At 37.8% G+C, this 288,358-nt stretch overlaps 1 protein-coding gene across 1 annotated transcript; it reads left to right on the top strand.

The window, feature by feature from the left end:
* The first annotated feature begins 115,329 nt into the window (after positions 1-115,329).
* ANGPT1 (angiopoietin 1) lies at positions 115,330-280,434 on the top strand. The gene is made up of 9 exons (XM_065628102.1): positions 115,330-115,877; positions 190,928-191,083; positions 196,328-196,449; positions 205,499-205,731; positions 222,445-222,572; positions 228,023-228,124; positions 243,547-243,713; positions 267,995-268,125; positions 278,652-280,434. The coding sequence occupies exons 1-9, from the start codon at positions 115,581-115,583 to the stop codon at positions 278,810-278,812; spliced, it is 1,497 nt and encodes a 498-aa protein (XP_065484174.1). The 5' UTR covers positions 115,330-115,580; the 3' UTR covers positions 278,813-280,434.
* Positions 280,435-288,358: the final 7,924 nt, after the last annotated feature.

The raw sequence follows: 288,358 nt of genomic DNA, 5'->3' as shown, positions 1-288,358 counted from the left end.
CTATCAACATTCTGTGAAAATATTGGCAAGGCTTCCATTGGCACAAGTGTTAAAACAATATTACTTAGACAGAAAGCAAAACTGAGTAGGGATTAACATGAGAGATTAAAATAACTTTTTGCTTTCATTTGTTGAAGGTGCAGTCATTACGACCACCAAGAATTTTTCCACCCGCTTTAAAATTGTGTTAAATTGAGCTATTCCAGGGCTTTTTGGCATAAATCTGCAAAGCATCGTGGATTTTTGAGCTGGTGTAAACTGGCAAAACTGGTCTGACCACAGCTAATCTGCTGTCGTGCCAGTGTGTTTATTTTAGCTGGGTTCTGGCACTCTCGTCTGTATTGTGTATTACTGTCACCAAACAATTTTTTGACGGGAAATTACTAGCTGGTACATCCAGTTGACTTTGGTACAATTTATCTAACTTTAGTCTGCCTTATCTGCAGTCAACTGCAGATTCAAGACGGTTTTACACATGTAAACCTTTTTGTCCCTGTTTCTGAGCCATATATCGTGGTGGTGACTGCCTTCAACTGCCTCCCACTGTGGTGGGAAGAAACACCACGCTATGTTATAACTGTTTGCGAGTTCAGTTTCTGCTCATTACCACTACCACAAAAACCAGTGTCAACAGGGATCTGACAGGCTGCCTCTTTCCCCAGGAAACCAAATTGCTCTGTTTATTTTGCCTTGAATATCCAGGGGGACTACACTGGCTGTAGTCCTGAGGACCATGACGGATGGTGGCAGTGTCTGGCTGGTCTGTTGTCCAACCTGAAGCCTGGGGCTGCTCAAACCCACACAGCTCTGCTCACACTGAAGTTATGTCCGTACCTTCTAAAACTCCTCTCTTCAGGATTAATATTTGTACCCCTGTGGTTATTAAACACTTATTTTGAAATTAAGACTCATTATTCTTTAAGGTATGTTTTGGAAGAAACAGTATTTTCAGTACGGTTTTAGTTTTACAGGCATTTAAGAGCAGAAATTTTCAAAAAGCAATGAATTTAGCATTATGTCAGATAGATCAAGGATATTGTTGAAGAGTGACGTGGATGGATGATGAATTGTACTCTTGTTCAGAATGACCATGTTTTGACCAGTTGAAGAAAAAGTTATTTATTTTTATAGGACAGGAAAAACACAAATATTTTTTAATGAAATTCTGTGTGGAGTCTTTCACTGGCACCTTCTTATAAATATTTAGTTTTCTAAGACTATTACAGTATAAAAATTTAATAAAATATAATAATAGAAACAGACTAATGCCAAAACTGAGGTTGAATAGTTTCTTTCTGAAATTCTAGTAGTTTAGAATATATTAAAGATACTGCTTCCATCTATATTGATAAGTTTGTATAGTAAAATACTCAAATCATTTTTTCTTAATATATAAATACGTTCAGGGACCAGACACAATGTGAGTGGGATAATGTGATCACTGACATTGCTTGCTATTTGCAAATGTGCCTTGCTCACAGCTTGGGAGGCTCAACTCCTGTGGGCTCAAAGGGCAATTCAGTTTTTACACTTATTTAGTCCTACGTCTTTTATTAGCTACAACAGTTTATCACAGTGTATCGTACCTCAGCTTCTGTTGAAAAAGTGGATGTAACTGCATTGATTTATGGCCTTGGCTCAAACTTGGCTGCAGAGAGAGTGGTCAGTGTAGGGCAATCAATACCAACCAGCCAGTTGAACACAAGGCAACAAGAGTGGAAATGGACCATAAAGTAACATCTTGTAGCATCAGCTTACAACGTCAGCAAAGAATTTGGCCTGTTGTAGTACTGATTTATGATGATCAAAAGAAAGAGTATAAATGTATTTCATTGTGCTTACTATGTCTTCTGTTTTGTAGTTTTTCTGGAATTAAAGATTTCAGTTTGTCTGTGGGCTCTGGACTATGGGTTGTTAAAGCGCTACAGATATGCTAGTTTTATTTTGTCTAATGTTTCACAAAAAATTCTTCTACAGTTAACAAGTGAAAAGCCATTGAAAATGAGAGATACAATTATATATCACTAGACCTAAGCCTCAGAGTCTTGGAGCACTTCCATATACCATACTCTTGTTGAAACCCAAATGTACATCTTGTCTGTCCCATACACTCTTGTTTCCACAGCAGGAAGCTCAGGTTGTATTGGAAAGAAGACCATATCCTTAGTATGGATGTTTAAGGGCCCACAACCCTTGTGTGCCTGCTGCCTAGTCTAGGCATACCTTTCATAACTTCAACTAGTCACAGTCCACGTATAAGTAACAGCCTACCTTAACCACCTCCTGGAAGATCTGTGGTAAGGTGGGCTATGGTATGCACAAAAAATTTCAGACAGGCCTTCACCAAGAACTCATATTTATGGTATAGCAGCACATCAACAGAAAATAGTCCAACGTGGCATATCTATTCCGCATGCATGAAAGATTATGTTATCTACTATGCAGACCTGGGATCTTTGGTTATATTTCATGGAATGTGTTTGGAACTGAAAAATATATCAGATCAGTGCACTGCTTAAGCTTTCTTTTTTTAGGTCCTTGGGGTTCTACAGGCTTCATTATTTCTGGGATGTTTGCTGTAAATGACTAGGAATAACTAGTCTATTGTCAGTAGGATGATTCTCTAGTTATGTCTACACACCTCTACTGAAAGTTTTTTATGTAGTGTCCCAAATAAAATGAAAAAAAAAGGCTAAATGTCATCAGACTAGCTAAAACTCTATGTTCTGCACTGTTTTCTCTTACTGCCACATGGCAGAGTGGCATCAACACTGCTGTTTATTGTCAAAATCATGTACAATGTTGGGCAAGTGCTCGATTGGTGCATGTGCTTCATGTGCTTCCGCGTCTTTTGTAGTCATTCTTTCAGCTTAAGAAACAAGCTGTCTAAATCACCTCTTTTTCATTACTGGGGAACAAAACATTGCAGATCTAACACTGGCTTGCCTTGGTGGCACTAGAGAAGTCTTCACCCTGATTGGTATCAACGTACGCACTTGCAAGAAAATGTGAATGTCGAAGAAGAGTTAACCTTAGCCACATTGATGGAACTATATTTCATTTCCCCACTTCCCTGAAGCAGGAGGTGGCCTTTCTGATGACTTCAAAGGGTATGGAAATAGAACTCAGTGGCTTATAATCTTCAATTTAGTAAGACAGGCTTAACGACAAGCCAGCTCTGAGGTCTCTGTATATGAAACACAGTAAAAGCACAAGATATTTAAGTCAGAGTGTCATCAAATTCTATTAAAAAAATTGTATTGATTTCATTGTTTATGGATAAGGTCTTTCTCCTCAACCATTTTCATAGTCTACTTACTATGAAATCTTGGCAGAATAGAAACAATTCTTTTAATTAGCAGTGTTCTTACTGTTCAAGTCCAGATGATGGTAATGATGATGATGAATACTACTACTACTAGTATTATTTACATAATTTTGTTATTTTTAGCTACTGAATTTCTAGCATTGTATTTTGAAGATAAAAGCTGAAAACTTCCCACTGTACATAATAAGGACATAATTTCAGGTCGAAGTGGCACAGTGGGCTTCTGTGCTGGTCTTTGATGTCTTGAGAGTTGAGCTCACATTCTGGCTTTGATCTCAAGTGAAAGTAAGTTTGGTGGGTCTTGTTTTAGCCTCTGTTTTCCACAGTATAAGTGCTCCCACAGTTCAGTACAATTGGTGTTCTCTGTGTAAGAGAGGCCCTAGGCATGGGGTGTTGTGGGGTCAGTGATGACATTTGCTGGCAAAGCTGAATAGGGATACTTGCATAACAGCTTGTGTGATGCCTGGTTTATATTTAGCACTGCAGTACAAAATACACTTACATTATTAATATAAAACAATATAATTCCAAAGCAGCTGACAGATAGACATGTCTTGGTTCATCAATATAAAATATTTTTTTATATTATCTAATTTTAAAGAATTTTTTCTCTTCACTTGACAAACAGGTTTTCAAATGGCATTTCAAATCTCTCCATCATATGCTCCACCCACAAACCCATCAAAGCCTGCCAAGACCACACACCCTGCATAATTCTACCTAAAGACAAATGCAGTAAATCAAGTTTAATTCTGAATGTTCAGTCATTTTTTAGCTTTACATTTACCTCATTTCTTTCAATCAATTCTTCACAAGTCCTGGTCTGTCATAGTGGAGTTTCTGAAACTAGTTATTCTTCATTTGGCCGCTGAAGATGTGGTACATAGCAAAGCATCAGCTCCCCAGGCTTAGGAATGGAGAATCTTATTTTATTGTGCATCTGTATGAGAGCACCTAGTATAATTTGGCACTCTTGTTAGGTGCCATTGCAGTACATAACATTAAAAAACCATGTAAGTGCAATACATTACAGTTAAAAAGTAGAGATACCTTGAATCTCTTGAATCTCTCATTGTAGAGTTTATTTGGCAATATAGAGACTTAAAGACAGGAAGGAGTTTTGTGTGTGCATATTTTACAGTTCATTTTAATATTTACTGTGATCGAAAGGAATTTAACAAAATGAAAGCAAAGTAGTAATGATGAAGACCTAAATCCCCTTATTTGTTTAATAGGCCAAAATCAATCTTGACTCCAAACTGTGGTTGGTCTGTATGACTTCCCCCTCATAAAAGAAAGTCTGTATGTCACTATTACTCTTGTAATCATTCTTATTGTTCAAAAAATGTGGAATACTTCATCACGTGATACAACACTAAGGGATTGAACCCAACTCCAAACTGCACCTCTTCTAATATACTACAGAGATTCTTGTGATGTGATTTCCTTTTTTTTTTTTTTTTTTGAACTAAGTAGATAAAACTGAGGAACTTCCAGTATAAATCTAAAGTCTGTCTTCCACAGTTTCCTATTTTTAATAGCTACCTGATATTGGATGCTTACACAGGATAAGAAATAGAGGGTGAACATGTTCAGGCAATCAGTAGCTAGAGACTTCTTGAGCTAGGGGTCACATAGGAATGGTCATTACTTAAAGATCTATGTTGAGTTCTGCCTGAACTCACACTCCACAGCATCATGCTATTGACTGAGCCACTTTGGAGGAGAAAACATTGAGGGCTTTTTGTAACTTAGATGACATTGTTTTCATCACAAACACAGCAGGATTCAAAGAACAGGGAGTAGGTGTTTTGCTAAACTTGCAAGGTCAGCCAGCAGCTCCCAGCTAGCTTTTCTCAAGACCGTGGTAGCAGTACATTGGTGTCTGATACCCTTTTCTCCAACCCTCACTGGGTATTTCACTTACTTTTATAGGCACATAAATCTTCATGAAAGAACATCCAATGATACTTCCAGACTCACTCATCCCCCATGGTACTTGTGCTTTGTGCTATGAGCTATTCTTTTGGTGGGATGTCACCTATTTTTTTTACTTCTCTAGTTCCAGGTGGCCTCACAGCTGCGTCTCTCATGGACAGATGAAATGCAGATGAAAATCAGTCATTTTGTTAATGATATTCAATGAATTTTAACTCAAACCTATAGTATTGTAAACAGCCTATTTGCCACTTTTGTTGTTCAAAAATTATTTCCTTGCATGTAGTAAAACAGCCACCTGTCAGAAAGCAATAAAATAATAGCCATGCCTCATCATTTCATCTTTAACACACAAGCAGCAGGTTAAGCAAAGATGGAAATTTGAGGGCTTAATACTGTCAGTCTCTGTAAAACTTTTACCAGGCAGGAACTTTTCCATTCATTGTAAACATCTGCTAAGGAAACCACACTCATTTCCTAAGGAATAAGATGTGCAAGCATTCACTTTTTACACTTACTAATGAATACATAACTTTCAACCAAAAGACTGTTTATATTCATAAAAGTTTTTTTTTAAATTAATCATAAAACCAGATATCATGCTAATTTCCTAACACTTGATTATAGCAATGAAAATGTTTAGGTAGTTTAATTAATTCTGTTAAAACTTTTCAAATCATGTAGCTACATATTAGCAGTTAATTATAAAACACTCTTTGCTTTTATAACGTCATTATAAGTAATTTCAAAGAATTATTCTTGTAGAACAGGGAAAGCATCCATCTGGATTTAAAGGCTAATCAGCTGATTGGTGTGTTTTGTGACAGAAAAGATAATCCTTCTAGAAAAACAGGAAATGTCTATCTTTGAACATCTAGGACCAGGAAATGTGTCAAGAAATAGTTACTAAACCAACACTTGGACTCCAAATAACATTTTAAGCTTCAAAATGTTTTAAGCTCAAACGTTTCTCACTTTTGCTGTGCAGACATGCCTCAAGTCTCTGTACACAGTATTGTTCACACAGAGTCCCTGCATCTTGGTATTTATATATTTCTGAGCAACTAAATCTTCACTTGGCCAGATAAAAGAGTGAGAGACAGTCTGATAGATCCTTTCTCTCTCTCACGGGCTACTGGCTTCATGAATCCCAGTGTGAGCAGAAGGAAGCATGGCTGAGCCTTCTCTTACTGTCTATTTTTGGGAAGTGCAACGGGTCTGTTGGACCTGAACCTTCACATCCCTGCAGTTCTGCAGGGCACCAGCTGGTTGGACTGACACAAAGGGATGACCAGCCTATGGAAAGGTGTTTACTGGTGCGTGTGGGCAAGTGCAGGAAAGTTTTACCTACATGCCAAGTCAGACACAAGCCACCCGAATCATGAGGGATGTAGCTGTGTTAGTATCACACCACATTTTGGAGCTAACAAGCTCCAGTCAGAAGACGGACATATTTGTTTATTGTGCTGTCACATCTATTCAGCTGCTAAACCAGAGCTGTCTCATCTGATGGACTATTTATACCAGTCTTGAAACACAGAGAATTGAGGACTATGGTATGAGTTCTTCCTCAATTCCCTGCTCTTTCTTCAGAGAACAGACTGATAATATGTGGGTGTGAGGTTTGGGAATGGTCAGTTCATTTATCAGTTACACCCCTTTAAAAATTGATCAAGCCTTTTTTAAAAAAAAAAAGAGGTGAGTTTGTCTCACTTCGAAATTTACCTGAATGCCTCCTGTCTCAGGGTTTTTAGCTGCAGAGTTGACGTCCCATTGTGTTGATAAGAGTTGATATTTCTAGAGTATCTGAATTCAGCAAGGATTATGATGGAATAGAAGCAGTTGTGTAAGTACCTTTGTGAACATTGCCTCCAGCATCTCTGTCCCTACTGCCGAATGCATTTCTATACCTCTCAGAGGTACTGTAGGAAGGAAGACCTCACACAGTAGGCTGATGGGGAAACATGTTTTGTGGGCACATCTATCAAGATGAAATGATGTGCTAGAAGTGCTTGTATTTCTCCACAGGCTATAATGGGAGACTGTAGACATCACACTTTGATGTCTATAGTACACATGCCCAAGTTAGGGCACATAAATGCAGTTTTATGTGGTTAAATAATTCACAGAGGTTCATATGAATTCTCCCTGACATTACTATCAGAAAATGAGTAGTGAATAAAACCTAGTGGTATACAGCCACTCCACTCAATGGAGTTCATGGACATAGCTTGCAGAAACCACACAGAAGCCTGTAGGACATCCAAATTTTATTAGGTTTTCATCCCCTTTTTTGTTGCTTGAACATTAACCCCGAGGAAATGCAATTGTTTGAGCAGAATCCCACCTGACTCTTTCTGTTATCATAAGTTGGACTCTTTTTATTGTCTGTCCTTGCAAGCAGTGGGTGGGGAAGTGTGCAGGCTGTAGTCTCAATCCAAGTGATGATGTGACTGAGCTGTTGTTTTACCCCATTCTTTTGTTAGCTTCTCACATGGAATTGCTCTTGTTTTCGATATGCTATACACTGAATTAAAATAAAATGCATGCAGTTCACTTCATGATGAGCCTGACAAGTTAAATTAAGATGGGAGCGTGTGGCTGTGCCAAGACTCTTATTAGAACATTTGCATTGCCAGAGTATAATCTTGTTCAAATTTAGTACACAGCAGAACTGTCTCTGATAGACACAATCTTCCTAGTGTTTTAGGTTGGTTTGGACAGTTGTCCTCGTCACCAGGCAAAGTCATAGTTCATTGAGACAAATATACACAAAGTTTTTAGGAAAAAATAACTCATTATCTCTGAAAGGGATGTGAAGAGCCCAGCAATGGAACAAACTTTATTTTAAATACAACAATATTTCAAGATCTTTATCGTGGATCTACATGTTTTTAAGTTACTATGAAAAATGGTACTTTAAACCTGCATACTTACCATTTCCCACTTTTATGGCTGCTCACAACATTCTTAGAAGAACAGTGAACTCCTAGTTAGCTGACTGCCAGGCTTGTAAATTCAGCTCAGGCTTTGGTAATGAAAGTAAGATCCGCCTCGTCCACATTAACAGGTTCTACATTGCAGATTGCAAATACTTCCTTGGAGACTGATCAAATACAGAAGATCTGCTAATGACTCTGGCACTACAATTACCTACACCTCCAGGGTTTATAGACTCACAAGAATATAATTCAGAAAAGGAAAAGATTTGCTAAACAATGAGATGGTGTTTTACCTTTAAGTCCAAACCACAATAGCACATCTAAATGAGCTGTTTGTTCTGAAATTTGGACTCAAACTACTAGAGCCTTAAGGTGTTTTGACTATCTCAAGAATGGTTTATCTTTCTGTGTTCTGTTCTGAGCATTACAGTATAATAAATATTTAGATTTGGATACCAAAGCCATCCCTAAGGGATATTTGTGGTAATGTTTGGGGTGTATCAGATTTGTCTCCTTCAAATAATTGAAATGTAGTTTGGGACAGACCATTCTCTGCTTGTTATAAGAAATTAACAGCTACTGTAACACCTTGAACTTTCTGTATTCTCATATGTAGAACTGAACGTAGAGTCACTCACCTGCTAAAAGGTTTTGGAGAGAGGTAAAACTGAAGAAGGAAAGGTATAGAAAGGCAGGGACAAAGGCTGAACTTGCTTAAGTAGATGGTACAAAGAAATTTACATTAGAAAAGCAATATCAGTACTCTAAAATCTTCACCCAAAAGATGTAAAATAGTCATCATCCAGTTTTTCAACAATTTTATAACTACAGACCAGAATAAACTTCAGATAAACGCAATAACATTCAGGTACTCTACAAATAAACTTAGGCACTGCATCTGTGGCGGAGGGGGGAATTAAAACGTCTAACTATTTCTACTTATTTTTAGTTAAATTTGTATTTTACTTTGTAAGAAGTTCTTCTGCTGAAAAAGTGTACCTTATACTGAGAATCAGGACATATTTACAAAAAAATCCAGTCTATGAGGCTTAAGCAGTTATGAGAAAATTCATGATACTTTCTTTTCCCTTGAAAACCTTAGTAGTCAGAGAGGATCTCTGTAAGGACCAGAGGAATTTTACAAAAAACCAGACACTTCTGTTTCCTTGATGTCTCACTCCTCATCAAGCCAAGAGGTTTTAAAAATGTGTATATACTCTTTGCTTATAATAACACTCTCTTTATTTCACCTTGACAAAAATGTGCCAACTGTTTTTTTCCCTAAGAAGGTTAGTAAAATCCGTAAGTTGGAATCAGTAGAGGGATCTGTAGCAATTTGGTTAGATGAAATACTGTGCAGTTTTGCCTTTGTTTTCTTCTCTTCCTCTTCCCCCCATCACTCTCCCCTTTCTCTCTCTCTCTCTCAGAAAAGTAGTCCTGCACATAAGCTTTACTAAGAAATATTTACATATTAGCAGAGGTAAGAGGCAGTTACTGTAAAGTGTGTTTCTACCAATTATGCTATTGATATATACGCTATCAGTGTGTTTAGGCTAAACTGTACTACAGCTGGAAACTTTCAGATCCTGGACACTTGCCACATTGTAGTAACATCATATACACACATGTACAAAATACATGTACACGCACATATGCACATACATGCATGTATGCTCATATATATGTACAGTGAAAAGAGGTCTGGGGCTCATACATTCTATAAGGTCTTTTTACAGATCATAAATCAATTTATTGTGAGCCTTTCTGCTTCCAGGTTGTGAAATGGAGCCAAAAGTTTTTTAACATAATATGATGTGACTTAAGCCAAACATGAAAAAGCATAAAAAGAATGTTCAGCTGGGGGAGAATTCATGAGGACCAAACAAGAAATGCTTTGAAGGCAACAAATAAAAGGTCTGTTCATGTGTAACAAGACCAAGTTTTGCACATGTAAACATGGCATAGCTTCATTGTCAAATGACGATATTAAGGGGAAGAGATAAACAGTACCAAAAATAAACATATTCCAGAGATGATGAACGTAACTACAGTGAGCTAGAAACAATCATGAGATGATGCTGGTGTGCTGGCCTCTATCGTGAAATGCTCAGAGCTCACTTCATTCTGCTGAGGAGGCTGGACAGGGAAGGGTGAGTGAAGGCTCTGCAGGAAGCAGAGAGAGAGGAAGAGCAGTAGCAGCGAGGTGCCAAGTGTGAGCATAACAAGCCACCCTTTCCTCCAACACTGAAACCATTCACCTCAAAACAGGAACAGTGATAGATAAGCACTTTAAATGCTCCATGAAAAAAAATGAAGTTTAGAGAACTGACTTCCTCAAGTCTGCCAATAGATCTGGTGGTAGAATCTGGAGCTCCTTAATGTTAGATTTACATTTAAACTCCTCAAAAATAATATGGAAAACACCTGGAAATCTCGAGCTTATGCTCCAAGTGACCCAAAAATCAGGTTATTAAATGTCAAATCCAAAAGATTTGATTTTTCAGATGAACAGATCACTGCTCATTTTATTTACGTAGTATGTCTGAAGTTGGACATGCAAAAATAGTAAACATTATTACGGAAGATCATTATGTTTAAGGAAGAATGACTGCCTTTAGATAACTGTACTTTTGAATATCAACATCCACTCTGTAACTCTCAGACACAGAAATGTCTTTCTGCATCCTTATTACCTCTTGCAATAAATACAGCCTGGTTGTGTGTCCGCTGTCACCATGCGGATGGACAGGAAAAGTAGTGGGAATGGGGAGTATATCTGCGTGCCAACATATGTTAGAGTCACCATTGCTTCAGACCTTCCTAGCTACAAGACTGATGTTTGAAGACATAATGAAGAATTTTGGAAATGCTTGTTAGGGAAGACATCTTACTGACAAAGCAAAGATAGTGAAGAAAAGCGGCAGCAACTTCTGTGAAAGCTTTTAAAAATACATTGCAAGATTATGTCCAGAACGTGGGTTGTTGTAACAACTAGAGGTTTGAGAGTGTTTGATTGACTTGGATTGTGTAGATCATGTTTTGCCTGTATGACTTTTAATGTTTACTTTAAATTAAAAAAGAGTGAAATTGTCATTGTTTAGTGATTGAGAGTTTACTGATTGCAATAAATTAAAAACACTGGTTTCAGGATAAACATGTATAACATGCCTTATTTATGGGCAGAAAACTAACACTCAACATTTTAAATGGCTTAACTCACACTTAAGGGGTAGTTGCAGAGTTATTTCTAAGCAGCACTTTCAGGTTTAGAAGTTTCTTTTTGTATATGTGCTTACGTCAAAGTCCTCTCAGCTTACTTCCTCAGTTCTCAAGGTAGATTTGGCTGCAGAGAAAATGAAAGGATAGTTCTGTAAAAAGGCAGAAGAGCACTGATGAGTTAGTGTGTTTCAAAGTAATATTGTTAATGGCTGTTAACGGTTTTTTGTGGTTGTGGGTAAACAGGAACATGATTCATTTATCAAATAAGAAGACCTTGTGATGAATTTGGTCAACATTTTTTTCAAGTCATAGTCTTTCCAATGTTCTAGGTTTAGTTTTGGATCCATGGATATTTTAAAAATCATATTTATCACAGCAAACTGGAGGAGAGTACAAATAATCTGCACTTTATCCCTTCTGGCTGTAGAAAAGAAGGTTTAGGAACGAGTAAAAATACACTCCCTGTCTCCTTTGCTTCCGTGTTCAAGACTCCTATCTACATTCTCACACATGTTATCAATCACTCCACATCCATCTTAATAGAGTCAAACTTCACTCTCTTGCCTTTCAGCACCATGCATACCCTACATATTCCTGTAGGTCATCAACTTTCCCAGCTATCTTGAAGCTTAAAACCTTCAGCTGAAATACACTTAATCAAACAATGGCCCTAACAACCAAAGCCAGGCACAATCCATTAATATATTTACCTTTTTATTAGAAAACAAGAAATAGTGTCAGGGTTGCACATGTTTTTAGAAACATTCAGCGGAGATTACACCTTCCTAGGTCCAGAGGATCTTTCTAACAGTAGTTTTCTTGCCCTCTTCTTCAATATGTCTGAAATGACTTAAATATAATACTGTGCCTGAAGCATTTCAGAAACCTAAGGCCTCTTGTGTAAACTGGTATTCTTTTAACTTCATTTTTCACATCATGCCATTGCAAGGAACAGTGGCCAATGCCATGCTTGAAAGGCAAACCTCTTTAAAAAGAGGTTTGAGAGAGGGCACACACCCGAAAATGTAATTTTTTAAAAAAATGTGAGGTGTCATCAGAACATGATCCTGTGCATGTTCCACTGTTTATGCTACAAGAGGAAGTGCATCTTCTAGTGAATTCTTTTTTTGTATTATTCCTTGGAGGAACTAGTTCCAGACAGACTTGGACGAATGAATCCCACTTTAAACAAATAATATCAGATCTGTAGGCACCAGCTTGATCCCAAGATCTTACTTGCTGTAATCCCAAGATTCTACTTGCCTCAAAAATAAAAACTAAGATCCAGAACAAACTCTTTTCTTTATAAAAGCAGCAATTGTCTGTTTTTTCACACCTTCCATGGATTGTTTGGGCCACCCAGATGAAACGGTCACAAATCTAAATGGAACTCCCATCATGCTGTTAAACACTCCCAAAAGATAAGAGCAACAGGCCTGTAACATCGATTATCTCACCAGTAAAAGACAGCAGTGGGGTTTCACAGTATCTTGTTCTGACAGTTTGTGTTAAAATAAAACAGGTTACAGGACAAAGAAATTCAAATGTTAAAAAATAGTCAAATCTATGTGGCTGTTGTACATAAAAACACTGTAGATGTGACTATAGGAAGCTCAAACTGAATTGATTCTAAGACTAGTTAAAAACTTTGCAAATGTATTTAGCTTTGGCGATGGTCTGCTTCCATAGTAGGGAAAATCACTGAAACGTTGTTGGGTAGATTTAGGGTACACATGATTTTGTTTTGTGTTCCCAGGACTGCTTCTGGAAAAAGGAAAATAACTCTACTCTTTCCCCATGAATTAGAGGTACCTCCTCCAGTACTTTTCTTTGCCATGTGTGAAGTTAAATCAATCAATTTCATTTAATTGAGAGCCAAGCAGGAATGTCAAGAAAACAGCTTAAATGGGTTGGCTAATTAGCACAACTTTCCCATCCTTTAATTAGGTGAAGGATGCAATTCATGAGTCTCTAATACACCTGGCAAATCTTTCCTGCATCACCTCCAAAAATGGATCCATTTAACCCTTCTTCCTGTCATCTACCTGCTTCTGTTGCTCAGTATGAGTCTCAGCTGGGGGCCTAAATTGCAGTTGTCTTGTGTTTCTCAGAAGTATGGGCTGGATATAGGTAAAGGTTTCATGCGGCTGCTATGAATGACATACGCTACCCTTCTGCTTTATTTAAAAGCATTTAGAGGCAGAAAGTACACAAAAGTGAAGGAATACTCTATGGGTCTGTCTTTTCTTGCTTTTTTTCCCATCATGTATACTACGTTGTCATATGTGCTGAGAACTGACATATTGACTATGTTGATAGTAATAGTCCAAATTATTGTTGTAGGACACGATAAGCAAATTTCAGATTATTTGGGCAGTAATATACCTAGACTCATTGATTTGTGTATGGATTTATACATATAGTGGTGTTAATGGTATTTCTTATTTCCTGTGAGAATCGGCTAAGAAAATAGTTGGCATTGCTACTTTTTTACAATGTTTTATAGTCTTTCTTTCAGTAGCATAATTGCAATCCAGTAGTGATAGAAATATCGAACAGTATCTTGCAGTGTACAGGAGGAGTAGCAACAGCTAATATTGGGTGTGCAAGAAGTAATATATTCACCAGTATTGCAAGAAAAATAGTTAGGAGATTAATACTTTCCTCTCTGCTTTTTCCAGATGAGCATAACCTCATGATGAAAAGTATTAGAAAATTAGTACTGTATGTTCTCCTTTGGCTTTTTTTTTTTTTTTTGACAAAAACCCCCCGTCCAAACAAATGAAGCAAAAGTAATTTCTAGCTTTTCTTATCATGTAGAAAAACTAGAAAATAGTATTTATGATGTGCTTAAGGTTCATAAATGAATTTATTGTACACAATCTGATGCCTAAATTGCAAGGTTCTGTCATACCTGGAATAGTTTGCTTCTATCTGTCTTCAGTTTAGCAGGATAAAATGTCCTTTGCTTGATAATTTTGTATTCAGAGTTAACTTAATCTATTAAAAGAGTATAATAATGAAGCCAAATGGAATGTGACATTTCTTAGAAACACTGCTAATTCTTCACATTTTCTTCTTTAACATCTGAAAGGCTTTAATCACAAATAATTATATGTCGCCAGTTGTGACTGTGGCTGTAAGTGACAACTCTGGCTGGTCTCTGGCTTCATTCACAGACTATTCTAACTGGTAAGCTTTCCCTTTCCTCTCTTGTGTGGCACTGGTAACATTTCTTTTAGAAGCAGACAACTTGACACTGCAGATCTGGCTGGAGTCCTGCTGCACAGACTTTCTACACATTTGTTCTCACTTGTCAGAGTGATTCTTACCATCTGCATTCAAAGTCTCAGCGTCCACATGGTCTCCTATGTTACAGGTCTGTGTTCCCAGGCATGGTTATAAGAATCATACATGAAGAATAACCTTTCCTAGTTTTTATTTAATAATATGATAGCAGCACAGTATTTTTTTTTTCCCTAGGGGAAGCTTTCTTAAACTTTCTATCAGTGTTTCTAAGTCTGCATAACACTAGACAGCCGTGTGGCTCTCCACTTTCAATGTGATTTTGAAGGCAGGCTCTGGAAAGTTGATAACATATTTCACGACCTTCGTGTCTGGAATAAGTTTCCCCTGATTGAAGTCATATAAGTTCAGCTAAGTTGGAGTGTGTTGTAAATATTTATCTGGCAGTCTGACATATAAAGTTGTTCTGAAATTACAAAGTACATTCCTGTCTTTCATGTATTATTACCACTTTTTTCAATACACTTGTGAGCGATATTATTTAGAGAACCTTCTGTAAGTGACTTATCATTGCTTGTTAAAGTTCTCACACTCTGTACGGTCATTTTTTTAGGATGGTAGCTCTTGAGTTGTATCACTTCCCTATCTTTTAAAACATAAATGTGAGATTATTTCAGAAGTGCAACAAGAATTTATGCAATGAGGTAAGCATTGTTGGCACATTTAATTTTAAAATCTGGTTTTGTGGCACTTATTTCCCCGTAGGGCTCCAGATGCTTTCTATTGCTGGCAAATCAATGGTGTTGACAACTTTTCTAATCATTGGGTCGTTTGTCATTACCTATCAGATAATTATATATAAAGTAATGCTTCTGGATAGAAATTCTTTCCCAGAGACAGAATTAATTCAGTTCAAACTTCTCCTGTATTACCTTGTTTTTTCACCTATCATCTTCCCAGATTAATTTTATGCTATACAAGGTACTCCATCTGAAATGCGCATTTTTTTTCTTTACAGAGATATAAGACAAGTTTGATAAAGACAGTTTTAGGATGAATTGTGCCCTGCTGCTGAGCTCTCAGCTGGAGTCCTTTCAAGTCCAAACATACCTTTGTTTCTAGGTGTACTTTGCAAGGCTTCTTAGTGTGCTTAAATGTGAACTGTTTCTCTGAGTTTGTGGATAGCTTTCATGGGAGGAGAGAGGAAAGGAATTAAGTTGAATAATCAGTTAATTTCTGCAAACATTTCTAATTTGTATCTGTTTTGGTTGAAATAGCTGTGGAACAGCTTGCCTGACACCCTGATTTCCAAGGCCAGAACCCGTTATCGTCCCTCAAACTCAACATTATAAATGCCTTGTCACTGAGAGCGATGAGGATGCAGTTACTGACTGTGGCGTGCAGTTCCTCCAAATGTTGCAACTGGGAATAGTTTACCTTTGTAATAATTAATGCCAGGACAAAACCCCAGGGTTACATATATGTGAAAAATGTCAACTCATAACAACGAGTTAAGCATTTTTTCTAGTTTTGTGCTTTTAATTTTATTTATTTATTTATTTATTTTTAGTGGCATAAAAGTCAGTAATTATTCTTAGAAGTCTACCTCCAGCTGAATTGAAAACCTTGTTTCTCCTTCAAACCTGACTGGTAGCAAAGTTTAAACTACTCTGGAAACGTTAGGAGAGAGTACTAACATGTAAAATACGCATCACTAATTCAGAGCATTAAATTCAGTCATTAATACATATGCAACTTAACTTAATGCACAAGGAAAAAGTGCATGAGTAATTTACAAAAAAACCCAGGCCAACAATAATTCTGTGTAACTAGAACATAAATTCTCACGTTCCAAGTTTAAAACTGATGTGGTCAAACATCTCTATGACAATTTAAGGCTTGTATTTGTGAAGAAAACAAACTAATTGATTGTTTTATGATAACTCTGTGTGCAGAAAAATCAGGACATCCCTTTAGTCCTTTGCATTTTGGCTGAGAGGGAACTGAATAGCTGCAGAAATAGAGTAATTTGCTAGCAACTATTTGGACCAACCAAATAGAAAATTGCTTCCTGCAGCTCAGAATGTTTGGGCAGACTGAAAACTGATCCCAAAACCTACAGAGACTCTGAGAAAACTATGCGGGGGGGTGGAGGGGGGGCGGGGCGAGGCGGGGAGTGTGGGGAAGAGTCTGAAATTCTTTCCCTGTTCTGTTTAACAGAAGCAAAATAGACACTTCTAAGACAGTGTAATGATATTCAATACTCTAGACTGATGTATAGTAGTTTAGTTTGATGTTTTACACTTTGTATTGCAGGGCTTTGCTATTCTGGAGTCTTAGGCATGCAAAAACACCCTTAAGAAAACCACCTGCTGAAACATATATAAGTAGATCATTTTTGACCATGTAAGAGAGATTGCCTTAGAGAGGATGCAAGATTCATTAAAGAATCTGGCTGTCTCCCTAGTGGACTGCAATCTTTCAGGAAATTTACAAGAAAATGAAGTTTTGGTTAGAAAGATATATTGTTTTAACTATTTATTAATGTAATTTCTAAAACTTAAGTGAAAAGTGCTGGTTTTCCAAAATTGGTACAAATTATGTGGGTTTTTTTGTGTTTTGGATCCATGTTCAGTAAATTACGTGAGTCTTTACAGAAACACATCTTCAGGAATATCACTGCTAAAAACCTTAAACTCTTAAACAGAAAATACTAGATGTAATGACCTGTTGCGGTTGCTTTACAAAAAGTTGTGCATTGTCAGTCTGGTAACTCACCCATGTCTGATTCTGCAAAGAACCTCCCAGTAGTGACATGGTTCTCCATCCAGGCTTTTTGAGCTTCTGTGGGGTAAAGTGTACTTGATCAACTTACTTGCATTTGAAGAAAGTGTGTGTGTGTGCATGGGGAACAGATTTTGGAACAGACCTAACCAAGGACAAACCACCAGTAAAATCCAGCTAAACATGGATCTCTTTAGCTTGGAGAAGAGGAGACTGAGGGGTAGACCTCGTTAATGTTTATAAATTTGCAAAGGGTGAGTGTCACGAGGATAGAGCCAGGCTCTTCTTGGTGACAACCAATAGTAGGACAAGGGAGATACAAACTGGAACACTGGAGGTTCCACTTAAATATGAGAAGAAACTTCTTCTCAGTGAGGGTGACGGAACACTGGAACAGGCTGCCCAGGGAGGTTGTGGAGTCTCCTTCTCTGGAGACATTCAAAACCCGCCTGGACGCCTTCCTGTGTAACCTCATCTGGGTGTTCCTGCTCTGGTGGGGGGATTGGACTGGATGATCTTTCGAGGTCCCTTCCAACCTCTAACATTCTGTGATTCTGTGATGTGGTCTCATACGAATAAGAGTTGAAAATTTACCCTGTAACATATATCTTAAAGGAATTAAACATGATATTGATTCAGTATGTTGTAGTAGTTGACTTTTCATGAAGGTGTCATTCATTGACATGAATATAATCACATTAGCAAGACCACAAACCACTTAAATTGGAGTGATTTGTACTGACTTTATACCCAATAGAGATGTGATATAACTCAGAGTATGTGTAAGGAAGGCTTCTTAGGAAGTAGTTAAATGTTAAAACTGAAGATTTAAATTAGCAGCTTGGTGTTCTGTTCTTGGCACTGTCACGGTGTTGATATGGGATGTTTGGCCAGTCAATAAACCTCTTTATGCTTTTCCTGCTCCTTTCATTACCAAGTTAGACTGGGGTTCTATTTTCTATCTTCCAGAAGAGGGAAAATAAGCAATACGAGTTATAAGGTTATTACTGTATTTATATAATTCTACCCATATATTTCAAAAAAACCTTATGGCAAAGCACTATATATTTTTAGCTGAGCTAGTAGATACCAAAGGACATGCAGAGTATGCTTGTTGCTGTAGTTCATCTCTATTTCACTGAAAATATCTGATGCTGTTTTTTGTCCAAAGCAGATTAGGGACAAGATAGAGACAGTTTGATCCCAATGGTGGATTTCTGCGTTCCAAAACCTAAAGTTTAACACAGTGGTGGGGAAGACCAATGTAATGGATGTCTTTCTTGACTGCTGTTATACCACCACTACAGTATGAATGGTATTTTAGTTGAATCGCTTTGCAGAAGTGTAACATATAAGGTACATCCAATAAATATACACTTCATTTTCTTTTGGATGTATTGGCACTATGAAATTATTTTATTTACTTCAAGTAGTCTTTGAAGTACAAATATTTTTCTTAGGCAGGATAAGATTTGTGTCTGATTCATTACAGGCAGAGTGTTTGACAATAAAACATCCTTGCTTCCGTCACTTAGGTCCCTGCACTTCGTCTGGTGTTGATTTCAAGCCTTTGGGATCCTCTTTCATGTAAGTGTAATCCTGTCTGGGTCACCCTACTTTAAAATTAGGTAATTCACTGGTTTATACAGGTATTGTACTGTTTAAAGCTTTTTTTTTTTTTTCATTTTCACTCTTACTAGTCTTTTAGTTAAATAATTGTACTGTTAATGCTGAAGTACAGATAATACTTAAACAAAGGTATCAGGTTGTGTGCTCAAGAAAGCAAACAAGTTAATGTTTTATCTGCATTTCTTGTGATAAATACTTGAATATCCACGTCTCTATTCCAAGAGAGCTAGAGATCTTGTAATATTACAGAAACACAGAATTACATCTTTTCTTACTGTGTGTTTCTCCTATATTTCCATTTGCTATGGCTGCTTTTACTCTTCTTGTTACTGCATTAGCATGTCCCAGTTAATTGCTCTTGTCATACACCAGTGATACCTCCTGATACGAAATGTTCTTCACAGAGATTTAGTAAAACTAAATAATACCTTCAGGATTTCATGTAAATTCAGTAATATTTTATTCATACCTCTGGTCCTTCAGCACTGGAGGCAAAGTTAAGAAGGGGGACTGTATGGAACTCTTTAGTTCTTTTAACCCTTTCAAAACATTCCCGCTTAAAATCAACAGTCTTGTTACATTTTGAAATGTCAGAGATTTGAGATTTGTAGCAATGTAGAAGGGGACTCAGTTTCATTTGAATAAAACAATCTGTCTTCTCTCTGTACTTTCTGAGAACCTGTCTCAGCTGCATCTTGGCATCATTAAAGACATCCATCACTACTAACTATGCTTGTCTTGAAACAACACACTGACCAGCCTATTTTAGGAGCCTTGATTTAAACACTTCCATTCCATCACCACACATGAGTCTCCATATGTGGAGTCACACAGGTAGTCCCAGAGATGCACTTTGTAATCTGATTAGTGCTCCAAGCTGAGGGAGGGGTGCGCCTCTCTGTGAGCATCTCCGGAGGGCTGTCCTGAACAGGTTTCACCAGAGTGCTGCCATGAACCTCACTATTATTACTCTAGAAAATTACAGGCTCTGGCTGTCACCCAAAATATAGCAATTTACTTCTGGGGACTGATGTTCTGATAGCAAACTGCGCATGCTGTATTTTGCTTTACTGTGATTATAGTATGTCCCCTCTAATGGCTTCTTCCTTGTTTTCAAGGAGGTTACACAGGTATGTTTCTCCCTAGATCTCAGAAGTGCAGCTGTGAGCTGGAGAGACACATGCATGTCATTAATCAGTGGATGATGAGAAATCAGTGTGCCATTTTCATTATTTTATGGTGATTAAATTTTCCTAGTTATTCCTGCAAAGAGTGACTTTAAGGTGTGTAGAGAATTCAACATCTGGATAGCAATGGGGATAGCTGAGTGAGGACCAAGTTGTTTTAGGGGAACTTTTTTTAAAGTCTTTTAACAGAAAATGAAAACTGGGGTTATCCTTTACAATAATAGAAGGCTGTGGGATCAGACTTTGTCACTATGGCTAGTTTTATCAGTTCTGCCAAAAGTAACTTCAAGGGCTAAAAGAATTAAAATGTTAACTTACCCAGAGAAAGAAAAATGATCTGCTGTTTCTACAAACAGCCTTTCACTGTCTCTCTGCAGCTGCCTCAGCAATACACAGTAGGGCAAGAAATAGGTTTTAGTTGCTATTAAAGACCACATGAAAATGTATGTGGGAGTCTCATCTGAAATAGGAGGCTAATTCATTTTATTTAGTTTTACAAACAGAGATGAATTATGCATTACTGCACAGATTCTGAAGGATTTAATGATAGTCCTTATAGATATTTAGATTTATCTGACAAATATAAGAGGTTCATAAATTATTTTTTTAACATTTAAAGCTGGAGATGAAGATTTAAGATCTAAATGCTGAGGTGCTTCTTATCTGTTAGAACGTAATTATCTATGTATTTTAGTGCTACTGAGTTAGTGATATTTGAACAAGAATAAAAATATGGGTTTCTTCTTTGTGTAAGAATCATGTTATTTATTTTCAACTTGTGTTTGTACCTATACCCTTAGAGGAATGAATAAATGGGACTTTTGGAACCTGGCATGAAGTGAGGAAGAGATACAGCAAAACTAATCCTGCAATTAGCAGTGTTTATTGTTTCTGTCTATTGCTTCTCTCCTATAACAGAGACAGGTAATGGTTGGATGAAATGCATGGACATGATTAACCTGTTTTCAGATAGAGAGCAATGAGATTGCTGGATTCTAGCAAATGTTACTTGAAATGATTGTAGTGTTTTATTTCTTAAAGTTTAACTGTCTTACTGAAATAAATATATGATACACTGTGACACTCCATCTGTGAATCTGTCTGTGTCTGGAGTCTTTCCCAGGACCTCCTTGAAAGAAGATTTTTTTATATCAAAGGATTCTTTCTTGTTACATAGCTCTAAATATTGGAAATATATTCACCAAATGGCCATATGTCATGATATCTCTTCATTACTACCTAACAGATGGTTTAGTGAAAATCTGGCTCATTGTTTTCTATCAAATCAAGTTATAAGCAGCAGCTAATGCAAATTATGCCTTGAGAGGTCTTAGGAGTGTATGCTTTTCTAATTAGACTGATGTTTAGATAAATTTAATGCTGGGGTGGCTGAGCATTTTGACAGGGAGGCCTACACTACTGCTGCACCAAAGTTAGGAGCTTAGTTCACCCTCTTGCTCTCTGACTGGAAGAGTGGAACCTCTTCAGCCCACACTGCAGACAGAGAGATTTGTATGACCATATTTTTGTGGTTTGGAAGCATGGGAGACTAGAAGCCCCCCAAGAATGCTGCAATATAGAAAATGTTGAACCCTGCTACTGGAGAGGAACTGAAAGGAGTGGGTAAGACCTGTGGGTCAGTGAGTTCGGGAGGAAAAATGGGAGCACTAATAGCAACAGTCAGTAGCAAGCGATGCTTTTTGCATAGTACTGAGTAGAAGAAAAATAAGGTGTAGGCATAGAAGATGACATGGTACAGGATGACATTGCCACAAGGCCTGTTCCTGCCACAGCAGTGAAGTCTCTGTTGCTGTAAATAATAACCTAGAGCTGGTACGAAAAGCTTCTAGAAACATGCAAAAAGAAGCAGAAAGAATATTTTCGTAACTCTGCACTCCCTGATTTGTGAGCAGGTCTGCCCTGTTCCTTCTCCCTGCAAGTCAGGATTTGCTGTAGTCTGATAGCTATACTTTTACTGGCTTGTTTAAAGTACTCCACAGTCTGTATTTTCTTCCCACGAAGATCTGTTGTAATATCTATTCAATTGTTGCATGAACACAAATCACTAGTGTCTGGTATCTACACAGGCAGCTTCTATCCCATGGTGAATCTGGAGATTAAGGAGGCACAGGAACATTTCTTCACTGCTGTTAAGCACTATTTTTAGATATCTCTAGTGTTTTAAACTCTGCATTTAGACCCACATCATACTCAAGCTATTCCTGCTCTTTAAAAAAAATCCTGCAGACTGGACAATCTTTAAAGGTTTTAACCTGTTAGATGTGGCTGGCTTCCAGGAAATTATGGCAAGGCATACTTTAGAGCATGAAAAATGTCTTCTGAGGTGGAAACAAGTACTCCAGGGGAAAAAGAGTGTCACTACCCTGTAAAGGAGTCATCACTCTTTCCCAGACTTTCTAAGGGACTCTGGAAAACATGATATTGTTTCTAGACTGCTGCACTGAGGATCAGCACAATTTGCAGCAGGGTTTATGGCTCCAGAGGGGCAGATGTGGCATGGAAGGCTTCATTCAAATAGTAGCTCAGGACACTAGGTTTGAATGATTCTCTCGGGACTGAGATTGGGTAAATAAATGTAACTTAAAGGACTAACTTAAAGCACTCCAGTTTCTTTGGTAGAAAGGGACAAAGAGCACTGGAAGATGGTGTAACTCACCAGTCTTATACCTTTAAAGCCATGATCCTCACTATAGTGGCAATAGTCTTAGAACCAGCAGAGTTCAGTGTTTCTGCTACAGCTGAGTATGCAGTCTTCCCACTTGCAGGTCTGGAATATGTTTCCCAAAAATTCTTGTATCATAAGGCAGATTACAGAGTCCAGCATTTTGGTCACAGTTAAAAAAATAAAAAATAAGAGAAAAGAATAGAACAGGCTACTTTAAGTCAAAAATATTTTTCAGCTGCCACTCCCGTACTTGTATTTTAGTGTTAGTTCACAGTGTTTGAAGGTGGACACTAGATACAGTATTTCCCCAAATATGTGCAGAAAACAAAACCTGGTTAAATGTTCTAACTGAAAGACTATTTAGATCACTTTCATGCTTGTTTCCATTGAAGTTTCTGCACTGTTATTACATCTTTTATTAAAATATTGGAATAATTATATAAATGTTACCAAATTCAAACTTTCTACAAATTCAATTTCACCAAAATACAAGGCTTTACTTTTAAAAAATTACTGTTTAAAATGGGATATAAATATTTTTATTCTTAAAATAAAACCCACTAATCTGATTTTCCCCTCATTTCATTTTCCCTATTAAACAAGCAAGTTCAGTAATCCAAGACAATCGTCAGATAATAAAACTATTGGATTAAAACACCCATTATACACTTTAAACCCATAACTGCGTCTCCAGCTATCTAAATTTTGAAGAGACAAAAGCTTAAATTTCCATTTATGCTGAAGAACGGGGCTTATATTTTTCTAATCAGGAGAGGAAATGCTCCTGGGGACAGGTAGAATGTCAGACCTTGGCAGTTTGCACTTTCTGGGTACAGCTGCACCAGTACAGCTGTACATGAATTTCATGACAGATGCTTAATGCTCATATAGAAAAAAAAAAATTCCCAATTAACTACATAAGAAGTTTCCAAAAGATTTAATTAACGTGCACAATGATCCTGCAAAGTCCTTTAGGTTGTAAAACATTCTCGTATTTTACAGTTAGTTCTCTATGTCTCAGTCAATATATTCTGTTTTCCAGAGTTGGTTATTTTCACTCTCATTCAATCTGCTTCTCATCTGCTTCTTCTAAAGGTACTTTGCAAGTAATAGCAATAAATCCCAAAGGAATTATATATATTGAACTGGCAACTCTGTAGCAGACATATGTTTGAAATACACTGTTGACTGAAATAGTAGGCATCTAAATTGATATCTACAAAGACAATATCTCCTTGGTTATGGTTCGCAGACTGCCAAAGAAAATACTACATTCTCACAGCGCAGCCTAAAAAATCTCTTGGTGCTTGCAAACAGAATTGGACAAAAACAGGAAAATCCATTGCTAGAGGGTTTGACATTTGCTTCTCTTTGAATTTGAAATGAAAACTAAAAATTACAGAGGTCTCCATGGAAAAAAGAATCCGTTATTAATTCAATTCCAGTCTAACTATGATATTTAGTTTAAAAAATTGTAAATCTAATTTAGAATCACCGTATGAAAATTCTAATAGCTTTGAAATATTTTAATATGTTAAGATTATTTTATTCTGATTTTTATTATTATGTGTGCATATTGTGACTTTGTATTACTTTTTATTTTAAATTTATTTACTTATTTACATTAATTTTTAAAACTTTTTTGAATCCTACTGTGAAGAACAGCTGCTTCTGACAGAGCTTATTTTATTTTTCTCTTCAGAGTGCCTTTTGTTTAGAGTTTTCATAGAAGACTCTGAAACTTTGAACTAGAAAATAAGATGAATGCTCAGCACAATTTAGATAGAGTCCTGTTTTTAATATCTGGATCTTGGTTGTATTTTGCTGCAGTAATAAAACAGCTGCTACTCTAACTTGTCTTGAGTGAGGCACCTTACTTTCTTGTTCCAAGTATTTCTTCCTTTATTTGATGTTATAATGGTGCAGTTTTATATATTGATTCAAGGTGTCAAATTGCTTTATTACAACAGATGAGAAACTTTGAAGACAATACTCAAATGGAACATTTAAAAATTTTTCAAAGCATTTACATTTAAAAATGTAAAAAATAAATTGCGTGGGTGCTGTAATTTATAAAGTGCTGAAACCCAGAGGAACTCATTCCTTGAGCAGTGTGAAGCACGTTAAGGGCTATGAACTGTGAAGGTCCAGCTATGTTGGGGAGCTGGGATTTCTGTGGCACCCAGTTTCCCAGGAGGTGGCTCATGATTCTTGAGAGGCTGGCAGCCCAGCTGGTTTCTCTCATTTCCAAAGGGAAGATATTGAAATAGATGCATTCCTACTGGATATGCCATTCTTATAACAGTTCAGTATTTTTTACATAGTCACAGAATCACAGAATGGTTGCGGTTGGAAGGGACCTCTGGAGATCATCTAGTCCAACCCATTTGCTAAAGCAGGTTCACGTAGAGTAGATTGCACAGGAATGTGTCCAGGCAGGTTTTGAATGTCTCCAGGGAAGGAGACTCCACAACCTCTCTGGGCAGCTTGTTCCAGTGCTCTGGCACCCTCAAAGTAAAGCAGTTTCTCCTCATATTCAGAAGGAACCTCCTATGCTTCAGTCTGTGTCCACTGCCCCTCATTCTATTGTTGGGCACCACTGAAAAGAGTCTAGTCCCATCCTCTTGACACCCAGCCTTGAGATATTTATAAGCATTGATAAGATCCCCTCTCAGCCTTCTCTTCTCCAGGAAAATGTTTTCATGGGAAAACATTGCATTCCCTAACCAGCTCTCCTAGAGAGGCAGCTGCCTAACCTCTATATAATGCACGACAAACTTGCTTCTCCACTCACCTCAGTGTAAACATCACTCATAACTTCTGTATGCTCATGCTATGTTTTTATGTGTTTCTCTGTTTACACTTCATTACTGTGGATCATCTCTAAGACTGAAGCTGACACCATTGGCTAGCCCACATCACAGTAATACTGATTTTACAAAAAATAATTTCACTTTAAAACTGGTTACCAATTTATCTTCTCCAGAGTGAAGCTATACTGTCATTCCTCTGTAAAAAATTAGATTATTCACAAGGTGGAATTTAAAATTTTAGCTTGCAGAAATCATAATAGCTCCATCATGCTCACTGAACAAAGATTTCTGATATGCAATGTAAAATATCTACTCTTCAACTGAAATTTGGTGACAAACTTCAATACATTGTTCTCCATCTCCAGTGAGTTCAACTGTTTCCTGTCAGATGCAGATCAGTTACATCTCTGACTTCCAGCGTTCAGCTCTTAGGGTCAGGAGCACAGTATTATAAATCTGGAGATCACTTTGGGCTCTTGGTGTCAACTGACGTTGCAATTGTCACATAAATATTAACAAAAACTTCAGTTTCAGTTCACTTACTATTAGGACTTAGCATATATAATGCCTAAATATATCTATTGTGGTTTCCAGCTCTCAGAAAACTTGGTGGTTTAATAGAAGACAGTATTAATACATAGCCAAAGGGTTAGTCATTGCAGGCAAAGTGCACTTCTGTGTTTTTTAACTACATCAGCAAGTAATGGATTGCCAATTAACAATGTGGCAACAAAAATAATAATTTGATTAAAAACCTCACATTCCTGATTTCTTGGTGCACTAATTCTTTAAAGCAAGACAATTTTCTAAGATGTGACTATGATGACAGTCTCCCAAAACAAGGCATTTTTAGGAGAAAATAAATGGCGGTGTCTAAAAATTTGAAGTAGGGAGATAGAGTAACTTAATTGGAGAGAATGATTACATATAAAAAGAAGTTTGACTCCTAAGTTGCTTTTAATGAGAGGCTGAGAGAACAATGCAACCACAAAAGAATATCTGCATTAAAATCTTAAGTGTTGTGACACTTCAGAGAAATGTATAACATACTTCCTTCCCAACAGTGAGCCAATTCTCCAGGCAGTCATATATAATGCAGCAGAACTCAGCTATTACAAGAGCAAAGTAGTATGATTTCAGTAAAATTAGTGAAGGAGACAGGTTAGGTCCCTATAAATACAGATGCTCTTTAAAATGTCATGTAGATGTATAGGACTGGAAAAAAACACTGTGCTTACTATTTATAATGTGTTACACTATCACTGTGAAGATGACTTCACGTAGGCTGGGAATTCTCTTGTAGTAGAAACTGGCAAAAATGTTGAGACATCCTGTGAAATATCTCAACAATGTTTTAAACCTTCTGTGTTTGAAGATCTACCTTTTTTCAGCTAGAGATGGATAGCAGACTCTGCTTGTTTACTTCAGGTGCAAACCTTATAGCTGTCATCTACACCTTTTCATGTCTATGTTAAACTACTACCCTATGCTCTATGTCCTCTTTGCACCCTCCCTTCAGATACATTGATGAGATCCTCCTTGGGCCTTGTCCAGGCTGAACAGTCCTGGCTCTTTATGCCTTTCCACACAGAACAGGTGCTCCAGTCCCTTAATCATCTTTCTGGCCCTTGTTGAAGTTTATGAGATTCTTCTTAGCCCATGTCTCAAGCCTGCTGAGGTCACTCTGGGTGTCAGCAGGACCCTCTGACCTAACAGCCACTCTTCCCAGTTTTGTGTCATCAGCAAACTTGGTGAGGGTATACTCTGCCCCATCATCCTGATCATTAATGAAGGTGTTAAACAGGACTGGATGTGGTATTGACCAGTGGGGTACACCACTAGGTACTGGCCTCCAATTAGTCTTTGTGTCACTGATCATAATTTTCTGTGCCTGGCCATTCATCCGGTTTTCAGTCCACCTCACTCTCTGCCCTTCCAACCCATTTTCTATGGGCTTGTAAACTCCTGGATCCTCCTTCTTACCCTTCTTGATGATAGGAGTGATGCTTGCTTTCCTCCAGTCCTCAGGCACTTCTAATCATGATGGTTTGAAGATTATTGAGAGTGACCTTGCAATGATGTATGCCAGCTCCCTCATTACTTGTGGGTGCACCTCATCAGAGCCCATAGCCTTTGTATGTTCAATTTGCTTAGGTATTCCTTGTCCTGATCTTCTTCCCCCACGGGTACATCTTGCTTGCTCCAGGCTTTCCTCCATGTGTTTTGGACCTGGGATTCCAAAAGACTAGTCTTACTGGTAAAGACTAAGGTGATGGTGGCATTCTGTACCTTAGCCTTTACATGTCCTGTGTCAACAGGTTCCCTGTCTTCTTCAGCAGTAGATCCGAATTTGCCCTAGTCCTCCTTTTGTCGCCTACATACTTAGAGAAGCCCTTTTGGCTGCCTTTGACATGTCTTGCGAGATTCAATTCCACTTGGTCTTTAGCTTTTCTAATGTCATTCCTATATGCACAGACAGTGCCTATGTATTCTTCAGAAGGCCTATATTCTTCACAAAACCTGTATTTATGTTGCTGAATGTGTAATAGTGGGACATATAGATGAACTGCCAGCCATCTATATTCCTTAACTGTCACCATGCTTCTAGATACTGTGTAGTCACTAATGGGGCCAATTTTTCTCTGAGACAAAGCCTAGGCATGGTTTTGTGGACAGCATGCACATAGGAGCATGCCCTATAGGCAACATGGTCAACACTGCAGCACATGCTGAACTTTTACCTATATTTTCTTGTTTATTCCAGCAAGCTTTGCTATCTCAAATGCACTCATATACCTTTCCAGCATACTCCTTGGTGTGTAACATACAATATCCTGCTACGAAAAAAAAGGAAGCTTCAACATTGTTTGCAGACACTTGGAATAAAAAACAACATGTAAAACAAAATATCACATGCTATTCGGAAATAGCACAGGATTAAGAGAAGACATAGGGTCAAGTGCTAGGTGATGTGGGTGGTCTGTGCTATGTGGCCTCAAATCTGGAAAGAAAATTCATAGATTGAAGGTATTTAACTGTGTAAATGTAGCCTAAGAAACCTCAAGTCATATTTTGGTCAGCAGAGATGACTGAGTTGAAATTCTTTCTGTAACAAGACATCAATAGCCTGACAGGTCATTCTCAGTTTGCTTTTCACACCTTTTTGCCTCAATGGGTCTGTAAGCTCCTCAGTTTTTCTACTGTCAGAACATTTTACAAGATCACCTTGTCGATTTAGTTTGTCAGAAAACATTTGTATGTTCATATTGGACAGTGTACAGTATTACTCTGATGAAGACCATATGGACAGGTACGTTATTTTTCATTAGATTTATTCTGACTTAATCTGGAATTGTGGTAGACCTGTTTACCATTAACGTTACATAAAAATATCTCTTTCTGTTTTATTCAAGCACTCAAGAGATGCCTAACACAGGTGACCTCTTCCAAAGACTGGAATGGAATTATTTGATATATTTAGAGATATTTTGGCATATTTTCCTAAAAGAGAGAGGCTGACAATAAAAATGTTGTATCAGGTGGAGGTTTCATTATACTGATTTAAGTTCTTATAATAAATGTCTTCTTTGAAGATTTGGTTGTAAAAATTATGTCATGAATTTCTCCTTTTTTAATTTTTCTGTTTCACATCAAATATGTTTCCTTTTCTGCAAAGAAAAGTTACCATCTCTGCTCATGCAGTACTAGAGCAGAGAGTAGGTCTCAATTCTGCCCATCTCATCTTTCAGTTTTAACAGCTAGTGTCCATGTCCCTCATTTGCTATATATAAGCCTTTGCTTTTAACAGTGGCATGTGTCAAAAGCTCTGTGAAGAAGACTGGGCATAAGTTGATCATTTTATATAATTGCTCGTAACTGAGAGGCACATTGTGATTGATATTGCTGGTTGTCTTTACCAGCAACCAGTAGAGGGAAGGAAATTACCAGGTAATGTCAGCTGAGGGACTTTGGGACTTCCCCACTTTTAGAGATGCCAAAAGGAATTTCACATTGGTCAAACTGAACCCAGGGAAGAGTGAGGTAATACTAAGCAGAAAAGGAGATCCTTTGAATATCCCATTAAAAAAATTGCTTCCACCTTCCATTGAAGAAATACAGCTGTCATTCATCAAAACAGTGCAAAGCCTTGGGGCTCTGTTTGACTCCTTGCCGACACTGGATGAGCAGGTAGCATCAGTTTCCAGAAATGCCTTTTTCCCTCTCCAGCTGGCTGGGAAAATTAATTCCCTTCCCTCTGATGAGTATTTTACTGCAGTAGTCTATAGTTTTTCCTGACTCCCATAAAGACTACTTTAAATGTGTGTTTAGAAACTGAATGTGACTGCCATGAGCAGGTTCCAGCTGCTACAAAATGTACCTTTCTACCATCCTTCTGATTCTGGCCACTAAAAAAAAAAAAAAAAAAAAATTTTAAAGTTTGTGCAGAAGTCGATCATGGCAAGAGACTTTCTCTTCCAGTTTAAGCACTTCTTTCTGATCTTGAAGATCACAGAATCATAGAATCATAGAATGGTTTGGGTTGGAAGGGACCTTCAAAGCTCATCTAGTCCAACGCCCCTGCAATGAGCAGGGACATCTGCAACTAGATGAGGTTGGTCAGAGCCCCGTCCAGCCTGGTCTTGAATGTCTCCAGGGATGGGGCATCTACCAGTTCTCTGGGCAACCTGTTCTAGTATTTTGATGCCCTCACTGTAACAAATTCCTTCCTCACGTCTAGCCTGAATCTCCCCTCTTTTTGTTTAAAACCGTTACTCCTTTTCCTGTCATAACAGACCCTGCTAAAAAGATCTTGAAAACAATTACCAGACAGAACAAGATTTGGCTTTAAAAATTCTACAACCACACAGAAAATACCAAGTTAATGTTAAAGTTGGGGAGAAGAGTTATTTTTCAAAGAAGCCAATGTTAAATGAGGCTCTGAAGACATGAAGTGGGTGTCAAGTCTATCTGTCCTTAGGAAATGGTTAACAGCTTTCCTTTCCTAGACACCTTCTCCAATAAATATAACCTCATAAAATAATTTTCTTTCCAGGCTTCTTACTATCATTTTCTTTTTTCTCCTATTGTCCAATACAAATCTTATTTCAAGAATAATTTTCTTCCCAAAGGAGGAAGTATTAAAGTCTTTTAGAAGTTCATTAATTTCTGCATTACTATAACTGATTTTATGGCCAAGGTGAGCAGATGCTGGGATAAAGGAAAGTAGAAAATATTTGGTACCTAGAAATACAACTGTAGATGGGAAAGTGTTTGGTAAGTTACCCAGAGGACTGTGAAAAATTTCAGAGATACATAATGAGGTGGAGTAAATGAAGTCAGTGCTATTGCAGTTGGATTTCAATGCTGATAAATATAAAACAATACTATAGGGTAAAATTGAAGTACTTTAGAAGAGTATAAAATTAACAGCCCAGCTCAGTTTAGAGATCTGGCTATTAGAGAGGACCCATTTTCAAGAGAGTTAGATAGGAAGCAGATGAAGGATAACTTAAGTCACTAGGGTTTGCAAGAACGGGGAAATTTTGTTTGAAAATATTTTTGCCATTACAGAATTCATTGATATGTTTGTCTGGAATACTTTATGTGAAATCACCCACCCTGTCTAAAAAGCAAAAAACAATAATGTAGAATACAGAGTGAATCAGAATCACATGATGAAATTACCAAACTATGGCTGTAAAAAATGTTCGTATAATGAGAAATTCCATGGCTATTTTGCTTATCATAGAAGACAACCTGTCATGGTACTAGATAAAAGAATCTAAATTATTAAACAGTAACTACATGTTTGTAGCTTTTATTCTCCTAGCTCTTAAAAATGTGAGACATTTAAAAAACTTGAATGCATGAGATCTAAAACGCATGAAAGGTAATACTTTTCTACATAGCATATTGCAAAGCTTTTTGACCTAGGATGCTCCCAGGAAAGAGAAACACCAGAGAAAGGAAATAGGACATTTGTATTAGAAGGATTTAATGGATTTGAAACAGTTTCAGAATAAGTAATAAACACCACAGCTCAGTGATTACAGCTGTTTCTACTACTAGACTCGCTTCTGTTTACTATTTTTTTTTAATATTAATGTGAAGTGTCTGACAGTGTCACTGTTGGAAATACATCTGATATAAAGCTGAAATGTCTACGTTGTATATCACTGATAAGAATCAATAAATAATTATTTCTACAGATGGCAAGCAGGAATAAAAACAAGAGTTTGCTTCGACACTGATGCTGGGTCAAATGTTTCTGAATATAAATCCATCTGTTAGATGCATCTTAATGATGGACATGCAGTTGATAGGCAAAATAAAGTGGAAAAAATTGACACAATAGTTTAATTTGATTATTTGGTACTATATTTGTAATTTTACCATGTCTTTTGTATTTTTATGTATCAGTTTTATCTTGCCCTAAATGAGACTGCAGACACACTGGGACGTCCTCATACATCACCTAGCACAATAACCAATTCTGATTGCCAAAATATAAACAAGCATAGTGAATTACTGTAGTTCTATTTGGAGAAGTGAAGCATATCTGAATAACAATATTGACTTTGTCTCATATTATTGTGTGTGAAAAGTAAACCTGAACTTTATCTATTACTAATACCATGATCAGATAAGGAATTTCCCCAGGTCCCTTAGCCATATCTGCAGATCCCATTGAGAGGGCAAGAAGAAAAATACCTCTACACTATTTCTCACTGTTTAATAAAACTGTAAGCCAAATCTACTTATGTAAGTTTCCAGGGGATACAAGGCTGCCAAATCTTTTTACTTAAGTAAATTGTTCTGAAATGGTGGGTCTGTAAATAATCAAAGTGATGCTAAACTCCTGTCAGTCACTCTGAGTGAAACAAGTGGGGTATTTTAATTATTAATACTACACATAACATTTTTGTGACAACAAATCCCCTCATCCCTGCCTACTCTGAATTCTTTTCAGACCAGTTCAAACAAGAAATGAAATTTCCTATAGTACCTTTTTTTAAAGAAATAAGGGATATAAATCCAATAAACCCTTTATGCTGCATTCCAGATGTGTAGCATTTAAGGCACAATGGGATTGTGTAATACAATTAAGGGAATTTGATCAAGAGACCGGACAAACAAAATATTCAGCCATAGTGACAATGTTCTGCTTCCTCCAAGTCATGTGAAATTCCCTCCCTTTAAAGGAGCCAGCTAAGTAAGTGGGTACCCTAGGACAGCTGTCCCTGGGATGCAGTGTTGAGAAGTTCAAAACTCCTCTTGATCAATAAAAGAAAACTCTCTTAGGGTTTTGGGTGTTTTTTTTTGAGGGGGGAAGTTTGCTCCAGAAAAAACCAACCAACCAAACAAAACCAAACAAATAAACCACCCATAGTCATGAAAGTCTTTTGAAGAAACCTAAGAAGCATGATTTAGAGTTTATATGGAAGTTGTTTCAATGTTCATCCTGTTATGACAAGAAAAAAGCTTGAATCCAATCTATGAAAATACCTTATCTTGTTTGTCAGTTCAGTATTTAAGTTTTTTATTTCACAGTCTGTTGAACTTTTCCTAGAACAGGATAGATGATGGTAGCATACAGTTTCCTAGAGGTTTTTCTATATTTTGGTTGTAAGTGAACTGATAAATAAAGTTCAATCTTCACACAAAAACATATTTCTACCTAATGATTATAAAAATTACCAGTATGTCATTGGGGCCAAATTCCATTCAAATTGCTCAGACCATTAATTTTTTTGAAGTTGAGCTAACAGTATAGGTAAGGTGGCTGGGATTTTATGACTTTATTACCTCAACGATGTCATCCATTATTACTTTGAAGAAGAGAGAGAACACAGCTTTTTTAAACTCTCCTGGGTAGAAATAAAAGGCGTTATTTATTGTAGGAGACACTAATGGCTTTTCATGATCCAATTAATCTTTTTTTATGAAAGGATAACACTAAAGTCAAGCTAATGGCAAGATCTGAGCATAACGTAATTCCTTATGGCCATTTCCATTTAAAATTGGTATTAAGAGTTGAAGAGATAGTCTGAAATCAACAAAGTAAAACACAGTAAAAAAAGTGTGAGTCATTTGTGAGGAAAAAGCATGACAGATAACAAGTTATTTCTTATGACAGAAATTGGCCTATGAAAATGGATGACAAACTAAACATAAGTTTATGAGGCTGTAAAAAGAACTGAATGAGTCTCATTCCAGGATAAGGCTGTGTCTTTCATCCAGGAAGGAACTGGTAAATTATTTCAGGAAACATAAGATTTACCTGGATGGCTGTGCCCAAGTGCAGGCTGCACTTCTAGGAAGATACAGATCAACAGGAATGAATTGAGAGGAAAGAAACAAGCATGAAAAGAGGTTTTGAAATCATGAACTTCTAGAGAAGGTTGAAAGAGTTGAGTTTGTTTAATGTAGGAAACAAAAGATTGAGGGAGGAGGACATAAGAGTCTTCCAGTAAAGAAAAGTTTGTAAAAAGAACAGTGATGGATTTGTTCTCCTTGGCCACAAGAACCGGACAAGTAGAAACAGATACTCAGTTATAGCAAAGAACATTTAGGATGAAACACTGTGGAATCTTTAACTGAATGTTTGCAAGATCAGCTCATGCAAGCACCTGATGAGAATGGTGTAGGTGTCTGTAGGTTTGTCCAAGTCATGGGTTGGAAACAGATCATTTTCAATGTCTCCTCTTTTTAACAGTAATTTACAGTATGTCTGTGTAATAAAAAAGACTATTGATAGTGTCTCATACGCAAAAAACATGGTGAAAAAGATAAAATTGAAATTTTAAAAACTGAGACTAGTCCACATTTCTGTGTATACCACTCTCTGAAAGGCAAGGAAATGTTTCGGGTTTTTTTCATTTCATTCTTACTTAAAAGTTTAAGTGCAAAAATTTAACCACTTGCCTATTTCTTGGCATTGCGTTTCTGAAAATGAATTTTACTTTCAGCTGGTATGCTCTTTCTAGGTTCATCTTTTCATTATTTCTTCATTTGTATTTTTGAATATGACAATGGTTTTCAACTTTACTTAGAAGAATGAAATTCACATGACATGGTAAATTTATCTGAATCTCTTTAAAAGCTTAATTTTCAAAGCTGTACAACAAAGGCAAGCCCATAAATCTTTCCTTTTTATTAAGATACATAACTTTCACCAACAGAGAAGACATCCAGAAGTTGTAAACAAAACTGATTGAGTATATAATCTTCCAAACAAAGCTGTCGACTCCATATAAAGTGGAGTTATTAGTCATTTCACTTCAAATGTTTCTACCTCACGCTTATTGATTTCACTTACTGTTAATATTTTCTAAAGATTCATCATCATCCATAATTCTTATATGCTGCTATGTCCCAAACATCCTAAATGTCTCTCTAGTAGTGTGAAGCTCGTAACATATTCTATGTTAATTTTGTTGTCTTTTTAGAATCTTCTGCTTGATTCTGCTTTGAATATTTTTATTGTTTATTTTTTTCTGAATGAAGATTCAAAGGATATTTACCTTTGTGCTGGAAATTGATGTTTACTGTCCACATAGGAAGACTTAGAATACTAAGAAATGCAAGTTGGTCTATTATCTTTCAAAAAAACTCAGTCTTTGTGTATGAAATTTCTTAGTGTCAGTGTTACAATATTATCTTTTAAGAAATATTTTTAAAGAGAGATTAAATTTTAAGTGTTTTTCAGTTCACAGTAAGGATTTCGTTGTATTTTTTACAATTTCTGTTTCTTGAGAATAATTATGCACATGCAATTTAGTGGGATTATGATTTATTACGATAAAATTCTGGACATATAGGGATTTGTATTTGGGAATGTTTGAAAACTACTAAAGAAAGATGATTTTGATTTTGGCTCACAGGTAAGTTTGTTATATTGTGATAAAACTTTTTCTTCATACTTTGAATTATTCAGTATGTTTATTCTTTTGTTGCTGATAGCTGGCCTTAGTATATTTTTGCATTTGAGAAAGGCTAATGCACCTCTGCTGCAGAAAAGATGAATTACTATCAGAGGAATAATATTGCATTGCCAGAGGAAACTGAGCTTTGCAGCTGAAAGTTCCTCCTGTGACTGGAGTAGGAATGTGGAAAAAAACAAGGTCTCATAAATCACTGCACTCAGGTGGGGAATGTGGAAGCAATGCGGAGACTTGTCCATGCAAAGCTGAATGGTCTCACCTCTCAGCAGAGTCTCTCCACTGACTCCACATCCAGCACTGCAGTGAGCTTTGGTAGCTTAAATTTTTCACAACTAGCAGCAGACTAAGACCCTGTTAAAGCAGAGACTGAAAATTCATATGCAATTCAATAATACATTTGTACTCTGCTTATGTAATTCAACTGCAAAATGCAAGGGACTGTACGTGAACGCTGCAGAATATTTGGACAAAGGAGCAAGGCTGTGTAATGGCCTCCCATAGGGAAACCAGACTGATTCATTCAGTAAGGCATTTCAGTGATCAGAAAGAAGGGAAAAAATGCTAAAAAGATGAGGCTAAATCTCAGCTCCTAGTACCAATGCTGTTCCACAATGTATGTCATGTACTTGTTCCAGGTACATCACATTTTATACCAGTGAAGGTCTGTCTCTACATATCTGTGTAGTTCTGCACCATGGAAGGCAGAGTAACAATGTTCTGGGTAAAGCACCAAAACCCAAGATCTATTTTCTTTTGCGACAATGAAAGCTAGCTATTTTTAATTATTTTGTCTTTATTTGCTAATTCGTTTTCACTTTGTCTTCACCTGGAAATTTTCAAGTTATTATAACACAGCTTCTCAGACAATTTCACTATTAAATCAGGGTTTTTACAGGGAAGTTGTCTGCTGAACTATGAAGATTTGAGTAGAAATAAAAAAATATTACTATTAGCACTGATGAATTGCAATTAGGTAGCAGTGATCTCTAGATAGATCAGCACTGGGAAAAGAAATAATATGTTCTTTAGTTAATTCTTCTGCTCCATTTTTGGTATGACTTTAAAATTCCGTCAGTGATTTGAGATAGGGAGGACTGTAAACTGTTATGGAAAATGATTTAGATAAACTTCCAAATTTGCGAATGTTTGTTGGAAGCTTGTTTGGCCTCCTCCATTTTGAGAAATCACACTGGTAATCTTGCAACTACAGTTAATCTCCTGGGACTTTTGATTAAGCCAGAAACAGTCTGTCTTTGTTTCTCTGGCTCTTCAGCTTCTAATCCCAATCAGAATCAGAGAGAGAAGATAGTCTGAAAAGCAACATAAGTCTTTTTTCAGTTCATCTGGATGAGGACACTAGAGTCAGATCTGTTCTTACTTTATCTTCAGTCATCTGCTCATCTGTTTTGACCTTGCTCAGAAACAAAAAGGAATTTCTTTTGTGGTAAGCTTATGGCCACTGAAGTGAGTAAAATAAAACTCCTTAGAAAGCAATGGACTGTTGCTTTCAGACAGGTCCCTATAAGGATCCCTTTCTCTCTGACTTTCGACAGTGCTCGCATTGTCTGTCGTATCAATATAGGCAGTTTGAATCAATCTGAACTGTTGCCAAGGAAAGCTGTTGCAAAATAATGTGAAGTCTCCATGTGGACAAGCCTAAACAAGCTCCTTCCCAAAATGGACTAAGCTGAACTGCACAAAGGAGCTCTTGTGAGGAATAAGATTTTCTGTATTCTTTAATTCCCAGCTATTTCTCTGCGGTCTGCCTGGATGGCTTGCCCTTGCTGCTTTCACTTCCACAGGGCTGAATCATCCCTGGATAAATCTGACTGCCCCTCATAGGTGCCCTGTACAATCTTTGTACATTTATGAAAAGATACGGGTTTCTTCTATCCAAATATACACACATTAGTGACTTCTGCCCACCATTATTAGGCTACCCTGAGGATTTTAAGGTGGATTGCTAAGATACCTTCTTGAGATATCCTTCAAATGTACATGTGCATTGAGAAAGAAATTCATTAGGCATCTTCTTCCAATGGCTGTCATTTGCCCATAGAGCTCCAAACTATCTTGATGTAAACCTGGAATCTCACACACTTGCTCCTTTCAGTTTTTCCAATAATTCACCAAAAGTCTAAGTTTTTATGTGACAACTGACAAACTTGTTTGCATTTCTGGATTCTTCAAGTCAGAAGGAAAAATAATTTTACCAGCTATATCTTTGGAACACCAACAGGCTGAAAAGCAGTTTGGCAGAAAAAGACCTGAGAGGCCTGGTGGACACCAAGTTAAACAAGAGCCAGCAATGTGCCATTACAGCAAAGAAGGCTAAAGGTATCCTGGACTGCATGAGAAGAAGTTTTGCCACAAGGCTGAAAAAGGTGATTCTTTCCTTCAGCTCTGCTGAGGCCACATCTGGAACAGTGTGTTCAGTTCTGGGCTCCCCAGTACAAGAGGGACATGGAGCCACTGGAAGGAGCCCAGTGAAGGGCTCCAAGGGTGATTAAGGGACTGCAACATCTCTCCTGTGAGGAAAGGCTGAGAGAGCTGGGACTGTTCAGCCTGGAGGAGGCTCTAGGGGGATCTGATCAATGCAGCTGAAGAGAGGGTGTGAAGGGGCCAAGGCCAAGCTCTTCTCAGTGGTGTCCACTGCCAAGACAAGTGGTAATGAGGACAAACTGAAACACAGGAGATTCCTTCTGAATAGCAGGTAACACTCTTTTACCGTGAGCGTGACTGAGCACAGGTTACCCAGAGAGCTTATGGAGTCTCCCTGCTTGGAGATGTTCAAAAACCATCTGGACAGCTGCATCTAGGTGCCTCTGCTTGAGCACTCTGCTCATGTCCTCCAGAGGTTCCTTCCAACCTCACCAATTCTGTGATTCTGGTATACATATGAGAAGTGTCACTTTGAAGGGAGTTGTGTAGGATTATATAGGCTGTGATGTAAAGCTTAAACTTGATAAACTAAGTTAGTGTTTTGAGCATCTTGAGTATTGCCACTGCAGGGTTGTTTTTTTTTTTTCATGTATAGAACTAGATACCTTGTAAAATTTTATTTGAACCAATAATGTGGCAAGAACCTTCTCCTCACATTTGTTACAATTCCTCTCTGAAAACTATAAGCTAGATACCTGAAAAGAGAATAAAATGAAATTTATAATAGCTGGCTCAGCTTTTAATGATTGACATGATTTGGGCTCAGGTTAGTTTCTGAAGGTTCAGGTTTGCTCTGGAACTCACTCTGTTGCCTGTCCATACTTCACAGCATATGAAAACGATAACATACCATATGGTAGAACTTTATTTTTTAACACTTATTGACCTTTCTTTCAACTCCCAGTGTTTGCTGCAGGACAATCCCACCACTCTTCACCAAGATAACAAGAACTGCAAGTTGGACCTGCATACTGCACTATGGTCGTTTCACCTTAGCATGCATAAGCTATTTACAGTGTGTTTATATAGAGATTATGGAAGCTCTGTGATATAGACCATTCACACATTATGAGCAGATTCCAATGCTTTTCAACTCCAGCAGTTCCTCAGTAAAAACAATCCCACTGAAATCAGTGGGGTTCCTCTTGGAGTGCCTAAGTATGATTTAACATGAGGAAAGGCATTGGGAGCTGGGTCTGTGTTTTCAACATTGCAGCTAAACATTATCTTTACAGATTCTTTTGTTCATTTTTTGGAATTGATAGTGATCTCAGTACAACCACAACTGCATTATATTACACAAGTACGACAAGTACAGCAATGGTCATTTTCTTCCTGACACTGCCCTTCTACCACCACCAGCACAGAGTGAGTAGCTCTTATTTATTTCAGCAGAAAAATTTCAATCACTTTAAAAGAAACAGATAATGCATTGGGGGATCAAAATCTTAATTACATTTGAAATCACATATGTTGTACTTTGGTGAAAGTTTTAACAATAAAAAAAAAGTTTAATCAATCACATAATTTCAATTTTCCTCTATAAAGTGTCTTAGAAAATTATTTTCCTTCCTTTCAAATTCAATTCTGAACACACTGGTTAATACTTTAATTATGTCAGGACTATTTGGTGTTCTGTCTTTCCATCTGAATGTTTCTTTCCTTAACCTTTTTGTCAAAAATTGATGACTATTCATACCTACAAATACAGTAAAGTTTTTGATGTGTTCTTAGTCTTCAGGGATGTTTGAGGAGATGATATATAACCTGGAGGATTTCCCACTCTAAAACGTGCTCATTTATCATTCTGCTGTCTCACACAGACAGAGATTTTGCACATTATCCAATTTAAACATCCATGTAGAACCCAAGAATCTATTTTTTATGCCTTGCTAACCTCTGTACAGAGATTGTGGTTAACTCCGGCAAGATGGCTGAAACCTAGAACGGCTATTCAACAGGAGAGAGCCAAAAACTTAACTAGATACCATTGCAGAAATGACCATAGCAAATTTCAAACACAAAACAAATGTACTGCTTTTTGTTGCCATGATACAAAGTTTTGTTGTAATATGTTAAGGATGTCAATATTGCCTTTAAATGGGGCTTGGGGAATTCAAACAAAATGAAAGGCTAAGGGCTATTTCATGGTTTTAATTTGCCAATAGGAATAATGGTTTGGCAAACAAATGTACTATAAAACAAAAATTAGTCATATTAGGACAAATAACACATTGCAATATCAGACCAATGTCGTTTTGCCATCAAATTAAGATAAATGCTGTACTTCAATGTCAAATTAACATTTTGTCATTTGCTGTAAGTTGAAAAGGCAACTAAATTTGATGTGAAAGTAACACATTGTTCTCATTGAGGACAAGTACAATATTGTCACTGTCATGCTGAAATTGTTGTGGGAATGGAGCTAGAATGACTATTAATTCTGTTGCATTTTTTAAACATATAATGCTATCGTGGAAGGATGTGCTTTATTCTTAAATAGCTTTATGGTATAAAAGCACCTTTTGTATCAGTTTGGGACTTTTCGTTTCTCTGGGGTTTTTTGTTTGTTTTGGTTTGGATTTTTTTGTTTGGTTTTTTATTGTTGGTTGGTTTTGGTTTTTTTGTGGGTTTTTTTGTTGTTGTTGTTGGGATTTTTTTTGGTGTGGGGGGGGACACTTTAGTGGTTAATTTCTTCCCATTTTATATGTTGAATCACATCAGCAAGAAAGTCATTTGCAAAAAGACCAAAGGCACTTTTAGGAGTCATTTAGGAATCTTAGCATCCTGATGTCAGCAAGTCTAGACAAAACAAAAGTTTCATTCAATATCTGAAATTCTCCATGAATCCAAAAGCCAGACTTCATAGAACTTTCTGTAATTATTTTTTTAATGAAAAAGCATTTTTGAGATTTTTTTTTTTAACTAATCCTTTTTTTGCCATTGACTTCTGCATTTAAAAACAGAACCCCCCAAATTACGGGAAAAGTGCTTCAGACTTATTTTATTTACTCAATGTTTAGTATGTTTTCAGTTTCTGAAGTTATCTCTATAGAAACCTGGAACTTTCAAAAGTTTCCCTTTCATTGAGACAAGGCTGTAATAACTTACATCCGTGCTCAAACACACGCACTGTGAGGCACTGCATTTATTATTCACACTGATTACGAGGGCACTAATCCTAGCACACAAAGCTCAGAACAAGTGCAAGCCTCTGCAGGATTGTAACCACAGCGGTCTTCCATACTGATTTCCTATTCATTGTGTGTCAGTACTATTATACCTTCCTTTTGACAGATGCACCACTCTTGATAACTCTCCTAGGGCTGAATTAATTGAGCCTGTTAACAGAGATATCTAAAAGAAGCTTATATTATTTATGAGAAATTTGTACTGGTGTCTATTATTGAAACAATGTAGACTTTTATATGGTTGCAAAGTATTTCTAGTTTAAGGCAAAGGAATAGAAAATAGAAATAGATGTGTACATACAATTAATGATAGTGCCATAAACATGAATCCAAAATATTAGCAGAGAAGCTCTGAATTCCTCTTGCTCATTTCTGAAAAGTCCATGGAAGAGGCCAGTAGAGTGATCATTTCATCTCTCAGTTTGAAAGACACGTCTAAATATCAAACAATAGGCTATGTTGTGAAGATTTTTTACTTGTTCTTTGGTGTTAAGCAAGATGATAGAAACTGACTACTGAAAATGAAGCAAGTTAGACCCTTTATTAGGATTTTGTTTTCCTAATTTCAGGCAGTCAGATGCAAAAATTATTTTGGTGGATGTATCATTTACCTGTTCTATGAGTATGTATAGATATAGATGGTTTTAAATTTGAAAAGTGAACAAAATTTTGTTTGAAACATGAAAAACACCCATAAGTATGATGTAACTAATAGAATCATGGTTACTAGTCTCTAAGGATGGTAAAACAATACAACACATAAAAATACACATAATTATACACAATTTAAATTTTTGTCTTAACAACGAGCACATTCTGTTAAGGAAAATAAAATAATATGGCAAATTTTGATATTTGACAGAACTTGTACTTTCTAATGAGTTTTAACACACTGATTGTTTTGTTTTATTTTTTTAATGAGACCCCATAAACAAGGAAAAAAAAATGACACATACATACACATAGCAAGAGTAGAGCAGCTTCACCTTAAGGGGATACTAGAATTTCCACAATTGTATGAGTTCTTATGCTAATGACATTTTTTAGACAAGGTTATATATTAAGTAATAGTGAACTCTAACTTTTCAGAGTTAAGTGGAATTTAATCACCCAACCTCTGGATTTTTGGAGAGTTCAACAATTAAATTCTATGAACCTCTGAAAATTTGGGGTTAAAAGGGTCTGGCAAACATAAAAATAAGGAAATTCATAATGATGGGTGACCCCAAAAGACTTGGGTAAGCTATGGGCAAGTGTCTAAGAGTTCAGATGTTTATCTGATCCTCTGGAGCCTACACAGTTGGGCTAGAAGTCTTGTAGGAGGACGGTTGCTTTTAAGATTTCCAGCACTTCTGCTTCTGGTCATAGCTGAATACAACCCCTAAATAGTCTTTGTTTCCTGGTATATTGGTTCTATTTGTTTCTAGAAAGTGATTTGAATAGAATCTGTATTACAGTAATAGTTATATTTTCAGATTTAATCAGTAATTTCTCATGTAAAACTACAGTAAATGGACTTTAAAAAGTATATTAAAATAATTAATTAAGCCACGGGAAATATAAATAGTATAAAAATAGTACATTGTCTCCTAACTTGCCAAAGAGTAGACTTCAAAGTATTATGCTAGAAGGGGATTTTGGTTGAGCTCTTGAAGGACTAGCTTGGGATTAATCATGTTAAATATTTCAGTTATTAACCTGAACAGCGTGGGTACAAGTTTCCTAGTGAAATTTGCTCATGTCACAAAACTAGCATTACTGCTGTGGTAAAGAATGAAGTATTGTTCAGGGAGAAAACGTCTCTGTGATCTGAAGTGATAGGTTGAGAGGGAATATAATTTTATATCCAGAAATCCAATGTACTAAATTAGTGTATGGAAAAAATCGGGATGGAAATCAGAAAAATGTTCCTAAACATCAAGGCAATGAGGTCTTGTAGCAACTCTCCCACAGGAACAGTGGAGACAAGAAATACAACTGCTTTCAAGAGAGAGCTGAGCTGGGGGACTACAAATTGTGGTTGCCTGTGATTACAGATAACAGGAGTCAACGAACAAGAAAATGGAGTTCCTTCCAACTTTAAAAAAATATTCCTGTGAATTCATGAAATATAAGTATATGTTTTAAAATTTGAGAACTGTTGCTAGAGTCCAGACTTAGTGGACAGATGGAAGTGGACAATCAAACAAATAAACACACTGACTTTTTCTTCCTGATGTTTAGCATATAAGTAACATAAGTAATATGTCATTGTATTGAAAATTCATTAGAAATAGTACAAAATACAAATATAATCTGCCTCAGCTTAAATGTCCTCTGCTTTTCTTATTTGATGATTTTAAAAATCTTTCAAATGTCTTGTGGGACTTGATTCCCTCCTCAGAGCTCCAGCCCTCAGAAATGCAGAACACAACTGCCATGATCAGGGACACAATTTAAATTCAATTTTCAAAACATGAATTAATTTCCAGAAGTCACACTGAACCTCACATGAAGCCTGTATGTTAGGCCTACAGGCCTACATGTTAATCAGGTTGGTATGTTTCTGTGGCATAAGGCAAGAGAACATTGTGATTTTTTTTCTCTTTCTGTTTCTGTTCTATATTTCAGGTAATGTAACTATCCTTCTGTAAATATTTGCATCTGTTACTTAAAGGTAGATTTTATCTCTTTGTTATCTGAACGAGCTATAAGTAAACACGTAATAATCAAACATGATTTTATATGTAGTATTGTTGCCTGGTAAGGAGGCAAATGTTTCAAAAAGTACTGAAGTTCTCTCCTTTGTTAGTCATAGAATGGCTTGGGATAAAAGGGACATAAAGATCATCTAGTTCCAGCTCCCCTGCCATGGGCAGGGACACCTTCCACTAGACCAGGTTGCTCAAAGCCCCATCCAGCCTGACCTTGGACACTTCCAGGGATGGGGCATTCACAGCTGCTCTGGGCAGCCTGTTCCAGTGCCTCACCACTCTCATGGTGAGGAATTTCTTCCTTGTATCTAATCTAAATCTATTTTCTTTTGGTTTAAAGCCATTACCCATTGTCCTGTCACTACATGTTCTTGTAAAAAGTCCATCTCCAGCTTTCTTGTAAGTCCCCTTTAGGTACTGGAAGGCTGTTATAAGGTCTCCTCAGAGCCTCCTCTTCTCCAAGCTGAACAACCTCAACTCTCTCACCCTGTCTTCATAGGAGAGGTGTTCCAGCCCTCTGATCATCATCGTGACCCTCCTGTGGACCCATTCCAACAGGTTCATGCCCTTTTTATGTGGGGACCCCATTGCTGAATGCAGTACTGCAGGTAAGGTCTCACCAGAGCAAAGTAGAGGAGGAGAATCACCTCCCTCAACCTGCTGCTCATACTTCTTTTGGTGCAGCCCAGGATACAGTTGGCTTTCTGGGCTACAAGCACACTTTGCCAGGTTATGTTGAGCTTCTCATCAATCAACACTTCCAAGTCCTCCTCTGGGCTGCTTCCTATCCATTTTCCACCCAGCCTGTATTTGTGCTTGGCATTGCAAACTTGCTGAGAGTGCACTCAGTCCCACTGTCCACGTCACTGATAACAGACGTTAGACAGAGTTGGTCATAATACCGACCCCTGAGGAACACCATTTGTCACTGATGTCCACTTGGACATTGAATCACTGACCGCAACTCTTTGAGTGCGACCATCCAGCCCATTCCTTATTGACAGAGGTCCGTCCATGAAATCCATGTCTCTCCAATTTAGAGAGAGGGTGCCGTGTGGGACAGTGTTGAATGCTTTGCATAAGTCCAGGTAGATGACATCAGTTGCCTTTCCTTTATCCACCAGAGCTGTAACGCCATTGTAGAAGGCCACCAAATTTGTCAGGCACAATTTGCACTTAATAATTATGGCTATCCTCAAAGACAAGATACACTAGAGAAAACAGATTTAAATTTTTCAGTTTTCGGTGCTTTGAATTAGCCTCATCCACACAGAAAACACTGAATTGGGACATGTGGAAGATCCTGTGTTTTTCCTGCATGTCTTGCTTGTTCTTATCCTTTGGGATAAAAATGCACTATCCACTTTGCAGTACTCTGATGTACCAGGGCTACTTAAAAGGCAACAATCATACCTACTGTCGCAACTTTGTGATATAAAATAGAACTTTAATTCTAACGGCAGATCCAGCCAACTCTACCAATCTTTCTTTGTTTAGAATGTGCTTGTTAGGAATTCATTGGTCTTTAGGGGCTCTGAGTTCCTATAGTAGAAACAGACGTCTTTCTGTTGGGACTATAGCATATCTGTACAGACGTCAGGCTCTTGAAAATGCCACTTCTTTAAAAATTACATGGTAAGAGCTTGATCTCTTTCTCCCATTTCTTTTGAACTTTATGCATTACTTCTACAAAGTATTAAGTGGTCTCAAGTCTCAAGGTCTCCTTAGGTTTTGACTTTAAGTGCCTGTATCGCTGTAGAGACACTTTTGGCTGTGAGAACGTTAGTGTCTTTTAGAGCTCGTGAACTAAGTCCTGAGAGAAGGCAAATTAATTTAGTTAAACACTGTTGGCTTATATCTGCCCCATTGTGTTTCATGCAATTATTTTCCAGTGAACTGGACTAGTATGTGGAAAGGAAAATAAGATGGAAAGAGAAGTGTTATTGAAGTAAAAATTTGACATTACAAAAGAGAAACTGGAATATTTTTTCTGATTATTTGCAGAGTATATTTTTTGACACAGTTCAAGCATTTGATTTAACAGGTTTTATGTGAAACTATAAATGAGCATTATACAACAGTTGCATTGACATGCATAACATTATTGATTTTTTGACTGCATCTCTCCCCACAACAAGAAGCACCTGTAGACAAAGCTGTCTTTGAAATAATGTTCAAATCCTTGAAATATTTTATTTTGATGAGCATTTTAGGGTGACAGTTGTTGAACATTTTTAATTGATTCATAAACATAGCCCTTCAAGAACCGACAAATATTTGAAAATGGTAGTAACTTTTCTTAGAGATAAAATAATGTATGACATCTAATGCATAATTTTTGATAGAAAGCAAATGCCATTTTATCCCAAATCAATGATAAACATAAAACTTACAAAATTAATGTAGATGTATAATTTGTAGCCACTAAGAAGAGGAATGGGTGATCTGAAAAAAGAATGTCCATTATAAGCCAGGTATATCAAGACAAAATAACTGTTCAGATAAATGTTTTGGTTCCAGAAATTGTGTTGTGTGATGATCTTTTAGTATTGCTGTTATTGAAATTGCTGTTATTCATTCTGTCAGTTTTTAACATCTGTGGAAGAAATAGTATTATTTTTCAGCTGAGTTAGGAATGCGAGAACGGACTTGTAGATTTGAATATTTACTTAAAATTAGAATTGCCTTCATTTTCCAGCAACACTAGCACAATCTTCAAAAAAATGTATATGGTTCTCCTTTCTCTCCCTGTATATATCCTTATCTGTTTGGCTTATTGTGAGTAGGAAGATTGAATATTGTGAGGTCATCTGAAAACTGAGTAAGCATTAGAAAACTCAAACAAAAGAAAAATCTTTCTCTCCTCAGTTTTAAACACATTTCTGGGTCACCAGCGTCCAGATGAGCATTACAAACACAAACTCTCTGCCTGCGTGAACGTCTTTTTGCATTTCAGTTATGAGTAATCTGTACAAGAGACCATGGAATATAGTTTTTAGTAGTTGACAGAACCCAAGGAAATACAGCCCATTTTTGAGGCTGTCAGAAATCTGCCTTATTCTTATGGGCTTTACATTCAGGTAGAGGAGAAAACAGAATCTCTTGGCAATGTTTCACGATTCATTCTTCTGTGTTAAAGCACCCTCAGAAACCAACCTGGAAAGGTTTAAACACATGGCTAAGTTTATGCATTTTTGCATAGTCACATTGAATCAATGGGACAACTTGCTGGGTGCCACTACATTTTGACCTAAGCCTTTACAACTTTGTGGTGTTAAGTATTTTATACAGCTTCAGTGGCTCTGTGTATCAAAATATTTTATTTTGACAAGAAAAAGCAAGTAACAAAAGCAAAATCCCACTCAGAAACACCACAAAATAAGTATTTCTTTTGTGTGATAAGGAATTTCTTGTGTATCAGCTTCTTGCATAAAATTAGTCTCGAGATGATCAAATACAATGTCTTATCCAGGCTTTTCCCTTATGAACTGTAATTTTGTTCTAAGACACAAGAATTTAATTTACTTTTACACCAGGAAAAATTACAGTTTTATGGCGGTCGTAGGCCCCAAACACTCAGTTGCCTGATGCTACTGAAAATTTGCTCACAATTTTCTTAGATCTGCCACTTGAACAAATAAGAATTCATTTAAAGAAATATTGAAGTACCTCTTTTTTTCTGATGAATTTAATATTTTGGCACATTAAAACCAGAACTGAATGAGATAAAATTTGCATAACATATGCCCAGTCTGTGGAATCAAACTTTATCTCTGTTCACCTCTCTAGTGTTTATTGTGGAGACATTTTCCTCAGCCAGATGTAGACATTACAGAACTATTCTAATCTCAGAATAAGGGTAGTACAGTGAAATTTATCTTCTTGAGTATACTGGAGGGAACAAGAGAGATATATTTTTGTTTGATTAATCTCAAGTGAACAAAGCATGATTATATTTACAGGTGTAAAAAATCAATGAGCTAAAACTCCGCCAACTCTATCATTTCACCTTTTACATGACTCTCTATTATGCTATTAGGAATCCTTACAATGAGGCATGTTAGGTGGAGATTCACTTAGTTATTTCACCTCTTTTCACAGTGGAAAGCCAGTGCTTTAACTGGCTTGCACAGTGACTTATTTAGTTCAGATCCGCTCCATTACCAGACTCCTGATATTTTTTCAGTTCCTTCTTGGCAAAATAAATGCAAAATATGAAATAAGATTCATGAACTGAATGGATTAGAAGACAAGAATTCTTTGTCCCCCCAGATGTTTATATTCTTAATTTTGTCTATATTCAACATCTGAATTTAAACAAAAATCTTGCAATGGTTTGTTAAAAAAAGTCAATTTAGTCGGAATATGCACTTTTCAACGAAATGTACAATTTTTGTTTCTCAAATGCTGGTTGGAAAAAACCAGTGTACTCAGGACTTCAGAAACCTTTCTATCAAATGTTTTCAAAAATTATTTAATTTCACAAAATAATTCAGTTTTGAGAAAAAAAAAATAAGGAAAGCATGTTGTCATGTTCTTCTACCAGATTTGCTAGTCAAAAACACCAGCTTAGAAAATAATTTATTGAAATATCGTATCTTCCCAAACTTTTTTTTTCTATTCAGTTTTATGTGTATTGCCCTTCCATTTGCAGCTAGAATCAGATGTAGAAATAAATAGCGTGTGCTACAAAGAAGGCCCTTGTTGCTGTATATCAGTCTTGGAGCAGGAAGTACTAGAAATATTGTGAGACAGATGATTCTCAGGATTGCCAGCTCAATTTTGCAGGCCCAAGGGGGATCTCATTGTTTAGATAAGCCATTTAAGGTTTGTCCAGAACCAGTCTTGGGTCACTTAAGAGTTCAGGAAAAAAACTTCTGTTACATAAGCAATTATTGTTGTACTTCTGCAATCTTATCTTCCACACAGAGATTTAGCTAAAATGCTCAAAGGTGTTTTTTTTTTTTTTTTTAAATCTAATGATAAAATTTGTACCATAGCTCTACAAAGTCTCTACTGTTAAAGTGCCCATTTTAGAAAACTCTGTGAGCCTAAAGGGCACGAAGGGGCTAAGATTTGCTGCTATATGACACATAAACAAAATCACTCATTAAAAAAGCCTGGCTTTTAATTTGCCTCATGTATCTCTGCAATGACTCTTATCCTCTTATTTAAGCAGATATCGATTTTCTATGTTGTATGCTTTAGGGCAATGTGGCTGACACTTCAAGACAGAAAGTTGGCATTAGTGAAATACTCTTTCTTTATCTTTTTTGAAACGTGGTGGGGAGATTAGGAAATACCTCTGGAATGGCTTATGTTTTGATCAGGTGCATTTGCAGACACATCTCTTATCCCTCCCCAAAATTACAGAAGGATTTACAAGTCTTACTGTGAAAGTGGTGTCAAAGACATCTCTAAGTCAAGAAAGACATTCTTCAGAGCTTCAATCCATCTGTTGAGAGCTTTCTTGGCAGGCGGCTCTCATCACAACAAGGTGTTCAAAGAGAGGGATTTGCTCTGGACTAGCAAGTTCTAGTGATGCTTCACAGGCATCATATGAACTGTATTAAAGTGTCTCGGGCTTTAAATGAAACTGCATTGCTCTTCTTTGTAAATGGCAAATTTAGGGAATATGCTGTTGTTGAAATACATCAATATAAATGTCCGGAGGAGAGACTTTTGTGTACTGTAGTGAATATAACAGGTTTTTGAATGAACTCAAGTTTACTGAAGAACAGCTTATTTTAACCTAGCTGTTTGCCTTGTCATTTTATCATGATGATCTGGTTTCATTACATCAAGAGATTCATAGTTAGAACATATATATACACATACGTAACAGCTATATAGAACATATGTATATAACAGCTTTTTTGCTGGTCTTACTGCTACTGCTATGCAATGGAGAAGTGTGAGAAATAGAATTGGATTAGTCAGAGCATATGCTAATCTCTGTGCTTTCTTGCAGTGTTGGATATCGGAGGGGAATTGTCACAGTTCTCCAGTGGATTTCTCCAAGATGCAGGAATCATGCTGTCACAGTACCTGATGCTTTTTACAGAGGTGGAAAAAAGCCAGTTGTATCTGGGTAAAACTGCCTTCTTTGTAGTTTCAGCAGTCGATTTAGTCCTAAACCCTCATAGGCCTCCATCCTGCAAGAATGCTTGAGATGGAAAAAGTAAAGAATCCTCAAAAGTCATGCTGGCAGGGGCCGGGGTGAATAATGCATCAATGAGTCATAATTGTCCAGGCCTCATCAAACTTCCACCACAGGTTTGGTTTTACTCCCTTGGGTGACACAACCTGTTTTTGCAACTAGTTCCCCATACAAAAGAGAGGACACACTTGCCACAAAGGGAACTGCCATTCCCAGCACAGTGGTGAGGATATCTGCACTGATGGCAAAGAAAAGGTGTTGTCCTACCAGCAGAAAATAGATCCAAATTTTGATAAGGGCTACAAAAAAGTGGCATTAATTGGAGGCGAACAGGAGTAACAGATGCCTTGAATTATTGCCACTACTCCCCAGGCTTTTCAAGACATGCTAACAGAACTCAGGAGCACTCTATTTCACCACCTACAGACATTGCGTATGTTCAGAAATTTTTGCTTCAACTTTTTACATTACTCCCTGGGACACTGATTTTTTATGAACTGTGTATGTGATGAATTTTACTGACATATCTAGTCCCACTGACTTCAAGGCTGTTTTTCACCTGCCTAATAAACAGCAACATCCATTTTGTTCAAATCACGGTGGTCTACAGGTAAAAGAAAATAAAAAATGGTAGAAGAAGGGCACTAGCTGGCAAAAACAATGGATTTTCAGACCCACTTTGTTCCTTGATGTCTGAAGTTAGACATGTACACTGAAGTTCTGCATTGCTGTTGTACAACTCATAGAAATTTTGAAAATATTAAAGATGATGTCATCTGGATGATTTTCAGAATTCTCTCAAGCATGCAACATTTAAAAAAAAAATTTAGAAATGCTTTTGAGATTTTAACACCTAAAGAAAACTAAAAGTTTATTGACTAACTAAGAACTAAGAAAGTAGATTTTTTTTGAACAGAAATATTCAAAAAGTTAAATGTAAATATTTTTAATTTTTAGTACGAAACACTTTTGTGTTTCCTTTGAATTTATTTAGGCTATATTTAGACTAACTTTATATCGATGGAACAGGCCAGATATTGTTCCTTGCAGATGAAAATCTTGGAGGTAGTCAAGTTACGCAAAGGTACATTTTTATATGATTTACATAACAAGATTTCTTATCTTACCCCTCTCAAAATAGCCCTTGTCCCTCTGTTGGCATGTCATGACAAAGAGAGTTCAGCTAAGCAGAATTTTTTTACAGTAAAGTACCATGTCTGTTTCCAGTGAACAAAAAACCAAACCAGTAGACAGAGACTGTGCCTCTTTATTTTAGCTTAATTGTTGATGGAAAGGTCTTGGGAAGGACGAGTTGGTCAGAAAATCTTTAGGAAAAGTTTTTTCTCATTAAAAAAAGCTGTGCACTAGAATCCAAAACACATTGAAGAATGAATCAATTTTAAAAACTTTCAACAGGGGTAATTCTGTAGGTCAAATATTTTTCTGGAAAGATAAAGTTTTAAAATGTTTTTATACATACTAAGTCATTGTTTAAAAGTGTCTGAAAGGTTTTCTTTTCATACAAGTGCAGAGCAAAAACATTTCACAGCCTTCAAGTTTATCATGAAAGGTTAATTTTTTTGTCCATCTATAAAGGAAAGCTTATCTTACAGGATCTACAAAGATGATTGTCTCCCAATTCCTTATCTCCTTCTTGAAAATACTGGAATTCTTTACCTTTCTAGTAAATATTTTATTAGTAGTGTAGAAACAAATTGAAGACTTGCACCTACTTCTGGAGAATAATTGATTAGATGAGTGACAAGTGGCATGAAGAGCAAGAGTCCAGTTCAAAACCCACAGCCACTCTGTTGCTGAAGAGCACTGATAGTTTTTTCTCTGCTGATCCCCTAAAAAGTGCAGAGCCAATATAAGTTGGTTTTTTTTTTTTATAGTTACAGTTCTACAATATGCACTGTAATTAAACAGTGCTATGACATGCACTGTAATTATTGTGCTATGGTAATTCCCTCTCTTCTGCAATAACTTGAATGGGGGAGTTCTTATAGCTTTTTGAATTTCTGTGCTGGTGAACCAACTAGGTCTCATTTTTTCTTTGTAAACTGCAGTAGCACAATTTTTAATACTCCATGTATTCTTCTGCACTGACAGGTACATTCCAGTTAACAGCTTTTCACATTCTTGAGAAAATGCTCAAACTTCTGGTACTTTGCTATTCCGGCTACTTTTTCAGTAAAATTCCTTGATTTGTTCCATTGTAGATCATAGCTCTGTGTTTCATCCATACTCTTTTCCATAGCTCTCTGTCTTTAATCAGCATTATTTTGTAAGAGTGTTAATCTTAGTTTAGGGAGTTTACTTCCCTGCCCCCAAGTAGTGTGTTTACTTATGTAAGTGGAGAAACAGAATCCTGTTTTCAGCTTTCAAAATGGAAGGAAACTCACAAGTCCAGTGGAGGTCTAAAGTCACATAAACTAGGTTATAAAGAACTTACTTTCTCCCAGTTGGGGAATCTGTTTTCTCTGTTCTTAGTTTTCACTACACCTGTAAGCTGACAGCTTGTGACTATTACCAGACACAGTATCAATCTATCAATCACTGTTTGCTTTTGTTAATTAAGCGCAGCTGGCAAGTGCTAAGAAAAAAGTATGTGTCTGTTGATGAAGGGGAAAGAAAAAAAATCCCATCTTGAATAAGTTACATACTTCATCTACACACAAATGTATGGACTGGAACTTATCAGAAAATACCCAGTTTCATTCATTAAAAATTAATTAAATTGTTATCTGTCCACACAATCTCTGGCTTTGCATAAAAAAGGCAAAAACTATATTATTTTTGGTTGAAACTTAAAAGACCGAAAAAAAAAAAAAAGCTTTAGGTTAAGCCTGAATTGGGCTCTTTAAGGTGAATCAGCCCAGGTTAACACTGAACAGAGTCCACCTGTACCAGGTCAGGCTTCCTGGTCAAATAAGACCTTTCACATTCTCCATTTGCTCTCCTGACTGTAGTATGCAAGTCAGGGAGTTGTGGTGTGTTTGGCTGATAATGTCTGATCTTTCAGATATTAGGGAATTTTCTGCAACAATTTTCAGATTACCTTGGACATGATCAATACAAAATATTCAAATTGCAGCTTTCTTCCCTGTGGCCAAAACCCTGGATTGGGAGAGACAGTTCCCTCAACTGCAGTGGCATTACTTCTACAAGCAAGGATATTTGTCCCTGATTGCATTGGGAAACAACAGTATTTTCATATATGAAGAACAGAATACACAGCTCTGCAGAATTAAAAAAAAAAATCTCATCAGATAGAGCAGTGGATATGCAGCAATACAAATTCCTTCTCTGAATTCATAAAACATACTGGGAGCCCCAGATCTAGCACCCTTCCAACAGCCAGACTGGGAGTCCTATTGGAGTCAGCCCTGCTCAAAGCAGTAGTCAACATCCACGTCCAAAGCTAGGCAAAGCAGCTTTGCTCAAACTAGACTTTAGCCACATAGGTCAAACATTATCTTAACTTTCAGATCACATCTGTCTTTTCTGCCCTGTTTTGAGCTTGAAATGCCTTTGGAAGGCTCGCTTGTAAAAGCCACTGGAAATTCTGGTTTTCAGCTAGAATCGGAATCATCTTCATTTCAAAACGCCTACTCTCAAGACAGTTCTCCAACTTTTGAAGTTAAAAGTAATTCACATTGTTTGTATGAAAGATTAGTAATCAGATAAAAACTTTAGCTGCTTCTTTTACTTGAATCCAAGCTCTAAAACCACGGTAATTGCTTTTGTGCAAATGTAATCGCATGAGCAACGCTAGCTGAGTTTTTAATAGCTTTGTTTTGAGAGGATATTTTCAGATTTTGTGTACTGTACTCTTCTGTTATCCTGGTTTAAAAATAAAAGTTTATAACAATAATCTATACTATAGGGAACTGGAAGTTCATAAAGCATGAAAACATTTCTAGGAATGTCATCAACACTTCAAATTATTTTAAAGTGTATGTTAATAGTAAATCGAAAATAAAAGATTAAGGAACACAGGACAGAATTTCAGCAACAAGAGGGAATGTAGCCTAGTCTTATTTAGTTTATATTATTCCTAAGGGAAATTTGAAAATCTATGCTGATACCATTAAACCGCCTTGAAGGGATGAGAAAATATCTTAAGTAGGTGAAAATTTTGAGCATAAGATGAGCTTAACATTATAGACACATTTTATATATGACTGGTGACCCTGCAACACTGTAATAACTTCCTTTATCTTCTGCCTAATGCAGAAAGTATACATGAAGATGCGTTGAAAAAAATACAGAGCTCGAACTCGTCTTTGAGAGTAGGATCTCCTACTCAAAACTTCGTCCACCTAAAAAGATTCAGATCTTTTGTTTACATGAGTTGTTGTCCCTACAGTAGTTCTTACAAGGCAAAAAGTAAAACAACCCCCCAAAAAGTAATGTTTTTCTTTCTCTATGCAGTTACTTTCATCACAGATGAAATGCAGATGACTCTACTTGTTGCCCAGCTGTGAGGAACTGGCTGCTCTACATCCTAATTCAAACTCAAAGAGGCCAAGTATCCATTTTGTTTCTCTTGTGCACATACACAAGCTTAGCACATACACACAAACATGCACTTTATTTGTCTGTTTGCTAGTTGTCCTTTTTAATGAAATAAGTCGTCCAGTTGAAAAGCTTTTCTTCTCTCAGTGTGGGAAAAGTGAAAAAACCCTTGCGAAACATTTTTGAAATGCTGGCAGCCATGGATATAAGCCAGAATAGGCAGCTGGGCTTTATTTCTGCTTGTGAGGGCCCAAAGATGTGTACAAACTCATGCACTCCCTCTTTGTGCATGCACTGAGTCCCATGGAGGTCTGGGCTGTATCTGAAGTGTCTTGCAGACCCTTCCCCTCCATCCCTAGACCAGTGCTCTGAGCAGCACTGTGATTGCAGCCTTGATATTGATTACTTTCCAAAGAGAGAGCGGGAGTACAGCTGAATTTTGAATGAAGCCCTTTTTCATCCAAGATGCTGATGTGCAGATACAAGTGAACTTTCTGGGAAGAAGTACATCAGCTCTGACAGGGAGCACTGAAGATGAGGTTGGAGTTTTCCCCTGTGGGAAAGCCTGTGAGGTTGTCCCTTCACCAAGGTGTCACAGTACAGAACCTATGTTTGAAGCCACCACACATGCACAGGCAAATGCCAAGAACACTGAGATCAGCAGCTTTTTGTTTTTCTCCTCAATGTTGTTGCAAGTTTCTTGTGTTCTTCCCAATGGAGAGAAAAAAGCATTTATGAAACCTCAGACTTTTGCGGGATGAGAAAAGTGCTTCCTCCCTTATTTCAAGCTGAAGGTCTTCATGTGACTTCCAAAAACATGTCTTAAGGAACTGTGTACCTTGAGGGCTGGGTTTGAAGTAATGCATTTATTGCTGCAGAAGATTGGTACCTGAACTCTCTCTCCAGTTATTTGATCATTGTGGAGTGTATGCCAATGGATCATAGTAATAAAATGTTAAATAGTAATTTTAAAAATATTTGGTATAAACAATAAGTAGAAGATACTTTAAGATAAAGTTGTTTCAATTTATTTCCCATGTGATGTGAGATGAATGCTCTGCTATATGGACAAATCTTGAAGCTTGCCTCTGAGTCAAAAAAGTGCATTAGGCTGTCCTCCATCTACAAGGGGAAAAAAATCTAGCTCTCCTTCAATATGAAACTCATGCTTCAGTTCTTGCCCTATGGGAATACACACTCAGCATTTCAGACCTGAGTCCTCCATGTCCACGGCTCCTGCAGGAATTGAAAAGTTATCTATAACTCAAATGCTGATTTGATTTTGCTCATGTAAAAGGCAATTAGTCAGAAAGTTACTGATTTCCAGTTTCTCAAATTAACACCTGTTTGATAAGGTGCTTGCAAATAACACTTTTTCTCCTTATAAAAATTCTCTAAACTGAAATCACTCAGGGCCAGCAGGGAGAAAAAGTTTCTGCACATAGTGTGATTTCACAGCACATTAATCCATATAGAACACGTTTTTCCTTAGGAATTGCTCTTTTTTTATCTGCTTGTTCACTCTACTTTCAAAGACAACCAGAAAGACTTGTCTCCAATCTCCTATAGAGGCACAAAGGGTAAGGACACAGTTTATTAATGTTAGGCTGTCCTATGGCAACCTAGCTGGCTTACTGTGCAATAAAATGCTAAGTATGGTGTCTTATCTCCAAGTTGAACCTCAATCTTTTTAAGGCAGGACCACACAGGCATAACCTGAGATTGACAACTTCAAGACTTACTTCCTGTAAGGGAGAAAAAGAGAATGTATTGTTATCACTTTTGTGGAAAAATGAAGTGGAGATACCTGAAAGCTACAGATGCTGAGAAAGAATATATGACACTCACTTGCTTTTTCTTCTGCTTGAAGGAATAATTGATGTGGAATTTGTTGCTGACTTAGCTAAAATTTTACTGTTCCAATATATTGTTTTCAGCAAACCAAGTATATAAAAAAGAACATTTATTTCTGGAAGGTTAAGGTGTTGTTTTCTACTAGTGGTTCTTTTGGCACTTTTACATGATCGCATTTTTACTCTTTTTATTACTGTACTTGACCCAAGTGTCATTTTTCTATGGAAAACACTGCTTATTCAGACATTTAGTCAAAAGACGCATCTGTGAAAGACTGCTTCATTGAGGCCCGTGACTCAGAGGAGAGCATAACTCTGTAAAATGGCTTGAAAAGGACGAGCTGAGGTGCCAACTCTTAATTTCTGTATAAGGTCAAAAGTGGATGTTTCTAGGAATAAATTCTTCATATCGGAGTTCTTCAAGAGTAGCTAAAATTACACTGAATTACTGAGAGGCAGCTCAGAGACCACAGGTCTATCAGATACTTGGGTTCTTGAAATGTTAAACAAACCCCTGAGTCACCCGGGGTTCAGTGCTAGGTGGGCTCAGCTCAGCTCCTTTTCCTGATTTCACTGCTCGGTGGGAACTGCTGCGGGAGACATTGGCTGCGATCCTTGTCAGCAGCACGGAGGTACCTGCCAAGCTCACAACATTGCTCACTTCACTAGCTTGTAGGCAAACGTATGCTTTTTATCGGGCTAACATGTACACCCTGCTGGTGGTGACAATGTCTTCAGCACTTTAAAGGTTTTAAAGCAATGCACATGGCTTGCTATGAGAAGAAATCTTCAGTCATTTTCCATTGCCCACAAAGTGAGGCATACCCACATTTCTGTTTTTAATTAGGCCACTAGTAGATCTGTTCACTCTTGGTAAGAATTACTAATGTAAGAGTACATTTTGCTGACAGTAGACTGTGCAGTATTTACTAGCAAAGGTGAATCCTCTCTCTCAAGATATTCCTTGGCTCATGTTGTATTAGCACTTGTCAAATACTTCTTGATTTATTCATCTGTGAAATACACACTATTTGCATTGTAAGGTATTTGACACTTGTAAGGCATTTTAGAGTGATTTACTTGTACAGGAGAGAAATGAAACCTTGGAATTGGAGAGATTTTCAATATGTAGCATCTTTATTAGCATTAGGTATGAAAAACAAGCTTCTGGCTGTAGCTGCATACATTTTATCAGAATTTTGAGAAACCATCTGCATGGTGACTGTACAATACTGCTGCACAGGAGGCTGAATGTAGTGGCAAAATAACTGCTTTTCATTTAATGTGAACATCAAGAAGCAACTGACCTCTTGTTTCAGGAAAAAGATGGCTGAAATAACAGAGGCCACTTGGAGGCTACAAGCCACATTAAAGGTGGATTTGAGTTTTTTTCATGAGTAGTTCAAAGGATCTCCAGAAGGTGCATAAGAAAAGCAGAGGCTGCTCATCTGGGACTGACAATCCCTCCAGCTGTTAGGCTGTGCCTGTTCAGGTTCAGCAGGAAGGAGAATAAAATAAGTGGCAGATGAAGCATGGCTGGAGCATTCTTCCTTCCTCCCCAAAATGAGATAGTTGCCTAAAGATAAGAGAGTGCAACATTACTTTTTTGTAGGCTGAAAATTGCTGTTTATTAATTTTTCCTTTTTAGGTCTTTGGTCTTTTGGTTTGGTTTGGTTTGTTTTTTTTCCATTAGTGAGACGAACGAAGCTAAATTTGTTTTAATTCTTTCTCCACTGGTCCATCAGTCATTTTAATTGCTTTTTCATCTCATCTTAAGCCTGTGTCTCCGTTTTGTGTGTGTGTGTGTGTGCACTGGTGGCAACCAGTATGCCAAGACCAGGCCTGGCATCACCTTTTCCTGGGGTCAGGACAAGGTTCGGAGAGATTGGGCCTGAAAAGAAGGCTGTCCAGCCAAGACCAGGCGCTTGGTAGACTTCACAAGGTATGTCTACGGAAGGAAAAGTCTGAAGCATCACATTACTGCAGCTCTCAGCACTTAATTCCACTATACTATTTTCATTCATCTGTTCCAACCAGCTTTGCCTGAAATTCAACTCTTTCTACTATATATAGTCCAGGCACTTTATTACTGCCACTTGAAATAAATGTTGTTCAGGATATTAAAAATAAACATTATTTTAAAAAATGTAAAGATTTCCAAGATCTCATTGCAAACCACAGTCATTTGTGAATATGCATGGTTTGGGTGGTTATACTTGCCCATAATAGTTCAGAAATTGACAAATTTTAAGTAAGAAATACTTGAGATGTATTAATTTAAGAGTAAATATAAGTTTTAGCAAATTTAATAATTTGAATATTTTAAAAATAAGTATTTAATAGTTTTGTACAAGCTGCTAAAATGTCATATTGTGAGTTTTTGTAGGCATTAACTTTTTATGACAAGATACTGGCTGTTCTTTGTTGTTTAAGATGGAGCAAAATCAGCAATGTTACTAAGTGATATGAAATAATAAGATAAATGTGGTACTAAAACCCATCAATGGAGAGAAAAAACACAACTATTTGCTCAGCTTTTAAACCATTCTTCTAACATCAGTCCCATAAGGCATTTAGGACATTCCTTGGTGAAATTGTGAACTTGCTTAAAATTCACAAAACCATTCAGTTGACCTTATTACATGAAAAACATGCAGATGAATAAAACAATCAACAGAAACTGCCGTAAAAAAAAATTCTGCAGTGAAAATGGTGAAAAAGCCAGCATTAAAAACAATTTAGGGAATAGGAGAATCCTGAAGGCTGCAGTTGTGTCTGACTCAAGGTGGCCTTGACTGTATGGAGCACTGTGTAGGAAGGACTTTGTCCAGACACACAGTCTGCTGTGAAAGTTGCAGCTTTTCAGGAGTTTAGACCAGAGGACAATACATTACTTTCTGGCCTGGAAATGCTAGTGTCCTTTTCTTATAGACAGATATTTGGAGAGAACGGAGGGAAGATGCAGCTATAAGTGAGAAAACCCAGTGAAGTTCTCAGGCTTGGACTGAAGTCAAAGCAGCCTTTGACAGACATAAAAAAGGTGCAAATATGGTTTATCAGCTAATTATGCATGCAGAGACCTGCCTTAGAGCATTCATATTCCAAAGTCTTGGTCTTGGTGTTCTATTCAATCATTTTAAAGCCTTCAATTTAATTTATCCTTGACTACTTTGCAGACTAACATGCCTCCCTTGGAGTAGGCTTTGAGATACTCAGCCTAAATCCTTCATTCTTAGTTTCCCTGTCAGACTCCATAAACATTCCTTTTTCACTGTTCATGCCCTTACCTGCCAAGTACATGTGGACCATTACCATGTCTCATCGTCACTTGCTGCTTCTCCAAGATAAATACCTTTAGGTCTATTGTTTTAACTTATATGTTGGTCAAGTTTATTTTTCTTCTTTCAGCAACCTCTAGTTGCCATAAAGTTCCAGAATCATAGAAACATAGAGTGTCCTGAGTTGGAAGGGACCCATCAAGTCCAACTCCTGTCTCTGCATATGATAATTCTGCAGTTCACACCATGTGTCTGAGGGTGTTTTCTGGTTTCTTCTTGAACACTGTCAGGCTTGGGGCCGTGACACCTCCCTGGGGAGCCTGTTCCAGTGCTCTACCACCCTCTGGGGGAAGAACCTTTTCCTAATGTCCAACCTAAACCTCCCCTGGCACATCTTCCTGCCATTCCCTTGGGTTCTACCTTTGGTTGCCAGAGAGAAGAGATCAGGACCTGCTCCTCCTCCTCCCCTTGTGAGGAAACTGTAGCCACCATGAGGTCTCCCCTCAGTCTCCTCTTCCCCAGGCTGAACAAAACAAGTGACTTTAGCCGCTCCTCATATGGCTTCCTCTCTAAACCCTTCACCAACTTTGTGGCCCTCTTCTGGACACTCTTGTGGCAGTTGCACATCTCCCTGAGATTTGGAGCTTTCAATAGGGCAGCTGATGGCTCTTTAGCACCTCTTGTGCCCCACTGTGCCTGTACCCACACCTAGGGTGGTGCTGACAGTCACTCGGGTCAGGGTGAATTCACCTCCGCCTGGCTGGGGAGCAGGAGGTGTGGGACCCTCAGTCAGTTAAGAGAGTCCTCAACAAAGGAGGTGCCCAGAGAAGCAGAGAAGCTTCTGGACCATATTGTAACAACCGCTGCCAGGTCTGACCAGGCTATAAAGGGAGTCCCTGCCGAAGACCCCCTTTGAGTGGCCTTCTTGGAGCAGCAGGTCTGTGAACTGGAGCCCTCCCCTTCGACTGGGATGCCATCTAAGGAAACTTCCTAGGACTGAGTGTGCCTCACCTCTTCCTATGGTGAGTGGTTATTTCCCTCTGCTGGATATATCCTTGAGGGAGTCCTTGCCTAACCCAGGCAAATGATTATTTCTTTCGGGTACCCTGGAGTGAGAGGCCTCTGGTTTTCTTTCTTGTGAGTGTATGTCTGCACGTTGTGGATCCTCATTATTCTTATGTTGTCGTACCCAAATAATCTCCTCAAGTGATATTTGAACCTGTATTTTATGTTGTTGGAATGCTAAATAATTGTACAAACCCTGTTTCTAGTCAGTTCATTTGCTATACTTTTCCAGCTAGAATAAAGTCTGTTTTGGACCTTGTTGTGGAGCTAAAACTGACTTTGGGGTGCCTCCATGACAACTCTGTATAGCTTTATATTCTTTTTATCCTGTGTCACCCAGAACTGCACACAGAGCTCCAGGTGAGGCTGCACCAGCGCAGAGCAGAGCGGGACAATCCCCTCCCTGCCCGGCTGGCCGTGCTGTGCTGGATGCACCCAGGACACGGTTGGGCCCTCTTGGCTGCCAGGACACACTGTTGGCTCATGTTCAACTTGCCACCGACCAGAACCCCCAAGATCACTCTCTGTGGAGCTGCTTTCCAGCATCTCATCCCCCAGTCTGTATGTACAGCCAGGGTTGCCATGTCCCAGGTGTAAAATCCGCCACTTGCCCTTGTTGAACTTCATGCAGTTGGTGGTGGCCCAGTTCTCCAATTTGTCCAGGTCCCTCTGCAGGGCCTCGCTGCCCTTGAGAGTGTCAACTGCTCCTCCCAATTTTGTGTCATCATTGAATCTAGTATTCCCTCAAGTCCTGTGTCCAAGTCATTTATGGAGACATTGAAGAGTGCTGGCCCTAAGATGGATCCCTGTGGAATCCTGCTAGTGACTGGTCACCAGCCCGACATAACCCCATTTACTAGAACCCTTGGAACCTGGCCCATCAGCCAATTGCTCACACACTGCGTTGTGTGTTTATCCAGCTGTATGCTGGACATCTTGTCCAGGAGGACACTGTGAGAGACAGTATCAAAGACTTAACTGAAATCCAAAAAGATCACATTCCCTTGGTCAACTAGGTGGATAACCTTGTCATAGAAAGAAAGTGTTTGTTAAACAGGACTTTCCCCTCATGAACCCCTGCTGGCTGGGACCAATGACTTCATTGTCATTCAGGCATTTTTCAGTAGCTCCCAGAATAATCTCCATAATTTTACCAGGCACAGAATTGAGTCTGACAGGCCTGTAATTGCTGTCATCATCCCTATTGTCCTTCTTGTAGACTGGGATAACGTTTGCCAGCTTCTAGTCATCTGGTACCTCTTCAGCTTTGCAGGAGCATTAAAAAATCACGTAGAGAGGTCTCACTGCAGCATCAGCCAGCTCTTAAAGTATCCTTGGATGAATCCCATCAGGTCCCATCGACTTGTGAGGATCTAGCTGGAGTAGCAAATTCCATACAAGTTCTGAATTGATCGTTCTCGCAGCCATGGTTCTCTAACCCAGGGTTATGGGAGCCCCCAAGTCTATCTTTGGTGTTGAAGACTTACTGCAGCCCAGCTGCCTACAGAAGGCCCATCTCAACTTTGGTACCTCTTCACAGGTACAAGACAAACAATTCTTGTTCATTCATTCATTCAGTTTCAGAAGTACTACATAGTACTTTGTAAGATTATGTGTATTCTACTTGCAAAAATGCTTATATGCTGCAATAATTTTGCTAGACTTCTTCCTTCCTCTGTGATGCATTATTTTTTTCCCCCTGAGATTTACAGTTATTCAAACAAAAAACTTGCTTCCCCTGGCCCTTCACTTTCCAGCTAGTACTAACACCTCTTCCAGTTCAGTGCTGTCTCAGACTCTCATCCATGCTCTCTATACTACAGCTTCCAGATGGAGACAGTCAGTAAGGCCAGTTACCAATCTCACTAGCTGTGGCTTCCAATGTGATATTTCTCTATTTCAATCCTTTGTCTGCTCCTTTAGCCAGTTCTAAATCTACATTTATGTCTTCAATAATTCAGATTGGCTTGGGTAAATATTTCAAGCTCGTTTCTGTGACATAGACTATCAAATGCTTTATTAAAATTTAACTCTAACACACAACATTCATATCATTCTGTGGTATTTTAATATCTGGAAATCAGTTCATCAGGCAAAGAGATTTTTTCCTTCACAGATGATTATTTGTCACCCATTCTCTTTCATATTTTTCTCGTCTCAGAAACTGTTGCTTTATTCTGTTTCAATTTATTAGTGATAAGAATTGTTGTTCTTTCCTGTTGGAAATCAGTATACTTACTTTTCTCAATATTTTTGAACCTACTTAGTTTGCATTATCACTTGAAAATGGAGTTATTGCTGGTTCAACTTTATTGTTTCTTTGTTTTTGTTTTTCTTCCCCCCCTTTTTATATTTTAATATCTTAATTTTTAATATTTTAATATTTTAATATTTTAATATTATTACTTGCCTTTCAAGACAACATAGAAAATAAATCAAAGTTATATGAGAGTTATATATATATTTATATTCAGTAATGGTTTATTAAAAGGAGATACACTGGAGGTGTGAGGGAGAAGGGAAGGAGATAGTTGCCATGCCTGTTGGTGCACTGGAGACAAGATCCGTGAGCTAGCAGTTTTCCCATTTGCTACATCCAGCCCATGCAGAGATGCTACATTTATATTTAGAGCACTACAGCCAAAGTTAGTGATCTCTGCGTTACGATGCAGTGACAGGCTGAGGCATCTATACTGCTTCTGTTTTCAGAACAGACATTATCTGTGTGTTTCAGGGTCTTTGTAACATAATTGATTACATGGTGTCATTGTGCCCAAAATATGATATTTTTCGTTACAGTTGTTTCCAAAGGTTTAGAAAAACATGAAGACAAGAAAATGAAGAATGAGAAAAGAGCACTTGAGAAGTATTGTATGTCTTGGGAGCGTATTAGTTCAGACATATTTATTTTTGCAGTATCTGAATCAACTTCTGGTTCTACCAGAAACATAGAAACTTTAATTAGTCATTCAAGCTTTTAACAGATTGAGATGTACTTGGCAAGCTACCCATTTTGAAAACAGAAGACCTCATTATCTTCACTCACGAAAGTGTTTAATACTTTGATACAAAAAACTGAGGGATAGGAGGGAAAAGAGAATGGAACGTATTGGAAAAACTTCTGCTTTAACACATTGGTCTAAATCAGGTCTGGGGTAGAAATTGGCTGAGGTGATTACCCAGTTACTGTCACTTATAGCTGCTACAGCAAAGTGTATTACGCTGACTGCCAGGACAATGAATGAATCTCTGCAAGCAAGTGTTGCCAACACAGCCAGCTAAAATCAGTTCAGCACTTCAGAGACAGCCTGTGTGAAGAACATATGCTTTCATGAGAGAAGATAATTGTAGGAAACAATGCCCATTTAAGGGCTTGCAGATCTCTCTTTGTACCTTTAAATATGTGGAGTCCTACCTACAATATCCCTGTCGGAATTAGTTAAAAGTTGCAGTGATGACCATTTCACAGTTTCATTCTTCTTCTGGACTGGAAGCATGCTCTTCTGGTAAAATCAAAACATTAGAATTTCAGATGTGATAAAGAAAGCATGACATGAATAACATCATAGTCATAAAAATAGTAGACACTGCATACAAAACTGGAAGAAAAGCACTGCTTCGCAGCAAGTTTTGAGGTTCAAAATTTTGATTCTGATTTGGAACAAATCCCAAGCCTATTGAAAATTTTACAAAATAAAATGATGAATAAATATGATGTTTTGAGTCACAGTCAGAAATAGTTTTATAGGAGACGTTTCTTTTGACTTCACTCTGTGTGTTTGTATTTGTTTCTCTGTCTTGTGATTTGGGATAGATGTTTTACTGTCTGAGTTGGACTAAGAATTTTAACCTATGTCTTTGACATTCTGACATCTGAACCAATGAAATGTGAGGATTAACCTTGACCTTTCTCCTGTTTGCTGGTTGGAATACTCAGAAAGGCTTGGATCTGCAAAAATGTTGTTGAAACAGATACATTTCTGGAAGACATCTGCTTCAACAAAATTTCACTTCTTCCAAAACATTTGTTCAGCTTTAATTCTTGTCTCTTCCTACCCTTCTATTACTATGGCTATCTGCCATTTTCTAAGAGATCTAAAAGAATTAGTTATCCAAATGCCTTTACAATGCATTGGAAGCTAATCATCTAACTCCTGCAGAGTTTTAAAAATGTCAGACTTTCTTTCTTTATAAACAGAGTTTTAGAGAAGTCTCCAACTGATTATTTCCTGCTACTTGCTTACGTGTTTATCTTGTTCATATAACATGTACTAATTGTAAGTTTATTGTATTAATACGTACATAAGGGATTAATTGATAGAGCCTGATTCCTGCAGACAAGATATGCTCGTATGAATAAAGGCTTGTTTTCAAACTGTGCCTTATGTTTTCACCTGCTACTGATGATTATGCTTTGTTCTTTATCTATGATAGTTATTTTTATAATCATTATCCAGAGAGGAGAGGAGAAGAGAAGAAGAAGAGAAGAAGAAGAGTGGAGGGGAGAGGAGAAGAGAGGAGAGGAGAGGAGAGGAGGAGAGGAGAAGAGAGGAGAAGAAGAGAAGATCAGCTAGTCCAACCGCCTGACCAATTCAGGGCTGACCAAAAGTTCAAGCATGTTACTAAGGGCATTGTCCAAATGCCTCTTAAACACTGACAGGCTTGGGGCACCGACCACCTCTCTAGGAAGCCTGTTCCAGTGTTTGACCAGCCTCTCAGTAGAGAAATGCTTCCTCACGTCCAGTATGAACCTCCTCCAGTGCAGCTTTGAACCATTCCCACATGTCCTGTGGGATCCCAGGGAGAAGAGCTCGGAACTTCCCTCTCCTCTTCCCCAAGTGGGGTATGTCACAAAGGAGGATTCTCTTTTCCATGAAGATTAGAGAAAGCTGGATTTTCTGAGACAAGAGGGCTATTGACATCACAGGAAGAAAAGGAGAGTGAAATATAATATGATAATCAAATAAACATACTTGTCTCAAGATCAACGCTTGTCTTTGCTGTTCTTTCTGTTAACCCGATAACCTTCTGTATCAAGGAAAGACATGAGGAAAGAAAAGCCACTTTTGAGAAGTGGGAACAGAAACTCAAGGGGCCCCTCCTCACCTCCTCGTGAGCCTAGAGGCTCTGGAGGGACTGGGCTGAGGCTTTATTAGGACTGGCTTGGTGTCTTCTCAGCAGCCTCTTCCAGTAGGTTTCATGCAGAGCCTTGAACTGAAAAAAGCCCACACAGATAACATGAAGATGACTGTTTGTCAGGGTAAGTCCCTCTTTTTTGCTTGGACAAAAGTGCAGAGGGACACGTCACTCCTGAATTTGGTTGGTATTTTACTATGAACAGAAGGCAAATGTGTAAAACAATTAGATGTTAAAAATGGAAAATGTGAATAGCCAAAGAATATCATATAAAAACCAATGATAAAGACTTTAACTTGGCCCATTAAATAGGAGTGCATGATGAGACTCTCATCCCAAAACTGACCTTGACCTTTTGTTAGTTCAGTGGTTTTCTTCAGTCCAAGAGCTATATCCAGCTTTTCTTGTCCAGAGAGAAGTTTATTCTGGCCCAGGAGTTTCATGAAATGAAATATGAAAGAAAAACTGAGCTCTGTGTGAGAGTTTCTTGAAAACACAAAGGGCTCAGGCCTTTGTAAGCCTGCTTTATAGAGAGGTTTGCATGGCCTTCCTTGCATAGTTATAGAGTCTTCAACTCTTCAACTGTACCTATGCTTTTGAAAACTCCCCAATATGTTGTGTGTGATGTACAGTGAGACCTCTGAACTGACAGCTTTGCATAAAAATAGCTTAGAGAGAACTACTGAGAAGCACTAATGAATCCTCATGTATGCAAGGTTGTGACCAGTATCTTTTGAAGTCCTAGTGGGAGTTATTTTTCAGATGGGAGTAGCTGAGTGGTTTTGTCTCCACAGAGCTGCAAAAAATAACTTTTCTTGCCTTTATTGATATTAGTGGCATCACAAGAGTTGTCAACATTAAGGTTAAAATTTTGTTTCCTTTATAAATCTCGTTCATAGAGGTTTTCACATCTGGGTTATTTCAAATTACATCAAGCTTCGAGAAATTTGGTGTCTAAACTGTCAGCATGAGTGTGATTTTTTTTAAGCAAAAATGTTTAAATCCATTAAAATATTACAGCTATGGAGTGGGAAAGTATAGCATGTGTTCCCATGGGATCAATGGGAGTTTTGCCTTTGACTTCAATGGAAACAGGAAGCGGGCCATAACTCGTAATCAGTCTCAGAATTCCCCAGCCCCATCCCGTGCTCCAGACTTTAGCTAATCTTTAAAAGCTGATCCTGGTGTGTGTATGTGTGTGTGCCTTTCCCTCTGCCCACCCTTTAACAGGATTTTTGTAGTGTGTTAAGCTGAACCTCTGGTTGCAGTGTCAGTACTCCTATTGAAATAACACCTCAGTGTCAGAGCAATGGCAAACAAGCCACACAAACCTCCGGTGCCCCCCCACCCCCGAGTTTGAGAGACTGGTATCTTGTTTCGAGTCTCCTGAAATGTGCAGTCACAGAGTCAGAATAACTAGAGATGAAGAGACAAGTATTAGGTCGCATGTTACTCTCCCCTGCCCGTCTAAACTTATTCCCCACAGTTTACAATCTAGCTTTAAATGACCTGAGTACTAAGGGGCATCCCTCTCTTTCCTCAGGAGTATATAGCAACCGAACAGACCTTGCTTTAGGAAACACGTCCAGATAGCCGCTAGATACTCCCTGAATTCAGTCTGAGGGTAACCTCCTTGACCACATAAAATAGTCATGTCATCTTTGACTCCCATCCTCTTTCAGTTCTTGTAGATAATTGTGGCTGTTTCTTCCCACCTCCTTCTGCCATTACCATTACCATTACCTATATATACAGGGATCTTTTAATATTACATTATGCTGATGTCTTCATTTTGTTTTGAGCATTAAGATGTTTTATTTGATTTCACTGTATTTTTGGCAACTGTAGATTACACAGGTATTTTAAAAATGTGTGTGTTGCAGGTCACAGTACGGTAGAAATATCCACAGCTGCTCTTTCTGAAATTGATAACATTTCACAGTCTACAAGTAGTTGTCTTCTGTTCTCTATTTGTTCTTGCACAACCACTTACTATAAAATTTACTATCCAAAAATATGCCTGACAGCTGAAATAACATTCAGTTTTCCCCGTATTCAGGAATGCTGCATTATATCATGTCAGGTTACACCATGCAGAACCTGATACAAGTTACCTGAAATAATGCAGCTTAAAAAAAAAAAAAAAAAAAAAAAATTAGGAATTTGAGCACTTTCATCTTCGGTGTAAGACAGCTCAACTGATTATAGGATAAAATGACTTACTAGAAACATGTGGTTTTGTGTACACTTTTTGCTCATGACAGCACATTGTTACTTTTAAAAATAAATCATATACCCCTGATGTACATCCCTGTTCATCTGCTCCCAGATTGTGCCGCATTCTACAGAGTAAGTGAAGATTGGTAACAAAACATAATGTGGTGCAGTGAACTATCCAGATTGAGGTAATCCAGAGGAACTTTTTGGCTGTTTCCTTTATGTGAGGTGCTGGAACAAGACCTCTGGTAGAATTAAAGTATTCTTACATGAAATTTCTTTTGATTTTTTGAGGGTTTAATCAGCAACTGATGAAGCTCAAAAACTCACAGGAACTACGTTTCTTCCACAAACCCAGTGCAACCATCAGTAAATGATTTCATTATATAGCACTATATACGGAATATTTCGGTGATCCCAAAGACAGATCTAGTTCCACTGAGTGAAATTTCAGTAGAAAATTAAACCTATAAACCCCCTCAGTCTAACTTCTTACTAGCAAATACTGCTGAAGAAGGTAGTGAAGCAGATATAGTCAAAAAGACTGAGCTACATGAAACCATGGCTCCACCATGAATAGTGAAATTTCTCCCCAATGTCGATGAAGTCAAGAGTTCAAAATTTCAGTATAAAGCCTGTATTTAGCCATTGTTGTGAAGGATCAAAATATAGCTGCAGGGCCTAAATTTATTTGCGTTAAAGAAAATGGCAAAACTCGAACTGGTTTTAAAGAAATACCTTCCAACTATTCTCCTCAGGGAGCAGTATGGAAAACCAAACAATTTCTTGGTCCATGCGATATGAAATAATGCAGACATTTTACAGTACTTCCCACTCATATTGGATTGGCAGGCCAGAGATTACTCTGTGAACATCTTTATTTCCACAGCTCTGGTCCAAACTTATTTGTTCTTCCAGCCCTCAGCATTCCAGACCTGTCACCAGCAAAGAGAGTAAAGGAATATTAAATTAAAATGGGAGCTATGCATTTATCAGCTTTGCCTCTGTCATGAAGAGGTTTGATCTGGCACCCCTGGAAGCCTCCTCTTTTTATGTTATGAAAGCTGAAGTGTCCACGTAACAAGCCGCCAAATTCTCAGTCTTTTATTTACTTTTAAATTAAGTTTTAACAGGACTGTCAGGCACTGCATGCAGTATGTCAGTTAACACTGTGGAGTAAAATTGACAAAGAGCACTTTATGTACCTTCAGAGCAAGTATATCTTTACCAACACTTTTGAGCTATTTTAGGTTTGTAAGCTGCAAGTATCTCCTGCTCTCACGTTTGATAACAGTAGAACCAAGACTAGAGATGAGTAGCACCTGGCAATTAATAATCTGGCCAGTCTGCAGCCTTTAATAAGCAGAATGATAAAAGCTGAAAATGTCCCAACTCTAGCAATCCCTTCTCAAATACTGAGAAGTATTTGTTTCACAATTGGAGGCAGGCGTGCTCTCCTCGCCTTTTATGCTATGTAAAGATCTCTCAGAAGGATGTGAAAAATCAGAGAAGGGTTAATCCTGAGAAGAAATACATAAAAAATAGCAGAACTCTTTGTGTCAGTTGCCAAAAATGAAAATCCTCCCGTAATTTTGTGAAAGCTAATGACTTTCAGAATGTTTTAATTGTTCCTTTCAACATCACTTTTTTCTCATCATGTCCCAGAACAGCAAAGCCTCTGCATATGCTGTGGTTAGCTTTTAAGAACTGGTCATTGAAATGAAAGTGAAATGAGAAAAGAGGCATTTTAAGAATTCTCTAGATATTCTTGTAGTGTTTCCACTTAATAACATCTGCTACTCATAAATCTTGAAAGAAACCTCCAATAGCCTGAAATACCAATACATGGTAGAAAGCAAGAGTCTTTCACCTCTTGCAGGTAGGCAAATACTTTCATGTTAAAGTGATAAAAGCAGCATATTAATCTCTTCCTGTGCATTTACAAACACAGCCTGACCTCGGCGTTCCCGGCACCGGGGGCTGTCAGGTGGCCCACCCTGGCTGCTGTGACACTGACCTGCAGTCAGCACCACGTCCACGCTCAGTCTGCTGCACTTCATGTACCAAACCTAATCTGTGCTTGCATTGCTCTAACGGCAGCGTGCAGACAAGCAGCTTGTGCCAGGACTGTTCCTGCTGCCTCGGGTGCTGGGCTGTGATTTATCCTCCAAAATTGCTCTCCATTGTGGATCAAAAAATTGGCTCTTTTTTGACAGCATCACATGGGCAGTTCTGCCCATTATCTTTTGTCTGAGTGTCTTGCCTATGGCACACAGGCGTGTTGAGTAGAAGGTGGTTTCATTTCCCTGACCATCATGGTGATTCCAGCCATTCCATATATATACATATCTATATATAAAATACAAACATAGCTGAACAATAAGAAAGTTGTGAATTTCAGCCCCTGTGTACCAGGGGTGTACTTAGAGAAACACCAATAATCTAAGTACTAAGTAATAAACGCAGATGTAGACAGCCATGCCTGTGTCTCTTGCCTTAAAAACACTATTAGGCTTTGGGACGTCTTCAGAAACATTTAAGGGGTTATAAAACACCAAAGGGAAATCTCATCCATGAGATGTGACTGATAAAAGAGTAAATTTGTGTTGCTATGGGTAAACACAAACAGACAAAGTAATAACAATGACTTGACTATCCATAGTAGCTTCCTGGATAAATTTCCTCTAGTCTTCTTTAGCAGATACCCTGAATTTCACACCCATTTCACTCAGTTTTTATATATAATGTCAGGAGGAACATTATTAAGAGCTCTGTGACAAATATAGCAACAGCAGAGAAACCAGCTCTGGAATCATATGTAGGCAGGATGCACAGCGGCAGCTCAGGCACTGCTGGTTTCCAGGCGCCGCCCCACGGCTCGCACCCCTGGACTGATGCATGCGCTCACCCCACCCCGTCTTGGGTGTAAAACTGTCAGGGCACAGTGTGGGCCAGGGCGTCCCCAGAGGCTGGGGGCTGGGGGTCCCCCTGGGGGTGGCAGGGCAGAGTCCGGCAGCCTGGGACTGTCCCAGCCCCAGCCAGGAGCAGGACAGCCAGGGCTCATGGGGATAGCCCAGGCCAAGGCTGGGACAGAACATGAGTCCACAGATCAGATCAGGATCAAAATCTTATATCTGCCTGTCTTGAACTCCATGAAGTTTCTGTTGGTCTAGTCCTGAAGTTCTCAATACGCTCTGGACCGAAGCTCTACTCTCTGGTGTGCCGTTCTGCCCCTTTAATTTAATAGAGACTGCAGCATTGTTGAGGGTGCACTTTGACTCCTCATTCCAACGATGAATATACTCAACAATATCAGCCCGGGAATCAGCTTGTGGAACACAGCACTTCTGACCAGCCACAAACACAGATATACAAGTTCAGTTTTCAGAAGGCATGAAATTTCCATTCTAGGATCCAAAAATGCTAATGAGAATTTTAAGACTATAATATTCTGAAGTATGATGGTCATCTTTATATTCTTATTAGAAAGCTGATTGGTCAAAGTACATTCTAAAAACTCAGACTTCACATTAGAAGATTACTTCTTTTATCACTTACACTATGAAAGGTTTAATTAAAGAGAAAAAGGTTTAATTAAAGAGAAGCTCATTAATTTTATTGCAATTTTCTTTTTGGTAAAGTTCTACTCTTTCTAAAGTGTTCCTGAATATTGTTCTTCTGGTTTAGCAAAGTGATAACTGCTGCTTCTTTGCTCTAATAGTTGCACGAGGCAGAAAAGAATGTTTAAAAAGGGGTTTGTTCAGCAAGAAAACTCAGAAAGGTCAAAGGTTATCTTCCTTTCTCATGCCATGAATAAATCTGAATCAGCCCTTGCAGAACCCTTTAGCCAAAATGCTTGTATTGTGAAATGTTATGTTGATGGAGAAATAATTGACTTTTATACGTCTGTTTTTTCTTTCAGATTCTGGAATCTATGTCCTTTTCTACCTACATTCATTAATCTGCATTCGTTAGCAAATCATGTGCTGAGGTTTTCAAGTCAGCAGGAATTCATATAATGTGATGTGTTGCCAAGGGACATTGCAATACTGAAGAAATTGGATGCAGAGGCTGGCCCTGCAAAAGTTTTGGAGACAGAGTGGATAGAGTTGGTTTCAATGGCTGTGGGGCCACCTGGCACTGAGTGTTAATCAATATGAGCTATAACCTTACAACTCTTCGAACAGCTGAGCTTGCAAGGACACAGTGCAGCATCCCCTCTTTGATGGCAGCAATCCCTATCCTAGCAGCCAAGACTGTGATAACATAGAAGCACTATAACAGCTTTAAATTTCCTTTTCAAAGAGAAATTATTTCTATGCTGCCTGCAGAAGAATTCTCTCTATTAGTAAAAAGCCAGACGGTTAATGTATGGACCTAAGCACAGGCATGTGACTGTCTATATTGTTTAGTCATTGATAGTTAGCAACTGTCACACTTATGGCTGGGCCCTGGGCCTGGCAACACCTTCTCAAAAAAACCTTGACTTTAACCCCTAACACAGGTCAGGAACCATTCCAGAGGGAAATTATGTTGCAACCGCTCTGTTTTGTGGGGTAAAAGTGCTTAGCTTAAGTATACAAACTATGCCATGTGAGATGGCCTCAGGGTCTTAGTTCATTGTCTTTACTAGCATATGATCATTCATAATAATTTTATTCAAAGTAGGTTTATTAGAAAAGTCTCCAGCATGAAGATTTTCTTAGCTAGAGTTCCCATCAATGCCCACATTACTGGTACAATACAGCACCAGCCAAGCATACCAGTGACTGCCACTGAAAATACACTTGGATACTTCACTTAGTTCACAGGCCATAGCAATATCACCAAAAAGGTCTTTTTTTGCATTCCTCCCAGGTGCATCTTGTCTGCACCCTAACCCAACTAGGCATTCCATACTGGTGGTGTTCATCAGTGTGCTACAATGATTCAATATTTGCAATATTCAAGAATAATGGATCGACTGGACTTTCTAGGTTGAACCGCTTTTCATTATTGCCATATCTTGTCACGTATCACAATTGTTGGGATCAAATTGTCCTCCAGATGTGGGCTGTTAACTTCCTGATGCTAAAAGAACAATTTAAACCTTGAGGATTATATTGGGTTTTTTTGACAAATTAAAAGTTACTTATTTTTATGTGCAGATAGGAGCAAATTATCAGTTGGACTGAATGTACTTAGCTCCCTTTAATTCAGGGAGCTTGTGCCAAATTATACTACCAAAGATTATGGCTGCAGGATAGGCAGAATAATTTTAAAACAATCTCCACGGTTATAATTTGTTTGTTTTAAAGACGCAAACATTACTTCGTATTTGGTAGGGATCATTTATAGTTTAGGACATTATTAAATTTTAACAGTAATGTTTTTCGCTGTGACAAGCAGAGATAATTAGCACTATCTTAGATATCCAGCTTGAAATGTCTTCTTGATTTCCTTCTATGGGAAAAAGAGTCCTTTTAAAAGAGAAATAGATAAACAGCTCTATTACTTTATAGGGACATAGAATGAAATAACCCTGTAAATAAATTAGTTAGATAATCCTTTAGAGCTTATTGGGAATATGGAAGAAGCAGTTATTCTTACAAGCCAAGTAATGCAAAACATATGACTTGTCTAATTAAAAACATAGAGCGGTAGAGCTATGACTAAAAAATTCAAGATCGTTTTTGTGGAACTGTTCATGACAACGTTGTGGTAAGTCACATAAAAATAATGCTATAAATTATAAAATATGTCTTATGTAATGTAAATCATGTTATAAGACTATTAAAACGCTTTGTCTTATTATTGATAAATGCCATATTTTAAAATAAAGAAGTGTGACTTTTACTTGGTTTTATAAATACTTTAAAGTTTCTTTGCAATGTTTTTGGCATTACTTTTTTACCCCATTTGCACTTTCTTTTATTTTTTTTTAAGTCAAAATATTTCTTGTGCTTTGAAGACCAAGCATGCCATCACTGTGGTCTGTAAGCCTGTAAAGAATCTCTTTATTTGAAAAACAGCGCAGTATATAATCTATTATCTGCTTGGGGCATAATTGCATTTTAATTTCCTTAGGCCTTAAAACTGCTGAAGAACACAAGAACGGCCATACTAGTTCTCATGAAAGCTCCATCTAGCCCAGTATTCTGCCTCCAGCAACACCCGTAAGTTGACACCAGGGAACAAGAAGACACATAGAAGCATAAATACTTCCCTCTAAAATTCTTCCAGCTTCTTCCTAGTTTCAGTTCAGGGGATTTCTTGATTTGTCTATTTAGTTTATCTCTACATGGACAGTTTTACTTCACTGGGGAGCAGTGAGAGCAATTCTTCCGGCAAACCTTTTTCCTTTTTTTTTTTTTTCCTGTTGTTTTCTAGCATTCTGTTATGAGAATGATAACATTTAAAATCTACTAGTTATGAATATATTGTGTGGAACTTTCTTCAAAATATTCTGTGGAATATCTGTCCTCCTATGTATTACATATAGATTTGAAGACTTCACTAATTCCTTATGGTTTCATAGAAACAAGAGAGATGAAAAATAGGATCTTTCCTATTTTGGGGAACAAATAGAATCAACCAAGCCAACACAAACTTGATTTACATATTTGATATACATGTTTCCTTTCATCAGCAGGAAATGTTCAGAAAAAAACAGACACAGGTTTCAAAATAGCTGAGATTCAGAGTTACTGACAAGTGAGCAATAAAGTGTGTTATCCCAATGATTTATCAGGTGAGCATATTTTCAAAAGCATATGTCCTTTTGATACTTCTGATTATGAAACTTTTGCATGAGTTTGTCAAGACAGTATTTGCCTGTCGTGCCTGTTAAAGTCATGCCATGTAGCATCAGATATAGCAGACTTGTCAGTATCCCTGAGTGGTGTGGTCTGGAAACAAGTCAAACTTGAAACTCAGATAATTCTTTGAGAAAGGAAGTGGATGAGATAATGTACAACACAGATATATGTGATATTATTTCCAAATTTTATTTTAATATATTCTATTTCACATCTCAGTACACAGTAATATAATCACAGTCTCAATTGTATCATATCTTCCCTCACTATTTGTGCATTAGAAATGTGGTGAAGAAGGTGGGCCTTTCACAATCAGGACAAGAAATGTCATCCCTGAGGGATTCCATTACTGTGTTTTGTGAGATTGTGCTTTTTGGGGTATTTTACAGAAGAAAAATGAATAAAAACATTTATAATCTCACAGAGGGGGCGAAAAATACCAACATAGTGGGCCATATATTAAGATGCTGATATTCTTCCTTTAGAACAGAGTAGGTAAATAGAGTAATTAATATACTTCAGAGCTAGAAGGTTGGACTTGATGGTCTTAAAGGTCTTTTCCAACCCAAGTTATTCTACGATTCTAGAAGAAGGCTAGATGACTCAGTTTGTACCATCTTGAACTCTTATGTTAGGATGTTTTCTTGACATTTGATTTCCATGAGCTGAAGTATTGCTACATTCAGAGGTGGTGTGTAAGGGTAAAAGCGAATTACGGATCATGGGAGTCTACAGAAGTAACAACATGTCTTGGGGGAATTTAAGCACAAGATTCGTAACATCTGTTTAGGGCACTCAGCCTGCAAAGAACAGCCAATCTCAAGGTTAAGCAACAGGAAACACTAGACAGCTCCTAAACTCTGTCAAAGTCTAGAGTCTCCATCCACTTGGGATCCAGAATCTTCTCCCAAGCACAAGCCCGTGAGGCAGCAAGATGAGAGGAGCTTTTGGGGAGAACCTGGAGGGCAAGGTGACCTGAAGCCAGTGTGAAGCCTTGCCCTCACTTCTCTGACTCCCTTTGACCTGCCTGGGTTGTGCAGGTCTGAGTTGGCTTCTCAGGCTCCATACTCATGCAGTCACTGATATTGCCTGTACAGAAGAGTGACCACTTGTTTAGCCCCTGCAGGCTGAATTTGTCCTGTGGGCTGTAACTGATACCCTATATGTATCAACAAAGGGAATTAAGAGAGAGGAAGAGTAACAAAACAATTCAATTTGTAGAAAGAAATGGCCTGTTATTTCAAATTGATTGGACAGCAATTATAAATATGAGTGCTTTTTAATTCATATTGCTAAAGCTGGCTTAAATATTTATAAGATCTTTTGCTCAGACACTGAGCCATCATTTTCACAAGAGCTTCATGAGATGATAAATAAAAATTGGGTTCTTCAATAAGGTCATTTTCTAAGTCCTTGAATATATCAGGTTAAAAAGCAAATTTTAAAAGGGTTTCTCATCAGATTGCATCTGAAGAAGTGTCATTAAGCAGACTTCATCTGGGTGTGGACTACAGAGAGACATGAGAATGAAAAAGATTTTAGATTTGTTGATTTTCATCTGGACTAGCTCATTGACTACAAGTGGAGCTCGATATAATTAGATATGACTAAGAGAAAAGTCAGTCAAAAAAAAAAATGAGAGATCTTTGAAGAGAAAATGCTGACAGCAGAGTTTTTCCTTGAACAGTGGCAAAACTGTAATTTGCATGAGTCTCTAACTTTTTTTAATAAATATTCTGGCCCAGTCCCTCTGAATATACCTAAATTCATGAGTGCTGCTACCTATATGTCATTTTTTTTCTGTCAAAACTCTTCAGGATGATAAAAGAAAGAGGAGGCAGGTACATACTTACTTTCATTCCAGTTCAGCCAGGTGTATTATTAAGACAGTAAAACTGTAACAACACTGAGCTGCCAAAATTGCACACTTTGTTGAAGGTTGCAATAATGAAGAATAAGAGAGGAATTCTTAAAACTCACCAGATCTTCACTCCTTTTTCTTCTTCCTTTGGTCCCACCTTCCATCCACAGGAGTACCCTGTTCTCCACTGAAATGTTGCCCCATCAGATAATGAAAATCCTCTAAAAAGTGGAGTAAGTCTGATGTAGTTTGGTTTTCCCAGTCATACGCAGTCAGGAAATTTAAACAAATATGTTAAATCTTAGTGGATATTAAAAATTTCAACTGGACTCTTGACATATTACTGTACAAAAATTACACTCGGTTCCTTCTTACGTAGAAATACTCCAGTTTTACAGTCAGCAGATGCGAGATGAGAATTCGGCCTAGTATGTCAACACATCAGGGAAAAGAAACATCTGGAGTCAAAGCTGTTCTATAAGATCTTTTTCACAATGCTCAACAGAGGGAGGAAACACTGGTAGCAGACGACCCCCTCCCTGCCAAGTTTCTGCAAAAAATGATGGAGTATATGTTTCTCAGCGAAAAAGATTATGCAGTGGCTATAGTGCAAAGTACGTGTTTTGCTATCTAAATATGTGTTTTTACATTTGGAAAAAAAAAAAGCAGTATGTGAGAACTGTCGTGCTTTATCTTGCAGAGGAACAGATTTCTGTTTTGGCTGACTGAAAACTTAGTGTTGCAAATTACATTAAAAGCAAATTCATTATAATTTAATTTATGTAGATAAATACAAGAGAACCTATACTTTGCTGTAGGAATTTTTTACATCTTCTGAACAAAAACCAATCAGGGATATGGCTGTATACCTACATTTTCTATGCTGAAATTTAGCAATTGCAAACTTTTTAGATTCTTTAAGACGAAACAGGAGATCTCTTGGTTTTGACAAAGGCCAGAACAAACAGAAATATGTCTGGATAAAGTGCTTAGTCATTTGTAAAATTAGAGTTGATTGAAAATTTTCACTCAATAATTGTTAGAAGAACATCGAGTTCTTGAAGACATGATTTTACAGTGTTCCTTGCAAGTCAACAGAACCGAGTTAGTTACAATTCAGAGAAAATTCCATCTAAAAAAGGAAGCATCTTTGCAGAGAAAATGCTGGCAGCAGAATTTCCTGAGTGAAATACTTCTTAACTTAGATGACATTGCTAACCTTGATCACCAGACATGTCAAATACCTGCATCACATCCTCTTAGGACTTTGTGTAACCAAATTAGGGATGATCAAAAGTTTTCTGTCAGATTTGTTTTTAGCAGATTTGTTTTTAGCAGAAAATTGAATTTTCTAAGAAACATTTTTGTATTGCAAATGCCTGTTTTCCACGGAAAACCTGATCTTTTGCCAAAACCCCCATACTGAAACCTTTGCTGCCAACCCCCAATACTTCTTTTTTTTCAGCCAATAGCTTTCTGAGCTTTAAGTTTTGTCAAAAAAGCTGACATTTTCCAGAGATGCATTTGGTTTTAGTACTATGAGACTGAGACTATATTATATAAATTCCATTTCATGTTTCTATCATGTCTCATCTTATCTGTCTCTTCTCTAAAATAAACAACTCCAAACTCTTCAGTCTCCCTTCACACAAGTATTTTATGGCCACAGTCTTTCTCAGAACTGTGCACTTCTGCAATATCTTCTTGGTGATGGTGTGACCTGTGCAGCACACCTCATCGTCAAGGTAAACCAGTCACCTTCTGAAAGTTAGAGTAACTTTTTTTAGCACTCTCCAGTGTTGTCTTTTTAACATTTCATCATCTCAGCTGTATGTTTAACTCCTCCACATTGACAGAGGTACCTCCTGAATACCCATGTTCATCTCCTGAGTTGACATATTTAATTCAGTAACCTGTACTTAGCTGGAGTATTTTTCCTTCAGTATGCATTATGTTGCACCTGTCAGCACCAAATTGTCATACCTGTCAACATGTGCTCATTTACAAAGCACGATTAAGACGCAAGGAGAGTCAAGATTTGTTCTTCATCTCATTTTAATTAACCCCCCGGCCCAACTTTTTCACATGTGGCTATATGCATTCATTGTAAAAGTACTGTAGTTTAGATGTCTTCTCTAAGCTTGTATTTCTTACCTGTCTTTTTAGATTGCAGGCTCTTTATCTGATGACTCTGCAGGAATAACACTTTCAATAGAAAAGAAGCAGTCATAATGAAAGCCTCTATTCAGATATATGGAAAGAAATACAAGAAGCAGCAGCAAGAATGGTGCAGAGAAAGATTTATATTTTCAAGAACAGGCAACCATTTTTGACAAGACTAAACAGGGAAAATTTTTCAGGAGCCCTGAATAATGAATAGCCATTACTGACTATGTAGTACTTAATCCCTGGAGCATTCAATTGCTATTTATTAATTACTTGTACTTCATGACTGAAACTTTCTTAAAGACTAGAAACTGTATAGAAACAACCAACAAAAACTGTTTCTGGATTAAAAAAAATATAAAAAGAAGTGATTCTTTAGGCCAGAAGAGAGAATAAAGCTCTTAGTAATTCTTTTGTTGAACCCAAGATTTCCTGAAATAGTGTTCAGCTTTAATAAAATACTTAAAATTAAGGAGAATACTTTTTAGAATTTTAATTAATACAATGATTAAAAGAAATCTTGACTTAATTCCAGATATCTCACTATCAAAAGATAATACATCTTGTGATATCTTTGTGTTTTATATATCTTGCTACATCTAAACAGTCATATGTTTACTGAAATTTGAATTGACACCTATAAGAAAGATATTTAAAATTTCTCCATATGTGTACTAATAGACCCACCAAACAACTGATCTTCTCTGTGTCACATCATATAGCATTCAGTTCTATTGTCAGCACCCATTATTATTATTATTTTTTTTTAAATATTGGGATGCAAAGCTTCACCTTTCTGTTGCAGATTTCTTTATGAGTAAATTACTATGAATTGTTGTTGAAATACAAATTTGAAACATAAATCTTTGTTTCAGTTCTTCCTTTCTTTTCCACAGCTAATATTTTATCCAACACTACTCTGATGCTCATGGCACAAAAATTATGCCAAAGTCTGATTTTTCCTTTTCTGCTTCTGAAAGATAACACTCTTTTGTCCAATTGCTATTAGATAGGTGTGTGCTGACAGCTGGTATCAGTCAAAAAAAAAGTGATAAAGCAAAGTAAGATATGAAAAATCTTGGTTTCCTGAATGACCTGGATTATTACATTTTGAGTTAGTAACATTAAGTTTACCAGAATAATACTAAAATTATACGTGTCGACATTCATTTTTAAACATTTTAAATGTGACGTGACTATAGGAGATATTGCCAAAGTATATTTCAGTTCAGTGGAAATTACAGGCTTTTGGGCTAAATTTGCAGAATAGTGCAACCTTGTGATCAGGATACATCTGTATTGCACATTGCAGCTTGGCTACCACAAGCAGTTCAACTGCTGAGGAGCTGGGCAAATCAGCCTTAGTGGAACACCCCACTAACAGAGCTATCATGTTTCTGATAATCCGTAACATACTGCGGCGTGTCATGCAATGTTTGTGTTCCCTGGCACTGAAGTGTACAGCTTTTAGGCTCCTGCCATCTCTTGGGAGCTCACAACATATGAATTAGATATAGACTATCCATACATTGTATGGAAAGGGACAAGTGCCAGCACTCTGACCAGATAGTAACCCAGACAAGCCAACAGGAAACGTCGCACATAATCCCTGACCAAGATTTAGGCATTTTACCTTTGCCACAGGGAGAAATTTCAATTTACGTAGGATTTACAGCTATTCCTGATATTGAGACACTTTGTTAAGGAGTGACTGGGGGATCAAAGTCAGAGGAGGAGTCAGGTTGTAGCTAACTGTTTCCATGTAGCCCAGTGTTACAACATTCGCTTGCCATCAGGAGACTTGGCTACAGGTTCATGTACTCCCTAAACTGAAGTCACATCTCCTGCTTCATGGGAGACAGTCTTTATCCCATAGCTAGAAGGTACCGGGGCTGGGAAGGGACTGTTCATGCCTTGCTGGGACTTATTAACACCACAAGTCACAGTGGGCCTGTCTGGTTTACTAGGTGATAGAAGACGAAAGCAGATATCCAGATAGGAATTCTAAAAAAAATTCACCAAATGCCCTCCGAACTTTCGACTTTTTATTGCTCAGGTAATTTGTGAGCAGAGAAGGTATCTACTGAAGCTATTTCTCTTTCAAGGATTAATTAAGCCCTCATCAGGATAGGGGCAGAAAAAAATGCACATATCTTTAGAGATATCTTAGTTCACATTTCCTCTTTTTCAGCAAATTCAGAACACAGAGTGTATGAAAGACCAAGCTTCTTGTGTTACTGCTAGTGTAGAAGGAATAAGTGCTTGTTCACTGGGAGTAAATTAATTTGTTTGCTTATCTGTTGAGTAATGGTTTGTTTGATTGTAGTTTGTCAGAGATCTGTGGTTTGGCTGCTATTTCAAGTTTGCAGAGTCTGTTTGGTGTTGTCCGTTGTGAGTAGGAAAAACGCCTTGCAGCTGAGGGGTGAAAAAGCCTTTCTGCTTTTAATCACTGACAACAGAGTTAACAGTCTGTTAGCTGCCAAACCTCTGTGGCAGGGTAGGCTTGACCTAGGTAGATGTTTCAGAAGCCCAAGTAGTGAAGAAGTAGCAGCAGATGAAGGGTAACTTTCAGTGGAAGAGCATTTGCCCTACCTGTCTTCAAGATGAGGCGGAAAGCAAAAGACACAAGACTGAAAAGTCAGCACAGAAACCAAGAATTTGAATTGAGTTTAAAATCTTACAGATATATTTTAAAAGTTAAAAGTCAGTGACTTCTTTATTTCCTTGTTTAAAAAATTGTCATGATATGTGTGGGGTCACAAGAGAATTTCACTCAAAGTGACTATTTTGTGTTTTCTGAAAGCATGTGGTTTGCATGTAAAACAGTGTATTTTGGAACACAGATATGAGCCAGCTGAGGGCTAGCAATACACATTTCTTTTAGGAAGACCACACAACAGTGATTCTGTACCACTAAGAGATCAGGGTTATTTGCCTGAGGATCACAGCACGTTGTGCATCCAACTTGCCCATTTTATGGGTTGTGAGATGTCAACCTCAGAACAATGTAAGTTCTTGGGCAGTTCTTTGGGGCAACTCAGCTTCTGTTTGCGAAATCAGTCACCATTTTGGGGAATGATCTCACTAGAGGGTCTTGCTGAATCAGGCTGCATTTATACCTCTCCCTGTAAGACTAATGTAACATTTTAGACATCTGCCTGGGCAACTAATAAAACAGAAACAGTAGAAAGGCTTCTTGCCTCGTCATAATAATACACACAGACATATATATGTTTATTAAACGAGCTGTACTGGCAGCTAGGATCACAATAATACCTAACTGTTTGTTATACATTTCTGTTATCATCCTTTAGAAAGAGAGTGGTTGGGCAGCAGAAAGAAAGGCTATCTGCTTGCCTCAACAATGCACTCCTGGTTAGGTAGAAGCCATTAGAAAGAGGGATAGATCACCTCTTCATCAAGTTTTACCCTTTATTACTGGCAGTCAAGGTGGGAAAAGTGGAATGGTCAGTAAGAACTGACCAGAGAGGTAAAAAGACTTCTGAGAAGAGCAAGGAAGAAATTTAAGTGATGGAGAGGGAGTTTCAGAAGGAGAAGAGGTGGTCTATGTAAAGGGGAAGTCATGCTTGAACATGATAAACTTCAAGAGGCCTTACGGAGGGATTCAGATCGATTGAAGCATTGGGCAATCATTAATGGCATGAAATTTAACAAGAACAAAAACTGGGGTCGAGTAATAATGGGCATATTATTACTGGGTTTGATGAACCCCAGGATGCGGTTTACCCTTTTGGCTGCCAGGGCACACACTGCTGCCTTAGGTTGAGCTTAATGTCAACCAGCACCCCAAGATCCATTTCTGCAGGGCTGGTCTTCAGCTACGTCCCTCCTGATTTATACTTGCATCCGCGAAGATCAGTGGTGTCACTGTATCAGCCCTATTACTTGTTAACCACGGCTGTACCTACTGCTTTTGTTCAGGAAAGTGTTAACAAGCCACTTCCCTGTTGTCACTCTCAGTAACTCTTCAGTAATTCTACAGTTATTGCTCAGCATAGTACTAAATGTGTTGGCCATCTGAAGGGTGAAGACAAAAGACCCTGGCGTCAGATTGTCCTGTAGCGTGTTTGGTGACAAAAAGTGGGAGAAGAATGGGGACTGAGAGGAGAATTTCTAAGCCATCAATCTTAGATATTTACCAATTGTTAAAAATTTTAGCTGCTGAACACATTTCTCAGTCCTGGTCTTGCAAACTTAGATCCTCTCAGTGCGCATCCCATTGGATCTGTGGTGATCATCCCTTGTGTGTACACACCAGCTCACTCCTGAGTGGACTTCTAGGATGAATTAACTGGGTCCTCTGTTGTTTGGCTCTGAGGAAAAATCACTTCAGAAAATGATCCCAACAGGCAGTAGGAAAGATAAATCATCAGGTATGTTTCCTTACACACTCCTTCAGCCTTATCATTCCAAAATTTGTTTTTCACATATCTACACGCTCTCATGTAGCAGCTCAGTTTCATGACACAGGAAGGCCACCACAACTGTTAGTTACAGTAATGAAACACAATGATACAACTTCATTTTTCCCATATCTTTTTTGTCTCTTGCTTTTCCCTACAGTCTCTTTTATCCTGCAGGTTCTACCAATATTGTTGTTACCATCTTCTAAATCCCAGATGACTGGGCTTTTCCATCCCACGCCTGAAGTCTTTGGGATTCTAACCACAGAAATAACAATACAGCTTAGAGCTTGTCAAGGAAAAAAGAGCACAAAGACTTCAAAATAAAGGATTTTGGAAAACAGATGCTGGAAAGAGCACATAACAGAAACTGTGCAAAATTTAGTGTATGTTTAGCTCCCAGGATCACAGAACCAGACTTGATCCCAGTAGGCACTGTTATGCAGCCTGGTTTTGTTCTACTGGGTTTTGATCTTTGCAAGCTAATGGAAATTAAGTGGGCTGTTTGCTTAGGAAAGTAAATGAGACATGGACTGAGGAAACCATGCTCATGAAGTTGGTGACTTAAATATTGAGAATATATAAAGTGTTTGAGAAAGAACCTGGTGCCAGTAAAGATCTTCCCACACATTCTGCTAGATCTCCCATAACCTACCTCTAGGTCTCTCATAACCTACTTCTGGTATCTTCTGGCTTTTGTCCTGTTCAGAGCTAGTATGAAAGTAATCGACTGCAGCTGTAGCTGTCATTTGGCTCTGGCCCAGGACAATAACAGAACAGTACACCTCCTCCGGGCCAGACCATGTTTGCTTGAGTCCTTTCTTCCCTACTCCCATACTTATAGTTTCATAGATTACCCATCCACTTGGCCAAAGATCAGGCTCATGTGTCCAAGCAGCTGACTTTGACTACTTTGACTACTGCTTAAACAGAAAATAGAAATAGTCATTGTGCATACCCCAGCTAAATAAGTAACCTTTGCTCTAGGCTGTCATGGATCCCAGCTGACATATCCTCTGTCTGTGTGAGCTCTGGTGATGGTAGGTTGTGTCAGAGTGATCCTGTGGCTGGTCGGTGTCCCAGTGAGAACGAAGGAGGGAAAAGCTTGTAACTGCTGGATCTAGCGTTCTCTTTCCAAACTCCTCCATGACTGGGTCCAGTGCCTGAAGGATAAAGACTTCAACAGATCCATGATGAATCATGAGGACCATCAGATGCAGACATTCCCTCTGTTACCTCTGGCAAGTACTTCTTTATGCTTCATTATGGCAGTCACTCAAGTGATTACAGGGGTACACAAATATTTTTTCAACAGCACGCGTCCTTTCTATATAGCACAAAATGCTCCAAAATACTGAAGGTATTAAGCACAAAAAAATGGCCTCCATGGAGAAGTTTATTATAAAATCATAGAGTAGTGTGGGTTGGAAGGGACCTTTAAAGGTCACCTAGTCCAACACCCTGCAACGAGCAGGGACATCTGCAACCAGACCAGGTTGCTCAGACCCCCATCCAGCCTGGCCTTGAATGTCTCCAGGGATGGGGCATCTACCACCTCTCTGGGCAACGTCTTCCAGTGTTCTACCACCCTCACTGTAAAAAATTTCTTCCTCATGTCTAGCCTAAATCTCCCCTCTTTTTGTTTAAAACCATTACCCCTTGTCCTTTTGCAACAGGCCCTACTAAAAACTCTGTCCCCCAGGAAACATCTGGGTATACTTTCTGCCTATCTCAAGCTGAAGTGTAGCTGTATAATCACTGACACATTAGCTGAAATGAGAATACTAAGTGATGATACCTGGACAAGAGGCACGTCAGTCCAATCTTTTTTCCCTTCTCCAAGTACTCTTTCTGAGCACAAACATTCATCATTCTTGCTGTTTATGTATGTGTGTATCTACATTTTAAATTTAATGTGGTCTACTATACAAGCCTATAAAGTAAGCCAGTGAGGGTTTTTGTGGAAAGAAACAGGTACGGGGCTGTGATTCACAACTTCCCAGAGTGAAATAAGTGTAGCAAGAAGTCAGAGCCTTCAGATGTGACAGACACTGGGTCCTGAACTGGGAAAGCTTATTTTGAGAGGGGGAGGGTTTAGGTGGCATAAGGACAGTTCCCAGTTACTGACAGAAGAGCAGGGACAGAATTACCAGCAACACTAGACTGTTTAATTGGCAAAATGCCTAGGAGCTGGCTATATGCTTAGAAAATGATAAGAAAATAGATATAGGTCTCAAAGGCCTTCGAAAATGATCCAGAGTTTGTCCTCAGATGCTCCCTCTTTTCCTCAAGGAGGGCAGCAAACAGAAGGCCCCAAATCTCAAACATCTGCATCTGCCTACACTGCAGTCAGGCAGTTGCCAGTCGCTTCACAGTACTCACAGAATGTCTTCCCAGCATCTATGCAGCCATTATTACCCTCAGTCCGTATTCACCCTTCTTCAGAGCCTTCACCTTAGTCAAGCACAGTTGGTCCTTTTAGTCCTATACCAATAAATAAAACAGAGTCAGGGCCTCTCCCATGGCCCTGAGCACAGAAAGGTTGAATGGTTAAAGTTTTGCCTCCTCCACAGGAAAAAAAAGAAAAGGATGGCCTCCTTTGCAATTCCTATGGGCCTGTGCCTGGCCAATGGTATTTTCCAAACCTGTGGGAAAAGTTTATCTGGCCTAGGCCAAAACTGCACAAAGGAGAGTGCTAACAGTTAAACAGCAGGGCAGGATTCAGTGACATGCTATAGAACTGAAAAGGCAAAAGGAACTTAATGCACAGCCATAATGCAGCATACAGAACCTTTGCACATGCTGGCAACAGGAGACCTGTAGAAGAGTCTCCCCCTAGACCCCTAGCAGCTGTTTTAGATCTACTCATCTTCATTCTGGCTTGAGATAAACACGATGGGCTAATGCAAATGAGGCACATACAGCCTTGATCTGGCTCAAATCCTGTCCCTGTCTCTGTGAAGATAGCCACAGTGTTTTAGCTAACATTCAATTATGTGGCAGTGGCAGTCTGAGGCAGTGGGCCAACACAGAGACACAATGCATGGCAGGTCCACAGCTAGGTCCGTGGCTACAGATGGAAGCCAAAGACAAAGGGAAATATAGGGTCCTGTGCTCGCATATAAAAGATGCAAGGCTGCTTCCAAGGAAAGTGGCTCTCTGGGCAAGTAGACAGACACAGAGAAAGAAGGGGCTGTGAGAAGGCTTACAGCCTATCTGTAGGAGGCTCGCTAGCTGTGGGAGATCTGGCATGGTCAGACAGTACTGAATTAGCATAAAGTTAGCTGGCACAAAGTTAGCTCATCAACATTTTTTGAGTACTATAAACGTAGTTCACTGGCTTAACTGTAAGTTTATCATCATTCTGCATCAAGTAGTGGGAGTGTTTTTATTCCAGCAGAGTCTGGATTTAATCTATAGCCAAACCGTAGACATAGCCAGTGAGAGCTGTAACCAAACAAGAAAATGGATAAGTGCACTAATGGTAAAAAGTCAGGGAAAAAGAAGTCATTACAGCATGGGAGAGCAAACTGGCGAATATAAGTGCTGAGCAGAGAAATGAAAAGTATCCAACATACCAAGTGATTATAGAGGCATGATGTTATACACAGCATATACAGTTCCTATGAATATCAAGTGCAGAGCATGCTGTGACAAATGTTTTGCAAATGACCCTGTGGAAGTTGAAATATATAGCCTTCACAGTAGGAAAGACAAGTAAAAAACACAGTGAATGAGCTTGTGACATGCTCCCTCTGATTCTTAATGTTCATGTATCACACCAATAATTTCCTGCAGGCCAGAGAAACTTCAGTGTTGCTGATTTTACTGGAAGTATCTACCGCCTTCCTTCAGTGTCACTTTATTTCTGGGCTATGCAACTAAGCAGAGGACCCACTCCAATGCCATCTGAATCCTCTCAGGGATATTCTGGAGACTGAAGTGCATGAAAAATCCCACCACTCCTCAGTTCATAAATCTATTTTTCTTTTAGGTAAGGAACTTCTTATTGTTATTAGGTTGTCTTAGACCACACTTAAATCAAACCAGGTAAAGACAAGTAGAAATTACCAGTATTCATAACATCCCAGACAGACAATGCAGTCACTAGTGTTCATAACGATGTATCCAAAGAAATGAAAGAAAAACCAATTTCACCTACTCGTAGTATGTTTATGTCAGAAAGGTCTCTGCCTTATTCAGGTAACTCCTGGTTCTGAGAAGGTGGCAGTTCCAGCCCTTGATACCTGTTGCGCATCACTTGGAGAGGCACTTTCAAGGTGTTTCCTACAGAAACTTCCATCAGATCTCAAATTCAGGTCCACCCTGCAGGATTTGCCTTTGGATAAGCTCAGATTGCACCAGCATTTTTGCTGTGTGGAGAATATTAACACTTAGAGAAAAACTCCCTTTAAGTTCCTAGAGGGACTAAGACAAATCTTTCTCCCTAATATCCATTCTGTTCCTTTCTTAATTATGAGATAGTGCAATTGTGCATGTCTGTTAAATAGGGATTATATGTTTCTTATGGCCAAAGGATTATATGTGTGTAGCTGTTTCTTTATATCTCTTGTCTAGGATCTCAAAGTTTCATCACGCTACATCTCAACGTGCTCACCTTCCCTCTAGGGGTCTGGTGCCAGGTCTCTCGGAGCAAACTTTCAGGCATCAGAGTTCATAGAAATAAATAATTCAATGGAATAGTACAGCAGCAGGGTCAGCTCAAGCTGAGTGCATTCAGAGAGGTGCTGAACAGATCATAGAAGTCCCTGAGTAATTATACCCTTATAGACTATTTACCTGCCCCTCTTGTGAGGATTCAGTCCAATAGCGATACCTGACTCTGAGGTCTTCTTGCTTTTCATTTGATTCTTTCTTGGTCTTCAGACAGGCCCTTTTCTTGTTTAGCTGCAGAGGTTTATGGTTCATAGTTGCTTCACGCCGGCCTTGAAGTCATTATTTTGCTCAAGTGGATCCTGTTTTGCTCAATAAGGTACAAAACAGGCCTTTTTTTGGAAGAGTTGTTGACAGTGTGTAGCTGCTTTGTTTTGCTTAAGTAGGCACAAGTTGGGTATAGATGAGTGGAACTTTACAACATATAGTTTAAGATTTCAGCAAATTTATCTACTAAGTAAAGTGAAACAGACAGTACACTAAAAATCCCATGACCTTATAATTCGAAGTGATTCATTCTATTTAAAACATACTTATTTAAGCTAAATGATTAATATGAAACTTAAATTGGGCACACTTGTCTAGCAGGGAGAGCTCAATGTAAACTCACCCAGGCTGTCATATTTATGGAATAAAGTGGTTGGCTCGTAGTCAACTTGCCTACAGTGGGAAAGGTCTGCACAAGACTCCTTGTACCCACAACTTATTGGTGTTCACAATGTCGTTGTGTTCCTTCATGGGTTTCCTAACAGGAGTTCTTGGCCTGGCTACAGCTCAGGCCTTTCCCTGCTTTGGAGCCTGTACCAAACCGCTGCTGCTTTGGTTAACGGGGACTGAGTGCATCCATCACACTGAGAAAAGTGAACTTAGCAAATTTCTTTGGAAAAAGTTATTGATTTCAAAAGCTTTATAATCTATAGTCTCAAACTTGGTCATATTGCAGGTAACGCAATTGTATGGTGAAGGTTACCACCTTCCAAGGATTGAAACAATTTTGGTTTTATTTAGCACCTATTTCAGGCAACCATAGGGAGTCTGGAATTTACTTGCCTTTTGATAGACCTTAACTGTTTAGCACTTGCTAGAAGAGTGGTTCATGCAGTGGAAAAGTAGTTAAGAATACATATGTGTATGACATAATCTGACATATTACAATTACAATACAGAAAACAACATGAAATTTGCCGATGACACAAAGTCAATTATCACAGAGCAGCATATTGTACAGGAAGAATAACAAACTCAAAGACTAAAGTAATGGAAATTGGGTAAAGATCCATCACACAATGTATAAAGATCAACAGCAATTTAACAAAGGTTGAAGACTGAAAGTTTCATTGAGGTGACTTTCTGATTTAGCCTGAAAAAATCAGTTAAGACTTTTCTTAAAAAAAAAGTTGAGATATGGTCATTGAGAAGACTATGCACTACTGATGTCACTGATTCATCTATCTAATTGCTAGATGATAACTAATTTAAGTTTTTAGATTGTTTAAAGCAGTAGTTTTTGATGTGTGTTTCATGGTGGGTTGGTTTGTTTGATTTCTAGGATATAATGTTATCTTAAATAACACTATTTTGGATACTCTAATCGAGACGTATTAGACATTAGTGCTATAGTTGTCATGATTTAAAGAGATAAGTAATGCAAAGTTTGGAGAGAGACATAATGTCTACTGCCAGACCAACTGGCAGAGCTGGAAAAAGCAAGTAAATCTTTGGATAGACTGCTTTTCCTCAGACATAAGAAATGCTTGTATGCCTGAATACCTGCGTATTTTCTGTGCTATATAAGTTTGTTTAAAAGCAGATAGTTGAATGACTGAAAACCAAGCCAAAATAAAAGATTAAGCATAAGATACCAGATAGATTGCTGAGTGTATGGAAAGAAAGAAGAAACAATCAAGATAATCATAAAAAAGGCTTTTTCATGGTTTAGTTTCATGTTGTTACATGTGAAAACATCCATGCTAAGCAGCATTGTCGTATAATGTGAGTTATGCAAAATGTTTTTAATAATTATTTAAAGATGAAAGTGTTTCAGATTAGGAAAGGGGATCAAGAGTTATTAAGTTCATTAGAGAAATTTGATTCAGATTTCATTACATGAAAATAAAACAGTAAAAAGGGGAAACTAGGCACTGGAAAAATAATATTTACTCTTTCCTGTCACAGAAACAGCTATGAAAATCACCTGCCATTGCAGGCCTCCATGAGCTAATAGATGAAACTTTTCACTGTTATTTTCAGTTGTGATGTCAATCCTCAAGAGTACACTGATATTTTCCTGATAAAATTGCCTCACAAATAGTACCAAATTTAATTGAGTTATTGGCATGTTTATTGACACAAGCATCAAATGACATTGTCTACATGAGTTGGTGAGTCCAAACATTCCCAACCTGTCTGTTTCCCTAAGTGTAAATCAGACACAATTTATCTTGTGTTTAAGCTTTACGGTGTCAGACAAAAGAGACAGGAGCCATGACACTTACTATAATATGCAGGTGGCAACTGTACAGTTGCAGCGTTTTAGTCCGTTTTGAATTCCTAGCTACAAAGTCCATTGAGATGGAAGCCAGCAACATGCCCGAGTCCTTCAGCAGGACCATGCCAAGCAGGGTGTGCTTGTCATGTTGTGGTGACTTGTAGATGACCAGTATTAATACCTGGGAGAATGACAGTGCCTGCTTGTTGCTACCAAACCATTTACAATCTCAAGCGGATTTACTGGGAGGATGGGAGGGATAAACTGAACACCACTCAAGACTGACAGAGAGCATAAGGTGCTCTCTGTATGCCTGCTCCAGTCAACATCACAACTGCTTCCAGACCAATAAACACATATAAAAATACCTTATGGTAATATGATAACTATTTAATGTTTGTGGCTTAAAACATGCGTAGATGTGCAGTGAAGTTAAAACTGGGTAGAACAGCCTTGGGCTCTGCAATGCCTCCAGATAAAGCCAGTGGTTTCTTAATCAACATTGAGATGTGAGAAAAGTGGAAAACGAAACTCCAGCAATGTTCAGGGCTGAATAAATGCCACCACCCTTTCCTCTAAATTACTAAGTGCCTTCATCTTTGACCTCTTTTTTCCTTGATGCCCATGGGGAAGATCTTGAGAAATGTTCCTTGGAAAGAAACTCACGGATAGGCTTTGTAGTGTGTCTGTATTGAGCTCTTACTGAGCTAGGTAGATGAGCTGCAAATCCATCTATAATACTGTTTAAAACCAGTAATCTTTACCAACTAATAAGCACCGATCTTGTAATGACCCATTGATTCTTATTTGATCCTTAGCTTGCTTGGTGTTTATTAAAGCAAAAAACCCACCTATGATTGCACTCTTGAGATAAAAAGAAAAGTTATTAACTAAAGAGTGTACTACCGCAGAATAATTCAGACTTTATTAGAATTTTGCATTCTGATGTGCCCATATTTAAATTTTAGGCATACATTGTCCTCACTTGAGTCATATCACCGTAAACTGAGGTCATACAGGGGAAGGATGGGCTCTTTGTTTGCAGAATTCAGATGGTATTTCACTGCTAATATCATAATGGGTATATGCACACATGTATGAACACTTACACGTTCATAATTACAGTGTGTACACAAAATAATGATTCATTGTATTTAATTTCCCTCTGTATTTGAACTTGCCTGAAATCATAAATATGTCCTCAAGCACAGTAAAAGTATCTATGTATCTCTTCAACAGGGAGCATTATATCTAAGTATTTAAAACATTTTTTTTCCTGGGAATATTGTTACCTAGTGTGTTTTCCTAATGTTTTGCAAAATAATGGAAAATTAGTTCATTCTAAAGACTTCATTTTAGCTACTTTTCCACCAGGAAATTTCTTCTTTGTTCCTTTGACTTTCCTAAAAGAAATGAAGGCACAAAGCCATGCATTATACCCAGATTTCTAAACAGTTTCAACTTCTAAGCTTCAAATTACTGTAGAGCTATTTGATCCATCTATATTTCAAACACTTATAATTAGAGAGATTTATATTTACATCTGGCACTATGACAGAGCTGTAACTAACCTCTTTTGGATCCCATTGCCTAGACCCGATCACATCTGACACTGCAGTGGTAATGTAGAGGACTGGAGAATGCTATTAGTGAACCGTACTCCAGAGACAGACAGTTATAAATGGTACTTAGTATCAGAGTTAAGAAAATACTTGTGTTATGTACTTAACAGATTTCCTGGGATTGTGTAGAAAGGAAAGCTATACATCTGTTGCAGAAAGGAGGCATTAAATAATGTTTTCCATTAGGAGAGGTCTATTTTATGTATATAGTTCCCACATCGCGTGTCAGAACACAGTTCAAAACAGAGTTGAGGTCTTTTTGCATTCTAACAATGCAAAATATATAAGGTAATAATTTTAGTTTCCAATATGCCTGCATGGTTACCTGTGTTTACTGGATATCTACACTCATAAAATTATACTTTTATTATTATAGCTGCAGTTGGGAATATCAGGAATCAGACCTCCCCAAATCTGGTGGTGCAGCTGTGTTTCCTGAACTGCGTTTGAGCAGAGGAGAAGAGGCTGTGGTCTCAGTATACCTGCTTCACAGGCTCTGAGACTTCCCTTGCAGAAATAACAAGTGACTCCTCATTCATCCCTCTCTAATGTGGGAAGATAGAACAGGAAAAATTGTTACGGTGAGTTTGAGTTCTTATCTAGCATTCCCTCTAGGAACAGCTATGCAGTGCTCACAAGAGTCCAATCTCCTTCACATAGCTTGCAGAAGACAAAGAGTTATCCCTGTTCACCTGAAGCACATGGAGCAGTTGGTTCACTCTGAAATCCAGGTGGAAGCAGCTGAGTACTGTTTTGTTCGTTCTTCAAAGCATATTGTTTTGTTCTTTCTTCTGAAGAAGACAGTCAGCTAAAACTGAAAGGTAATTCTGAGTAAAAGACCAAAGAACAGTTACGTGTTGTGGGGATTGTTTGTTTTTTTTTTTTTAATAGTTGGCATTGGCCCAAATCTCTAGAAAAGCAATCCTGGAAGGTTGGCACTTTTTGTGATAGATGACAGGGACCACGGAAAAAAAGTTAGATATTTGAAATAATCTGAAGTCAGGCTAGAGTGATCTTTCTGTTTTCTTAAGGCAGTCAAAAGACTACAGGAAGACGCGTGGAAATGACTCTACCAGTAAAAAACTGAATTGAAGTCTAGGAGAGCTGAAGAAAGAAACCTCAAAGACTGTCTGATATGAGACAGTTGGAACAAGGTGCTATATTTTATACTCGAAATTACTGTGTGATAATGATCAGTTAAAATTGTGATACTGATTGTACTGAATATTTATTAGCTTCCTTGCTTTTGAGTATTTACTGAACAATAACCGACACTGCAATAAGTGAGTTCTTCATCTTATACTAGAGATCCATCCAAATGAAGTGTCCAAACACTGTATAAATGCAGATGGTGAGTGGAGAAAACACTGCTTTGTTCTGGGGACAAAAGCAATATTGCAGGAAAAAAGGGTTTACTCCATTTCTAACAAATGCTTCATTCTGACACACTTGATCTTGATGGTTTTCAGCTGCTGTAGGCAGAGGAAGCTAGCTGTAAAATTTCATTACAAAAATTCTGAAGATGTTGCAGTCCACATAAGTTTTAATATGAAAAAAAAGGAAATTTTAAAGGGTAAGATGAATGGGCTGTCAGTCCAAAAGCACAGGGAAAGCTAAATTTAAAAGTTGGACATAGTTGTACAAGACAGTGTTATGCCAAAAACTGTAATATTAGCACTGAAAGGAGAGCCACAGGCAGCAGAGGGTAAGGTGGTAAACTTCAGCCTTGTGATAGTGAACTTATCCCCGCTAAGGGAGTTTGTGAACTAAATTCATAGGGAAACAACCTACTGGAAAGGATTCAATTTGTAATTGGACCAGGGGAAAAAAGTATCCATTATAAGATCGAAAAGAGGTCATGCAATGGTGTTGCTGAGTTGGTTCTCTCACTATGCCGTTCTGGGTCCATCTTAGGGCATCCTCAGAGTTTGGGGAAAGTTGCTGGACAGGAGCAGACAACTGTGCTTTTCACTCGTATGGGCGAGTTGTTCTTTACTTGTGGTGGAGGCTAAATGAAGAGGTAGATAGGATTTGTGCATGTGGATTTGTGTAGCACAGGGGAATAGCAACTTCCCAAATGTCTACTGCTCTGCACATGTAAGAACTGATTAAAGATGGTTCATCTCTTGATGCAAGCCACCTCCTTAGAGTGGGTAGGGAATGAGAACCTAAACCCATGTATATGAAGAGAGCTAATGTGCACTTTGATAATTACCACACTGTAGTTTTTCTGTGTGTTTGTTGTCATATAATCTAACACAAGGAAATATGAGAAGAACAGATACTGTTGATTATTACCTTTCCTAGTTTACCAGCATTTGAATAGTGAAAGCCTTCTCATACCAGTAAATCCACGCTGGATTTGAAATTGCTTATGGCACCACAAATGTGATGTCTTTTCTTTATTCATACTGTTACAGTACTTCTGGTTCCTAAAACCTCATTCCTGCCTCGAACTGCTGCATAGACAAATTGCTCTGTTCTGTGCTACAAACCTCCTGGGTCCTCCTACCTGGAATCCTAGAGCAGCACCTGACTAGAGAAGGACAAAAAATGAAACTGTGCTTTTCTATGCACAAATAAAATAAACTTATGTTTCTTTTATTTCAAACTTGTCATGACCTGTCTTTGTTTCAAGACCAAAAACGTTTAAGCAAAGCAGAGCCACTTATTGGTGTGGAGAGAGAAACTGTGCATAGCTATTATCTCCTGCTGAAGTTGCTGCTATGGTTTATGTCTGCTATTAGCTGCACAGTAATAACTAAGTTTGTTTCTGCAAATACGTATGTTATCTATTCTAAATATTGCTACTTGGTTTATTAGAGAGTTTATTGTTTACTTCTAATGAGGAGTGTCTATAAGTGAGGAAAACGTCTCCTGACTATTTACTTTCTTGAGACTCTGGCAGAAAAAGGTGTAGGTTTGTCATTGTTGTTACAGTTATAGAATGGCCAGAAGATCATAATAGTGTGTCATAAGAAAATGTTTCTAGTGAGATATTAGGCGGAGGTCTGGTGTATTTCTAAACTATATGTCAGGCCTTGAAAGTTTTCGACTGATTTGTCTCCAGGTTTAATAAAGTGAAAATCTCTGGTAAAGGGTTATCACACATACAACAGGACTCTGTAACTCAGAGGATAAATACTCATACTGAGCACTTATATTTAGACCCCAAAGAGCTTTTAAACACTGGATACTTAACTAATTTGCAGCAGATATCTTAGCTAACAATTATAGCCTGCCTTTAATTCCCAGAGTATTTGTGGGCAGACTGTGACTCTCTCAAACTGTTCAGTCACTCAAAGCTCTTACAGAAGTGTCTCCTTAAGGAATACTTTCCAACTGTTACATTTCACACCTTAAAAATAATTCACACATCAACTTCTGCATTTATTTTCATGAAAAATAATCTAGAAAGCATTTAACACTTTTTGTGTTATTTAAAAATACAATGCATGTGCATAATAAGATAATCTCATTGGAAAATCTATTTATTATACACTGTCCTGTTCAGTAAAAGAATACATTGTTAATTGAAAGGTACAATTTCAATTTTTAATGTAATTATTTAAACTCATGCTATAGGTATTTAAATTATATACTAAGATGTCATTACTACTGGCCCTGTCAGTAATAAAAAGTCAGAAATATCTTCTTTGACTATATATATACCACATCTTTAACAACTTAAACACATTAAAAGAATAAAACAAAGAAAATGCTTCTGCCCTGAAGGTATTAAATATTAGTTCTGGAATTATACCATCAGGAATATCCTGCTTGTACGAAAAGCTTCAATAAAGAAAGAAAGCAAGAAAAAGCTGGACTGATAGCTTCTAATGGAACCGCAAGAAGGGAAAACTATTTGCTGGTGGTTCTGAAATGAAGGAATTGCACACTCAAAACTAGTTCATTTAGGAGGTACCATATGTTTGTTAGCAGATAACTTGTGGGTGGGGGTCACAAGGGGTCTGTAGTATCGTTCAAGATTTCATCTTCAGTGAAGGCTACTATTTAAATGCACATGGAAACCTCCTCCTGCCTCCCGAGTGAAGTGTTCAACAAGGAGCTGCACATCGCAGGAATCACGAGCAGTGACCTATGCCTTCTTGGATATGCAAAGCCAAAGCATTTATATCTATACCTACATTATATACCGAGGATATATATCTATATATGTAAAATATTATTATTTATCTTCTCCTATTTTATTTATATCTGTTTGTGTATGGAGCCCTCAATACAGGAGAGGCATGGACCTGTTGGAGAGGATCCAGAGGAGGCCACAAAAATCATCAAAGGGCTGGAACACCTCTGCTATGAGGACAGGCTGAGAGAGTTGGGGTTGTTCAGCCCAGAGAAGAGAAGGTTCTGGAGACGACATATTGTAGCCTTTCAATACTTAAAAGGAGCCTAGAAGAAAGATGGGGATAGACATTTTGGCAGGGCCTGTTATGACAGGGCAAGAGGTAATGGTTTTAAACTAAAGGAGGGGAGATTCAGGCTAGACATGAGGAAGAAATTTTTTACAATGAGGGCGGTAAAACAGTGGAACAGGTTGCTCAGAGAGGTGTTAGATGCCCCATCCCTGGAGACATTCAAGGCCAGACTGGACGGGGCTCTGAGCAACCTGATCTAGTTGCAGATGTCCCTGCTCATTGCAGGGGGTTGGACTAGATGACCTTTGAAGGTCCCTTCCAACCCAGACTATTCTATGATTCTATATGTAGGTATTTATATATATAGTCAAAAACCACACACAAACATACATATATGGATGTATGTATAAACAGACCATGTAGTAGTAACTTCCCAGACCAAATTTTTTGAAAGCCTGTAATTAGAGAAGACAGTTTTGATGTTGGTCTTTGGATGCTTTAAAAAATACAAATGGTCCTTACTTCTATTCCTTTCAAATAAAGAAATTTCTATGTTGGTCCAGATGTTCACTTCTACCTTCCTAACAGAGAAGCCAAAAAACAAAGCAACTACAGCTGCATACAAATTATCGAAGCTCTTTCCCAAGTAATTAAATCATTCATTATACAAAATGCTCTTGGTTGAAACACAAGGGTGGCATTTAAAGTGAAATTATCACTGAGCTTTCTTTTGATGAAGTAGTTTCTCAGGGCTACTCTACAAATTGAGTTATTTCGAAAAACTCTTTTCGTCTGTGGTCTTCTGCCAGAATGCTGCATGTAAACGTTCTAACTGTTAGAAAAGCACACAAAACCTGGAAATTTACAATTTAAATCTTCAAACACTTAACTTCTTTCCTTTTGTTAGAACTAATTTAATAGAGAGGTTAAATACTCATAATTTTGTTTAAATGCAAGTAGTAAATTTATATATTAGTGCTTTGCAAGGCTTACAGTTAATGAGGAGGAGATACAATTTTAAAACCTCTCCATAATTTCTTTTGTTGAGACAACTATGCCCTGCACACACTGCAAGCTGGGTATATCCATTCTTGCATTGTCATGTATAACAGAGCTATTCGACACAACATAAACATGCTAATGTTGAGGATTCAAGAAACCATAGAAAAAATTATGTGTAATTGAAAAAAATGTCTTATAAATAATTCTTTGTCTGGTTTTCACTTTTTTTTGGTATTTCAGATTTATGATTCTTAATATCTTTATTTCTTGAACTTTTAAAACAGATTTGCCTGTGTTTCTCAGCATGATGGGCTGTGCTGTTTCAGCCCACTAGAAGTAAACACACTGGGGAAATTTACATTATAATTATCTCCTTTTTCTGCTTTTCAGACTGTATAGAAAGACTTAATCACCAAGGTAGAGTAAATGCACAGAACTGAATGTCAGAAGGGCTGCAGCCTAGAGTGTATCCTCTCTGTAGTCCTTCACACTCCTTCCATGTTTGTTCCAATTGTTGTACAATCTTTAAAGTTTCCCACCTCATTAAAATGTCTGTTCCCATTATGGTACAGTGGTGTTTTCTTGGTATATCTGGAGATATTTCAAAACACTGTCTTTCTCATGTGTGTGCCCTCTAAATGTTAATAAAATTCTGATCCCAAACCTCATACACTAAGCTATTAATAAGTGGTATTAAAGAGACAAGAATGGATTTAACCCCCCTTAGTGCTGCCTCTCCTTTCCACTAGCAAATTGTTGTCTGCTTGCTCTTCTAAATTACTAGCAGAACTTTGAAATTGTTTATATCTGACTTTGTAGCTAATATTGCAGTCCTTTTGGTCCTCTTTCTTACTGGGGAAGTACTGAGAGGGTAAATGAGTGGGGAGAAAGTGATTAGATAACTTCTAAAATGTTTTCAGAAGTAAAATGGATGAGAAATCATTTACAATTGCTCTTTGGCAATATTGCATGTAATTGAAATTGAGAATGTGTAGAACATAGTGATAAATGACAGAAAATATACAAAAACAGAAAACCTTTTTTTTACAGAAACTAATACTATCTGGTATTGAGGGACAGGCTGGATTACTTAATCTTTGATTGAAAAAATATGGTTAAAAGTCTTTTAAGTAATGACATTTCTTCAGCAGAAGAAATGATAAGTGGATGTTGCATGGGTCGTAAGTCCTGGTCTGCTACACTAAAAAGAAACAGATATTCTGGTACTTGGAGTGTTTTGCATAATGGATGTATTGGCAAAGATTGATTCACATTCATACTCTTCAGTCAAGCACTTGCTTAGTAATTCTACTTGTGTTTGTAAAGTTTTTGGTGGTGCAAATTCACACTGGCACTAGCATCATTGCTTACGTAGGCATTTCAGTTAGTTTCAAAGTTACCAGGTCAGAAATATCTGAATGTAGTTCACCTCATTTCTTTTATTTTGCTCTCAGTGACTATTTTTGTTGCATTTTTCACCAGATATGAAATATAAACAACTTAAAGGATTTTGCGTATTTATGTCAACTGCAAGGATAAAGAAGATACAGGATACAGCAGAATCCTGTACAAATATACATGAATATTGTCTTTCTAAAATCATCACAATGTCAAGAATTGTCACCAACATTTCTGTCGTCATTCAACCACCTTAAACCATTCAGAAAGAACGGGATCATTTAGACCATTAGTTCTTGTTTTCAAACACCCTGTACCTCTCTCCTTATGATCTGTGTAGGCGTGTGGCAAAGCAGAGCTAGAGCATATGTGTGTTTGTTTGTCACACACCACAGTTATATGGGCTCTGAGTTCTGAGCTCATTGAAATGTTAATACCACTACATATAGTTTAATCTTACATATAGGTTCAGCGTTATGTGTAAAAGGAAGAATGACATTTCTCCAAGGACAGATATTATTTATAACAGAGTTCTTGCACTTTTCGGTGATAGTATCAATTGTTTACAGCTGACTGAAACAAGAAGTTGAGTTGGTCTGATAAGGGACTAAGGCTTGGGCCCAAGCCCAGATCCTTTTACCAAGGCTGCAGCAGAGTGTGTTCTAACACTATCGCCAGGGAGTTGCTGAAAAAGTAGCATAAGTATTTCTAGGTAAAAACTCTGTTCTGTGGCAAAATGTTTGGTAACGTTAATGATTTCAATATTTCCCTCCTACTATGAGGTTGATATATAATTTGTTCAGGATATTTTAAAAATAAAAGCCCCTGCTAACGCCAGAAATATGACATTGCCTGGACTGAGTTAAAGGCTTGATTTTTTTTTACATTTATGAAGATCGCGTCTGTTAAGACAGCCTCTAATGACAAAATTGCGTTCTGATAAAATGATTGTGTTGATCTTTTAGACAATTTTCTGCTTTGAACATTGTGGAGAGAACAGTAGCTGAGATACTATTAATAATGAAGCATGCAGTAGCATGAACATAATTAATCTCAAAGTTAGAAGCTTTCCTGTTATAGAATTTCATAATTAAAAGCTCTGTCAATGGTATTTCTTAGCTGGCAATTACATATAGATTGGCAAAAATGTCAGTGAGCTGGAAGCCAACATGTAGGTTCCAGGGGTAACCTGAATATAAATCTCTGTTTCTTTTTAAACGTTACTTAGACAATGACAGAAAATGAGAAAGAAGATGCAGAAAAAGAAGAGGACTCATTTCTTATGTCCTCTGCAGGACATAAAAAGGGCATAATTTTACTAGCGATCTACCAGTGATACTTGCTGATATTCAGAAATTGGCCTCACGGAACCCAAAATATACTTACTGCATTTATTTAAGCGAGGAGTAACCACAGAGTAGCATCTCTGGGGTAACCACAGAGTAGCATCTCTGCCTCTTTGCCGGGTGCCCATGCTGCTCTGGGCTCATGTTCTCTCTTTCTTTGCCGTAGCCGAACACCAAAAGCAGCAGAAAAAAGTGATTACTCTGGCTACAAGAACTGTGGATTATGTGTAACATCTCAAACCACTATCACTAAAACTTTAATTTTAGTCGATTACTGTACGGGGTGCGCGTGTGTGGGGGGGTGTTTGTTAGTTGTGTATGATCACACTTTGCAAAGACAGGAACACATTTCCTTTTTTTTTTTTTTTTTTCTCTCTCCGTTTCCCCGCGATTCTCGCCCCGCGGCGGCGGCGGGCGCGGTGCGGTGCTGCGGGCGGACCAGCAGGGGGCGGTGAGGCCCCGCACGCCTGCACGCGGCGCGGCTCCTGCCCGCGCGCAGCGGGGCTCGGGGGGGACCGGCGCGGGGGAGAAGAGTTTAACAGCAAAACCGCCCCCAGAGCTGCCTCAGCAGCGAAGCGGCAGCAGAAACTGCCCGTCCGCTGGGAAAGAACTGTTTCGGCCCTGTCCTTCTCCTATCTCTAAAGTAAACAAACAAAAATCAACAACATTTTTGGATGAAAAAGCAACGAGAAAAAAAAAAAATCTTTTCCTGCATTTAAAACATACCGATTTCAAATATGCAGCAAAATAGAATGGTAATCCTAATGACAGCATTTTTAAGACCAAGCTTACTTCTGGCATTCTGATCTTTGCTGTACTGCAGTGATTGGGACTTCCCTTGTTTCGAAACATATTCAGAAGGCCAGTATTGATAAATGCATGAGAACTGAAACTCAACTAATATGTGGTGGGGTTTTTTTTTAAGTATTCCCTCCTACAAGTGTGAATATTCTAGAGAGGATTTAATTTTGAGTTAGTTCTTCAAGAGGCAGGTATCAATGTGCCTCCATTTGCATCTGCTAAATCTTACATGAAAGATATTGTATGAATAACTTGTTTGATTTTGCGTCTGCTTAAATGCAGATTACCTACCTTTATCTTTTTTTGCAAAATAACGGATGATTTTTTTAACTAGTAGCAAGATCTGTATAGTAGGCAAAAACATAGCTATAGGTGAATTGTGTCCTTTTGATACTACCACAGTAAAATATCTTTTATTAAATCAGGCCAGTGCCTAAATGTAGAGAAATAGGATGGAGCTGAAGTAGTAAACAATTGACTGTAGTAATCTGTTATTGGTTTTCTCTTTTTGTATAGACTGAGACAGTGATTTTCCCATCATAATCAATTTATCTCAAATCTTCTGCATTTATTGCTTAGATAAGCATTAAGGTAGACCCATATACTACAGAGAGTGCATATACTTTGTTTCTTGGCCCAGCTACCCATGAGCCTCATGTTCTCACTGTAGTTCCCTTCTTCCCATTTTGAAAAAGAAGGGTGGGAGTGATTTAACATTAATTAGACTTGCTTTACTCTGAGCTTCACCTGCACACAGGTGTGCTGACAGCACGCAGGCAGTGTACTTCCAATTACCCTCTTCTCCCCTTACAAATCCCTCACCAGTGGGAGATCTTGACATGGATCACACTCCAACTTCCCAGTTTCACCCCTTTAACACTGTTTCCTTTTCAGCTCATCTGAGGGAGTAATTTTAAAGTGATAGAACTCATTTGAGCTGCAGATTATGTATGTGCATTCCTGTGCAATCTACTCTAGGTGAATCTGCTTTAGCAGGTGGGTTGTACTAGGTAATCTCCAGAAGCCCCTTCCAACCCCAACCATTCTTAGATTCTGTAATTAGTTGATTACAATGCTAACTTACGAAACTTTTGCAAAACTATAGTCTGGTTATACTTCATCTCTCTTATTTGTTTATTTCTGCTTTCTTGTGGGGTGCTCATCATGATGCCATCAGAGTGTTGTCTAGCCTGGGGAATCATAAAACTCTTATCTCCTGTCTTGGGCAAGTACAAGCAGCATTTATACAGAGCATTGGACAAACAGCAAGATTTAAAAACATAACAAAAATACCCCATGCACGCATTTACCTTGCTTAAATACTTGGCAAAGAAATGTGCCTTCCATCTGGAATTATAGGCTTGTGAAGGTACTTTACATCCAAAGTCCTTGACTGAACTGAAAACCAAGCAAACAACCCACACCTTTCACTGAAAAGATGGCCTTTATTCTTTTGAGCTCCCTTGCACTGGAAGACACTTATCAGCCATGAGACTTAGAAGATCAGTTAAATTTCCTGGGTAAAGTTCATGCAACAAACTAGTCAATTGGACCAAGGCCTTGAACTTGCCATGAAATTTTGTCAGTGTGCAGAGGAAGATCAGCTTGCTTGCAGCAGCCTGTGTTTCTGAGGCATTCTACAGCATTTCATACAGACTGAGCTTCAAACTTTCTGCCCAAGCAACAAACTGGTTTGGATTAAAAGTGACTAAGAGCAAATCACTAGCTGTCTGGATGCCATATGGTTGTCTTTCTGTAAATTATGTGGATTACAGTCTGAATGGAGTCTTTTACGTGTCAACAAAGGAGGAGGCACTGTGCAGCTGAACTCTTCCCATCAGTACTGATCTGTTTTCCTACTGGGTTCAACTATTCATTGTTTTGTCTAATCTCTTATGCAATAACGATGCTGCTTGATGTCTTTTCATATTGCCAGCTGAATGGATCAATCAGGTAGTAATAGAAAACAGATTATAAAAAGCCTTAGAGGAAGAACTGATTCTTTTTTAACAGTCTGTGAGTGAAGAGATCTAGCAGTGAAAATGTGTCCTACCTTTTCTGATGGGATGAATTGTCCTCAAAGACAACTCTCATTAGATTAGCTGCTTGTTCAGCAGCTAGGAACTTCTACTTCTTCTCAAGTGAGACATCAGTAATGAATGACCACCAGTGTCTAGTGCTAAAGAGAAGTCCAGAAGGCTAAGAAGGGATGATTACATCATTTCCAATGACTGATGATACTAATGGCAACTCTGCTTGCTGGTATAGTCTTACCAAGCAACCTCAAGTCTTACCAGCCAGCCTCTGCCTTGATACTGACAGGTCTCCTCTCCTTGTTCACTTAGTGGCTTAGTTTCCCCTTATCTAGATTCTCTAATGGTCTATTTGGGATAAGAGGTGTGATGCCAGGTATTGAGGAATAATGTAGCCAGGGTTGATCTTGATGATGTCAGTCAAACAATAGTGTACTTGGAGGAGGGAAGAGAGAGGAAATGCCCTATCCGAATGGTTTAATTCCTATTTTGGTAGTACCATGGTAGCTACCGTTTGTCACTCTTCATGGACCAGCAAGAACTTGGGTAATTGAACAGGTCAAGGCATTGTTAGGCTGTAGAGAACTTGAGTGAGTGTGCTGATATCAGGGAGTACTGATGGACAGATGGCAATATTCAGTCCATGGTTTCCATTAAGGCTCTGTGTAAGCAGTATGGATTGCCTAGTTTTCTGCAAGAGTGTGCCACCCTTCAAAAAGAGGAATGACACCATCTTTCCCTACTCTTCTGATGCTACTATATTTTTTTTCCTATTCCACTGTCTTCCAATGCAAAACAATTTCAAATTCCCCAAACAAATTCTCTGGTAGATTGAGCATACAAAAAGTCTGGAGAATAGAGACTTCTAAAATTAAAGATTTGGTTTCCATCAGTGCCTCTCTAACTCAGTACCCTGTCACCATGACACAATCCGAGTGAGAACATATTACTGTGCTTCTTCAGGTTTTAGATTCCACCTGTCTTCTGAGGTTGTGCACTTTTGAATAGTGACATACTTCAGAGGACCGAATTCTGTTGGAGTCAAGGGCAAGTGATATACTAAAAAGATACATTGGGAAAGGCTGAGGAAAAGAAGTTTAAACACAGAATATGTAGTGGAAGCAGAGAGAATAGGATAACAATTTAATGGAAAATAGTAACTATGCTGATGTTCTGTTTCCTTCACATTTTACTAATATAGTGATTGTCTTGGTTTAGAGCATTTAATATCACTTCTACTCTGTGTTACACTTGCTCACGTTCCTGTTCAAGTCTTCAGGAGTTTTCCTTTGCTTTTGAATAAAAAATCTCACCTGTCACAGGTAGTGTGCAAACAGCATGACACAAAGCAGTTTTCAAAACATAAATTGTTGATTGTGTCTGCTACAGAAATTTTGGTTCACCCTCTTGTTTTGATCTAGTACTGGTGAAACTGTGGAACGGTGATATGATGTTTCTCTCATGTACAGCACAGAGCAGAACAAGTGGTGCCTGTTACCTCCCAATGGTCATAGCTCACACATTGACGGGCTCTGATAAAGCAAAAATAGTGTGTGCAATTTATTTCAAAAAGCCAGAACAACAATATGGTGGCAACGTACTCATGATGTTACAACTTCCCCAGAATTTCTCAGTCCCAGTTGACCTTTCTGCCTCATTCTACTGTGCCGGACAAAGCCTACCACCCTCCCTGCTTCCTACGCCAGAGAGTGCCTTCAGGTGCACAGCCTTGCTTTGCGTTCCAAACTACCTTAATGTGTATTTTAGGAACTGTGAGTTTATACTTGCTTGTTGCCTATGGCAGTATTTAGAGTGATGATTCTATATTTATCAAAGCATTCACTTAAAAATAATGAATTAGCAATAGAGAACTTGCAGAAGCAGACTGACTAAGGGTGGAGAAGGCAGAGCCACATCAGATGTCACTGCACTCTGCAGTTCATCCTTTAAAGGTCATCTACAAAAGCATAACCACCGTGTTTGGACTAGATGATCTCCAGAGGTCCCTTCCAGCCCTAACCATTCTGTATTTGGTCTTGTCATGTTACTGCTGGGTTTTCATAGTTCCCAATCCTGACATGAATATAAAGTTGAGAGGAATTTTGTCACTGTACAACCCCACAATATTTCCAGCCACATAGTGTGACCCACCAACTTATATATTGTCACATGGAGTGAGTAATGAAAGGAACCTGAGTTCCTGGCACTTTGAACATGGATGTGTGTGCAGCCAGGGGACATGAAAGAGCTGAGTACAAAGTGTTTCTTTTATACACATCATAATCTAAGGAAAGATTATATAATGCAACAAAACTCCCCAGAGCTTGGCTTGCTTGGATCTGGATTACATCTTCAAAGCTGTACTTAGGATTTTGATAGTTAAAGTTGTGCTCATTTTGCCACTTGTTTTAAAATAATGCTTTTCTATATAAAAAATATTATTAGCCAGATGGTACTTTTTATGAATTATAATAACAGTGTTTTATAAATGAATAAAAATCACTGACTGAATGAATGACATTATAAAAACGAGTGAATTTTATACTTCCTATATAAGAGATATAAAGTACTTTACTAACAGTAATACTCTGACACAGACCTACCTAGTCTTCTGCTGTCTCTGTTTTTTCTCTGTCTCCTGTTCTTCTGTTCCAGCACTTATAGCTCAAGGGAACTCAGTGCCACAAGCTCAGCTCTTGCTCTGGGACCTACCTGGGCAGGCATGGCTGACAACTGTTCAGTGGACATCTGCTGAGCACAGTCCCCAAGCAGGAGAGGGACTCTGGTCCTTTTAGAAGGAAGAATGTGCATTTTCACAAGTCATATTCCTTCTAATCTTCATCATTTTACCAAGATTCTCCTCGCCTGATCAAAAGGATAGGGTTTAATTATTGCATAGGAAATGTGTGGAGAGAGTTGCAGTTATAAAATACTTTATCTGCACATTCTGAATTAGAACATTATATCAAGGATACTAAAAACAGGGTAGTGGTTTTGACTTTTTTTTTTTTTTCCTAAGGATTGTACAAAATCTCAATGGCAGAGCTTAGGATAAAACCCTAAGCCACCAAGAGTCATCCCTTCCCACGTCATGAGCCCAACACTTCCCCTAAGAGCCAAGGTTAATATTTACCTCTGCCCCATGGCAGTAATTTTGAAGGTGTTGATCTTGGGGATTGATTGCTGCTTTAAACAGGCAGTTAACAGTTTAAACAACATTTTTATTGGCATGCAGTAGTTAAATGCCTACTAGTGTGCTGATGAGTTTATGATGAGCAAAGTGAATTAAGAGCCCATCTGAGTTACACACTATTAGAGGCACTGGGTCATTTGAGTATCCTGGGTTAAAATACATGAGATGTACAGTAACTGGTCTACACAGAGAAGAAAATGTGCATTTTTAAATGATGTACTTCAGACCATTTTCTGTTCTATTTACGTTTGGAAATGAAGCTCTCAGGCTACTGGTGCTCCAGTGACCTGGTGGCTGAGCACACATGTTCCGAAGGACACAGTCTAGACTCTGCTGCTCGTATTTCAGCACTGGTGTTCCATGGGGTATGGCACTATGCTTGGAAGAAGTGTTGCCAGGGTGTCACAGGTCCTACACTGCACTGTGTTCACAAAAGTGGCTGAAGAATCATCTGCAAAAGTCATTACACTTATAAACCTCTTGTTTGGATTCAATGGAGTTGATACAGTATTTATATGATCACTGACATTAGAGGAAACCAAAGATTTGTAATCCATTTTTAAGGTTTGGCGATCAGGCATTTTGAGATCTTTAGTGTGATTAGAAGACTGAGACCTATGTTCTGGCTGCCTGCTATAGGTGCTGATCGCACACCGTGTGGCTATGCCTGCTCTCCGCAGTGAACCACAACCCAGCAGAGTCCACAACTCCTGTGGAGTGAGTCTTACACGCCTCTTTGGGCATCTGTGCCAGAGCAGGTTGTACATGTGTGATGGAGGGAATTTCTGAAGGAAGGTGATGTGCCTTCACTGCAATCGCAGTGTGACCGGGAGATGTCTGAGCTACAGGGCTAATTGTTGCTATGTACCACACCACCTGAGCCTCAGTACTAGGCATACCCTCATCCCCAGGACATGGATTCCAATCTCTATTTTCCAACTCTGTTGGAAAATACAGTCTCTGACTACTATTAATAACTTGGTCCAAGCATGCCAATTGACCAGGGCCAACTTGCGATAAATGTTTCTCCCGTATAAAATTCTGACAGCTTGCTAAGTATAGGATGAGTGCATCCAATACTTCATCCCAGAAGTGTGAGACATGGATGTAATGAGGCTATTCAGCGTGGCACAGCTGGCGTGTCTTGCTGCTGCGATGCCACAGGACGCTGCTCACAAACCATAGCTAGCCTCTTGCCTCACTGCTGTTTATTTGTGTTGTCTGAGTTTTTCTTTCCTAATTAAAAGTGACACGTACATTTGGGAAGATGTATGTTTGGGATGTTTGGCCTCCTAAAAGAATGTTGACCAGTTGATGGAGGTTTCTAGTTAGTTAAATGCAAATTGTGGTATTATGGGGACGCTCCTAGAATGGAGTACAGAACGCCAAGCCTCTGCCTTATACTCATATATGGAATGTGAAACCAGAAGCTGTTTGCAAAAATAAATAATAGGTGTGGGGAGAAAAGTACACTATGAAAACATAAGAGATATTTTATTTATAAACAACTTTCTTAAATAAGAAATAGTTGCAATTCTTAATTCCAGACTGTCTCTCTGTGCCTCTCCCTTTCAATTGCTACATTGCTGTTTATTTACCTCTCATCCATCAAATCCCTGGCTGCTGATTACTGCCTTTTTGTCTGCTATATCTGTCACCCAGAACCTAACTCTTTACTGCCAGGAATGAATTAATAAATAGACTGAGTGCAGAGAAGATATCATAGTCCTAGAGGCTGGAAGGTTTTAGGTAGACTGAAGTCCAATATGCTAGTCTTGCTATTGAAGTATTCGATTAGTATTTGACTTCCTGAAAATACATGTAGTTATACAGATACATAATATATATAGTACTGCTGGAGAAAGTGCTTGAAATTCTGATGCAGCATATTTAAAATTCAAAAAACGCCCTTTCAGAGAAAACAAGCTTTTAAGGATTTTTTTGGAAAAAACTGGGCTTCGTCAAACCATATGTTCACATAGCCATGGTGAGCTTGCGTTTCCTGCAGTGAACCGAAATGTCATTTTATGTAGTTTTACCCTGGGTTCTAGAAGAATGTGCCAATTTGGGGTTTTTTGTTGTTCGTTTGTTTGTTTTTCTCATTTGTTTGTTTTATTTTGTTTTGCTTTGTTCCATTTATTGCATTTGATTGAATTATTTCCATTCAGCCAGGGATTCTCTAGCTTCCAAGCTAGGTTGCCTATACTGTAACTTTTGGTATTGGTCAATGTCAAAAGTAGCTATATCGTTCATGTTCTCCTCTCTGCTTGCTTTCTCGTTGTTTACTGTCTCCAGAACAAGTACCAGGAAAGTGATCCTGCATGCTGAAAGACTGGGCTGCTTCTGCTGCAGAATATCAGTACTGTTGGCTGCTCCTACTCCTGCTAGACTCGATCTATGGCCAAAAAGTTAAGCTAAATTGGATGAACGCTGAGAGTACTCATGGAGTTGAGTGGACGGACTCATTTATGAAAAATGTAGGAAGCATAAGAATTCAAAATGCTGCAATACTGAGATTGCTCAGTCCTGAGACTCTAGTTCATTCTCATTTGGAATGAAATACATTTCAGAAACATCATTTCCTTTACTACGTGCTCCTTTTAACCAGATACCTAAAACAATTAAACTGTGACTTTGGAGGTGAACTCAAAGAAGAACAGCAATTCAAGCCCGTAATCCCATGTTTTCCCAGTTTAAAGCTACATCAAAAGCCAGGTATTCCACCCACATAATTAACTACTAGCTTGCACAATTGAAGGACGGGTTTCATCATATTTTGACTGAAAGCAGAAAATGTGTTATGATTGTTCTGGAAAAGAAATAATGCCAGATTTTTTATAGAAACTTGTAAAAAGGAGATTCAGTGCATTCTCTGTAGCTTTTTCCTTTTTGTCCATTGGTGTATAGATTACACCTCTCCCAGGCCATTTTTTCCAGTCCCTTTGATTTGCAGGTATTTTTCAAAAGGTATATAGAAGTTGATTAGAGCACCATAGAAACTCAAGAGGAAAAGTTGATGTTCTTAGCTTCTATCACAGCATTATATTCAATAAAGTTTATTTCCTATGGATTATTTTAGCTAAGCCTATACTATGAAAAAAATAGGTTTGTTAGGAAAATCAGTCATAATTACAATGAAGTCTTTACCTTTAAGAAAGTAGGATAGTGCTACCTTGTAAATGCTATATTCTTGCTACGTATACTTTAGCCAGATACTTGAGTTCTTGAAGGACATAAATACTGAGAATTGATCTAGATAGATGTCCTTTTCTACGTGGAGAAAATGAAGAATGTTTTACATTCTAATTTTTAATTGGATCAGAGAGCAGCCAAGATTTGCTTTCACGGTTGTTTAGGGTGTCATTCAGATTGATGTGGAATCTGGCTGATGTGTCTGAACATCATACTATTCATACTAATCATCATACATCATACTAATCATACTATTAATATCATGGTGCCCACTTTTGTGACTTCAAGAATAGATGCATATATTGCACAGTACTTGGGGTTACATGTTAAATTAATTTAGAAACTGAAGGTAATGCACCAATGGGTTGTTGTTTCTCTCCTGTAATTTTCCCTGGTGAGGAATAAGACCTGGGGATAGTCCATAGAGTAAGTAAACCATTCAAGCAAACAATATTGCTGATAAACCATTTCCACAAAATTGCACTTCCAATATAATTTGCAACAGAAGGCACATTCACGTGATAGGGCAAGAAGTCTTGTAGCCTTATGAAATATCTTTCTTTTAATAGCAGGCAATTGTTTGGTTTTGTCTAGCATTTACAGTGGAAGATCACTGTTGTTGGTCCTCTCATCAGCCACTTTAGAATAGGGCATCTATTTTTATTATATTTGGACAGAAATGTCGTGCCCGTTGTATTCAGCTACTGTGCATCACTCCTGTTTGATAAGGTTGGAAGTTGGTCTTTGAAAATGCCTCAAGTATCCTGAAAGTGGGAAAGATAAGGACAAAACTTACCCTAGACAGATAGCAAGAGGATGTTGGGGGCACTTCCCCCGTCCCCAGGAAAGAGAGCAAATTAAACTGAATTACTTTACATACTTTTGCTCTATATGTGTGTGCAGGAAGATTTGTCGTGGATATAAGAACAACTTGATTTTCCCATGTTCCCAACAGCATGACAATAGTTTTCAGGAAACACCTAGCTCTCTTAACTGCCAACGTGTTTGCAAAGAGTCCAATAAAGCTTTTGTCCTGAGAAGCCTCACTGCCTCTGTGTGAGACAAAATTCAGACAGGTCGTACAGCCTAACCAGTAGCTCAGACAGTTCTGTGGTAAACCACCATGTTCTTTTAAGAGCTGCTGCTTTTTGCCACTCTGTTAATCTTCCCAGCTGTTTAGTTGCTCCCAGGTGTGAAACTAAAAGGTGGGAGATCTGGGGTGGACTGTGGCGTGACTCAGCACCCATCAACCATATTCCTTTGAAAGACTGGCATCCTTTGAAGGATTGGCAAGAAGCAGTATGCAGGATCATGCCTTAAATATGCACAAATAAATATACAAACTTCAGTCCTTAGAAGTAATTTATCTGAGATGCCTAGTTGCTTGTTCTCAGGAGAGTGAGAAAGAAATTACACAGGTAGTAGGAGAAAGTGTTATTGCATGGTCTCTCAATACTGTCTGGATTCTGTATGGTCAGGCAAATATTCTGCATCCCGTTCTGGTCTCAGCACTATGGGAAATTGGGACCATCTCCACTGAAGTCACTGGAGAAGCATTAGCACATAACCAGTAAGACTTATGGGGTTTCAGATGCCATTTTATTCATTCAAATTTATATATTTAGAATGAAATTCTTTGGAATGTGCTACATTAAAAATAAACATTTTGTGTCCTACTGTATACTATTGGTTTACTTAGAGATAAAAGCCTCCTTCTTATACCTATGCTTAGAGGCCATTCTGCAGTGACTTCCCTTATACACTGAGGAAGTTGAGTTGGAGTAACTCCAGTTACAGTGTGCGACCTGATGCAACCTTATTGCATTTCATCTGCAGCAATAACACATATTGCAGCAGAAATGTAAAGAAACAGAGATAGATTTTGGTTTCCTAGAATTTGTATTTGAACTCTGAGCATGCATATGATTCTGTGACAAAAGCCATTAAATTATTTTAATTCTAGATTTGTGGGAACTGATACCATGTGAATGTAACCTTTGTATGGATATTGAATTCCCATTTATTTTGCCTTGTAGGATTTATTACCTAATGAACTACAGAATTTTGTATAGCTGCTAAATAAACAATGTATATGAGACCTTGCATGGTCTGGGAAGGAAGCCTCTGGGTCTATCCCTTCCCTGTTACACAGAAGGAAGAGTTCAGGGAATACGAAACTAGTCATTGTGTTGGAGGAAGTGGTCTTAGGAAAACAAAGTGTCTTAAACACATCCATACCCCTACTCAGTTTCTGGCTAGTTGCTGGCAGTTTTCTGTGCAATCCTGGACAAATCATTTAGCTTAAATCTATAGTATATAATGTAAGATCCCGCAGAAATACCCACAATGACTTTGACTGAACTTTGAGAACTATTTTTTCCTAGCCTCACTGAAATTGTCAACTAAAAAGCTGGGACAGGTCACATAGGTGATGTGGTACTAGGTTAATAAACTGTACATTTATCAAATTGGGTATAAGACACCAAACCATTGAAACTCTTGAGGCAGGATATTTTGTTTGTTTGTTTGGTTGTTGGTTTGTTTTTGGAAGGAAAAAAGTAAATACCTTAATAGGAATAGGGAATTTTAGAAAATAAAACTCTTTTTATTTCTGAACCTGTTTTCCTTGGATACAATGGCATTCCTTAGGAAATTGCACTGTGGAATTAAGTGGCTGTAGATCTGGAAACAAGCTTTTTGTGTATTTGTTGTTGCCTTTCTGCCTGTGTATGCACGCAACCACAAGTGCACCAGGGAAGACGGTAAACTGAACCTGGCCTGGATGGTTCGAAGTCCTTGTGAAAGCAACTTCGCTGTGTGTTTAGGGGAGCAGCAAGCTGACCTTGGTGATCCCTTTGTCGCAGCATTGGGAGTGTCTGTGCTTCCAGCTAGGGACTCAGGTGGCTTGCTCAGGCTCTGGCATTGCGAGAGCAGCCCTGAAGCTTGCCGAGTTCCAGTGTGGCCAACAGACCTGCTGCCATTTCAGCCACCACTTTGGATCCCTGCAAAGATTTAAGTTCATCCCAGCACAATTCATGAGTCCCTTTCTCTGCCTTCCCTTGAGTTAGAAAGGCTGCAAACTGGGAGTGACAAAATGGCTCCTGGGCTTCCCTTAGGCTCCTGCTGTCCCTTCCTCACCTCTTCATGAGACTTGTGGCTGGGCACACAAGATGTGTCGGATGCATTCCTCCCACAACACAGATGTGGCAGTAGGTGGTTACCGATTGAGTGGGGGCCTTGGTTCTCTCTAGCAAGGAAAACTACAGTGCAGCGTGCTGGAAGGAGATGCTCTGGCTGCTGCACAGCCCTGCCACATCTCCCCACGGCGGCGCCTGACCAGCACGTGCTGCCCACGCACCGCTGGATTGGGGCCTGGGGTGAGGGGTGAACCTGGCTTTGTGGGGCAGACGCTGTGGCAGGAAACAATGGGAAGAAATGAGCAAATGTTAAAGATGCCTGATAACTCTGCGTGCCTCTCGAAGGTCCTTATGGCTGTTACCCGTCAGGGAGAGGAGGACAGCAAGGGAAGAAGCCACCTTAGGCCAGTGGGAAGGGGCCATGCAATAGCAGGAAAAGTGAGCCAGCTCTTCTGTGAAGCCTTTCCTCATCTGAAAAATACCAAGTGTAAGTTTACAATCTCACTTTTCCATGTTTGCATGAAAATAAGTCTGTTGAATACTCTGCAGAAAGTGAACAAGGCATTTCTGTAAACAACAGCATTTTTAAAATACAAACTAAAAAATCTAGGAAGCCTTTGTACACCCACCTTTACTATCCCCCTTTTAGCTGCTCCGAGGCCCTTTCCTAAAGTTCTCTTTTTTCTTTTTAAAAAAGCAGGTACTGTTACCATGTTTGTGCTCTGGTATTTTTGCTTTGCCTCGTGGGGAATAGCTGTTTGTATGCTAACTCTTCAGTTCGGTGTCTGATCCTACAATTTCCTTCCTCACTGAAGTTCTTTGACCTCACGTGAGCAGATATCTTGCAATTACATTTCACAATAATTGCAAAGACAGTGTAATAAACCACAGCAGAACTAATTCTTGTGCTGGTGAAGTGTAAGAAATGCTATATGAAAGCCAGAAAGCAAGCTACAAGAAGTGGGTTTTCAGAGGCAGAAAAAAAGAAAAAAATAGTGTGAATGTGAGCTGAACAGTTCAGATGTGGAAGGATATTCTGATTTTGCTAAAAGCAACAGTAGCATTGGTGATTTTCTCTTTGCTTTGTATTTTCCTTTTTTTTTTTTCTCTACGTGTATTGGACATATAGACATTTTAAAGCAAGATAAGGCTTTCTCATTTATTGTGGGGAGTATTTCTTATTGATTCAAATACACTAGTTTATTTCCAAATGCAAGATGAAAAGCCTTCGCCCCCAGTTTTGAGTAGGAATAGATTCCTTAGGAGCAGGTGAGATGCCTGGCTAAATATTCCAGGTGTTTCTTTTAGAATTAAATTGTAGTTGTGATACAGGTGGCAATTACATGAACACTGAAGATGCTTGCACTCAGTATACTTGAAGGTAGGTTTCCTTGTGGGTAAAAACCTTGCAGATTGTTTTTTTAGTGAGGTGCTATTGCTATTTAGAAGACTACTAACTTTCATGGGAAAAACTATGTGAAGTGGTCTGTATAGGTGTTGGCTGATATTTATATAACAACAGCAAATAATAGAGCAGGACTCAGATCCAAAATTCCTCTGAATTTTAGGAATATTCTAATTCTGTTTCTAATCTGTGCATTTTTGATTTGTCTCTAGCAAATACCAAAGACTTTATTTTAAGTACGGGATAATTTCATAAATAGTTACCACAAACTTTTTCTGAGGAAGTTACCCCCAGGCAAGTTTCTACATATAACGAGGGGCATCTGTATAGCCCATGCAAACTTGCAAATTGGTAGAAGTGTTTTGCACGTGACAACTACACAGTAGTAGTACAGAAGACAATCTGGAAGATTTCAGCCACCATATCTCACTGTTTTATAATTAGTTACCTTATTTTAGAAGCCAAACACAGAAAATTATTATGCTTCTGAACTGCCGTTTCCAATTACTATTTGGCAGCCTTAATTTCATTATAGGCTGTAAAAAAACCCTCTGAAACTCTGAAAGCTCTGCTAAAGAAACGCAGTTATCTTAGAAAAGTAGCTAAAGCATGTAGGAGTTAAACGTAACTTTTTTCCCAGAAGTGTCATTCGCCCAACTTAGAATTCTTTAATAGATACTGAGCAGCACAGAACTGAAAGTATTTTTAATTTCAGAGCTTTGTATATTTACAGAGGGATTACAACAAACTTCTACACTTTATCTACATTTTAATAGGTCAGTGTGAACATATGAAGTGTATTAAGGTGGACTGCCTTCCTTATTAAACTTAATGTGAGTTCGTCAAAAGCCCTTAGCGGTTGTGTGCAATAGGGGCTGGAAAGCCATGCACGGTTGAGGTCATGCATCCAGCCAGTTTGTAAGATGATCCCTCTGTACCGAGCCATCAGCCATCCTCAGCACAGGGGCGCACTCATACACACATTCCTGTCAAGTCATCTTGTGAAAGGCTGCTTGCTTCCAGCTTGGCTTGAAAGTGCAACCTTAATAAAACTCACTGAAGTCTGAGAGAAAATAGCAGTTCTGCAGCAGATAGTGTAGGGGAAAGAGACTGGGATATGCATATGCAGCTGACTGAAGCAGGCTACATGCTGGACTGTAACAGAGAGGAAACAATAAATCTTAACTACTATGCAATAAATATTCCCAATTTTAACTAAGGAAGCTATCCTCACAGTGAAATTAAAAAAAATAACCGTTTATCCAAGCTTAATTGCTAAAGTGAACTTCTCCAGTCCTTTTTCCAAAGACTTTAAGAGAAATTAAGAACAAATTTAAAGAAAGAGGAAGAAAAAGTTTTTCTTAAAGTGAGAAAGGAAAGTAATAATAACATGTCAGTTTTCCTTTCCTTTGCTTTTCTGGCAGCGATTCTTGCTCACACAGGCTGTAATAACCAGCGTCGGGGTCCAGAAGCCAGTGGGAGAAGATTTAACCGGATTCAGCATGGGCAGTGCACCTATACTTTCATTCTGCCAGAACAGGACGGGAACTGTCGTGAAAGCACGACAGACCAGTACAACACAAATGCTCTTCAGAGAGATGCTCCTCACGTGGAACAGGATTTCTCTTCCCAGAAACTACAACATCTGGAACATGTGATGGAAAATTACACTCAGTGGCTGCAAAAAGTAAGTGTTTCTTTCTGTCATTTCTCAATAAATGGATTTTTTTGATGATGCTTATGCCGTTCAAAATTTTCATTAGTTTTTATGAGAACTGAGGTAATAAGGATAGATCTAGTTCATGGCTGCGTAGGGGAGAAATGTTTCAGCCAGAGTGCACCCTTCTTAGTGACATTGCACTTGGGAGAAGAATTTTCTTTACTTTACTGAAAGATGCAGCTTCTTAAAGCTTCGTCTCAAGAGACTGGATGTTTGTGAGTCAGAGAACACGAAAATCCTCCAGAGACTCTGATGACAGAAATTACTAAGTTTTCCAATAATCCCTACTTATAGTTCACAGCTTCAGATCAGATGCCATGAGGGATACCTGCTACTCTGACAGTAAATGGGAGCATTTAAAAAACCAACCAAACGAACAAACAAACAATCCAGCATTTAAAGGCACAGGGTCAAGAATATCATTGTTCCTCCATAAATAGATCCTGTAATACTATTCTACCCAGCTAATTGCTGGAAAGAAAGAAGAAAGTATATAGGCATTCACACTCCTAAAACATCACAATAAAACTTTCAAACTGAAACAGCCTGTTTTAATTTGTGTGTGTATATGTGCATTCTTTCACAGAAGGGGAAATGTAGATTTGAAGGTGTTGCAGTACCTTAGAAGAAGTAATTATTGTGCAAAAGTTCTAATGAACTTCTCAGTGTTTTATGTATGAGCTGGAGTTTGGGCCTAGAAAGACTTAAATATGTGAATAATGTCACTCATATGAGCAGTCCCATTCACCTTAACAGGATTACTCACTTGCATAAAATTACATACCTTGCAGGATCTTGTCCATGCGTTGGTAATTAAAATGCCTTGGGATAGCTGACCAGTAAAAAGAAATAAACAGTCTTTGTATATAGTTATTTGCAATATTCCCATTCTCATACTGGCATCTTGACCTGGCAAAACTTAGAAACTTGAGCAATTGAGTGATGCAACTAATCATGTAAGATGGCACAAGAAAACTGCTGTGTGTACCCATTTGAGAGATAAATGATTTAACTAACACAGGTTCACACTAAGAACGAACATCAGTAAAAAAACAGTGAAGATGCTGCCAGGTGGGCTAAAACTTCACATTAGCATAGTTACTGTTACCTGTCTCTTTTACAAATTTTGTTGCATCCAAACAGTGTACAAGACCGCAATACGTTAAAAATCACATACAGCCATCCCGGTCTCTCTAACCCTATTAAAATCTCTAGAGAGGATTTCCTGATCTCTTGGTAAATTAATTGTTCTCTTTGCATATCTGGCTCTAGCAAGAGAGAAAAGACTCTGTCCAGTAAACATGTGACTATAAAGCAAAATATAACCAGGCAATTCTTTTTTAGACTACTTTCCTTATTTTTAATATCTTGGTCTGCTTTAGGGAGTATAAGGCTGGAAATAGGGGATGTCTTTTGAAGAGGGAAGCATTTCTTAAATTATTTTACCATGCCTTGGGAGACTGAGGCAATCACTAAAAAGAGGAAAGTTGTTATCTGTATTGATGCACACATGATTGTATTTGAGCAAATTGCCTGCTGAATCATGCTTATAAGACTTCACTTATTCTGTGTTTGTCCACTAGAGACTGAACTAAGATCACTGTTTCACTGTGAACTGAGCATGAAGAAATATGAGTCTCTGGAGTGTGAATGTCTGAGTTAGGGTTAGTCCTCTCACACTTTAGAGGGAAATGATTAAACAGGTAGGAAGCCCAATGAAAGGGGTTTATATTTGAGGACTGTTTTCTTCTGCAGCGATTGTAAAACCGGCTATGGGCAGAACCATCCCCCTCCTCCTTTCCTTCCCAGCCCCCAACACTCTGCTCCCAGGGGTTTACATAAAACTGGGGTTGTGCACGTATCCCCATGTGTCAGTTTTCCCTGGAATGAAAGAACCCATTTCTCTGTGTGGTGGAGTACGGCTCCCTCTGAACAAATGCAGCTGATGCAGTTCCACTATAGCATCTCTGAATACTGAATTTGCATTGTTGCTGTTGCCGTTACGAAGCGTCTCAGCCATAACTCATTTCCTTTCAAAACAAGCATAATGCTTAAGTGTAATGGATATATTATGCAGATATCTTGCTTCTCATTTTTATACCCTGCACTTATTTTTCCCCCTAGATTTTTAAAATTGGATATAACTTGCTACACTAAATAGCATTTTACAATGCACCTGCTGTGAACAAAGAATAATTAATAGTTATAGGTCTATGACTGGAAGTGAATACTTATAACAAGAAATAACGTTTAAGAATTTGAAATATATTCTGACTTACATAAAGGAAATTACTTCAGGTAATATATATATAACTTTCATTAAAATTGTACTTAGGCAATTTTTGGCAGGGTGAATTGTTTCATCAGCAGAAATGCTAGCCTGCAATATCGAAAGACTATTTAATATGAAAGTTTGTAAGAATCATGATTTGCTTAATTCTGTAGTATTTTAATTTTAAAATGTTGTTCCTTGATATCTGAACTAGCAGATTTCTAGAATCAAAACAAGTTTGTTTTGTTTTGGGTTTTTTTTAGGCCCATTTTTCTATGCTTAAACCCAAAAGTTCTTATTTGGTGATCTTAAACTTCATTGTAAATAAAAATGCTTTTGCCTGGAGAGCCTATTAGAGGCAATTAAGCACCAGTCTTGTCCTTTAACATTGCATATCTATAGTCACCATAACTGGTATCGGTTGGCAGACCAGAGACATGGCTAAACCCTCTGAGCAGAAACTACTCAGAAGAAGATGATTTGGTAAACATTTTTAGAGATTTTCCTAGAACTGTTTATTTTAATACCGGATAACTTTCGCCATTGTTTAAGCTTGGGTTTCATTTCTGCAATATGTTTATACTAATAGTTCAAAACAAACAGTTCATCACATTTTCTTTCTTGCAGTAACTGACTGGCACACGTGATACTATTTGGTATTTAATTGCAGTGTCTAAATATTGCCAAACAGGAGTTACATGAAATGTTATCATCATGTCTTGCTGGGGAACTTTCCGTTAGTCAGCTTGCTGAACTTACAGTATCGATAGACTCAGTATACATTCAAGATAGCTATATAGATGAAAGTTTCATATACTTATCTCTCAGTCCAAAATAGTAGAAATAATTGTTATTACAGTAATTAGTTTTACATGATCCACTTTTTTTTTTTTTCCCCCTGATCATTACCTAAGCAGGATACCATAAAAGCTTAAAATCAATGCTTAATAATAGTATACTATAAGAAGCTGACAGAGATGTAGAAGTTTGAGTTGAAAGTGAACCACAATCATTCTGGTCAGCCATTATCCAAACTTAGATTTTTAAAATTTTCCTTTTCTCTGCAAATATTGATGATACCCCTACAGCTAAAACAAAGAAAGAAGCTTCAACTTACTTCCCTTACCCTTCAAAGTGCCTATGCTGTCACCAGCTGTGAGAGAAGTATAAAATGATGTGATTGATTCAGTCAGTAAAGAAAGAAATTATGAGCACTTTTTCTGAGGTATCTGTAGCCATAGTCAACTTTAAAGTTTATTCTTACCATACTTTTGATAAATTATTTGTCTTTGGCATTGTCTGTGCTGTCTATTGACCTCCTTATTTTGCAGAAGTGACATCACAAATGCTCAATTGGGTTTTAAACATGTTAAGGCAGGGGTGTCACACTCATTTTTAGCTGGGGCCACATCAGCCTCACAGTTGCCTTCAAAGGACCGAATGTGATTTCCTGACTGTATAAATGTAGGAGGAGTTACATCTATATGATCTTAAAATTACATTCATCCCTTTGAAGGCAACCGCGAGGCTGATGTGTCCCCTGGTGAAAATGAGTCTGACACCCCTGATGTAAGGAATGTAGGTTTTGAGGGGAACCAGCCATTGCATAGCAGAAACTGTGTTTTGGAAAGACTGGTGTCTGTCGCTGTGTGCTGTGGCTCCAGTGAAAGTCCATCTCTCTCTGTGGTGTTTGCCAGCAGGGCCTAGCACTGCAATGAAATATTAATAATATGCTTATGTGTGTGGAGTGGCTGGATTTTGGCTTGGATTTTATATGGTTTGCTGAAGATAGGAAAATTCCTTACAAGTCACTCTTGCTGTGAAGCCGTGTGAAAGTGTGAGAGAGCCTGCCCTGAAGAGGACAGATCTAAAGAGCTGTATTAATATCCTATGAGGCAAATTTATATTAATATAAAAATGGAGACAGCTATAGTGTGTGTAAAATTTTGTCACATTAAGAAACCAATTTTCCCAAGTTGAACTATTAGAAAACATAGTAAAAATTCAGTTTTATTTATAGTTATTTCTCACTGAGCATTTTGTAAAGTAACATGTTACCTTAAAGTTCACATAGTATGTTAAGTGCAACCAGGAGATTCATGATGATCTCATATTAGTTTTCACAAATAAAACCAGGTCATTAGATTTGGAATCTCCCATTCTGCTTGCATGAGCACTGCTAACAGGGCTGTGTAAGGAATGGCTTTTCAGTAAATCTCATTTTTCAGGGTGGACCAGGACTAAAAGGAAACAGTGAGAAAGCTTCATCCGGAACTGACCACTAGCCTCCTGTTTGGCATCCAGCTTGAACCTGGATTTCTTGTCTAGACCCAGAGGCTGTTTACTATTCTCAGTGCTCCTTTTTGCTTTGGAGTCAATGAATTCTCATATCCAAAGCACAGCCTCATCCTAGTGACATTCGAAGTGCAGTTCCCACAAACTAGCTGAGAAACAAATGGTGGGATTCAAATTGGTGTGATTACTCATACAGTATATACTACTCAAGGGGTGAGAGTATATAGAAAAGCTAAATTTAAAGAGCAAAAATAAGTTCATGGAAACAAACTGGTTCTAAGAAAATTCACATTTGAGTGTAAAAACAAAATTGATGTTATCTCCAGAAAATCTCTTGGACAATAATATGCCTGCATTTGAAAGGTTTATTAATGAAATTGCTGAAGTCCTTGGGAAATTCTGAGGTACCCACAAGAAAGAGGCGAGACTTCAACTGTGGAAATGTCTGAAAGCTTTACATTATTGAGGGATAACCTATTTGGCAATTTTTATCTTTTTTCTTTTTAAGAAGCAGAAGAATCAGAGAAATACACTGAAGGGCAGTCTCACATGTTGCCACATTTGGTAGTGAATCACTTTAAAAAAATATTTCCCATGCTTGGACAGAAGGTTTTATCATAATGTGCCATACAACCTGAATGTGTTTATTTTCAGTGATGACAGCTGTAATTAGGAACTTTCTGGTAACAATAAAATATTGCATTTATTAGTCATCAGAAGTGTCCAACCAACATGCCCAGTGGGAGATCTCAGTTGGAGCACTGAGAGCTTTTCTAAATGAAATGGATATCAAGTAAATGGTGTGTCATTTTGAGGGTGCTGAGAACTCATCGTTCCCATTCCCTTCTGTGGTTTGGAAGCAATCTCTACTTCACAGTACTGGGTGCCTTGGAAAAAAAAAAAAAAAAAGCCCATGTGGGAAAAGTATAGAGCTGGGTATTTTAGGCCTTCATCATCCCACCCAAACTTCTGGCCATAAACCAGACATACCCAAGATAGATTTTTCTTTGCTGTGAGGAATCACTCATTGCTGTGTCAAGAGACAGTAGCAAGCCCAGGGGAAGAGTCAGCCATCCGAACTGTCCTGTGGAAGTCCCTGCCTCTCTTCATTGACTCCATGGAAATCCCGAGCAGCTCATTTCCTGATTTCAGTGCCTCAGTTAAGTGGGATGGATTTAAGCTTTATTTCTCTCCATGGATGTAGCATAGATTTCCCTTGTGACTATAAGGAAATTGTAAAATTTAAGTATTCCTGTTTCCCTTTTCTAACAAAGATATAGTACTACTACTGAATTTTACAAGTCTATTAGTAGGCTTAATATCTTGGGGGGTTTTTGTTGCTTTAGGAGTCTTTCTGGTGGAAAGTATCTTGTGCTATTAACAGTTTATGTATGTTAATACTTCCAATGTTTACAGAAAACCATGTGAGATTAAAAAATCTTTTCTAAGGAAATTAGTTTTAAAATAAATAACTAAAATAATTTATAAAAATAAGCAGATAAATACAATAAATATGAGTCTATAATGCTAAGTATATTTTGCAGGTTGCAGTTGGGTGAATCCATTACATATATCCTGCTGACAGTGAGAATGGTCTTCATTCTTGGCAGTGTTCTTAAAACCTGTTGAGCAGCTGCTGCTCAAACCTGTATCCATCTAAGATTAGTAGGATTGTAGCTGAGTCTTGTACAGAGTCTCAGGAAGACCACTGAGGAATGGCTAGTTTTTTAGAGCTATTGTTACCAGCAATTTTATAGAAACTTGTCGTTATCAAAACTGATCTCACTTATGTGATATATTGCAAGCATACCCTGAATGGTGAAGATACTTAACAACCTGCTTGTATTCATCTCAGTTTGCAGTTCAGAATAGTTCAGTCCTTTTCTCTGTGTTTGCAATAAGACGGAAACAAGGAAGAAGTTGCAAATGTCGACCTTCTAGAACCACTATCACGGTTTTAGCTATGCTGTGAACCTCATCTTCAGCACCAGCAGCTCAAGTGCCTTGAAGAAACAGCCCTGGTGTAAAAGTCCTCCCAGTAGCATAAGGATTTCCTCTCTTGTTAAAGGGTTGAAGTTTGATCAGGAAAAGGAAATTGAAATAGTTTCATATTTCATAGGAAGGGTTCTTTTTCCTGTGAAATAAGTTGTACTTTAACACGGGGTTATTCTTGTGTAACCACATGTGCATATTTTAGAAAGTGTTATGAAACACCAGGGTGATGAATAATCACTTGGAGGGGTAACTTAGAAATGCCATAAATTGTTGCACATTTGCACTACATTCTCATTAATGTTCCTGCACAAAGATCAAGCTTCGCTTTTCATTACCTTAGTTAGGTATCAGGTTAATCTTAAACAGTGTAATTCACTCTTAAACTGGGATAAGAAATCTACCCAGTTTAATTATCCCTGTTTAAAACTGATGCAAGTCAAACCAGTGCAACTGCCTTGTCTAAACAAGATGTATCAGTGGGGCTACACTCAACATTGAACAAACGAATGTGTACAAACAGGCAAAGGAAGACTGGTGTAAGGTCAGCTGGAAAGATGCTCAAGTTGTACTATTCTACATTTCTGAAAATGGTTTGCTTTTAGAACTAAAGCAAACCAACCAAACAAAATAAAATAAGAATTACGTCTATTTTATAATACCTCAGAGGAAGTCATAGAAAATTACCTTGTTGCTGATAAATTATGTGTGCCTTTGCTTTTGTCATTTCCAGAATGCATATGAAGCAAGAATTTTTATATATTCTGGAAAAAATATTGGACCTTTGTACTCACCATCCCAGACATTTTTCTGTCCCTACATGTGCATATGTTGTAAGACAAACCTGATTGTGTTTTATGCGTGTGTGGCATCTGCATCTTTAATAGGACTTGACATAACTATACAGTTATAATTTTTCACCAGGTCTTCTGGGAATTTTTATTTGTTGGAGTAAATTATTGCCATTTGTCATGCTTTGTGTAGTTGTCTTGTTGCAAATAATGTACCAGGTGTACCTTCTGCAGTAGGAATGTACAGGGACAACGAAAATCCACTTGTTCCAGTAAGCAGAATTCCCTTCTGACTCTGTTCTGCCCAAGGATTTGGATCCTGGCATTATTTCTCCTCCTTCTGTACCAAGAAGGCAAATAGAATTGAGAGATTACCCTGGAGACAGGATGAACTCTTGAGCATTCCTGCCAGGAATTATGGCAAGACTAGAGAATTGTGGGAGAAAACTGAGAGTGTGAGCAGATGACCTTAGAAGGTAATTTGTCTGGTTTTGACAGCATAGCTCTATTCACACTAGAGCATAGATGATCAGATTGGTACTAATCAATTTTGAATCTAAAAACTATTTCTGCTGCAGGCTGTTGTACCATTTATAGACTTATCCTGCCTTCTTTCACATCTAAACTCCTTTTAAAGGCTTTCTGTGTGCAAGGAATTTTCTTGAAAGATGCTATGTTATGAAACTTCTGTCTTAGGGATAACATTGTTTAGCAGGCCAGGCTTTTCCTCATCTGTGTTCCACACCAGTCTAAACCTGCAGAGGTTTTGAAGAGAAAAACACTGGTGTCATTTGAGCAGTCCTGACCACTATTTTAAATGTTACAACAAACTTTCGGTCATTATCAAAGGCTCTCCAACCTTCTAAATGGAGTTCTTACTTCCTGACTGTAGGTGAAAAAGCTCTGATTCTCGATGTGTAAATTTACTATTTTGAGATGTGTTTTAATATTTGACCTTTAACACGCTCCAGATCCACAGAACACATTTTAAATACCCACAAAAATCAAAGGAGCAGCCATAGTACAATCTCTAGAGATGCTTTTACATTTATCTTGAGGGTTGTGGTAGACTCGCCTGCTCTTTGGATAATATTATTTATGAATGTTTTAAAGTTGTCAGCCTATGCTTGTAAAAGTTTATTTTTCTTTCTGAAGCTCTTGTCTGTAAATATGGTCTTGCACAGTGGAGATTTAGGGGAAAAATTACGTAGTTTTTGTTAAATTATGATTTTATAAGTTTTTTTATGCATTGTATTGAATTAATTTTCAATTTGGATTAAACCACTTATGGCTCTATTTAAATGTGCTGATTTTCACTTTTGTACATTCAGCTTTGAATAGCTTTAGTAAGAATTATCTTCTGGGAGTTTTTGTTCTCATGCAGAAGTCTTATTCAGGAAAAAGAACTATGTTAAATAAATATCTTTTTTAAAACTCTTCCATCGGCTCAGTGTGTAGGTAACAGTGAGGGTGAATAATAGGGTCATTTACATGCCTTTCTCTTTTCACTTCTGTATCATGCATTTGTGTCTCAAGAAGGCAAGGATTTTCATATAATTATCTAATGTTCACTATCAGAGCACTAGTTCTCCTAAAAACCTATTCTTTTCTATGAAAAATGCGTAGAAATGACTGGATATTTCTGAAATCTCACAGAAATACTTTATACACAACCTGGTTCTCTGAAGTCTCCTCCAACACCAGAAGACTCAACGAAGACTGCTACAGCCTTTAAAAATTGGGCATTCATATGTAGATAGAAGTAGCTGAAATGAGGATTTAGGATCGCTGCCATCATCATTTAAGTATTAAGTATATTTATTTGTGTCATAGTTAAATATTTACCCTCTACAGTCTTAACTCATCAGGAAATTCCTGTGGCCTTCTAGGCCACATCAGCAAGTTAGCACAGTAACGGGCAGCCCCCAAACCATGATGCCTTTGGTGCTGTGCCTGGAATTTTGAGGATCTGCTTAGAGGGAAAATTGCTCGAAGAGATGACCTAATCTCTTCCTGAATGAACTATTCCCCTCTGTTCCTTGGCTAGAACTTCATAGTTCACTCTATGCATGACTTACTATAGCAGAGATAAATGGTCAAGGGCCACCTATCTTTCCTGCCTCACTTCTATCCTGTTAATGGGAAAGGCCATCAATGCTCTGCTAAAAAGTTTTTCTGTGTTGCTATTTTTGTGCAGAGGAGATAGGGGCTGCAAAATTCTTTATCACTTTAGCCTCTTAACTACAGAGGCGATGATTAAGGTTGTTTCTCTTCACATTTTTCTTGGATGATCCAGTTTGATCTCTTGGCTTTTCCAAGAATTCTGGCTGATGCAATAAATATCCTTTTGTTTATTCCTCTGACATCATTTACCTCCATGACACCGTACAGCTTAACCGTTGTGGCCTCTTCCTTCCTGTTGTTAAAGAATTATTTGTACCTGTTATAATACCAGAGTTTTATGCAGGGAAGTATAAGTAAGACAACTCTATTTCCAGATGCAACCAAGACAAGAGGAGTTTGCGATGTACCAAAGCGTTATCATTAAAGGCGAAAGATGGTTACAGCAGAATGAATTCAATAATCATTGGTAAAAGACAAATTTTTGTCGGTTGATCTGCTCATTAAGCCATTGTGCCAGTCACTGTGCAGAGATATAAGATATTGCTCTCTCTGCAACTGAGAACTGTCCTATTGAATGAGTAATTTCAAATCCTCATTAGCTGAGTTTTGCTGAGAAACCTGGCTTTGCTTCACACTCCACTGGCTTTCCTGAAACCAGGGTGTTAGCTGAGTTTCTACACGTCACCTCACTGGCAAAATACTGGAACCTCATTGCATGCTTACATACATGTCTCTAAAGAGAGAATGTAATGTTTGGGTAAACTATGTGAAATATTTCTATGAGTTTGTGTGTTGGGTAAACTGTAAATGCAATAACAATATATGTAGCTTTTTCAAGTGCTTTTTTATTATTTTGAATTCCATAAAATAGTTATGGGACAGTTAACTCCCAAGGGAACTGAGGATGAGTTTGTAGCTGCGGACTATTGCCTCTTGGAAAGGGTCATCTCAGAAAAAGTGTAAGGGACCTGGAGAAAGACTGGAAAGGCTAAAGATAAGGTGGGAGGTGGGGGTGGTGCTTCAGAGCAAGGAGTCTGTCTATTCGAGGCTGATAGAGTATTTTCATTGACAGTCTGACAGGAAGAGTGGAGATTGATGTTGTAATCTATAAATTCGTGTGCTGCCCAACATGTCACTAAAGCACACACAATAAAATAACTTGTCTTGCAGTGACAGAAAAGTCTGAAAAATTACTCTGGTGTACAGCCCTATGTTCAGTAAAATGCCCTGAAACAATGTATCTGTAAACTATTTACTGACTGTGTGGCCCTACAAAGACCATATGACAACATATTTCAGTAGTATTATAGTCTGCCGGAGAAAAATGCATCGGAGTTGAGGAAGATTTTATTTAAAATAAGACTGTTTTGTTATTTTAGTTTTTTAAAAAAGAACAGAAAAAATATTTTTCTAAATTTAAGAAGTATATGATGGTGAGGCAAAGAAGATGCTCAGCAGCATGTTTTAATGAGGAAACCATGAATTCTCCAAATTTCACTGGTCGTTAAAGTATCTGAAATGCAAAAAAACACCATCTCAAATGTTGAGTAAAACCAGAATGCTATTGCAGGTGGTCACGAACGTGTCGCTCTCTTGCCCGGAACACTCTCACAACCGTCAGCGACAACCTCAAAAGTAACGTTTGGTTTTGCTGCATATGCTTGACCATTAAGTGAAGAAACAATTCAGTAGCATCAAACAAGTGCTATAGAGAGTCTGTGATGAGCTAGAGGTCAGAAATACTAGAAAGGTATTTGCACAAACTTGCCGCTTTTAGATTTTGCAAGATCTAAGGACTTGACACTAAAAGTGCCAAGGGTCCTGTTTTGAGTTGATGATGCTCAGAACTTTACAGGAAACACCTAGCGCATTACAAGTTTTGCCACTATAAAAAAATTTGTTTTCATTTCACCATTGGAGAGTGTTGTCAGAAGAATGTAGCTACTCTTCAGTAGCTTTCAACAGGAGGTAAAACCAAGTGGGAATTGCTCTGTTACTCTAAACAAACACACATCTATTTTATACTTTTGGATAAGTGGATGAGAATGGAAAGTCCATAAGCTTCCTAGAGATGCCTTCCTATAGAGAACAATATCACAACAATTCAAAGCATCAAAGACAGTTGAATTATAATTCCTTACGCAGTTCACCTAGAGGATTGTGTGAGCTTAGATTTTTTTTTTTTTTTGCCAATGCATACCTTGATGGCACATGCTGTACCAGCCACCAATAAGTCTTAAAAACATAAAAATATTTCATTATTGTTATGTATACAAATAGTGAATAAATTATATATTTAGGTATTTATAAGGCATATTGATACATTGACTTTTAAAGTGCAATGGATATACCAACATTAAAAAGAGTTATAAAATTAAACAGAGACAGAAATAAAAGAATTGGTCTGGAATTCAGGTTCTTAAAGCAAGGATTACTGGCTGTATTTCTTTAATGCTAAACCAGTAAGCCAAAAAAAGCAGCAGTTTTTACCTTCTACCTTAATGCCTCCCAGTGCCCTCTGCAAAAAACCTGCGTTATGAACCCTAGGGGGAAAAAAAGTTTCCTTGATCTAACATTTAACACTCCTACACATCTTGGAAACATCTAGTAGTTTGGCCACTGACCCCCTGGGGTATTTCTTAGAACCAGAATTGAGCAAGACTGAAAATGTTTTTGTTGCTCTGTTATGGGCATGAAGATACGACATGAATTCCTGATTTGTAAAATATAAACCCAGTGTGACATCCTTTTCCTTTTTGTGCATTTTTAAAGACTACTTCAACATTTTAGTTCATTACTTTGCTGCCAAAATCATGCAGAGCTTCTGAAATTACGATCAAAATGCCTCGGTTCTCTGTCACTAGAATTAGCCTTGTTTTTTTGCTTGCGTGGGGTTTTTTTGTGGTTGGTTGGTTGGTTTGGTTTGTTGCTGTTGTTTTTGTGTGCTTTTTGTTTGTTTGTTTGGGGTTTTTTTCTCTTTTTTTCTGTGTGCTATAACTCACCATGATGGAACACTGGAAATATGTTTTAGGGTAAATTTCCCATTTTCATTCTTCTTAAGTTTCAAGATGACGCCTTAGAATTAGGTATGCCAGTGTGGTTTTGAATGTTGTCATGTTTTTACTTCCATAGTAAAATTCTTCTGAAATCCTATAAGGAAGCTGCAGTAAGATTATTTTAGAATACTATTCATAATGCAATACAGGCTTAATATTGTGAGACAGCTTTGTATCTTAAGTCAGAGTAGCTCGGGGTTTTTTCTGTGAGAGTGGATATTAATTTTGGGTTTGCTTCTGTCAGGCTTAGTCTGGTATTGCTATCACATTTTCCAGGTGTTGCTAGCATGAGCCTTTACAAAAAAAATTGACTAGAGAAAACAGTAATTTCCTATGGGAACATGCACCCAAAGGAGGTTTTCAACACATTCCACAAACTCAAACCATTATCATTAAATAGTCTCGAGAGGATTAGAAACTGAAAAAAAAAAGAAAAAGTCTCAACTCTCACCCGGAGTGTGATGCTAATGAATTCCTGTGAGGCTTGGCCTGATGCTGCTCACAGTGAATCAGCCCTAAAAATCTGAGCTCAATTCCTGTCCTGAAAAGGGCATTGCCCAGCCTCAGGCCCACCCAGCTGCAGCTGACCTCTCGCCCCCATCTTCCCCTGTGCTTTCAGGAGTGGCAGAAGTTCCAGGTCTACTTTTTGGCACAGGACTGACCTCCTTCAAAAAGCCTCAGCCCTAGTGTAAGGGGATTTCTTAGCGACAAGAGACAGACCTCAACTCTGTCCAGACAAACCTATTTGGCAGAACAGGAAATTCCCAGATGGTCAGGAGGAATTTTAAAGGGCTGGAGTGGTGTGTTGCAAAAAGCTAGCCTGGCACCCACAGAGACTGAAGTCTGTTATTTATAGAAAAGCAGAGGCAGAAAACAGATGGCGTGCTTCCTCACAATATGTTCTACAATCGCGGCATTGTGTCAGCATAAATTTGTGGGGTACCACATCAAGAACTCAGATGATAGTACAGTCTCTATCCCCAGCCAGTTCTTTCCTCCACATGCCTAGAAAGATACCAGCTAATACCACGTATAGTGGTGGTTGTATAATACAAAAAGACCACTTTTAGAAAGCCCTGGAACAACAGTATAAGTCAGAAATCATGTCAGTGGCATCAGTGGAATGATGCCAATGTCAGTCTGCTGCAGCCGAACGAAGACTCAAGCCCAGTCTGTGAGGAGCAGGAAAACTCAGATTTTTTTGTTCATTTGAGCATAGGATTCCATGTACAGCTTTTATTATGTACACAGCCTGCTCCTAGCACTCCTCAGTCCTCAAAGTAAGGTTTACACCTCAGGAGAACAATATTATGAAGACATTTTCAATATTTCCTTTTTTTGTTCATGTCAAAAAACATAAGCACAACTTTGCCTATCTGTTTTTTCAGTATTCCTCTTTCTAGTCCCTTAAAATACCATAGAGGAATTGAGATATGTGTTGAAACAGAAGCACTCAAACTGATCAGGCAGATTATTTTAATTTAATCCTGGTCTTGGATTCTATCTGGACTGTATTTTCAGAAGACATTGATTTTTTCATGTTTCTTTTGCTGAAGCCAATCAGGAAATGTTTTTGTTTCTTTTTCTGAAATGCTTTAAAATATAAAAATCCTTTCTGTTGACATTTTCTGCAGATTATTTGGACATCTCCACGAGATATTTGCATGACAGAATTTCTATATAGTGGGTGTAATCCAGTTAGAGACTTTCCAACCTGAGGGCTTGAGACCTCAGGTAAAAGTAGCCACGTGGCAGAGGGCAGTGACTTTGTCATGGTTTAACCCCATCTAGCAACTAAGGCCATGATAGCCACTTACTCACCCACCCGCAACCCCGCAAGTGGAATAGAGGAGAGAATCAAAAGAGAAGGAAGAAACTCATGGGCCGAGATAAGAACAGCTTAATAAGTCATCAAAATAATAATAATAATAACAATAAGAACTATAACTACCAGTATAAGTATAGAATAGGAAATGTAAAAAAAAAATATATAAAATAGATGATACTCAGTGCAATGCCTTGTGAACTCCAGTCACGCCAAACAGCCAGTTCTGGAAAGGAAAGCACCCCTGACCCGAACAGCCGTTACCAGCAAGAGAGCAAAAAGGCAAAAGGACTAAGAAAATCCACAAAATGGCAGAAGGTCGAATTCCAATGGAACTAACAAGTCAGAAGTGCCAACTCCAGCTATACACCAAGCATGACCCTGATGGTAGAGAATATTTCATTTACCAGTCTAGGTGCTGTCCTGTTATTCTCCTCCCAGCTGTTATACACCTGCAGCTAGAAAGTTGAGAAAAGTCTTTGGTCATCTTGACAATGGCCAAAATACCAGTGAGTCCTTACATTCTTTTCAAACCAACATAAAAACACAGCCAGCTACTGAAAGAAAAAATTAACTCTATCTCAGGGTGCTATCAAATTATTCTCACACTAAATCCAAAACAAAAACTGTGCTAGCTACTAAAAAAATTTTCTATCTGCATGGAAAATTAACTCAATTTCAGCTAATCTAACACATGACTGCAAACAAAAACATAGTAATTTTCAGCCAAAAGGTTAGAAATCTTGGTTAAACCATGTAATCTCTCTCTTTTTCTATTTATTTATTTTTAAATTAATTTTCCTTTTCTTTTAAAAAAATGAGTTTTCATAAACAGAAAGAAATGTCACCAGAAAACTTCTCACTGCTGATAAAGAGAAATTCAGCAGACTGCTACAAAGTCACTGTCTTAGGGCCGAGTTAAGTGAAAGTACAATCAAGTTCCAGTGTTATCTTGAGATGTGAAAGAGAAGCCTACATGCAATATCCATGTACAGACACACTGGAGATGTTAGAAAAGGATGCACTGTATTGATGTCCTCTTTATCTGGGAACAGTTTCTTCTGCAGTTCCTGAAAAAGATAGAGAGAATATGCATGAGGAATGTTGTTGATATAGAAAAGATCATGCAAACTGTCCCCACTAAACTAGAGGCAGCTGAGTTCAAAGAGAACTATTTGTAACTTTTCTTCCACTGCCCTGGTTTTTGGTTTAATTAAGAAAAATATTTTTAGCTGGATAATTTAGTTCATGCTTAAGGAAAAAAAAATCGTCAGTCAAAAGGCTCTTGTAGGAATTATGTTGTGAAACAAAAAAGTAGATCCATGCAGAACACATGATAATATACCACTGTTTGTTTTAGTGATATACTAGAAATGCACCTCTGGATGTTGCAAAGATGATCTGAAAACCAGGGGCTCTTTTTTTATGAACACGATGGAGCCTGCATGACTTTGTCGATAAGGCTGCATGTCATCCCTCTGGCATCTTCTGGTGATGATGCCTTTTAATATCATACACCAGTTACCAAGCCCAAGTATATCTTACTTTTGTGTTTCCACACTGCAACATGCTGAGAAAAAAAATCATACTTTGAAGGTAACTAGATAAAATTTTTAAAATTATAAGAGATAGGAGGTCACTCCCCATAAATGATCTCTCTGTTTGCTTGAATTTTTAACCTGTTCATATTTTTCAGGTTGAGCTACCTTTGCTAACGAATGAGGAAATTTAGGTGTCTCTGATTCTTTTGTATAGTTCTTTTGCAAAATTATTGTTTATTCTATATGTACTTTCCAAACAAAATTTGGCTGTTATTGCTTTCTTTCGGGATATCTTTTGTACATGCAGGAAAATAGTGTACCCAATTCTTAAATTCAGAAATTATTCTATAGTATTACTACCTAGAAGTAAGTAATGAAGGTTTTCAATATTTATTTTAATTACAGAGCACAGATAAAAAGGTCACAATTTAACTACTTGTTCTTCACAGTTAATCACAACTGAATAATGTACTTAAATACAACAAGCAGTGGAGCAGAAACATATCTGTTCTTAGTACAGGTGAAATGCAGTTGTGGTAATCATTCACAGGATTTTTAACTTGGAACACATTTTACAGAATTACTAAGAATCTTGAGAAAAAAATGTTATAATGATTATGTTTCAAATGATGAACGACAGTTTACTTACATTTTCTGATATAAATAAAGCATCTGGGAAGAATCCTAGCTATACTGATGTCAAAGGCAGAGCTTCAAGTAATTTCAGTGCAGCCAAGACTCTATATCAGACTCTGCTGGTTTAATTTCTGGCATTACAAAAGAAGTAGTGTTCATGCTGTAAGTTCCATGCATATATCTATTATAGCTCTCTTTAAAATTGATAGAGGCTTCATGTTTGCTTTGTAGTCTTGCATTCATTTTTTAAATAACAACAACAATTCATCATACTTCTGTAACCTTTTACATTCAGGATCTCAACACATTTTACAAATATCAGTGAATAAAGCTTCACAGCAAACAGAAGGCTAGGTGATGGCATTAATTATGTTCTCATTATCCAGTGGAAAAAACAAGGTATGCAAGGGGTAGCTGGTATACGTTTAGACACTTGGGAAATCTAAGTAGAGCCAACAACAAAACCAAGACTTGAGGCAGCTTTAGTGTTTGTATGATAGATATCAAAGTAGTTCATACTAATACAGAAAGGTAAATATCCAGCTATGTCTCAGCTTACTCATTGCTGTCTGGAAATTTGATTTTTTATGGCAGTTACTGATGGGCTGATTTCATAGCTGCTGTAAATTGACACTTCTCAACATAGATTACTGGAATGGTGTTGATTTAAATCATCAAGGTATCTGGATGTTCACACTTGCATCAAAACCTCATTCTCAATTCATCAAAACCCCTGCTTCCTTGGTGAATTTGCCCTCTTTATTGGAATGAAAACTAAACTGGCCAGAACTCCCACACATATCCATGCAATTTCATTTTCTCACTCAATTTCCGAAGTGGCCTGTTTTTTGCTTGCTTAAGAGACCAGCCCTGGTTATACAAGCTGATGTGCAAAGGGGCAGTGATGATATATGCAGTAGTGTATCCTCAGCACCACCCATGGAAAAGCCAAAGTATTTAACACCTACTTCTGGTTGTCAAGTGAAGACAGACATTTCATCTTCTTAGCAAGTGAGAACCTTTCCTGAACTGAAAAGATCTTGTGATGTTACAGCCCATTGCTTCCCATCACTGCAGAGAAGGTATGGAAACATCTGACACCACTAACTTTAAAAATAAAAAAAAAATCTGAATTTTCTTGAAAATGCCTTACAGTGTCCTGTGTAATTTATTAGCAACAAAATCGGTCTCCACTGGGGTCGAATGTGATGACAGGTAAAATATAGAGCATGTGCCACCTTGTATGAATCATGCTAGAAACTCATCCAAATGACTGATGAAATGCATAGATGCAATATTATTTTACATAAAGAATGTATGTTAAAACCCTTTGTTTAATCACCAGTAGGAAAATCACACAGTTTAACAGTAGCTTTCAAGCAGTATTTTGTTTTCCTTTTAATATATGTCATTTGAAGTTTAGAGGCTCCTTTAAATTCGGAGCATAAAAGTGTGTTGGGAGAAAAGAGTAAAATCTGGCCTTCACAGGGCTATGAGAGCTACTGTCATCCTACTAGTCCTATAACAAAGCAATCTGCTTAGTCAATGAAGGAAAGGCTGTGGATGTTGGGTACTTAGGCTTTAATAAAGCCATCGACACCGTTACCCACAGCATTCTCCTGGACAGGCTGGCAGCTCGTGGCTTGGATGGGTGTACTCTTCGCTAGGTAAAGAACTGGCTGGAGGGCTGGGCCCAAAGAGTTGTAGTGAATGGAGTCAAACCCAGTTGGCGGCCGGTCATGAGTGGTGTTCCTCTGGGCTCAGCATTGGGGCCAGTTCTGTTTAATCTCTTTATCAATGATCTGGATGAGGGGATCAAGTGCACCCTCAGTAAATTTGCAGATGACACCAAGCTGGGTGGGAGTGTTGATCTGCTGGAGGGTAGGATGGCCGTACAGAGGGCTCTGGACTGGCTGGATTGATGGGCTGGGCCAATTGTATGAGATTGAACAAGCCAAGTGCTGGGTCTTGCACTTGGGTCACAATGTCTGCATACAGTGATATGGGCTTGGTCTAGTGGAAGGTGTCTAGTGGAAGGTGTTGCTGTCAGAAGACCAACAGCATCCTGGTTTGTATCAGAAATAGTGTGGCCAGCAGAACTAGGCAAGTGATCATCCTGTTGTGCTCGGCATTGGTGAGGCTGCACCTTGAACATTGTGTTCAGTTTTGGGCCCCTCACTAGAAGAAAGACATTAAGGTGCTGGAGCAAGTTCAGAGAAGGGCAATGAAGCTCGTGAGGGGCCTAGAGAACAAGTCTTATAAGGAGTGACTGAGGGAACTGGGGCTGTTTAGACTGGAGAAAAGGAGGCGGAGGGGAGACATTATTGCTCTCTACAACTATCTGAAAGGAGGTTGTAGCAAGGTGGGTGTCAGTCTCTTTTCCCAAGTAACAAGCGATAGGACGAGAGGAAATGGCCTCAAGTTGTGCCAGGGATATTATGAAAAATTTCTCCATGGGAAGGTTTGTCAGGCATTGGAAGAGGCCGCCCAGGGAAGTGGTTGAGTCACCATCTCTGGAGGTGTTTAAAAGACATGTAGACATGGTTCTTAGGGCTATGGTTTAGCAGTGGACTTGGCAGTGACAGGTTAATGGTAAGACTTGATGATCTTAAAGGTCTTTTTCAACCTAAATGGTTCTATGATTCCATGAGTAAAAGAGTGTTGTAAAATGTTTACCAAATATGAACTTTTTCAAAGGTATTTGTCTCTACACAGAGTTTTGAACTGAATTCCTCAACACTCTTCTTGTGTTGTTTGATACATATGACTTGGTTCCCAGGCAAAATGTCATTTATTGTAGAACAAAAAATGTGATAATATGAATATTTAATTTATTTTTTATGAGTGAATCTGGTGGTGCAACGTATTTGTCTAAACCCACAGACACATAAAGGAAAGCTGTGCATTTTTATTTGTTGTTATTATGTACATCTTTCCAAATTTAACATGCCTACTATACTGGCTGCAATTTTAGGTGACTCTTTGTATATTTCTGCATGTTTTGTACCGTAGGTCTTAGAAAAGCTGTGTTCATATAAATATTTGGAATAGCATACTTTGGTTTCATTTACAATTTTTTCAAGTATCTTCTAATTTGGAAGAGTTAGCTTGTTAGGTCAAGCAACTGTTATCTCTGTTACATGGCATGTGAGGAAATGTACTATTAAAATACATGAGCACAAACAAATTTGTTAAAAATGTAGGGAACATCAGCAGTAAGGACATTACTCCACTGTTGAGTAGAAAACATAAATTTTTCTGTAGGAAGAAGGATTTATAAGAAAATTCCAAGGAACGGTGTTATTATATCTGAAAGACTTTTCAACCAAAGATAAATGATCAGGTCTTTTATCAATACCGCAAACACTCCTTGCAACAGGAAAACAAGTTTTATGTGAATTTGTAGGATTATGAATATTTCAATATCCATTTTTATATTATCAAGGCTATGGAACGTTAATACTAATTTGATTTTAATTAATTTCTCTCAGTGACATAAGATATTCTCTCTTTCTTGTTATACTTTCTGAAACATCGACTGGCCCTGCTTCTGTTTCTGCTTATATTGGCTGTAGATCAGTGTAGTATCTCTGAGTTCAGCTAAATGTAACTACAAACAGAACAGCCGTTGTTTTCTTTTGCATATGTACACATAATTTTGAACAGAGGGCTCCAAGCATATTCTCGATTTACGTTGTCACTAACTTCAATGCATGCTTGGTTTTCATTTTTGTTCTACTTTTATCTTTTACATTTGTTGCCCGAAAGATTCATAGCCAGCTGCAAGGCTCCTTCTTTGGGCAACACCCAAAAGGACTTAAATGAAAGCAGCTAGAAAACAGCACTGTATGAAGACATTCAAAGATAATTAGGTAGCCTGGTACAAGAGACTGTGATGGAAAGTGAAACTGAGGGTGGTGAATACAATCTGAATTAGCAATCACTACTAGCATAGACTTTGAAAGTTACTATGGATCAGCTTTTGTCTGGAGGTAGTCTAACTTCTGGTGAGGACAACTTTTCTTTCAGATACTCACCGTACCAGGGAGAGACTGAAAAATTATGTTTTCCTCCTATTTCAACACATGATCCAAAGACAATTTGGCAGACTTTAGCATTCTTTTGGCACAAAAGAACCTTTCAGATATATATAAATTTTTTTGTCTTCCAGTTGTGATCCAGAAATATCAAAGTTGTGTTAGTTGAGCATACTATCTTGAAGAGTAAGATGCAAAAAGGATTATGTCCCATCTAGGAATTTATGAGCACTATGAAAGAAGGATATTGAATGAAACTTAAAACATCTGCAGTTTTGAATGACAGAATATGTATTTTGGAAGAATCTTTTTATAATATTTTGTTTGTTATTTATTGTCACGGAATCCACTTATACTGACTTCAGAAATAAAATTAGCTAACTGCATTATGAATGTGAAAAATAATCTCTCTTCACGCCAGGCTGATTTGGTTGGTAGTTGGCATAATGTTAAAGTCATCAAAAATAATGTGGTATATTTTGCTGTTTAACTATTCCATTAGAAAATATATATTTGTTACCTACTGATAATGAATATTGAGCCATGTAACAATTCTGATGTAAGCACTGACAATTTCATATGTACCCTTCATGCTAACACCGACCTCTGTTACTTTGAGGACAAAGTGTAGCTCTTAGTAATAACATTTTAGTTTAAGTTTAGCATAGTTTTCTTTTGCCATTAAATTTTATTCTCTGTCTGTCAGATTTGGTGGAATTAATAGGGTGATTTAAATCTTGAATTTTCTATTCTTCATATCAAGAAGTTATATAGCAGTAAGATATGAACACACACTGAGCTTCAACACCTCTTCTGAATATCCTGAAAAACTGGAAGATGAATAGGAAATAAGACTTTGAAGACAGGAAAGGAGGTCATTTTATAGACAAAATAATATTACTTATTTTTTTCTAAGTAAAATAAGCTGATCGCTTTTAATTTTTTGTCAATTTCGTTCTCCATACTTCCCGTCATCACAGTAGCACTTTTCTGCCCTCATTTATATAAATGATCTGAGTATAGATGCCTAGAATTGTATAAATTACTCCTGTCTTTACACTTTTTTTTCTCTAGAAAACTTCAACTAGTAACAATGACATTTGGTGGCAGAAATCCATTTGTATATGTTAAATCATCATCTACCTCTCCAATCAACATATAAATATTATTATGGAAAACTGAAGGAAAAGTTTATTCAGTTGCAGGTCCATACAAGGTTTGCCTTTAATTTTCAACCTATTTTTCACCACTTAGTTGCCTTGTATCTTTCTTTCTTGTTTTCTTTTTTTTTTATTATAACTTGATATTATAAGATCTATTCAAGTGCCTCTGTTTTTTTGTGCATGGTTTTATTTCCTCTTTAATATGTTTTTTTCATTTGGCCATTCATTGTAGGTAACTTTCTGGTTCTCAGGTAGTGCCAAGAATTTTCCAGGATTTTAAAATTAAGTTTCAGTTTGATCAGGAGTTATTATTTATAATTATCTGTGAAAGGAAATGCAATCCTGGCTCAGAAACAGCCAGTCTGACGAGCTGGCCTTGTGCCGCAGGTCTTGGATTCCCTGAGATCCCAGAGTGCGGAGGAACTGGAGTGCCTAGGAATCAAAGCTGACCCAGAAACCTTGGCACTTGGATGCTATGGCTCCCACGAGCTTTTGTCTGTCCAGGCTGAAATTGAGCCAAGACTTTGCTAACCTTGGAAGACCTGGGAGTCTGGATCTTTGCAGCTGGCAATCCCAGGACTTTCTGGGTCACAGGTCCTTGCAAATCCATTCAGTGGCTCTCTGCAGAACTGGGAGCCTGGAAATGTCTTTGAGTTGGGCCACACAGGAGCCTGAAAGTATAGGTAACAAATCCTGCCTGAAAAGAAGGTTTCCATTGAAGCTTTATAGTTGAACTCCTTTCATGAAACATTCTTACAACAATAATTTGGAATTGTTTTAAGGAGAAACAGTTCTGGAGCAGTGTTAAGCTTGTTAGCTGGAAGGACCTCTGCAAGTTTCTGGATGTTTTGCTCTTGGAAACACTGATATGTGGAAGAAAACCATTTGAGGCATCTTGCAATGCTCCAGAAGTTTGATTTCAACTCTTGTTCTGGATTTGCCCTAGAGAACAAGACATGTCCTTGATTTTTATGACTCCAAGATTATTTTCACATAAGGTTATATGCAGATGTGTGTATAGTATGTGTTTATGCTGGAATTCCACAATGATCATAATTCTGCTTCCCCTGAAATCAGCTGGAGTTTGGCAACAGATTTCAGTTAAAACAAATTAGATGTTCATTCAGAAATAAACAGATTCTTTTGGCACATTGAGCTTGTGTCTTTTCATAGTGGTTATGAGGATTGTTGCTTTTTAAAACTGGAATGTGATTTGTGTAATTTATGGACATAAAGCCAAATGAAAAATAATTCCAGAAAAAAAAGTGACAAGGTTGTTAGGGTTCCAGTAATGTAGATACTTACTGGTTTTGGTTAATTATTTTTTTTTTTCCCTAAAGGAATAAAATACATCTTTAGTCTCTGGCTACAGATGATGAATGTTGCCCTTCCTTAGCACTTTGGATTACCAGAACTTTATGTGGATGAAAGTCACTTTTAGGGAAAAGATCGGAGTTCAAGTTCAATTTAGATTAACCTCCAAACATTCAGATGCTTCCTGTATCTTAATATTTGAATGCTTATTGGGTAACAACTGTATCAGCTTCTTTACTATCCAAAATCTGGTCTAAGAGTCCTATGGGAAAAGCATTTTGTCCTTAAGATTTTTAATACGTTTTGCCTGAGGAGCCAGGAAGCTTGTGAAACAGTCTTTCTCTCAGACTTTTTTGCTGATTTACTAGGCTCTGAACTTTCTGAACTTTCCAGTGCATTGTTTAATATGAGGAGAAAAAAAGGCTACATATTGTCCTGCTTAGTCCAGTCTGTTTGGACTCTTGGATCTTCTGATCAGCCAGGCAGGGGCTGTTTGTATAATACTGCATGTCATGACTTTCTATCTCCATCCTGGCACACGGGGATTTCCCAGCAAATATTGGCACTGCCACCCATTATTGGGGAAAAACTCTCTCATCACCCTGCTCTGCTGCTCTCTCTGTCAATCCCAAATTGAGAGATAAGCCACAGCCATGGTCTCTCAAGCCATCTCCCATGAAGGAGGGTTTGCTCTCGGAGAGGAGCTCTGTGTGACCAGAGGGGTCTGTGCTTTGAAATTATGTGCCCCAGTAGGACAGGGCTCTACTAGACTCTTTGTTTAACTATGTCAGTTAATCCTTGTTAACTGAAATAATGGAATGGGACAGTGCAATGGAAGAACAGCCTTTGAAACAAAAGTTTAGCACCCGAATTTTTATTTTCAGGCATACTATTAGAATTCAGTGAACAGCAAAGAAGTTAAAAATGTTGTGAGACACAGAAACCAATTCAAAGAGCCTATTTCACCCCTAAAAAAAATAGAGAAAAAAATAAAGGAGTGATATGGTTGAGTTTCTATTGTAAACTATTTTAGCTGTCAAAGCAAGCAATACAATGCATGATTGGATTACCCAGAATAGCAATGTATTTGCTGCTCAGTAGAGACTTCAAGAATTGCTTGTCACAGTATGCAATTACTAAGATGGATATCAAAAGGAAACATCAAAATCGTATTTTTTGCAAAAGAGAGGACATTATAAATAGCTAAATGAAGTGCCTCAGATAAAGCAGAAACTATTATGTTATTATATTATATGAGGTTGGGGGTTTTTGTTTGTTTGTGTTTTGCTTTGTTTTGTTTCATTTTTTCCAAGATTCTGTTTAGCAACATTAGAGTTGAATGATAAGAATATGCTTAAGACTCATTATGGTAGTCTCTTAAACAAAAGTGCCAGTGGACATTAGTTGTTAGTTTGAAAATCACTCCAGTGATCATAGAACATCTTAAACTGCAGATTAACATATAGGGCATATTTAGTGAAAGCAACAGCTAAACCTATAGTGACTGTAACGGATCCAGGATTGCAACAAGAGTAAATGGAAGGACCAGGGACAGTATAAAGGTCCTCTTCCTTTTAAAAAATTTCTAATTGTGACTGGACTTCTCTTTAATAGAGAACTAAATTCTTCTAATTAACAAAAATATTACTAAACAAAGATAAAATCTTATCTCTCATAATTTACTAATCAAAAACCTCTACTAATTTGTAATGTTTCTAATTATTTGAAAAGACCTATTTAAGAACCTTACTCAGTCTGACCTCTATGCTGGTAAGATGTGAGCTAGAAGATGAAGGACCAAATTATCTGCTGAGAAAGTACTTGAGGTCTCATACTTCATGTTAGAATGTTGCATTCATTTGGTCAATTCATAAAGATCAGAATGGTGTCAATACAACTTTGGCATATAACAGAATATATAAAATCTAATCACAGCTTTTTAAGAGGGTTTTTTTTGGTGAAAATAATATATTTGGGGTCCTGGTGCCAATTATCTAAAGACACATCTTTTCAACTCATGATTCAAACTAAACACGACAATGGAATGAAACATATTTCTGTGCAGTGCTATTTCCTGATAACAAATAAGTACCATGTCTCAAGTGCTAGAACACAGCCTCAGACTCTGAGTTCAAACATTGTTCTCAAGGCTATGTCCATATACCTTCAGTATGGAGATGCAGATAACTGAATGTATTATTACATGTAAATCAAAATTAATAATGTGTTTCGTGTTTATGTAGCTAATTGGGCAATTAGAGAAAGAAAAAGCAAATGCTGACTGGAAAACTAAAAAGGAAATGAAGGCAACATCAAGTAAAACCTTGAAATAATTACTAATGATACCACTTTCGTAAAAATTTTTGTAAAACTCTGTTCTTCCTCATGAAAATATTATTTTACTCCATTCAGGTCTCACTTCTACCTGCTCTATTGAATGTTTCAAAGCACATAATCAGCAAAAGTTATACAGGCAAAATAGCAATCACAAATATTCCTGAGAGTTTACTTTATGCTGAATGTCTACATTAATAGATGTCAAACTATTTGATTATCATTAATTGGATTTTAGAAAAGTTTACAATTTCAGAGGACCTGGCTAGGAATTCTTTGCATTATTGACCAAGTTTGTGTTCTGCTTTCTGTCAGTTGAAATAAACATCTAGAAAATGTGTCTCTGTTCAGCTGTTTTCTGTATTATGTTAAGGAAAATTAAAAGGAGAACATTAATTTGAGGAGATTCCTTTATAAATTTTGTTTGATAAGTCAGCAAAATCCAACAGTTAAATCTGATTTTTGTTCTGACCATATTTGAAAAAAAAAGAATTATCGATAAGCTTTTTTTTTTATATCATGCTGATATGAATGGGAATTGAGATTATTTAATATACATGACACATAAAAAACTAAGCCAGATAAAGACATGAGTAACTCGGAACAGATATGATTGCTAAGGAAAATAAACTCAGGAGTTTGAGGGAAGTTGTTTGTGGGGTGGTATATAAATAAATGGCAATAATAAACTTATCTGTTTTTCAAAGTGACATGGATAAAAATGTATTTCCTTTTCTCTTATATTGCAGTGGGAAATATTCTGTCGCAAAGAGCTAGATGCTAGCTGAATCTTTCTTAAGAACTAATAAATGTCTATCTCTTAAGTGGTTGATTTTTAAACATAAACCAGCAGGTCCTTATACAAAAACTCTGTCTTTTAATTTTTTTTTATCACTCTTGCAGGATTTGAACACAGGAAACACATTTAAAATGATATAATGGAAGAATATAACACTGTAGGTCACACAGATTGTCTCATATTAATTTACAGGGCACTAGTCACGACCCATCAGTTAAGGAGTCACAATATTTTCCATTATAAGCCTCCCTTGAAGTTTCTCTTTCCTTTTTTGTCGTTCACAAGCTAATCCACATGTATCACAGATGTTTATGCAGATTCATGAGCACTTTCAAAAAATATAAATTTTATTTTAGATGACATATAAAAAATATATATAATTGGTTTGCAGCAAAAAGTGTGTCGTTCATGTACACCTGGTACATTTGCCTAAGGAGAAGATGCATTCTTGTTTGCCTCCCCCGACACATCTCCTAAAGCACCAGGTCACTCAGTCCTGGGCTGTGTCTAGGCGGTGAGATAGGTGTGCTCCATGTGTGCTCCACAGCCCCAGCCTCCTGCTGATGTTCCCACTGGGGCAGTGTGTTGGACACAAGGACACGCAGGTGCATTCAGAAGGAGGGCAGCAGAGCGAAGGGCATTACCCCCTGGCTGGGGGATCTGTGCTCAAGGACTCCAGGAGAGACACGTAGTCAATGTGTGTCTTCATGTTCCTCACATTCTTGTTGCTGTGGTACAGGAAGAGTGACAGGCACAAACCACAGATGATGGGGCAGTCCGAGAAATAGAATGGTTCAAATAACTGACTTGGTTTGGCAAGCTAAATGAACTGAAAGTCAAGAAACCATCATAGTGGCTCCAAAGGGATTGGCTTTGTTTGCTTGTTTCTGACAAAATAGGAAATAAATGTAAATAATATTATAATGCAGTTGCACACTATTATACCGTCACTTCTAAATTCAGAAACTAGATTAATTTGCCTGTGATTCTCTCTACATTTGGTAATGTCAAGATTTATGAGGGATGGTGAGTTTTGAAGATATTTGTTCAGCTTTTGCTCGGAGAAAAAAATGGAAGTGGGTAGTTTTGCCCTTGGGACAGAAATTTAAAGGTCAATATTCCTTGCTTTATGACTAACAGTGTTACAGGCTCTTATGTCACTCATTTCCAGAAAAAAAGAAAAGAAAAGTGAAATTAAGTGAATTAATCCCTATAAAATTTTATATCTCTCTAAATCTGGAAATAGGAAATATGAAGTAATTATTCATTTTGCGTTATATTCTTGTATGCATCAATTGAGTTGGGTCATATCACACTTCCTCTTTGTGTGGTTGTGAAAAAAGAAGTTGCTTTAGGCCAAAAAGTGACATTTTATGGTTATAAAATAACATAACCATCAAAGCTTGTGAGAGTAGTACTTATATTTCAGTTATGAAATAATCAAATTTGTGTACTGGGCTGACTTTTTTTCTCAGTTAAGGGATGCCACAAGCTGTTATATAGACTAGACCTTAGACAGCACAGACATAATACTAATTCTTCTCAAAAATTATTTAGTTAAACAATATCAAACATTGAGTTAAGTATCACACTGCTACCTAAGATTCATATTCACATGAATTTAACGAAACATGTATATAATAGTTCATACTGTACCTACACATGCTACCTACTTAGAATAGTGGTTGAACACTTTATCGGCTAAAGAGAACAAACTGTTTATGTGTTAATATGTAACAGATGTCTGCATCAGTTATCTCCGCTCATACTGAACATTGTATTACATCCTTAATTTTGGCCAGTATACTAAAATCTATTTCCCTTGAAAATATAATTGTAGGTCACACGCATATGCAAACTTAAATAGGCTGTCATATTAAATTATGGATTTAATTTTTAAAAAGTAGAAGTATGAATCAGTACTTAAAATCTTTTTAGTTTAAATTACATATTTTATTCGTTATCTTGAATTATTCCCTTATAGGAATTTGCTGTAATAAAACAGTACAGAACTCTAAAAATCTATCGTGTACTCTTGCTGACCCAAACACAAGCAAGCAATACCATCTATATTATTCTCTCAATTAGTGATCCACAGTGAAGGTACATTTTTCTAGGGAAAAAAAATAAATCCCTCATATACATGAAATACTGTTTGCATCTGAGAAAGCTGCAATCAAATTTTAATGTTTATGAACTCTGAACAGAGGTAGAGACAAAATCCATTATCATTCTTCACTTTCATAGATCCAGATATCAAAAATACAGCAATCTCTGTCATAAGAAAAAAAAAAAAAAGTAAAGTTTAATAATGAGTATAGGCTGAGGGAGCTGGGTCTCTTTAGCTTGGAGGAGAGGAGACTGAGGGGTGACCTCATTAATGTTTATAAATATATAAAGGGTGGGTGTCAGGAGGATGGAGCCAGGCTCTTCTCGGTGACAACCAACAGTAAGACAAGGGGTAATGGGTTCAAGCTGGAACACAAGAGGTTCCACTTAAATTTGAGAAGAAACTTCTTCTCAGTGAGGGTGACGGAACACTGGAACAGGCTGCCCAGGCAGGTTGTGGAGTCTCCTTCTCTGGAGACATTCAAAACCCGCCTGGACGCCTTCCTGTGTAACCTCATCTGGGTGTTCCTGCTCTGGTGGGGGGATTGGACTGGATGATCTTTCGAGGTCCCTTCCAATCCCTAACATTCTGTGATTCTGTGATTCTCTGATTCTGTGAAAAGCAGCTGCTATCCTCTTGCAAAGATGGAATTAACAAACACCCAGTAACTGTATGCCTTTCAACTTTTGCAGTCACAATTTTAGTCCCACTTTATTTGTGCCATGCAAGCCACCAAGCAGTTCTACCACCATAACAATAAGCCCCCCCCCCAAAAGCTCATTAATTGGAACCAAAGATGCTACTTATGGAAACTGCAGTGACCGTAGCAGTTTTAGTTCTTGCACTGATGGTTTGAAAGGTTTTAGGGTTTCTCTGGTGGTAAGGGAAGAGATGTTAACATTTTGGCAAGGGAATCACTAATCCAGTCATTGCGGTAGAATAGGAGAAATTCTCATAGAGATTCAAGATTATTTTGCTGACGTGGCTTGGCAGTTGAACCAGGTAAGTCCCATTACACCCAGCCACAGAAAATAAAAGCACTTCAATGTGTGAAGCGGAGGAGCCTGAAGCAAGAGCAGCAGGCTGCCAGCAGAGGCACTCAGGCTCAGGGGGAATCCTGGGTTAGGATTTTGTGCCTTACCATTAACTCTGAACAACACGCGGAGCCCCTGGGAACAAGTTTCTTCAAGATCACAGCGAGGTTCTGTGTACCAAGAAATGGGCTGGGTGGGATCACACCTACGTGCCATACTTTTCTGTACCTAAATTAGGCTGGAGGGTAGCCTGAAGCTCCTGCATTTCAGGGAACATCGAGCCAAGCTCAGGGAGAGCCCAAATCAAGCACCTGACAGAGACCAAATCCTAAAACAGTCACATTTGTCCAATGAAGGGTGAGATCACTAAACACCACTTATCAAAACAAACAAGTAGCAAAATCAGATATCACCAGTGTCTTTAAACAGCTCTTAAAGAAGGAAGGCTGGTTTGAGTGTGATCGGGCAGAACCATACTGGAGACAGCATGATGCAGTTAGATGGAGACAGCTGTGATTCTGTGATATCTTCATCAAGATTTGCAATCACACTTGTTAGAACATAAGACAATAATTCCAAACATTTTTCCAATAGAAATTTCAATAAGATTTACAGGAATTTAGGAGTATTTAACAGCAGAGGACATTCTAATTTTCTGGGAAGGTATTAAAAGGATGTTTTAATTGCATAAGTACTGTGAAAGTATACATATTGTATATATAAAAGAAACAGTATGAAAAAATAAATACAAGGCAAAGTCTTACGGTGAAATAGTAAGATTTGCATTTTAAGCAGGCTGTTTTTACTGTATTTTGTGTTTTGAAACTGAAGAATTGGACCCTAAAAGCAGGAAATATGAGTGATTTTTCTTCTTGTTGTTCATATGGAAGCTGTTTTGTTTTGGTTTTTATATGAATGCATCCATGCATGTCTTTATATGTATGTATGCCTTCTTTATTTCAGTCTGTTGTCTGTACAGAAAAAAATCAAACAAACAAACACACACACGCAAAAGAAACAAACCAAACCAAACCAAAAACTTGAAGCACTTGTTAAAATCAATAGAAATATATTTATGTGAAGTTGAAAGGAAATACATACATATATATACACAGTTAATGTAAATACTTTTCCTTTCAGCTTCACATTTATGAGACACATGAGTATCCACTTTGGAATACCTCCCTGTATGATTTATGATTTAAGTATTTAATCTTTTTTCCACTATGGACAGAGTCCTGCCATTGTCTTTCAGGCAAAGTTCCCACTGAAATCAGAAGCCTAGCCTGAGCAAGTGTTTTAGTTTTAAGCATTTTATTGAGAAATAGCTGTCAATAATCCCCTTTTCAGAGAAAGGTTGTGCTATAACACAGCTTCAACATTGTATTCTGCTAATTTATTGTTTTTAAACTTACACTTAAAAAAAAAACATATTTATGAACACATAATTTAGAAATTAACATCTGGAAGCTCTGAACAGATGCAGTTTTAGAGTAAGGTGGTTGGAGAAATGCTTCCCAACTACTGGTGCTCAGGGTTGTATTGAATTTGCTTCCTGGAGCAGGAATGTGAGGCAGTGCAATGGCTTTCATATGTTTACAAATGGTGCATGAAAAGCATCGCAGTTCAGCATTGTTTGGGTAAGTTAGACTCACAGGTTGTATAGTCAGCATGGATTTTTCCTGTCACGAGAGAGGATAAGCTCATCAGGTCCATTAGGTCAGAGGTTGAATAGGAAAGGCAAGAGACCATGCAAGAGTTCCCACCACTATGCCCTACTTGTAAATAAATAGAAGACTTCAGTCTCCACCACTATCAAGTGTTCTCATTTCACAAACAATTCAGCAGCACAAATAGGCTTTCTTTCTTTTTTTTTTTTTTTTTCCTTGAAAGATAAAAAGACACCTACAGATCTTATTCTGTTTGCCCGGGCCTGTCTGCCTTTCTTTACCATTTGTGATGATTGATTGCTTCTGTGTTTCATCAATTAAAAATGTTTTAGGGTACAAAGTCTTCAGCATGTTTAATAGAGTCTGGTTAAGTAAACATCCTCCACCAAAGCAGCACAAGTAGAGCTTAAAATAAATACTGCTACTGTGCCAAGTTCATAATTGCTTGCACATTTAGCACTTTACCATGTCCTAAGCAGAGCCATAAAAAAGCTTTGTGTACTTACTGTAGTTGTCATGAAACTATAGCCAATTTAGTATTGCAGGGTATTTACATTTTTGAAATATTTGATTTTCCAGTTTATATTATATATAAAATATATTTCAAAGAATCAAAAGCTGAGCCTGAAGATGAGCAGAGGTCAGGCTTTGTCCACAAACTAGCCATGTGCTTTTGTACTAATTTCTTTCTGCTAATAGAATAAATTTTCAAGTATACATTGTGAAGTGATCCAATACATCTGTCATTCCTAGTGCTAACAGCTTTACTGGAAAGGTAGACTTTCACCTGTGATTTTATTTCAAGATTGATAAAATCTATTAAAGTTAGGTGACAGACACCTGTCATGCCCAAGAAAACTGACCATAACAACTGGGTGTTTAAAAAATTTATCACTGAAAAGCTTTACACTCAATTATATTTGTGGGATGTGAATATTTAAGAAAAATCTCTTATGCAGAGTAATTTATTCATTACAATCAATGGAACTTAAATAAATCCACAACACAAAAAGAAAATATTTATACCAAAAACCATATGAGTTGTAAAAGTTATAGAAATGTAATTTATTTCAAATTTAAGAGACTTTAAGCTGCTAAAAAGATGTATAAAATCCCTAGGGTAAATTTGTTTCAAGTCCAATATATAGGCAATATAATGTCTATAAAAGAAATTTATAACAAACTTTGAAACATAGTGAGGAAACAGGATATAAAGATAAGTGATAATACAATGTTAAAAAAAAAAATGAGTTGTATGTAGCATATCAAGAGATACAAGTTCTCTTTTTCAGTGATTGTTGACTGTAAGAAGGAATGCTGGCCAAGATTTTGAAAAGCCGTTTATGTTCTGTTTGTATCCACTGTTGATATTACGGGTTCAGGCATGTTGAAGAGAACAGGTTTTCAGAACAGAGATACTCAGCTTTTCCAGATAATCAAGCCTTAAACAGGCAAGATATGCAAGGACAGACTTTGCATGAGCCTCTGCAGGAATCCAAGGTAAATTTGCTCTTGATCATGTAGTGAATCTTACATTTGTAGTCTTGAAATGTGGCCTGCAGATCATATCCTCAACAACTTAACTTTTCCAGGGTATGTGTTTGACAAGTTGGATTATACCTTATGCATCCAGGGTATCTAGTTAAGTTTCATTAGGTCCAAAACTTCAAGTTTTTCTATCCCTAAACCTTGAGGAAATTTGGAGTTGAAAGGAGGCATATATAAATAGAATGGCTGTGGCTACATGCTTCTGGAATATCTGCCAGGATGCTCTAGCATTTATCTGTCATCTCTACCTAACTTTCTTTCCATAAAATATTCTCACATGCTGTCAGTTCTATCATTGTTAAAAACTTCATTTTTGATCTTGCTGTCTAGAGTGAGGATATATTTTTTCTACCAATTGTCGAGAAAACTGGTCAAAAAAGGAAAGTAGAAGAAAGTTCTGAAGATAGCTGAAGTGCTTCCCTTCTAAATTTAACTTTAAGTTAAATCTGAATTCCAGTTTTTCTGTGTGCAGCCTGTTCCACCTTCCATGTCTTTGTCATTTTCCCTCCATCATTCCTTTGGCCTTGTGAAATTTTGAGCATATTTGTATGCTTAATAAATGATAAAAAGTAAAAATTAATATTTATAGTATTAGATGATCACTAGAGGATTGGTGTCCTGTGTAATCTTTTTCAGATTTGAAAAGTTCCCATGCTTTACATTGTAACTGAAAGTACAAGATAGCTGTATGTGTATGAATGAGAAGTCAACTATTTAAAATACAGCTTATTGTAAGAATTCCTACTGATTATATTTGTGGCGTGTTTGACCAAGCCATTGGCAAGCAGAGCATTCTTGTTTCGAATTCCAAACAATGAGATTGCTGTACTAGGAAATGTTCTTTAATATACATTAAATACTAAATTTGGGGTTTGCTTAAGCATGCAATAACCATTCACAAAAATTAAAACTAGGTCAAGAAAAGTTTTTGTATTTCACAACCCTGTATGCATTCAGTTGAAACTGTGTCAGACAATTGTTAAAATTTTTGTTGCATTAGCGAAAGGAAGTACTGCATTGTTAAGAAAAAAATGAGTATTTTAATTGACTCCTTCAATTAAAAAACACATTAAATGTTGCAATTTCATAGCTGTGCACTGATAAAGTGCATTTGCTTGAAGACAACACAGTACAAGTACCCCAAAAATGAGCAGTACAATTGTGCTATTCACCTAACAGAAGAAACTAAAGCATTACAGAGAAAGGAAACTTTAACAAACAGGTTCACATCACTTAACAGTTCAGTGAATTGACTTACTTTGATAACAGATTGAAAAGTATATTTAATTACATACCATTTATGGTTCAAGGACATGAGAATGAATATCTGATCTAGAAGGGGAGATTTCTGAATGAAATATTATCCTTCTGTGAAGGGGATGTATTGAAAGCATTTTGTTTTATTTTTAAGAGAGCTAATTACTCTGGAGAAGAAAGACAGACTTATCCGAGTTAAGATAGCAAGTAATCTCTTAGTCTGGATATTTACCTAACATAGATCCAAGTAGTGAATTTCAGGATACTCTTTCCTTCTTTCTCTCTGTACTTTTTTGTTGTTGTTGTTGTTAGTTTGTTTTGTTTTATTTCTCATCTTCTCTCTCTCCTGAGTATATGTGAGCATATGTTGTAAGTATATATAACATTAAATAGGCACCTAAAGATGTATTAGAAATTGTACTGTAATGTACTCATCTAAAATGGAGTATGTGGCTAAACTGTGGAAACAGGAAAAATTTACATTATCATACTGAAGACATCTCAGGAAAAATAAAAATTTTTAATTCAAAGGTCGTTTAGTATAAGATCTTCAATTACCGAGCTGTAAATGCACAGGTTACATAGTCTTTTCTTTGCTACCATGGATCTGCATGAAGACTACTGCTCCAGTTTGTCAATGGCTTTCTTGTACTGGGGAACCTAAACTGGGATGTAGAACTGCCGTCGTTGTCTCGTGAGCTCCGAATAGGTCAGGGCCTTTTGTGGCTAAGTGCCAAACACGGCGGAAGCCTCTCAGCCTGCAGACTATGATCTGTTAAAGTGCTTATGGCTGGTCTTCACTGCTGCAAGGGCTCCCCCTCAGCTCCACCAGAACACCCCAGGCTTCCTCTGCAGAGCTGCTTCACAGTCGCCCTGCACTAATGCACTGGGCTGTCCCCTCCGTGGTGAATGATTCTGTACCCACCAATGCTGAGCTTTATTAGGTTTCCATCAGTCCATTCCTCTGACCTGCTGGCGGTCCCTCTGAACAGCACCCCTGCCCTCCCACATATCACCTGCTTCCTGCAATTTGGTGTCATCTGAAAATTTGCTAAGGATGTATTTGATTTTTTTTTCACTAGTAGATAATTAAAACATCAGTCGGTATTGACCTCCAGTATGAACCCTGAAGAACATCACTTGCAGCCATCCACCAGCTAGATTTTACCTGAAGCAGACCAAGCAGTTTCTTACCTACCTCTTAGTCCACCTATCCAGTCTCCTTCTCCCCAGTATGGCTACTGGAAGGACAGGCTAAAAGTCTTACTAAATCAAGGTACACGGTGCCCGCTACTGTCCCTTTGTCTCCACAGCCAGCTGTGCTGTCATGAGAAGCAAACAGAAGAGGTAAGTAGGAGTTGCTTGAACTGAGGCCTTGTTACAGCAATCTGCAAACTGTGTATTTTCTACTATATTTTCTATTTCATCTTTAGTATGCAAGCATGTGTCTTGTGCTACTAATAATTTTAAAATATTAAAATAATTTACTAATTTAAACTATCAAATTTTGGGTGTTACGCACTTTGCAAATATTCAGCTTTATTAAGTAGCTGGATACACACCAGCATCCACAACAGGCTCCTGATACAATTTTGTTTCAATTTTGTTTCATTCCTGTCTGGGAGTCTGGTAAAGTACTGGGTTAAAACCCCCGAGCACTTGGGTCAGTTCAGCCCCTAATTCTGAAAATCCAACATCTCTTCTTGAAACAAAGTTCAAATTCAGTGCTGCATTACTTGTGTTTCCAGAGATCTAATGCTTTAAAATCAAGGGACTGAATACAAATTAGGACCTTTTTTTTTTTTTCTAAGCCAAACTGCCAGTAGTCAGGGGATCTGGGGAGACTGAAAAACACAGCTTTCAGACAGTATTAGGCCAGAACTTGTGTGTCCCACCATATAAGGTCTTCTTCTGTGCCAGGATGCTTTTGAGATACAAAACGTGATAGATTATGATGAAGCAGGGTGAGGCAAAGATGCCTTAAAATATCCTTTCACATCTAAAGTCATTGAGTTACTTGGCTGAAGGTTTCTTACAGATTTGTTTTAATTTTCCACAAATAATTACACAAGTACAATTGCGACCGTGTTCTATTTTTATTAGGAATTTGTTTTATGGTGAAGGAAGTATTCACAACTTAAAAAAAATCTTACATAAAAAAGCCAATATGAAATTAAATATCTACATAAAATGAATTCTATAATCATTTCATCTCCTCTATGAACAGACACAATTGTCGTTTCTGTCTTTTACAGGTGTTACAAAGAATGTCCTAACCTTTTCAATGAGTTTAAAAAGTTCTGGTTTTCTGCCTATCTAAATGCCACAGTGTCACACATTGTCCCCTGAGAGGGAGCAGAACTGTCCTCACGACACCCTTGCTCAGGAAGAACGGAGTCCTTTTATCTGTGGTATTGAGGGAATAGTAGATTAAGTGACTTTCTCAAGGATACAGGAAATCTGTGGTAAAGCAGAAAAAGGAATCCCAGTATCATGAAACCCTAGACAGGAGCGTTAACTACCAGACCACCAAAGCTCAGGCCCGGGGCACATTCTGATGAGGGAAAAAAATGTCAAGCTAAATGTTTCAAATGGAAACTGGTGGGACTTCCAGTCCCTTCCACAGATACTCCCCAGCAGAGCTGCATGGGACCTCGTGCATCAGCTGAATGCAGACACAAAAGCTCTGAAGCATACATGGTAAGGGGTGTCATGGGGGAGTGCCTCATATGAGCAAGGAGAGGACTTTCTGGAGAGCATTACATGTTGTGCCAGCTTTCAGGTGTGCTGTCAGCATGGTTTTCATGTAAATAGGAGAAAATTTTTTTTTAAAAAGCCAACAGTTGCAAATGCCTCTAACCAGAGTTGCACTTGATATTCACAGACCATACCAGGGGAAACAAAGGTAAAAAATAAACCTGAAAGTCTGAAAAGTCTTTTATTTAATAACCTGCTATTGTGGTGTGGGTGGCACAAGAGAGACGGCCGGCTCTCTTGCGTGGTTTCTAGCAGTGACAAACACAGTAGTCACGGAGTCCCCCGGGTTCAGCACTGACCAGCGACGGTGCCTGCGTGCCACACCGTGCACCCTCTCACCACAGCTGGGTGCTTGGGTAGGACAGACAAATTGATAGTTATCTTGATTAGTGCATTTAACCCTGGACAAAGGGGAGACAAGAAGGTAGAGAGTGTTCAAACACAACAAGTTACCAGAGAACACGGGAGAAACAGCAAGTGGGTGTCCAGAGTTTCTTTTACAGGGGAAGGTTAGTTCCTCTCACACTCTTCTGTTGATCAGTTGTGAAATTAATGCTTAGCTTTAATGTACAGTTTCAAAAAGATGTAAACAATTTCCAAGCACTAGTGATTTCAAATTTGGTCCATCTTTTTGAAACACCCTGTATATGCATAATTATCACAGTACCTAATTTGTTTGCCTTTTTAAAAAAAATTCGTTTTGCCTTTTTTTTTTATTTAAGAAATGCTGCAAGTAAGAGGTTTAAATCTAATCCTCAGAAATCTTGAGGTGAATGAATAATAAATTCACTCTTTTTAATACACTAAGAAGTTTTAGTACTAGTTAAAAGGACAGTTCATTTCAAAGTATTGCTTCATAATTAATAAACAAGAATTTGCATGTAGGTGATTGTACTTTCTAGTGCTACTTGTTATAGTCCAAGCTCAAAAATCTCTTTTCTTTGTCTTTATTTTTCACCCAGAAAGCCTAATCTCTTAGAATGACTATATTATGGAAAAATCTTTCCATTCTTGTAGAAACAAACTTAATGGACTAGTCACTCATATTTCCAGAAAAAAAAAATGTGGACATGCTATCTGCATTTACTAGAGACAAAGAACAAAAATCTAAAAATAAAACCAAACACAAAAAATTGACCTTTCTGTTAAATTATCATAATTTTTTTCAGATAGAAATTCATAATGTTTCAATGACATTTGTAAATCTGTAAACAGCCGAGTTTACCAGATAATACAAAAGGAACCACTGAAATACCTTTTTTTTTACTTACTATTATCACAAATATATGAAGTTCTATAATATCAAATTTGGCAAATGCTTTAATATTTCACGGGCCACAGTGTCATAAACATTGTAAGTCAAATTACAGGGTCTGTGTCCCTAGAAATTTTTCTTCCACAGCATCTCTAGGATAACACTGCTTCAAACCTTTAATATTGATTTTGGTAAAAGTCATAATACAAATGGGAAAATCTGCCCTGGAGTTCCTCACTAGTGGTCCAGTTTCCTGGAATTCTTGTCCCCTATATGTGCAGCACCATGTTGAAAATAATTTTTCTAACTGATGTTTTAGGGCAAGAAGATTTCCAGATGGACCCTGATCACCATCCCCCCACCTCCATTCTGTTTGCTTTGAAAATAAACTTCCAAAGTGGAGAGACTGATTCAGCAGGAAATTCAGTGGTTAAATTGGAGATACTTTTTGGAAAGAGAGGACTGTAGTCATAGGTGGTCAGACTGACTTATTTTAGGGTGAAACTGGACTGTCCTTTGGGAAATATAAATAGAAGCATAAGAGAACACTGAAACACTTAAATTGCACTTCGACGTGTGTTTTTTCTCCCTTACCAGAAAATGAAATAGAGACTAATCCAAATATCGACAAGCTAAATAGCAGTCTTTCCTTCTCATCAGAAACACTGCAGTGAGATTGTTGAACTATTTCGTGAGACTAGGCTCACTCATGTAACATTGTCATCTGACAAAAGTTCAACAAATTTTGTGAAGTGCATTTGTTAAAATGTAACAGAATAATCTGTTATACATTTTAATTTCAGTCACAAGAGAAAACATGAAGTGACAAATTTACCTGTACTTTGCTATTTAGCTGTGGCAGGTAAAAGTCGAGGAAAAAATAAGCTTTGGTCTCAACATGGGCAAATACCTTGAAGAAAGTGTTTGAGATCTGATTCCAGATCAAATTTCACGGCTAGATCTTTCCTTTGGTCCTTTTCAGTCATAAACATCAGGACAGAAGCACTCAAACTCCATGGCTGTATTTGAATTTTGAGGACTGACACTGTTTCTGACAGTTGCCAGTACCAGATGTTTCTGAAGACAGTCTTTATTTATTTTTAACTCTGTTGATAGGAGCCATCTGCTTCCCAAATATCTCAGCTAGAGAATGACTGTAATGTATATTTAATAATTAACTGGTAATGAACTGAGCTGAACAACTTTATAATCAGAGAAGCATTTGTAAATCTATTATCTTCTCTTCCTTACCTAACGGGATTTTAAACTTTTGGGATTTGCAAACCACAGTGTTTTTCAGTGCTTTCCAGTGGATGAGGATCTTTGTATACTGATGTGAAGCTAACTTTGCTTCGATACTTCTCGCCAATTTCTTAGGCAAAGGCTATGAACCTAAAAATCATCTGAATATACCTTAAAAATACTGCCAAAAGTATATTCTGAACCAAAAGTATATTCAGTACAGATAAAATGGTGGTTAAGCCTTGTAAAATACAAAAGTGGATCAGAGTAAAATAGAATCAAGTTATTCTTTGTTAAATTTGCTTTCTAAGTTTCCCCTGTGCTCCACCATACTGTATAGAGTTTGATTCAATTTATCAATGATAAAATAAGCCATTCCTATTAATAAATGTTCCTGTTCAAAGAAACTAATGGAAGTTTGTGGAATTTCTCATGCAAATCTTAAGCAGATACCCCAATCCAAATTTTGCTTCTGTTGATTACAAAGGGGTTTTTTTTTTGCCTTTGATGATAGTTCTTACAGATTTTGGCTAGTGCATCTCACTGTTAAGGATCACTGATGACCTATGATTTATAGTTGAATGTCAGCACCAACTTTAAAAACATGAATGTTCTTTTCTTCAGGATTGCTCTGAAAATCCCTTGAGAAGAGGAGAACTGTCTGGCCCTTCCATTTCCAGTTTGAGCAGGAAGTTCAGGGGAACAAGAAAGATAGAATAATACCAGAGTATTTGTACAAAGTTAAAGCTGGATCTGGAATGAAATCAAATGCATGCATGCATTCTTTTTCTTTTTTTAATTAGGCGTGTAATACTTATCAGCAGATGAGTTTATCCTGGTGCTTTGGTCACATCTTAGGGTTACCACAAAGCCGTCCTCTGTAATGAGAACATGACTCCTAATATTTTCTGTCTTTATAGTCTGCACACCATGGAAATGTCATGTGGATTTATTGTACCCTGAGAAGACCACCTGAGAAGCTGGGCTTGAGAGACACAGCCAATGTCTGAACTCCCCAGTGTGCTGGATTAGACACCCAAGCCACAGCATATACATTGACCCATGTCATCTTCTCCTCCTGTGCCCATCCTGGTCTCACACCCCCAGTCCCTGCTGCTTTTAGAGTCATGGTGGAGCATACAGCTTTTGCTAGCTATGAAGTGCAGAGGCAAGAAAGGCACTTTGTACACAATAATTATCTTTAAGCACCTCACTGACCCGTATTTACCCATGCATGACCATATGATATCTAAAGGAAAACACAAACAGTGAAACTACTAAGGTACTTAGCATCCCTCTTTTATCTCTATACTAGTCAATGACTAACAGCCCTGTTTTTTTTAGTTTTTACTCAGAAAGACTTTTCCATTAACTTCTGGTTGATCTCAAGTTGAATCTTATAGCTAAATATTTTGTGTTTTGGGACTTCAGTCTTAAACAAAGACAAAAGCACTCAAACTCCAGTGTTGTCTTTGAATTATGCAAGTTGGCAGATTTCTAAGGCAGTTTTACTTGCCTCGGCATGAAAGGAAAACAGGGAGAGTGGGTCAGAATGAATAGCCATGAAGCTGAACTTCTTCTGGAGTGGACAATTTATTAGCTCTATAGACCAGGAACAAGGAAATGTATGGAGTGAAATCAAGATAGACTTAAACATGTGCACAAAACAATAAAGCAATGGCGCACAAGGGATTTCTCAGTGTGACATGCCTCTTTGCAAAGCTGGATCTGAAAAGAGCTCTGTATAGGGCTCATCAAAATTCTGCAGTCATGGTCCACAAACAGAGTAGGACACACAATGAATAAATGTCTGTACAAACATGGAGCTTCAAGGAAAATCAGATGGCTTTGTTATAATCTTATGGTTCAGTCTTGAAAACCATACTCTCAGTAGTACTCCTATTGGCTTCAATGGCATGATAGTCTTCAGGACTATGTAAAGAAAAATCAGCTCTGCAGACTCATAAAAAACCCCACCAGTCCAAATACACATCTATTCATTCCTTCACTCTGTTGCCTCAATATGGCTAAGCATATGTATTGTTCTGTTTTGGTTTGTTGTTTTTTTTTTTTTTTCCTTGAAAATATGAAGTAGCTTGTGAGGATGATTTTGCATGGTATTATTTGCAATATTTATGTAAACAACTAGGGTATGATTTTTTTGTTCACAACCTGACAGTAACATACTGAATTTTTAAAAAGCTAACAGAATTTAAAATCTGAGAGGAACAATTAGCCAGAACTCGTTCATAACATAAATAGCTCCTGTACAAACCCATAACCGGCACTTGCATTGGACCATATCTTCTAGAAGGAAATCTAAGGTCAAATCCTCATCCTGCCCTCTCACAGAACCAGCTAGCAGGAAGTGGAGAACTGTGTTCTGTAATTTTTTTGTTTGTTTAATTCAGAGCAAAATCTACCCTTAATAAAAACTTATGGACACTAATGTGTACAATAAAATGGTAAATGCTATACAGCACTGTTCTTTAAAAAAATTATTTCCTTACAACTAACATACAGCAGTTGCTCCAGAAAGTCCAGTGCTGTCCTCCTTTCTTAGGCAGCACCTCCCTTCACTAGTTTCATCTGGATTGTATCTGAATAAAGAACTGCAGGATCTGCTCCCATGAACTGTGGATGAAATAAATTAAACAGGATAACTCATTAAGAAAACAAGTCAAAAGGGATTTTTCTGTTTGTAGTGTGAGAGATGTTGACAGCAGCTAACCTTACCAGCAAGCTTGTTGCTTCTATGTAAACCTGTTCTCTTTCAGATTTTTGGGACTTGTTGCCAAAGAACTTTGGCAGAGTCTATATTTGCCACTGCTGATCCCTTTTAATAAGGTTTGTGGGTCATTTGAAAGCTGCAAAGCAAAGTGAGACTTTGCTTTTTGTGTTTTGCCAATTTCATTATACTTTGGCTGGTAGTTAAGGGTCATTTCCAAAAGCCTAACGGACACTTTTATTAGGTTTCTACAGGGGTACTACTTTTTTTTTCCTGGCAGATTTCCATACTCGCTGTGACTAATGCAACCTCTATTGTTTTTTGATGAGAAGAAAAAAAAGACAATGTTTTTTCATTCCCCAAGGAGAGAAGCTGTCAGCTACCAGAAGAATAAAGACTTCAGTGTTTACATTTCCACACAGCCCAATGACTGCACAGAGGCAACAGGAGATTTTTAATGGCTAGAATGAAAGAATACACAAAATGGCATCAATGGACTGAAAAAGTAAACAATTTGCATATTTCTTCTTGTCAGTCTGCCTTTTCTTCAGTGGCGTGTTGCTATGGAAACAAGTAAAGATCACTTTAAGATGGCTATTAACATTTCTGCCAAAACTAGTCACCTTTGGCCACTCTGTGGAAGGTTGCTATGTCATCTGGATGCACAACTTGAATGCCAAAGCGATTGAGTGCCTAGAGCACCCGGCTATTTATTGCTTTCAGGACTGACCTTATGTACGTATGTAGGCAGAATTGCCAGTGGAACCAAAAGGGGGTTTTGGCTGAGTAAAGAATGATGAAGGATGGTGCTGCTGGGAGCCAGTTGTCTGCTCAGTGCCTGGCCTTAGGAACTGGTTTGAATGTTAGACAGAAGTATTTGAGTGGGAAATCTCAGCTCCCTGATCCCAAGATAGCTCTGCCAGGACGATATTTTGTCCTTTGCACAGAGTGGGAGAGGGAGGATTTTTGTAATGCTGGAATCCTTATTTACACTTCGGGTTTTCATCTTGAATTCTCCTTTCTCAGGGGAAGTACAGAAAGCAGAATTTCTTGTTTTGTTCTGTGCATCTCACACCCGTTATCAGACTGCCCCCCACTTTTGCAAGTGCACGTGCAATGATCTTACTTTGCAGGATGCTCTTCAGGTGTCTTAACCGTCAGCTGGAAGAGCTGGGTTATACATTTTGCTTTCTTTGAAATGAATTATATTTTTGCCATATGCATCCATAGGGGAACTGATGCATTATTCAGGAGAGGAAGCAGGGCAGGGAGAGTGTGATATTCTTTATTTACACTCCAGTGAGAGCAGAATTATTGTAAGGATTTGACCCTAGCGATTGCTGCGTATGCATGCAAAGCAGAGAGTCAGAGGGCTTTCCCTTCTCGTCATTTCCCCAGCATAGCAGAACAAATGAAGCATTTATGGTCCTCCCAAGCTCCCATAATGTGGCTCAAGCTTTTTCTTCTCACTTGGACTGAATGTCGCTGGAGAGGATCACACAGCACATGTTAACACATGTCACTGCAGACGCGCTTCCTCGGCACGTTTGGGACCTCCTGCAGATCGGTGGCTCCTGTTCCTCCTGCCGGGCTCTGCAGGGGTCCTTCCCCACCCCTCAATGGGCCGTTCCACAGAAAGCAGCGCTTTTCATCAGTTATCTTCATGTTCAGACAGGTTTTTCTCAGTGAACATTTCTACCTTTCCCAAGGATTTCTGTGTACCAATCCTCCTTCAGACACAGCTCCATCAGCGAAAGCTGGGAAATGTGTCTGAGCGAATTCGGAAAGACTCAGCTGCCACACATGAGCTCTCCTGCCAGAACCCCTGACCTGCACGGCTGTTTGCCAGCACTCACCCGTCAGACTAATTACGAGATAGTACTGTGTCTTCTTCATACACTGAAAGAGTAAAGCTGGTGCACATTTAAAGTTTCCAAGGGACTGAACACATATCTGGTGGTTATTATGCACATATATATTTAACAATCTTATATATATTCTTATTATCCCATCATTCATTTAAAGGCCTTTAGTCTATGTCTTGATTTGTCATAGTTAATAATGTTTTTTCTCAGTGTCAGGGGTTAATATGTGCATTTTTAAATACTCAAATTAACCACTTTTTAAAATTATGGATCTTACTGGACTTATCATTTTAGTTCATATAATAGATAAATATACAGAATAGATAAAATAGGCCTGTAAATTAATTTCTGTAATTTTTCATAAGTATTTATCAAACACTAATATGCAAATTGTCATGAAATTGGTACTGAATTTAAATGAAAAATATTTCATGGATATTTTCTTCATGTTTAGCTTGTTACAACATCTGATGTGGTCTAGAAATGCAGTTAACTCTTTTTTAAATAGATTGACTTTGTTAAGTTTAGGAACCCTCTCGGTTTACCTCATGGTTTTTTGACACTCCAGGAGTACTAGTCAGTGGTGCAGCCAAGGAACAAAACTCACTTGAGCACTGTGGCCTCTTATGGGGATTAGAAATGTCTTGGTTTGTCACCTCTTTTTTTTATTTCTGACTATCCAGCTCTCTGCAACATATCTATAGTATGAAGCTATGACACTCTCTCAGGTACTCATTTTCTATATGTCCATGTTTGTTTATTACATTTTAATGCCAATATTATTTTAACAACATTTAGTTTTAGGTGACAGGATAGTTTGAGTCCAGTTGTTTGCTCCTCTGATAATTATCTTTGTAAAACAGCGAAATGCATCCAGATTTTTTTTGTTGTTGTCGTTATTCAGTTGCTTTGATTTTATAGAACTGACCAGTGGTGAAAGAATACATTTCATCAACTCAGTGGACCAGTCAGATTTCCTTGCCAGACATTGTGTTAATACTTTCTATTCAGGGATCATATTTATATTGGCACATTATTAGTGCACTCTCATCACTACGGGACCATTAACCTACTGCTGTCGTCTCTGCAATCTGAAAAGATGGACCTGTCTTAGCTGAATGTGACAAGTCAGACAGGGTCCAACCTGCATTTATTTAACTGACTTACTGTGTGAATCGGAAACCTCCTGATTCAGTTTTCTCCTCCACAAAATGAGAATAGTGATATTTTCTTACTTCCAAAAGGCATTGCATAGATAAATACATTAAATAATGTGAGATAAGAAAATAATGGACCTGTAGTTGGAAGAGATTAAGCTGATGGCACAGGAACAGATCTGATAGATCCATTTGGCTCTAAATAAACATAAGTAGTCTCGGACACATTTTTATTTAAATAATACACTATAGTTTGACTAAAACTGTTTGACAAATAAAATATGAAAGAAAAGGTTTTTAAAACATTTGAATTTGCTTCATCTTTCCAAAAAAGAACCACACGGACTTGAAGGTGGTTGGATTCACAAAGGCATTTACGCACTTACCCTGTTATTATACCAGCACAGAGTTGTTGCATCTTCCAAAAGTGTTAGATAATGCCACTTATCTATAGCAGGTCTATATTAAACCATCAGCTTTGTCTACATCAGTGGAGGCTTTTACGCTACCTTTACACCTTCAAGTGTATACCTTGGAGATACGGGTCAGCACCCAGAATATACAATGTCTATCTTATTTTGTCCCACTGAAACCGAATTATTTTGGTTTGCTAACTGAAAAAAAACCCACAAACCAAACCAAACAAAAAACCCCCAAAACGAAAAACAAAAAACCCCCACCCAAACAAAAAATTAAAAAAAAACACACAAAAAAACCCCAACAAACAAAAACCAAAACCAACCAACCAAACAAAAAACCTGCACCAAAACTCAAAACTTTAAATGAGTTAATTTGAAATGAATGAACCCCCTAAAATTAAAAATCAATTTTCTGCACTATTGTCTGTGGAAGTGACTGTTTAAATAAAATACTGTCATATTGTTCTGGGAGTGATTTTCTGCTAGTGAGACTTTCTACCTGCTTCTTACTCCATTGTCCCTGGCCCTTAGAAAAGTATTGCCAGTTCCAAATAAGAGAGCTGAGGAAAAAAAAAAGAAAGAAAAAAATCAAAACCACAACAACTATTAGGAACACTCAGTATTTCTTTTATTCAAATGTAAACATGAGTTAATCCCAGTTTTTCCTAAAGGAAACTAAGGCATGGAGATGCCAAATGGAGCTAGTGGCACAGTAAGCTCTAGACCACAGGAGTTTCTAATTTGTTCTGTGTCTATTCAACTTGACACTATAAAATGAGCATTTCCATCATGCCTGTTTATCTCAGATAATCACATGCTATTTTTTAGTTTCATTTCAAGGTTCAGCATGCCAAACCCTGTCATGCACCTATTGCTATTGACATGGGCAGCCCTTTGTCAAAGTTAACACCACATGATCACAATTTCTAACAGCTTAAATTAGAAGCTAGTTAAAATCACATCTATTTAAAATTATAAAGGGGTTAGGAAAGCAAGACAAAACAAGCTGTAATTACCTCAGCACAGTTATTATTTGATGGGACATCCAGAATGGGAAAGGGAAACAGACTATGTGTACTGTCCAGCTGCAGGCACTTAAGCTGTGGGGTAGGTGAGGAGCGCAGAAGCCTTGTAGAGGCAGTGAAGAGAGGAGGGATCTGTGAAGAGTGCTGCAGATCAGCAATGCTGCGAGCCTGCTTTCACAGACATCAGTGTGGGATGCCTAGGACAGATGGTGTGAATAATATCTACATTTGTGCTCTTCACAGACAGCCTGTCACATCTGTCACAAATTCCTTTTGACCTTTTCTTTCAAGCATATATAGCAATATCCTGCTGCATGCTAATAACTTGCAACTGACTCATGAAGCTGAGATGTCCTCTATTCTTTGAATATAGCAGAGGAAATTCTGTGGAGATAGAGAAGTTAAAAGGTGCCCCATGTCCCTGTTTACAAATTTTCCATATCACTTAAAGAGATTTCTGTTATCCAGTTACCTTGAAATAATACTCACTCTAAGTCAGCTCAAGGTAACGGTTGAATAAAGACATTGTATTCAAAATAGATAATACAGTTATAGAAGTTTGTTGAATACATAAGTGAATTGAAAAAGAAAGTATACTCACCTACATGTTGCAAGGCTGTATTGGTCAGGGCTTTCTCCCTGTGCCTAGCTAACTTGATCTCCGCCTCCAAGCAGGTGGTAATAGTGGCATAAGTCTTTATCCAGAAGACATAATCTTGAGCAATACCAGTTGGGAGCCTCTGTTGGAAAACCCTGAGAGCTTTCCATTAGAGGGGTCTTTCAGAAGCCCAGGCTTTGAATATTTACTGTGCACTCATGATGCCAGTTATCTTTGCAGTATTGTTCTCTTGAAGTCTTCTTTGAAGTCCAGGTATTGAACTCTCACCTTCAAAGTAATTTCTTGCCTTTCTAACTACAAGAAGTACCCTCACTGTTTCTCCCAACTGAAAGAATTCCTCCGCTTCCTTGAAGATGTCTTTTTGTTTGTTTAGGTATTATCAGTTGTTCTTGGCTAAGTAGTAAACATCTCCTTGTATTGCAAGAACTAAACTTTTCTTTCTTCACATTGATGATTCATTGGCATATTTCAATGTAATTTTTTTTTATTGGTCCTTGTATTTGCTCAGCCATAGTAGTGAATTACCTTTTTGAATAAGGTGAGATGAAAATTTTCCATTCCCTTACATGCATGATAGTTAATTCAGCGGGCATTGTCCACAAATAAGTTTATTTGTATATAGATATATATACAAAGGTGAGGAAGTTGATGAGGCCTTCTACGGGCAGCTGAGCGTGGCCTCACAGTCACAGGCTCTGGTTGTTATGGGGGATTTTAACTACCCTGATGTTTGCTGGAAGGACTACTCAGCCAGCCAGCCTCAGTCTAGGAGGTTCCTCCAGTGCATTGACGATAACTTTCTCATGCAAATGGTGGAGGAGCCGACTAGAAGAGGTGCGCTGCTGGATCTCGTCCTCGCTAACAAGGAGGGTCTGGTCGAAGCAGTAAAGGTGGGGGGCTGCCTTGGTTGCAGTGACCATGAGATGGTGGAGTTCAGAATCTCCTGTGGTGGGAGCAGAATACCGAGCAGAATTGCAACCCTGGACTTCAGCAGGGCCGACTTTGGCCTTTTCAAACAGTTGCTGGAGGGAATCCCGTGGGCAAGGCTGCTTGAAGGTAAAGGCGCCCAAGATAGTTGGTTAACTTTCAGGGACTGCTTCTACCAAGCTCAAGATCAGTGCATCCCAACGCGCAGGAAGTCAAGGAAGGGAGCCAGGAGACCTGCGTGGTTAAACAGGGAACTGCTGGGTAAACTCAAGTGGAAGAGGAGGGTTTACAAATCATGGAAGGAGGGGCTGGCCACTTGGGAAGAATATAAGGCTGTTGTCAGAGGATGTAGGGAGGCAACTAGGAAAGCTAAGGCCTCCTTAGAGTTAAACCTGGCGAGAGGGGTCAAGGACAACAGGAAGAGGTTCTTCAAATACATGGCAGATAAAACTAACACCAGAGGCAATGTAGGCCCACTGATGAACGGGGTGGGTGCCCTGGTGACAGAAGATACAGAGAAGGCAGAATTACTGAATGCCTTCTTTGTCTCTGTCTACTCTGCCGGAGACTGTCCTGAGGAGCCTCGTACCCCTGAGGCCCCAGAGGAAGGCAGGGCAATGGAGGAGTCTGCCTCAGTTGATGAGGACTGGGTTAGGGAGCAATTAAGCAATCTGGACATCCATAAATCCATGGGTCCAGATGGGATGCACCCACGGGTGCTGAGGGAGCTGGCTGAAGTCATTGCTGGACCGCTCTCCATCATCTTTGCCAAGTCTTGGGAAACAGGAGAGGTGCCTGAGGACTGGAGGAAAGCAAATGTCACTCCGGTCTTCAAAAAGGGCAAGAAGGAGGACCCGGGCAACTATAGACCGGTCAGCCTCACCTCCATCCCTGGGAAAGTGATGGAACACCTTATCCTTGGTGCCATCTTAAGACATATCAAGGATAAGAGGGTCATCAGGGACAGTCAACATGGCTTCACCAAGGGGAAGTCGTGTTTGACCAACCTCATAGCCTTTTATGAAGACGTAACAAGGTGGATTGACGATGGCAGAGCAGTGGATGTGGTCTACCTTGACTTCAGCAAAGCATTTGACACCGTCTCCCACAGCATCCTCATGGCAAAACTGAGGAAGTGTGGACTGGATGATCGGGTAGTGAGGTGGACTGCAAACTGGCTGAAGGAGAGAAGCCAGAGAGTTGTGATCAATGGGGCGGAGTCTGGTTGGAGGCCTGTATCTAGTGGAGTGCCTCAAGGGTCAGTTCTGGGACCAATACTGTTCAATATATTCATCAATGACTTGGATGAGGGAATTGAGTGTACTATCAGTAAGTTTGCTGATGACACCAAGCTGGGAGGAGTGGCTGACACGCCAGAAGGCTGTGCTGCCATCCAGCGAGATCTGGACAGGCTAGAGAGTTGGGCGGGGAAAAATTTAATGAAATATAACAAGGGAAAATGTAGAGTCTTGCATCTGGGCAGGAACAACCCCAGGTTCCAGTACAGGTTGGGGAATGACCTATTAGAGAGCAGTGTAGGGGAAAGGGACCTGGGGGTCCTGGTGGACAGCAGGATGACCATGAGCCAGCACTGTGCCCTTGTGGCCAAGAAGGCCAATGGCATCCTGGGGTGTATTAGAAGGGGGGTGGTTAGTAGGTCCAGAGAGGTTCTCCTTCCCCTCTACTCCGCCCTGGTGAGACCTCATCTGGAATATTGTGTCCAGTTCTGGGCCCCTCAGTTCAAGAAGGACAGGGAACTGCTGGAGAGAGTCCAGCGCAGGGCCACGAAGATGATGAAGGGAGTGGAGCATCTCCCTTATGAGGAAAGGCTGAGGGAGCTGGGTCTCTTTAGCTTGGAGAAGAGGAGACTGAGGGGTGACCTCATTAATGTTTATAAATATATAAAGGGTGGGTGTCACGAGGATGGAGCTAGGCTCTTCTCGGTGACAACCAACAGTAAGACAAGGGGTAATGGGTTCAAGCTGGAACACAAGAGGTTCCACTTAAATGTGAGAAGAAACTTCTTCTCAGTGAGGGTGACAGAACACTGGAACAGGCTGCCCAGGGGGGTTGTGGATTCTCCTTCTCTGGAGACATTCAAAACCCGCCTGGACGCCTTCCTGTGTAACCTCACCTAGGGGTTCCTGCTCTGGCAGGGGGATTGGACTAGATGATCTTTCGAGGTCCCTTCCAATCCCTAACATTCTGTGATTCTGTGATTCTGTGATACACAGCATAATAAGGGTTTGTTTAAAGACTGTATAGAAAAATAGAATAAGAAGCAAGAAATTTCAGTGAAAAAGCTTTCATCATCCCTTACTTTCTAGGGGTATAAGCATACTGAATTTCAGTCTTTTGGATTCTTCCATATATTTCTCTGGATTCCTTTTTGCTGTTAAGACTATGGAAGAATTGACCCTGATTTGACAAGTAGTTTATGTGAATTGCTGCTGTCATTATTATAACCTTGTTCATAAAATATTAAGAATAAGCAAAGACATATTATACCAAGTCTATGCAGCCACCTATGTTTGTTACCTTCCTCTTCCTTTTCTCCCTGTTAGCTATTTAGTACAGGGCATGTCTGGTAATACTTGTTTCCACAGAAGCTGAAACACTGAAATCCAGACCTGATCTGAACTACTCAACGTACTGCAAAAAATAGAAGAATGACAATGTGCAACTGGCTAGCCCACATTCCTAAGCACCAGAGACCTTCAGCTGCATTTATTTACCATTATTTTATGCTTTCCAGGCACTCAGGTTCCTAGAATGAGCCTAAGCAGTACCATTCACTGGAAACTCAAAACAGTGTTTCCATCTCCCTCTCTCTCTCTCTCCATCAATTAGTTGCAGTGCTCATATTCTTACTATTGATTACTAGAATCTTTACATGTTGCCAAAAGCTGTAAAGCCAGCATTTTCTACCTGGTACCATGTACTGTGGTCCTCCTTTTCAAGCCTGGGAAAAGGCTTTAGAAATTGACCCACAGAGGCACTAGGTAATTTGATGAATGTGGATTGTTTTTACTGGAAATCAATGCTTACAGAATATAGCTTATATTTCAAAGTGCTGCCACTGCCTTCATTCCTTAGAGTTTGGCTATGAAGGCATGTTTTCTGTCTGAAAGCACTTGGAATACTTTCCAGTTAAGCAATGACAATTTTCAGATTCTGTGGTTAGCAGTTTTATAGTGTGAAGTTTTAATCATTTAGGCATTGAAAAAGTATAACACATTTGCTTTGTGTTTGTATATAGAGGAAATTTGGGAATATGTAGAGGACAATAATGGGAATATGTTGTGGGTTTTTTGATTTCGTTTCTAGAAAGAGGAGGTGTGAGGGTGTCAGGCTATAGCTGTCCATTTAGCAAGTCATACTCTTCCAAGTGGAAATTCACTACCAGCAGTCTTACATGCATGTTTACTATCTAAACATGTGGATATTTTCAGCTTATTACATGACCACTTCAGAAAGGACAAACCACAGCATATGAAAACATGCTGCTTGCCACACCGCAGGCTGTGTTCTGGTCTGCCTTTAGGATCCGTACAATTTCCTGTTCATGTATTTCCATAGCAGGCTGGGGCTCTCCAGTGGAGCGTGCATGGGATAAAGCCCTTTTTTTCAATTGCTTAAATTTCTCACTGGATACACGTGGATAAACATCTGACATTTGTTTAGGGCACAGAGATATCCAGGACTGAAAAGAGAGCACTGTCAAAGGAGAAGCTCTTGAGACGTTATGAGCACAGGCTTCCCTGCTTTCTCCTGCTGCAAAATTTCAGCTCAGTCTTTGGGCCATGCCGTGACTGCCCCATCACTCTCCTGGCTGCAAAGCTGTGGTCACAAGCACTGTCTTCCTTGTGCAGCTCTGGAAGTGTCTCCCACAGCAGTGTTACCCTTTACTGAGTAAATACAGCGCCTTTTAATTTGTCCCTGTTTCCCTTAGGGACAAACAAACAAAAGGAAGAACTTTTTCTCATGATGCATAATAAAATTATGGAACTCATTGCCACAGGATGTTGTGGAGGCCAAAAATATAAATGGTTTTTAAATGATACTAGATAAATGCATGAGGCTTGGGTCTAGCAGTGACTATGAAGTATGATTATCTGCATATAAACTTACCTCAGGAAGTCCCTAAGATGTGGATATCTTGGAAAACATACTGCCCTGGAGAACTTATACATGCTCTGTTCTTATATGGCTTCTACTATTGACCACTGTCAGAAACAGGATTCTAAACAAGAGAAACCTTTGGCATAAATCATTATAGCCATTTTATGTCTTTCTGTTCTTGTCTTTCTTTGATTTCTTAAGAAAATACTTTAATTACTGTCAGTGCTAAAATCTCCCAGTATGATTTCTTATTTATCTTCTCCTTTAACCTACTAACTTATTTCCTGAGGTAATGAAGCTATAGAAAATGTTACTAAAATGTCAACTCGTTTCCAAAAATTACCCTCGGATTTCCACAGTGGATTTTTTTACTCTAACAGATGGTGGACACCATCTTGCTGAACTAATCTCTAATCTTGTGCAACAGGAACACAGCTTGCAACACAATTAATTTAACCAAAATAAATGCTCCCTTGCTCTTTAGGAAAAAGGAATGATTTTTAAAAATTGCTCAATATCGAACCAGTTTACAGTTACACAACTGCATTCTAGCAAGAATCTATAGGAACTGATCTGGGATCTGTTTGCACAGACTGCCAAGGGAAGGTTGTCCAGAGTGCAATTGGCTACAGACTAATGAATATTAGCTATTTTTAAAGGTGCAGATACTTATCAGGCATAAACCAGCTCCACCATCTCTAGCTGAGTTGGACAGCTGAGGACAAGTTCTGAAATTTGAATAACAATACAAGCGTTGTTTAGAAAAATAAAATAAAGATTTGCACAAAAACATCATGTGAAGAAATTTCGGTTTAGCACCAAAATAATATATTTTAAAAGTTGGTTCTTCATAATTTGCTTACTATTAAAGGTCATATTTTCCCCCTGAAATAAACTACTCCTCTTGATCTTGGAAATTCTTAATAACTTAACTGCTTGTGAAGTAAGCTGGGAAGAACTCAAACAAATCCAAATGATTGTAATGGAAGCAGAATCAGGCCTATAGTTTCATTCTTTTGCTGTACTTAAATCTTTGGCATCTTCCCACCCTCCCCCCAAATTTAAGGACCATACATTAGTCTCTTTCCATACAACTATAGTGTTTCCACTAACATCAGTAGGAATTGTGTTTGTGACTTAAAGATGCTACCTGTGCAGTTTCAAGTGGCAGTAATGGTATTTACAGTGTAGAGCTGCATGCACAGAATGGAGAATAGTTCTTTTGTTAAGTATTTAGTTCAGATAGAAAACATGCAATCCAAATCACCCCCAGGAGGCAGATACAATAAAGACTATATACTCTGTGTCTATGCTTTTCAGTAAAAGATTCTCAACTTAAATTCATTCTTCTGTTAAATATAATCTCAGTCTCAATTTCATAGCCTTAAAGTAAGATGGTTATAAAGGACATAAATTGTGTTTTTGCTGAGATAGGGACAGGGGATTCTTATATAAAAGAGATAATGAGGTGCTGAAAGATAGTGCTAAATGCTTTTGCTTAAACATGTAGACGTAGGACACATAATTAGTCAGAGAGCCACAGAGAAAAGGAAAGCCTTAAATGGAATATGAGAAGGGAAGGGAAGGGAAAGGAAGGGAAGGGAAGGGAAGGGAAGGGAAGGGAAGGGAAGGGAGGGGAAGGGAGGGGAAGGGAAGGGAAGGGAAGGGAAGGGAAGGGAAGGGAAGGGAAGGGAAGGGAAGGGAAGGGAAGGGAAGGGAAGGGAGGGGAAGGGAAGGGAGGGGAAGGGAAGGGAAGGGAGGGGAAGGGAAAGGAAGGGAAGGGAAGGGAAGGGAAGGGAAGGGAAGGGAAGGGAAGGGAAGGGAGGGGAAGGGAAGGGAGGGGAAGGGAAGGGAAGGGAGGGGAAGGGAAAGGAAGGGAAGGGAAGGGAAGGGAAGGGAAGGGAAGGGAAGGGAAGGAAGTTATATGCTGTAAATAACGGAATGCAGAATATGGAGGATTAGTTTCGTCAGAGAGATCGCAAATTAGTACTCGAATCAATGAGGTTGGACGTATTTTTTTGTTCAAATCTCCACAACTCTATTAATTTTGTAAATTCTGTCATCGTAACTTGTTAACAAAATGTATTGGTAGCCAACAGCAGAGGAGAAACAACCTCCACATCAGCTTATCAATGCCTTCTCCCTCTTTCAAATAAATAGTTGTTGAAAATATCTTGAATATCATATGTTGAACCACACTACCTCAACCCAAAATCTGCCAATGTCACATTCGCTGAAGTGCTTGAGTTGTTCAGGATCTGCTACAGGTAAAACTCACCAAGTGATGAGTGAGTACATTTGCGCTCACAGCCCGAGGGCAGGGTTGGAAATGTTCCTACATCTCCTGAAAGGCTAAATACCGGCTCAAAGGCTAAATACCAGCACTGTATATTCAGCAGTAACCATGCAGTCACTGCTGAAGGTGAAGGCTTTAATTACATTCTTGAAATATGGCAGTTTGATACTTTCATTTCCCATGTTCTTCATCTGAATCACAGGAAACAAAAGGTCTCTTACACAATGATGAGCAAATGTTTGAAAGAACTAAATGTATTCTCTGAAAAATAATGAAATCCTGTGAAATCTAGACTATGTTGTTAGTTTTGTTTCCACAGTCATAACCCATGTAGGTAATCACAAGCTGATAATACCACTTTCAAGTGGACACAACAGCAGAAACCACATTATTTGGAAAACAGAAAGCAAGAAGCTCAATTTCATTTAAGTGATGACTAATAAAAAGCAGTTCATTTGAAACCTGTTTGTACTGGCTGTGTCTTGTTATCCCTTTCAATGCTTCTTTTGTATAGAAAAAATATTTTCTTAATAGTAGGTGCTGGATCTCTTCTAGTGTTGAACATGTCGATGATTCAATATTGCGTGGTTTTGGTGAGCATTTCTAGTCTCGGGTTGTTGCATGTAGGCATCTGCGTAATAGGTTAACAGTTTCAAAGAAATCTTATCAGGTTCAGGTTCTGTTAAATAAAGATAGCTAGCTCTGTCTCTAAGTAAAATATCTCAGGCTTGACGTCCAGTTTGTGTATGTAGCTGTCTATTCTGATTTCCTTGGACGATGGGCTCGCCAGAGTTGAATGCTGTGCAACTGTTGCATATGTTGAGTGTGAGAACTACTGGGATCACATTTCAAGCCAAAAGTTTGTTTATGTAGAAAATTTGTGGAGTAATTTTCTGAATATCTTCCCACTTTAAACTGTATCCAAATAAGAAATCTGTGGGAATACAGGTATAGAAAAACAGTACGACCCTAAGCCACAGATTCAGAAACGTCTGATACCTACAGTGGAATTTTGGTGGTATTGGGGCACTTATTAATAAATTTAAGTATTTTACAAATCTGTGATGGATTTGGCATGAGATCACCCAACCTGAGAACCCTCAGGCCGGTAGGTTTTCACGATTATGTTCAAAGACTGTCTTCAGAGTCTGCCCAATGCACACCTGAAATCTTAAACTCACCATGAAGTACAGTGTCATCCTTTCTGTAATTTAACTGCTTAATTGGTGGGAGAAGAAGCCGAATTGTGTATTTATTCAATGATTCTTGCAAAATTCATAAACAGTCTTGGGAAAAGAGACCAGTCCTTAGGATACCTGACATCTGTATCACTGGGCTGCCACATTACAATATTACTTGAGTAGTTTCTTTTTAGCATTATGAACCTTGTGTTCTTCATGACATAATGGTCCTGCTTCAGCAAGGGGCATAGAGAACACATTTGACCCATCTTATTCTGTATTTCTATGGAGTAAACTCTTGCTTGGAATAGGATTTGTAGGCCTGTAAACCCTCAGACTGAGGTGGGAATAGCAATCTTATTTTCTACTCTCTCTTGCAATGGTGTTTTAAGGAAAATCAAAACCAGAAACTCCAGTTTGCTGTACCTAAGTAACTGATGGCTAATCTAGGAGGAAATATCTAAAAGAGTATTGTCAGCCTAATCCCAGTGAGACAAACCTGCCAGTTGGCTTGAGTGAACTTCTGCTCACTGTGTTTGCAGCTATGAAGCACATTCCTAAGAGCTTAATGACCAACTTTCAATTTATGAGGAATTCAGGCATTTATTTTTGCTCCAAAACTCTCCTTATAGATCTAAACTTTAGCACTTTTGAGATTCTTGTCCTAAAAGATTATTCTTAAAAATGCTCATGTGCTTTTTTATTTATATAAGAGATGCAATCGAGGAATACTGAATAGCTTTCATACTGTAGAGGAGTATCTTTTATGAACAAGATGGTGAACCTCCTCTAACTTGCCTAATACAACGATAGAAAGGCAAGATGCACATTATATAGTCAACACTATGTATACAGTTTAGTTCAGTGCTGTTAAATCTGTGTGCATTTGACAATATTTGGCTGAACAGTGATACTTTTTTTTTGTTTAGGTTGCTAGTTTAATAGCAGTTTAGGTTTTCAGTCTCTAAAACCAGTAATCATATAACTGGTCCTGCCATGGCCTATTGGAATGTATTAATGAAATGACCATATTAATGCTGAATTGGTCTAGCGCCCAGGATAAAGAAAAGAGTAAAACACAATAGTTAAGCTGTACCCTCATCTCACAAACCTAGAGGAATATCCTTATAAGAGAAGTGAACTGAGTAGGCTAATCCTAGAAAATTTATCAGTGACTCACATTCTTTCCTTGTCGAGAAAAGCAAACAAAAAGAACAAAATTCTACTCTATAAATACAGTAAACCAGAGTTCAGGCCCCCTTCCTCACACCCCCATGGCGCTAAGGTACATAACAAACTAGCTATGAGACATCTTAAAATCACAAATTCCTTAAAGTTAGCAATATTTTTCTGTTTTCCAAGAGTATAAAAGTGAAGAGATTAATTACACCAAATGACACACAATGTAATTATTTTTAGCTCTGATTCAACAGGAGATTTACAGAGAGATTAGTGGTCACCAAAGAAGTATTTGCATCTGTTGTTTATGTTATGACATCTCAGATCAAAGCAAGGCTTTAAACTTTAATTTTCCATTTTCCAAGTGAATAATGAAACTGGAAAAAAAGATGAAGATGTGAGGAGGGAAGTACTATGGAGTATTAAACACACTGAGGACAATTTTGAAAAAAAAAATGGACATGTAAGGTGAAGACCAGAGGTTGGATCTGTCAAACTTCTCAACACTCTGCTCCTCATCCCCTAGATTATGTACATAATTTTATGTGTCTTTGAACCATTCCAGTGATCGTGGAAACACTCCATGTTTCAAATGAGGCCTGTGTTGGCCTCAGGCTTTGCTGAATGTCCAGCCCTTTGCGGTACTGTGTCCAGTGTGCTTAATTCTGTGTACCCATGGTAATACAACATTTCTGTGGCTGAAGCTAACAAAGTTAGTACTGAGTTGCAGTGGCAGAAATGAGCCCAATAAAAACCCTGCAGTGGAAACTCAGCCAAAATAAGGCTTCTTTCTAAACAGATTCTAAGATTTTTCAAATATATATAAATCTTTGAGGAGCTGATTCTAAGTAGGTTGAGGGTCTCTTTGAAAAGGTAATTGATGTGGATTCCAACAGTCAAAAAAGATCTGTTAACTACCTTGTAAAAGGGGAAATCACCAACAGAAAAAAAAAAAAAACAACACAATAATGACAAAAACCCTGCTTAAGCCATTGTCTTTAATGAGATCATGATTAGACCTTTTATACAGTTAACTAAGAAGGAAAAAGATGAAAGATGCCTATGATTTAATGGCATGACTTAGAAAATTATTAGTGGTCTGGAGATCCCGTCACAAACAGCTCACTTGTAAAACAGAGCTCAGGTCAATAATAGTCAAAGGCATTATCATTCACTAGATTTCAGAGGGCTTTAATGAAATAATTTGCTGGCTTCAGTTCAGTTCATATGCCCTCATCCTGTACTGAGATCTCTCCATGGGAGGAGACTGTATAATAACGATGCTCACAATTTCAGCTATGTACAAATGTACCAGTACACACATATATCACTAGATGATATTAGTCTATACATGCATGCAATGGTTGGGACTGAGAAGTCCTGCCTTTTTTTCAAGGAACAGTCATCATAAATTATATCAATTTGTGTCTTTGTCTGCAAGTTGACTCGATATGGCAAGTGTTGGGCTTACGTCTAGACTGACGTCATCTTGGCTTTATTTATGGCCCTTCTTGGGCACAGTCAAGAGAGTAGAAATTGAACAAAGTGTCATTAACTATGAAAAAAAAATTGTCCAGAAACACCTCCTTTCTCTCAGTACTCATTTACATATCACTGTTGGTATTACTTGGAAAGAGTGTAAGGAAGGTAAAACAGGGTTAAATACAAGGCTGACTTTAGGTTGGCATTGTCTTATAAAAATATTTCAAGTCACTGTGTGGATTTAAATTCTTACAGAATGTTCTGTTCCCTTAACTGAACATCACATTTGATTTGTCTGGTTGAAAATATTTGGATTATTTATTTATGTTGGAAAAACTGTATGAATTTAAATTTAATTTAATGAGCTAACTAGCTTGTCATTTAACAGTATCAAAGTTTCACTAAATTTGAAAAGTAAATGTGGTTTGAAGCAAAATTAGGGAGACGGTTGAAATAACTACTTTAATCTGATTTTGGAAGTTAACATAAATATAGTGATGTATAGCTGTCATGTTTTTCAGCAATTCTGATGTCCTGTTACATGTGCTTTTCTTTCTAAGTGAGATAAAGTATTTCTAGTGGAAAGGCTGGCCTGCATTTTGAATTTGGATGTATTTCTCTTACACAATTTTCTGTGCAGAAAGCACATTGTATTAAATAACCTGTAAATGTTTAAAATTAATATAAATCATCCAAGTAAGAGGCAATAAACCCATGTCTTTTTTCTGTTTACATCTTCTTTTACATAAAATTATTCCAGAAGGATATTTACAGCAATTAAAAATCACTCTCTTTACTATTAAGCAATCATTTTGCTGATGCACCAAAGGGCAGTATCCTAGGAATTGCAGATTGAATAAAACTATTTTACCATCTACATCTTTCCTTGAAAATTCAGAATTGTTTCCTAAAATATATCGCTCCAACTACTAAGTCCACGAGACCTAATTATATACTGTATATTTCATTTTTAGCATTCATCTCTTCTCAAGAAAACCTTTATAGTTCATGCAAGAGTAGAATAGGCTTTGTGTATAAATGAAATAAAATTAAATACCAATCTGATTAACATTTCAGGACTTGAAAAGCCAGTTTATATTAAAAAACCTTCTTACTATTCTGGCTTTGCAAACCATGTGTTAAAAGATGGGGATTATGAAGATCCATTACAGTAGTAAAGGATTCAAAAATTCTTCTTTGCGCTGGCTCAGCTGATCTACAGTGTGGTCTGTGCCAAGACCCTCCACCTTTCTTAAACATAGCAATGAAACACATCCACCAGTGAGCCATTCTTCACATTTGTGACTGGTTGCTTCATTCTTTCAAATGTCAGTACTTCTTTGTCTGAAGCATCTTGGTAATAAGAGGGCAAATGTTTGAATCATACATAGAAAAGTTCCATTCATGTTTATGAGGATATTTGTTTACTAACCAATACAAAGCAGCACTGGTGTAAGAAACAAATGGTAAGAAACATTTTTTCAGTCAACACTTACATGGCATTTAATTGCAGTTTTGTGATTTTGGTAGTTCACACAGAGCTTACCTTCAGAACTGCAGCATTTACCTTTTACTTACAAAAGGAAATTAGAGATGCTACAGAGAGGAAAATTACTGGGACAGCCCATGTTTTAGTTTATTATTTCAGAGGTGTGTCAGAGACTTCTTGTCAGACAAACTAGCAGCCTTGTGAAAAGTTCACAGAAGCCATGAAGCCGTAAGTTCACTTGGTTTTTAGATGCTCCTTGTATTTCAATGTGTTTTACGTTTGTGACTATTAAACAGGGACTCACACTCTTAATTTTAGGAGCAGATGAGTTATCAGTGCCAGCTTCATTTTCACCTGATAAATTCACAGACTCAACTGTTGAACACAATATTTTCTGGAAGGATGGAAACAGAGTCTACTTCTTGCATACAGAATCCACTGTTGTATACACGAGTACACTGTCACCACCAGGAAATTAGGGAATAGACTAAATGTTTGTATTGAGCTGTCTCAAGAATAATCAGCTCCAAATGCCAGTGATCCAGAGTCCATACCCCTTCTGCCTGACAAAAACAGAAGCAGGATTATGAATGCATTGCATTCAGGTAGGGCTGGGTGCATCCCTGATCTGCACTGAGTTTCTGGGAGCTAGGACAAGGGAAAAAAGGTAGACTGTTTTTCTCTCACATTTTTGTGTTGCCCAAAAAGAAATCTATAGGGAATTTGGTAGTACGCTAGAGGAACTTCTTTCTACTTCTTGCTAAAATCTGCTCTCAGTCGTGAAAGCAGGCTGGTTTGCCTGCATGTCACTGAAATGCTATGCAGCCATCTCAGACAAAAGGAAAACTCGCAGTAACCGAGACTAGCACATGTTTACAAGAGTGTGAAGGAGAAGAGGGAGAATCACATAGTCTAAACACTCAGCTGTTGGTTTGGATAAGGAAACTTCAACCAGAATGGAGTTTTGCAGTACGTTTGAGATTCGTTATCTAGTTTTCTTTGGCAAGTAGAAGAAGTCCTACCTGGAAAAGTCATTCAGATCAGCCAAGCTATTGCAGTGTTCCAGCTGAGCCTCTAGTCCCACACACCACAGGTGTGTGGATGATGATGAAGACAACGTTTTCATGCCATGACCTTCTCTCATGTGGCAGCAGTGGACTGTGGGTCTGCTTGGAATGTCCCCTCCTTTGGGGTGCCGTGAAAGCAGAGCTATTGCTGCTGCCCAGCTGGGAAAGATCTGCTACTGGAACTGCAGAGAGACAAAAAAGATAAGCTTCAAACAAGCCCCCAACACCCTGACCTTTCAGGAAGTTCAGTTCTCAACTGGATCTCTGCAGCTTTTGCTCATTTTACATAATCCTTCCTGTATTCTTCCTTTTAAAGAAAATACCTTTGTGATGGCCTTGCAGTCCACTTGCAAAGAAAGGAACAAAGCCCTGTTTTCCTGCTTCTTTGTCATCCCACTGACAAAATGAACAGTGCCACTACTTCCACTTTCATCACACAGAAATCCATTATACATTCTACACATTGTGCAGAAATTTACATCTCCCCTTCCATTTTCCTGCTGGGAATTTGTGGTAGCATGGTAATTTATCTCCAGTGGAACAGAAGCACACATGTTTTAGCTTTTTTTCATGTCTAGAAGCTAGCAGTTTAGTCCAAATGTAATAATGGTTAATAATCCCTATGTGCGTGCTGGCACTAATGTTAACAGCATAGTTGTCACTTAAAAATAATCTTGGATAGCATGTTAATAGATTTACAGTAACATGGAAAACCCCCAATATTTGGTTTCAGAATAGATTAGAATTGCAGACAACTAAATAATAATAAAATACTAGCATTCCTGTTGGCTTTGGGAAGATAATTTTACCTGTTCTACAGCTGAAAGTCAAAAAGAGAAGGGTGACTGCAAAACCTCCATTGACTTTAATATGTCGGGATTCCGGACTGTATCTAACCTTCCTGTGTCATCCCAGCAGAAGATCACTTTGGTTTTTCTTCTTCCACAGATAAATCTGTATGTGTCCTAACCCCACATTATTTGACTTCATGGAAATGAAACCACAGCATTATTTGCATGGAAAGAATTGGATCCAGATGAGACAGGGATGCAGTGGGGAATCAGGGCCTGTCACCCTACATGTCTCTCTGACTCTAGTTGGCTCTATTGCTCTGGCGTCCTCCCCACCTGATCAGACCTTCAGGCATAGCATAGAGTTAACGCTGTTTTTATCAGCATCATTACCAGGGATGGAAAACCTGTGTCCTGAGAAAGAGAACACCTATGCTGGAACATTTATTCCTGACTTTTGCATGGGTTATGTTCAGGTTTCCTGTGCTCTGGGCACAGGGGTTTGCAGTGGGCGTGGGGTTCAGAGGTGTTTTGCAGTAACTGATATAGTTTCCGTGGGTCCCCTGAGAGAACAGATCTGAGTACGATTAGAGTCACAGTCACAGCATTCCTTTAGTGCCTGACAAGATTTTTCATCTGTTTTCAGTACTGAAGTAATTGCCATGCTATAATGTTCTGACTACAGGGCATGAATGTTATTCCTAGCTAATGGGCAGAATGTATAACTATTAACGTGATTGAGACCTACATCTCAGTGAAACCTCTGCCAAACTTTCCTCAAGATTCACAAACACTTTATTCTCTACTATTATGGTACAAAGTGTGATAGATATGAGTATTATTGACGTCAATTCTTCTTTCGATTGAATAGCTGTAGCCGTGAGAAATAATATCCTAATTCCTATATGTTCTGCACATGTGGTTAAACTAATGACCTGGAAGTCGGCATTTATGTACAGTAACTACAAAGTCAATACAACAGATACTTTTCCTTACCCCTGAGGGAGAAGAACAGTACCACATGGCTATCATTATGAAAATGAGATTGAACTAAAATCCTGAATCTGAATACTTGAAAGTTTAGGAATATCTGTATTTGATTTTGAGCCCTGGTCATCTCTGATTCTGAAGAGTTACAGCATGTTTTAAAGGCTTGGGATATTTTCCTTTTATTTAATAGTCCTGTTATTCTGATATGTTGGTTTATTCAATGCATTTTTGATTACATTATAAATGCTTCTGAGTTATTACAAAACCACACTTCTGAACGCAATTTTGCTTGGCAGGAAGACATCACTCTTTTTGTTATACATGACCTACTTGGGATTTATTATAAAATTAAAAGTATTGTAGAGGAAGATAGAGAAAGCAAACCCAATGAGAAAATCTAAGAATTCATATAAGATCTGAGTGAAGGACAGACTTGAAATAACTGGTGTGTCTCCTCTTTGACTCATTGCTCAGTGTTTTCACTACATTAATCATGCCAAAAGGGCTGTCACTTTATATTTGTGAACTGTGAAGCTCCGTCAGGGCAAGGGCCAGTACATGTTCCTGGATTACAAATCGGAAATGACTGTGATCATTATCACTTCAGGCCCAGAGACACTGTGTGGAAATTTGCAAATGACAGTAGCAACTTAATTAGTGTGAGAGTTTGTCTGACAGTCCCTGCTGCCTTGCTGGGAATGCGGGAGCAGTCACGGTGCCAGTACTCCTGGGATCACTGGGAAGAAATTAATATTTAGATCGTCCAAAGGATACATCCAACAGTTTCTTACTATTAAAAATATAACTAAAACCATTTCACTTAATTTTTAGTATAATTCTTTGTATTGAGCATGCAAGAATCTTAAACCATTCATGTCTCGATGTTTTTAACTTGGTTATTAAGCATAATATTTGCGAAAACATGTCTGGTGGCTTCTGTTTTTGCTTGGAAAACTAGATATATTTTCAAATTGCTGCATGTAAACTGCCCATCTCTTTGTTTAGCAATCCATTTGTACCATATGTCACTCTTCCTCTGTCCAACCTTTGCTACCTCTTTTGATCTGCATGTGTGCTTATAGACTTACATAATTGTTGTTCATCTATGAATTTATTTGTCCTGTCTTTGTTAAAAACAGCAATAGGAACTGTGCATCAGCCAGAGAAGGCGAAACTACTGACAATGAAGTAGCAGATAGAAAATTGAAGGCTGAAAGCTTCCCAATTTAGTTCATGATTTCTTGACTTACAAAGGAATGCCTCACAATAATATTGACTTCCAGGAAGAGCTGTGATTGTGATAAAAAGAAGTAGGAAGGAATATTCTTGCCAGGTTCTGAGAAAAAGAAAAAAAGCTGGCTTTTTATGCTTTATTCTCGTTCATTTCTTCTTTACAGTGACTTAGGTGCAGGAATATCTTCAAAAGATTTAAAGTTTCAGATTTTCCCTAAATTTAAACATGCTTGGACCAGTTTTTGTTTTATGGAAAGTAAAAGAAGAGATTTTCAACCCCATTTTCTTGTCATTACTACTGGGTTTGTGCTCAGTGCTAAGTACAGAATGGCCTGATTCTACTCCTTATGACTGCAACTCCAGTACAGTTATTCCTTTAGCAGCATTTGGAAATGCTAATACTGACTGCCTGTACATGAGCTCTCTAGAGAAACCTGGAGTTTTACATGTCACTCAGAGGCTGCAGCATTCAAGAAGTAAACCACAGCAAGGAATTGATCGCTGTAATCATATTCTAATCTCACTCCAACAATTGAGGATGAAGGAGATTGTATTAGCACACATTTACTTAAAGGAAACCTGTAATTGCTGCCTTTCAAAATCCCCAGAAGAATTTAATGAAAAGAGGGACCAGAATTGTCTTCATATATTTTGGATACTCTCATATTTCCTGTAAAAAAAGGTCTTATCTTTCTATACAATTATTAAAGCCATAAAAGGGTATATATCTTGAATTCTGCCATTTTAGACAAACCAAGGCACTTTTGTCTCATTAGATTTCATAGTCTTTTCTGCAAGCTAACTTGAGCACCTGAGATTTAATTATGTGGTTTAGTGAACTCCAGATCTTTCTACTGCTGCTTCTGAAACATGTTTTTTATAATCTCTTTAGTGGAATGAATTTATCCTTATTCTATATATATACACATTTATGTGTATGTGTAAATATATGTACACGTATACTGAACATGTGACAGTTTCAACGTGAGATTTTTATGCATGTTTCTCATTTTAGTAATTATTGGGAGTATTTTGCAAATATTTTATTTAAGTATTTTAATTCACTGTTTGACATGTGTTCAAGCAATCAGTTCCATCAGCACAGGGAGAAACCCAATTTTCTGAGGCTGCACATAATTTGGCAGGACCATCTCCCCAGTATGCAGAGTTACATGTTCATTATAATGCTGAGAATTATAGGTATGTCTGGGGGTACTTAGAGATTAATGAGTATATATAGAATTTCAAGAATGGAAAGAAAAGGTGTTAGAATTTGTACTAGTAGTTAACTTTTTTATGGTGCTGTGGGAAACTAAAGTTCTTATTTTACTGCTACAGATATTTCTGGAAATTTCATTTATTTGTGCCTTCAAATTATAAAATGATTCCAGCAGAGATGTATCAATATCATTTTTTAATGTCCATAGTAAAATTAAGATAAACATTTTCATGTATCCAGAATATCTGTCATTAAACCTCTTGTGCCCAGATTATTATAGTAAAAGTTAAGAACCATAAATATAGCCAGACTTTATAGGACACAAATGAATATTGTTGCCTACATTTATAACCCACGTTTTAAAGGAAGTTGTTATGTATACACTTATGTAAATCTATGCACATAAATACTCTGTGTGAGAACATATAAATTCTTGTCTAGATATTAATTGCTGATAGTCTGAAGTAGTTCAGCATATTTCAGGCCTTTAGGTCCCTGGGTTCTGCAGAGGAATGGATTTTACAGCGTACAGAGGCTTTGCTTTTTGCCGTATTAGGTATCAATGGACAAGAACATCAGTCTGCAATAGAAAGTGGAATCAAGGTGTTGCAGCTAAATGCTGAACACAAGACAAACAAAATAAAATAATATTTGCCATTATTAGCCAAAGGAAAGGAGGAGAAAAGAACAAGCCTCTTGTTAAAATATTCTGTGTAGTGTAGATAGAACTCTTTTAAATAGAAAAGGAGCATCTCCCTTAAGAGGAAAGGCTGCGGGAGTTGGGTCTCTTTAGCATGGAGGAGACTGAGGGGTGAGCTCATTAATGTTTATAAATATGTAAAGGGTGAGTGTCACAAGGATGGAGCCAGGCTCTTCGCAGTGACAAACAAAGATAGGACAAGGGACAATGGGTACAAACTGGAACACAAGAGGTTCCACTTAACTATGAGAAGAAACTTCTTCTCAGTGAGGGTGACGGAACACTGGAACAGGCTGCCCAGGGAGGTTGTGGATTCTCCTTCTCTGGAGACATTCAAAACCCACCTGGACGCCTTCCTGTGTAACCTCATCTGGGTGTTCCTGCTCCGGCAGGGGGATTGGACTAGATGATCCTTCGAGGTCCCTTCCAACCCCTAACGTTCTGTGATTCTGTGATTTTTCACTAATTAAGACACGCTGAGTTGAGGGATCTCATCTATTTACAGGCACCTTGGCTGCTCAGGTGCTCTAGCTTGTTTAAGGCTTCACTGAGAAGCTGGTTTGGTAGCAGCATGCTCTACCATCAAACAGACCATGAACCATGCTATCACTGCAGATATGCTCTGCTTCCATTTCCCCTGTGTTTTGAGGTAAAGTTAGCCACATGGACACTAATCATGGCCACCAGGATTAATGGCCCCGCACTTCTCTTTTTGGAAAAGGCAAAACCCTGCCATGGTTCAGTCCTTACCAGGTGCCTGTGAAACATCACAGGCATTGCAGACAGGGAGCACACAATAAGATTTGCTTTTCAGGTAAAGCTGAAATTCAGGAAGCTTAAAGTATTCCCTGTCACCTATCAAATGATACAAGATCACTTTCAGTTTTCCTCACCATTAGGTTATTGATGATAGGAGCACACACACAGACGATATGAATGCATTGCACACAGATCATGAGTTACACTGGGTGTTTTAGAACTGATGGGATGCAGACTGGATGTTTTGTAAATCTCTCTGGGTTAAAGGTAAAAATAAGTATTTGCCTGTAACAGTGAGGAAGGTATTTGGTGGCCCAGGGGCTCCCCTTGCATTCCTGTAGCCCCATCTATATTGAAATTGCAGTACTTTTAGTGCTTTCAGTGCATTTAAATTTCCCATTTATTCTGTATAAAATGATCCCAAATTAAGACTATGGATGACTGGCAGTCATCATCATAATATAATGTCCTGGGTCTTCAGCTAACTTTGAGACTTTGTATCAGGTGCTGATGAAAGGCACAAGGGTAACCTCCAATGAAGTTACAACCTACAGAGAAAGACAGACAAACGGCAATGAAAAGGATTTGTGATTTCTTGATAAGGGAGGACCTAAGACAGAGAAATTAAAAGCCGAATGCAGAACTCATGGCCATGAATAAGGAGATTCCCCTCCTGTGATATCTATATAAGGCACTACGGAAAGAAGAAACTTGTGCAAAGCCTAGTATGTAATGCAGCTGAGTCTTAATTTCACAACCTTTCTCAGAAAAAAGTTTTCATACACAGAATACCAACAATACACTCATATGTCATAGTGATGAGTGTAAGAAACCAAGCAGAAATAAAAACAGATTGAGTAATGTAATGTTAAAACATTGTACTACCTCCTATAACATGAATAAAAAGTTATAAATTCCAAACTATACTACAATTTCCCAGGTTCACTGAAAGTTTAGTGGTAAACTGGCAGTGCACTATAGCAACCAGAACTATTTATACAGCTTAAGACTACATTTTTCAAGAACCATGTGTAATGTAGTGAGGAGATATTTCAGTGAAAATGATTTTGATTATAAGTCATATATCCATCTTCAGGAATGAGTCATAAAGTGTCTAAATATTTTTCTATACACAAGTTGTTACAAAATTAGCCATTCTGAAAAGTACTTCTCACCAAAAGTATCTTTGCCAAAGAAAATGAATTATCTCCGCACTTTAATTAAAAAAAAAAAAAAAAAAAAAATCTCCCCAGATGTTAATTTGTTTAGGGTAAAATTGCAGATGCTACCTTTTCTACAATTATGCTTTCCTCTTCAGTGTATATTGGAGATGGTTCATGCTTGCAGTCAACTGTATAATCATAAAGAAATTTAGTTTGTAGAATTAAGTGGTTTGGAAAGTTAGATCAAGAAAGAAAAATATGGTTGATACTGTAATAAAATTTGTAAAGATTGACATTAAACTGGATAATCCTTTGAACCAGAAATATTACTAATCAGTAGAAAATACCAACATATTGTTCTGATTTACTTGTTGTAAGTAGCTTCCTTATGGGACCATTTAATCACATTTGATACAATTCTCAGTTATGCTGCTTATTGATTTTATTAAGCCTTAAGGTTAAAAACCTGAGATCTAGTATTCATACAAAAGTAACTGAAATTGACTCGTAAGTTGTTCTGTATGCTTTTGTAATAACTGTAATTAATTACATTTGAGATGACGAATACGTTTCATTTATACAGATTTTTGGGTCTTAGTCTAGAAGTGGTCAAGCTTTTAGAGTGATATAAAACTTTGAAAACAAACTGGAAAGGTTTCTTGAAGATGCCTTAGTAGAAAGCTGAGATTGAATTATCAGCCCAGCACAATCAATACTTGGCCTAAGTCAATACACTGTCTTTGATATGCCAGATATTACATGAAGAAGTGAAACTCAACCTTCTTGACCTCATAAATTACCTGTATATTCAGTGTTATGCTACTGGGTAAAGCTAACTGGGGAAGTCTTCTAATATCTTGAAACAAAAAAAGTCTGTGTTCCCCATATGTTGTATTGATTGGTGTAGCAAGGACTATTTCTATTAATATTAAAGTACAATGCTTAATAAAATACTTTTGCTTGCAGTTTCCTAAGATTCTAGTGGGATGTCGTACAGCGTATTCCTTCACCATCATTATGTATCATTGCCTATTATATTTTATGTACCTTACTGTATAACATAACGTGATACAGAGATGCCAAACTACCACTGAAACAAACCTGAATGTCCACAAATTGATGGATTTTCAGAGACTGTAGTTTTCAAAGAAGCCTAAAAGAAGTAACTTGAGTACAATACTGTTGTAGAGCTGGTTGACACAACAGTTTCTCAGATGGTTCTGCAGATTGGGTCCCTGCTAGAATGTATTCATGCATTCAGAAACATCCTGAGTGACTCTGGTGAGTTTCCTCATTCTGCTGTTCTATGCAGAACGGTTCCTTTTATTTGTAACATTATGTGGTTTTGGTTTGTTGGTTGGGTTTTTTGTTTAATTTTGTTTTGTTTCATTTTTTAATTTGTTGTGACTTTAATTCGTGAGACTCTTCTTTTTTTATTGATTTCCTTCTAGAAGTTTGATTAGCAGATGAGTTTTCCAAACCTTTTCTCAGTCCAATGGAGATTTTACTATGGAGTTTGATTTCAAATATGGAGTCTGTGAGCTTCAGTCTGGAGTAAAGAAATAAAAACACATGAGAAGAATGAAAAAATAGAACTAGAAAGAACGTAAAATATCATGTAATCTGCCTGATATTTACTAAAAGTATGCTTTTATGACTCCCAGTGATAGATTTTCCACAGTTTTCTTGCAGAATCCTTTTCAGTATTTAACTACCTGCAGTTAGAAAACTTTTTCCCTAATTTGAAAAAAGTTAAACTTCATTTACGGCAGCTTCATGGGTGTGGAAATAAGATTATTCTCTTTCTCTTTGCAGTTTCACATCCTTCTAGTCAGTTATTTTCTTGTTAGCCTTCTTATTAAGCTAAACTTTCCTGTCTTTCCATTTTCTAGATTTGTGACCATTCTTTGTTTTGTGTACGCTCTCCCAAAATAACGTATATCTTTCTTGAATTGTAACATTCACAACTGGAGACAAAACTCCTGCAGACACTTTATGATGCTAGATGCAGCAGGCAGATTACTTCATATATTTTGGAATAACCTCTTACATCCATTATCACAAATTTCTTCTAACAAAAACGTCTGGTCATCTTTTTGTTTATCTGAAGGGGAAAACTTGATTTTTTTCTTTTTTTTTTTTTTTTTTAACTAGCTAAAAGATACTTCTATATTCACAGCAAACTTCTATTTGACCGAAGGTTGTTATAAAACCAAGCTTAACCACCATAGTGTCAAGTGTCATTAGTACATTGGAAGTTACCTGGGTTAGAAATCTCAGTATCAGTCATCTGGGGCTGAATCAAACAAGATTTGGCTGCTGACATATCTTGTTTCATCTTAATGTAATCAGTTAGCCAACATCTGAGGAAGCTTCTTCCTCAGATAGATCACTTGTTATGTCCTTGGGTGCAATCTATATTGCAGTCCTACTAAGTCTAATTGACATTAGATTTGAAAAGTAGTCACCTTCATTTTCCATTTGATGTTATATCTACAATTTTTTCCTGGCTGATGTGCACTTTCCTTGACATGCTTAAAGCACAGGTAAGGTTGTTCCAAACAAGATGTAGATTAGAGTGTTAACATTTGAGCATCATTCATTGCCTTTATGTACCATCCATGTTCATTTTCCCTTATTCCCACTGATCACGTGTGGTCAGAAATAGTGGAAGGATGTATTCTGGTTGGTCTCTAGTCCTAGAATCTGTAATATGAGAAGACTGCATCATCGTAAATTTGTTGGTTTATCAGTCTTTTCTCATTGGCAAATTGTTTGTGAAATATGCTATTTTTTTTTAAATTTTTTTTTTAATATGTGTAATGTTGGACTTTTCAACACACAAATAAAATTGCTTTTTGTGGTGATAAACTCTTTCCTAACCCCTTTGCCTTCTGAAAAAGTCACAGAAATTCTGTGTTATTCTATATATTTCAACTTCTTCCAGCTTACTCCGACTAAGGCTGGTCATGCATTTATAAAATATAAATTACATCAAATGTCAATTTTACATCCCACTCCCCAAGGCAGTTTGTTAGTGTAGGGAGGTATGTCCCTCCCTGAGACAGAAAAGCAAAGAAAGAAGAGAAGAGCTTTAATTGCTTGTTGTGACAGAGTAGTACTAGTACATTTTTTGGTATGCAAAGCAAGACAAGACAAAACAGTTCTTACCAAATATCAGTGGTACGTTACTTTCTATTATTCCAAATGACGTGCTTTATGTGTTTAATGGTAGGAGAGGGAAGCAGATTGTTGTTACTTCAACTTGCATTCTTGTTCTAAGGCAGTGTATGAAAACCTGATGTCATCTGGATATCATAACAGTCTTTACTATATAACTACATGGGACCAACATTACTTGATCAAAGTAAAAGCTCTTATGTTATTTATAAGCCATCTGCCACGAACCATTATCATTTACTTAGGCTCTAAGTTACAGTTTCCATTTTAATAGTTCTATTAGTGTTTGGGTGGCTTCTATGAAGATTGTTCAATAAATATGGTCCAGAAAAACCTAGGTACTTTTAATGCATAATTATCTGGAATGTTTATTAAAGAATAACACTGAACCTTCTGACAGTTTTATTTCAGAGAATGTTATAATGTTGTTATTCATCCCACCAATAATTCTGCATTACTGAAAACTCCTGTGCAATGTAAGGAATCTTATCAAAAGCAGATGCAGCTGAATAAAGATCAGGATCATCAATGAACTAAAGAAACTCATATAGTAGAACGGATGGGATGGGGTGAAAAGAATGCAGAAAAGAATTCTGTTTCACTTTTTCTATAAAAAGTAACTGAAATAGGAAGAAACAGTAATATAAGGATTTAAAAATCCGAATGTAAGAAGTAGATTCACCTGAAAAGTGTATTTCACCATGCATTATATATTTACTGTTTAATGCAGTGTCTGGACAAATTGAGTTTAACTTAATTATAACGTGAAGGGATTCTAAAAAATGACCTCAAACCCTAAATGTTCTTGAATTTACTTCTGTGAGTGGCTGCCTGCGTGCAACATTTTCTGTGAGGCCACCCTGCAAGGGTCCTTTTACCACCTGTTAAATAGATGCTACTCCTCTCAACTAACCACAAAGAAAGCCGAGTCTAAGGTTCGCTACACTTAACACAAAGCCTCCAAAGAAGGGAAGGCTTCAGATAAAACTCAGTGCTTGGCCATAATGAACCTGGTAAATGTTGGTTTCCTGCAATAAAAATAATAGGTGAAATCTTGGCCTATTGAAGTCAATGGGAATTTTGCCATAGATTTTAGCAGGGCCATTATTGCAACCAATAAGTCTACTGAGCAAAGTAAAATAAGTGGGTGAAGGAAAGAAGGGGAATTAATGTTACAGATCCTACACATTATTTCACTCCTTGGTCAACACTCCTTTGCCCAAGTGGATAGCTCCTGATATTCCTGAGATGTGTTCACAGAAACTATCGTGGCAGTGTTTCAAATACCAAATATTTACAAAAGGATTTAATGAGTAATTCTGAAACAGGAAAATCAGCTTTGTTGTTATAGTGAGTCAGTCTCAAATTCAACCAGAGGTTGTTTTAGGGGTGAGTAACTAAGGGCAATTGCCCAAGAGTGAATACCAACAGGAGTGTGTTAGACTACAATAATTAAAAGTACAATTTATCCAATACGCTTCAGTCTATGCCTATGTTCTTGCTAGTCAAAACCTGCTGTAGCACCACGCAGATGCAGTTAGTTCTTTCAAACACTGTCTTTTCTGTAATGTGAGTAAAATAACAGGCAAAATATTTACTTAGAATACTTAGAATATTTACTTTTCATCTTTTTATATTTACATCCCTCTCTGTGTTTCTTTTTACTGATGTGTGAAAATATCTAATTTCTGATGTGTAATAAGTTCAGCCACTATATTTTTGCATGGATTTTCCCAGGCATCCATTACATACATAGAATCGTAGAATCATAGAATCATTTCGGTTGGAAGACACCCTTAGGATCATCCAGTACAACCATAACCTAACTCTAGCACTAATCCATGTCCCTAAGAACTTCATCTAAATGCCTTTTAAATGCCTCCAGGAATGGTGACTCCATCACTTCCCTGGGCAGCTTGTTCCAATGCCTGACAACCCTTTCCGTGAAGAATTTTTTCCTGATATCCAATCTAAACCTCCCCCTCCTATCACTTATTACTTGAGAGAAGACACCAACACCCTCCATGCTACAACTTTCTTTCAGGTAGTTGCAGACAGCGATAAGGTCTCCCCTCAGCCTCCTTTTCTCCAGGCTAAACAGCCCCAGCTCTCTCAACCACTCCTTGGAAGACTTGTGCTCCATGTACCACGAGGCCCATGTACAGCAAGGCAGTTTCAGAAAGCTGCAGACTATGAAATCAAGCACTGTACAGTCACACCGCAGACATGCTCTGGTCCTATCTGGAAACAAAAAAAACCACTGGATATGAGAAAATGTATGTTTTGGTACCCCCATTGTGGGCTATACCATTGTACTTGAGAGCTCTGTGTTTCTTTTGGAGGGGAAAGCTGTGGGAGAAATTTGAACTTCTTGTTCAGGTGTTATGGCATCTGGACCAGAATACGGAGAAGCACAACCATCCAGTTTGTGGGGGTCTTTCAAAGGGATTATTTGCAACCAAGGGATATTAAAAAAAAAAAAAAAATATATATATATATATATAAAATAACAAGGAGCAAAGACTGGCTAAAAATACATTATCTGGTGTGAAAGAGATATACAGGCATACTACTTCTGAACATAAAAGGATTGTATAGAAATGTGATGGATCTGTAAAATCTCCCTTGAACTAGCTTAATACCTGTAACATATATCTCACATTAATAAACTAAAACAAAGTAAATTTACACTGGGAGTGGAAAATGGTAACATCCACTGCAGACTTTTTTTTGAATATATAATTTTCCTTGTCTGTTTAATCCCTTTTTAATACTTATCAGGGTATTCAACAATAAATTTTCCCTACCACTTAAAACACCCTGCAGGTTTCTAGCCCAGAGTAGTTACCTGGCAATTCAAGGAAATGTTTCTGTTGTCTGAAACTGTAGGACATCCACTTCGTTTTTGATCATCTGGGTATTAAGTGCTTCTCCAAAGTGGAGAACAAACAAACAAACAAACCATGAACAACTGCCTTACGCAGAAAATATTTTACATTGTGGCAGTATTCTTTCTCTGTAAAACTATTTTTAAAACTAGTAGGAGGTGCACATAAATGATCACATTTGTAATAAATCTTACGTGAACTCAGCTGATGTGGCTCATCAGACCATCTAGCATTAGTTACCCCTAAGCACAGGAATGATTATAGATAAGATGAAAACAGCTCTTCTTATTAATTACACTCTATATCTGACTCCTGGTCCTTTCTTTAGTCTTCAAATCAGCTCCATCTTGTTCTTACTCTTTAGTTGTGCAACTTACCTTTCACAATGAAACATGCTTACTGCTGCAGAAGCAGGTCCAATGTTATTGAGATTATTAGGTAAAACAGTAGTTGCTAAGTCTGGAATCAGCTAACCATAAAATCAGTCACAAAATGAAATTGACTACCAAATCTTCACTGGGTGCAAATCAGCTGATTTCAGTGAAAGGTGTTGAGAACAATGTTCTTGGCCACCTTTCTTTATGTTAATACTTCATGGAGCACGTCAAGCAAGATGCCAGAACAATGCTTGTATAAGTAAGCAACAATTTCATCATGTTGCAGACTAGTCTTGGGTTTATCGTTTGGGTGAGGACTCAGGTAGCTAGAAGAGAATGACTCTGCCTGTGTCAACTAAAACCAACTGAAACAAAAAGTGACCCTTTCTCTGCAGTGCTCAGTTGATTTGGTGGGTCCTAATTTAGATTCTGTTCAACAAGCTGCAAATGCAAGCCAAACAATATCAAAACAAAAGCAAAGGAGCAAAACAGCTTTCTATTTTTTTTTGATCAACAACTTCCTTCTTTTATTTCCACAACAGTGTCTCCATTCCTTTAATATACAATTTTTGGTCATAGATAAATTAAGCTGCATTCATCACTGAGTTTGTGAAACTCTTTGGGGCAATCTAACCCAGTAAAAAAAATCATATTGCTGAATGACTGTGAGAAAGGAAAAATCCAGGGGAGGTAGGATATGGCAGGATCTCTTCCTGGTAGGACTCACATGTAAGTTATGATGTACAAGTACGCCGGGCATTTCCCTGTGGTGAACTTTTTGTTTTAGGGGTTCCTTTTGGAGCTGTCATGACATCTCTACCACAAATGCTCACTGCAACCTTGACACAGATGGAAGCAGGCAAGGTCTGCTCCAGCTCATGCCAGCAGATCATGATTCTTGGAAAAACATTGGGACTGTGTGACTGCAAGGGGTTACCCAGACAGTCAGGTCCCTACCCCAACAGTCACAGGGTCAGCTGAGACTTGAGCTCCCCCATGAAAACACTGAAATTTCCCCTTTTGACAAGAATGCCAGCTATGCACCCTCATGTCACCAGAATGCCTAAACAGGTAAAAATACCACAGCTAAAACCTTTTCTCTTTTACAGCTTGAGAACTACATTGTGGAAAACATGAAATCTGAGATGGTGCAGCTGCAGCAGAATGCTGTGCAGAACCACACTGCCACCATGCTCGAGATAGGGACCAGTCTCCTCAGCCAGACAGCAGAGCAAACGAGAAAACTCACGGATGTTGAAACCCAGGTATGTTCCCAGAGCAGTTTTCTAAAAGCTGTTTATTGCAGGGACCTTTTCCCATCCTCTTCCTTTTCTAATGGACCACCACAGAAAACATTTCAACAGGGCTCCAAGAAACATACACAGTGGTGATGACTGAACCTTGCTATGTGTCTTTCTTTTGATTTCGTTTGGTTAGTGTATTTAGCTTTGTGCATGTAAGGCAGGCAGGACTATCCGGGAAACTAAATCAGCATTTGACTTCAAATAAAAAGCCCAGCTACCAACTCTGAATGATACAAGTGTCAAGCTAAATAATGAGTTTCAGGCTAAAACAGTCTTTGAACTCCATTGTTGTTTGCTTCTTTACAATTACAAGAAAGTTTGTTTATTTTCTGCAAGATGTTTCCAGCTTTTTGAAAAGTAGTGCATGTTTTGGGCTTTTAAACTGTGAAGAGAGGGACGAGCATCAGCTTCTTCATAAAACACTGTGTATTTGTTATTCCTGTAAAATTGTATAACATCATATGAATTTAAAGAGCTATCTCCATATCATTCCTAGCACTAAAATCACTGTTGTGATTGAAGTGACAAGAGTATCACTGTCATAACACAGAGTACAATTTCATACTGGGCTAATTGCAAAGATATATATGACTTTTTCCATTTTGAAGTCTTTTATCAGTCAGTTTTATCATATTTGTATTCGTCATTTTTACCAACTTCCTCTTGGTCTTCATAGCATGTGGTATATTACCAGCTGCACTGCATTTGCTGTTCATTTAGAACAGGGGAATTAAAGTATTGCATTTATTTGGTTTGTTCTAGTAACATATTCTTGAAAGATTGTATTTTCTGTTCTAGTGTTCTTACATTTACAACATCATTACCAAGTTTTTACACACTTGCATGACAGTACACAGAGAAACAATAGCAATTATGAAAGACAGATCCACTGCAGGTTCCCTGCACCATTTTTTCTACATCCTTATTAACAGATTAACATTCACTTATAAATGTTGTGATCTCAAATGACCACATTTTCTAAAACATAGTGTATTGACTTATGAAAATGTTAGAGAAAATCTTTAATTCAGTATCAACAGAATATCTAAATGGAAACATAGGAGGTGAAGACCTGTGGACTGGAGTATCATATGTTCAGTAAAGAAAAAGCAGGTGTAGGAATTCTTCTTATATCCCAAAAGACCTACATAGGTGTAAATGTTAAGTAATCACTAATGTTTTCCTCCTTTAAGCAGGTAAGGGACAAAATCTGAATTCCGTCTGTCTCACTTTTCCTTTGAGGAACCACTTCAAGGTAGAGGCATCATTGGCAACTGCATGAAGGAGTGAATGACTTCCTCCTTCTACACCTATTGCTGAAGAATTTAAGGGATATTCAAGATATCAGTGAGCGTGGTTCTTCCTTATTGCAGTATTTGCTCTGACTTTCAGCTCAGTGATGGCATCTCCCACCTCCCCTCTTTCAGTAGTATGAAAAAGTTGCCGGCTCTACCATCAATCAGAAAAGAATGGTGCAGGTGGCTCAAGAAAGTTAAGAGAGGCTGCCCTTGGTAGTCATGGAGGTAGCCAGTTGCATGGCAGAGATGTGACTGTAGGATATAAGGAGGAGAAACGCAAGTCAGGATCTCATGCCTGAAATAAGAAGTCCTGATACCAGAGTAAGGAGGAGTCTGAAGGACTGAATATAGAGCCTCCGTTTCCTTAAATTCTCACTGACCCTTCCCAATCTCTGATCCGTCTGAAATCCCACCAATTCCCTTTAGCCTTCCTTTTCTACCTAAAGCACTATTGATATTTTGTAGGTTGGTTCACAGATGTATCCTCTTTGTAAATCCGTTGGTGCTTTCCTGTCTTTTTATCCCTTGCCAACCTTTGTAACCTTCATTTTCTGCCAAGTCCCTCTGAAACTGTGGTGATGCTTCTTGACACTTCCAAATATTTCCATCTTGAACAACATAACAGCTGCATATTTATAATTCATTATACAATTTTTTCAACCTCTGTATTCTTAAAAAAAGAACACCTCAAGTTTCTCTGTGAATGTCAACTATTTCAAACAAAAATAAGTCATTTCTATTCTTGAAAAGGTTAGAAGGATGGCCAGCAGAACTGCTACTTTGGACTTCCAAAGGGCAGACTTTAATATATTTAGGAGGCTGGTTGGCAGAGTCGCTTGGGAGGCAGTCCTGGAGGACAAAGGAGTCCAGGAAGGCTGGTCTCTCTTCAAGAAGGTAATCTTACAGGCACAGGAGCAGGCTGTCCCCATATGCCGGAAGGCGACCAGGCGGGGAAGAAGGCTGGCCTGGCTGAATAGAGAGCTACACCTGGAATTCAGGAATAAAAAGAGAATTTATAAACTTTGGAAGGAGGGGTAGGCTACTCAAGAGGAATACAAGAATTCTGTGAGGTTATCCAGGGAGAAAATTAGAAGGGCCAAAGCCTGACTAGAGTTGAGCCTAGCTACTGCTGTAAAATGCAACAAGAAATGTTTCTATAAATGCATCAGAAACAAAAAGAGGGCTAAGGACAATCTCCATCCCCTGATGGATGCAGGGGGAAACATAGTGACAAAAGATGAGGGAAACACTGAGGTATTAAATGCCTTCTTTGCCTCAGTCTTTAACAGTCAGAACAGGTGTGCTCCAGTTACCCAGCCCTCTGAGCCAGAACACAGGGATGGGGAGCAGAATAAAGCCCAAATAATCCAAGGGGAAATGGTTAATGACCTGCTACACCACTTGAACACCCACAAGTCTATGGGGCCAGATGGGATACATCCAAGGGTGCTGAGGCAGCTGGCAGAAGTAATCACTAAGCCACTTTCCATTACCTATCAACAATCTTGGCTAACTGGGGAGGTCCGAGTTTACTGGAAGTTGGCAAACATGACACCCACCTACAAAAAGGGCCAGAAGGAGGAGCCGATAAACTACAGACCTGTGAGTCTAGCCTCGGTGCCAGGGAAAGTTATGGAGCAGATCATCCTGAGTGACCTCACATGGCACATACAAGAAAACCAAGCAATCAGGCCCAGTAAATGTGGGTTTATGAAAGGCAGGTCCTATTTGACCAACTTGATCTCCTTCTATGACAAAGTGATCCACCTAGTAGGTGAGGGAAAGGCTGTGGATGTTGGGTACTTAGACTTCAGTAAAGCCTTAGACACTGTATCGCACAGCATTCTCCTGGAGAAGCTGGCAGATCATAGCCTGGAAGGGTGGATGGATAAAGAACTTTGATGGATAAAGAACTAGCTGGAGGGCTGGGCCCAAAGAGTTGTGAACAGAGACAAATCCAGTTGGTGGCCATTCATGAGTGGTGTTCCCCAGGGCTCAGTATTGGGGCCAGTTCTGTTTAACCTGTTTATCAATTATGTAGAATGAGGGGACTGAGTGTACCCTTAGTAAGTTTGCAGATGACACCAAATTGGGTGGGAGTGTTGATCTGCTGGAGGGTAGGAAGGCCATACAGAGGGATCTGGACCAGGTGCATCATTGGGCTGAGGCCAATTGTATGAGGTTTAATAAGAACAAGTGCCAGGTCCTGCACTTGGGTCACAGCAACCCCAGGCAACGCTACAGGCTCAGGGAAGAGTGGCTGGAAAGCTGCCTGGCAGAAAGGGATCTGAGGGTGTTGTTTGAGAGCTGGCTGAATATGAGCCAGCAGTGTGCCCAGGTGGCCAAAAAGGCCAGCAACGTTCTGGCTTGTGTCAGAAATAGTGTGGCCAGCAGGACTACGGAAGTGATCTTGCCACTGTACTTGACACTGGTAAGGCCCCACCTTGAATACTGTGTTCAGTTTTGGGCCCCTCGTCGTAAGAAGGACATTGAAATACTAGAGAGAGTTCAGAGGAGGGTGACGAAGCTGGTGAGGGGCCTGGAGCACAGGTCTGATGAGGAGTGGCTGAGGGAACTGGAGCTGTTTAGCCTGGAGAAAAGGAGGCTGAGGGGAGACCTTATCGCTGTCTACAACTACCTGAAAGGAGGTTGTAGCATGGAGGGTGTTGGTCTCTTTTCCCAAGTAGCAACTGATGAGAGGAAATGGCCTCAAGTTGTGCCAAGGGAGGTTTAGACTGGATATTAGGAAAAAATTCTTCACAGAAAGGGTTGTCAGGCATTGGAACAGGCTGCCCAGGGAAGTGGTGGAGTCACCATCCCTGGAGGTGTTTAAAAGGTGTTCAGATGAGGCTCTTAGGGACATGGTTTAGTGCTAGAGTTAGGTTAGGTTATGGTTGGACTCGATGATCCTGAGGGTCTCTTCCAACCAAAATGATTCTATGATTGAGTTTGAGATTCATTCTTTTTCCTTTATGTTCTGTAAAAAATTCATATTAGGCATGCGTAAGAAAATGTTACCATATAATTCTGTGATAATACTGGTAAATACTCTTCCGAAAAAGTCTGATAGGTTCCATTAAAGAAGCATCATGTTCAATTCCAGAAGTGATTGCATCTCAGCTCTTGTGTACACACATACATACAAAAACAATTTACACACACTCCTCCAGACTTTATGTGATGAACAATGATATACCCACAAAATCAGCTAACATTAAATAATATTATTGCTTTCATTCTTGAAAGCATTCTGTTATTTCTAATTTTGAACTATTTTTTGTTAGAATCTATCCTTTTTCATCTAGTTAAAAGGAGTCTTTTGGTCTCATGTACTCAGTAAAACTTGTGCTATTGATACAGATTACCTCTAAAGTGAAAGCCAATTGCATAAAGCGATGTTTAGGATTACAGCCTTCATCTTAAAAATCTGTGCGAGAGTGCAAGTAGTGATACCATGAGCAGACACCAGACTTCTGCCAACACTGCAAAAGAGAGAATGCAGCGGAAAGCTAAAGTAGGAGCTCTATTTACGAAACAGCGGATGCAACTCTTTGGCTTCAGTCCAAGTACTCTCGCACTCATCTGGTTTGAGAACGTTTTGTCGGAATGCATGTTTGAGGCATGCCTCTTGTTCTTTCCGTTGAAATAAAGCTTATTTGGCAGTCATCTTTCCCTTTTCTGCCGCCCTAGTGTTATTCTACAGTAAACAGGGTGCCAGAATGTCAGCTGGTACATATCAGTGTAGCTTGATTGAGTTCATTTGCACCAGCTGAGCAGCTGAGGTTAGAAAAGGATTCAGAAATAATTTTTGATGAATCATCAAATCAGAATGAAATTGTCGCATTATGTTGCTATAACAACATAACTAGGACAGTATAAACATTAATGTTTTTAATTTATCCTTAAGGTGCTAAATCAAACATCCAGACTTGAGATTCAGCTACTGGAAAATTCACTGTCAACGTACAAGCTAGAAAAACAGCTGCTACAACAGACACATGAAATCCTGAAAATTCATGAGAAAAACAGGTAAGAATGAGTAGTTGGTGTCTTACATTCTTTCTCTGTTCATCACAAAGTGATCTGTGCATACTTTGTTCTAAGCAATTGATAAAATGGAAGAAGCAAATATGATAAGTGGAAAGTAGAGATAATATTTATGAAATAGCTAAAAGAGCTAGGGTGTGAACTTACACTGTTTTAGCTCCTATATGATAAATGAAAGTTTTTTATCACTTTTGATGTGCACTATAAGCTTACATCTCAGTTTGCTTCATGACAACATAATCATATGACCACAGTTCCTTTTACCAAAATGCACAGAGATAACTTGTATGAGCACTTTCAAGTAGAAAAATATTAATAATAAATCATAAGATTATCAACTACCTTAAAGTGCATAAGAAACCGAAAATCTTCAGTAATTCATCTTCCTAATTTCAATGGATACAAAAATATAACATGTAGAAAAACCTCCCTCTTCCTTTGGTTTCAGTATGTAGCAGCCTTGGAGCCACGTTCCTTTTAAAGAATAAGTGAATGATAAGCATTTGGGGTTTATGTTGAAATTGAAGCAAAAACTCTTTAGCAGCATATAACTTTTTAAGCAGTGAAGTGAGAGTCAAGAAGTTTCAGTATTGTCCGTCACTGTGCTACACCTCTGTGAGAGAGGTGCTTCTGTGACACAGGGACTCAGTACCTGGAGTCACTGGATTTAACAAGAGTGCATGTGGTGGGTTGACCTTGTCTGGCTGCCAGACGTCCACCCCAGCCACTCTCTCACTCCCTCTCGTCAACAGGATCGAGGGAGAAAATATGATGAAAAAGCTTGTGATTGAGATAAAGACAGCAAGATCACTTATCAGTTATTGTCATAGGCAAAAGAGCCTTATTTATTGACAATAACAGCATAGGATAGTGAGAAACAAAAACAAATCCAAAAAGATCTTTCTCCCCTTCTTCTCCTTGTTCCCAGGCTCAACTTCACTCCTGATTCTTCTATGTCCCTCCACCCCAAGCAGTGCAGGGATGAGAAATGGGGATTGTGCTCAGTTCACAACACTTTGCCTCTCCTTCCTCACACTTTCCCTTCTCCAGAGTGGTTCTTTCACACAGGCTGCAGCCCTTCAGGATAAGATTGCTCCAACGTGGGCTCTCTACAGGCTGCAGTTTCCTTCTGGATTTCTCCATCTGCTCCAACACGGGCTTCCCACAGGGTCACAGCCTCCTACAAGCCTATCCAACTGCTCTGGTGTGGGATCCTCCCCGGTTGAATGTGGATCTCTGCTCCACCATGGACCTCCATGGGCTGCAGAGGGACAGCCGGCCTCGTCATGGTCTGCACCGTGGGCTCCAGGGGAATCTCTGTTCCAGTGCCTCCTCCTCTCCTTCTCCGACATCAGTGTCTGTGGCATTGTTTTCTCTCACATTTTTCCCTCACTCTTCACACTGTCATGTGGTGGTTTTAGCCTTCCTTGAGCATGTTCTCCCTGAGGCACAACCACCTCGGCTGCGGGGCTCAGCCGTGCCCTGCAGCGCGTCCATTGGAGCTGGCTGGAACAGGCTGTGTCTGGCACGGGGCCGGCCCAGCCTCTCCTCACAAAGGTCACCCCTGCAGCCCCCAAGCTGCCCAGACATGGACACCTCCACTCAATACGGTGGGTAAAGCCATTTACCTTCTCAGCTGCCCTTCTGGAGACCTAAGGCTCTCATCCTGCCTCTGTGACAGCCAGGTGCCAGCAGGGGGAACACAGAGTGCTCTCACCCTACAGCTTCACTCTCCACTCCCTTCTAGAAAGAACAACTGTGAGGTTAAGTCTGACTAGGACTAAGGCTTCTGTGTCCTGGATCTACATTTGACATTGAAATACGGCAAACAGCTTTAAAATCGAGGTAGTTACTGAAGCATCCTGTGCAAGCTTTAGTGGACCGTTTAAACTGAGATCAGACATTTTGCCAAAAAAAAGCAACACAACTCTGGGGCTGCTGGACAGGAATCAGCAACTGGGGCAGAGAGACCTTGCCCAGGGTTATGTGTAAGGAAGACTAACACCCCAATAGGTAAGGAGCTACTGGGAAAAAAAATGCAAAGAACCAAATAATGATGAAAAATAGAAATTGTTGCAAAGAAATGTGTTTGCTAGATATGTCTAGTTAAAAAGCTGATCAAATAATATATCATTACTGCAGTTATGAAAACCAATTTAATGTATTTAATCTAACAACTATTTATAACCAGTAACTCCAGCAAATATTATTCTGGAGAAGTTGTATTTCATTGGAAGCTCTTGAATTCCACAAATTTCCATTTACTAATTGGAAATATGAATAGATTAGTATGGGATTAACCTTGACTTCAGCCATCTCAAAATTAAGTAACTCACCTAAACTGCATAGGTGGGCTTTCCTTGTAGTCCACAGAGAGAGTAGGCATGTGCAGGACACAGTTTATTCTACATAGTTTACAAGCCAATTTCAGTTTAGGATTAACACAAGCATTAGTTAAGTATATAAATACTTGCATTTTTATCTGCTGCCATCTGGTTGGCAACAAATTTTTACTGGGTGATCAAGAGACTCTGTCTTGTATACTCAAAAATTGGAATTTATTTATTTATCTTAGCAATGTGTCAGGGTGTAAAGCCTTCATGTCAGTAAACAAATAAGTTTTACTTAAGTTCACCTTTGACTTGGTTGACATCATGATGAAATGGTCTGTGACATGACGAAATGGTCTGCCTTGCTTTTTCAGAATAAAAGGAGAGGTCTGTTAAAAAGCACATTTTATACCCAGTTGTTTCTCTCAGAAGTATAGCTATATATGGATAAAGGAAAAAGCACATGGAGCTTCGTATTGTAATGAAACAAGAACCTGGCATACACTTCGGTTTCTGTTACTCTCTCATTGGGAGTGATAAAATTAGGGAGAGGACAGTGTTATTAAGATTGCACTAAAACATGGATCATCAGCTCCTGTATCATCGCCTACTTGTAAAAAAGAGCTGTGTAATCTTGGTCTTGTAGGTCCCAATCCTGAAATCAATTAGGTGTGTGTCAGGTTCACTATGGGACAAGATTTGGTGATCTCAGCAGATACTAGATTTCTGGACATGCCAATGATTTTAACTTGCTTAACTTTTAAACAATACTTATAGATTACCTATTAGTCTACGTTCATTAGTTGTTTGCAGTTAAAAAGTCTTCATTCCTCTCTATATCATTTTCACATCAATAAAATAGAGAGAATTCCTTTTATCCACATTACCTACATGAACTGTAAGTGTTTTTGGGAAGGGCCTTTCTTTTGCAGTAGTCGTACACCACAAAAGGAAAGAGTGTAGGAACTATTATCATCTCAAAAATAATCAAAACAGATGGTGTACTGTGGGCTGATAATTTCTTTCTCTGTGCTAAAATTTCTCTATATAAAATAAGAATAATGATCTTAATCACATTCAAATAACTGGATTTTGGATGAAAGTAATGCAAAATCTTATAGTAATAATAACTGATTGTTGATGTACTACAGTAACTTGTATATTATCCTTAAATAAAATAAGAACCACATATCAACAGGGGACCAATGCATGTTCTTTAGACTAGAAATATATCTATTCTTGGCCTTTCTCTTTACTTCCTGCCTCTGCTGAGAAGGCTGGCCAATTTTTTTCTTTTCATCTCACTGAAATGAAAGATATTCCATGGCATAAGTAGAGTCACATTTGCCCCAGAATCATGTTTCTATTGAATGCTCTCATGCCATAAATAATTTAGTTTTGTGGGCTCCCACCCACTATAATATAAATGGTGGTTTCTTCCATTGCCATTTTTTCTCCCACAAGAGCTTTCTAAAAACTATTTTGATTTATTCTTGAAAGAGTTCCCCAGTTAAGTGTCCTTATGACTCACTTTTTTTTCCTGAGTGTACCAGCTGCTTTTAACTTATTGTGTGCCATTTGTTTCAATATGTGAGTGTGAAAAGAACTTTTTACTTACTCGAATAAAAAAAAAAAAAAGAGGAAAAATATAATGGAATTCTGGATTTTCCAGCAATAAATAGTAGAAGTTAAATTTAAACATAAAATCCAGCTTGAATTTGCAGACATTCAGACTAGATTAACATCTTCAGGACTGTTGTATCCTGTGAAAGGCAAGGACTCAAGAATGATTCTTGAATTTCCATCTGTGTGAAAGGAGAGGAAACACAATATGTCTATTTGCAGAATTTGCATAAACTAAAAAGATAAATCCAGATTTTTCACTTCACTTTTGTGATTTCAGTGGAATTATCTTGTCACTGGTATAAAAAATAGGCTCACTGGTATTAGGTGTCCAATTACTTTACTGGCCTTGAGAAATCTGAGGACATATATTTTTATATTTCCTTAAACTGATCAGACAATATCAGATCACCAAAGTAAGTGTGAGTGGTCAGCACTTAAAAATACAGAGATTATTTCACTCATGTAAAAGCAAGTACAAAGAAGCTGTCTCAATGAGAAAATACTGTTCTTGGACTCAAAAGTAAGCATTTAAATCCTCTACCTGTTTGTCCTCCCAGACAAAAGAATCACATGTACATGGCCAAAGAATTTTTTTCTGGTGTGATGTTACTTGTCTTTCTTTGTTGAAAAGCTCAAAAAAGTAAATGTTTTTATCTGTATTTTTAATAGATCTAGATATTTAAAAAGATTCTTCTAAGGCAAAATATGTCAATATCTGAGATCTGATGCTGTTCTCACATGTCTAAACTGAGGCTTCTGAAAACAAAGATGAAAAAGAAATCTCTTAAACGGCTGTGGTCTAGAATGGATTAGTGAATAAACTAACTACCTCATAAGGCAGATTTTCTAAACCAGAGTTTCCTTCCTCCCCAGAGAGCTACCAGAGTGCTTTCTATATATTCTACTTTGGCACCTTTCAAAATGACAGCGGCTTTCACTGCAGGTCGTTCTTTGACTGGTGTCTGCCCTCCCCAGCATTATCAGAGGGCTTTCTCTGAATCAGCTGGACACAGCACAGCTGCACTGAGACATCCCCCTGGCTTATATCCTGAGAAAGTTAACACATGGTTTTTGTGGTTGAAAATAGATTCCTAGCCTTGCCAAGATCAGTAGGTTAGATACCAAGACATGATTAACCTTTAGGAAAATTAAGTCTGTCTGGGTTTGTGGGGGGTGTGTTTGTTTTCAATTTAATTGTCTTCTAGATAATCACTACAAAGAGTCATTGTCCAATGGATAATGTTGATATTTATCCACACTAAAATCTCTTTCTTCACAACTTCATTCTGTTCCTCAAATGCCTGATTTGTTTCCCAAAATTGAAGGCTATTATTATAAACCCCACACATACAGATGTGTATGTGCCTGTGTATATATACATGTATATATGTGATGCTTCTAGGGAATGGTGATTCACTTTCATTGTGAGTTCCCATGACTGCTTCATCTGTCCAGGTCAGTAATGTTTTCAAACATATAGGAATTTCAAACCTACAGGAAGTGTATAAGATTTTTAAAAGTATAGGAAACATATACAGTACACTTATTGTAAAAAAGTCAGTCAGTACATCATGGCCATAACATTTTACTGGGAAGTGTTATAAAAGAATGTTATATCACAGTTTCAGTCAGCCTTTATAGATTTTTGTATTATTTGGTATAGAAACAGTCTTCTTTTTGTTTCCTTTAATATTGTATGTCAGCAATAATCATTAATGAAAAATAGTAGAAATATTTTCTTTTTAACTCTGTCTTCCTAATGCCTCTGTAAAAAAATTGAGGAAAATATAGTTACTAAGCACTCAGCAAAGTTTCTTCTTCATTGTATATTTCTGTTAGAAATTGTCTGATGTCACAAGGAAAAAAGAGAGAATAGGGTTGTTTCACAACCATTAAAAAAAAGTAAAATCTAAATATATTTGTATTGGTTTCAACTTATCTTAAGATTTTTTGATGCAGCTTCTAGCACTTTAAAAAATATTTAAATGAGCTGTAATAAATATGAATGTAACTATACAAATGAAAAATTCTGGCCACATTGTAGTCAAAGGCCATAGGAGCATCTTTTTTTTGTGTTGTGCAGGGATTTCTTCCTTTTGGAACAGGCTAGCGCAGAAATCCACACTCTATGTGAAGTTTTTTGTTTTGTTCATTGGGAGCTCTGACCAAAGGTTTCTCACTGATTCTTAGTAAAACACAATTAATGTTTTGGATTTCTCCCAGGAATACAGGGAGTGGTCCTATCCTCAGGACTTATTCTTATCTATTGTAGATCTATGGATACAGAAAAATCTTTGCACAAATACATATGTATTCCTTAAAATAGCTTAGTTTTGCAGTTTATACTAACAGGACTTTTAGTCTACATAGAAAGCTGTAAAGGAAAAGTGCTGTGGCACTCCCATCTTTCCACCATATGTTGTTGTTGTTGACAAACCACTCATAAATATTAGGATGTATTACTACTAAAGCCATAAAACATCTGCTTGCTGTCTGTCTCTGTAGACACCAAACTGGGAAGCTCTAAATATTGTCAGCTTCTTCCTTCTTGCTTGACATGGCCAGTGTTGCTCCAAATAAGGCTGTCATCACCATGGGTTCATTTACTATGGTCTTGGGAAGGCTACAGTGGGAAACAAATAATGCAATGAACAGATTGTAGCTGTCAAAGCTCTTTCTTTTACATGAAATCATTCAGATACGGAAATCATTTAGACGTGGACATTCACATAGGTTGCTGTGGAATTAGGGAAATGCCCTGTACTATATTAGAATACGGACAAAGATAAAGGGGACTTTTTTTGTCTTTACATACCACTTAACTATAAAGCAATATTCTGGCTTCAAGAATGGCATCTTCTCTAACACTGAGAATACAGAACATTTCTGATGGACTGAAAGAAGACAGGCTGGGATGTGGCCACACCCAGCACCCATTCTGTCATAGACTACGCCCAGGGCTCACCTCGTTCCTATCCTAAGTGCATTGATAGAACTTCTAGGCTATCAGAAAAGTTAAAATCTAGAGTCAAAATGAGAATTTCAATAATTTCCATGAAAATGTGGACAGAACTGGTAAAATTACTTTTTTTAAAAAAATTTTGTTGAATGGTATTTTATGACTAAAACTAGTTTCATCAGAACATGTTCAACCACTTCTGCCTAAATAACCTTCTGCATAAAACAAGTTCTCAAAAAAATCCATGTGAGTCTAGAGCATAAACGCATCGTGTTTATTGTTACAGTTCAAGTGAGTAAAAAAATCAGCTACAGGCCCGATAAGGTGTTAAAATAATTTATTGGTTTTGACTTCAGAATCCATACTTTTTTTTCAGATTGAAACTTTCTATCATCTGATTTCAGCCCACTGAATCTTGTTACACTTTTGTTACTAATTAATGAGCCTTTTGGGATGAGAGATCATGTTCCCTTTTGTATTTGGGACCCCACGAAAAAGTATTTTCCCCTTTTGTCTTTTCTTTCTTTTCCCATTTACCCAGATCCTTCTGGTTTTCATAGAGCTATATATGTTGATATTGCAAAGTATATTTCATGTTGCTATTACAAAGTAAATTTTCTCTAGTATCTGTTAAGTAAATCCTATATTTATAACATTTTAGAAAAAAAAGAGATTTGTTGTTTAGTTTCTTATATTAAAAAAATAGGGAAAAAAAAAGAAAAAAAGTTTTATATTACTGTAGCTTGTACAGCATATCCAGGGTCTGAAATCTTTTCATTGTTATCATTTGTAACAGCTCATATTCAGGCTCCATGATACCTAGTAGAAAAAAACTCCATACGGATTTTATTACATTCTTCACTTAGGTTAAATGACCTGAAATTATGCAGGCATTTTGCCACTGATCTATTATCCAGAAGTAAAAACAAAGGTGGGGGGAGAGTGCAAATAAATAAAACCTAAGACCGACTTTAACAGGAAGCAGTTTGTTGGCAAGTTTGTAACAACCAGTTGGTTTATGGGCATGAGAAACACCTATTTTGGCTTACACAGTTGAGTTACTGAATGGAAAGTAGCAGAGGGATTGAATTAATTTCTTTATCTAATATGAATAAAATCTTTCTGCTAAACTCCCACCACAGCATCAAAGCACTAGCCTGAAAAAAGTTCTTGTTCACTGTCGACAGATATTGACTGTTTTTTGTGTCAACAACTCCTCTGTTCTCCTAGATTAAATCTGACCTGACTTTGATCTTTTTAAATTGTACATTTCTGACTCAGGATGGAGAGGGTACTAGAAAAAGAATATTAGGAAAAAGTGTTTCCATATACGTATAAAATTATTTATAAAATTATTTATAAAAATTTATGTAAACAGTTTGCTTAGTGTGATACCCAACAGTTTTCTATCTGAGGAGTCTTCTGTGGAACCAGAGGAGCCACAGGGGGAATATTTATGTGTACACAAGGAAAACAAGGGAATCCTACCTTAAAATGAATACTTCTGATTAATCTTTTGGGGAAACAGTACTTTTCTTAGTGTGAAAGCAGATACCACTCATTATTCCCAGCTTCACAGACCACATCATATGGTACATTTATTGTGGGTTCCATATCCCTTGATGGTACCTCATAACTCCTAATGCTTCTTTTCCATTCAGTGGTAAGGCCCGTCACAAAGTCTTCCTTAGTTTACCCCTGATTTTCATCTCTTGTCATATTGACCCATCTGTACTACCAATGATATCTTCTTCAATCTCCTGCTTTTCTCCCTCCTTTGCCTACCTCAGGCTTTTCTGCCTGAACTTCTATGTATGAAGGTGGTACTGGCCCTATGCTCATGTGTGTAGATGAGTTTAGCAAATAGACATGCAGTTCCGTGCACTTTACTCTAAGCACTACAGAATTCAAACAGCACAAAATGGAACCTTAGAGAGCAGTTCTATTTAGCTGCTGGATAGAAGAAATCAATGGGCTGAATTTGTAGATGTGACATTTTTTGAATAAATTATTTATGTACTGGATTCTATGGTGAAAAATAAAATAGTTCTGTTTTCTATATTAATAAATATGTTGGCATGAAATAATATCTAGTAATTGTTTCATTCCATTTTAGTTTACTTGAGCACAAAATTTTGGAAATGGAAGAAAGGCATAAAAAGGAGCTGGACACTCTGAAGGAGGAAAAAGAGAACCTACAAAGCTTGGTCACACGACAAAGCAACATAATCCAGGAACTAGAGAAACAGTTAAACAAAGCAACAAGCAATAACAGCGTCCTGCAGAAACAGCAGCTCGAATTGATGGATACAGTTCACACTCTGATCACCCTCTGTTCCAAGGAAGGAGGTAAGAAAGTACCATTGTAAAACATTAGAAGTACTAGAAAATTTCTTTTGAAATAAATCCTGAACTTTTGAAAGGGCAGAACTCAACGAGCTTATTCCAAGAAAGAAAATTACATTATAATTGAGGAAAAAATTGCTGATAAGAACCCATAAATCAAAGTTCAGACAGTTCTGAGGCTGTCCCTTGTACTAACAACCATTTTTGATTTTTTGAATTTAATATCACTGAGTTGTTATATCTTGACCATAGCTAATGTAGGCCACAATTCCATTTACTTCACATAACAATACTGATTTTTGCCTCTGAGCATCTCTCTCCTGCTGGGAGTAAACCAACCAACTGTGGATGTTAACTTCATAGGTGCCTATATGTAATTTACTCTGGACTTTCTTTACAATCAATGGAGAGAACAGGGTACTAAAGGAAGGAAAGCAACCCAGAACTTTATACATATGTATGTGTTATAATGTTGATGAACTTGGATGTAGGCACTTATGGTGCTGTAGCCATCCAAAATATAAGGTGTCTTCTCTTGAATAAGATTTTATTTATAATAAGGGATCATTTTTCTTCCTTCTGCTTTGCTGAATTTTGTTTGTTTGTTTCTGGGTGCATTAGGCACACTACATACACAAAAGACAGAAAAAACGTATTTTGAAAGAAGGGGTTGACAAAGACTCTAGGACAATTCTCCAAAGTCTGCCTTTCTTTGTAAAGTGGTTTCTTGCAGAGACTAAGAAATTCATGTAAGATTTCAATTTTCAAATGCTAAAGGCACTGCAGAATGTCTCTAGAAAGAAATTCCCTTCTTCAGAACCGGGCAAGGGAGATGGATGAATGGAGACCACTGTTAAGGATGGAAATCGGACACTGGAATGAAGAAATTAGTAACTAGGAAAATGAAGACAGTCATACAGAAGAAAGGGAAGAAGAAATGTAAGGGAGAATGTAAGAGAAAAGGCATATGATAAGAACAGCTAAAAGGTGATTAACAACTGTGCATGCTATGGCATGCAAAGGCTTAAAAACACTGGGGGAAATAAAGTTGAGGAAAGAAAATAATAAATATCTGGGAAGATGCCATCAAAACCCTTCTAAGAAAGGGTACATGGTAAACTGAAACTATAGATGTGTGAATGATGCTAGTCATTCAGTGAGTGTGGATGCGTGGATGAAAGAAGTCTGTGCGAGGTGGAGTGCCAGCAGCCTGAAGAACCCAGTATATTTGCTCATTTGAATTCTAGAGCTCTAAGTTTCAGAAATTATCTAAAAACCAAAAAGCAAAAACCAAACTCAACCCCTGAACAACAACCCCATCCCCCCAGTCAAAACCTTGTCACCTGCATTGTTATTCAATATTCTGTTTAAGAGGCAGAAGTACATATTAGATCATTCAAACTGTTCAGCTCAAGGCAGTGTGGGTTTACTCTCTACTATATATTCCCATGCAACTTGTGTGGCTTGAATCTGAACTGCTCCAGTGACAAGGATTACATCTCTTCCTTTGGAAGTGTTGCAAGCTCAGGCCCATGTTGATAGACTACTTTAAAAAAAAAAAACAAAAACTTTTTTCCCCCTCATGTTCATTGTAAATGTTCCCTTCTGCTTATTCTGTTATACTGTTCCCCAGCATTTTGAATTGAATAACATCCTTCGTAGTAGGCTGTTCTCATATCAGTAGAGAAACATGGTGATGCAATGCAAATCCTTTATAATGTTTTATGGTCTTTTGGCAAAGTAACCTGGCAAAGCTGTGTTCAGAGTGTTCTAATAGAGCTCAGGAGTACTTTAAAATTAATATAAAAATGAAAGATATATTATTCTCATACAGAAATATGCTGCAAGTTCTTCTTAAGGCTAGAAACAGATTTTATAATAATTTTGAATTTGATTCAAAGACAAAAATAAAAGAAACAAAACCAAACCAAAAAAACCCAAACCAAAGCAAACAAAAAACCCCCAACATTTTTCCTAAACTTTGTTTCCTCAGCTGCTTCTTATAAAAACTTTGTTTGATGATTACAGAAGTGAATGCTTAAAATTTGGCTTCAGGGTACAAATTCAGGTGCCTGAAAACCTGAATTTTCAGCAGGTTTTTACTTCTGAGAATGGTGGAAGCAAAAGATGTGCAGCAGGGTTAAATGTCTAAATATAATTTTAATAGCCTAATTCAATTTCTTTATTTTGGACTCCTTTACTTTTTGTGTATTAAAATGTTCAGAATTTGCCTTGGATACCTTTTTTATTTAAAGATAACTTAAATAGAAATAATTGCAGAAATGTTTCCACTTACTCTGCATTTAAGTCTAGCTCACCAACCTTTTTGGTAAATAAATTCACAGCTGAAAAAGGACCCAGACAGCTTAAGTTAAAACAATAATGGAGACTGTATACTAAAGCATTTGGTTGTACCAGAAAATAACACCAGCTTCAGCCTATAGAAATATATGTTGAAGATGGAAAATTATTCATCCTGGGAATGGAAGTACTGGAAGTACTCTAAATTCACACAATAATATGAAGTTTAGATAGTCTTACATGAGTCTTTGTGTGCACACTAATGTTCAAAACATAAAATATGCTGTGAGAACTAGTGTTTATTTGGAGATAGAAAATAGCAAAACACGATACATAAATCAGCGACACCACTTCTGTCTTGTACTTGGTAAATCTCAGTCATCTAATTTCATAAGGGATATAGCAGAAATGGAAATGATCCAGAAGAGAATATGACAATGGAAATAGTTAGAGACCTGGAACGATTTCCATATGCGGAGAGAAAGCCGTAATATACAGAACTATTAGATGGGAAAGACGGTATGTGGGATGCTTTTATGGAAGCATATAAGATAACTAATGGTAGGGAGAAAAGGAACAGCCAGTAACACTGAGATATTTTCCACTGATAAAAGAGAGTACTTGATTAAGTTAAGGCTGCTAGATATCACTGTGATTGATAAAGATTTTTGAATCAGAAAGCTGAAGAGCTAGTAAGGGATGGGTCCTCTTAAAAACTTCAGACCTTTAACTGGAGACACTCATCTGTGAAACGAAGCACAACCTAAGTGAGGCATCAATCGAGCGGGAGAGATTATCAAACTTCCTAAGGATGAACACAAGAGCTGAGAGGAATTGAAAAGTCTAAACCCTGTGTTATTTTGAGAATGACTTAAAATACCTTTGTCTGATTTTCAACCATAAATTTAGAATGTAAGTAGATGTATTTTCCATTATGTGTATATATTTAAAAAGCCCACTATTATCAGTATCAAGGAACCTAAAAATATCCCCCAAGATAAGTCACAGACAGGAAAATTATGCTCTTCCTTGCATAAATCACAGTATCCAGGATTATCCAATTTGTGAAACTGAAATTAGTAATTGTAAAACTATTTTTAAGTAATAAAAAATAAAATTATAAAAATACAATTAAACAACTACATTTGAAACAAAGATGGTGATAACCATTGTTTTTTGATTATAAAACATGAGATATGTTTCCTCCAGTAATGACATAATCACATCAGAAGATTTCTTTATAGATTAATTTATGTAAGTTTGGAAAATTTCAGAAGTTTGCGTGCTAGGAGCCTGTGAATGATTTAGCTGAACGGTGTAGAGATACAAGGCTGAACAGCAACTGCTTTTGTTTAGTTTTACACTGAGACGCTTAGCTAACATAGTTCCTAGTACTGGATGACAACCCTAAGGCAAATGAAGAAGAAGGAAAAAGCAAAAGCCACACAAAGGATAATTTTTTAAAATATAGATGGACCTAAATACAAAATCCAGATCCCACCTTCAGTGTCAGTTTTGGTACAGACCAGTTTGGGAAGGGGGCCACCTGTAAAACTTGGAATTGTTTGTGAGTTTGGTTTCCAAAATACCACCCACCTCTGTCCCAGCGTGAGCGATTCTAGGATTTCAGTTGCATGTAATCCTTAAAATAGATACTTTACTAGGTCACAAATCCTAGGGAGACTCAAATATATGCAGGAGACCATTGGGACGCACATGTCTCCATTTTGGCTTGTGTCTATGGCTGAATAGATGTGTCACATTGTTTATGTATTTTTTAAGCAGGGGCAATAATCTTGGCAGTGGCTGACAACGAATTTTTAAAATAGCATTTCTAAAAAAGCAGCACTTTTAAACACTAACTTTCCAGCTGAAATGAGTACTCATTATGGTGAAAACTTAAAGTAACTTTTTAAAGATTAAGTAGTCTCCAAATTCAAATCTAAATAAATGCCTGAAACTTTTACTTTTCCTCAGGAAAAGACAGAGAAATAGAAACACTGAGGTGAAAGCTTAGTCACCTCGAAGCTACTGCAAGGCTATGTCTGTGATGTAGAAGTCCTTCACCTGTAGAAGATAGGAGTTGGATGAAGATTATATTCTTTAAGTCATTAAAGATTTTGTGATTGTTGTTGTCTTTAAACTGTTCATTCCTCATAATATTTTGAATATTATTTCTCTGAGGACGGATAAAGCATTTTGGCACATTGCTGTCACTGTCAAACAACAAATCTGTAACAGAGTAACTAGTTTAGTGACAGATTTTCTAAGTTTCCACATCAGAAAAATTACTTATGAAAAGGATATGTAGTGCCAAGTAGAGACTCGCACAAACATTACTCAAAAAGAAAAATACAATGAACACACAATAAATTATGTTAAGCAATACATAATATTATTATTAAAGAAGTGTATACAAGTTCAAACCAAGTATTTATAAACATTGATGAGATCCCCTCTCAGCCTTCTCTTCTCCAGGCTGAACAGACCCAGCTCTCTCAGTCTCCCCTCATAACAAAGGTGCTCTAGGCCTCTAATAATTTTCTTAGCCCATCGCTGGGTCTGTTCAGCCTGGAGAAGAGAAGGCTGAGAGGGGATCTCATCAATGTTTATAAATATCTCAAGGGTGGATGTCAAGAGGATGGGACCAAACTCCTTTCAGTGGTGCCCAGTGATAGGATGAGGGGGATGATTCTGTGATTTCAGAAATTGTATTGCTCCAGTGGGAAATTATGTTTCAAGCAAAAAGTCACAAAATGTGCCCAGTCAAAAGTCACATATATTCTCAAATGCATTTTCATTTTGTTTTCCAATAGAAGAAAATATTTCTAGACTGTCTATTTTGTTAACATTAATTTCCATACCTTAGGATAGCTGCCCAAGTACTCCTACCCACAGGATAAGGGAAAGTAAAAAATCAATGGGAAAGTATATTTAACCATAAACTTACTTTCCTTTTCCTGATTTTTTCTCTCGTTTGTCAGAGTGCACAATAATATACCTTGTTAAAATATTTGGTCTCAACTTGTGTACTTCAGAGGACTAATAGAACAGTAGAGAAAGTTCTGACATGAATGTCTGGTTTTGTGACCTCCTAGTAGGAGAGAAATGAAGCATTAACTTCCTCTTGAATGCTGACAAGAAGCTAAGCTTAATTCTCAAAATAATACACATATATGCTAGGAATTTACCTCCCCAGAAGTGCCTATTGAGTTCATGAAATAAATAACATGGGTAGTGGGTCTGGCATTTCTGAAAAGGTACAAATCTCCTGGGTTATGGGTAGTTTTCATATTTCATAAAATTATTCAGGAAAACTAAATATGTCCAAGAATTTATTTTAATGGAGGTCATGATTTTAAAAGGCATAGGAATTAATTCATTCAAAGCGTTAAACACTAAGTAGTCTATTCTACTTCTTAGACCACAGTTGTTAAAATTTATGTTGAAGTGAAGAGAGTGAAAATAGAATAAGAACTTCAAAGAAATGACCCAAAGGTTACAGGCACAGAGGAAACTCCATTGACATTAGCAGAATTACCCCAGCAGTGATGCTGGCCTACTTCATTAGAAAGACTTCAAAGACACCTTATACAATACAAGCTAGTATTAAAAAAAAAAAAAAAAATCCCAGTGGTAGTCCCAGGATACAATAACAGATTCAGGTGTTCTGAAAGGTAGTTTTAAAAATTAATGTTTACATTGTGTTCAGCAAGATGAATTTTCTATATTACATTGATTCAGGCATATATTGAGATACAATAACAAGGATATTCAAATCTGATAGATATTAGATAGCAGTGTAGAAGAGTAAGGCTGTATGATACAGTTCTTGGTCATTTTTCTTCTGTGCACAGAAAACATAATGGTGTACTCATCTGAGATATATTCTGAGGTGACAATGTGTTTTGTCCGGTACTATTTCCCTAACACTGTATTTTCATTCATTAAGCTCTTGTGTCCTCTTTGTACCTTGTCCTTGACATTGCTAAGGTTTTTTGCAACATGACAAGACGTAACTAGTGAGGTAGAAACCTAGAGTATGGCATTATCACTTACTTCATTATTTTTCTTCTGACACATAGAAACAAAAAAAAAATAAAGGCTTTGCTGAAAGCACAAAAGTTTCTGACCAAATTTGGCTGCAAGATGTAGGTCTAAGGTAGATCAGGAGTGTGCTTGAAACACGGTTAGAAGAGAAGAACGCATGAATAAAGTGTCTGACTTTTTTTTCTTATACCTGAAATTGCATTTTTATTACTAATGTGTTATAGCATACTGCAATGTAATAATGAAACAAGATGCTTTTCATCTATGAATTCCAATTTTTTTATTAAGGTTATTTTTCTTAATACTAATTAAGAATGAATTAAAAAACAAAATAAAACAAAACAAAACCAGGCTTGACAATATTGGAGTGACCACAGCAGAGTTTTAAACAAAACCTCATCTAATGCACTGAAGCCATCTGGTGTTCCACACTTAACTTATTCTGTCATAAAGTCCTACTATGATCCCCAAAGGTGTCAAAGCAAATAGCTTCAGCAAAGGTTGACAATACATGTGTTCAAGAATACAGAAAACATCCATTTGCTCAATTTCTCTCTACTTCCTCCTACTTTAGAGATTTTATGAGCCAGAGGTTTCATTTTTTTTGAGACATCTTAAAGCAATAACAGAAATACCTTTAGTTTAAAAAGAGATCAGAGGATCGCTATCAAAAAATGTTTACCTGCAATTCACAAAGCTCACTATAATAAAGATGTATTCCACTGTTTGATCTGCCTTTATTTATATTTTGAAAGATAGGGAAAAAAATTGCACCTTAATTTTGCACTTAGTGTCATGGTAGAGGGGTCCCCTTGCCCCTACTGCAGCTGGATCCAACTGAACACACGGACCCACTGAGGTGCAAAGCGCTACGGGCTTGCAGTCGCAGGCCGGGTTGTCTTTGGACTGTTGTGCAGATGTTCGTTAAACACACACGTCTGCACCAGCTTTGTGTTTCTTGTTTATTCTGTTCAGGTGCTATAGACTTCTTATTTCCCTTGGAGGTTTTCTTTATTGATACGCATTTTTCAGAAATGATCAGAAAGCTCAACTAAGAGCTTTTTGGGGTCAGCCTCACCTGACTCACCTAAAATTTACAGTGTAGATGTAGAGTCCTGGTCTGGACTTCCTTTAGAGCCTACAAAGGCACTTTTGTCAAGTGACTCATCTTAGAATGAGGTGCATTGCATCTGCACGTACCTTTTTTTTCTATATTATCTGTTAATCATGGTGATAGTGGTGCTGCAATTTAAATGATCAGGATCTACACAGGGACAGATTAATTTTATATTATTGTTTTCTAAAACTAAATAAATAACAATATTAATTCCAAATCATCATGATTTAAAAATAAAAGTATTTTCACACCTTGCTGAGGCAAGGATGCCTTAATTTCCAAGTTATGTTTATAAAAATGAATGCAATGAAGTGCGTTAGGTAGGATCAAGCCAGACTTTGGTTTAATAGAGTACTGAAATAAGTCAATTGAATGTGCTGCATTTGAAATGTATGTCAATGGGAAAATATTTAAAATCTTCGAAGCAGGATTTAGGATCCCCATATTTTGTCCCAATTAGCTTGTTGATGGTCACAGCAGGAAGTCAATATTTATTAGTACTGAAAGATGGATACTTTAAGTACATATTTTAACATTTAAATTCTTGATTGAAATCAATTACCCATCCTCATTCATAGACTATATTTGAGTGCCAAACCCCTCTTCAGTTTGCTTTGTGAAAATGGTATTATTCACTCATGCCAGAGATATTCCAGGGGATATCAGCATATATAAACCAACTAACAACAATGCCAGTGTTAACCAAATGGCTCGTTAGTGAAAAATTTCTTTGTATGCATACCGTTCTTCAGCTGGAACACTAAAAGCACATTAGGGTGCCTGCGTGGAAAAATATAAATCAATTAAAGAAATATGGACACTAGAAATATTAAACAAAGCCAGTGGCTTAATCTCTCTTGAAGGAGTTCATGAAAGACTTCTTTAGTTCTTGTCTCTCAGTGAATGGCTGGTTGCTCACAAAATTGCTGTCTCAGACAGAAACTATTAAGGAACTACATTGCAGCTGGATAATGAAGTGTCTTTATCTCTTTGTAAATGGGCCATAAGGCATTCTATTTCAGCTCACTAATGAGGACCACTTTCTGGTATTCCTAAGTGATGTCTTTCAAATGCACAGTGAATCGAAGTATTATTGTTGTTACCAGTCACTAAGGCTGGATTTATTGGGAAACAAACTTGATAACTGTTGATAATTTATTAGGTAGTAAATAATTAAGCCCTGGAGAGGGTGAAAGCTCACTATGTTAACATTTTTTTCCAGGACTGAGTCAATTCCTGCAGCAATACAGGAGGGAAATTCTGCTTTAAATGATTTATTTAATAAGCAGTTGGATAGTCTGCATGCTCTTGCTATGCAATTGTTTGCCTTCAGACTCTTAGAGTGTGTGTTGGAGGCAAAAATAATATTCTGTTAGCTGGTAAAACATATCTGTAAATGTTAATGTGAGGCATCAGCTACACCGTTTCTCTTTTCTCCCCACCTTAAAAATATGGATTTGGAAGTCACATATTCAATGAGCCTTAATGTTCCTAATGAATCCAAGACTGGAATAGTTCTTAGGCTGAGTTATCATAGCCCTACTAACTGTATTTTGTCATGGTTTAGTAGTTTTATGCTGGATTGCACTTGAGACGTTTACATATCTATTTAGGCCTCCCACACGCAGCCATGAAGGGCTAGGGGTTGTCATGATGGCAAAGGCGCTATTTTTGCTTTTGTCATTGCTCTTTGGACAAAAAATCCTTCCACTTCTCCATCCAGTCTAGTGATTGTAGGGTCACAGAATGAATCAGATCATTGAACCGCTCCAGTGGAATAACAAACCTGTATAACAAACAAAGAAATAACAAACAACAGCAACAACAAAGCAACCAAGTAAACAAACAAAAACCCCAATCTTGCCTTTCCCCTTCCCCCCACACACCAAACCAAAACACTTTCTGCCAGATTTCCTATTAGCTGATTCATTCTCTGGCTATGGGAACAGTCTATGACCAACAGAAATGGGAAGAGCAGCACTGCTCCTTTAAGTGACACCTTGCCATTGCATTGGGTTTTGGATCTTACAATGTGTGTATGTATATATCTATATACATATTCAAAGCAGAATGTGTGCCTGAGGAAGGAATTCTAGAGTTCTGTTTTCTCCCACCTTCTAAAACACCCATGTAAGTTCAAGGCAAGCTCCCAAGGAAATCTTGAATGAATAACACAGGAGTTGCTACTGGCCTATTAATGGTCAAAATGAAAATAGTATCTTATAAATTATTGCAAAGGAAACCAAAAGGAAATCAGGAAAAATTGTACTACAGTATAATTTGTGATGTGCTTAAATACTGTATAAAATACTGGATCCACATCTCAAAAAAAAAAAAAAAAGAGCCAAAATAAGAATATATAGAAAAACCTACAAAGACATGATGATCAAAGATGTGAAAGAACATTCATTTATATCAGAGATACTTTAGGCAGTGTAAAAGATAATAGGAGGACAATACAGTAGAATCGTAGGTGATTGTAGAGCATGGATTCAGAATAGCTGACAGTTTCAGCCAAGCATGAAGGGTCACCAGCTGAAATACACTGGTTAAAAGGTATAATAGCAATGGGAGATTGTCCTTGACATGGTACATGTATGGAAATCCTTGGTACAGGACATTATGAATGATTAAAAATCACGTGGCTTCAAAAAAAAAGCAACTGGTGAAATCCATGGAAAAAAATTCTTTCAAAGCCTATTAAATATCCAGATATTATATCTGGCAGAGGAAGCACCTATGCTGTAAATTCCTGGATATGCTCCTCAGCTGTTCTGCAGTCATTTGCTTTGTACATCTGTTCCTACTGAAGACTCATTTTTGGGCCAGGTGTTAGTCCAGCCCTTGCGAAAACTTATAGTGCAGTTTGGGAGGAAAAGACCTAAGGGAAAAGAAAATAAGGAGAAAAGTCATTATGAGTACACAAGCAAAGAATAAAACAGAAGAGCAGTGAGGTTTAAAAGATCAAGTCTGGTGAGGAAGCCTCACGACTTCTAAGGCCTGAGAAACTGGAGATGGGACACTGGAGAGGCTGGACCAGCAATGTAACCTGGTATAGCCACTCTCATACCTTCATTTGGGATTAATGAGGACCTTGATAGTGAAGTATTATAAACTAGAGTTTGTAAATCTATAAAATTGATTATGGAATAATAGTTCCCAGAACAGAAATGTTCAAGTATGTCAAAATGAAGGTTTTGTTTCTTTTTCCCAATTTGACTTTGACCAGCTCTTTTTGTCAGATTCAGAGCAATCTCAGAAAGAAATACTACTTTGAAAAATATTTTAGTGAATGTATACTTTGCTGGAAAGATAATACATGTCCGAACTCCCCTCCTAAACTTTCTCTCACCTCCCTAATAAACAAACATGAGTACAGATGTGTGCACAAACAATGACTTATCTGAGAAGACTGCTGGACTCCAAGACATCCAGAAGCAGCTTTCATGTTAATATGCTCCCCCCCCGCCCCTTTTTTTTAAGATTATATTCAGACTTTGTGGAGATGAAAATAAAACATAGTATTAATACAGGAAGAACTGAAATTGGAGAAAGTTTTGATTCAGGTAGTGGTAGTTTGTCTTTATAATGATTTAGATTTGGGTACTAAGTGCATATAAGTTCACATGCGAAACTTCAACTTAACTAGTTAGGTACATAAAAAGTTCCTGATGCTCTATAAATAATAAGTAGCTGCAATTTTTTTTTTTTTAAATTCTGTATCTCTCAATGGATTGTAATTTTCTAATTATTTTTCACATTGGCTATATTGGGTGATGGTGGTAGCTTTAATAATCCAGAAATACTTTTGGAGAGGAAAAACACATGGTATGCATTACATACCTGAACAGGCTAGAATCCAGAAAATGCACTTTTTAAGTCCTTCCTGACAGGGAAACAAATCTGCTTTCACATGGCTCTCCGTTTGTAGGCAAAAATGTAGTTACCTGGAGAGCATATCTGTTTGGAAGTCAGCCTCCAGGCTTGTGACTTTCCCTGTGGTTTGTGTAACACTTGAGCACAACTGTGTTGTCACAAGTTTGCCTTGTTGCAGAGAATAGTTGCACATCACAACCAGCTATTAATATTAGGCTGCAGTTCAATGTTTGTTCTCAAGTGGAGATTGGTATATGCAAGACTAAGCCACTGAAACAAGAGACTATACCTCTGGCTGTAAGTCAGCAATAATCTGAGTGACTGTAACTCTTTGCATATTTTTCCTCCTCAACACAAAAATAATCTTCACCTTTTCTCTGTCAGATCTGTTTGTGGTCACTGCTGCTAAGTCTGGGAACATATATACTTGCATGGGCCATGTTCCAGGCCTCCTCACTGGGGATACTTGACTGACATCCTTTTGATAACATCAGCAAACTGTTCCTGATTTGATTCATTGCAAGCCATTTGCCATCATAAATGGAACTGTGGTGGTTCACAGCAGCTGCACCCAAATGGCTGGGAAAGAGGTCAGAGATACAGGGTCTCTTATAGAAATGTAGGATTCCCCACCATGTGTCTGGAACCAGGACAAGATCAAGGCAAAATTTATTTGCAGTCTGGATCTAGACAGAAGCTGCCATTTGGTGGTCCTTGAATGACCCTTGTCCTGGAATGCTACAGCTGTAGGTAAAAGCCATCAATTTACAACCTTCCCTTTTTCATTTTTTAGAAACTGCTCATCTGGGGACAGAAATTTTCACCTCAGATGCTTTTGATAGAGCAGCTAAAATTTAGGTCAGCTCTGTTTGCCAATAAGATATGGAGCGAGACTTTTCCTTCCTGGCTTCAAATGCATGAAGAATTTTTTTAAGTGTGTTTTGGTATGTATAGTGATTATTAAGTCTTACAAGAAAATAAGATTCATGTAAATAAAGCATTAAAACAATGAAAATATAATAATTCACTAGGACACCACAGAAATCTCTGCATAGCTGTCCAAATAAGTCACTATCATGCAGAAAAACCAACAGCTGCCTTCCATTTGCTGGCAGTATTACTAAAGGACATAAGATGCTAGTGATTAACTCAGTCTCAAATGATTTCACAAATATGGCAGTTCAGATTTTGAATAATTTAGTAAATATGAATGTGATTTTATTGATTCAGTCAACATAATGAACTGCAGTTTAACATTCTTTATTGCTTGCAGATGAACTGGACTATTCATTCAGCAAATATCTGATGGAGTCTTGAAAAGCAATGAGATAACCATCCTTCATTTGTGATAGCTGTTAGGAACTAGTAAACTCTTTTACTGTTGACTTGTTTTTGTGACTAATAGTGGAAAAAAAAGCTTCACCCTACACAGAGACGCTAGACTAACACTCAGTTAAGGGATTTCCTTGGCTCTTGCTTCGGGAAAAGGCCCTACCTGTCTGAACTCTCTCACTTGCAAGCCAAGTAACTGTTTCTAACAAAACTGAAGAGGCTGCAACCTCAGGTGCTGACCCCAGCTTTCTACTGAAGGTTAATACCCTGTTAGTATGAGCAGCAGAGCAGCTGCTCAGCCCTGGTAGTTCACAGCCTCCGGATTAGCAGAAACCTCATTGATTTGGGTCCCTGTCCTGTCCCTCCGTGGGGCTGCAGAGCAGTTGCAGCGCCAGGGCTGTTGCCTCTACATGGGAGCAGCCATCTGATAGAACTCTGGGCAGTTATGGATAGTACCTGCTGTGTTGCCTGGACTCACATCATCATCCAAGGCATCGAGGAACAGAAACAGCCGAAAGACTGATAACTGAAAGAAATAATTCATCAGGTAGGGAAACACAAGTAGCGCAGCCCAAGGAGAAAGTTATTGGGCTAAAAATTAACCAAAAGAGTTTCAGAAGTGCAATGAAAGAAGAACTTACTTCTCTCATTAATTCTCCTTCTGTTCAGGAAAGCAGGATTTTCCACATAGGCATCATTGCTTCAAAGGAGCATGACTTCATCACAAGTTTATTCATCCAGAAAAGGTAATCAGAAAAACCCTCCAGGGCACCAAATTTTGGCTAAGCATTCAGGTTTAAAAAAATGATAATATTATTTTGCTTGATGTAGACTTATATTTTTGTTCAGTGGTGTAAACATTGTATTTGGAAATAGCTAAACACAGATTAAAAATCTGTTTAAAGTCAATGAAGATCTTTAAGCTGAACAAAGAAACTTAATAGCTACATATTTTCTTTTAGAACTACTTTATTTATGCTTTTTTAAAAAATTATTTACACATCTACCATATGTTAGCCAATGTATCAGTCAGGAACTTCACTTGATGTATAAAGGATTCAAGGTCTATGTAATGTTATAGAAAAAACAGTCTGGAGCTATAGTAGGTAGAAGTGCTTTGGCAATTGTATGGACTATTAAATTAGAAAAACAACAGCAAACCATAGAAAAAACATATTTTACCCTAAAAGAACATTACCAGTAACATTCCTGAGTGTTAATTTCCTGATAACTTTGGGCTACTCTTGCAAATTACAGGCTGATGTATTAAGAAAAACTGAACTTTGTGCTGGTCATGCTTAATATACTTGCTGCAATCTGTAATAGCTCAGGTCCTTCACAAGGAGCTGAGCTTCCCTTCCAGTGAGAGCACCAGGTCCTGAGAGAGGGATGAGAAGCACACCAGGAAAGCCATCCTCTCCTGGCTACAGTGGTTCACTGAATAAAACTCCTGGCTGCAAAAGAGGGGTATTGAGATGCTCAGTCTGTAGGAAAATATCCCATCTGCTTTCTGTGATCTCAGGTATTTCAGCTGTCTGATACTGAGAGGAGGGATGGAAGGCATATCTATGGCATCTCTCATCAACAGAAGGGGTTTTTGTGTTTTTTCTAGTCTTTAAGAATGAGGAAATAATTTATTTTTAAGTATCCTTCCTAGAGATTTATCTCCTTAAAAAATATTTTCAAATCTAATTCTGATTACTCTGAAATTAAAATCTTACCTTGTTTAAAATTTAAATAATATGAACTTTAGGATATACTCATTTTTTATATATATATAACTTTCAGTTATAAAAGGAACCAATTTCAAATTTACATCATTGACTCTTGAGTATTTATTTCCAAGTAGTTTTTTATGTGTGCATAATGATTAAATGGAGGTAAGATAGTCTCTCTACAGATAGGTATTAAATATAAGTACTTTAAGACTCAAGGAAATGAACACTCTGCCTCTGCACAACTAAATACATTTTCTGGACAAGAGAGACTGATGTCTGCAGTTGAAACAACAGTATTAGAGAAATTCAGGCCAGGAAGAATGGATCTAATATAAAGCCCCCTGAAATCAATGAGAGGCTTTGCTTTAACTCCTCTAGGCTTTGGCTCCAGCTCCAAGTAATTATTCAAGTTGGACTTTGGCCACTGATACCAACATCTGCTTACAGGAAAGTACCATGAAATCTTTAATTAACGCAAATCATGAATGCTTCAGTTCTATGTCTTATCTAAAAAATGACACATTTGAGAGTGCACTGTTGATGCATCCCTTGCTGAGGAACTCATTCCCTGCCACCTCACAGGGAAGTGTGTCATCTACTGCATTTCCAACACTACCTTTTATGATTATGAACAAGTTTCAACGCCATTGCTTTTCCAATTGAAAATCATATGCACTATATGAACCAGGTTCTATTTTTATTGATGGTGTTGGATAAAAATAGTAAATATACAGCAAACACATGGAAAGGAAGAAGTAAGGGGCTTTTGTTTGTTAAAATCAAATTTTAAAAGAATAAAATAAAACACATAAAAGCAAAAAAAAAAAAAAAGGATATGACGTGCAAAATGCTACCTAGAGAGCAGAATATTCTTACAGTTCAGGATTGGATTTCTCACTGTTTTTCTACTTTAACCTATTCACAAAATCACTGAGGTAAAGCATTTAACCTTTCTCTTCCTCATTTTCCCCATCTGTGAAATGATATTAATGCCAATTGTTCTGGCAGGAATTTGCCATCTTGTAATACTGCTTTGAAGTGTTTAAAGGGGAAATAATATATTACGCTACAAAGGCTTGGCATTATTGCATACCATTTTATGGCCTGGATAATCCCATCTGCTGTGCAAGGCTGTAGCTTTTTACACGCCGTTGTTGTTAACACACCAGCTTTGCAGCACAGGCCACTTCATCGAGAACAAATAAGGTGTAGTCCCTTTTGTACCTATAACGTGCGTTTTCAAGCCAAAAATGAAAAAGATGTGTCTGTCATCAGACAATGAGCGTGTCTGGAGGACTTAAATATTGTTTCCTTATTGCAGGGATTAATGAAGTGTTGGCCCAAGCCCTGCACAGCACTTAAGGACATGTTTAACTTTAAGAATCTGAGTAGACTGATGGATTTCCATGGGAATACTGATGTGCCTAAAGTATGTGTTGTTGGAATGAAGTCATATCCTTCAGTATCGTGTGGGGTCACGCTACTTTTGTTTGTGAAAATGAAAGAACACTATCAGATGTTAATTCTTCTACAGGGAATCTCCTGGTTGTTGAAGATTGAGGTCTTCAAACATCTCACTCTCCCAATTTCTCAACCCAAAATTGCATATTTGGTCTGTCTGCAATATACAGGATCAAGATCTGCTCTGATGTTCTAAAGTTCATTATTTTCCGGTTCTGAGCCAAAAATAAATTCAGTAAATAATGCATCTAAACAACTGTATTCATTAACACTGTTCTTTTTGCCAGCAATTGTATCTAACAACTTTTATGCATGCAGATATGAAATAATTCTCTGAAAAAAAACCCAACCAATCAAACAAACAAAAAACCCCAAAAAACTTCAGTAAACAGGTCCCTTGCTCCAAGCCTATAGGTTGCTCAAAAGGCAGTGCCTCATGGAGGAGGGGAACAAGCTCTTTCTTTCCAGGGTTCTGCATTGCAGTCTTAGGTGAGAATCTGTCTCAGATCATAACACTGAACAAGCTTGTCTACCTCCTTGTACTGTTTCTGGAGCCTTCTTTGGCAATCTCCGAGATACCACTTGAGTCAGGGGCAACATGTGCAGTGGCACAGACCTTTGCACTCAGAAGGAATGTGCTGGGTTCACCTCTCCATAGACAGGATGCTCTGCTGGTGCCTACTCTGCCATCCATCTGAAACTTTCAGACTAGTTCTTTAATAGCATTTACACTGTGTAAGGACCATAGCACAGCAATTACTGTATATGTTTAAAAGGAATACAATATGCAAAAGTGGACTTCCTTGATACAGAAACGCTTAAGATTGCTGTTGTAACTTATCACATTTTTTTGTTTTACAGTTTTCCTAAAGAATGCAAAAAAAGAGGAAGAAAAGCCTTTCAGAGACTGTGCAGATGTATACCAATCCGGCTTTAACAAAAGTGGGGTCTACACTATTTATATTAACAATGTGTCAGATCCTAAAAAGGTAAAGTAAATATTTGGTTTATTTTCTTATTTTTTTAATATGATGTTGCTCTGGCCTTAAAGGAGTATTTGGAGTCTTCATTGAAGTTCTCATTCTGCAAAATGTTGTACTGGTATAAATAACCTGGGCTATATTCAATCTTGAAAAAAATACAACAGAGTGAAGAAATTGATAAACTGTATTATTCCAGACATTCTTCTTTCTCACTGACAGAGGATTCTTCCTAAATTCCAACATACGTTCGATAGTTGAGTCACTTCCTCCCACTTGGCAAGTTCAGTTGAATCAGACTATGGCTGCAAATAAATCTGAGATAAAGTTTAGAAGATAATTAGTAAAGTGCTATAATAAGGAAGCTGATGGGGGGATTATCAGTAGCACAGGGAAAGAAATATCAGAATGAATAGTTTTGAAAAATAAAGATTTATAAAAATCCTGCTTCTCTTGCAGGGACCAGGGAAGAGTATTTTTGGCTGTAAAGAACACGACATGCTGAATATTAACACTTTTTGAAATGCTGAAGCATGTATAATCCTGTTCTTCTCAAAAAAAAGATCTTTGGGAGTTTTCTTTGATGAAAATGAAACATTTGTCTGTAAAGGAGACTGATTTTTTGGAAGACTTTTGATTCTAAGATACCTAAGTCAGCTGAAGCTAGGAACACGAAAGAATAACCTAAGCCTAACTGACACATGGAGGAATGCCACCTGTCCCTCTGATGAGGCACTGGTGGGATCACCCCCCAGCAAGGCTAAAGGCTGATTACCTGTCCAGAAAATGGGCCAAACAAGAGAGAGGGAACCACATTTGTCTGAAAAACTTATTCTTACTGCAGGGAAATGGTGACTCTGCAAAAGGAAAAAGGCAATAACAAATATTATTATGTTATTGTCTGTAGTCATTTTATTATGATGTTAAGATATGTAAAACTTATTTCTAAACTGAACTTGGTTTTATTAGAGGCCTTTGGAAGCCTGTAGATGTCACGATATTATAGTTTACTAAGGAATTAGAGTTCATTAAATCACGAGTGGAGTTGGAGTGGGAGGGTGCTATGGGCAAATATCAGTTTAACTCTGGTGAATGCGAATGGAAAAATAATTGACATGACATAAAATACATAGACATCTTGAGGCATTACTGAACAGGGCAAGAACAATCAAAGCAGTTCTGTAGAAGTTGTTCAATTGAAAACAGAGAAGTAACATCAAAGTCCAGACTGCATGTGCAAATTGTCGGTGTTTTTTCTTAGCCTTATTAAAATTCATAAACCATCCCTAGAAGCTGGGTTGCAATGAAAGACAATGGTTACCTGAAAGCACTGATGCACTGGCACTTCTGGTGTATTTACGTTAAACACACTTCATTGGTAATACAAGGACAGTGACACTATGGAAGCCACCCTGTGTTTCCTCCCATATCCGTGTTTGCAGACTCTGAGATCAATCAATACAGGCAGCACAAAACAGCTGATATCATCGCATTATTTTTTCCTGGAGGCTGCCTGTTTTAGCAAGAAAATTGGGAGAGTGGAGAGGGAGAGAGAGAGTGTGTTCCGGATGTTTCTCCTACCACCTGTTTCTGTCTTGTCCTGGCCATAACACAGCAAGAGCCAAGCCCAAGCAAGTGAGAGTGTGAATGCTTTAACAGATGTTTTTTCAGACATTAAGGTCATATTAACAGTCTGCAAGGTAGTGCCGTGCAGAGATAGCTGAACGAACTCCTGCTGAGATAGCTTCAAAATCACATCAATGCAGCACTGTGCCAGGACTAATTAGCCCAGGGATAGCACCACGCTGACACAGTTAGATTGCTCTGAGACTTGAGGTAATCTCCTGATAGGTACTCCACAGAGACATACCCGTTTGTTTAAAGCCAGTTTAGTTATCTGGATTACCACAATGCAATGCACAACTCTGACATGGCTTAAGAGTCCTAATATATCATTACCTTCTGTAATACTCACAGCCACTGGCAACTGTCTCATTTATAGTAATTTTATATTTCAGGTCACAAAAACATAGCTTCATTTCTTTTTATATTTCCTAAGGGATACTTACTAGAATCCTGACATTCAATAGAAAGTATCCTTTTGTCATATATACAAATGTTACTGTCAGTTTTAGTTTTTTCCTAGCTTTACCTTTGTATATTAATAGAAAAAAATCCTCTGTATGTACAGCTCCATACCATTTATATGCTTCATTTTTATATGCTTACAAATTTAAATTGCATTTTTTCTTTCATGTTCCTAGCTTCAACAGTTCATTAGTTTAGTTCATTAGTCTTCCATCCCTCCATCAAAAATTAGAGAGTCTCTTCTGTTTAAGAGGATCTTGATAATATTCCATATTTTTGAGATGGGAAGAGAAAAACATAGGCTTAAAGTATGAAGCTAGTTAATTGGCTCACTTGGATGTGTGTGTGTGTGCAATGCTTGGTGGTGTTAACAAATGATTATGCTTTGGTCATGGTGAGGGCAAAAGCAAGAGTCCTCTCAGTCCCCTGTAGAGGTGGGGTCAGCTACAGGGGAAGCAGAGACTGCTGATGAGCAGAGGAGCAGTGGAAGTGAGATTATCACCATTTTGGAGACATGTCACCTTCAGGAGCTGAAGCAGGCCAGGGAGCCTGGTCTGGGTGCACACAGAACCTCTGTATCTCCCCTTGGATCAACGTATTGGATTCTCTTACTGTCTCATCTAATGCCCTCACAAGCATAACTTCTACCAACTCCTGGCTGCACTGCACTGAAAATGTAATGTTATTAATTGCTAGTGGGGTCTATGTTTCTAGGTCTTTATGGCTCCACAAAATCATTTGCCACCATTGCCATGAACGCAGCCTCCATTCCTTCCCCTCTATATTCTGCCTGTGGAATTCCTACCAAATTGGTGTTGATGGCCTCTCTGAGCATATCTGTCAGAATTTTAACCCATTAAATGTATGCTAGCCCCATATACTGTGGAGCCTGTTGTCCTGACATAGTTGCCTTCAGGCTTGGCTTCTGCATAGCAGATGCACATTCTCCAAATCTCAAATGGATGTTTTGAGATTGTTGCTGCATGCCAACAATGTAGACTTGTAATGTCTTAGCATGCATGTACTTGAAATGCAGCATGTAATAATCCCTCTCCTTTTGTTTACTTTAAAATTGGGCTGATCTTTAAATTGTTATTATGAAGTTTATAATAATTTAGTCAGTAAAGCTAAAATATGAATAAATAATCTCATATATGCCTCTTAGAAGCTTGAGTGTTTTACACACGCATTTAAGGAAAGGCAAGAGTGCAATGTGTTCAATGCTCTTTTAATATAAATCAGATTATTCTATTGACAATAAACTCAGAACCTAAATATGCATATGAATTCGAAGTCACTTTTCCTCATCATTTTCTTTTCTGGTAGAGGGTTAAATATCAGAACACATTAAAAGGTGTTTAATGGCTGAGTGCCTTGACCTTGTCTGGGACAGAAGCCAGTCCAGGACATTCGTTGGCTAGAGCTATGCACAATGAACATCTATAACCAGCTTGGCACTCCTGTTAATACAGCAGGTGTTTGTGTCTACCACTGTGGAAAGTGCCAGACCACACAATGATAGCTAGTGAATAATGTGCTGCTGTCTTTCTTTCAATGTGCAGTTTTCTCCTTTAATTTGCTATATTATTCAGAAAATGTTGAAGTATTTTTATAGGTATTTTATTATATTTTTGTATGAAACCCCCAACATTTATTTGTGCACGTCTTTAAAATGAGTAAACTTAATACAGTTGAGGATTTAAGGCTTTAAAAATTGGCAGTGGATTCATGGGACCTTGAAATTCCTTATAAGGGAAGTAAATCCATCATTTAGAAATTCTCACTGTAAATCAGACTAAAGAAATTAAATCCTGTAGATAAATGTTTTGACTCACAGTGTCTTCCCTGAAGGAGGAATAGGGCCAAAATGTTTGTCTAGCAAATTGTGGGTTTTCTTGTGGTTACCCTAAATCAAGTTCACATGTTTGCATTGTTCGATATTCTGTTTCCTTCCTGTACCTACACAGGGACTTCACTCAGCATGCCTGGAGCAAATTAAAACAAAAGCACTTGCACAGGATTACTTTGACAATGCTTATGAGTAGGAAAGATTTGGAATTGATTTGCCCATGGGTGCAATATTGTTCTGTAGTCAGCTGAGGGACAAATTTTTATTTAACTGAATTGGATAGTAACCTTCAATTTGGCAAACCAACTTAAAGCTTTAAATTACCAAACAATGCTGAATGGATTGACCATTGATGTGAATGCCAAAAGCTAAGCTGATGGGCAACACCTCTTCAACCTTATTGCATATTGACACCTAACTTAAAAAGAGGTATATAACTATTCAAGAGCACAGACGAATACAATTTAGGATAGTTGCAGTGAAAATATGGCACAGAGGAGTACACAAGAAGGAAAATCAGGAAAATTTACTTGAGTGAGTAGAACTGAGACTCCAAGTTGTACCTTAAAATCAAGCATCATACAAAAATAGAAACAAAAATGAATACTATCATTTGTCACATACCAACAAAAGTGAATGCAGTATTTGCATTTCTTCATAATTTATATTCTATATTTTTGAAAAGATAATCTAAGAAGAGTGAAAAATGAATGAATATTAATTATCCATTTTTATTATATGGATTATTTAAGATTGTTAACAGATTTCAGTTGACAGAATACTCTAACACCAAGCTTCAGCAAAATTGTCAAGTTATTAAATTACCATTAACATACAAAATGTCAGTATCTAAGTTTGAATTTTATTAGTGCAATGATGGCAGGTTGTGACCTTATATGTTCAGTATAGGTCTTAACTTCTGAGCTTGTTCCACAGATGTCTTTTCTTGAGCCTGTTCCTATCTATGTCCTCTGTCAGCTCTAAGGCAGTTCAGACTGAGATCAATTGTTTCTGGTTTGGGACACTGCCTGGCACACTGTGGGTAACATGACAATACAAAGCAAAATGGAATAATCTCACCTGTGCTACATTTTGGGCTACTGGAATGGGCTTTTTCTGTAAGAATTTGTGAAGATTCTTTCTTAGACAGGATGACACTCTGCTAAAAGCTATAGAAAACATGGTCACTGAAAGAAATACTTGCTTTTTAAGAGGAAGGGAGTGATTTCAGGGGCACTGCAGAGAAAATAGAAAAGAAGCATGGAGTGAATGTGAAGAGGAAAGCTGAGGATGCAGAGGATGATGATGGGCAGATGTTCTCGGGTAATGTGCTGAAAGAAGAGGAGACATTACTGGGAGAATTACACCGAGCATAAGGAGAGCTCCATTGAGGGCATGGGGCATGAATCCATAGGAAAACAAGCTTCCTCAGTTTTGTTATTCACAAATATTTTTTTCTCCCAAGATGACAGGATTCCAATGCATGTTTGTTTAATTGTTCTTTGGTGGTTTTTTTGCATAGGTCTTCTGCAATATGGAAATTGCTGGAGGAGGATGGACAGTTATACAGCACCGAGAAGATGGGAGTCTAGATTTTCAAAAAAGCTGGAAAGAATACAAAATGGTAAGGTGAAAAACGTGGAATAGCTGTACAGGTCATAACAGTGTTAGATTTCAAATAGTACTTCCTATTATCTTAAGCAGATCTACCTATAGTGATGTGGTGTGGTCCTGGACTCTTTTATGAGCTCCCTTTTGTCATGTCTATTACTTTCGAAAATCATAATTTTCTTGTCACTCAATTAGTTGAGTATTATTTCCCATGACTTAGAGTTTCTTTCAGATCAGTTACTGAGATTAAAACAAGGTCAGGCCCAGGCTTATGCACTAAAGAATGTTGCTGCGTGTCTCTCTGAAGTTTTGACTTGCTGTGACATTAAGGGGTAATGCGTATGCAATGATGTTCCTAATGCACAGATATTTTCAGCTGAGGGGAACTCCTTCTGCAATTGAAGTATCTCAGGTAAGAATGAAAAGTTTTACCGGGGTTTATCCCAAGTCATACGCCAGCTCTTCAAATCAAGCCAATGTACTGGAAATGTTGATACTTCAAATAGGATTAAAAGAAAATAAATAACTTACCAAATTACAGACGATATGACTGCAGCAGGCTATTTTCACTTTGTCAACTCAAAAAAAATTTTACTCCAATCTAAATAACTTCTGAGTTTTTCATTTGCTGCCTGATCAGACTTTCTGATGGTACCTCTTTCTCTGAGTCCCTGAGGAATGACTTGGATTTCAGTGACATTCCCAGTGAAGTTTTCAGAACTGTGTTATCAGCCTGGAAGAGGAAAATCTTTTATCAAGCAATGTTCAAAAAGCAGTAAAAGAAGAGAGTATTTAAAATGTTTAAATATAAAAGCAAGTTCAGTTCAGTAAAAATTTCTATGGGAAAAAGGTCTGTTACAGAACTTACCATTTCAGAAATAAATGTAATATCGGGTTAGTGAAAAAAACTGTCATTTTGGATTTTATGGATGCTTTCTTTTCAATATTGTTATATTACGTGAAAATATAAATTAGAGAGGTAAAAACTAACCATTTTGGTCAGACCTCTGCTACTATGGATAACCAGAGGATGTAGTCTCTTTCATAATGTATATGAATTAAAAATCATATTAAAATGAAAATTGATATTTTTGAATGGATTTGCAAAATTGGAAATTTTTTTAGAATTCATAAAGTTTTAATTTAACAGGAAACTTGAAAACTGTTTTGCTCTATTTTCATTCAGAGTCAAATAAAATACAAAACATAAATTCATTTTGGAGGAAACAAAATGTGAATATTTTACAGGTTCTACTTATGAGGAAATTAATTTGTATATGCAACCTAACTCATTCCCTACATATGGACTGTTTTAATTTCTGCATACCATATAAATTATTGAGATTTACTCAGCTTTTCTCTCCTATGCTTTTTCTTGGACTATTTAATAAAAACAGCCCTTCTTTTTAAAGTTTTCCCATGTGTCCTTTTTTCATATATAACCCTTCACTTAGTCAAATATTTTCCTCAAATTTTCCTTTACAATGGTGTGAGCCTGTTCATGATTAGATTATGCTGGTTTTGTCTATTCAAGCAGTCTGAATTAATTTTGCTTCTCTTTAAGAATGCCGTAGTCTTCTAAGAAATCATCTACTTCTACCAAATAAAAATTATCTGGTTTGGACTTTTACTGATAGCTATCCTATAAGCCATGAGAAAAGATGGGATTTAGGCTTGCCTCTGCTTCTGTGAACCATTTCACCAAAGTAACTAGCTTAGGCCTCCTTCTGTGGTTATCATACCTCACCAAACATTGGATGATAGAGGCTGGTGGATGCTCTGTGGATTACTGGAATATGTGACAGTGCCTGAGCTTCAAGGCAAGGACATCACAAACTTAATTCCCTCATTGTTCAGAGAGGATGCTCAGTGTCTATTGGATCACATCCCCTCTCCTTCCTGACACACCTACCTGGTTTTTCTTCCAATGGAATCCAGGTAGTGTGCGGGGGACACAATTGTAATTGGTCTTACTTGGATTGGTTGAATTTAATGTGTTGTCTCAGCCCATAGTTAGATGCAGCTTCCCAGATTTGCTAAGACATTCTTGTATCTCACTAGGGCACCAAATCTAACAGAAATAAGCAATATCATAGTAATATAATAACAGTAATAATAACTCTCTGGGGATTCTTGTAGTTTCAGTGCATTTAGTTCTTATTGGAAAAGAATCTGGAAAACTGTTGGAGTTATTCAGCTATAAGCAAGTACTGACTGCTGGTTTCTCAGCTGGACAGGGACTAAGGCCACCAGCCTGCGGTACTGCTAGTGCCCTCACAAGTTCTTGACTGTTCCAGTTGTAGGAGGCCATTGCACGTGTCCTCTGACTCTGAGCTGAGACCCTTACAGCAGGTAGCTTGGAAAGGGAGCACATGGAGTGTTCTCTGCAGAGGTGAGTGACAGCACTGCTGGGTTACAGGAGTCACTTGGCACCAACTCACCCTGCAGACAAACTTTGAGGCAATCATTGTCTTTGACTCAGTTTCATGCTGTTGTCTTCTGCTTACATGGAAGTACTTTAATTCCTGCTCTATATATTTTCCAGACACCAGCGCAGGAAACAGGTTAAGAGAGACACAAAGTAGCCGGAAATCTTTTGGAAGTAGGAAAAACACAAATTCATCCATACATAAGTTGCCACAAAGTCAGTGATATTACAGTAATAATGGTACTAACTTTTCCTCTGTGTTCCTTTGTCTCCATTTCCGTTGGTGTCCAATGTCTACTCTGGAAAATAAAGTTACACTTTTTTCAGTATTTAAAACAAATACAAAACCTTTGATGCAGATTTATTGTCAATGCAAGATTGGTTATGCCAAGCTCTTCCTTAGTGGCATGTGCACTTACCAGTATCATCCAGTTTTGTTATTAGTCTTACGTCGTGCAGTGTAATTTGTGCTTTTTCTTCTAAGAATTCATTTCTGATTATGAAATCTCTTGAACCATTTCGGTTTTGTACATTCAATACTAATTGGAAGAAATTCAGAGGAAGGTCTATAAGTTCATCCTTCCATCCTCTTCTTATCAGTATCTTCTACATCTGTGCTTTCACATTTTGCTATGGATTTTCCGTTATACTATTTGTTCCTTATCAGAAAAATCTGAAGTGAGGCAACAAAGAATTTCTTTAACAACAGCAGCTAAGGTCACCCTGAAGCAGGTTTCAACCGTTTTTCATATTTCCTTGGCTGAGGAAGGAATGTAAAACACTACTGGGAGTTTTGACCTCTAGAAGGATGATAGCATTTAAAAAAAAAAATTGTATCATCTGCAAACCTGAGATGCTTTTAGAAGGGGGGTTTCCACAAGTTTACTTTCTAAGACACAGTTTCTTGCATTTATTAGGCAGTCATTAGCAATAGTCAAATCCAGGCAAATGATTAGCTCGTGCTAACTTGGCTATCAAGACTTCTTGCTCAAATTCAGTTCTCGGATGAATGCACCTTTCCCAGCGACTGTCTACATTTTTGCCAAATTAGGTGATGGATTATTGGATTCCCTATTCTCTAGCATTTTAGCATGTCTAGTTTAATAACTCTCATGAATTTCATGGAAGTCATTCCACACTCAATAGCCCAACATTCACTACCAGATTCCTAGGGGGGTTCCTTGCGGGATCAAGTATATTGGGGGCATCTTCAGACTTTTAAAATTATTTTCTTGCTTTCTGCCACTGGAGAAAGACTCTCAATAGGTATGTGGAATTACGTGCTTTGGCCAGTCCACAACAATCCTTTTCCTATGCAGTTTTTTTGTTTTTCCTTCATGTTGGTATGTAATTGTACTGCATGCCTTTATTGCTACAGTATTGTTCTTTCCTCTGATGAAAAAAAGCTATCACTTTTTTAATAATTCATAATGTCATGATCTAGATTAGGATCACTTGTACATATTAGACTCAGAGCTGAATTTCTAAGCTTTACAGCAACCACCTCCTATCTTTCTGACCAGAAGCTGCTTTTTCTTCTGGTTCTTTGAGGCAAGACTGAAGTTCAGCAGTAAATTCCACATCGTCTTAATGTCATGTTCCTGATTAACATTTAAGAGTCCAACACCAGTTCAGTGCTTAAAATAAGTCAGCTACCACCTTCTCTCAGAAATCACCACTGGCATTTGTGTGTGCCTGAAAAGCACATCTACAAAACCGCTTCTATTTCTGTTGATGTTTCTTCTTTTTCGTTTCTCTTTGGAGCTGTTGGGTCAAATTTATGGCTAGCTCCAGAGTGCCAATATGGTGTGATGCCAGAGAAGGATAATTTATAGTCTTCCATGGCTTAAATTCTGCAGCACACTGAGAGCCAGACTACAGAGATGGTTACCAGAACTTCCGCAGGAAGTATTTCTGGATGCAGTTCTAGTGGGTATTTGCATTATGTTATTTGGAATAATGTGAGTTTCCTCTGAGCCTCAGTAAATTATAACTACTATAACAAGTCTGGCGATCCATGTCCATGTCTTCTGTTTACCTAAAAGATAGCTGAACACCTCTTCAGACTTAAAGTATTTGATCTTCTAGGCATGATGTTTTTTACTCTTTTCAGTATACTTCCTATGGTTCACCTCTATGAGTAAGCTCCAGTTTGGACATAGATGCCACCCATTTCCTGGAAGACCTACTGTGTGGCAATCACGTTTTCACCTCACCAGTGCTTGCAAGTCCTACAGACTGCAAGTTGTATATTTGGGCACCTAAGTCTACCTGCATTATTCATTACAAGATCTACTGTTCCAACAAAGATTTTATTTCTTAGTGCCATCTTTCAGTTCATTCTGAAAACTTCCAGATGTTACTTACATTTAATTTTTAATTGCAAAGTGTCCAGCTCCTGTTTTAGATTGTGGTCTCCTAATTCCTTCTATGGTCTCCATGTGTTTTAAGTCTTATTTTAATTTCTCCATTTTAATTTCTCCATTCCAGTTTTCAGTTTTGTTATCATTCCTTCTGCCCACCTTCCCTGTCTCTAAACTATGACTTTTTTTTTCTTCCATATTTCTTCAGGAGCAATATTAACTTGCACCTTTTTTTTTAATTTTTGAAATAAGTCCTCACCAAAATTAACATTGTGTTTGACCCGAGCAAAGAGGGAAAAACTCAATCTGTTGTACTGTTCCCTTTTGGAACATTGATTGATGATGGATATTTCTCTGATGCAGTTTTGTCCATTTACAAAGACTGTGCAGATTCTTTTTTCTCCCTAAACACTTGAAGAATCAAACAACTACAGACAGAGCTCCAACCCCTTCCAGTCACATTAGATTATTATGTTCCTCACTTTCTTTTTAAAGCTGACTGTGTAAAAAGCAATGTACAAGGCACATTTTTAAATTGTTTGTATAAGCTCCATGATTCTTGTTCCAGTGGAAAACAACTTCAGATGTGTTTTTTTTAAAAACAAAAATTACATAAACCATATGGCTTGGCTGAAGAGAATGTTCTTGACAGAAAAAATAAATTTGCTCATAATTTGAATGCTCCTATTGTGGAAACAATATCTTGCATAACTCTTGGTTTTGTTAAAGCAAGCTATTCCTAATTAATTTAAAATCCTTTTCTGGATTATGAATGTTTAAAATAAGTTATGCTTTGGTGTGGCCACAGAATCTTCACACTTCTTGCATTCACAGTAGTCTGATATTATTAAGACATTTGTCATATTCCTATGTTCTTTAAAAGAGAGTTCAAATGCTATCAACAGCTCTGAAGATGGTAACTGCTCTTTCTGGGACTATTCCACATTAAATGAGTTTGTCAAAAGCTCTTTTTTTTGGATCTTCATTCTTTTTTTTTTTTCCTGCTTAGAATAAATAAAAGACATTGCTGGGAGCTAAAAAGTTTGTTCCACAGAAAGCACAGGATGCAGCTCTCTGATTCCATGGGATGTCAAGTACTGAAATGGCTGTTGAAACTAACTTCACCAAACTTTGGTTTGAGAGATCTAGAAGGATGCTGCTATTGTTCACAGGAATTAAAACACTCATCAGCTTTTCAGATTTGTAATTTTGTCAGGAATTCCAAATTACAAAACCTTTATCATCATGCAGAAAATGTACATACACATGCTAGCTAGGGAATCCTATCTACCAACAAGCCTGTGTTTTTATGATGGTAAGAGGTTTCCTCCTTGGATTGTGGCTTGAGCTATATTGAAGTCATCTATGTTTTGGTCACGAACAGTAATTCAAAGAAGTGTAAGCAAAGGAAAAAATATTACACTTAATATACATAGATACATAAACCTTGGAAATCTCATTGTTGGTTGATCTCAAACAGACATAGATTTTCACCTTCACTGCTATTACTCCCAAATTGTTTGGCTATTAAGGATGACCTCAAAGATTATGGCTGCTCCTGATAATTGGATTTTATAATAAGAACCCAGATCTTCCTTCCAACAAGAGTTTTTGTGTTTCCCTCTTTTGCGCAGGAGGGATCCAGTGGATGGAGATCCTACTCCTATTTGGCTCAGTTCCTTATTTCTTAATTCCTAAGCCACACCTGTACCAGCACACTGAACAGGGCCACGGTCCGTGTGTAAACACAGTCTTGTGACACAGGATCCTTGTCACTAAATTTTAGTGGACCTCTGGTCTGACTCAAATAACATTGCACAAATAATGTCCAAGCAGTTAGGGGTAACAGGCCATTCCCAAACGGCAGTTTGCACACGGCTGCCTTGTTTTCAGAGCTGAGCAGCTTTTACTGTTAGCAGATGAGTTATTCTGGTTTGCTTTCTTCTGCTTAGCACAGTGCTAGGGGCTGTTCAGAGCACTCTTCCCAGCTGCTCCTTCCCCCTGTGGCTTAGTGATACATTTCTGAGGGAAAGAATTGTTGCTTCGAAGAACACAGGGAAGCATTTTGAAGTTCGCCTGGGAATAAAAGAATACAGAAAGTTTTGTGAAAGGAGAGTCTTCATAACACTATCTGTACTACAGCCACCCATCTAGCTAGCTAGCCGGAGGTATATCCCATAATTCCTTCTGCAGAAACAGCTTCATGATCTTTCCCTGATGATAGTGTTAAGAATTTTATAAAGTGCCCTGCGATATAAGCATGGTCCTTCCAGCAAAAATGAAGGATTTGAGGATAGAATGGACCTGTGAGAAAGGCAAGAACTAGGAAATGCGTGTCCTTGGAAAAGACTGAAGGCAAGTTGCTTTTGTACTATGGACAAACAATACAGGTTGGGAGTGGTGGTTGTGTTGAATTATTAGGTTGTGTGAATAAGCTCATGAGAATGAATTATGAGTACAAGAGGATAAAAAGGCACACTTCAGGCATGAATAATTTTGTAACCTGTAGTCACAAATGCATTTCTTATGATAGAACACTTCAAAGTCATGAGTTATAAGTTGCTTACATCTGAAAAAAATCATTTACTTCAAGTGACTGGGATAGATGACATGGAAGTCATTTGTTTCTGTCAAGCATTTACCAAGTAATTTGGATATAAGGAAATGATATTCAGTAACTGGAATGTGTATCAAGATATTGTGTGAGTATCACCTTTCATGGAGACCCACTCTTCTGTGATAAAGAGTGACATGTCACACTAGTTTAATAAACGTCACTTCTGAATGCAACTGTTACTCAGATAATTGTCATTTTCATCAGTGTTACAAAAAGAGCCAGCATGTTCTCGGCTTCTCCCGAGGTCTAAATCCAGCAGTGGAGACAGACAGGATATCAAAGTGGTGAGAGACCATATTCGGTTTTATGAAAACATGCTCATGAAACTATTCTGGTTCAGACCAAAGTTTATTCTACAGTTGCATTTCAACAGTATGATCTAAGGGAGCAAGAATGAAACAATATTTTTTGGAGAGGGCTTTGTATCACTAGTTTGGGCACCAGAGAAGATGTTTCCACACAAGGAAACATCTTTATTTTGAGGAATACTTTTGGATGTAAAGTTAAACACAGTTTTGTGTTGGGGCACAGTTGTGTTTAAACTGTGTTATTCTCAGCACAGTCTTTCCTATGCAAAAGTTAATATATATCATCAATTTCAAGTGTTGTGTTGACACATGGCTATGTATTTGTGCCTACTCTGCCACCCATGCTTCAATTTAACACCATTAATGGATACTGATAAGACTTCTGGTATTTCAAAGGTTGTTAATATAAGCATGTAATATATTCTTTACATGTTAAACTTACTACATTTTATGTAATGTTATCATGATTCAGCTTAATTATGCTAGCAGCCTATATCAGAGTACCATGAGAAAGATTTGTGTTATTAAAGGAACTTTCTAACCAAAAGGTGGAAATGCTAATTTACAAGAGTCTGGTGAGATTTTGAGAGGTTGTTTTTTAAATTCGTGATCTGAACATTCAATAGAATTGTAGTAGAGATCCTCCTAAATAAGAGTTGTGTACTTTCATCATGGACTCACTGCAGCAGCCTTTCACTTTGGGTCTCATGTCAAATTCATACTCTAGGTTTTTAACTCTGTTGTCAGTCATCTTTTATTCTTTTTCAGCTACGTAGTGTAACAACTGAGCCCAAGCAGGAAAGAGTAACTCATAAGTCTGATGCTTGGGATATTTAGGTGGATTATGGGGCTGAGATTCAAGTTCCTGCTCAAACTCATAAACAGACTGTTGGTCTTTCCTGTCACATCTCTGTTCCTAGTTATGTGCATCTTTGTTATTTAGCATGAACCTGTGTCTTCTGAAAATAGAATTAAATCCTACCTCCAAAAGTTCTTTCCTTTTGCCTAAAATGAACAGAAGTGAAAAAAACAGAAAGTCCCCTAAGCATGCAATTCATGTTTCTTAGAATACAAAAATTGAGTTTTCTTTTCCTTAAAACACAGCCACCTCCCTGGCATGCACTTAATAGGAGCTGCACTGAGTGTCTGTATATTCCCAGGATTCACTTGTGAAGAAGATGGTTTGGAAGAGAGGGTCTCAATGTAATTTTTAGTCAAATAGTAAGGAAGTGAGATTGAAATCCAGGCCTGTATATGGGCCATTGTAAGAAACTGAGCTGCTGGTGCCCACTGCATAGCCAGAGGTAACATTTCTGTAAGTTTTGTGCCTCAATCCTGGATTCTGTCACTGTGATTCTTCCTCATCAGCAAGTTTGCTACTACTGATGCTGTGTATGTTTGAGAAGGAATAAGGAAAAAGGAAAAAGTGAACCTAACTGGTGTATGTCTACTAATATATTTGATCTAGAATGAAGTGCAACAGCCTGAATTGCTGCAGGGTATGGCCAAGATTTTGAGACACGTTTTTCTAATTTGGAATGATTATATGGAAATTTAGTTCTTTGTTTAAACTGACAATAACTTAGTTTTTGGTTTACTCTTTTGAGAAGGTACCTCTGGCTTCAATCTAAACATATTTTTTAATCTTGCCACCAAATATTTGTTAGTAATCATAGAAATAATTTTGAATATTTAGTGTTCTTTTCCCATATTCTTTTAAGTTAACATTATTTAACACATTTTTTCTCTGACAAAATTGAAGTCATTTCTATAGACCACATCTTTATTTCAAATAATGCAATGAATAATTCAATGTGATGGAAATGCAGTATACTGACCTTTATAGAAATGATAGTCTTAAACAAAATCTATTCCACATTCACAGCTAAGGCAAATGGAGCTGAATATTCTTTATGGCTTCTGGGAAGAAAGTGCTGCTGTAAAACACTGAATTATTATCTGCTTTATTCAGTGAATTGTCTAACAGGAGATGAACCCATAGGATATATTGACTGTGTCTGGTTTCAATTTTGTTTTGTCTATAAAAAGTCAAAGTTTCCTATGAGCATTATCAGACAAAATAAATAAAGTGAGAGAGATAATTGTTTAATGAACTTGAAGTAACATGATTCAAACAGAATACCCCCACAGATTTTGCCAAAGCTAATAAAACTCTTTTGCACCGTACTTATTATTTTTGAATAAGTATCAACTTTGTAAATTCTTAAGGTAATTTTTAAAACCAATATTGAATTCTGTTTCTTTGTACTCGTGACTGTGTTAGGTTTTGACTCTGTGAATCACCCTGCAATTGGAAATGAGGTGGTGTAGAACCTGGATGTCATCTAGAGTAAATATTACAAAATCGTGTACTTTTGTTTGTGATTCCTGGTTCTAATGCATACAAATGCATTAATGCATACAAAAGAACAACAAATTACTATTTTTTTACATAACGGTTAGGCACTATGTCAGATATTACAAAATTTACTGTGTAGTTATAGGCAGAGGGAATCAGAAAACTCCTTTGCTTCGTCTTACTATATAAATAGGATTAAAACTGTTCATAAGGTTCTATATTGTACCATTTCTTTGCTCTGAAAACAAGTGTTACTGTGTCTACAAGAATAATCTATTCTAAACGCAGTACAAAATGTCATCTGATTATTCCTTGATAAAAAACCTATTTTACTAATTGTCTTTTTAGCAGACTTATTTCAGATCAAACTTTGCCAAAATATTATCTTAATGCAATTTTCAGCAGTAAAAATGTAAATGTTTTCTGTTTGTGAATGATATAATGAAACATTAGAATAATCTGTGCTAGGTGAGTGCAAAGATTTGTATATCCTGTCTGTGGCTAGTTGTGAACAGTTAAGAAAACATATTACGATGAGGCAAGCATATTCTAATAATTCTAATAATGCTGTATTCTCCTGATTTCCATAGAGTGCTAATAGGGAAAATGTAGGAGACTTCTGAAAACTTTTGGAAATTTCTTACTTTTCCTTATTATATTAAGCACTCTTTTGGAAACCTTCTTATTTGCCAGTCATCTCAAAATGTTATGCAAATTTCAAGCAAAAGCAAAATGAATAGTTTTGGAATAAAATATAAAGTTTAAAGAATTAATCCCTCTACTTGGAAACATATAATTAACAAAATATAGAAAGCTAATGAAAACATTGTTTCTCTTAGTCATTTAAAATGCAATTTTGGAACAGTGCTTATGATCCACCGGGTTTCAGAGGGATTAAAAATCTAGTTAACTACAAACACATTCATGAAAGACAGGTGTTCCTTTTCCTAGTAGGCAGATAGCTGAGGATGACTTGGATCACCTCATGTGCTTCGTTGAGTTTAAGTACAAAACTTTAACACAAATAATTCTGGAAGTATTTGCTATAGCAATATGAATGTCGACAGAGTATATATGTACTCAGAAATAAGCACATTTAACAACAGCTGTGCATCTGGAATAGATGACTCCTAATGTTAATTTTTAAAATTTAAAACTATAATCTAAGGCATTCCCAAAATCAAACTCCTTGTCCATTCAAAATGACAAGCAGGATCTAAAGTAAGGTTGAAGGCATCATATCACTTCTGTTAACTAAAATGCTTGAATTACATTACTGAATTTTCATTACTGAACAATTACTGAATTATCTCATGAACAGCAAAATTAAAGAGGTCTGCTTTTCTGGGTATTTTTGTCTGTGTCCCACACAGAAGTCCCATTCTCATTACTAATAATGTCCTGAATCCCAATTATTTTCAGATTCTCTGTGGCATTAGTTTGAGTTCCTTTTTTATGGCCCTCAAATCTCTCCCAGGTGTCTAAGGGTAGCCGTGACAGTCTAAATAAGATATAAACAAGGAGAGCTGTGTAGGAATTAAGTCATCCAAAGTATCTGGAAAAAACAGCGAGCATGTAAGTCTTTCTTTAGGTCTGAAACAGAGGCAGTAAACTGCAGACTAAATACAGGTTGGAAACAGTTGAGTTTGGCATAATAAAATTATCCTTGAAGAAACTGTTCCCAACTCTATGCTTAACAGAAATGTACTGCTCCTCTCTGGTTTAGATCTATGAAAGCTTTGACTGCCTGTTTGTTTGTTTATTTCTTTCTTCCAACCATATTATAGGTTTAATAAAATACACTTCTTTTCCTTAGGAACATTCCTTGCTTCAGAGATATGTTTTCTATTCCACTTACTTCCTTGGTTTTCTTTTCATAAGTGCAAGGAGTTTGTTTAAAAAGAAGTTGCTCCTGAAAAAAAAGAAAAATCTTTCTTAGTCTACGCATTTCTAATCTGAGTTTCAGTATTGTAGCTCCTTATAATAGGATTCAGTTTTTCATAACTAATGTGGTGGCTTTCCTCATATTTTTTATATTCATTTTTATATTCCTTCTGTTCCCTTTTGCTACAACTTCATTTCCTCTGGTCAGGAGAGCAAACCACTTAGTGATAGATTTTCACCTTAGTGTAATAGCACACGCAAAAAGGGAGAAGGAAGTGTAAATGCGAAGAAGAAAAATTATTATTATTTCAGAATAACCATATATAGTGTCTGGAGTTTATATAGAACACATATGGGAACACATAATGTTTAAAAAGCCACATGCATTACACCCTGAATAGGCTGTAATCTAAATAAGATAAGACAAATGTAATTCAATAGAGTCACAGTTCAAAGGGGAGTCCCCTCAGCTTGCCAGCACTGGGAAAAAAGGAGAAAGGATTTCCTGAAAATCTTATTTTAAAGAGAGAGAGAGATAAGATAATAATAATAATATATCTTCTGTGAATAAGAAACCATATAGTCTGCAAAGAAACTTACTTTGGGTGGTATGTAAACACCTATGCTTCAGTTCTGCCTCTGGATTTTAGGGAGGCCAACTGCTTGTTAGGTAGTCACCACAAAGCATATTTTCCCCTCCTCTAAGGCAAGTGGCAATGACCACTGGTGAGAGAGGACGTCAGGGACAAACCACTGACTGGTCTGGTGTGACACTGCCAAAGCTGCCAGAACAGGAGAGACCGTGTGTGACAGTCACAGGGCAGAGAGAAAAGGCAAGGAGATGGAAAGGATAAAGGGAACAGATTGAAAACAGTGAAAGCTACAGAAGAGCATGCCAGCTGTAGACAGGGTTTATGCAGAGGAGGAACAAGCTTTTGTATTTTAGGAAGTGTGTATGAAGCTGAATATGCATGTGAATGCAATTAAAGCAGCAGGTGAGAGATACAGAGATACACCATGGGAAAGCTTGAGGAGCAGGAGTTCACAGTGTAAGACTGATGTGGTCAAAGCAAGAAATCACCAGCATTAACTACAGCTAGTACTTACGGAGACTTATGTAGGAAAACATCTACTTGAGAAAAAGGGGATAATGAAATAATATGCAGGAAAAGAGAAGCCAACTAATAGTATCCTCCCATATTTCAGTTTGAGTCTTCTCTGAGACTCACCACAGACCACTGAATTTCAGTTCTTGCAGACTAAATGCTTTGTTCCTGGGTACCACTTGATGATCTCAAAGCCAAAAGGCAGGCATGCTTATTTGAAACAGAAAGTAGTGTACTCAGTACAGTGTAGCCAAACGTGGTATGTCTTCTTAGCCTCTAGTATCAGTGACCACCAAATGTCTGCTCAGGTAGGCTAGTTAAAATGACTCTTGAGTAGAGTGTAGGAACAGCAACAACAAAATCCCCAGTTTACATTTTTTGATCCAATCATAAACTTTTAAGGTTCTACATTTTTAAAATTAAGTTTCTTTAAAAGTTTGCAGGTGGTATACCTCTGTGTTGCGAATGAAATGTTGGCTGCGATGCCGCTTCACTCAGCTGCTGCACGGCCTCTGGGGAGGCAGGATTCCATCCTCAATAGACCCAACTAGTCAGGGCTGGAGCAAGGGCAATGCAATAAAAAAGAGAGAGGGTTTTAATTTCACTCTTTCCATCTCACATTAGGAGTGACTGAAATGTCATAAAGAGAAGATTGATTTCTTGCCAATGTGTCTCACAGATGCATCTCCCATACTTAAATTCTAGTCCCAAGGAAGTCTCTTAATTTTACCCCTCTTTAAAAAGTATGTGCTTTCTGGAAATGTTCAAACTTATTCTTGAAACTTACACTAGCTCAATCAATGACAGATCAGAGGGTTTAGTTCATGATCAGAGACTGAGAGCAAATGTTGTCTGTTAAATACCATGATGGAGAGTGCAGAGGGAAAGTAGCTTATTGTAATGAATGACAAAAGAAAATATTTGAGATTGGATGCACACTAATCTATTCCAAAATCAGAATTGTTTCATTGCTTATTTCTTTCCTCCATGTGGCAGTCACGCCTTAGTAACAGAGGGTGATTTTTTGTCACAGGCAAGAAAATCATCCAATCTGTTATTTAATTTGATCAGGAAATTTTCACAAGGGTCTTCTAAAACACTCCCAGCACTGCAAGCAAATAAGGAGATTTCCAGTTCCCATTTTTCCTAGCTTAAGAAATATGTGTAAACATAGTCATGTTGAAATAGTTCTTCACAAGTAAAGGTTACAGTTTAAAATAATTTTTATTGTTTAAAGAGAACAAAAATGGAGCTAAGAGTTCTCAGGTATGAACTAATGCTTTATAAAGAAAAATAATTTTAATGTATGGTAAATTAAATTAATTACCTTAAATAAAACCTTTAATGCAATAAAATATTCACTAACATTTAACTAACTTTAAAATCTGGAAGATCCACAAAAATATAGATCTAGGAATACAGTTTTAAAAGTGGTTATACTTTTATTATTATTTTTCCATGTCTGAAAACTGTATTGTTTACTTAAGTGGAAATAAGATCATTTGAATATATGAAATGTGGGGAGAGTTAGGTACCTTAGATATTCTACTGCTGTTTATTTTTCATTCTTAGAAAATAAAGTTACAGTACCCTCTGCTGTGCTTTGGATAGTCTACAGGAATATTCTTAACTCCTGAAGTTAAAGATTTCAAAGCGTCAAAGCATCTATAGATATCTTATATCACTGCAGCAGGATGAGAAACTTTGTGGTAGCAAAAATCTTAGCCAATTTGAACTTTAGTGGACCAAGAATGAAGCAAATAAATGTTATAACTAATGATAACTCACTGACACTGTCCTGTCCAGCAGATATTATATACAGAAGAGGATTTTAAACTAAAAGCCTCCCTTCTTCAGTTGTGACAGAAACTCAACAGCAAAGGAATGGTCCATTTTTTAGAGATTACAACATGAGCTATCATCCACAGCTAACTTGAATTCAGTGTATAATCTAGGCTAATGTAAACTCTTTTTAACCCTTTCTAGTGTGTAGCAAAATTCTGCTTTGACTTAATTGTCTTAGTGATAACTGTGATCAACACCATATGAAATGTGTTATAGAATATGACTATGTCCAGTATTCTTACTGATGGATATGCAAATACAGCATCATACCATTAATATCATGCAATTGGAAAGCAGTTTTCAACTGACAACCTCAACTGTCCTGTCAAATATCAGTTGAACTGCATGACACTCCTACGTGCTATGTATTAGTAGACTCATTTTAGAGATACTCAAACCAGATCACAGAAAGCTATGACCAGTAATTAGAATATATAGGTAAAATGTAATGATGGTTTTATTAATGTATCGTGATTCTACCAATTACAATAATTACATCCAGTTATTTTGCCAACTTTTTTCTAGGGTTTTGGTAGTCCATCAGGCGAACATTGGCTGGGAAATGAATTTATCTTTGCAATAACAAGTCAGAGGCAATATTCTCTAAGAATTGAATTAATGGACTGGGAAGGAAACCGGGCATATTCACAGTATGACAGATTTCACATAGGAAATGAAAAGCAGAATTACAGGTAAGACTCTATTGAAATTCTTTTGAGTCTGCTCAATGGTAAATATTTTTCATTGTTTGCTTGTTAAATATGAGATAAATATGATACTGATTTTCATTGAAAGTGAATAAAGAAGGTAAAAATAAAAAAGTGATTTCTCATTGTTGAAGGTTAGAGTAAAAATAATATATCTGAGAACAAGGGATGATCTACTAATTATTCTGGCAGGTAGAACTGCTACAAGAACGTATAACTTTTAGCATATCTGAAACCATCAGAACTCAAAACTGAATAGAAAAGAATATGGACTCTTCATTACAACTTGAAGGATTTCTACCTCAGAAGCATGAAACTGAAACAGTGGACGTAGGAAGAAAAGAAAAAATGTTAATACATTTGATATTTCCAGACTAAAATTTCAGTGTAAATGAACAGGAAAAATAGAATGTTTGATCTTATTCTGAGGAGATAAAACACACACCAAATTGTCAGGTTCTGGATAACCTTGATTAATCAGCAGCATGCCATTTATTATAGTTTGAAAAAGACATATAAAATCAAAATCTTTTTCAATAATATTTTTCTCCTTTGTAAGAGTAGGAAACTTAAATCTGCTTATCATAAAAAGAAAAAAAAAAAGAAACCATGGAGACACAAGAGATATGGCTGACTTAAGTGCTTTAATTTTTTTTTCTAATCATTGCTTAATCTGAACAGACAGAACGATGCTGAAGGAAGAATCTGAAACCCAGAAAAATGTCCTAAAATATTTGTTACAGCACATCTAGTTAGCATAAGACTTAGGAGAGAAACCAATATATTGTGAAACCAAACATTTAAGTCATCGCATGTGGAAGTAGGTTGGTATTCAGATTTTAAAATTCAAGTAACTTGATTCTGAGAAATGTTGATTACCTCCCTTTCCCTTGGGTCTGCAGAGAAATATAAGCAAGAGCAATTTGGTCTTTTTGCAGATAGGACTCTGCCCAGGTAGGACACAAAGTAGTGCCCGTGTTCCCTGTTGTCTCTCCAGCTGCCTGGGAACTATGCTGGGCACTGTGACCTGAGACTACTTCAGGTGCTAAATACCAACATGGGCCTAAAAAATTGTGTGCAGTTGCCTATGCACACTGAAGCGATTCCCCTTTTCCTGGTACAGTTTTAGGCTGATCCAAGTAGTGCTTTCCCAGGCAATTTCTGAACACAACTGTGGGATCCCATGGAGCAGGGACTTTTTCCAATATGCCCAGTGAGCAAGGCAATGTTAGTTTTTTGAGCTAAAAAGTCTAGCCATACAGACATGAATAGTGGTATACAACTATACTTTGAAGGCCAAAGAGCAAGCCCTAGCCCAAGATTTAAACTTTACCCAAATTTTGATATGTTCTTTGTCATTTGTAATAAATTTTGCCTCAAAGAAAGAGCCTTTAAAGGACTTGGGCATAAGATTTGCTTCCCTGCCTTGGCTGATAACACAGGCACTTGGAGACTTCTTAAGTAGATTAGATTTAATATTTTGAGGGACAGCAGAGTAGCCCTGGAAAATCATCCTGAATCAGTCTAAGTCTCCAGGATGTCTATATGAAAAGAGAAATATTTAGGAAAGGAAAGTAAACCTGCTTTCATTAGAAGAAAGGGAGATCTTTTAGTGATATAAACCATATTTTATGAACATGGAAATATTGTGAAAACTGATCCATTAAAATTCTTCTTGCTGAATAAGAAAAACAAAAGAGATGTTCAAAAAGTTTCAAAAGTGAGTAAATTAATTCAGAAAGTGTGTACAGGCCTCAAAAATACAATATTGAGTAACAGGGATAAATTCTGCTCTCCATGTTCAAGTCATTTTCCGCAAAAATTAAAAGAAGTTTTACTTGAGACTAATGAATGCAATTTTGATTCCTGTCATACTCCATAGTCCAATTAAAGGCCAGAATGAGCTCTACTCATGCTGTCTGTGTGGTCTCCTTACAGTAAAACTGAAGTTCCTCTGTCCAGGGGACAAGGAAGTGGTTCCATTCACATTATTTTGGAATAAACAGAGAGGGAAACATGAAGAGGTAAAAAGGCTCTGTCTTTGTTGGCCCTTTGGGTTTCAGATTAATTCCTCAATTATTTTTACTCAAACATAACTGAATATTTAAAGAAAATAACTGAGTGACAATTCTGGAAATAATGAAGTGTAAACCACATGCAAATCTAAATTGTTTTTCATGCTTCACAAATACACTAGTGCCTAATTCAGAAAGATGTATGTTCAACAGACATTTTGCAAAAAAAATTATGTTGTGCTCTCTTAGGAATTATTACAAGAATGCATCCTATGACATAAAAACTCTTTATTTTGCTTGCCAGCATCACTATCTGTGATAGAAGCGACTCCAGAAGGCAGGCCAAATAAAAGTCTGATTATTGAGTCCTAAACAGCTGGCCTCCCTTCAGAGAATGCTGTTTTCTCTTTATCTAAGGAACTGCCATTAAGAATTTAAATGATTCCTCTGAAGCTGAAAACCACAGTTCCCAACCTCCTGCTCGCAGTGCCTTTTCTTCACCACTGTCAGGCATTTGCCATGTTTCCATTCAGTACCTCAAACATACAACACCATACCTGGTGTTGCCATTCATTTTAAATAATTTTGCCAAACAAACTAAGAGCTTGTTTTGGAAGCTGTTAGGATTTTATGCGAGCGACCCACATTAAATGTTGTTTCTTCAACTGTTTGCAAAAATAAGTAATTGCAGGTTGATCACGCCCTACATTAGTTTCAAAAAATACAATTTCACTAATAAATAATAACCAGTAAAGAGACAAGATTTCAAGCTGGCCTGAGCAGTAGATCAAGGATATCTGAAATAGAGAAAGGGTATTGAAATGAAAGGTAAAGCTCAAGAAGTGGAACAACTTCCATTTATGGTAAGGCAATATCTTATACATTTGGAAGACACAAAAAAAAAAGTTTCCAGGTTTCACCTTTGAATATGGTAAATTTAAAAAGAGAAAAAAGCAAATACCAGGAAGTGACAAAATGTATCTGAGAAAATATGGAAAATCGTTTTATCCTGTTTTTCCAAAATCCAGCCCCAACATTATGCAAAGTACAATTCAGTCTGGATAACTCCCAACTGGTGATTTCAGAAGGGTTCTGTTTTTTCTCCGGGCTGTTTGTATTCTCTTTACTACTTTTTATTAGCCTAAAGAATCTATGATTAAAAAGAGTAATGCTGAACACATGTATGTTAAAAATATACTTGTTTCTCTTTCAAAATGAGACAGCTCCAAAAGGCTTTCTGGGAATACAGAATAAAACCTATTTATCCCAGATGATGACTGCATAGAAGAAAGCTGAGATGCGAAGGTGGATACTGATGCAGTAAATGTATAATGATAAACGATAATTGAAAGAGGAAAATCAGTGTTGCACCACATGTGAAACCTTCAATAACATGGAAGTATCAAACATCCTTAGGCTTCTTATCTACACAAAATTACTACACAGAGGGCTGCCTGTAAATAAGATGAAAACTATCTCTGCCAGTCTCTTTGCAAGTCTTATACTGTGGCAAGTAAAATCTCCAGAGTAAGAAGAGTCAGATCTTGCACACTCCATTTAGTGCAGTGTTTCTTAATTTAAGTTAAATGAATTATTTATAGAACTATAAAAATATAAGTTGAAACAGACTGCCAAAAGACACATTGTCATTTCCTATGCAGACTCTACCTAGCACACTCTTGATAGTCTGCTGACATTATTTGATGTTCTTAGGAGCTGTACAGATATGACATACTGATACTCTGTCCCGTGTCCTCAGACTCTCCAGAACTAAACAGGAAAATTAACCATGTGTTGGAATTTCAGGTACCATATTTCATAATCCTACATATTATTTAATGAAAGTAGATATATTGGTGCTGGATTTTGAGCAGCAGCCATTTCAGCCTGTACACACATCTGTTTGTGTGATTCATGATACAGGAGCAGCACTTCCAAACAAGGCATGGGATAGAGAATGGGGGAAATATAATTTAATTGGCTGATCTGTTTGTACCTCAGAACCCTTAGAAAGGCTGGATATACCCTCACCTCCCTATGACAATAAACTCCAATATTTAGTCATTCTTCTATTGGGAAAAGCTTTCCATTGCTGCAATGACACACTACCTTTGGTCCTATCCATGGCAGAATATTATTAAATGATGAGGTAGTGCTGCTGAGGTGATCAAGACTCTGGGTGAAAACTGATGACAGACAGAAAGCATCCTAACTTCTGTGAGTGTATTACGTGCTTAAGCTGATGGTTGACCTTTGATAGTAAAAATTAAGGAGAACAGTCTTTATATTGGAATCACCATGATAAACAGATTAGGAAATCCTATGAGAAAACGAAAGAGAGCAGAGAGAAGGGCAACGAAGCTCGTGAGGGGTCTGCAGAACAAGTCTTATGAGGAGCAGCTGAGAGAACTGGGGCTGTTCAGCCTGGAGAAAAGGAAGCTGAGGGGAGACCTGATCACTGTCTGCAACTACCTGAAAGGAGGTTGTAGCGTGGAGGGTGTTGGTCTCTTCTCCCAAGTAGCAAGTGATAGGATGAGAGGAAATGGCCTCAAGTTGCACCAGGGAAGGTTTCAGATGGGATATTAAGGAAAATTTCTTCACAAAAAGGGTTGTGAATCACTGGAACAGGCTGCCCAGGGAAGTAGTGGACTCACTATCCCTGGAGGTATTTAAAAGGCATATAGATGGGGTCTTAGGGACGTGGTTTAGTACTTGAGTTAGGCTACGGTTGAACTTGGTGATCCTGAGGATCTCTTCCAACCAAAATGATTCTATGATACATTATTAGTGGGAAAAGCAAGAAAAAAATTGACAGGAGAATATCAGTTAAGAAGAGAAGAATCAGATTTTTGGGTCTTCAGAGGGCAGAAGTTGATGGAATTCATTGCAAACAGGAAGGAGAGTCACTGAATTTTTTAAAATCACTTCAAACCACTGACATTGTCCTGTGAGTCATACAAATCTAGGTAGCACAGTTTCCAAGCTCTGCAAAATGCTATTTCTCTCCAGGCTTTACTTTGGAAAATTGTATCAGTTGTTGAATGTACAATGATAGAATCATAGAATGGTTTGGGTTGGAAGGGACATTCAATGGTTATCTAGTCCAAGCACCCTGCAATGAGCAGGAACATCTTCAACTAGATCAGGTTGCTCAGAGCCCCGTCCAGCCTGGCCTGGAATGTTTCCAGGGATGGGGCATCTACCACCTCTCTGGGCAACCTGGGCCAGTGTTTCACCACCCTTATTGTAAAAAATTTCTTCCTTAAATCTAGTCTAAATTTAGACTCTTTTAGTTCATAACCATTACCCCTTGTACTATTGCAACAGGCGCTGCTAAAATTTTGTACTATTTTTCTCATAAGCCCCTTTAAGTATTGAAAGGTCACAATAAGTTCTCCCCAGAGTATTGGATTTTTTAGCTCTTGTATGTATAAGAGTTTGTATATTTAGTTTCAAGAATAGTATTATTCCTCTCTATTTTCTTAGGCAAACATGGTAGGTAACCCAGAGCCAAAGGCCTTGATGTAATGTTAATCTTTGATTTTTTTAAGGTGGAGTCTATTGATTTATTTAATCACCATTGTTGAACTAATGTTGGAATTCGTTACAAATTTCCTCATATAATATTTCTTCCTGTAAAGTAGAGAAACAATATTTTTTCTACAGTCTTTTAAATTGTACTAATGAAAATGATGTAATAGGTAAAAGGAAGTATTATTTGTGAGTGTGTCTTTTATGGGGAAAGCTGGTTTTGTGTATCTGTCATTTAAAAATATATTCCACGGACTATTGCTGTTTCAGTGGCAGGACATTAGCAGGCCGTTGTCCCATTCCTCAGTGTACAAAACCTTATTTTTATTTTTGGTGTGGTTCTTTGTTATTCCTCGGGCTTTTCAGTGATGCATTTCTTTTCTTGTGTCCCTTTAGTAGCTTAGGTAAAACAGGCAATCAGCCTGACTGCGTTATTTGTATTACAGTAAACCTTCAAAGGGACTGTTCTTAGATGGGGACAGAAAAGTGCAGTGGAGAACACATAGGAAATCGGTAGCAAAGCAAGAAAATAAACTCAGATCCTCTGAGACCCAGTCCTGTGCCCACACTCCTGCACTTTTCTTGCCAAATATGAAAAGTACAGAATAACTCAAAAAACAGACATGATGCAAAAATTTAAACACATAGTAATTTACTTTTCTTTGGAAGGTTGAAATTTAATTTACAAGTCTACTTCAGAGGAAATATCCATGCAAAATCCTATTAATGGACAGAATGATATCTGTGGTATGCATACTTTCCATGATTTGAAAATATATTTAATTTTTTTTCACCAAACAATGGTATAAAATGGATAATATGGAAAAAAGATTTTATGTCTCTATGTATATATAAATATCTGGCTGAAATAACTTTATTCTACATAAGAACACTGTCAGTCCAATAATATTCCATAAAGTCTAAGTACTGGAAATGCAGGGAGTCAATCTGATGCCCATTAAGCAGAAGTCTTTCTGGAACCAGGCCAGTGCTGCTATACTATATCAGTGACTAAAGCTCACTGGCAGTCCATATGCTATCTCCAAATGTAAGCAGAAATGAAATATAATATTTTCTCTGACTAACTGGGGATTGGTGCAAAAATACTTACGGAGTTTATAAATAATAAAATGTAACTTAATCCACATAAATCCCAGTGTATACTATCCATCCACAGCTGATAATTTCCCACCTCTAACTACATAAAGCTCATTTGTAGTTCACTATCCAATAGTCACAGCAATCCTGAAGCAGGAACAGAGGGTTTCTTTATCTATGTTATGGAATATAATGAGAATGCATATATACTGAATACTGTAAAGGAGCACTGAGTAGAGAAGGGGAAGTGAATAGCGAGAGAGAATGATGGCAATGGATAGAAGCGGGATGATGTGCAGTTCCTGAGGTGGGTACGAGAGGGCTCTGTATTGTATTCCCTTCAAGAAGCAAGACAACAGGTTCAATTTAGCAAAATGGGCCCTGCGTGACGTGATATGTAATTCTTCGTTGTCCCTCTGAAACTTCACGACTGGCAGCTCTGCAAAATCTAGTGACTGCCATGTTTGTGTGAAAAAGAGCACAGGCTGCAGCCATGAAACTAGAGCTCTACCATTAACTGCCTTAGTCTTAAACAGTTCCATGTAAAATGAATGCTGCTATCAGTCTTCAGACCCTTTTGATAAAGAGCATCTACATGCTCAGAGGACTTTGAGGACCATAAACCTCCTCATCTTTCTAAACCAATTGATCACAGGCATGAACTGCAGTTTAGATAATACGAAAAGCTCTTTTTTTAGAGAAGTCAAATACTAATTCATATATGCAAAGTCAGCCCAGAAATGATACAATTTATCAAACAGTATCCGTTAATATACACCATTAAAAGCCTCTAACATTACCTTTTGTGTTTTGTTTTGATCACAAATAACACTAGAGTTCTTTAATGCAGTAATATCTAGGATGTGGAGGGAAGCTAACAGAGGTGTTCAATAAATTCTAGGAAATTCTTTACTTGAGGTTTTAGAAAAGTACTGGCATACAAGATTTACAAGGTAGGCAGGTTGCACAGCACTCTTGGTTGCACAGCAGCCTCACTTTCCAGGAGGAAAGCAAAGCCTCCAATGTGAGTTACTTAGAACACATCTGGTACAGGAATGACCTAACCATTTTTTTGCATCCATTTGTTCATCTATAAAAAGTAGATATCTATTCATTTATTTTCATTATTAGATCTTTTAAGCCATCTCTAAATTGGTGCTCTCTTCAGTCTTACTTTTCTCTATTCTTTTCCAACTGGATAATTTTCAATTGCCTTCTCCAGATTGATATATTTCCTTCACCAAAACTGGATAACTCTTCTCAATACATTCCTTTTCATGTACCCACATTCCAGCATTTTTTACAGGGTATTGATAAGAAACTTTCAATAATTAATTTTGATTGTGCTCTTAAGTTTCTAGAAGATTTTCTTTCCTTTGGTGTTTAAGGGCTTTTCAAACACATAGCTGGAGAGAAGCTTGTTTTCCAATAAGTTCCACCAAAGTTATCACTATGGGATGTAGTGGGCATGTCACTGTCTCCTCCTCCAGACTTCTAGATTCATTTTTTAAGAGAAAGGAAATATATGAGTAAGAAAAGAAGTATCTTATTTTCCCATAAAGCTTATCTACAATAAAATAAACACATCAATTCAAACTACTGAAAAAAAAATGGTTTGTAGCAATCTACTAGACTTAAACATCATTTGGGAATTAATGAATTTAAGTTCTTGTTCACAAATCAGACATGGTTTCCTACAGGTAGGTGAGGTAAAGATTTTCAGTGCTAACATTAAAGCCGTTGGGCCCTAGGAACAGAGTTGTGGAACCCTCGCTGAGACACTCGATTCTCTGTGCATGCCTGGGGAGAGATAAGCTCCTTAGACAGAAGCCAAATCAGGCAGCAGATAGCTGCCTGGAGTTAACCATTAGGAAATTCTGAAAATAGTAAGGAATCCATTTATATCCACTGACGGTTCACAGCCCACAGCCTGAAGTAAGACAATGTCCTGTCTTAGGAAAGAAACAAAAGACGGTGGGTTAATGCATTCATTTGCCAGAGGGGATCCAGACCACAGTGATTGCTTCCCAAGAGAAAGCAGCAATCCCTGCTCCAGGGGAACACGCTCCTCGATGAAGCTCTGATACTGTGCAGGGAGGAATTCACTGCTGAGTGAATATGTACTGGCTCATTTCTCAAGGAGGTGTGAGAGGGAATTCTAAGATTATGCTCCCTGCTCTATGGATTTCATCTCATTTTTAATTAAATACACTTTGATTAAATTATACAAATATGTTATGAAGCAGTGAGGACTATCTCTGAACTCTGAACACTATACAAACAATTCTTCTTCAGACTTACACTTGTACTTGCAGTAAGACACATGTTACTGGTTATGGCACCATTGTGAAGGAAGCTTTGTGGTTTTAAACCTTTCTTTTGCTGAGTGAATAGAAACCACAATTCCTATGTGGAAAGTAACCAGTCAGATAAGTTGTTACATGAGAAGAGGAGAGTAACAACTGGTGATAGCTCAACTGCTTATGACCTGGTGAGGATCTCTACAGAAAAACAAACAAGTATACAAACAAACAAACAAACAAACCCACTTGTGTGAGAACAATATCACGCAAAGCAAGAACAGTATAGTGAAATCCCCGCTGAGGGCTGCTGCACAGTCATACAAATCTGAGACCACTCTTTAATGCATTCAAGTATTGGCAGAAAAAATATCCATGGAAACTCATTAGTGATCTTTTTACCTATTGGAGATTTCACCAGCTATTCCCCAGCTATCAGGGAGAGGTAGAGCATGACAGGGCATCTAGGAGAAAGCGGCACAGGCTTTCATAAGATAATGGCCATTTTTTTGGTTCTCCAATGTAAAATGACTACTCATATCTTGTTGGTATTATCTTTATAAGCAATCTATGTTGTTATCCTTCTTGGACAGTGTTGCTTTCTTTTAAGCCTCTGTTGCTTTATACCACCTCTACATATTTGTATTAAGAAAGAATGTCAAACAAGCACTTTAACAAAGTTTATAAAATCCTGGTGTGAATGGACCTCACTGTCCTAAGGTAAGAGCTCCCACTTTTGCCAGTAACAACACAAGAAGAGCTATGTTTCTTTAGTTTACTTCTGTCAAAGCATTTACACGGAGCTTAAACCTACAGATGTTTGTATTAGGGTAGAATTTAGCAGAGAAACCAGCAACATCTCTTCTTTGTCTCCACTGGGCTTTGACATGAAACAGTTCCTGGATAAAAAAACCTTATGAAGTTGAGACACTGACACATATTTGACACCCATGAGGATTTTTTTTATATCAAAACTATTGTGTGTAGGATATCCAGACGTCACCAAGATCAGGTTCCATTTATAGTCAGGCTATCCATCCCAGGGATATAAGTGATGTGATATTTGGCTCTATTTCTGTAAAAAACTGAATAACAAAATAACTAATTTTAAATGTTATGATAATTTTCTTAATCAGCAGCTGAGTATTCTTTTCAATGTTAAAATTTACTTAATCTTTGTATAACATTGTAAGTGTTAAAAATCTCTAAAAGTTACAATGATTATCCGAATGTAGATCAGCATAGTGAAAATTTGTGTACAAAATATAAGAGGTATGTGTAAGGATATGACGAAAGTTATAGATACAGCATCACAGTGTGAACATTTAGACTTTCATTAATATTTGCTAATCACTGATACTTTGATGATTCAGAATTGTAACATAGGCAATCTGGACATCCATAAATCCATGGGTCCAGATGGGATGCACCCGTGGGTGCTGAGGGAGCTGGCTGAAGTCATTGCTGGACCACTCTCCATCATCTTTGCCAAGTCTTGGGAAATTGGGAGAGGTGCCTGAGGACTGGAGGAAAGCAAATGTCACTCCGGTCTTCAAAAAGGGCAAGAAGGAGGATCCAGGCAACTATAGACCAGTCAGCCTCACCTCCATCCCTGGGAAGGTGATGGAACACCTTATCCTTGGTGCCATCTTAAGACATATCAAGGATAAGAGGGTCATCAGGAGCAGTCAACATGGCTTCACCAAGGGGAAGTCATGCTTGACCAACCTCATAGCCTTTTATGAAGACATAACAAGGTGGATTGATGATGGCAGAGCGGTGGATGTGGTCTACCTTGACTTCAGTAAAGCATTTGACACCGTCTCCCACAGCATCCTCATGGCTAAACTGAGGAAGTGTGGACTGGATGATCAGGTAGTGAGGTGGACCGCGAACTGGCTGAAGGAAAGAAACCAGAAAGTCATGGTCAATGGGGCGGAGTCTGGTTGGAGGCCTGTATCTAGTGGAGTGCCTCAAGGGTCAGTACTGGGACCAGTATTATTCAATATATTCATCAACGACTTGGATGAGGGAATTGAGTGTACTATCAGCAAGTTTGCTGATGACACCAAGCTGGGAGGAGTGGCTGACACGCCAGAGGGCTGTGCTGCCATCCAGCGAGATCTGGACAGGCTGGAGAGTTGGGCAGGGAAAAATTTAATGAAATGTAACAAGGGAAAATGTAGAGTCTTACATCTGGGCAGGAACAACCCCAGGTTCCAGTACAGGTTGGGGAATGACCTATTAGAGAGCAGTGTAGGGCAAAGGGACCTGGGGGTCCTGATGTACAGCAGGATGACCATGAGCCAGCACTGTGCCCTTGTGGCCAAGAAGGCCAATGGCATCCTGGGGTGTATTAGAAGGGGGGTGGTCAGTAGGTCGAGAGAGGTTCTCCTTCCCCTCTACTCTGCCCTGGTGAGACCTCATCTGGAATATTGTGTCCAGTTCTGGTCCCCTCAGTTCAAGAAGGACAGGGAACTGCTGGAGAGAGTCCAGCGCAGGGCCACGAAGATGATTAAGGGAGTGGAGCATCTCCCTTATGAGGAAAGGCTGAGGGAGCTGGGTCTCTTTAGCTTGGAGAAGAGGAGACTGAGGGATGACTTCATTAATGTTTATAAATATATAAAGGGTGGGTGTCACGAGGATGGAGCCAGGCTCTTCTCGGTGACAACCAACAGTAAGACAAAGGGTAATGAGTTCAAGCTGGAACACAAGAGGTTCCACTTAAATTTGAGAAGAAACTTCTTCTCAGTGAGGGTGACGGAACACTGGAACAGGCTGCCCAGGGAGCTTGTGGAGTCTCCTTCTCTGGAGATATTCAAAACCTGCCTGGATGCCTTCCTGTGTAACCTCATCTAGGTGCTCCTGCTCTGGCAGGGGGATTGGACTAGATGATCTTTTGAGGTCCCTTCTGATCCCTAACATTTTGTGATTCTGTGATTCTGTGATAATGAATCTATAAGTTTAAGGGTGCAAACAGTAAAGGACTGTGAGAGACTAATGTAAAAGTAAAATGTGGAATGAGAAAAAAAATCTCATTAAAATTTAGAATTACAAAATATCTCTGTATTAGAACAGTTTCTTTAATGCATATTCTGCAATTCTATAATTCTCCTCACTATTACCTGTGAATGCTGGGAAGCAGAGTACGTTTTCAGGGTCCAAATTCAGGTTCAGCTCAAGATGTTTGACTTCGACATTATTCTTGTCATAACCCTGATCAAAACTGAAGAAATTGGCACTTGCAAATGCCAGTCCAGAAAACACTGACATGTGAATACCAAGAATGAGATGTGTCTCTTATTTCAGTTAGAAAAAATGTATTCTTCCTGTGAGTGACCAAGATCTTCATCAAAGTGAACTTGACCACCAAAGGTTTACGATACTATAACGAATTCATTTAGCATTAGTGCCAATATCTTCAGATTAAAAAAAATATAATAATGCTGCTTAGAAAATTTTCTGAAATGTCCACAATTTTCACCATTTGCCAAAAATCCAAACTCAAGTTCTCCACAATGCAGAAGCAAAGAAGAACGGGACCTGGAGGCCTCCTCTGTGCAGTTTCTCTCAAAGAGATGTGCGCTCTCTGTGCCCACATAGCTGTTGACTCTCTGCCCACTCTCTGAGCTAAACAGAAGCTCAGTAGACCTGTCAATGTGGCGTCAAGCCCATGCTAATACATCCTGCCCTTGAGTAGGCTCCGTGTTGTGCTTATTGCAACAGCACAGCTTCCAGCCAGGACAGAGTGTGGGCAGAATGAGCTCATGTCTGCTCAGAGACCTGACAGAGCAAGCTTTCATCTGCCTGCAAAAACACATGCAGAAATTCTTTGAGTGACCCTCATTTAACCTAGTATGTTTGTGGTTAAAGTCTCTGAAGTTCGTTACCAACTGCCCAGCCAACCAACTCCAGGGTTTGTTTTTTTCCCCTTTTATCATTAACAGGGCTACTGGGAAGTGTTTCTAGAGTCTGATTCTGAAAACACTTTCCACACTGATTCACTATATTTTCAGGATAATACCAGCAAAGTGGTGTGATATTTTCTGTGAGATCGCTTCTTTGATGAGTCTAAAAGTCAAGAGTACCTGTGAGGCTTGGAGAGAATTTGGGAAAGGGATCATCACAGATTTTTCTAGAGTAATTCATTGCATCAGTCTTCAAGAGCTTGTTGTTGTTTTTTGATGTGGTTTTTTGGTTGGTTGTTTTGTTTTGTTTTGTTTTTTCCCTGTCAAATGGAAACTTACTTGATTTTCTCTGTCTCTCTCTAAAGTAATGGAAAAAAAAAAAGTTATATTATTCATTATTTGGTCCACAGCAGCAATGCAGCAGATCAGAGCACAAAGCAGAGGTATACATCATGTCTAAAGAACTACTAATTTACGTAAACCTACAAAAAATATCAGCTTTGAACATCAGAGAACAGAAGTATTGTGGTATCTGATGCAGTGTACTTTCTGTTGTTTGATTGGTCTACAAAGTTTAAATAAACCTTTACTATAGTGGAAGAAAGAGATACTCAATAACAACAGAAGCCTAATTAGAAAAAGACGAATGAGTGTGTGATGCCATACAGAGTCTAGTCTCCATTCTTCTGGTTCATCAGATACTAGAGGCTGGTGTGTTTCCAATTTTAAATCAGTGCTGGAACAGCTCACCACACCTGACCCAGTGCACGTGCACCGTCTGTGTTCTATTTTCTTTTATTTAGCATTATAATTCAGTTGCACTGAAGTGAAACCTCTTTGTACCAGTCTCAATGCCATTTGAACCAAAGAAGTAATTACTGTGAATCACAGCTCTTATAAGGTCATGACCTGGGTTTTTAGAGGAAAAGAAAACGTGTAAGACATGCTGATCCCTGTTAGCCTGGTCAGTGTGGCACCGGCAAAGAACTTGGATCATAAATGGGTGACAGTCAGTGAACCTTTCACTCATATGTGACTGTTTGTGGGCCACAAATGACGCCAAGGGAGTTGAAATATGTTTTAACAGTTCTGTTTATATTTTTCTACAGAGGTCTTAGTGCCACATAACTCATTTTGGCATTTTTTAAACTTAATTTTGCATTAAGAAAACCAAGCAAACACTGAAGCCAATATTTATTTTTCAAATAATTACAAACACTTCACAGAACTCTCTGTGCATCAGTCACTTTTAAAATTTGTTGCCTTTTCGTAGATAGTAGCCCTTAAAATGAAAGCCTAACCTTTGTATGATAATGGAGACAAAGGGCAGAGGATGAGCCCAGCATGTGGTACAATACAGCCACTAATGAGTAAAAGGATCAAGCCAGACCTGTTGCATATTATCCAGGCTGGAGGTGGGACATGCTTGAGTTATATAAGTATTTTCGTTCTACATCCTATTTTCAATATCATAAACCTTTAATCAAAAACTAGGTGTCATATTGTTGGTGTGAATGATACCATATGAATAGGAGTAGCCTTTCCTTTCTCTTCCCCACCTTGGTCTTCTTCTCCTTCCCCTCCTCTTGTTTTTCAGGTTTTTTTGAAGTGTACTTACGTCCTCATTCAGCAATGCACTTAGGCATTTTTATTTTATTTTGAGCACACACTAAGTACTTTGCTGAGGCGGGGCCACCAGAGCTCTCACTGAAGGTCAAGTCACTCTTATTTTATTACCATCATACACTCTTTCAGATAAAATAAAAATGTAAAAAAACCCACCAAACAACTATGTATTATTGTCAGAAAGAGACCATGACAATTACATTGTCATTAATGCTACCTTATATTGTTTCTGTACTAGGAAATGATTGCATTTCCTGTCATCTCCCCAAAGTGATTCTTCAACATCCCTTACTGTTCACTGATGTCTTGAGTCTGAGTTCACAGCCACCAGATCAAGCCTCATTAATCTAATTAGTAGCAAATAATAAATTGTGAATTGTCCTATTCATCAGGACTGAACAAATTCAAACATAGGTAAGTGAATGGAAATCCCGATTAACATTTTGCTTTGAAAATAATATCCCCCCAAAACGTCCCTACATTTTCCTCTGGGATTCACCCAGCAGGAAGCACACATCTCTTGACATGAATCCCATCATAAATCTTGAAAATCCCATGCAGAACACAAAATATTTATTTTAATGCGTTATTCATTAAGTTATTTCTTTAAATCCCGGTCTGTTGGCAGCTGCAAACTCATTCCATTCCAGCCACATTAGAGTAATGCTGTAGTATGATTTGAGAGGGTCATTAGGTCATTAACACTGGAAATAGTTCAAAACCAGAATCTGACAATGCCCAAATGAGCACAATTATGAAAGAAGATTGTACCGCTAGCACAGAATGAAGTATAAACCATCAAAAAATTGATGAAAAATTAATTGCTGACTATTTCCGCTTCTATCAATAGTGACCGTTTTCCTTATGTTCAAGCTCTTCATAAGGAGAAAAAAAAAATAGATGTTTTAAAGATACCTTACACTGTTTACTAACTATTGTGCCAGTGGAAATATGGGGAAAAAGGTTATTCAATCTACATATTATGTCCAATTCAGTATTTAAATAATTTCTTAATGGTGGTTACAGGTTACATCTCATACAACATTCAGTGTGAGAAAAACAAAGTTCAGTACTCATATTGCAAGTCAGGGATTCTGTGAGCTAGTGCGCCTCTTATTGCTTTTTTTAGCCAACAACCTTAGTTATTTCACACAACTTCAAACAATATACACCTGTGTGAAGCAGGCATGATTCTTATACAGAATGACAGCATTTTACTTTCTCTGTGGAAAAACGTAAACGTTTCCATAAAATGAATCACAAGAGCTGTTTCCTTATAAGAGGTATTTCAGCCTCAGTGGCATTTTTGTAACAGGTTATTTCAAGGACATCATACCACTTTATTTTATGCAAAATCTTTGGAATCTAAAGATATCATCTCAGTGTTGGTCCTTGGTTTTGCTTTAATTTTTCTCCTCCTCCCTTATCTGATTCTTACCACTTGCTGTCATAGCAAACTGAATAGTTTGTGGTACTATATACTACTCTTGATCTGTTTTTTATCTGCAGGGCAGGCTTGCCTAGGCGTTAGCTATCTCACTGCCTGGTTTGTGACCTGAGATGTTATCATGACCATGGAACTTTAGAGAAACAGTCTAATACTAAGGAAGGAGCCAATATCACTTAAAATATATCATCAATTTCTGCTCTGAAAGCTAGTGCAAATCCTTGGGATAGTGGCTTGTTTCAGGTAGACAGCAGTTTTCTGCTAAGCTATACAAACCTTTGATTGAATGTACACCATTAGGAAAACATCAAGGGTCCAGTATTCAGATGAAATAAAAAGCTATCTCCACTTAGAAAGTTTTTTATATTGTTTATTCACATACAAAATAAAATAAAATACGGATACAGTCTATGGAACCTCAAGAATTAGGCATGTATAAAACTCACCTGCAGTGGCTTCCTAATGAGAAAAAAGTTTATGTATGAATAAACTTCTGAATTTTCTTGTAATAAGCCTAATACTTTGTTATTCCAGTGAATCTGAAAATAATGAGAATATGTGATTGCTGAATGAACAGATAATGCATTTTTTTCTGGAAATGTTAGGACTTTTAAAAGTCCTTTCAAATGTGAAGACTTTTAAACTCTATTTTTAAAAATAATATTTATTAATTTATAACAGTCATCCATAATTAGGTTTTATTGATATCATAATTTCAGGTAAACACTGGGGAAAATAGAAAACACATTTAGCTATATTTACTTTTGCATCTCTGTAAATGGAAAAGAATCAACATATTTAAATGGCATCTTCATATATTTCTTCTTCTAATTGCAAACAAAACATACAGCATAAAAAAGTTTTAATTAGCATAATTCAAAAGTAGAGATGGTCTATTTAAATTTCTTGTAGCACAACTGTAGTTAAATTCAGCCATAATTCCAGCACACTCTTTGCAAAGGAAAAAAACCCAAAACACCACACCCCAAAACCCCACCAAAAAATAAATCAAAACCCTAACTCCCACAATCCACATTGATTATACACTGTTTAAACACATCAATTTCCAAACACCAACATATCTCAGTAAGAGTTATATAAATTTTTAACATAAGTGTATCTATGATATTTGTAAATTTTGCAGTTACTTATGATGAATTACTTTCAATTAAGTAAATTCTGTGATAAATATTTTACTGTGGCCTGGAAACGATAATTTTCAATGCCACTACAGGCTAAAAAGAAGTTACTATCTCTACAGTAGTGATCAGAGTAAAAGTTGGCACTGACAGCATGCTGATACATGAAGTTTTCCATTTCAATTTTATCTAAAACAGTTAATTAGGATAATATACAACCTATGTGGATGATAGTGTGTAATTAATGTCACCCTCAGTACAACTAAAGCGTAGATTTAAGAAATCCACTATTGCAATACATCTGAATGGATTTCAACAAACTATATTTAAGAGAATTTTGGAGCTTTAAGCATTTTTTGGAAGAATTATTAAGTTTAATTTTTACTGGAGTTGTGTGGGTCTCTTTTACTGAATTTTCAAACAGATAAATAAAACTTAAAAGCAACGTTCACTGAACTCTTCCACTAGCTTCAATGGCTGTAAACCAGATCCTTAAATGAAAATACACAAACATCACAAGTTTCAGCAGTTCAGCAAAGATAAGCAGAAGAAGGTCTGATTACTTATATAAAACTTAGAAACTTTTAAAATATGAGTTTCTCTGGAGGATAACTGTATTTCTGTGCTGAAAAATCACTTGAGAATCAATTTTGGCATTTCTGCTGTTGGCTTCAGCTTAACCCAGGAAGTGTAGCTGAGTAGGGAGCAAATTACTTTTACGTTTTAACATAACCAAATTTCTCTAACCTTGGCTTTGCCTGTGTCCTGGGCAACTGTTCAGATAAGTTCTAATTTTGTATTTTATTTTTTGAGAAGTTCATCTATCTTCAATGCTAACAAAACAATTTGCATTATCATCTTAGTATATGTTCGGTGTTTATATGTCTGTCTAAAACATTGATCATCTCTAGTTATTTCAAGTTTGAAATTAATACAGTCCCTCTATTTTAAAAAGAACTTATTATGTATTATACAGCCATGAATCAGAACAAAAATGGTAGTTTTTGTAGCAACAGGAAATCTTAGCTGATGAGAGAGTGGTTTTCTTTTCTTTTTCTGTAGCAAGAATTTAGCTTTTCTGTAATAGAAGTAATAAATTCAATAAGTAAAAACTTTCATTTCAGATTTCCATGAGAAAAAAAATGGTGGATGATTTTGTTTTAATAAGTACTGTGTTGAAAAATAGTTTTAACAGAAAATGGTAGTATCAGATTAATGTATCTCTTCTGTGCTGTGTTTGGTGAGAGATTAGAGTAGAGGGAATTATTTCTGCTCAACACATCATTGTGATAGTAGCCTTTAAATGTGTTGCTTTCCCTGTTAGCAGTAAAAAACAGTGTTGCCGTATGTTTCCTCTCCATCACCACTATGTCCCTGACATCAGCTGCAGCCCTAGCAGCTCACGCTGCCACAGCGACTGTTTCTGTGGCTTCTGTAGCATGTATTTCGAGTAGTAGAAGCATATGTTTGCTTGTGCACTGTCCAGAATAAACACATTTTAAAAAATTTTTTGTAAGCTGTGACAAAGCACCAGCTGTCTGAATGCAGCAGTTTGACAGGTCATTTGCTTCATGGTAGGAAAAATTTCCCTGAGAGTAAATTTGGATGCCTTTTAATTACCCCTGCTCAGTATGCCTGTTCCCAATGAGTACAAGTCTTTTGTCAATTATTAAATAAATATAGAAAAATCAAATTTTTTGTATTATTTGCATAAATTCTCATTTAGTTCAACAGCAAGGCTCACTAGACTATTGTATAGTTGCTGTAATGTGTGGCTGTGTTTCTTATTCATGGCTAGGTTATGTTTGCTTCTTCAAAGTTCTAACTCACAGGGACCTCTCCAATCACCACAGATGGCTCGTGCTCTATTTCCAACAAGGAGATGGTCTTTCCACTGAATTTACAAATTAGCACACACAAGGGATGTTTCTCTTTATCCTTTAGTGGGAGTATTAAATGATGAAAAAGTTGACTACCAGGGTTAGGCTTCTCTGATAGTTACCACATTATATATAGTTCTATCTTTACCTAACTTTTGACAGGCATTGTAGCTTCAACCTCAGTGATAGCAGTTTTTCTCTAAAGTGATTATTTAGATTTTGCATCCTGTTCACAATAGATTATCTATCATTAAATATTTGGAAGAAGTCATTATTACAGAGGTGCTTTTGCTATTCAGGGACAACTGTTACTCTTGGTAGACTTCATGCAGTTTTTAATATATTCAGGAAAAGGCACTCTGGGAAACTTTACAAGGAGTCAGTTTTTAATATTACTTCAGTAGACATTAAGTTTTATTCATTGATAAACAAATGATTTTTGATCCTCAAATAATTAATCAAAGCACCTTTGAGAAAAAATCTGAACTTAAAGCTGCTATCTGGTTTTGAAGGTGTTTGGGTTTTGTTGGTTGGTTGCTTTTTAGTGGGTTTTTTTGTTTTTTTTTCTTGGGGGGGGGTGTTCTTTCCTTAGTATTATTACAATTAATGTCTAGAATTTAAAAAGTAACCTGAGAATAATCTCTTACCAGGTCCTCCTAAATAGTCACAGGCCAGTGGGCTTTGGTTCACAAACAGACTTAATCACCTAAATATCATTATAAATTAAATTTAGTTAACTAACACAGCAATTCATAAAACTCTACCAAATTCATCCTCTTTAGGAGTGGGTTTCATTTCACAAACTGAGGCTACCTATAACTTAGAGGCAAATGTGAACCAGATAGAAGGCACAAATGAAATCCATCCTCAACCTCAGACATTTCAAAACTAGAGGACAAAATAATGGCAGTCATATGGGTTTTTATAACAAAGACACCTTTCACATGCCTTACATGCAGGACAGTCAGTGTGTGTTTATATTTGTTCACACTTACCTGTGTAGAGGCATTCCCACACACCAGGCGTAAGTGGTGACCAGCAGGTTAGAAGAAGGCCTGAGCTGTAGGTGCCCTCCACTCCTATTGAAGTTAGGAAAAAATGGAAACCCAGTGAGGGCTCAGAATAAGAAATTTTGGGTATAGGATTCTGATCCTCAAGCATCCATTTTATTAAATTATCCTTGAAACGGAAATTAACAATGCCTCCCTTGAGGAGGGATCAGAATTTGGGATTCCTTCCTGTCAGCCATGTGGAATGAGCATGCAGCAGAGACAGATGTTTTAGACTGCAGAGAGAGACAAAAGGAAGGTGGAAATCTGGAGGCATCCTACCCTGTTTCCCCAAAAATAAGACCTACCTTGAAAACAACCCTAGCATGATTTTTCAGGATTTTTGAGGATGCTCGAAATATAAGCCCTACTCCAAAAATAGGCCCTAGTTACAGTTCATTAAAAAGTCGATTTAAATAGTGTCCAGGCAACTATACATGCAAAAAAGTAGTAAGTTTTGGAGCAAAAATTCATATAAGACCTTGTCTTTTTGAGGAAACAGGGTACTCTCCAGTATTTCCTAAAGGCAAGCTTTGATGTGTCCCTCTCCATTCATCATGCTGAATCTTTTAAATCCTACTTCAAGACTCCTGTTTTTCTCAATTTAATGGTTAAGAATCTTAGGCCATTACTCATGTTTATGAATTCCAGTCATGGAGATTTGTGCTCAAATTTTTAGGACTGTGCCAATGATGAAGTTTGATCTTAACTCATTAAAATACTTAAGATCATGCACACTGACGTGCTTGAGATGATACTCTACCTCTCTTAATGATGATTGTTAAAGTTCGCAGTAAGCTGGTATGGTTTTTATTTATTTACAAAGTATGCATTACTCACTAACAAAGCTGGATATGACTCGGTAGCTTTTTCATTGAGGGACTGCTTTAAATGAAGGACTGAGTGATCTCTAATGACTCTAACGGAACAAATGTGGAGAAAGAAGTAGCTAACATTAAATGCTGGGAGTCCTCCAGACCTCTTGCTACTTCTAGTAAAAATAAATAAATAAATAGAAATTCTAAGGTCAGGGACTCTACATGCAAGCACTGAACTAGAAACCATTTCCTACACTTTCAATAATATTTAGCGCACAACCTTTTTGCCTGGATTTATGATTGCGTTTATTTCTTGGATTTTTTAATATCTCGTTCTGTATGTTACAATCTCAATAACCGCATGTTGCAGAAATATACAAATGCTTTTGTAATTTATTTGGAAGTATCCCAGCTTCATCTGTTAAAGTCATCAAACATAGTGTGAACACAGCTAAGATATATGTATTTCAAAGAAGAATTCCAGGTAATCTAATCACTTCAAAAGGAAAAATTTCTGGTATGAATTTGGCTTTTCAGGCTGCCCTGCAGTTGTTTATGTAATATTTTCAGAACTATTCTTTCCATGCCATATACCTTGCTTTGGTTTCAAGGGACTGCATATAGTTGTGTCAGACAGTAGGAATGGTGATAAGCAAAACATGCTTAAGAGAGTTCTTCCTCACCATTTGTGTGTATAGATTCCAAGCTGCCATCGCTGTAATATCAAAAGGAAAAAAATGCAGGGGAATTGCTAACTCTCATGCTAGATAAGGGGAAACTGTTGTAACTTTTTTTTTTTTTCACATGTGCCGTTTCTTCTTAAGTACATCAACTAGGAAAGCTGCTAGTCCCTCAATGAATGCTATCAGCTGCTGTGTTCCCCATAGTGATCTTAGAATTTCAAAAAAAATGTCATGAGAAGTCCTCAAAACTTAATATACACATGTAGCTTTTCTCTTATTCCTACTTACTCATTATTTCCTTGCTAGTGCTTATTCGTTGCTATTTTAATTCTGCTGTGTACAGGTAAAGTAGACTTGTTCATCTTATTTGAGCTTGAATTTGCTTTTCCCACCTAATTTATAAATCTGAGTAGTGTTTCCACTGCTTTCCCTAACCTTCAGAATTTCCCTGCTGTGAGCAAGTGGGAAGACTGGAGATGTAGTCCTGAAACTGCTCCTTGACATTTGACTGTAATTAATTGCTTTGTATTTTTAACTTCCTTTCTTTTGTCTCCTTCAAGAACAACCAAGAGGAACTCTACCCTGAATTGCCATCTTTTTTAATTTTGTCCTGGTAGTTATTCAGTATTTATTTTAAAGGTTCGATCCTACCAATCTGAATCTGAGAATAATAAAAAAATAACTAAAGCTAAGTGACAGGATATCTCCTGCTGCCTGGGAGCTCGCAAGTTCATCAGTTACCCTACTGCTATGCAGACCTGCAATCTCAAGTCAGGCTAGTTTGTGCCATATGGCTTGGACTAAAGCTCAGAAAGAGGCGAACTGACTGCTTTAGAACCAATTTTGGTTTCTGATTATACCTGAAACTTTGCAGTATCAATTTTTCCTAGCTGTTGGGCAATTCCAATTCAGGGAATTGGAGCCCAAAGCTCGAGAATTACTGTTTCACTCTGTGGTTCATCTGTACACTGTTGCAGGATGGTAAGCCTACTAGAGTATAGAGCTAAGCTAAGCTTTATCCTTTTAAAGTCGCTGGAGACCTACTAGACAAATGATGTTGAGGGAAGTCAAACATAACTGGCAAGATCTAAATCTGTGTTGAGTGGAATGTTAATAAAATATCAGGACGAGAGTATGATCTTGTAAATAATCCTAATGCCCTACCCCACTGGGGAAAATGTTGTATACCAAGTATTATTCATTTCTTTACTATTTCTTACATTATATGATTTTTATGGGACTAAGTGGATTTTATTGTTTTGATTGTTAATAAAAAGATCTGGCTAGCATTGTCTTTCTGATTAAGTAAATAGCATTTGCTTTTTATACTGACTTTATGAGACTTCTGTGAGCTTTGGTGTTGCTGATCTAGTGAGGATGTATGGCCATTTAAAATCTGATTGTAGATATCATGTGACAAAGTAATTTTTCTGTCAACACAACCTCAGGGAAGTTTATTTTGTTCTACAAAAAAAATTAGGCACAGCTTGCAAAACAAGGCAAAATTCCAATCAAAGAAGATGGGATCAGCTCCAGCCATTTGTTTGTATGAAACAAAGAAATGAACATGAGCAAAGACATATCTTAATCTTGTCTAAAATAAGCATCCTTTGATAGATTAACATGGTAATTATGGCATAATTGCCACTGTGATTGGACAATAGCATAAAGCAATGACCTTCCTGGATTCCTGTTCCTAGGTTGTTCCTTGTTAAATTTCTAAGAATTTTCATTATCTTTTATTGAAGCTCACACTTCACCTTATCCATTTTGGTGCTATCTAAAGATATTTGGCTATTCATGGTGTTTATATTTAATCCAATAATTTCATATGCGTATGTGTGTGTATTTATGTATATATAAAAGTTACTTTAAGGATTAAGCCCGAAGGTATTTAATCATCAGGCTCAAATCAGGTGGCACGCAACATTAAAATCTTCTCTTCTCTTCTGTTCTCTTCTCTTCTGTTCTCTTCTCTTCTCTTCTCTTCTATTCTATTGCATGTCTCTGAAATTGTGAACTCAGGTCAGACATAACCAGGTCTCCAACATTTACTTCATTCAGCACCCCTGAAGTTGGCACACTTGGCTTTGGGCATTACAACACTGACTACCACAAATGCTATGTTACTTGCTGGAGCTGGGCTCAGGCTCCTCACTCATGGTGGTGATTTCAACTAGTTGACAAGGGTCCTTAAGAAAAAGGATATTTAGCATTGCAAATCATGGAGACTTTTGTGGCTTGAACTCTAAGTTATTCTCCATTCATCACTCAGAGACAGCTTTGGCAGAACTGGGTTGCTGGCTTGTGTTGTAACTGGTGGAATTAAAAATTCTGAGACTGCTGAAATCCTCTTTCGAGCCCAGGGATTAATAATGTGGTTGCTGTTAACTGAGAGTGCTGTTTCTGTGCCATAGTAAAGAAACCAGCTACTCAAATACTCAATTATTCTGTCAATGTATTCCAGATCTCTGGGCACTTCTCCTCATTCTCTTTTCTGTCTCTGACTCCCTCTACTTTGTTGTATTTCCTGGTGCAGATTCCTTGTGCTCAGTTCTGCTCTGGGACAGGGACAATGTGCTACTACAGATACATTGAAAAACCCTAAATATCACTATTTTACACCTGAAACGACAAAGAGATTGAGCCAAAACACAGACATTTCTGAATTTTCTGAGTGTCCTTCATACAAGGCAAACCTGATGTGGAAAGAAATCTGGATCTTTTATTTTTCTTTTTGGTGACACTGATTGTTTTCTCTTGCTGTTTCAGGCTTTATTTAAAAGGTCACAGTGGAACAGCTGGAAAACAGAGTAGCCTGATCTTACATGGTGCTGAGTTCAGTACAAAAGATGCTGACAATGACAACTGCATGTGTAAATGTGCTCTCATGTTGACTGGAGGTGAGTACAACTCTAAAAATCTGTGGTACGTTGATAGGGATCTGTTCTGTTTTCCTAGAGCAACTATGGATGAAGTTGCATCTATGGATGTGTAAGTTCGGTGTGAAAATTCTTTTTGTTATCATTACTACAACTGTTTTATATATAGATATATATAGTAGTAGTGCCAATGCCTCAAGATTCTTATCAGCAGGGAAGGGATTATTCAGAGATGCAGTCAGTACATTTCTGCACTGAAGCTGTTGCAACAGTGTTAAAGAGGAAAGCATAAGGTAGTGATATTGTTGGGGCAAGAAAGGCAAAATAAGAGAAGAGAAGCTAAGAGATCAGAATGGGGAAAGAACTTTGTGAGAAGTGGAAGAATCATTGAGAAAGAAGAGAGAAAATGCAGGGAAATAGAAGGTAAATTTTAAAAACAATCAGACTCTGGACCTAAGATATATCTATTTCACTTAGGGGTGTGATTCTGTTATTGAAATAATTATAATAATTCAGCTTTCTGTTTTATATGAGCATGATACAAATAGGCATACAGACATATAGACGTATAGCCATATAAACTTATAGACATAGTTAATGTGATGGCTTGTTCACTCATCTGTGAAAGACTAGACCCGCAACCCCCTGTTCAAATTGTGGCACTTAACTGTTCTGGGAGGTTTAAAACAGTATCCCTAGGGAGCTGAATCAAGCTGCAGAAGGAAAGAAAGAAGAGTCAAGGTGGGGGAGAGCACAGAGAGGTTATACTGGGATAGTTTAAATCACCAAGTCAGTCTGACTGTGAATGAGTGTATATGACCGAACATTTGTTCCCTCCAATGCAGAGAGGGAATATTAGAGATTATCTCCCCATACAGACACCTAAAGCGCTGCACAATAGTGGGAAATTTCTCTGGCAAATGATGCTTATTTCTAGTCCCTGCATGTGTAAGTCCATTTTTATCTCTAGGACAACACATTTAAAGCAGAAAGCCTAAAGTGGGATTCTTTGGTCTAAACTGAGATTCTTTGGCTCATTGACTGTAGGACCAAGGCCATTATCTTCATATCTGCTCTCCTTTGGAGAGTCTCCGTCAATGATTTCTAACTTTCCTGGAAATAATCCTATAGCATATAAATTATTCAGTATTTTGGATCAGGCTGTTAAACTGATTTTTGTGGTTACTGGCACTTTAACTGAATCCAGTTCAGGCCACATTCAGGAATATGTGAGCCTCTAAAGTTATCATCTACTAACACAAGATGGGTTCCCATCAGTGTGAATTTATATCAAATGCGCAACCTGGATCCTCATTCTCTTTTACTGATTGGAAATGACCCAGTTGGGAAAGTCTTTAAGGAGCCGATTTTTCAAAATTTCCTAACTTCTAGTGATATCTTATTAAAAGTCAGCATAGGAAACTTCTTCCAGTAGACAGGTGATCAGACACTACCTTTCAATTTCAATAAAAACAGAAGCTAACCAGCTAGTTCTGGAGACAGATAATGGATACGAAGTCAACCGTTTATTTTAATTAGAACTGTTGACCTTTCCCTGTAAAGGCCATGCTAAATTAAAGTGTCTAACTTCCAGGGCAGGCTGGAGTCTAGTGAGAAGCTCCTAAATGTGAGCTGTGTCTATGCTCAAGTGCAGACTCATTCATGTGTCTGAGCTGCCTGGAAATACCTCTGCTCCCAGACAGCTGATTCTGGGAGCTGAGGGGTTTGTTTATTTTTCCACTTTGACTTCTATGGCAGGTCAATGCCCTGCTAAGGTCAGCCTGCTGTTGAACAACAATTCCACTAGGTTCACATATCTTTTGCTGCAATAGTCCTGTAAATCAACAGAAAAAAACCACATATTGATATATACTGGTAGCAAATAAAGGAATAAGGAGGAAGGGGGAGAATTAACAGAGGCTGAGGAAAACACAAATAAAACAAATCATGGCAGAGTAAAAGTAAATGCAGCTAGCCTTTGGAGATAGCTGACTCTAGTCTTTTGGAGATAGGCTGTACAGCACTGAGTAATTTGTAGAAGAGAAAGACTTTAATCATGCTAGAGTTCTCCTCAAACACTCTGCTGTGCTTTGCTCCTTGAAATGACTTTCTCATTTCTTGGATAAATATCAGAAATTGAATTAAATACCAAAACATTTGTTTAGTGAGTAGTAGACTAATTAAGAAAAGTAGCAATGATAACAGGTTTTGGAAAACCTCTTTTTTTTTTTTTTTCCCCCAAGATATCAGACTCTGTTAGTTTTGGCAACATGATAGAGAGCTCTTTAATGATGAATGATATGAAATCTACAGGCAGGTTTCTAGCTATCTTGGCATTTTGGGTGAGCCTGTTATCTCTATGAGGTGAAATGAATATATTTATGTCAGGAATAAAGGCTGAGATAAGCTGAAGCTCAAGACTGTGACATGGTTATAGTCAAGACTGAAAATAAAAATGTAAGGAAAACACACATTTCTCTCTATGATCTTACTAGTTGTCAGTTTTACTTGGTCTATATCAAAACTATTATTCTCGTTCCTTCCTTCTTTGTCTCCTCCCTTTTCATCATAATAAGAAATTAAATACTGGAAGAATAACATGGCAGCATCAACAGAGGGGTTTCGTATGTGTGTGTGTGTGTGTTTCTTGTCCTTTTGAGAGCCATGCTATATTACTTGACTATCGTATTGTTGATTTTAGGGAATGGCTTCAAAAGTACATGCATGAGTTGGATTCTCAGCCCCTGTGAAATTTACATGGTATTTAAATGTCTTAGCCATTTTTTTGTGCCTTGGAAAATTTAAAGTAAGCATACCTGATTTACTTTTAAGGGAGATAAAACAGATTTATTCAAATAATTTCTTCATTTAAACTTAACATCAGTCAAAATAGTAAAAATAATTTATATAATGAAAATACCTGTTAAGAACTGATACAATATTTCAGATCAGTAAACTGAACAACAGGTTATATATGCATATCATTTCAAGCATTATTGTGAAGAGTGCTCCACTGAGCTACATAAACAGATTTTTGCAAGAAACAGCACTCGAAATACAACAAACTGTCACCAGAATGAAGGACTGAGTAGATGTCCAAGGCTCTTCAGATAGACTTCCAATAGAAGAGCACTTAAGGTCTCTGGATCAGATTTGTGGGCACAAGGCCAAGTTGGAGCATCCCGCCAGGATACCATCTGTCAGCTGAGCCCCAGGAATTGTTTGTGCAATTGTTTTCAGTCACTGAAAGTGACTTATGATAACTTGGCCCATAGTGAAGGAGCCTTAAGGTGATTTGCTTTGCCTTGCATTGGCTGCAGCCTGAGATGTTCACACAGGCATTTGCCTTGCTTCAGGTGATAAGCGAGAACATTGCTGAACTTCTGATCCCTGAAATAGTTTGACAAAGTGATAGGGAGACTTTCTAAATGTCTTGCTAGGATTTAAACATTATAGAATTGTCGAAATACTTTGTTTCTTTTATTTTACTGGAAGCACAAGTCCATCCAGCCGCAGTCTCCTGTCTCTGACAGCAGTCAACAGCAGATGCCTCAGTACAGGCATAAGAACAACGATAATAAATGATACATCCTCTGAGTATTTTCCCAGTATCTTTTGCATCTCAGGGGCTTCCCGAGTCAGAGACAGTTCCCATGTAGTTAGTAATCCTCAATGGATTTCTCATCTGTGAAGTGAGAGACTGTTCAATGAGAATCCCAAAGAGTGGTGCACTTGTTGCCTGCTGTTTCACTGCCTTTTTCTCCAAGTGGTGAATTTTATGAATGTCTGGCAAGAATGGTATGGAGGATTCTTGTCATGACTTGGAGAGAAGTTCTTGGCTGAATATAGAAATCTGCCCATATGTTGTCCAAAAAGAAAAAGCCAAAGTTTCTCTTATATTTTGTTTGAAACAAAAACTTTGAAAGTAGCAACCTCAGCACACTTAAAAGTATCCAACATGAGCCCCTGGATATATATCTACTTGTATAGGAAAGCTTTAATATTTAGGTTTTATGCATATTGTTGCTTTCATAAAGAATTTACTTATAAAACACCATTAATGAAGTATCACTTATATTGCCTAATATTTTGATAGAAAAGTATAACCACTAGGTAGTTAAGAAGTGATTGGAATATGATTTGATTTATGCTAGAAATACTAGAAATATTTCCTTAAACACATGACTACTCAGCACTTTTAACAAAATCATTACTCTATTTTGTGTTTATCAGGGTTCAGTATAGACGACAGTAATGAAGTATTAGGAGAACATCAAGAAGTGACTGACTAATAAAAAATATTCTAATAATAATAATTAATAATTATAATAAGGCAACCACGAGGGCGATGTGGCCCCCAGTAAAATTGTTTGACACCTCTGCTTTAGTCCTACCTAGAGTCCTAGACTCTACCTATTTATTTCTGTCTTTCTGTTCATTTTCAAGATGTGTAGTGTTAGAGATTAATTCACATAACATAATCTGTTACTGAGTTAGGCTACACTTAATATAAGAAATCTTTACTTGTTGACTAAACTAATTCTATGATAATTTAAGTGTGTTCAATCTTGTGTTCAATCTTGTGTTCGATCTTTGATCACTGGAAAAAATACACCATTCCTTTGAAAAGCTGCTTTTCTTCAGCAGCTTTTTTATGAATTTGAGATAGTTGGCAATCCGTCTTTTGAGTTCTGGACTAAACAACCCTAAATCTTTCCTCTTACATTCACTCTTTTGGACTCTCTCCAGTGGATCCACATATAGCTTGAGGTATCATGCAAAACTGCGCCTAGTCTTCTAGCTGAGAACTTACCAATGCAAAGCCAAACAGAGCCTAAGTATTACCATGTAACTTCTTTAAAATGCAGAGTGCCAGAAACACTAAAATATTTCATAAAATAAATTGTTACGTCTTTTGAACAATGAAGACCCTTTCAATATTTTTGCAGTGGAAATTGTTCTTATTGGCTTTGTTGCCAAATGCACTAAATTTTATGAACAAACCCAGAGGGCTAGAAATAAATATTGGCTTTTCATAGGATCCATTTATTGCATAAACTTGGACAAATGTGCCATTCAAATATACTTCGGATCTTATTGAATGAATTGTATTGCTCGTACTGCATTTGGAGGCATTCAGTGGAGTCAGGAGGAGACCAGAGACAGAAGTGTGAAGAAAGGGTCTGACATCAAATGTGCAGGGTTCAGATACAGATTCTTTTAGTATGTAAAATGCAAATAAGAGCCTCTCATATCACCTGAGTGATCATTAGCAAGTTTCCAATGCATGCTAGATTTGAGAAGGGGAAATAAAATTGCGAAACCGCAGCTGGAGGGCGAGTGAGAGTATGTGAGAGAAACAACTCTGCAGACACCAAGGTCAGAGAAGAAGGAGGGCAGGAGGTGCTCCAGGCACCGGCGCAGAGATTCCGCTGCAGCCCGTGGTGCAGACCATGGTGAGGCCGGCTGTGCCCCTGCAGCCCATGGAGGTCACGGTGGAGCAGAGGTCCACCTGCAGCCCATGGAGGATCCCACGCTGGAGCAGGTGGATGCCCAAAGGAGGCTGTGACCCTGTGGAGAGCCCATGCTGCAGCAGGCTCCTGGCAGGACCTGTGACCCCATGGGGGACCCATGCTGGAGCAGTCTGTTCCTGAAGGACCGCACCCTGTGGAAGGGACCCATGCTGGTGCAGTTAATGAAGAAGTGCAGTCTGTGGGAAGGACTCATGTTGGAGAAGTTCATGGAGTACTGTGTCCCATGGGATGGTCCCAATGCTGGAGCAAGGGAAAAGTGTGAGAAGTCCTCCCTCTGAGGAGGTAGGAGCAGCAGAGACAATGTGTGATGAACTGACCGCAACTCCCGTTCCCTGTCCTCCTGTGTAATTTGTGGTGGGGGAATAAGCAGAGAAAATCAGAAATTAACCTGAGCCCAGGAAGCAGGGAAGGGTCAGGGGAAGGTGTTTTAAGATTTGGTTTTACTTCTCTTTATCTTACTCTGATTTGATTGGTCATTAATTAATTTTCCCCAGGTGGAGTCTGTTTTGCCAGTGATGGTAATTAGTGAATGATCTCTCCCTGTCCTTATGCCAACCCACAAGCCTTTCATTATATTTTCTCTCCCTTGTCCAGCTGAGGGCAGTGATAGAGCGGCTTTGGTGGGTACCTCGTGTCCAGCCAGGGTCAACCCACCACAGACCACAAAGCATGAGCAAGCTTTAACTACTCCAGAAGAGCAGCTGTCTACAGTGGGGATTCATGTTTATTTGTATAGCTGAACTTTCAAACTACTTATCAATGTATTATCTAAATTATTTTTTGTTTGGACAATATACTTTATGAGCTCAGGATTTTTATTGCAAAGAGAGACTATAGTATTGCTTGTACTATACAAATTATTAGAGGTGGGCTAACCTCAAAAGACTGAACTCCTTCAGTTCAAATATGTAATCAGTGACTTTTGATCCCAGCTTGAAGAAACTACCTGTGTTTCTGAAAAAAAACTCTCTTGAAAGCCTCCTTTTTAACACTGCATTAGTCAGTTTAAAATATTGCTTCTGTTATTATTTCTTATAATGCCCACCCTTGATTCTAATGCATGATTCAAATATCCCATGGAAATAATTGCCAAAAGCTATCTCTGAGGTTAAAATCTTACTGCTATTCAGAGAAGACTTTATACTAATTTGGGAAGGCAAATACCTTGTAATTAAAAATAAACAAGATTCTTCCTGGCAGGAAAATTCTGTGAACTCCAGGGAATAAACCAATATCTAGCTACTGGGAACCTTTCCTTGGGTCAGACTGTCTCACAGCTCTGGAGCTGCTTTATTTGGTGTTTTCTGAAGTGGCAGTGCTGCAGGTATCTGTTTCAGAAACCTCTGGTTTACATTCTGCTGCTTGTGATGGCTACCAAGAAAGTCAATGCTTCCTTTCCTCTTTCTCTCAACAAACAAGGCATCTGAAAAAAAAGCATTTGCATCCATTCAAATATATTAATTTTGGTGTTGAGACATGCAGTAGGAAGGCTTGTGATAATCTGAGGCCCTATGGGGAATGAAGAGCTTTTAGAGGACTGCAGGGAAGGATGGAGGGAAATAACCATAAGGAGAAACAAAACAAAAGAAAACAAACCAGTATTTATTTGTAAGAAATCTATTACAAGATACTTGAGCAGGTCCTCACAAAATGTTCATAAAATTTAGTGTTTCTTCGACTCATTCAATTTTTAACATAAATTTTGTAGGGAACTGCTGAAAACCTTCTCCCTGAAAAGGCCATTTACACATCTATTGCTGTTCTTTTAAGATGAAATGGTAACTAGCAGAGCTTGCCATGTCTTCATCCCAATACCATAAAAAGAATCCAGCTGCATCTATGTTCCATCTTTGAAAAATGAGGATTAGGTTTTCTCTGCTTAGCTTTCTCTTAAGTTTCTACAAGATTATACTCTAGTTACAGTAAAACATCAGCTGTATAGTTTTCTCTTTCTTTGGTTATGGCCCCCATAGGTATAACACTGTAATCAAAGAGAGGTCAATTGTATCAAAATAGAAGTTTGCCAGAATTTATCTGGCATAAATTCTTCCCTCAAGATCTGATTATGAAGTGTTACTTCTGAAAAAAGCCCACTAAGTATTATCCAAAATCTAAGAAAATACCGTACAAGACTAGAAACTTGAATCACATAGATCTGAATACAAAGGACAGAGTAAGCGCTGGATCTGAAGGCTAATCATGGTCAATATCGTGTCAGTAGTAAGGCATAGTTTAAAATACCTTCACACAATGCATCCAGTTTAGGTAGATAAAAGACAAGCCACTGAGTAGCATGAAATTGGAGGGTTGACTAAGACAGTGTACATTGTCTAAAAGGAGCTTCTCACAGTTTAATTCCATTGCAGAAGTCCAAGTGGGAAACACACTGAAAATTTAAAATTCTGTATTTTGGTCCACAGTGACACCTGCAGAATTCAGTAACCACTCTCTAGATGATCCATTTGCCAGTACCAGTGGTGTTTAAAAAAGGTTTACAGGGGGTCCTGGGGAGATTACAATGCTGTGATGTGCAGGCTGAAATAACTTTTTGAAATAGTGGCATTTAACCACCAAAGGCAAAAGCCACCACATGATTTTTATGATCTTATTTGCCTTCATATATGACAGCAAATGTTCAGTACAAACATAGTACATAGAAAGATGCATAAGACCTGTGTTTAAGACTCACAAAGCGAATAGGTTCTACTAGGAAAAAAAAAAAAAAACAGCAGAAACTTTCTGACAAATAGAGCTCCTAGCCACTGAGGTTAATGTATTTTTGACATTGTGAATGTTAGCTCTTTGCAGTCTGGGGATTCATTCTGCCTTCCTCAGTCTGAACTAAGCTTCTTTCTATATGTATTACATAGATACCCTGTAAGGTGTTGGAGAGAAAATTCTACTCCCTTCGGATTATACAGCAAAACTCCCACTACTTTCAGCAGAGTCAGCATGTCACCTACTTTATCTTTGTCGGTTTCTGTTCTGTGACCTCGGTGTTGCCAAATTTCACATTATTTGGAGTTTTCCTTAAAACTCTAACTCCCATGGCAATCTGAAATTCACCTCAACAACAACAACAACAACAACAACAACAAAAAGTTGGTGATCTAGACAGGAGAGCCGAGTGATTAACTTCATTTTAAGGCAACAATTGAAAATAGATCTGAAGATTCATACTGTATTTCACCACTGATTTTACTTTCTCCATTTGTTAAGGACATACATACATATCTTCACTGCAGAAGTCTAAAAGTGAAATGACTCTTTTTTTTTTTGCACGCAGTTTGCAACTGAACCTACACTTTTAGCAAGTTTGAATTTTCTGCATTCAGTTATGCAAATGGTAGTAGATGGTAGTAGTAGTCATTGTTAGTAATATTGACAAGTACTTGATAAATTTCTGGTTTATTTTCAGTGCTGTGTCAACAGAGCACTCAAAAAGGTATGGCTCTACATCCATTTTCTTTGGCAGAAAATGCAGGTTGAAAAGTTCCTGAGCAGTTACACTTCTTTTTTTATCCTAAACTCTCAGTTTACTACTCCTTCAGTTATGCCAACATAACTGTTCACAGGGCCATTCTGTAAATCAGATCACTAGTTTGCCCTCAGAAAGCAAAGTTCTGTTGTGTCACTTCACTGTTCAAAACAGTCTTACAATGCAGCTGCTGGAGCAGCGAACTAGCAGCACAAGCATCTGGGCAAGACATTTCTTGCTCTGTCTTTCTAGTAGAACGAAACATATGCAATTGCAAACAGAGTTCAAAGTGTTAATGAGTAGGAAGCCCCCTCTTGCTGGGACAGAGCAGGCAAGGTAGAGGGGCAGAAAAGGCAGTTAGCAACTTTCTAAGCCTAACTTTGTTAAAAATCAGTAACATTTTTAATATGTTTCTGTAGTAAATGATAGTCAGGTAACTAGTAATTTTCTGCTACTGGTAGATATGTGGATAAAGTGCCTACAAACTCCTTTTTTAAACTAAAAAAACCACAAAAACAAACCAAAAAAACCGCCCAAATGAATGGACTTTTGTCAGTTTTCTAAGTGCCAAGTGTGAAATTGTTCAGGAGCTTTGCAGAGAAGTGAACAAGTGTCAGATTGATTGGAGCGAGCACCCTCCTGACACTGCTGATTCAAAAGCATTTGGTACATTTCGAGATCAAGATTAGGAGGCTCAAGATTTAATGTAGATTTTCCCATTCAAAATAGTAAGTTTAATGATTAAATGTCACTGTCCTGGTCCAAACTGTACGTGCCATAAGTATACCTTGATTGAAGTTGGCCGTGCTGTCACCTAAATGCATGCACACTCAGGTAATCATATCAGTCCTCTATCCAGGCATATAGATATTCTGACTGTCAACTCTTACAGTGTTATATTTGTCTTCTTCACTTGTCCTTCCATTAATTGGAGAGTCTTGTTTATAAATTTATCACAAGTCTTAAAGAGTCTACCTGTCTCCTTGTACTCCATTCTGAATATTATCTATACTATAGTATTGTAATTACTATAACAGGGTAGCGCCACCATACTCATAATCCATATTTGCTAAGAACATCTAACCTGAGAGCAAAAACAAACTATCTGAGCAACCGAACTATCACAACAGAAAAGGACCAGTAAATAAAATTAAATCATGTTTATACTGAAAATAACCGAATAAGTGAAATTATGTAAAACACAATTATAGTATTTTTCTGAGATTTGCCTGAGATGAGTGGACTGTAATACTGCCTAAACATGCAAAGCAGTTTGTCTTTTTTGTTCTTGTTCTTGCTGCACATACTGCATAAAACCAGAGCAAGTTGGGACTTAAATACTTGTTCAGCTCTGTAAAAACAACTGTGTATTCTTCAGCACTGCTGGCTGCAAAAGAGGAAAAAAGGAAAACGTGGAAACATCTCCCCTACCACCACACCAGGAGTATTTATGAGTCTGGGAATACCAGAATTTGCTAATCAGCTAAACCTACAAAACAAACTTGTAGTTTGATTATTTGTCTTATTGTTTCCAGGGTGGTGGTTTGATGCCTGCGGCCCCTCCAATCTCAATGGGATGTTCTATACAGCTGGGCAAAACCATGGAAAGCTCAACGGCATCAAGTGGCACTACTTCAAAGGCCCCAGCTATTCCTTGCGCTCCACCACCATGATGATTCGGCCCTTAGACTTTTAAAGGCATTCAGCAGTGGATCCCAGAAGAAACCAGGATGACACTGCCCCCAGCAGCACCACTATCAGTCTGAAGGGAAAAGGTGAAGGGCTTCTTGAAAGCAACAAGTTAGGATGATGCAAAGTCTCTTCATTATCACTCCATGACATCCAAAAAATCTCCAACCCCACATTTTGATGGCTGGGGAAGGCTTGGTTTAGAAGGTGGCTGCAATGATTTTCCAGAGACTAGCAACTGCATCTGGTTATTCTGCCCAAACCTGGCACTTGTCAGTGGATGTCTTTTTTCATCAACAAAATAAGAATTTGAAGAACTGAAATGTATCAACTGCAGTCTATCGAGTACAATATTATTCAGCAGTGAAATGCCAACATTATACCCATGAAAAAGAATTATGGAGACACCTTTATTAAAACTCATCTTAAAGCACTCAAGGTGACCACTCCAAATACTGTTTTTCTTAAATGAACTGAATTTGAATGGTGGATGGATTTATGTTAATCCCAGAGTCAAATAATTTGTGTGAATATTATTTTTCATTAAATCCTTTAAGGGCAAGTTTCTCATAAATAAACTGAGTGAAATGTATGAAGAATGATAAGGGTAACAAGCATAAATATTTCAGTTGCTCTGTAGAGGTAAATCAGATAATTGGCATAATCTCTGAGCTAGGATTTATGGTCTGATAACAAAAGTAGCTGTGTTTTGAAGTTTTTGCCTTCTTTCATTAGAGGCAGTCTGAATGTCACATAGAAAAATTAATGGAAGGTTTATAGAATGTGAAACATTATCCTAAAGAAAATATGGGATTTTGCATGGGATGTTTCCATCAAAAGTACACAGGAAGGCAAACTGTTAGGGTATATAAAAATTACATAAATGTAAAGCTTAAGGCAATGGATTCATTTTACAGTATCCTTGCATGTGTGCAATTTATCATTATTTTACTTTTTTATTGCATTTTTGTGAATATCAGAAGCATGCCAGTTCTACACAGTGCTTAGGCTACCAATATAAAAGTACTCATCAGAATTGTATAGAAAATAAAGAATTGTGAACTTGTAAATAGCATGTTTATATTTCCTGTCATGGTCATTTAATTTGTACAGGCAGCCCTGACCCTGCTCAAAAAGTGCAAAGCCTCAAAAGTGTATAAATATTAAAAGAACTTCAGAAGACTGCTTACATGTTGCTAACAAGTAGTTTTGTTGTATTAAAATGTTGCAGAAGTGTGAGGCAAGATGCACAACTCAACAGTTGGAAAAAAATAAGCAGGCAATAAAGTAGCTGGGTGGCCCATGAGTTTGTAGAGACAACTCTTCCCACTTACAGCACCTTGTCATCAGTCATAGCAAAAAAGTCCATTTGGGAAAGTAGTTTGTGGTCATTCTACTTCTGCTGTGTATAAAAGGAAAAAATTTACCCTGATCCCACCAAAACCAAAAGTAAGATTCTCATCCATTAAATGGGGACCAACATGATACACAAAATCTGAATGTAGTGAGTTTGTCACTTGTTTATTTGTTGCTTTGTTTCATTCATTGAACTGTTGCTGAGATCAAGCATAACAAAGATCTTTTTTAAAGGATATTAGAGTAACTGGTTTTCTTTTTTTTTTTCCCCTCTAGCAGTTGGTTTCCATGGTGTAGAAAAAAAGCCTGTTTGTATTTTTTTTTTAAACACTTCTTAAAAATCACAAGGCCCCACAGGGTTCTCTGGTTTTGTTACAATATCATGTTTGTTTGGTTTTCAGTGGGTACATCTTTGGTTTTGTGTATTTGTCTCTATTTATACATATATTTGAAATAATCTTGCCTAAGGGTTAACTTGCTGTTTTCTGCTGAATAAGTTACCAAACTACTCATTACTTAGCAGTTTCTTCACAGAGCTGTTTTGTCTCATTTTCCAGCAGTTTTTTGAAATGCTCTTCATTCATGCGCAAAATATGTGGTCCATCTTCCTATATTTTCTCAAAAGATATATTTTTGCAAGTCTCCAAGTTAGGAATGCCATTTTTGCAGGTCCTATTGCAAAAGGCAAAACACATTTAAAGTCAAAAGCATGATATTTACTGTTTATTTATCTGGGTTTGAAAAAAATGTGGATTCGTTTCCTATCCTTTATAATAAAACATTTTTAAAAAATGCATAGTCCTTGCTTTACTTTGAGTATGCCTTTCTGTGACAGGATGACAACATTTTACATCTCTCCTTTTAAGAAATATTAATAAATCTTGTGAAATTATTAATAAATTTAGACAAAGCCTGGGAAGGGAGTCTAATTAAATTTTGTCCAGAAATTAATATTTCTAACCTTTCAAATCCCTATGTCAATATTTTTTTATTCAATTTCCTTGATTAAAATAATGGGACTATATTTATCACTTCACATTCAAATCATACAACTCTCTATCAATCTTTAAAATAAAATATTTCTTGAATTCCACAGGCAAAGATACAAATTAAAGTGTGCTGCTTGTTTCTATTGCCTTATGACATGTTCTTCTGTCATCCATTCGATCAAGTTGCATGGCAGTGACAAATCTACATCAATCTCTCAGCCAGGAATGCCTCTTGCCATTTGTATGGCTTTTAACACTACAGGGATCCGTTTTAACATTTCTTTGTAGTCAATTTATCCTCATTTTCTCAGATTTTTTCCTTATTGGATTTGTCCATTGTGGTAGTTGAGACCAACCTAACTTTTTAAAATCAACATTAAAGCTGTGACGAACTACATACATAAAAGCGCTTTTTACTCCTTAAGTTGAACATGTATGAACTGCTCGAATTGAAGAGACAGAATTAGTAAAAATGGTCTTTCTGGATTTGATTTGTATTTAAATGACACTTGCATTGAAAAACGTGAAAAACGTTGTCAATGGTAATAGTAACCTTACTATTGATCCTTCTCAGATAAACTTCTTCCTGTTTTATAAAACAGCAATACACAAATTTTTCACGAATTAATGTATGTATTTTCTATAGCATATAGGTCCTTATTTTTTAATATCTTCTAAGGCAGGAGACGTGATTTAAATGCACACTTTTCTGAGTTCCCTAGCATCCAGTGCACTCACTTCTTTCAAAGAACAAAACTGAAGCAACAATCACAAGAAGAGCTTAACTCTCTAGGTAGGATCGAGCTTATTAATAATTTACAACCAGATCGTGCTGCAGTTGTGCCAGAAGGAATTCCTACCCACCCGCTTTTGCATGAGCTGGACGGCTTGAGGAGACAGGCAGTAACCCCGGAACGCAGCTGATGCTGCTGGTGCTGCCTGATGCTGACCTGTGGGGTGCACACACACACACACACACACAAATCCATATGTCTGAAGAAAGCTTGACGGAGCCAATCAAAAAAGACCTTTTTAAATGAAATGAATGAAAAGCGCAGATGCCAGCAGGAAGAGAAGGATTAAGGGACAGCATGTGGAAGGCAGGGGAGCAAAAGCGGGAAAGAGAGAAGACAGGGTTATGGGACTGTAACGAAGAGTGAGAAGACAGGCAGCTAGAGCAGAGTTGAAGGGATTATTTGTGAGATGCAGCAGCTCTCTGCGTCCCGTGCCACGTCTGTCACACAGTGTAGGAGCTCCCTTCTCCTCCTGGAGCTTCTGAACCCCCCACTCCCTGGCTCCTGCTCTTGTGTGCAGGAATCTATGGGTCTCATTTGCTTTCGTATGCTTTGGGGGCTTTATTTGTCTGTGTGCTTTTTTAATGTTTGCACAGAGAGTAATTTAGTATGGATCTTTGAGAAGACAGGCTACTTATGCTTATGTCAAGATAGCTCTATAGCATGTCCTTTAAAAATGGAAAATGCGGTATTCTGTTGTGTGAACTCTAAGCACTGATAATGATATAGAACCTATGTCCATGCAAAACCTTGTGAAATTAGAACCTTTATTCTTCTACTAGCTAAAATTTTGCTGGGAGCAGACCTTATTGTCCATGTAAATGTTCTGTGCAGTTTTCTGAACCACAGTTCAATTGAAAAAAATTACAGAGCTAATATGTACTGTAAGTAAGACCCCCAAAAACCACTGATATATTAAAGTGCATGAAGGCCTAGACACCAGTCCTGTGTTTTGGTAGAAAGAATACTGAGCCCCAAAGCGTTACCGTAAATTTTCTTTCTCTCATTATGCTTCTCACCTTTCACTTAATTAGTGACCCCGTTCCTCTTTTCAAACCGCTAGCAGCTCTTGCCTCCTGCTGCCTGGAAATAGTCATAGAAAGGCAAGCACCACATTTAACAGAAGACCAAAGACCTTCAGACACTTGTGTTCACAATCACAACATCACCTACGGGTACAGCAAAGTCAGTCCCCGCCAAACCATGGAGAAGGAACCTTTATTGACAGTCAGTTGCTCTGCAAGGCTGTGGAGGTAAAAATAGGTAAAAATAGGTCAACCCTGGGAGCCCTAGTAGGACCCCGGAAGAGTAACTCATAGGCATCTGCTTCAGCTCAGTAGGAGAAGGAGGGGAAAAAACTCTAAAACAAGGAAAAAGAAAATTGGAGAATCTTGATACACTGAGACAGGTAAGAAAGAGTTGAGAAACAGTGAGAAAATAGCTGTTATGGGTAATGCAGCTAAGAATGCAAAGAAATAGGATTAGGAAGCTGAAGGCAAGGCCAGCAAAAGAAGGAAGTCAGTCTGGCAGAGTAGGGAGAAATTACAAAGATGAAAGCATGGGAAAAGGAGGAAAAAGAAGAAGAATGTGTTAATATATTTATTAGAGAAAAATCAGTATTTAATTAATTTTCCAAAGCCTAAAAGAAGCAGTGTCACCATTTTACTTTCTGCTTTTATTTAATATTTACAATTCAATTGAGATACATTGACATCTGGTAAAATCTAAAGCAATACTTACAAAGCAGTCACTTCTTAGAGGAATTTTTGGTAACATGCTGCCTAAGAAACACTTCATGCTTTTAACATGAGACTAGAATCCACCAGTAGATAAATCAGGTTTGGATAATATTTACTCTTCCACTAAAAGATGTGGATCTCCATCCTTCTGCAGCCCTCTTGTGCTTATATTTAGAATCATTGTCTGCTCCAAAGGAAACGACAAATGTCAGACCTGATCTCATTCTGCTGCATTGTTGAACCACTGGTTTTGTTTTCTTGTGACTAATGGAGCAGAACTCCTGGATATATGTTTAATTTTTCTTCTTTTGTAGAAAATCTTTCTATTTCTTCTTTTTTTTTTTTTCTTTTTTTTCTTTTTTTTTCTTTTTTTTTTTTTTTTTTAAATTTAAGAGATTCTGCTTTGGAGTTCATCTTTTATCCACCAGAGAGGATTATTTAATCTCTCTGAGAGCTTCATTTAGTGCTGTTTGTTCTGTAAAACCCTCAGGCAAAATTCTCCTCCTGGACTCATGCAGTGGTTTTTGTCTCCAATCTTCTGCTCTGCCTTCAAGTGGAGTGACTATCACACTGCCAGGCACCAATACTGTCCTTTTTGAGGGGTTTCGTTCAGTCCTTCCAGGAAATCTGGAACTCCTTGGAGCAACATCTGTGCGAGATCCTGGCCCATCCCTGTGCCCCGCTCAGCAGCTGCTCAAATCTTTCTGGCTGAGAACCACATCAGGGCTGTCTGTACCCTGCTCCGGGCGATGGAGGAGTCATCGAGCCCCTCTGCTTCCCTCCTACCCATTTCTCCCAGAACAGCTCCCTCTCCCAACAGTGGAGAGAAGCAAAGCCCAGGAGCCACCACAACGGCAGCTTCTCCCGAGGTGACGTCTGTGCACAGCCCCAGGTTGCACACACCGCGAAGCACACCCGTGGAGAGAAGGTGCTGGCTTTTAGACTGCCTGGTCACAAGCCAAAGATGATACAAATACATGTCAGTATTTTTTAGGAAGTATGGCCTCATTAGCCAAAGTCTTTTCCACTAATTTTTCCTGCTTGTTAGATTAAGAAACTAATGCTACTTTTACCACAGGAGGAAACAGGTATTTCTCCAAACACATAGGTGGAGATGTGTTTAGTGTCACTCACAGAGGACGGATACACTCCCTCACCTTTAGTATGTTACAGAAGCTTTGGCATTTGTTTAAAGTTTTCAAGGCTTTTGGAAAAGACAATAATAAATACATTGGACTTTTTGTTGTAAAAATTAATTTATAAGCAAAAGCAGTTTTGAGTAACCAACAATGTAAAATGAAGAGATGGAAAATTTACCTCCGTGGTTGTGAATATGGGTTTATCAACAGAAGTTTAGGCAGGACCCAGCAGCTCTGCCACTGCTTCTTTTCCCTTGTGGGACTTGTGCAAATTCACACGACAAGAGCATCTCCAGCTCTTCTTTCCAGCCACTGTGAGCTGCCTCACAGCCCGAAAATTAGATCAGAAAAAATGCCTCAGTGTGATAATCTGAAATAGATTAAATAATACTGCCGTAAGTGAATGGATAAACAGAAATCAAACGAGATTTATAAGGTGACTAACCTGTTCAGGTTAATATTTTACACACATAAGTACTCAGAGACAACAAAAAAAGCAAAAATGCTTATATTTCAATATAATTAGGTATAATACAAATATATAAAATGTATAGATTAAATAGCCACTGGGTGTGTGGAGACAATGATAGAGAACTCATCCTACAAGAAAGCAAGCTGTCCTGCCATCTCAGCTCACCGGGTCATGCAGAAGAGTCTTTATTTCTGAAGTTTCTGTTGTCTGCTGCCACCTATGGTTCAAAAAGAAGCTTTTCCAAAGATCAATTCATTGACAGAATCAACTAAACATGCAACGAAAGATCTAAAAAAAAAAAAAAAGGAAGCTGAAGGGACTAATCAAAATTGTTAGGACATCCAGCATGGATGGTCAAAGTTAAGTCTGTATTAAGGTATGTAGTTTCAGTTTTAAAAGTACTGAACTCCCACTGATTTCAATTTATCTCAAATGGATCAAAAATACATTGCTTTTAGAGCAGTGCAGACCTTCCCTAAGGAAAATTATGATATTTACAGGGTAAAAAGTTGCTCAAAAAACATAGGTGATGGAGAAAGAGGAATTACACAAAACCATTCTATGAAGTCATGTTGCATTTACTACAATTTGACTAGGCCAGAGATTTGTATATGGAGCGCACATCAGGAGGCCTAAGAAAGGAAAGTTATACTTTGAGACGGGACCTGAAATATATTTTTAAAAAACACATTAAAATAGCCCTCAAGACAAACACTCAGCAGTTGTAAATGCAAGAATTCAGTTTGTTCTTCCAACCTAAATTTAGCTAACTTATGCATAATGCATTACCCTGAAAGTATTTATTTACCCTCTCACACACTGGTTTTATCGCATGGTCCAAGAATCACATTGCAATAGGGTTTTTGATCCATGAGGAATAATTCATTGGGAAACGAAAATATATCCTTATAATTTTATATTTTTAACTCCCTAACTAATCAGCTCATTTTTATGCCTGTATTTACTCTGGAATTATATTTAGCAATACAAAAAATACTGTGTCTTTTCAAGAATTCAAGAATTCCTTTTGTCCTCTTCAGTGCACCTGAGTGATATTGGCCATAAGATGGTTCAAATTAATATCTTCAGAGCATCCCAAACTGCTAATCCTGTTGCCATACATAAGCTATCTTGTTTCTCTGACCTTTCACTTTCCCGTGTTTGAAATGAAGTCACACTGAGGTTATGATGCGCAGGTCATAAGGCCACAGATAACCTTAGATATTAGTAGGACTCCATGTCATTTTCTTACAGAAACCAGAAGTGAATCAATAATTAGAAAGCTGGAGAAATCCAGTTGTTCGTGCCCTTTTGTCCACTTTGAGTTTCAAAAGCTGTGAACTTAGCAGCTCTGAACAAATAAAAATGAATGCAGATGAAAGAAAACCAGAAGCAATTTGGTTACCGTGGGCCACAAGCACAATGGAAAAACATCGTTTTGGTCCTGGCTGCCCAGGAGGTGCTCCAGCCCCACATCCCGATTACATGGTGCATGTAGTGCAGTGTGGAGGAACTGGAGCTGTGTTACACACACAGTTAAAGTTTCAGTCTGAGAACGTTGTCTGAAACGTAGGCTTACGGAATAGGTACCATGAGAAAAAGCAGTGTTTAGAACGGAGGTTTAAAGGCAGCTGTGCCCTGGACATCAGTTCAGCTCTCATCTGCTCTGCACATGACTGCGGAGCTTGCGGCCCCATGGTGAAAATGAGACTAATGTCCTTCCTCCTGCTGTTCATCATCTTCAGGTCAGACGAAGCTCTCACTATGAAGGAGCTCAGGTACCACAACCCACACTAACTCAACAACCCTTCTCAGGATCACTAACATATACCTGAAGGGGCCCAAATCAGCATCATTATTTCACAGCTTGTGTCTAGTTAGACATGTCCACTTACGAGTGAGATATTGAAATGTTTTGAGGATGTGGTTCTACATGTCAGTTTACTGACTTACAAAAAGCCTTCGTGTCACGTTGCTGTGGAGAGCCCAGCTTTGTATTTAGTGCCACCAAATTATTAAGTGGGATATTTCCCAGTTGTCTGCTCTTTCAATAGCACATCCAGGAATCAGTGTTTTCAGGGCATGTCACATCTAGTGAATAAGAGAAAATGAATGTCCTAATGCACAGCAATCCTACTCCTACTAAAGGCAAGGGAAGCAAAATAATAAAGTCAATGTAAATCCTTTTGAAGTACTAACATTTGTGAGTGCATGGACAGATAGACTGCCTCAATAGGGACTGAATTCTCCCCCTGCTCATACCTTTTCTGCAGGTTTTAACACTGTGTCTCTTGATGTTTTTAGCTCCTAAAACTTTGGGGCAGGTTCAGTGTCCGTGAAAATGGATCCTGAATTTGTGGCCTTTAATATGTAAATTAAATGTAAATTAAACCAAAACAAAACATTTGCCTTTCACCACAAAACTGAAGTCAGGAAAGGGTAGCTGACATCATTTGTTTCTGTATTCTCTTCGTCAGAAACAACACCCAGCAAGGCTTTTGCACAAAATAGCAAGGGCAGGGAAAACAAAGATTTTGAAGTCCACCAGGTTCCTGCATCATCAATTGGAACATGGAGAAACTCCTTTTATGAATGCACCTGTGTGACTTTCCTACAGACATCTACAAAACACCACATGAAACTGTTATCCAGGAAGGAACATGAACACCAACTTACCAAGTATGTCAAAACACTGAATGGCTTATCAAACAGATCTAATTTGTAAGAGAAATCTTTAGTGCTCAGTGAGTGAATTATTGGATTAGTGTGATGGAAGGGATAAAGTTGGTATTCCAGCAGGAAATATCAGGTTACTCTATACATCCCAAAGTATTTATCTGCAGTTAGTGCTCTGCACATCATTATCAGAAATGATGATTACACAATAAATAGCACTAACATTCAGTCAGCAGGACCCTGCCAAAATGCAATGCCCTCTTTTGTACTGTGAAATGAGCGTCACTGACAAGGGTAAGATGTCAACTTATGTCACCTTCCTCCGTCCATAAAGGCCACATGCCCAAGGGAGCCTTTTCAATCCTTGCCATCTTTCCTAGTTTGCGTT

Source organism: Caloenas nicobarica, chromosome 2 (genome assembly GCF_036013445.1).
Source record: "Caloenas nicobarica isolate bCalNic1 chromosome 2, bCalNic1.hap1, whole genome shotgun sequence".
Lineage (NCBI taxonomy): Eukaryota > Metazoa > Chordata > Aves > Columbiformes > Columbidae > Caloenas > Caloenas nicobarica.
Note: the sequence above shows the minus strand (reverse complement) of the source record. Positions and strands in the feature narration are given on the sequence as shown.

Excerpts from the sequence above, each read along its gene's own strand:
- ANGPT1 (XM_065628102.1), top strand. The coding sequence starts at position 115,581 with ATGTCAGTTTTCCTTTCCTTTGCTTTTCTGGCAGCGATTCTTGCTCAC. Across the intron at positions 243,714-267,994 it reads AATGAAAAGCAGAATTACAG|GCTTTATTTAAAAGGTCACA; the intron begins GTAAGACTCTAT and ends TTGCTGTTTCAG. Across the intron at positions 268,126-278,651 it reads TGCTCTCATGTTGACTGGAG|GGTGGTGGTTTGATGCCTGC; the intron begins GTGAGTACAACT and ends TATTGTTTCCAG.